This window comes from Bos indicus x Bos taurus, chromosome 19, assembly GCF_003369695.1.
Source record: "Bos indicus x Bos taurus breed Angus x Brahman F1 hybrid chromosome 19, Bos_hybrid_MaternalHap_v2.0, whole genome shotgun sequence".
Lineage (NCBI taxonomy): Eukaryota > Metazoa > Chordata > Mammalia > Artiodactyla > Bovidae > Bos > Bos indicus x Bos taurus.
In genome coordinates, this window is record NC_040094.1 from 24,685,831 (window position 1) to 24,971,849 (window position 286,019).

Sequence of the window (286,019 nt, forward strand, 5' to 3'; positions counted from 1 at the left end):
TAGTCGCTAAGGCGTCTCTGACTCCTTTGTGACCTCATGGACTGCTGTGCAGGCTCCTCTGTTCATTTGGAGAAAATGGTCCCTAACATGTCAGCAGGCTTTTGGAGTTTCAGACCGTTCCTAAACCACAAGAATGGCAACAAGAATGAGTTCTGAGTGTGTGTGTGTGTTTGTGAGTGTGTGTGTACACTAGGATGCAATTCAGGTTCAGACTTACCACCTCTGCCTCAACCTTGCTCACATCCTATCCCTCTAGGGCACAGAGCTCAGACACTCAGCTGGCGGGCTTCATTGAAGGGATCTGAGAGGTGCCACTGCCTGTGCCTGAAATTTTTCCATTCCAGATTGCTCTCCATGATCTTGGGCAATGAGTTCCCCAATTCTTTGGTGATCTGGTATAATTGTGGCCCCTCTTTTCCTTCATTTTCCCCTAATTTTGTATTAGTTTTACCACATGTAATGCTCCACATTTTGCCTAAACGTACCACTTCCTTCAGCCAGGTTTTAAAAACATATTTATTCATTAATTTGTGTGCACTGGTTCTTACTTGTGGCATGTGGCATCTAATTTCCTGCCCAGAGATGAAACCCAGGCCCCCTGCATTGGAAGTGTGGAGTCTTAGCCACTGGACCACCAGGGAAGTCTTGGCAGTTCTTTTAAATATTGTGTTTTATTACAGAAGCATTTACATGTTTTCATTCACTCATCAATGCCTGTGTATTAAAATTAAAAAAATTTTTTCCTTATTATTCATTGTAGAAAACTTTGGAACTCTCAATAAGCAAAGACATAAAAATTGCCCACTTTTACCTTCCAGGCTTAACAAATTGTAACATTTGGCATTAAAAAAGCTCTAACTATATAAAATCTTATTTATATATAATTTTATCATCTCAATTTGTCATCTGCTTTTTGGCTTAGCAATATAGCGTGAACATTTTCCTCCTGCTACAGTGTTTTTCATTGTATTGATAAAGTACAGTGTACTGTGTCTATCCATGTTTTTATTGTCTGATAATTAGATTGTTTCTATTTCTTAATGTTATAAGCAGTAATGTTATGAGTATCTTGGTAGTTTAATCATGTGAAAAGTGACTTATTGTATTTTTTCTTGTTGCACAAAATGTTTACTTAGAAAAATTAGGATATATGGGTAAGAAAAACAGTAAGATAAAAACCACTGTAACTTCACACACCCAGAGATAAAGTCACTTTTTAAATGTGTAGTTCTTCCAGATTTTCTACAAGTATATTAATATACTCATTCTACTTGGTAACAATTTTTTTCATTTCAAAATATATCTTGATTTTTTTTTCATGCCAGTAAATCTTTCTTAGTAGCTGTATAATGTTCCATCACTCGGGCGTGCTTCTTCACTTATTTAATCTCCTATTGGACTTTTGCGTTGCCTTCAGTTTTTTCCCCCCACATTTCTTTTTTTTTTTTTTAAATTTTTATTGGTGTGTAGTTGATTTACAATGTTGTGCTAGTTTCAGGGTATGCAACGTGATCCATTCTTCATATACATATATCTACTCTTTTCTAGATTCTTTACCCATGTAGGTCATTACAGAGTATTGAGTAGAGTTCCTTATGCTGGACAGTTCAGTTCAGTTCAGTTCAGTCGCTTAGTCGTGTCCGACTCTTTGCGACCCCATGAATCGCAGCATGCCAGGCCTCCCTGTCCATCACCAACTGCCAGAGTTCACTCAAACTCACGTCCATTGAGTCCGTGATGCCATCCAGCCATCTCATCCTCTGTTGTCCCCTTCTCCTCCTGCCCCCAATCCCTCCCAGCATCAGGATCTTTTCCAATGAGTCAACTCTTCACATGAGGTGGCCAAAGTACTAGAGTTTCAGCTTTAGCATCATTCCTTCCAAAGGACACCCAGGACTGATCTCCTTTAGAATGAACTGGTTGGATCTCCTTGCAGTCCAAGGGACTCTCAAGAATCTTCTCCAACACCACAGTTCAAAAGCATCAGTTCTTCAGTGCTCAGCTTTCTTCACAGTCCAACTCTCACGTCCATACATGACCACTGGAAAAACCATAGCCTTGACTAGATGGATCTTTATTGGCAAAATAATGTCTCTGCTTTTGAATATGCTATCTAGGTTGGTCATAACTTTCCTTCCAAGGAGTAAGTGTCTTTTAATTTCATGGGTGCAATCACCATCTGCAGTGATTTTGGAGCCCCCAAAAATAAAGTCTGACACTGTTTCCACAGTTTCCCCATCTATTTCCCATGAAGTGATGGGACCAGATGCCATAATCTTCATTTTCTGAATGTTGAGCTTTAAGCCAACTTTTTCACTCTCCTCTTTCACTTTCATCAAGAGGCTTTTTAGTTCCTCTTCACTTTCCGCCATTAAGGGTGGTATCATCTGCATATCTGAGGTTATTGATATTTCTCCCGGCAATCTTGATTCCAGCTTGTGCTTCTTCTAGCCCAGCGTTTCTCATGATGTACTCTGCATAGAAGTTGAATAAGCCAAAAAAAAAAAAAAAAAAGAAGTTGAATAAGCAGTGTGACAATATACAGCCTTGACGTACTCCTTTCCCTATTTGGAACCAGTCTGTTGTTCCATGTCCAGTTCTAACTGTTGCCTCCTGACCTGCATATAGGTTTCTCAAGAGGCAGGTCAGGTGGTCTGCTATTCCCATCTCTTGAAGAATTTTCCACAGTTTATTGTGATCCACACAGTCAACAGTAGGTCCTTATTAGGTTATCTATTTAATTTTTTTTTAATTTTATTTTTTATTTACCTTTTAAAATTTTGGCCACACCTTGCATCATGTGGGATCTTAGTTTCCTGACCAGGGATTGAACCCATGCATTGGAAAGCAGAGACTTAACCACTGGACCACCAGGGAAGTCCCTTCTTTACATTTCTAATTATCTCCTTAGGATCAATTTCAAAAAGAGAAAATTACTAAGTCAAGGGATATACACATTTGTTGACTTTTGATCATACTGTCAAATTGCCATGAACAATAGTTGGACCAATTTGTATATCAGTCTCAGTCATAACTGGGAGAGTCCACTTCCCTTCTCCACACAAGCCCTGCAAGGGATAATTAACAACAATTCAGCAACAACCAACTGTTCCAAATTTGACAAGTAAAAAAAGTACTGTCACACTTAAATTTTCAAGTGCTTAATTTCCAGTAATATTAAGTTTTAAAAATGTGTCTCCTATCTATTTATATTTCTTTTGTGAATTGTTTGTTCATGTCCTTTGCCCCTTTTTCTATTAGAACATTTATCATTTCTTATTTCTTTATACTAAAAGCTTTCAACATTTAAATTTTTTACTGTATAGTAAAACATATACAACATAGAATTTGCTACTGTAACTATTTAAAACAAATAATTTTATTTGTTTATTTATGGCCTTGCTGGGTCTTTGTTGTTCGTGGACTTTTCTCTAGTTGCCACGCACAGGCTTCTCATTGTGGTGGCTTCTCTTGTTGCAGAGCTGGGCTCTAGGATACCTGGGCTTCCAGAGTTGCACACATGGGTTCAACAGTCGTTGCTCCCAGGCTCTAGAGCACAGGCTCAGTAGTTGTGATACATGGGCTTAGTTGTTCTGCCATATGTGAAATCTTCCCAGATCATGGATGGAAGCTGTGTCTCCTGCATTGGTGAGCCAATGCCTTACCACTGAGCCACTAGAGACGTCCTCGTAACTATTTTAAAGGGTACAATTCAATGGCATTAAATACATTCGCATTGCTGTGCAGCATCACCACTGACCATTTCTAGAATTCTTTTCATCTTGTAGAGTTGAAAAGCTGTACCCATTAAAACTAACTCCCCATTCTTCCCTTTCCAACCCCAGACCTTGCCAACTATCATTCTACTTTCGGTCTTTATAAATGTAAGTACTCTAGGTACTTCATGGAAGTGAACTCATACAATATTGTTCTCTGTGACTTGTTTATTTCACTTAGCATAATATCTTCAAAGGTCACCCATGTTGTAGCATGTGTCAGAATTTCCTTCCTTTTTAAGGCTGAATAATATTTCATCTTATGTGAAGACCACATTTTGCTTATTCATTAATACACTCATGAATACTTGGGTTGCTTCCACTCATTTGTCATTGTGAATAATCTGTGAATATAGATATTCAAATACAGGCATATATATTTTTAAATCTGTTTGATATTTGCCTTTTAACTTTGCTTACTATACTTTTGTGATGTGCTAAGGTTAAATATTTTTATTTTAGTCAAATCCATTACTTTCTTTCCATAAGACTTCTGACATTGATGCCAAGCTTTAAAAAGTCCATCCTTATTTTAATATGACAAAACTTACCTATGTATTTTTTCGAGTCCTTTTTATATATTTATACATTTACATTTATAATTCATCTGAAATATACTTTGTGATGTGAAATAGAAGCCTTTTTTTCTCCCTGTAAATGGTTAATTGTCACATCACGGTATCTTTCACTAATTTGAAATACACATATTACACATCTGGGGATGTTTTTAGACCTTCTATTTCCTTGGTTTCTTGTTAATTATGTTGGGGAAGCTTAAAGATAGGATATTCAAAGGCAATTGCTAGCCTCCTGCTAGACACTATACTTAAGGTCAAAGGCGAGCTGCCAGTCTTGCTTGTTACTCCTTCCCTGTTTCCTTTTACATGTTGTTTAGGTTTTTCATGCCTTGTTACTTCCTGTCAGTTCTTTAGTTGAGACCTACTGGAAAGCTCAGATAAGGATCCTCAGGATTTATGTGATCTTGATTTTTGGGGAGGATGCCTATGGATATGGTCACAGATGTCAGTAGCATTTGGATTCCCCTGGAAACTTGTGCCAAGCTCCTGAGTAGGGGCCCCCAGTCCCTAATGAGAAGATAAGCTTCCAGAGCTCTACATCCAGAGCCAGATATTCTCCTCTCTGCATAAGTTTCCCTCCTTCAAAGGATGTGGACTGTCCTGACATGAGAGGCAGGTGGATGGCACTCTGCTGCGTGCAGTCTCTATAAACATGTCTAACACTCAGCTCCTTCAAACCAGGCTCCCATGATGCTGTGGGCCAGGCTGGTCTCTGCTCAACTCAAATTAACAGTTCTGGGGTGGAAGTAGTTTGAAGGCCTGGGTGGAGATGATCCTAGGGTTTGGCAACGTTCTGCGCCAATGCCATAATATTTTATTGTGAGTACTGTGCTCAGACGTTTCAGTCCTATCCAACTCTTTGTGACCCCATGGAACTATAACCCGCCAGGCTCCTCTGTCCATGAAATTTTCCAGGCAAGAATACTGGAGTGGATTGCCATTTCCTCCTCCAAGGGATCTTCCAGACCCAGGGATGAAACTGAAGTGTCCTGCCTCTTTTTTATTGGCAGGCAGATTCTTTACCTCTGAACCACCTGGGAAGCCGATGACTGTCGTCTTAAAATAGTTCAATAATAGTTCAATAAAATAGTTCAATAATCAATTGAATTATAATAATTCAATAGTTCAATAGTTCAATAATAATAATCAATAATAGTTCAATAATAATAATCGGTGGGGAGTAAGGCGCATCAGTTTTTATTTAAGCCATTTATAGTAGTTTATTTTGGGGCATAACTTTCTGGGTAGGTGGAACAGGTGTCGTAAGGAAGTGAAACAGTGGGATTAAGTGAATTCACTCGAGTCACTCAGCAAGTTAGGTAGAATTTGGAGAACCTGACTCCTCGCCCAGTGCTCCAAAGCGAGTCGGCTCCGCTGCGCCTCTGGGCAGGCTGGGCGTGGGTGAAGGCAGTGAGGGGACCGGCTGCGGTCTCTCGGCCGCGGCGAGGAGCGCGGTGACCCAGCCCGGACCGACTCCAAGGGCGGGGCCGGCGGCCGTCCGGGGGGAGATGCGCGCGGCCGGACGCACCGCCCGGGCTCCGGCCGAATCGCCTCGCTCCCGCCCCGCCCGCCGGACCCGCGCTGCGGAGCGCGCCCTCGGCAGTGGCCTGCGGCAGCCGGAGCTGCTTCCACGGTGCGGCCGGTGGCGGGTGGGGAGCGGGCGGCGGCTGGGAAGCATGGCGGGTCGCCGGGCGCCCGGGGAGAAGCGCTGGCAGCTGGTGCGCTGGTGAGTGGGCAGCCGGGGGGTGCGGGGCCTGGTGCGGGCGCGAACCCGCGTGCTGAGGCCGGGCGGAGCGCGGGGAGGAGCGGGGGCGCTGGCTCGAAGTTTCTTCTCGAGCGAAGGCGGCGGGGCCGGGTTGAACTAGAGGCGCCGGGCTGCCTGGTCATCTCAGTCCCGCGACCCGAGCCTGGTCTTCTCGGTTCTCCAGAGCGATCGTCGCCCGGACCCCGGCCCCTGTCCCCGACGTTAGGCTTTGGGAGGACCTCGGTCTTCGTTAGCTCTCTTTGTGCAGAGGGACTCCCCTTCCTACCCTCAAACCTTCTGCTGCTCTGGGTCGGGCCACAGACTGGACCCCGAGGGGGTCCAACCTACAATTCTCATCTCGCCTGTTCAAGGAAATGTCTCACTTCACCTACATGAGGACTCGCGGCGGTGGGCACCTTGGAGATGGGGTGTTTGATAAAGGGGAGCCTAGGAAGTGAGGGAAAAGGTCCCCGGGTAGCTGGGTCGTTGCCCCTACCCCCACCGCAGTCCTGTCTGGGCTGGGAAATCAGAGCCTGCGGTGTCAGGTTGCCAGACTGCGGGCCAAGAAGGTTTCAGACGCATCACCGAGGAGTCACCTGGGTTGGGCCCAAGTCCCGGTTGTCCGAATGTTGAGGGCTGTTTCAATCAGGGATCTGACCTCTGCTTGGCGGGACTTAGAATGCAGGGCAGCCTGTTCAGCCCACCCCTGTCCTGGAAGGATTTTAAGAATGTCTGACTGGGACCCCTCCCCATCTCAAATCCTCCATCCACACCAGGGCCAGGGGCATCCTTAAAAAGAATTCCAGGACACTGCTTGCCAGGTACATTCTGTAGCCTGAATACAAAGAATAACAATAGTATCCTTAATAATTGCAACCTGGCTTCCAGAGTCCTTCCTGCTGGCTCTGCCATAATCAGGCATTGATTCAGTTACTCTTTACAGCCATACGCAGAGGAAGGTATTGTTGTTGTTCAGACTCTAAGTCGTGTTTGACTCTTTACGACCCCATGGACTGCAGGACGCCAGGCTCTTCTGTCCTTCACTATCTCCCGGAGTTTGCTCAGATTCATGTCCATTGAGTCAGTGATGCTATCTAACCATCTCATCCTCTGCCACCCTCTTCTCCTCCCGCCTTCAATCTTTCCCACCATCAGGGGCTTTCCCAATGAGTCGCATCAGGTGGCCAAAGCATTGGAGCTTCAGCTTCAGCATCAGTTCTTCCAATGAATATTCAGGGTTGATTTCCTTTAGAAGGGTATTGGCACCGCCCCCCCCCACCCCTTACAGATGAGGAAACTGGGGCTCAGAGAAGGAAGGTAGTTAATTAAGGTCACTCAGCAAGCAAGTTACAGAGTCAGGGTTTGAACTCAGGATTTCCCCAGGGGCTTAACTCCTCCTCTTTCTTTCTTTTTTTTTTTTAAATTTACTTATTTGTCTGTGTCTTAGTTGCAACAGGCGAGATCTTTTCATTGTGGCACGTGGACCCTCTAGTTGCAGTGCAAGGACTCAGTAGTTGCTCACTGGCTAAGTTGACTCTTAGCATGTGGGATCTTTGTTCCCCACCCAGGCATGGAACCCATGTCCCTGCATTGCAAGGCAGATTCTTAACCATTGGACCACCAGAGAAGTCCCTCCTCCTCCTTTTTGCTTCTTAATTCCTGAATGTTGGGCCTGGCCGCTATTCCAAGTTCACATTGTCAAAAAAATCTCAGCATGTCAGAGCAAGAGGGGTCAGTGGGTTTCCAGCCTGCTCAGTCCATCCTGCACTTCAAGAGTTCCAAGAATCAAGGTCCAAATAATCAAAATTGCCCTTTAGCAGTGGAGTTACTCTTCAGATGAAACCCCGATACATAAATCAGATAAAAGTAGAGTTAGTGCCCTCTCTCTGGAGAGGAGGTGCCACCCTAGGACCCCAGGGCCTTCCAGGTCAGTTTGTGCAGTTTGATTCCTTTCCTCCCCCTCCATGGAGGAGGAAACAGGCAGAGTCTTAAAGGGGGCAGAGCTTGGATTCCTGCTCTGACTCTCTCTGCCCTGATGTGTGGCTGGGTTGGATCTTGGGTCCAACCAAAGTGATCATCAGGTTCACCTGATGAAGCACAGATCATTATTAGTACCCTAATTAAGTTTTGGATCACCTTTCACTCCTGGGTAAAAAAGCCCATGGCATTGAGAAGGTCCTGAAGACATGACTTGAGTGGTCAGACTGTCTGGCAGGGAGCACTCTTGAGGACAAGACACCTTCTGAACTCCATGGCATGATCCCAACATGATCAGCCTTGGCTTCTGCTTCCTGAATTTCAGACTGAGTCAGTTTTCTCAACTAAAATTGGCTTAAGAGTACAAGCGAGTATTGGCTCCCTTTTAAGAATATTGGCTTACAGATATGAAAACACAAGAACTTTCCATGTTTCAGACAAAACTGGATTCAAGTGCTCAAGTAATGTCACCAAATAACATTCTACTCTCTCTGTCCTTTCTCTTTCTTCTGTCCCCTCTTTATTCCTTTGTGGAAATAAGGTGGCTCTCAGGAGTTGCAGGCAACCCTCCAGATGAGCAAAACCCACCTGGAAAAAGAGCTTCTTTTTCTCAGTGGTTCTAGCGAAAGTTTCAGAATGTCATTTCATTGACATAGTTTGGGTCACATGGCCATCCTTCAGCCAATCACTGTGGACTGGGGGATGGACTGCTTAGATTGGCCAGGCTGGGTCATGTGCTCACCCTGGAATCTGGGGGCTGGAGTTAGTTCCACCCAAACCACAAAATTTTGAGTGGGAAGGAGGGTGGGGAATATTCTTTGGGCAACAAATATGTCTGACGTTTACTTACTCTTTTAGAACAGCTCTTGCTTTGAAGGTTCCTCCTCCAAATTCTCCATAAAGTACCAAAAACTAAATTAGGATTTGGTTGGGTTCATCAGATCAAGTTATTAAATATGTAAGACTTTTTGGCATTCCTCTTACTGTCTGAGGGCCTGTTGCCCAGTTTCTGATGGTGGGGCTTTGGATCTGGGGGAAGAACCTGACAGAGGCTACAGGCTAGGGTTGTGTGAGTACTTGAAAAACAGTGCAGAATGCTCTGGCAACATACTTTTGACTGACTGTAAAGTATTCCATTCACAGTTGAACCATAATTTCTTTGTGTAGCCTCTATGGATGGCCTTTCAAGGAATTCTGAATATTTTGATATTGCAAACCTCGCTGCAGGGAACGTATACCCATGCAAACATGTGGAAAGATAATGGTTGGATGTATTCTCCAAAGTGAAATCACAGAGTAAAAGGAAGCGTATGTTGTGCCATGCCAAATTGATCACCAAAGAAACTGCACCATTTTATGGGCTTCCCTGTGGCTCAGTTGGTAAAGAATCTGCCTGTAATGCAGGAGACCAGGGTTTGATCCCTTGGTTGGGAAGATCTGCTGGAAAAGAAAATGGCAACCCAACTCTAGTATTCTTGCCTGGAGAATTCCATGGACAGGGGAGCCTGGTGGGGTACAATCTGTGGGGTTGCAGAGAGTTGGGTATGACAGAGTGACTAACACACACACACATATTATCTCCAGTGATATGTGAGTTGCACATTCCCCACAATTTTGCTCATACTGGGAATTATTAATCACAAACTTAAACCTTGGCTCATGTTGCTGGTGAAAAATAGTTTTTTGTTGTTTTAATTTTCGTTTCTTATAGAAGTTGATTTTTTAATATTTATTGGTCATTTGTGTTTCTACTTTTGTAAACTACTCATTTAATTTCCTTTGTCCTTTTCCCCCTTGTTGATTTGCTTATTATATATATTTTTCACAATGATCTGCAAAAGCACTTCATCGTGGAGATTAATATTTTTTTTTTGGTAAATTTTGTATTTTATCACAGCTTTGCATGTGTGCATATGTAGTTGCTCAGTTGCATCCAACTGTTTGTGACCCTTTGGACTGTGGCCCGCCAGTCTCCTCAGTCCTTGGGATTCTCCAGGGAAGAATGCTGGAATGGTTTTCATGCTCTCCTCCAGGGCATCGTCCCGACTCAGGGATCGAACCCAAGTCTCCTGTGTCTCCTGTATTGCAGGTGGATTCTTTACCTGCTGAGCCATCAGGGAAGCCCTTAAAACAGCTTTAGATTTCCAAAACTTTGAGAAGATGGTACAGTGTTCCCATATATCCCACACCCAGTTTTCCACATTATTAGCTTCTTACACTAGTATGATACATCTCTTGCAAAAATGAACCAATATTGATATGTTATTATTGACTAAGCCCCATAAATTATTCAGATTTCTTATGTCCTTTTTCTGTTATAGGGTCCCATCTAGATACCACATGGCATTTAGTAATTAATGTAATTACTTCTCTATGCTGTGGCAGTTTCTTGGACTTTTCTTGTTTTTGATGACTTTGACAGTTTTGAGGAGTTGTGGTCCTGTTTTGTAGGATGGTGTCCCTCAACTGGGACGTATCTGATGTTTTTCTCATTATTAGATTGGAATTATGAATTTGGGAGAAGAAGATCACAAGGATAGAGTGTCATTTTCATACATTGTATTAAGGATCCCTACGTCAACATAGCTTATCAAGGGAATTCCCTGACAGTCCAGTGGTTAGAGCTCCGTGCTTCCACAGAGGCACAGGTTCAATGCCTGGAGGAGGGGGAACCTAAGATCTTCCGTGCCGCTGGGGTGTGGCCAAAAAAAAAAGCTTGTTGATGTTGACTTTGACCACCTGGCTGAAGTAGTGCTTGTGGGTGTTACTGCCCTCCCCCTCTCCATAGTGTACTCTTTGAAGGAAGTTACTCTGTGAAGCCCGTATCTAAGCAGAGCAGAGCTGTGGTCCACCTTCCTGGGGGTAGAGTGTTTACATATATTGTTTGGAATTCTTCTGCACGTGAGGTTTGTCTCTTTCCTCTCCATTTATTTAATTGTTCAATCATTAATTTATATCAGTATGCACTATTAGATATTCACTCATTTTAACAGCAGCCTTATTGAAATAGGATTCATGTGTCACACAATCTACCCAAAGTGTAAAATTCAGTGGGACTGTATATTTACAGGACTGTGCAACTATCACCATAGTCAATTTTAGAACATTTTCATCATCCCCCAAAGAAATCCCATAACCTTCAGCAGTTCCCCTCCCCGCCACCCCCAGTCTTAAGCAACCACTAATCTTTCTCTCTTTATGGATCTGTCTATTCTGGACATCATTTCATATAAATGGAGTCATACAGCACGTGGTCCCTTGTGACTAGCTTCTTTCACTCAGCAAAATGATTTCAAGGTTCAGGTTTCAGTGCCCGCCTGACCTACCCCAGTGTTCAACTGAAAACATAGGTGTAACCTCTAAAGTGCCTGACCCTTCTCTCTTTTGGTGATGGATTGCATCCTCCACACTGGAGGCCTCTTATGTGAGTGGTTTCTGCTCCTTCTCTTCTTGTTCCTTTCAATGTCCCTGATCGTGCCTCCTACTTTCCCAGCGATAATCTGAGAAGCTGGTTCCTGCTAAAGTGTGAATGGCTGTTAGTGACTTCCAAGGTTGACCCTCTGCAGTGCTTAATCTCCTGGGTACTGTTCAGTAGAGTTTCAGGTACGAGACAGGTTTATAGGCAAGACATCTGGGGATGGATGATGTTCTGTTTTCCTGTAGTCGATGAAATCAGTGCAGCCAATCCCCCTCCTAAGTTAGTAAATTGGATTCATTAATGGAGATCATCTATGTCAAAGCAGTCTCTGGAAGAATCTTCTCAAGAACATAGTGAGTTGATGACTGTGACTGTCGTGATTTTTTTTAGAGCAAACTGGCTCAGTTGACTGGGGAGCTGGGTGAGAATGTTACAGGGACTTCAGAGATGATCAGATACAATCTTTGCACTCTAGCAGGGAGACAGACAGGCACATAAATAACTCACGTACGAGCCGGCAGAGAGCAGTTGTGATCAAGGTTAAGCAAAGCATCCCCGGAAACTTGGAACCACTTTGGAGGCTCTCTGGGAGGCTGGGGACAGATTTTTAGAGGCTGTGTGGTTTGAGCAGTTGGGCAGGGTGGAGCAAGACACAGATGGAGGGAGGGCAGCTGAGATCTGCGCACCGCCTGAGCTAAAGCTCCGAGGTTAGAAAAGGCAGGGCGTCTTTAGAGAAGGACAAAAAGATTGAGAATGTAGGGGTGGGAGTTGTTGGGGGAAGGCATGTTATGGTGGGAAAGACTGGAGGGGAGCAAAGTGGGGAAGAATTAGACCTCTCAGGTGAGCAGTTTGGAGGACATTTGATATGTGGTGGGAAGCCCCTAACCTTTTTGGCCAGGGGAGGGGGTGACAAGATCTGTGCTGGGAAGTGGGGGCTGGTACGGAGGAGGGAGAGGATGTGTGTCTGTGTATGGAGAGAGGACTGGATGCCAGGGGATGAAGGTCCAGAGAAGGCTGCTGCTTCCTGTGTGTATGTGACCTTGGACGAGTTCACTTCCATCCCCCATGTCTCTTCTTCCTCGTCTCTGAAATGGGATCAGCCAGTTCTGAGAGATTTCATGTGAAGCTTGGAGGAGAGCGTGTAGGGAGAGGGTTTATCTGTCATGAGTGAAGCAGGTAAAGCCGATGACCGGTGAGGACAGATGAAGATGGGGTGGGGGTGGGGGGGGGTAGAGGGGAGGTGATAAGGATGACCATGTGGCAGGAGCTTTCCTCGAATTATCTCATTTAATCCTCTTAACAACCTTTCGAAGTGGGTGGTGTTATTACTCCAATTTTACAGACGAGGGATCTGGGACTTACAGTGGAAAATCTCTCACCTGAAGAAGGGAAGTGGAATCCATGCCGAGGTGCCTGCAATGACTGGACGACAGTCCCTTCTGCCCTGCCTTGGGGAGAGGAGAGGAGGGGTGGCTGGAGCAAGGAGGAGGAGCACATTTGGAGGAGCCCGAGAATGGGGAAAGGCATAGACACTCATCACAATAGGATGGGATTAATCAGGGAAGGCTTCCTGGAGGAGCCAAGTTATTATTTTTTCTAAGGAGTCATGTTTTGAGCCAGGTTTTATAGGACAGGAGCCATCTTGAGGCAGGAAGCAGAGGAAGGTCATGTCCCACAAAGGAAAGTCATAAAATCGTGATCTTCCCTCCTAAACTTGTTCTTGTCCAGCGAGAATGACACTGCAGCCAGATGCCCACACAAACCACAGACTCAGGAAAAACTTTGTTGCCTGTCTCCCGTTCACCATGTCTGACCCACCCCAGGTCCAGATGATACTTCTTCCTTCTCTCACTTGAGTCCTGCCATGTCTCTGCGTTCCAGCACTGTCCCCTGGGCAAACTAACATTGTCCCATTGGAACCCCCTGCGAGAACATCTAACCTGGCTGCCTTGCCCTTTTCCTCCAGGACGATCTTCCCGAAATGCCCATCAGATCATATTGAAGAGAGTGAAGGGAGACAGGTGGGCACCAGATGCCCTGGTTTGGGAGACCATAGGAGCAACCAACGGAAGCCCTCTGCCCTCCAGCAACCCTCGTTCTGGGAAATCTCCTCCTTCAACAAAGCCAGTGCCTGATCAGGCAGTATCAGAGTGGCTGCACAATTTGTTTTTTATCATAGCACTTTATGCAGTTTGTAATTTCATATGCACACACATAATTAAAGATTTGTAATCATAGATAATACCTCTCCTGTATAAAAAGACACATTGTTAAAAAGTTACTCCCTCCCCGCATTCCCCCAGCTTGTCCTTACCCCCACCTAGGTAACTACTTTTTATTAGCTTGGTGTCTCCAGAATTTCTACATGTAAAGATAAACAAATAAAAATTCTTACTTTATTTTTCCCCCCTTTTAAAACAATGTATCAAAAAGAAAAACAAAAACTCAAAAAAAAAGAGATAAAGCAATGTATCCTGGAGATCTTTGCATGATAGCACACAGGGAGTGCCCTCAATAAAAACATTCTGTATGGCTGCACACTGTTTTACTATATGGATGCACCGTTATTTATCTAACCAGCCCTCTACTGATGGGTGCTTGGTCCATTCCTTGTCTTTTGTTATTAGAAACAGTGCCACGGATAACCTTGTGCATGTGCTAGAATCCGAAGATAAATTCTCTGAAGGGGGATCGCTGGATTACAGAGGAACTGCAACTGTAATTTAGACAGACGTTGTCAGGCTGTCCAGCAGAGGGCTTGTAACCAATTGACAGTCCCACTGTGTGTGAGGGGGCCGGTTTATAATGATATATTAGTTCATGTGATTATTGATGGCTTCTCTTTCCACAAAACTGTAGGCTCCAGGATGTCAAGGATTATGACTCTTTTGCTCATAGACGCTCAGTAAATACTGGATTAATGGATGGATTTATGAATCTATCAGGAGTTGGTGGCCGAAGTGAATGAGATCGCTTTGTGTTCACCTTGCCTGGTCCAGCTTCCCTGATCCTTGCTCTGGGCTGAGTGTCGATCCCCAGGGTGACTGGAACTCTGGGAGAGACCCTTGATGTTCTGGAAGATCTAATCCTGACATCTGACTCATGACCCCCACTCCAGAGCATGCTTTCTCCTGCTATGAGCTCAAGAAGTCCAATGTGTCAGTCTTATAAGGGGTTTGGAGAATGGACCCTTGTCTGATGCTTGTGTTCTCTGCCCAGCCTCTGCTTGTATGCCTCTGGTGACAGGAGACTTACCCTTTCGACTGACTCCTTTCAACTTTAGACAACTAACACTTAGAAAGCTTTTCCATCTATTGAGTTGCTCCGTATAGCTGCCTCTTCTTCAGGGAATTTAAATCATGGCTCTTTGGAGATAAGACTTTATGGCTGATGAGCAGGGGTATCTGGGGACAGGTACCTCTCATCTGTCACTTTGTGGCACGGAGGGCCAACTCCCAGAGGACCTCTGCAGGGCCCTGGCTGCCCACCGCCTCACTCTCTCCCGCCTCACCCGCAGGTACGTGCAGGAGGGACGGTTCCGGATTGAGGAGAGGACACTGACAGCCTTCCAATGGCTCTACAGCCCCCAGCAGCATCGCATCCTCAGCCGTGCTGACTTAGAGTCTCCCTCCAGGTAAGAGCACCCACTGCCCTTCCTCTCATTCTTCGGCCAGGGTCCAGGCCCCTCCAGGTGGTCCTTGTTAGACAGCCAGCCCTACACTGGTCCATAAACTCCCAGTGGGAACCATTGCCTTCTGTGGTGGAGAGGCCTTCTAGGGTCCTTGAAAGTTTATCAGCTGTGGTGCTGATCCAGCCTAGAATATTCTGAGTGATTTGAGGCAAGTCACTGCCTCTGCTTTCTCCTCTGTAAAATGGGTATGATCATGTTTTCCCTGCCTTCTGTTGGGAAGATCGTGAATCTCAAGTGAAATGGTGCCTAGAGATGAGCTGGTTCCGTTTTTTCTTTTTAAAATTATTTATTTATTCATGGCCGTGCTAGGTCTTCCTTGCTGCTTTCTCTAGCTGTGTCGAGTGGGGGCTACTTCCTAGTTGCAATATGCGGGCTTTTCATCGCAGTGGTTCCTCTTGTTGCAGAGCACAGGCTGTAGACACACAGGCTTCAGGAGTTGCACCACGTGGGCTCAGTAGTTGTGGTACACAGGCTTAGTTGCTCTGCAGCATGTGGAATCTTCCTGGGTCAGGGATCGAACTTGTGCCCCCTGCATTGGCAAGGCGGATTCTTAACCGCTGGACCACCAGGGAAGCCTGGCTGGTTCCTTTTTAAGAGGAAGAGCATCTGGCAAGTTTGCTGGGCAGTCCCTGCTTTGACCTGGGTAAGAGCCAGCCCTGCCTTGTCTCCCTCCTCTGTCAAGTCAGCTGGGATCCTGAGTCTGGGGGAGGGGCACCCAGATTCCTGCTCCCTGGCCCCCTGGCTCCTTCCTCCACACAGTGGACAGGCAGGACAACTGTTAGCGGTCTTGATGGAGACATGCTGGGAAGCCTGGCTGCTGCCACACCCCTTCCCAAGGCTTCTGCTAGACCTGACCCTGGAGCTTTCTTCCCACTTGCCCCATCTAAACCTCTTTGCATCAGCTTCTAAAGTAGCAGGACCTTTGAAGCCAAGGGGCTTCTGTGGTGGCTCAGATGGTAAAGAATCTGCCTGCAATGCAGAAGACCTGGGTTGGATCCCTGGGTTGGGAAGATTCCCTGGAGAAGGGAATGGCAACCCACTCCAGTATTCTTGCTTGGAAAAATCCCAGGAACAGAGGAGCCTAGTGGGCTATAGTCCATGGGGTCGCAAAGAGTCAGACACAGCTGAGCGACTAACACTGTCACTTTTGAAGCCAAGAATGAACAGGTCTTTCCTCCCAGGGTTGGCTGAATAAAAGAAGAAAGGAAGTAATGTCATTTGGGGGAACACCCTGGTCTGGCCAGTAAGTAAACAGAGACCATGCTCTTATTGCATCTCCCCAAACTGGCCCCAGGAATAAGGTTCTGTGATGCTAGTAGACCTCACCTCCCCAGACATCTGCTGGGAATCCTACTTAGCTAAGAGCAGTGAGTCTGCTCTCTCTTGTCTCAGTGACGATTTCAGAAGGTACCGGAAGCAGCGAGGGGAACAGGAACTCTGGATCCAGTTCTGCTCAAGGAGGAATAATTAACTGAACGATGATATAGAAATGATAGGGTTTCCCAGGTGGCACTAGTGGTAAAGAACCCGACTGCCAATGCAGAGGCATAAGAGATGTGGGTTTGATCCCTGGGTTGGGAAGATCTCCTGAAGGAGGGCATGGCAATCCACTCCAGTAATCTTGCCTGGAGAATCCCACGGACGGAGGAGCCTGGTGGGCTACAGTCCAAAGAGTGGCACAGAGTTGGACACGACTGAAGCGACTTAGCACGTGTGCACAGAGAAGTGATAGGAACCCTGGGAAAGGCGACTCAGGCCACCTGGAAGTCTTGGTATTCAGGAAACAGGAGGTTAGACAAATGCTCTAAACTCCGAAGGGCAGACTGCACACAGCGCAGAGAAGAGACTGAAAAGCCCCTCGAGCCTGAGGCAAGAGTATGAGGAGGGCAATGTGATCCTGAGCGTAGGTCGTGAATGCGTTCAGAGACAGAGAAGAAGGCTGCCTTGCAAGCACGCTGGTGAGACACAGACGTGAAGGGCAGATTGCAGTTTCAGGCAACCTGCAAAGCCCTATTGCAGGCTGAGCACCATCTGATTGACGGAAAGCAGCTTCTCCCTCACGTCCTTTCCTTTCATCAAAACTCCCGTGCTACCTGACATTATTTTATTCGCCTATCTGTTCATTGCCCGTGGCTCCCCTGGAATATGAGCTCCATGAGGGCAGGCCCTTTTCCCTCTTGTCCTCATCTGTATTCTGAGGTCTTGCCCGGAGAATCCCAGGGACGGGGGAGCCTGGTGGGCTGCCGTCTATGGGGTCGCACAGAGTCAGACACGACTGAAGCGACTTAGCAGCAGCAGCAGCAGCCCAGAGAAGGAGCTCATTAAGCAGGCACCAGGTGAAGGACAAATGAACATAATGTAGGCTCACAGGTAGGAAGGCTGGAAGGGAGGCGAGTTCCAAGACCAGGGTGGGTCAGCTACACCCACCCAAGATACAAGGGAAGAAGAGGAGGCTGAGTCCGCCTGCCCATGTGGGTGACTTTAGGCAAAACCTTTTTTGAGCCAAAGAAGAAGAATGCTTTTCAGAGTCACAGGAGCCTAGCTGAGTCCATGGTGGAGGGAAGCAATCATAGGATGGAGCCATTTGAAATAACTTTAGCTTTCATATCTGAGAGGGCTACCTCCCAAGGGACTTGAAAAAGAGGCTGCCATAGCGCTGAGACTAAGCACTCAAAAAACTATTACTCTTATATAATGAAAGTGGTACTAACTTATTATGTGTACTTATTGCATGTCATGTTATAAATGCTTTGCAGGCATACATTGATCTACCCTTCATAACAATGCTATGATCTGGTACTGTTGTTCTCCCCATTTTTCAGATGACAAAACTGAGGCACAGAGTCAGTGGCAGTGCTCACAACCAGTATGCACACTCCCTCTCAGAGAATAGGACATATGCCCCAAAGTGGGAGATGATGAAAGTAATTTGTATCTTTACAGAGAGGAAATAAGTTCACAAACCATAAATAAATGAGCTTAGCATCAGTCCTAATCAGGTTTCAGAGTCTGTTATTAAAGAGATGGTTTGGGGGCACTTAGCAAGGAAAGAGATAGGGGACCACTGGCAGCAAGTGAATTCCCTGGGAACCCCTCCTGCTGGGGAAAGCGTTATTTGCTTTTCCAGTTAGTTTTCCAGACTAGAAGTTAGGTTGGGGGTGGTAAAGCAGGAGACAGTGGTTCTGCGTTTCAGCAAGAAATTGTTCTTGTCTTCCCTTCAAAGCCTTACAGGTGACACAGAGGAGTGTGGGCTGGGGGCGGGCACGGCTGGGAAGGTTGATGAGTGGGCTGCGCTTGCCGAGACTGCTCAGTGCGTTCATGAGGGACTTGGTGACAAAGGCTGTAGACAGCATGCTGGTGATGTTGCTGATGGCAGGAACCTGGGCACCATCCCAATGGACAAGATGGCAGAACTGGACTCGAAGTGTCCTGGAGGCTGGAGTCCAAGTCCAAGTCTAAAAGGTACAGTTTAACAGAAATTAAAGGAGAAGTCTATTTTAAGCCTCCAATTTTGTCTGCACCTGGATAGCAGGCTGAGCAGATCAGCTACCTGAGGGCTTCCAGTTGAAGCTTGGGTATGATTTAAGAAAATGCTCGCACCTTGGGGCTTCAAGAGCTCAGGACAGAGTCCAGAGCTGCAGAGGGAAAGTCCTGGTCTTTTGTCTCAGATGGTTGATCCTTGGGTTGAGAAGATCCCCTGGAGGAGGCCATGGCTACCCACTCCAGTAGTCTTGCCTGGAGAATTCCATGGACAGAGAGCCTGGAGAGCTACAGTCCATGGGGTTGCAAAGAGTCAGACATGACTGAGCAACTAACACTAATATACCACGGAATGCTCTATCATTTCCTCATTTATTTTGTGGACAGAGATTGAGCACATTTCTCAGCTAATTCCATATTGGATATTACCCTCGAATGGCTGAGCAAGTTGTGTTTTGGGGTGACGGGTCAGGCTGCTGAAAGGTCTCAGAGGGTGAGTTGGCAACTCGCTTTCCTTTTGTCTTTCCACCCTGCTCCAGGTCAGGCCCTGGGGTTTTGATGCCTTGTCTTAAGGAAGACAAGAGTCCTGACTCTAAGGGACACACATTCTAGTGGGAGAGACAGTCTGTAGACACACAGATAAGAGAATTTCCTGAGATGATCAGAGTGCTGAACAAACTCAAACAGGGCATCAGATAAAGATGGACCAACGGGTGGGTGGGAACTCTGGACGAGAGGGAAGGGCCCACTGGGAAGGAAACATTTGAGCTGAGAGTCCTGCCTGAAGGACACAAGAGGGCAGCCACAGGGAGAAGCTGCTGGCAAAAGGTGTTAAATAAATGCTGGGGAGGGGAAAGAACATGGGAAGGAGAATCTCAGTGACAAGGCCCTAACTACGTTCTAGATTTTGTGGCCAGAGCAGAGTGAGGCCTTGGCCAACAAATGGACGCGATGCAGATGTCCGTGCAATTAAAGGAAGGGCTTTCTAACGTCCAGAGCTGCCTGAGTACAGCGTGGGCTGCGTCCTGAGGGGGTGAGCTTCCCATCACTGAGATGTGCAAGTCATAGTCAGAGGCCACCCCTAGTGGAGGTTAGGGAGCAAGACTCAAGCATTTCAGGGGCCCCACAGGGCATCCTTCCTGCCGTCAGCCCCTTCAAGTTCAGGAGCATCGTTGGTTTGGCCGAAGCTGGGAGGATGTCTGTGCAGCGAATGAATGAAAGCTCCAGGCTGCCAGGTCCAAGGCAGAGGCAGTTTTAAGGACTCCGGCAGTCCTTGAAACCTCCCACTTCCAAATCCAGAGAGCACTGCACCCCCTCCCCAGTCCCGCCGCACGCAGAGCTGGGGAGAACCCCAGTGTCTTCCCGCAGATCTTTCCCCATTTCCATTCCCCACCCGCCCGGGGCCCCATCCCCCAGGAACTTCTGCGGGCAGGTGGGCTGTCCCCTCCTCCGCTCCCCTGGGTCCCTTGGGCACGCCTGCCCCGCCCGGCGCCTTTGTTCCGAGGAGCCGCCTCGGGCAGTCCCCTGGCGGCAGCGACGCGAGCATCCCCGGCGCCGCACCCGGGACTCGCCGTACCCACCCCCACCGCCCCCGTGCCCTCTCCGGCCCAGCGTGCCAGCCCCTCCATCTCCCTCCCATTCTCCCGCAGCTACGCGGCTGCGGCGCCGGGCGAACTGAGTGGGCATCGCCGGGAACTGGGCGCGGACCCCGGCGGCGGCGTCGCGGAGGGCAGCAGGAGGGCCCCGCCTGGGCCAGGCGCGGGCTTGCGGGCGGCGAGTGCGCGGCTCCGGCGGTGGGGCGCGCCCGCCAGGTGTGCGGGCGGCGGCGGCGGCGGGTCGCGGGAGCCGCTTTGTGCCGCGGCCGGGGTGCGCGCGCGCGCGCCGCGGTGACGGTGCGCGCGGCGGGGCGGGCGGCCGGGGGAGCCCGCCGCCGAGGAGGAGGGGGCTGGCGGCCGGATGGAGACGGGGGACGCCGCCGCGACAGACTGCTGCCGTTCCGTCCACGTCGAGCAGTGAGCCCGCGGGCGCCGGCGTCGCAGGTCAGAGGGGCTGGGGCTGGGTGGCGACCCCGTAGTTAGCGGGGATCAGAACGCGGGTCTTGGGTGGGACTGGACCCAGGGTGGAATTGGGGTGTATGTGGTGAGGGCAAATGCGTGTGTCTGCAGAGAGCTCAGCTCGTGTGGACGTGAGTGAGCTCTGTGCTGCGATTCCACGGAGCAGTTCAGCGTAATGGGTTGTTTGGGAAGTGGGGTGACTGTCCTCAGACACCCTACCGGTGGGGCATGGCGCACACACGTCTGGGGTGTCTCTGCGGTGAGGGAGACGTCAGCCCAGGCTCTGTCAAAGTCTCTGGCTGGAGAATGACCAAGGTGGAGGTCAGAGCTGGGGTGTTTACAGGTGGTGGTGGTGAAAGGAAAAAGCCAGGACCTCCAGGAAGGACCCTGGAGCTAGGCTGAGTTGGTTTGTTGTTGTTTTTTTTTTCCTCCTAAAGGACATAAACCCCACCCCGGCCTCACTCCAACCTGTGCCTGTTGCAGGGAGGGGAGCCAGGACGGTGGGGGCGCTGTCTGAGAGGCCTCTGTGGACCTTTGGAGCAGGGCTGGGCTCCAGCGTAATGCTCACCTTTGGAGGCCCTGAGTGATGAGTGTGGGGGTGCCTGCCCTGGGTGGGGGTCCGGGGCACACTATGAGTCCTGACCTGGGAGCTGGTTGAGGAGGACACCCTTCTTTCTCTCCGTCTGTGTGGCTCCTATACACCCTACTTAACAGACCAAAGGGCATTTATATGCAAGTGGGGTTTGGGGTCTGAATGCTGGGATCTGTCTCTGTTGAGTGGCCCCCAATGGAGCAGCCTCCGTAGAGAATAATAGGGTTGTCCTGGGCTGGGCTCCAAGGCTCTCTGATTCTTTTCATGCTTGATGACCCTGGGGCGGTCCCTTAAGCCCCACGGGCCTCAGTTTCCCACGGAGAAGGGAGAAGGCACCCGTTCCCCCCTCCCCTGGCCTTCCTGCTGCAGAGTAAGGAGTAAACAGAGAGCTCGCCCAGCTGCGGAGGAGTCAGGAGGCAGAGTGACTCAGGGCATGTGAGGTCTCCATCAGTGATTTCCCCCAGGAAAGTCCTCGCACATCTTTGAGAGGTGGGCAGCAGTTGGGGGGGTGTTCTTCCCTCATCTCCAAGCAAGTGTGTTGGATATTCTGAGTTCTGGAGTGGGGCAGGGTGGGTGTCTTATAGATCCAGCTGCTCAGGCTTCCAAAAGCTACCTCAGGTTCCTCCTCCTTTCTAAGATGTTGAGAATTGTGGAGGGATTGGATGGGATGGGGGCTTGGAGTCACCGAATTTCTGGGCAGAGGCAGATGCTAAAGTTGAGTAGGCGTGGGCACATCTGGCTGGGATTCCCACTCAGCCCGCTTAGCCCAGGGTGTTGGGTGATTTGTTGGGAGGTGGCCTCAGTTCCGGGCTTCCCAGATGGCGCTAGTGGTAAAGAACCCGCCTCTCAATGCAGATGTCAGAGATATGGGTTCGATCCCTGGGTCTGGAAGATCCCCTGGAATAGGAAATGGCAACCCGCTCCAGTGTTCTTGCCTGGAGAATCCCATCGACAGAGGAGCCTGGTGCGCTACAGTCCATGGGGTCCCAAACAGTCAGACACGACTTAAGCGACCTAGTACACACATGCACGGCCTCAGTTCCAGAGAAGAAGACCCTCCTGCCACAGGCACCCTTGCCACCCCCCACCCCTTCCCATGGCCAGGTCTGGATCAAGTGTGGCTGAGTCACTGTGGTTCAGAATGACTTGAACCTTAAGGGACGGGGACGTTGGCATGGATGGTGGTGGCAGCAGCAGACAAGGCTGTGTTGTGACTCAGACCTGGGTTGAATCCCAGCTCCACCTCTCAACTCTCTCTCTGTGTCTCCACCTGTGTTTTCCCAAAGCAGAACTGGAGGATGCATGCTTTTAATTTTCCCACTGCTCTCTCCTGGGAGGTCTCCCCAGGACCATGCATTTCAGAACTGCCCTGTTGGGGAGAGAAACAGGAAAGTGTTCATCCATCAGCTCTGTCCCGACCATGGACCTTAAGTCCCGCATGCTTCCAGGCTGCACATGTGAAGCCCCAGCAGGCTCGTGTGGGCATCCCACACTGTGGCTTCAGAGAAGATCCCAGAGTCCTTGAGGAAGCCTTGCCACGTGGCGCCGTAGGCTGTTGCTCGAAGCCTGCAGGAACCGGTCATTGCAGAAGTGACTGGAGTAAGACATGGGACCGAGATGGTTTGAAGTACTTTTTGAGGTGTCAGACACTGTGTGACTCTGGACAAATTTCCAATCTTCTCTCCGCCTCAGTTTTCTTCTCTGGGGTGTAGGTATTTACTAAATTTTTGAACATGGCAATGGGTCCGTAGCGAGGGCTCCATGATGGAATATTTCTGTGTATTTGGGAAGACAGTATGTACTAGATGGTTCACATAGTCATCACTTAAAGTGGTGAAGGAGGTTGGATTAGGTGACCTCTAAAGACCCCCATCCTGGTCAGAGAATCTGGGACTCAGGGGTCTGGCCCCTGACCTGGTCAGTTCTTCCTGGAATGTGGCGCAGTCTCCCAGACCCCTGCATGGTTCTGCTCTGCATTCTGTGAGTTGGAGGCAATATGCCAGTTGCTCAGACGTGCCTTTCCCAGTGCTCTGTCCAGTCTAGCACATGGGAGCCCCGAGGGTGGGCAGAGGGGGCGAGGGGAACACGCATCTCAGAAGCAGGTGGTTGAAGGAGGGGTGGCAGGCGGGTGGATGCTGGCGTTTGGAGTTGGCAGATGGTCGTGGGCACTGGTCTGGGCTACAGTCAGTGGGGAGGAGAGGGCACAGGGGTGGGGGAGGGTGAGAGAAAATGGAAAACGGGAAGGGCGGGGAGAACGAATTGGCAGAGGGCAACCCAGAGTGATGGAGGAACCAGGGCTGTGGGGCAAGTTGGGCAACCTTGGTGCCCAGGGATTGGGGGTGTGTGGAGTGGCAGGGACAGGCTGGGCTGGCGGGAGAGCAATGGGGTGCTATGGCACTGGTTGAGGATTAGTTGGGGGCCCTCTGGCATAAGCCAGGGCAGGTATCATATTTCAGGGAACAGCACCTATAAGCCCCCTCCTCCTCCTTGCTCCAGTGCATCTGCCTCTGCTTCCTGGGCCACCACCCACGTTGGCAGGTGAGGCGCTGTCTGCAAACACTTGGGTCCCGTTGTGAGCCGTGATTGGAGAAGGCAAGGATGTGCCTCTGCCAAGGCCTGTTGCCATGGTACCATGGTGACCCTTGTCTCCCGGTCCTCTCCCATCTCTGAGCAACGTGGCCCTCCCCAGGGGGAGGTCGTACAGTAGGGAAGGTGTCCGGCTGCCTCTGACTTTGCGCAGGGGCCGCTCAGGCTGGCCACACGACGGTCATGGTGCCCAACTTTCTGCCTTCAGGCAAGGTCACACCCAGCCTAGGGTGGGCGGTTGCAACAGCCACTGTCTTCACTTACAATCATTTAAAGACTCCTCTACAGTTTGGGGTTCCTCTTATTTTTAACAAGTTTAGTTTAAAAACAAAGTCAGTAATGCCAGCCTATCCATTTCTGCCCCCCCCATTAAAATATGTTTATTTATTTATCTGGCTGCACGGCGTGTGGGATCTACGTTGCAGCATGCTGGATCTAGTTCCTGGACCAGGGCCCCCCTGCATTGGGAGTGCAGAGTCCTAGCCACTGACCAGCAGGGAGGTCCCATGTCCTCCCCTTTTAAAGAGCCAGATGACACTCTCTTCTTGCCCACCCCTTTTCAATGCTTTGGTGCTTCTCTAGAGGGAAGTTTTGCATCAAGTCTGCCACGCTACACTTTTTTGTTTGTTTTTTGCTCTGTTTGCCACCATCCTTGAGTAGATTCCACTCCACCTGCTCAAGAGTGCAAACCAGCTGTTGGGGCTCCCAAGGCAGGTGGGACACCAAGGCAAGGATTGAACTCTGGGGAACCTGGCCTGAGACCAGGCCTGGGTTCTGAGTTTGCAACTTGCTCTCTGGGCCAGCGGGGGTTCCACCTCTTTCCCTAATTCAGATCCAGGGCTGTCCGCCTCCTTCCCGGATCATGCTGGGTGTGTGAGCTGGGCCCTGCCAGGCCTGGCTCAGCAGATGGCATCGGATCTGGGCACCCGGGGGACCCTGCCAATTAGATGACTGGTGGTGAGCAAGACCTAGAGGGGAGTGACAGGCATTCAGGCACGGTGAGGTCCACCTGTATGTATGTGCACGTCTGTGCATGTGGGTCCCTGGAGGGCATGTTGCTGGATTGCCATGTCTGCACATCTCTGTGATTAAGCAGTGCTCCTCTGAGCTTGTGTCTGTGTGCACTGCTGTGTGCTCTGACTTATTTGTGTTCTTTCTCTGGGGATGTGAGCTGGCCACCCACCCAGTGCTCTCCAGGTCCTTGGGGCTGTGCCTGTCTGATGGCAAGTGGTGTTTTACCCAGCAGGACTTCCCGGTCCCCTGAGGTCCCTGCGTCTTCTGCCCTGCCCAGCTCTCCGGCATTCCTGTCCCGGTCTCCCTCCCTCTGCCTTGAGGAGGTTGCTTCTCCCCCACTGGCCATGTGGCTGCCCACTGCTGTTCAGGCGGGCTTGTCATGAGACAGCCGGTCCAATTTCCAGCCCCATCCTTTAAGCTCTGAGTTGAGGATGATGGCTGGGTGAGCCCTGGGTGGAGGAGATGAGTCAGGCTGGCTGCAGCGGGTGGGGGGAAGCTAGGCTGGGTGTCAGCATCTTCAGGCAGGGGTGTGCACCCTGCGTCTACTTGACCCATCCTCAGTGGCTTGGCCACCAGTGCAGCAGTGGGAGGGTCCGTCCTCCTCCCCTGCTCGTATTGTCTTCCCTTGGAGCCATGCCTGGCAGTGTCTGATGGGGAGCAGAATGGTCTCTGGGGCTCCAGGCAGCCCACCAGTAGCCTTGGCCTTAGCATAATCACTGAAATTTATGGAGCTCCTCTTCCTGTGCCAGGCCCTGGTCATACGTCATGATCCATGTTTTAGCTCACTGGCTCCTCAGCACAATCCTATGAGGTGGGTTCTGAAAGCATCCCCATCTTATGAGGAAGTGGTGGCTCAGAGACGCTGGATCACTTCTGCAAGGTCACACAGCTAGGAAATAGTGTAGCCAGGACTGTTCTTTTTTTTTTTTCATTTCTTTATTTATTTATTGGCTGTACTGGGTCTTCCTCTGCTGTGCAGGCTTTTCTCTGGTTGAGGCCAGCAGGGGCCACTCTATAGTTGTGATGCACAGGCTTCTCAGTGAGGTGGCTTCTCTTGTTGAGGAGCACAGGCTCTAGAGTGCACAGACTTGAGCATGCAGGCTTCTGTAGTTGTGGTTCCCAGGATCTAGAGCACAGGCTCAACAGTCGTGGCACATGGGCTTAGCTGCTCCAAGGCATGTGGGATCCTCCCAGACCAAGGATCAAACCCGTGTCTCCTGCATTGGCAGGCGGATTCTTTACCACTGAGCCATCAAGGAAGCCCCGGGTCTGTTCTTGACACTTGCTGCTGTCCCCTCCGCTCTTCACAAAGCTATGTCCGTCTCATCCTTACAGTCTCCCCTTCAGAGAGGTCAACTCAGATCATCCCCTCTAAACAGGGCTCTCCACCCACCCAGTCCCCTTTGGATCGCATCATCCTATATAAATACCTGTGTAACGTTATCCCTCTCTGGTACTCCACTCCCCTGCCCTCCCAGGGCAGGGATTTGTCTGTCTTGTTCACTGGAATACCCTCCACACTAGTGGAGAGTCTGGAACACAGTGGGGATGTAGTAAACATGGGATGAATGGGTGAATGAATGAACATGACCGTATGTCTGACTCCAGACCTAAGCTCTGTACCCCTTCTCTATGCTGTCTCTCACTGCAGGGTGGCCGGGTGCACAGCCCTGGAGCCAGCTCGCTTGGTTCCCTGTTCAGGTTATCTGGTGCTGCTTAATAAACCATCCAGAAGCTTATGACCTGAAACAACAGCGATGCTTATTGTGCTCATGAATCTGCAGTTTGGGCAGGGATTGAAGGGAGACCTGTATCTGCTCTGCCATCATCTTCTGGGGCTGGAATTGTCTGAAGGCTCAGTGACTCACATGTCTGGCCTTTGATCCTGGCTGTTGGCCTGAGGTCTTGGTTCCTCGCTACACAGGTTTCTCTGTGTGCTAGACTGAGCTTCCTCACAGTGTGGTGGCTGAATTAAGGGGCAAGAAAGAGCCTCTGTGCTTACTTGCTCACTCATGTCTGACTCTTTGCAACCCTATGGACTGTAGCCCGCCAGGTACCTCTGTCCATGGGAATTCTCCAGACAAGAATACTGGAGTGGATTTCCATGCCCTTCTCCAGGGAATCTTCCCAATCCAGGGATCGAACCTGGGTCTCCCACATTGCAGGCGGATTCTGTACTGTCTGAGACACCAGGGAAGCCCAGGAAAGGACAGCAGCAAGTGTCAAGAACAGATCCGGGGCTTCCCTGGTGGCTCAGAGGTAAAGAATCTGCCTGCCAATGGAGGAGACAGGTTTGATCCCTCGTCTGGGAGGATCCCACATGCCTTTTCACCTTTTGTCATCTGGCCTTGGAAATGATGCAACATCACTTCTGCCAGAGTCGCAGATCCACATGGATGCTAGAGGAGGGGGAGCATATACACCATCACTTAGTGGAGGAGTGTTACCATCACGGGGTAAGAAGAGCATGTGGGATGGGGGGTATATTATGGGATGGACAGTCTGCCACAGTCGCTTCTTTGGAGTATAATCTTGAGCACATTACTCAGTCTCTCTGTGTCCATTTCTTCATCTTTAAAATGGGGACACCATCAGTATGTATTGGGCTATTTCATACTCACTGGGCTATTTCTTTGGCGGTGACTCTACTTGGGAAGATCCCCTGGAGGAGGAAGTGGCAACCCACTCCAGTATTCTTGCCTGGAAGATTCCATGGACAGAGGGGCCTGGCAGGCTACAGTCCATGGGGTCGCACACAGTTGGACACAGTGGAGCGTGCAGGCACGTGCACTTCCAGCCACAGATCCCCTTGGCCTCAGATGAGACATTGGTCCAGGTTTTCACTGAGCTGCACGATCCAGCCCCAATCCCACCCCCAACTCTCATGTAATACAGGAGGCACCTACCTGTGAAGTGTCCTTCTGAGGGCAGGGCCAGTGGTGGGGAAAGAAGAGGGGACCCTGAGAGGAGTAGGCCTTTTCTGTCTCTGTTTATTACGTGAGTCTAAGTCAGCCCTGCTCCCTTCAAAGGGGCAAGGGACAGGGTTGGTGGAGGTGCCATGAAGCCGGGGCTCCAGCAGGGTTTCCTCTGGGCTTGGAGGCACAGATCCCACAAGGAACCCCTTCTTTATCTGGGGAAGTCAGGATAAATGCACATGCTGGCTTTGAGCTGCAGGTCATTTTTTTAAAGTATCAGAGAGAGCTCACTCCTCTTGCCTGTCCTCCACCTGGCTGCTTCTGCCTGAGTCACTGTTCATCTGTCTGAAGAGGGACTCCCACCCAGCTTGCCAACCCTGGGGATCTCAGGGTTTGCTCATCCTGGCCCGAGCTGGGGCTGCTCCTCAGCTGGGCATTGGCAGGGGGCCAGGGAGAGTCTCGGGCTTTGCTGGTGCTCAGCCTGGCTGTATCTCACATCAAGCACTGCCCTCACTTTCGGTGGAAATGGCAGAATTGTTAAAAGCAGGGGCTCTGGGTTTGAATTCTGCTACAGCCGCTTATGGGTCCTGTGACCTTGGGCATGTCCCTTAACCTTTAAAAAATTATTTTATAGAAATCTATTTATTTATTGTTCTGGGTCTTTGTTGCTGTGTGGGCTTTTCTCTGTTTGCGGAGAGCTGGGGCTACTCTCCATTTGTGGTGGGCAGGCTTCTCATTGCGGTGGCTTCTCTTATTGTGGAGCAAAGGCTCTGGGCGCATGGGGTTCAGTAGTTGTGCTTCCTGGGCTCTATAGGCTTACAGGCTCAATAGTTGTGGCACACAGGCTTAGTTGCCCTGTGGCATGTAGGATCTTCCTAGATCGGGGACTGAACCTGTGTCTCCTGCATTGGCAAGCGGATTCTTTACCACTGAGCCACCAATATTTTTATTATTATTATTATTTAAAAAATATTTTTACTTATTTGACTGTGCCAGGTCTTAGTTGCGGCAGTCTGGATATTTACTTGTGGCATTCAGACTCTTACCTGCAGCACGTGGGATCTCACTGCCTGACCAGGGATCAAACCAGGGCTCCCTGCATTGGGAGCATGGAGTCTTAGCCACTGGACTACTAGGGAAGTCCAATCTTAATCTTTCTGAGGCTCCAGGATGGAGGACATGATTGTGGTAAGGAGTAAATGAAATAAAAAGGTATGGCATAACTTGTTCACGGGAGATTCTCAAGAAATGTTGGCAGTTATTCTTTATAGGTGGACAAAGTGAGGCGACAGCAGTCTACGTGATTTCCCCACAGCTACATTTACAGTCAGAATCCGGGCTGGGACCCATGTGTTCTGACAGCAGGTGGTTGCTGCTTGTCTCCTGCGATACAGAGAATTCCTCCATCCCTCCATCCCTTTTGCCTGAGGCGATATGGCTCCCATCCTAGAAGCAAGAAGCAGGATGCCCACTTTTGCTCCTTGCACTACCCAGACTTGCCTGTAGAGGGTGCTGACGCCCACCTTCTCACCCATTTTGGAAGGGAAGCAGCCAGGTGAGGCTCTGCAGTAGAAGGGGGAGGGTGGGAAGTGACCCAGCAGAATAGGGGAGAGCCAAGAGCTGCCTTTGCCATCTCCTTTAGGGAGAATGCCCCTCAGACAGCTCCTAGTGCCCAAGCTTTCCTGTAGATAACTCCAAGGGCCACCAAAGATAAAGGGAGTATCTTACTGGGTTTCATTCCAGTGTTTCTCACCGGATTAGAATCATTTGGGGGAGTTTGTTAAAGATGCAGATTCCAGAACGATGTTCCCATCCCAGAACAATGGGATCCGAATTTTAGCCATTGTACTGGCTAACAGGTCTACAGATCTGTGCCAGGCACTGATTTGAAGGCTTACCACGCATTAACTCATATACCTCTCCCAAGAGCCTGATGAGGTAGGTACCATTAATATCCCCATTTTATAGATGGGGAGTCTGCTCTGAGGCACAGTGAGGTTGAGAAACTTGCCCAAGTTCACACTGCTTGCAGGCCTCAGGGCTGGGGTTTGACCCTATGCTATTCAAGCCCCAGGCGGTTCTCACACCCATAGCATGGGAGAACCACTATTTTATTAATAGAACACAGGGCCCGTCCGCTTTCTTGTTTCCTTTTGCTACCTTTTATATGTCATTATTTTAAATAACATTTATTGTGTTTTTCTCACTATAAAGCAAAACCTGCTTATTTAAGAAAACTTAGCAAGTTTAGGAAAGCACAAAGAAGGGGAAAAAAATCATGATTTTTTAATCTCACCTCCTGAACAACAGCTTCTCTAGTGGCTCAGCAGTAAAGGATCCACCTGCCAATGCAAGAGACTCTGGTTTGATCCCTGGGTGGGGAACATCCCCTGGAGAAGGAAATGGCATCCCACTCCAGTATTCTTGCCTGGAGAATCCCATGGACAGAGGAGCCTGGCAGGCTACAGTCCATGGGGTCGCAAAGAGTCAGACACATCTTATCAACTAAACAACAGCACCAACTTGAAAACCATGATTCTGAGCGTGTTAGCCTGTTTTATCCTCTTCAGAGACTTACTGCAACTTGCTCGCCTGGTATCACATGGGCAGCTATACCCCAGTGTCTTTGGGGGATTGCTTCCAGGACTCCCCACCCATCTCCATAGAGAGGTGGATAGACTCTGTGGACTCTATGGATAGACTGGTCTCTTCAACCAGTCCTGGACCAGAAGTTGTCTAGGCATATGCAAGCATTTACATATTTATTTAAACTAAGGGGATCCTGTTATATGAGCTGTTTGGTATCTTTTTGTTTGTTTAGTTTTTAGGATATCTTTATGTAGTAACATATAAATCCTACCTCCCTCTTCATGGCTGCATAGTGTTCTATCGTGTGCTTGTTCCACAATATAGTGAAATAATGGTATTTACATTATTAATTCTATTTGCTATTATAAACGATGATACGGTTAACATCTGTGTGCATAGTTCTTGTCAACTTATATGAATTTACCAGTGAGATAAATCTCCCACCCCATAGGGTACCAAAACCCTGTGATGCTAAGTCTCTTATATAAAATGGTGTAGTATTTGCATATAGCTTCTGTCATTCTCCCGTATAGTTTATTTTTTTAAATTAAAAACTTAAAGATTGTACTCCATTTAAATTTATTATATAGTTTGTACCTCTTAATCCCCTACTCCTGCCTTGCCCCCTACCACCTTCCCTCTGCCCTCTGGTATCTACTGGTTTGTTCTCTACATCTCCGAGTCTGTTTCTGTTTTGTTATATTCATTCCTTTGTTTTGTTTTTAGATTTGGAGTATAAATGGTAACAGTCTGTCTCTGTCTGACTTGTTTCACTAAGTGTAATACCTTCCAGGTCTACCCAAGTTGCAGCAAATGGCAACATTTCATTGTTTTTTATGTCTGAGTAGTACACCACTTCTTCTTTATCCATTCTTCTGTTGATGGTCATTTAGGTCTCTCATATACTTTAGATCATCTCTAGATTACTTATACTACCTAATACAATGTAAGGGCTTCCCTGGTGGTTTAGACAGTAAAGAATCTGCCTGTGATGCGGGAGCCCTGGGTTCAATCCCTGGGTCGGGAAGATCCTGTGGAGGAGGGCGTGACAACCCACTCCAGTATTCTTGCCTGGAGAGTCCCATGGACAGGGAAGCCTGGTGGGCTACAGTCCACAGGGTCGCAAAGAGATGGACACGACTGAGCGACTAAGCTCAAGCCCACAATACAATGTAAATGCTATGTAAATGGTGGCCAACAACATGGCAAATTCAAGTTTTGCTTTTTGGCATTTTATGGAAACGTTTTTTCCCACATTTTTCCCATCTAATTTTTATTGGCTGAGTTGAGCTGTATTGCTGAGCGGTGTTGTCTTTCTCTCGCCTGTTCCTACTGTTGGAAATTTAGATCACCCCCAGCGTTTCGTAGTTATGGTAGCAATTAGCTTGAGACCCTCAAAAGTACAACTTGGCACACAGCTCTGATTTTTTCCCCCTTTGGTATTTCTAGGTCAAAAGGCATGCATTTTTTTAAAGCTACTTATTGAAGCATAATATACCTAGAGAGTAGTGCGCATATAAATATGCAGATGCCCAAACTGACCCTGATCTGCATTTTGGAAGCTTCTTGGCAGGTACATAAGGACTCCGATGTGTGCTGTCAAATTTCCCCCAGAAAAGTGGTATATTGGTCTTGTTGGAGTTTTCTTACTTGAGATGGAGACACAAACGCTTTGCTTAAAAGGAGAGTGGATGGGAAATTCCTTGGTGGTCCAGTGGTTAGGACTCTGTGCTCTTACTGCTGAGGGCCCCGGTTTGTGGTTGATGAACTAAGATCCCACAGGCTGAATGGCACAGCCCAAAACAAAGCAATCAAATAAAAAACAACAACCCAGAGTGCGTGGAAGAACCATGTGGAGTCAGACTCTGAGAGACCTGGGTTCCCCCTCTCTGGGGTAAGACAGGCTTATCATCAGGGTAACAGACTTATGTTCAGGATAGAAGAGGCAGTCTCAGGTCTGGGATCAGCGGTCAGTTTGAGCTCTAAATAGCTTAAGAAGGTTTTAAAGAAATCAGCTTTTGTAGCTTCCACCCCTCCCCTCCTCCTCCTCTTCTTCATCTTCTTTCTTCTTAGCAAACCATCTGTTTAACACTTTTCCTTTAAATTATTACATGTTCTTGATAAAAAAAAATCAAACAGCACAGAAGGACATAAAGTGAAAAGTTCCTTCCCCCCAGATTTCCAATTCCAGTTGCATTCAACCAGTCCTGGACCAGAAGTTGTCTAGGCATATGCAAGCATTTACATATTTATTTAAACTAAGGGGATCCTGTTACATGAGCTGTTGGGTATCTTTTTGTTTGTTTAGTTTTTAGAATATCTTTATGTAATAATATATAAATCCTACCTCCCTCTTCATGGCTGCATAGTGTTCCATGGTGTGCTTGTTCCACAATATAGTGAAATAATGGTTATTTATGTTACTAATTCTATTTGCTGTTATAAACAATGATACAGTTAACATCTGTGTGCATAGTTCTTGTCAACTTATATGAGTTTACCAGTGAGATAAATCTCTAAAAACAAAATAATTGGCACGAACAGTGTGTGCACTTAAAATTTTGATAGATCTTGGCTTTTTCATGGTGGCCCACTGGCTAAGACTCTGTGCTCCCAATGCAGGGGGCCTGGGTTCAATCCCTGATCAGGAAACTAGATCCCACATTGCTACAACTAAGATCAAAGATTCTGCGTGCCACAACTAAGACTTCACGCAGCCAAATTAAAAAAAAAAAGGATAAGTCTTGCCAAATATCTACACACTAATGATGGGGTGCCTGTTTCCTTATATCCTCACACTATCATTATTAATTTTTTTAACCTTTCTTATCTGATGGGTAAGTGTGTTAGTTCCTCAGTCACATCTGACTCTTTGCGACCCCATGGATTATAGCCTGTCAGGTTCCTCTGTCAATGGAATTCTCCAAGCAAGAATTCTGGAGTGGGTTGCCATTCCATTTTCCAGGGGATCTTCCCAACCCAAGGATCAAACCTGGGTCTCCCACATTGCAGGCTGATACCTTATTATTATTTAAAAATAATTTGAAATAATGGCACATGTTTCAGCTTCTCCAGTCCCCAGTCACGTTGCTGGGAGTTCTCTTGATAGACTGGATTACAGAACAAATCAGAGTAAATTGCACAGTCGTCGCATGTCAGGGTCCCGCCCTTGGAACCCAGCTTTCACAACCACTCCTCTTGTAATTCTTTTGGTCATCGTCTTGCTTTTCAGAACTTGTGCAATGGGAACTTCAGTCTAACCCTTGAGACAGGGTGAGGGGGAGGTGACCAGGGCACTGTAAATCACCAAGCGGATGTGAGAGGTTTAATCTTCATCCCAAGGCGTACATGCCCAACCCAGTGTGGGTCTGCTGGCTCCAAATGCCATGGCACCCTGTTCTCCTGGGGACCAGAGTGTCCTTCTGTCGTTGTGCTTTGTCCTTACCTGTGGCTTATAAAGAAAGCAGAGGCTCACCAGGTGAACTGAAGCCTTCTAAGAGCATGCGACTTGCTCGAGGTGATTCAGTGGTCGAGCCAGGAGGAGAGCTGAGCACTGCGGGCTCAGTACTGATGCCAGCTTACGCTGTCTGGAGTAGGGGAGGATCCAGGCCGAATGATCTAGTGCCTGCTTCTCTAGGAGCATCTGTTTCCTTGGCTTCCTGTAACTGCCTCATCCCCACGCCTGGGAAAGGAGCTGCTTCATCTTTCAGCTCCCGCTGGTGGCTGAGGGGACAAGTGGAGGAAACCACACTGTCTCACCCTTCCCTCCTGCCTGAGGACCTGCAGACAGGATGGAGGGGCTGTTGGCAGGGCCTGGGGCTGCCTTTCCTCCTCTGATCCAGGCCAGTTTTCTCAGCTCCGAGTTTCTCTAAAGCCCAGAGAACTGGGTGGATTCCCTGGAGCCCTGTCCCAGGGCTGGGACTCTGGCTGGGACTTGCCTCCTCAGCTGGACTGGAAACACCCACAGGCTCCCACCAGGGAAGCCAGGGCCTTGGGTCTTGGTGATCCAAAGTGGGCCCTTCCTCTGTGGAAGGGTGAGGTAGCAACCTCAGGAGAGAAGGACTTGGGTGTGTGTTCCTTCCTGCTTCATTGTTGTTTCTTCCCAGCTGTTGAGATGAGTCTTGCTTTCAGGGCCTTAGTTTCCCCATCTGTAAAATGGGCTCTGCACGAACTGGGTATTTCTATAAGTTCCCAGAGTCATGGGGGCAGGTTTGATTTGCTGTTGCAGATCATTGTGCAGGACAGCGGCTGAGAAATTGGGCTCTGGAGTCAGACCCAGCTCTGTTACCATCGCGCTGGTTCCTTAACCTCTCTGTGCCTCCGTGTCCCCTACTGTAAAATGGGGAGAAAGTGGTGTCATCTCAGAAGCAGTGGTGAGATGGAAAGGTCAGTGCTGGCCTACAGTCAGTTCAGACCCAGCACTGCCCCAGCGCCCCTTTCCCGGTCACTTGTCCTCATCTACCCTCCTGACTGCCCACATGCTGAGTCAGCAGTGGTTTGGGAGGAAGCTGGGTTGTGCTCGGTGAGGCAGGAGGGTTGGGCCTGGCACGCGGAGTGCTTCTCTTTTCTCTCGACTCACAGTCCTTCTCAGGGAGCCATGGGCCCCTTATTGCCCACCTCCACCCAGAAGAAAAACCGAGGGGTCAGAGCAGGGGCAGCAGGAGGCTGAGAGAGACCAAAGGAGAAGGTGGAATCCTAATAATACATGTAACAGCTCCGGGAATGGTGTGGGAGCCCTGGGCTGTGTTAATGTTTATAATCTTGTGAGGTTGGTGGCAGCCATCCCCTATTGTTCAGTTGCTAAGTTATGTCTGACTCCTGGCGACCCCATGGACGCAGCACGCCAGCCTTCCCTGTCCTCCACTATCTCCTGGTGTTTTCTCATATTCATGTCCATTGAGTCGTTGGTGCCATCCAACCATCTCATCCTCTGCTGCCCTCTTCTCCTTTTGCCCTCCATCTTTCCCAGCATCAGGATCTTTTCCAATGAGTCGGCTCTTCACATCAGGTGGCCAAAGTATTGGAGCTTCAGCTTTAGCATTAGTCCTTCCAATGAATATTCAGGGTTGATTTCTTTTCAAATTGACTGGTTTGATCTCCTTGCAGTCCAAGAGACTCTTCTCCAGCACCACAGTTTGAAGGCATCAATTCTTTGGCACTTATCTCCTATTAGGGAGGAGGAAACTGAGGCCTAGAGAGGTTAGGTAAGTTGCTGGAGGTCACACAGCTCCAAAGCTTGGGAACCTGAGCGCTGAGGAGAGGAGAGTGGATGAGGCTCTAGAATGGCTCTCACCTCCCTCCCGAGCTTATGGGGTAAAATTAAAAGCTATCTGGGAACTTTGCTTCCCTCTGTCTGGGCCCTGGGGGGCGAGGAGGGCACAGGTCCTTCTGGACTCTCAAGTTCAAGTCCAGACTGTGAGTTCTGCGCCCCTTCTTGCTGATGCAGCCTGGCCATTGCTGCTCCTTCGCTAGGTGTCTGAAACCCACGATTCCAGGTCTTTTGTGATTGCCGTGCAAGATGGGAGAATCCAACCTGGTCTTGAAATGCTCCTCTCTGCCTGGTCCTTGGGCTGCCCTTGTGATCTTCAAATGCTTGGACCTAGGCCTGTGTCCCTTCTGGGTCTGTGAATACTTGGCCCAAGTGGTCTCCTACCTGGGTGATAACCTGGGTGTCTACAGACTGTAGGGGCCTGAATGAGAGCATCTCTCAGCCGTGTCTTCCCTAGAATACATTGACACACAGCACACATGGCACATATGCATACTGATAAGGGTAGATAAGATGGGGGCGGAAGTGTCCACACTTGCTGTGACGGCAGCCCCAGCTCTCTCTCTCTCACGCGAAAACACATCAGATGCTGTGCTCCAATGATGGGCTCGCCAGGAACTCCCTCTAACTGCTAAAGTAAGTACTTTGCAAAAGGAATTTTGTTATTATTATTAGTCACCCCACATGACTCCTGGGCCAAGGCTGTGAGTTGCATCTGGGGCTCCATCCTGTGGTTCAGCAACCCTAGGGAGGAGAGCAGGGAAGCATTCTGGGAGCGAGTCAGGGTGGGTTTGCTTAGGTCTCCTGTCCACTCCTGAACCAGGAGGATGAAGCCGTGGTTGGCCTGGCCTGGACCGGTGTTCCCCCCAGAAGCTGATGGAGCACAGAGCTGTCTTGCTCAGAGAGACACCTACTGGATGCAAGACAGGCAGGACCCAAGGTGTCCTTAGTACCTGCTGAGTGTCTCCTGAGTCTGGGTGGGTGCGGTAGGGATGACAGATCCGGGTGTGGAGTGGACGTCCAATGGGAAGCCAGTGGTCTGTGCAACCCTAGAAGGTGAACCACATGATTCTTCCTTTCCTGGTGAAGGTGGGGGTAGAGGGTGCAGCCTGAACCAAGGCCCACCAGGCTCCTGCTGAGCAGCCCACTGCCTCGGAGCAGAGGACCCCACACTGGGCACTCCCAGCCCTGGACTGGGCTGGCCCCTCTGCTGTCCCCAAAGGTCTGAGGCCCCTTCTTGCCTTGCCTGCAGACGAGGAGTCAAGAAAATAAAAATGCCTGTGCCCTCTGTCTACGACCTGGGCATAGCCCTCTGGCCCCATAGCACAGACTCCCAGCTCTGGGGAAGGGGGGCCAATGGGAGAGGCCATTGCTTGGTGGAGGGGGCCTGGCAGCCCGTCTGTGACCCTCTACCCTTCCAAGGTGGAGCTAGTGGTAAAGAACCTGTCTGCCAATGCTGGAGACCTAGGAGATGCAGGTTCGATCCCTGAGTTGGGAAGATCCCCTGGAGGAGGGCATGGCCACCCACTCTAGTATTCTTGCCTGGAGAATCCCATGGACAGAGGAGCCTGGTGGGCTGTAGTCCATAGGGTCGCAGAGAGTCGGACACGACTGAATGACTGAGCGTGCACCCTAGGCTGCTGCAGTGTGTGTGCCACGCCCTTCTACGGGGCTCTCATGAGTGAGCGCCTGCCGTGCACCAGGCAGGGTCAGCCCTGGTGCAGACGGAGATGAGGACTCACTCGCTTGTGGTTCCAGAGGGAAAAGCAGAGACAGGGTGCCACCCGCCACCTCCGCCACTGTCTGCAGGAGCTCGGCACTGCTGGCCTCTGTCTCGATGCTCCAGGGCGGCATCTGAGCAGCACAGACCTGTGCCTGTGTAAGTGAGGGTGCTGGTAGGAGTGTGTGTGTGATCTGAGTGTGTGCCTGGGTGTGTTTGTACGGGGAGTTGTGTGTACCTGAGGTGTACACACAGGTGTTTTTGTCTGCATGCACCTGCATATGAGTGTGCAGTACCCGTGTGCACATGTATGTGGATGTCTGTTGACGTATGTGAGCATGTGTGTGCCAGTGTGTACCTGTGGGTCCTGTATGTACCTATGTGCTCATGTGTGTGTGTGCCCTGGGCCCACGTGGGTGTACGTATACTGTGTCCACATGTGTGCAAGTGTGATCACAGGTGTGGGGCTGGTTTATCTGGTAGGGTGAAGTGGAAAGGCCAAGGTCCCACCTCTGGCAGCCCCCGGGAGTCAGGGGATGCCCCCCATCTGCAGGGCTCCCAGCTGGGTCTCTGTCCCCCCACCCCCACCCACCCAGGCACAATCATGGGAATCCTCAGCCTCTGTGGGTTCCAGGAAGCCTGGGAGGTGTGGGGCAGAGCTGCCAACTTGGGCTGTGGTGCAATCTGCCAGCCGAGCCCCTTCCGGAGCTGTGGGTTCCTCCGGGTGAGGGGAAGCTGCCCTCTGCGACCTCCCCTGCCTGTCTTGGTGCGTCCTGGGGGCCAGGACACACCTCCCACCCCACGGCCTCACCCACAGGAAGCCGGGTTGGGGGGCAGGCGATGGGGGAGGTGCCACAGTGGGTGCCCCGCCCCTCGTGGGAGGCAGTGGACCCCGCTGCTCCCAGGCTGCGGCAGTCCTGCCAACAGCTCCGGGGACATCGCTGGACCAGGCGCCCCTCGGCCACAACCATGTTTGGCAGGAAGCGCAGTGTCTCCTTTGGGGGCTTCGGATGGTGGGTAACAGATGGGAGGGCTGGGGAAGGAGTGGAAGGGAACTTGGCCATGAAGCCTGGTTGAGCCTGTGGCTGGGACCTGGTCGGTACTGCGAGGGTGGGGAGGGGGTACTTTCAGATTGCCTGGGCCAGATGGAGATGGAAGATCCTGGGGGGATGGGGGGCATCAGACACCAGGCTTTTCCTCACTGTCCCTTGGGTACAATCTTCGAGGGAATTCAGAGGTCGGAGCTGGAGTGTGACTCTGTGGCTCATGAACATGTGTGTCTGTGTCATGCATCTCATCACCTGTGATGACTGCGAACATGTGTGTGTATCTGAGACTATGTGTGTAGGTGAGCATGTCTGACTGGGTGTGAGGTGTGTGCCTGGCCGGGTGGGTATGCCTGCGTGTGTGACCCTGTGTGCCCTTTGTTTCTGGGTGCACCTCTGAGCTTCTGGACCTGCTCGTGTTCTTGTCTGTGCACGTGTGTTATGTTCCTGTCTGGGTCATCTTTGTGACTTCGCTGCAGGGAGAGTGCAGGCCTTTGGGCGGCCTCCTCTGGGCAGGGGTGAGCGGTGAGCCCAGAGCCGGCAGCAGGCTTGCCTCCAAGGGCCCGCCCCCTCCCTCCCCTGCAGCCAATCCTAGCTCTGTCCGAGCCTCAGCAGCTGGTTCTGTGCTCTGACCTCTCCCCTCACCCTCTGTGCCCACCTTTTGCCCCTGAAGTTTCTGTCTGAGACCCGGGAGAGGCTCTTTTCCTCTCTGTAGGGCCAGAAAGTGGGGGAAACTGAGGTCAAAGACTTGTCTCTGGCCACCAGCTGCTGGCAGCTTCTCCTCCGCTGGGGAGCCGGGTCTAGTGGTTTTCATTATCGGTTTCCTTTCAGCTTCTAGGCTGGGAGCGCTGTCAGAAAAGAGGTTCCCAGTGCTGGGGTGGGAGGAGGGTGGCCAGGGCTGTCCTGGTGTGGAAGCTGGGTGGCCCGTGGTTGGGGCATGAGCGGTGAGGGAGAGTGGGAGGAAGCACAGGGGCTCCCAGACATGGAACGGCAGGGCTTCCAGGTGGGGCTGGGGGGTTAGAGTGGACATTGCGCCGGGATGGCTGCTAGCAGGGAGGAGATGCTGCAGTTGGTTGAGGGCTAAATTACAGATTCCTGGAACCCTGGTCCACCCCAGACAGTATAGAGAATCTCGGGGGTCGTATTTTCAGAGCTCTGTTGGATGCTGGGGTGAGTGTCCACTAGCTCTGGGGTGGACCAGGTGATGTGAATGAATGGCAGTGGGGCGGTGGAGGAATCTGGGGGCCTTGGTTTCCTGAAAGGGAAAAGCTCAGTTGTCACGGCTGCCCTATCTCCCCATCTCAACCCTGCCAGACCATCGGCCCCGCCCTTGGAGGCCACACCCCAGCGTGGGAACCCTATTGCCCGAGTAGGTGTGGATGTGGGTGCAGGGACCGAGCTGCTGTGGCCCAGAGTGTGACCCAGAGTGTTGGCGGTTGAGGGGAGTGAGAGGGCGCCATGCTAGGAGCCCAGGGTTAAGGTGCTGCTGCACTTTTGCTCTTTGAGGAACCCAGATGGGACACTTCCGCTCTCCGGATCTCCGTTTCCCCCCTGTATAAGTGGGGAGTTTCTGCCTTACCCACAACACAAGGATGTTGTAAAGGAGGAAAAGAGATTCCTTGAGGAAATGTAAAATCTAAGGGCTTACGGGTCGGGGTTGCAGTTGGGTCGCTGTGGATGACAGATATTCCAGCAGAATGCAAGGATCTGCTTCCTGGGTCCACCTTACTCCTATTTGGTGGGTGGGATGGGAGAGGAGGAGGGTCTGCATTCCAGAGGTGGGAATGAGACCCTTGGGGACCCCGTGGAAGCCCCGAGGAAGGGGCCCAGGAGGCATGTGCAGAAGAAGCTGGGAGGAGGGACCTGGGCTAGGAACCTCGGGTGTGGCTTGTTTTGCTGTCGGGAACTGAGACCCGAAGGTGCTGGGAGTTTACTCAGAGTGAAAGGACCCCGCCCCCAGCTCCAGGGCTTGGTGCTGACTTGAGATTTCTGGGGCAGCTCTGCGTCCTCACCATGTGGCCCCTGACACCTGTCCCCTCCCCCTGCTGACCCCAATCATTGTGTAGATGGGAAGCTTGTGGCAGAGCTGAGCTGCTGGACAAGGGTGGCTGTAAGAACTTTCCAGGGTCTCTAGCTTGGTGGCACTAATAGTGATGATTGGTGATGGTTGGATGGCATCACTGACTCAATGGATATGAGTTTGAGCAAACTCCAGGAGGTGGTGAAGGACAGGGAAGCCTAGCTCGGTGCAGTCCTTGGGGTCGCAAAGAGTCGGGCATAGTGACTGAACGACGGAAGAATAACCATGGTGATGATAACATGGGGCAGTGGTGACGCTGATGGTGATGTGACACTGGTGTTTGTGACCCCTAAACAAGAGGAGACACAGACGGTGGGAATCTCACCTCCCTTTCTGTCTCTGGAGAGAGGAAGGGGCCTCTTTTACCAGCCATAAGGGCTGGCATATGCAGAGGGTAAAAATAGAAGCCTCAAAGCCCTGCCTTGTCTTCCAGCAAGGGTGGGCGCAGGCTGGGCGGAGTTGCTGGCTGCGGGGACCGTCTGCCGCAAACGTGATCTGCTCTGAGCTCCTGTGCCTGACAGATCCCACCCGCCACGCGCCCTGCAGCTTGCTGTCAGGTTCTGTCCCGGGAGTGGCTTGTGCCTCCTTGTGGGGTAGTGGTAGCTCCCTGAGGAGGAGGGTCCCTGGCGCTGGAGGTTGTGGCATCTTTCTAAAGCAGAAATATCCATGCATCGATTGTCTAGCTGCTGTGACCCATCCCCCACCCCCCGAGGCTGGGTTGTAGAGTCCTCTAGTGGAGTGTGGGTTACAAAGGGAGATGACATTCAAAGTGGTTAGGATCTGGAATCAGGTACTGGGATCCAGGCTGGACCAGTGATTTTGAGCCGGTTTCCTCATCTCTAAGATAGGGAGAATAACAGGACCCATCTCACTGGGTTATGAGTGGCTTCAGCCCTCCCAGAGCTCCCAGTCCTCCCTTCCCCAGGCTGGAAGAGAACTTCAGCGTTGCCCCCTGCAGAGCCCTGTGGGGCCTGTGGTCTGCAGGTGCTAGGTGAGAACCCTCAGCCCCCACACTGACGGAAGCCCTTGCTTTTCTCTTGGCAGGATCGACAAGACCATGCTGGCGAGCCTGAAGGTCAAGTAAGTAGCCACTTCCTGTTATGTAAAGGTCAGAGGTAACGGCAGACAGAGTGGTGCTGGGGCCTTCACTTCCCTCCTGGTTGTGGAAACTCTCTCTGAGCGGGGCTGTTGGATGTCAGATTCTCCATCTCAGTCCAGGGGCTCATGGACTGGGAGGAGGCTGGACTGGGTTTTTGATTCCTGAAATATATGGGAAAAGACAGATGCTGGGAAGAGAGCAGGGGGACCAACATGGGGAAAATGTGAAATGTGAAAAGCAGTGAAACTTTCAGGCCACAGCTCAAGGGTGTAAGAGAGATAATTGTATTTTCAATCTCTTTAGTTTTTATATGGAGTCCTAGTCCCATGGGGCTGTCTACCGAAATTCCCACCTACTTGGAAAATTGTGCCACACAGTTCTAGGACCTGAAAAAACACCCCAGTGTGTGTGTGTGTGTGTGTGTGTGTGTGGTCAGTTGGTCATTGAGTCATCTGTTACCAGACATCTGTCATCCTGAACAGCCTGGCCTCGGGGGCTGTCTGAGAATTCCAGCACCAGATTCAGGGTCTGGGAATCATCTGCCTCGGTTTACCATGTGTCTAACCATCTGCTGGGGAGCTCTGAGAAAGCACCCCTTTGTCCTAGAACCCCTAACTGATCCTCATCACCTTGGCTCCTTTTCCCTCCGTGTTTGTGGCCAAACATTTTGTCTGCTTCTGGATCCTCTTTCCCCCTTGCATGCCCGATCGCTCAGTCACATCCGACTCTTTGCAACCCCATGGACTCTAGCCTGCGAAGTTCCTCTGTCCATGGACTTTTCCAGGCAAGAATACTGGAGTGGGTTGCCATTTCCTCCTGCAAGGGATCTTCCCAACCCAGGGATTGAACCCGTGTCCTTGTGTCTCCTGCATGGGCAGGCGGATTCTTTACCACTGCACCATCTTGCATGAGATGCTAGGTAAGAAGCTGAGTTACTAAGGGGTGTAGAGTAGTAGGAATGGGCTTTTTTTCAATGCTGTCTTGGGATATCTAATTCAATTTCACAAGCGTTTATTGAGGGCCTGGTTGTTTTAACTAGTAAAGATGATACATGTAACCCAGAAGGGAACCAGTACAAGGCAGAGTGAAGCGCTGGGGGCAAGGACCAGTGCTGAAATTGGGACCTCAGTGGGGTCTCTGGGTACCTGGGGTCTGAGGGCTTAGGCCTTGGGGTGGTGGTGTTGAGAGGATTGTTGGGGATAGCCTGTAGGACCATGTTCCTTCTTATGCTTGGTTAAGAATCTTTTGATTGCAAGAAGCAAAAATCCAGTGTAATCTGGTTAAGCAAAAGATGAAATTCACGGAAAAAAATCCCAGGGTGCCTCAGGGAACACTGAGGTGGAGCTAGAGCTCAGCAAGACTGAATAGGAACTGGAAATCCATCCCTCAAAATCCGAGCTAACTTCCCTGTGAAAATTGATAAACGGATCCTAAAATTCACATAGAAAATTCAAGGATAGTCTTTTATTTTTTAATTAATTTTAAATTAAAATTTATTTATTTATTTTTGACTGCATCAGGTCTTAGTTGTGGTTCAAGGATAATCTTGAAAAAGAAGAACAAAGTTGGAGAATTATACTTCCTCATTTCAAACTTACTACCAAGTGAAAGTAATCAAGAGAGTTCAGAACTAGCATAAAGATAGACATATTGATCGATGGAATAGAATTCAGAGTCCAGAAATAAACCCTCACATTTGTGGTCAGTTGGTTTTCTTTTTTAAAAAATCCTGATTTATTTATTTTTGGCTATGCTGGGTCTTCGCTGCTGCGTGCAGGCTTTTTCTAGTGGCTGTGAGTGGGGGCTACTCTTGGTTTTGGTGCACGGGCTTCTCACTGCGGTGACTTCTCTTGTTGCAGAGCACGGGCTCGAGGCGTGCGGGCTTCCGTAGTGGTGGCTCGCAGGCTCTAGAGCACAGGCTCAGGACTTCTGACACATGGGCTTAGTTGCCCCTGGCATGTGGAATTTTCCCAGACCAGGGATAGAACCCATGTGCCCTGCATTGGCTGGTGGATTCTTATCCACTGTACCACCAGAGAAGTCTGTCAGCTGATTTTTTTTTTTTTTTTTTGAATTTACTTGGCTGTGCTGGGTCTTAGCTGTGGCATGTGGGATCTAGTTCCCTGACCAGGGATTGAACCCAGGCCCCCTGCAATGGGAGCACGGAGTCCCCGCCTCTGCACCAGCAGGGAAGTCCCCATCAGTTGATTTTCAACAAGTATGTCATGACAGTTCAATAGAGAAAAATAGTCTTTCAACAAATGGTGTTGGATGATTGATATCTACATGCAAAAGGATGGAACTGAATCCTCCTCTCACACCATATACAAAAATTAACTCAAAATGGATCAGAGACATAAATGTAAGAGCCCAAACTATCAAAGAAAACATAGATTAAAGTCTTTGTGACCTTGGATAAGGCAATGGTTTTTAAGGTATGACACTAAAAGCAGAAGCACAAAACCAACAAGAACAGCAAACTGATTGATTTAGCTTCATCAAAATAAAAAAGCTTTTGCATCACAAAGAACACCATCAGGAAAGTAAAAAGATAGTGCACAGGATGAGAGGAAATGTTTTCAAATCACGTATGTAATAAGGGACCTATATCTAGAACGTATAAAGAACTCTAGCAACTCAATAATACAAAGGCAAAAACAACTTAAAAATGGGCAAAGACCGGAGAGTTCCCTGGTGGCCTAGTGGTTAGGATTCCGGGCTTTCACTGCTGTAGCCTGGGTGTGGTCCCTGGTGGGGAACTGAGATCCTGCAAGCTTCATGGCGTGGTCAGAAAAAAATTAAAAACATGGGCAAAGACTCTGAATAGACATTTTTCCAAAGGAAATATATAAATGGCCAATAAGCAGATGAAAAGATGTTCAATGTCATTAGCCATCAGGGAAATGCAGTCAAAACCACAGTGAGATACTAACTCACCCTCACTAGAATGACTATAATAAAAAAAGACAGATAATAACAAGTGTTTTGTGAGAATGTAGAGAAATCAAAGCCTTATATACTGACGGTGGAAATGTAAAATGTCACAACTGCTTTGAAAAACAGTTTGGCAGATTCAAACTTTGTAGTGACGCAGTGGATTAAGAATCCGCCTGCCAAAGCAGGGGACATGGGTTTGATCCCTGGTCTGGGAAGATTCCACATGCCACGGACGCACTGAGCCCATGAACCGCAACCATATGCTGCAGCTCCTGAAGCCCGTGAGACCTAGAGCCTGCGCTCCGCGACAAGGGAGGCCACTGCTGTGAGAGGCCCGTGTGCCGCTTCTAGAGAGTAACCCCTGCTCTCCACAACTAGAGAAAACCTGTGCGCAGCAAGGAAGACCCAGCACAGCCAAAAACAAATAAATACAGCAGTGTGTGCATGTCAAAAAGAATGTGGCGGTTTCTTAAAAGGGTAAACACAGAATTACCATGTGACCATCAATTCCGTTCTTAAACATACATCCAAGAGAAATGAAAACATATGTCCATACGAAAACTTGTACATGAATGTTCACAGCAGCATTATTAATAATAGCCCAAAGTGGATATAATCCAAATGTTCATCAACAGATGGACGGATAAACAAAATATAGTGTCACCATGCAGTGGTGTATTATTTAGTCATAAAGCGGAATGAAGTAGTGATTCATGCTACAGCATAGATGAACCTTGAAAACATTACATGTGAAAGTTAGTCATAGGAAATCCACATATTTTATTATTAAACTTTTTATTTTGTACTGGAGTATAGCTGATTAACACTTGTGATAGTTTAAGGTGGATGGCGAAGGGACTCAGCCACACACACTCATGTATCCATTGCCCCCCAAACTCCCCTCCCATCCAGGCTGCCGAGTAACATTGAACAGAGTTCCCTGTGCTATACAATAGGTCCTTGGGAAACCACATATTATAGAATTCTATTTATGTGAAATGTCTCTATAAGCAAATCCACATGTGCTAAGTTGCTTCAGTCGTGTCCGACTCTTTGCGACCTCATGGACTATAGCCCGCCAGGCTCCTCTGTCCATTCTTCAGGCAAGAATACTGGAGTGGATTGCTATTTCCTTCTCCAAAGAGACAGAAAATAGATTAGTGGTTTCCTAGGGCTGAGGAGGTTGTTGGGAAAATAAGGGGAGTGGATGTACAAATACAGGCTTCTTTTTGGGTGATGAAAGTGTTCTGGAACTAGTTCTTGGTACAGACTCTTGGTTCTTGGTTGCACAAACTTGTGAATATACTAAAAACCCTTGAATTGTACATTTAGAAATGGTAAAAGTGAACGTTGCTCAGTCGTGTCTGACTCTTTGCAACCCCATGGACTATACAGTCCATGGAATTCTCCAGGCCAGAATACTGGAGTGGGTAGCCTTTCCCTTCTCCAGGGGATCTTCCCAACCCAGGGATTGAACCCAGGTCTCCTGCATTGCAGGCTGATTCTTTACCAGCTGAGCCACCAGGGAAGCCCAGAAATGGTGAATATAGTAAATAACTACATATAGGAAATAAACTACATCTCAATAAAACTGTTAAAAAAATAAAAGAGGGAATCCGATTGGCCCAGCTGGGTCCAATCAGTTTAGCTGGAGAGATGGGGTTTATGGATAAAACATGGCTGCTGCAGCCACCTCTCCCTGTGGGAAGGGTTAGTTCACAGAGAAGAAGGGTGAACTGTGGGCTGGATAGGCACCATGGTAGGTTTTATCCAGCCACCCCAATTACCCTTAGGACCAAAAGGAAGATTGGTACCCACTCCCTAATCCTCCTCCCCACTAATACCTAAGATGAAATTCTGCCTGGATGCCCAGGACATGGCTCTGTTTACTGGCAGGTCCTTAGGCTGCCAAGGGCGTGTGCTTGGACTCTGCCAGGTACCCAGGTGCTACCTTCCTTCTGCCTCTGCTGGGTGAGACATCTTTCTCTGCCAGTGCAGCCCATTGGCTTCTCCAGTGAGCACCAGGTACCCCTGGGCTGCAGCCGATGCTCCCAATTTCCTCAGCTCCTCCGCCAGGGACCTGGTGTCCTTGACGTGAAGACAGTCAGCCATGTAACTCCTGAAAGTGTCCCTGAGCTATGCAGCTCTGAAGACAGGGGGTTCTGGCACCACTATTATTGAGCACTTACTGTATGCTCACTTTATTTCTGTCGCTTATTTGGTTGCACTGGTCAGAGTTGCAGCACGCAGGATCTTCTGTGTGGCATGTGGATCTTTAGTTGCAGCAGGCGGGATCCAGTTCCCTGACCGGGAATCGAACCCTGCGCCCCCTGCATTGGGAACTTGGAGTCTTAGCTGCCACATCACCCAGTTTCTCACTTTTCATCACACAGTTTACCTGAAGTTTCACAGTCACCTGGTGAAACAGCTACCACTACTGTCTGCACTTTACAGAAGAGAAAGGGAGGCTAGGGAATTTGGCCCAGTCATCAGTGAGTAGGTCGTGCAGCCAGAATTTGAATCCAGGTCTGTGCTTCATCCCTGGTTCAGTCCAGGCTGGAACAGGATCCTTCTCAGCACCCCCTCACCCCGCCTTATTTGCCCGCTCTTTCCCCAGTGTAGACAGAATGCACCTCTGCCTCCACAACGCTGTGGGTAGAAGGGCCTAGCCCCCTGCTGGAAGCCCTGGGGTATCTGAATGATAAAGACCCCCAGAAGCAAGAGGCGCCAGGTGTCCTGGAGCCACAGAGGACCAGCGGAGAGGGCAGTGGTGGCAGCACATGCAGAAGAAAAAATTGGGAGGCGGAGACTGACGAATTGTCACCTCTCCAGGCTCGGTTTTCCCATCTGTAAAATGGGAGATTTGGACTGGCGTCCAGTTTGCTCTCTTCAAGTTTTGATTTTCTGGGAGTTTGCTTTCATGCCGTTTGTCCTTTTACTCTTCTCCCAGGACCTTGATGACGGTGGATGCTCGCTGTTGAATAAGTGAATACAGGCATGAATGAATGAATGCCTTTGAGAGCAGAGGCTCTGCGTCCTTCATCTCTGGCTCCCCGGAGCCCAACACCTTGCCTGGCATGTAGCAGGTTCTCATTCTGTATTTGCTGGATGAATCCGTGATGGGTCATCATGGTGATTAGCCCATCACATGAGGTGGAGGCTGGAGAGAAAGGCTGGGTTAGGAGGTGGGGCACAGCCCTTCTCCAGCTGCTCCCAAGCCTGCTTGGGATGTGGTCTGTGTTAGTGGTTGAGCCACCATCTGAGTGGATTCCCACAGAGCAGAGCTCAGGTTGGCAGGGCCAGTGTTTGCTTGTGGAGGTCCTTGAAGCAGCATCCAGAGGGGAGGACCTGAGCAGAGCGCTTCAGACTCTTTCCCCCTTTCTTTTTCTGCTGCCTCTTGCCCTCCCTTTCGGAGACCGCTGCTTCTTTGCTAAAGAAAGAGATGTGAGGAATTCCCTGGTGGTCCAATGCTTAGGACTGTGCTTTCACTGAATAGGACTTGGGTTCAATCCCTGGTTGGGGAATGAAGATCCCATAAGTCCAGTGGTGTGACTGGGAAAAGAAAAAAAAAAGAAGAGATGGAAAGAGGTGTGTGTGTGTGTGTGTGTGTGCCTGCTGCGTGGGCTGGCCAAGCCACGCTCCAGCCATTTGAGATGACCGTGGCACCGTCACTGGCCAGCGCGGGGCTGGCTGAGCATGGAGGGGGTTCAGGGCAGCTTGTCGCTGTTGCTGAACACAGTGTCACGCACACTCCTGCTGACGGGGCAGTTAGAACCCATTCCCCTGTAGGGAGAAGAATCCACCTTTTAAATTGATGGTCCCCATTCTCAGGCTTCTTGGGTGCCTCAGATGGTAAAGAATCTGCCTGCAATGCGAGAGACCCGGGTTCAATCCCCGGGTGGGGAAGATCCCCTGGAGAAGGGAAAGGCTACCCACTCCAGTGTGCTGGCCTGGAGAATTCCATGAACTGTATAGTCCACGGGGTCGCAAAGAATCAGACACGACTGAGCGACTTTCACTTCGCTTCCCCATTCTTGGTCACTACACGTGGGCATCTCTAAATCGAGAGAAAGCTCATAAAAGGACCCAGAGGTCACGGTGCTGTCTTATTTCTTCTTCAGGAGAAGGGAGAAGAGGACCTGGAGGAGCTGTGTTCCCAGCAGCCTGGCTGGGACAGCATTTAGGCCATCCTGTGGTTTGGTCAGAAGACCTCACACAGCCATCCCTACTCGAGGCTTCAGATTTCACCAGCTAAGAATTCAAAATCCTATTAGTAGGGAGGGGATCACATAGACCAGCAGCAGATGCTGTGTCTCAGCATACCTTCCCTTGGCCCCTGGGATCCCTGATGAAGTGGCTGGAGCCACTGTCCCTGCAGGAGGGGGGGCTTGCCACATCCAGAAAGCTCAATCTCTTGCTGTGTCACAGCCCTTTCAAACCCATGGCTTCCGTCCCCATCCTGTGAGGATTCCTTACAGAACCTGGCGATTCCCTTACAGACCTTCGCCTCTCCAGGTTCTCTTGCTGTGGTTAGCGTACATTCTCGGGGGTGGCGGGGAGAGTGAGGCCAGGGTCCAGGCACCTGTGCATCAAGTCTCTGCTTCCAGCTTTCCAGCCTTCCTTCCAGAAGGCCTGTCCCTGCCCAGCCCACCCCTTGATTCCAGCGTAATGCCTTTTTCATGCATCGGTTGAGGGCCGTGGTCACTGGTTCATTTCTCCCATCTTTGACCACTAGGTCTCTGTTTACTGTGGATTATAAGAATCCTTGAGGCACCACAAAGATGTTCTAGAAGCTTCTGAGGCTGCCCCATCTCCATCAGCCCTTCTCCCAAGCACCCAGAGCATCTGCTGAGTTTGCTGGGGTTGCCAAGGATGGGGCGGGGGGTTGATGTTTTGGGGGTTAGAAAGCTAAATCAGTTCAGCTCACATTTACTGGGCACCTATAATCAAAGCCCAGTGCTGGGCCCTGGGGCTGGTGGGGAAGTAAAGATGAAAAAGACTCCTCCCTTCCACTGCAGGGAACTAGGGTTCGATCCCTGGTCAGAGAACTAAGATCTCACATGCTGTGCAGCAAGGGCCCCGCCCCCTGCCAAAAAAAAAAGAATGACAGTCTCTGCTCATGAAAACGTATAGTCTCATAGGGAGACAGACAGACAGTTGCGATGGGATATGACAAGTGCTAGCAGAGATTCCTTAGAGGATGGAGGGGGCTTTCTGGAGCTTGGTGGTGCCTCAGCCATCTCCGACGGTGAGTGAGGTCAGCTCCCCAGGCAGCAGCACCAGCCTGCGGGCAGTGAGGTGTGAATGGCGTGGGCTGGGAGGGACCTGAGTGCTGTTATTGCACCAGACGGATCACCGGGCACCGGTTCGGGGACAGACTGGGCCAAGTCCAGGAGTGTGGGAGGGCTGTGTGGCTGGCCGGGCTTGCCTCTAGGTGTGGCCAGGAGCCATGGAAAGACTTTCGGGCACGGGAGTAACGTGGCCACATTTGAGTCTGAAGGCCCTGCTGGCTGCCATCTGCTGACCCATTGGAGAGATTGGAGGCTGGAGCTGGGCCAGTGGGGTTGGAGGTGGGGGACAGATTGGAGAGCTCCCAAGGAGGTGGACTTCCCACCCTGGAGCTGCTTTGGACGTGGGAGGTGAGGGCCAGGGGAGCCGTCGAGGTGAAGACTCACGTTTCTCAGCGAGCCCTTGAGTGGATGTTGGTCCCGTGTATGGGGATGGGTGAATTTGGGCAGCTAGGGATGGAGGGAGAGAGTAAGGCTTTTTTAAAAAACGTTAATTATTTCTGGCTGCCCCGGGTCTTCATCGCTACTCGCCGGCTTTTTCCAGTTGTGGTGCGCGGGCTTCTCATCGCGGTGGGCTCTCTTCTTGCGGAGCACAGGCCCTAGGTGTGCGGGCCTCAGTAGTTGTGGCTCGTGGGCTTCGTTGCTCTGCGGCACGTGGGATCTTACCTGGCCAGGGGTGGAACCCGAGTATCCATCCTGCCCTGCCTCGAGGATTCTTAACCACTGGACCACCAGAGAGTATGGCTCTGCATATACAGTCTCTGTTTCTCCTTTACCTTCTCCCCTCCCACGAGGCGGATTAAGTCCCGACCTTCAAGCCAACCCCTCCTTCCCCCACCCAGAGAAGGGCGTGGAGGAGAGAAGCAGCATTTGAGGGGTGCTGGAGCTGGTGGGTGGCCAGGGAAGCGGGCTGGGCAATGCCCTCTCCCTGGCCTCGCAGGCAGAGCTGGTGGTGGTCCTGGACTCCTCTTTGCCCAGCCCCTGCGCACCAGGTGTGCCTCTGGCAGGTGAGCACCAGTGAGCGCTGGTTGGTTCCACTGCACTTGTCACCGACAGCTGGCCACACGGGGCATGCAGGGAAGCTGCTTGCAGACATGTTCCAGGTGGCGCGGAGAGGAGCATCCCCATTTCTGTCTCAAGCATCAGCTCTGGTCTGTTGATTCTTTAGGATAGTCCCCGGGACTGAGAACAATGCTGGCGTGTGTAGGTGTGTGTGGGCATGTGTGCATGCTTGCCCATGCAGGTGGACATGAGCTTTGAGGGCCCGTGTGGGAGACTGTGTGGTGCCTTTTTTGGCTTTAGCGAGTTCCTATGGTAACCACGAACATGCCTGTTTTGGGATCTGGAGTCGTGGGGCGTGAGTGGCTACAAGGAGAACCAGGCGGGCGGGTGCTTAGCCGGCATTTGGGCTGTGGCCTGATTTCATTGCCAGGCACGAGGGAAGCACCTGGAGGTGCCGTTTGCCAGGCAGCAAGGTCTGCAAACCCCGGGGTGATTTGTGTGCTCCTGGCCCTCCTCCGGGCAGGTCCCCACCATGCCCAGGAAACCCTGGTGAGTCCCTGTTCTGATTTCTTGACGGGCAAACAGCTCCCTGGATCTTGACCAGGTCTGGTGGGCTATCTGATGATGGGCAGCAGAGAGCCAGCTGGCAGCTCTGGCCAGTGGATACTGGACACTGGGGCTCTTCTGAGATGGGTGTGGGAAGGCAGGCAGGAGGGGCTCTGCTTATTCCCTGGGCCCCGTTGGCGGTGTTTTCTGTGTGGCTGGTGAGCTGAATGGTGCTTGTTGATCCCATGGGACAGGGCTAACGGGGACAGGGGCAGGGATATGGGGGAGCAGGATGCAGATGGGGCAGCCTGAGACCTGCCAGCCCACCTCCAACCATCCTGGGGGCTTCCCCTCACCCTATTCAGCTCCCTGAAAGTCCTTGTGGAACCCCAGGGCTCTGGCCATGCCCTTGAGCTTCCTCAGAGGCCTGCTGGCCTGTCCTGAATGGGAAGGCTCAGAGTCCCGAGGGGAGGAGCCTGGGGGACTCTGCCTGGGTCACCAGGAGCTGGACCTGGCCAAGGCTGGGGGAGAATTGCTCCCACTGGGCTTTGACGAGAGCTCTGATACCCACCCTGCGTGTCCTGTGCTTCCTGTCCGAATACTGTGGACCTTGGGGTTGGTCAGGACCCCCTGCATTCCCTTGGAGAGGCTGCTGATGGATGGGTGCCCGGGAGGCACTCAGGGGTGTCTGGATGGGGTGGCTGCCTGCTTCTCTCGCCTTCCTCCTGCTGGTTCCTCTGGGGCTGGGAGCAGGGAGTGGGGATGGGGGTGTCAGGAGGGGAGGTAGATGACCCCCTTGGCTTGTGCTAGGAGGCCCCTTCAGGAGCTGCTGCTCCTCCTGCCTCTGAGGGGTCCCTGGGTGATGCTGTGCTGGGGATGGGGGCCATGTGGCAGGGGTTGCTGGGTCTCACTGGGGGGCTGTGGTCCTGGTGAAGGGCAAGGGGAGCAAGGAATTAAGACATTCTATGCTTTTTCCTGACCATCTTGGCCTTGAAGGCCAAGTCCAAGCCTAATCCCCAACACCTTTCCTTGGGAGCCTTGGAAAAGGAAGACAGGGAGCCTTCAAGAGAGATCCCCAGCTCTCTGGAGTCCTTGAATCTTAGGGCTTGAGATAAAAAGGTCAAATTAGCCACTATGTGAATCCCTTGTGCCCCTAAAACCAGTCACCCAGCTTGAACTTGATTACCTCCAGTGACAGGGAGCTCATTACCTCATAAATATGCCTGTTCTATTCCAATATGGCTCTTATCGGTCAAAGCTGACCATTATTTTCAGCTGGAATCTCTGTAACTGCCACTGCTTGATCCCTCATCTCCTGTCCCTAAACAAGGCTAATAATCCTTTCGCTTGAGAGCCCCCCGGACTTCAGAAGGTGGCTCATGTTCCCTGAGTTTTCCCTTCTGGGTCATCCCTGGCCTCCTTGGCTCTGTTTGGGACTTCTCACCGAAGTGTTCCGGTTTTCTAGGCTTCATTTCAAAGCCTGGACAGAGGAATTGGCCTAGGCAGCTTGCAGGAGCCTGATGGACCTGATGATGGACAATGAAAAGTCATTGGCTTCAACCTCCTTATTTACAGATGAGTACACGGAAGCCCCAAGTGGGGATGCCCCAGCCTGAGACGGCCTAGCACAGAGGTGGTGGATGCAGGGCCAGGACATGAGAGGTTGGCTGTGTGCATCTGTGCAGTGCCTGACTCCTTTTCTGCTTCCCCATCCACTCCTCCATCTTCGCCACTTGCTGATTTAGGACCTGGTCTTGTCTTTCTGAAGACAGACCTGATGGCTGCTGGGATCTGGCAGGGCTGGGAGGGGCCTGGGGGAACAGCAGGCACACATTGGTGCTCTGCCAAAATGCCGCTTGTCTCCCCAGACCTTCCACATTACAGGAGAAGCTGGAAATCTGGAGTTTTCGGCAACAACTTGACAAGTAGCTCAAGAATTAAAAACACGAGGCCACATGTGACCCATCCTGTAGGCCAGATTCACCCTACCTGTGTGCCCCTTCTGCTGCAGGGGGTGAGCCCTGTGCGTCTCAGCTCCCTTCTCCCTGGGGTCGATTCTGTGATCCCTTCTCCCCAAGTCCCCCCTAGCTGGTGCTCTCACCTCCTGCCTTCAGCTGTTGGCTAGTCGTTTCCTGCTCTGGCCCCAGACTGGACTCACTCTCAATTAACCTTTTCTGTCTTCCAAATCCAGTTCTTTCCCTGTCACTGGATTGTGAAGCCCCTGAGTCATGGGGCTTGGTCCTCTCCCGCCCTCCTCCCGGCTCAGGCCCGTTATCTCCTGCCCAGACAGGGACAAAGCCTAATTACCTCCTCCTCGGGCCTCAGCCAGCTCTGACTAATTCATCATCCTCACAGCCGTTTCTAACTGCCCCAAGGAGGCCTGGATCTGCATCCCGACCTTGTTAGTGCCGTTCCACTGGGACTTGTCCCTGGGGCCTGGGCTGGGGACTGAGCAGTCTCTGGTCGTGCTTACTCCTCAGTGACTTCTCTTCCTGGCGTTAGTGTCCACTCACTGTTTGTGGTCCACAGCAAACAGTTGGATCCTCCATGGCCCCCAACCAAAGTAGTGGTTCCCAAGCTTTTCTGGGAAGCTTAAGAAAAATAAAAATTAAACTTAGGTGTAAGAAAAATTCTCATGTCCAGATTGCACTCAATTCCAGATTTGGAAATCAGTGCCCAGGATGCCCAAATTTGGAAATCAATTCCAGATTAGGACTCAGTGCCAGCACTTTATTTATTTATTTAGCTCAATCTTTTTTCAAAAAAAATTTTTAATTAGAAAAGTTTTTATTTTTGGCTGTGCTGGGTCTTCATTGCTGCAGTTGGGCTTTCTCTGGTTGCGGCGAGCGGGGGCTGCTCTTCATTGCAGTGCTCAGGCTTCTCTTGTGGAGCACAGGCTCTAGAGCATGGGCTCAGAAGTTGCAGCGCACAGGCTTAGTTCCTCCTCGGCATGTGGGACTCTTCCCGGAGCAGAGGTTGAACCCATGTCCCCTGCATTGGTGGATGGATTCTTAACCATTAGACCACCAGGGAAGCACCTGGTCTTCGTTGCGACATGCAGGATCTAGTTCCCTACCAGGGATCAAACCTGGGCCCCCTGCACTGGAAGCTTGAAGTCTTAGCCACTGGACCACCAGGGAAGTCCCGTGCCAAAGTACTTTTTAAAGATTCCCAAGTGATTCCAACGTGCAGCCAAATTTGGGAACCCCTGTCCGAAGGGATAAACAAGTGCACTGACTGTCGTTGTGAATATGGGCTGCAGGTGGGTGAGTCTCTCTAGCCCAGGGTTTCTGTTGACATCTGGGGCTGGAGGATTCTGTCTTGGGGGCTCTCCTGTGCCCTGTAGGATGTTGAGCAGCATCTCTAATCTCTGCCCTTGAGATGCTAGCAGCCTGCCTCTTAGTAGTGACAATCAAAAATGTCTCCAGGCATTGCTGAGTTTCCAGGGCAGGGGTGTAAGAGCTCCCCCAACCCACTGAGAAACATTGCTCCTGGTCCAGCCAGATCCACTTCTGCCCATTCTATAATTTTATTTATCTATTTGTTTTTGGTTGCACTGTTGCTACGTGAGGGTTTTCTCTAGTTGCGGAGAGCGGGGGCTACTCTTCGTTGAGGTGCACAGGCTTCTCTTTGCAGTGGCTTCTCTTATTGCAGAGCACAGGCTCTAGGCACACTTGCTTTGATAGTTACCACTTGCAGGCTTTAGAGCATGGGCTCAGTAGTTGTGGGGCACAGCCTAGTTGCTCCGCGGGCCTGTGGAATCTTCCCGGACCAGGGATTGAACGCGTGTCCCTTGCATTGGCAGGCGGATTCTTAATCCACTGGGCCACCAGGGAAATCCCTGCAGCATCCTAAACTATGTGCAGAAGACAAAGCTACCAGCCAGTGAACCTCATCTTAGTGGTTAATCCAGGGGCTTTGGAACCAGGCAGCTTATGTTTAAATCCTGATCCCACCAGCTGGGTGACCTTGGGCAAGTTCTTTAACTTGTGCCTCAGTACATGTCTAGTTTTGTTTTTCTGTTTTTGTTTTTGTTTTCTTCTCTTGGCCTTTAGCTCCTGCCAGATGATGAGATTGGCCACTTCCTGGGGTTTCTGCCTTGATGTCTGCTTATGCTGTTCCCTGGGTGTGAGATGCCTTCCCGTCTCCTCCCCCATCGGTGTCATCTCGCCCATCCCACCAGGACCAGTTTAGATGCTGCTTCCTCTAGGACTCCTTCCCTTTGAGAACAAAGCACTCCCTTCCTCAGGCTCCCAGAGCAGCTGGAGCCTCAGGGTCATGTTTAAGCTCCTCCCCCGTCTGGTTTCTTTCTGTCTGTGTCCTTGTCCCCTTGAGGGCTGAGCCTGTAGGAGCCTCTAGGGTGCCCCGCCCTGGCTGTTTGTTGTCCAGGTGAGGTGGCTGACCCCTCCCTGAGCTGTGAACCAGCGGGTTACCACGCTGTCATCCTCCACCCCAGGGCCGAGCGCATTCTGAGAGGGTGGAGTGGGCGGAAATCCGTGCCTGGCAGGCCACAAAGCCACATAACTGAATTTTGGAGCCCTGCCCTGTGGTGTGTGTGTGTGTGCGTGTGAGACAGCAGCCACTACCTCTTTCTCGTCACCGTGCCACTAGCAGATGGCATCTGGAATTGAGCAGCTTTGAACCTCAGACTTTCCCTGGCCCGTTCCCCTGCCATGCCCTGTCAGTCCTGTGGGTCAGCTCTGCCTAGAGGACCAGTGGTCATCCACCCTGGCTGCAGTGCAGACCCACCCTGGGGACTGTGCTTCCTGAGGCCTGGGTGGGGCCCAGGAAACCTGTGTTATCAGGCCCAGAGGTGGCGCTTCTGATGCAGCTGGGTCTGCAGCTGTTTGGGAACTAGTGACATTTAAATCGCTCCTTCCTCACAGTACAGATTTAGTGGTTAGGTTCATGTGTTCTGAGTGATCTTGGGCAAGTTCCATAGCCTCTCTGTGCCTCGATTTCTTTATCTGGGGATAATAATAGTACCTATATGGCATACTGTTGTGAGGTTAAAAGGAGATAATCCAAGTGAAGCATGGAGCACAGTGCCTGCTGCCTAGTTAGTGCCTGGTAAGTGCTACCTGCCTTAACATTTCTGATATTGGTGATAATGGTCCTGGGCTGTGTGGATGACACGTATCCATGTGACATGCCCATGTGCATGTAAGCAAGCAGATCACCATGGGCAAACCAGAGCGATGTGCAACCTGCTGCAAGGCAGAGCCAATTCGGACCCCATGAATGGATCTGTTTCTTTGACTTCAACCTTTGCTTTTCATTGCTTACATTATTATAACCATACATGTGCTGTGCTCATTTGCTCTGGACGGGTATCCCGCCAGGCTCCCCGACCTTGGGATTTTTTCAGGCAAGAATACTGGAGCGGGTTGCCATTTCCTCCTTCAGGGGATCTTCACGGCCCAGGGATGGAACCTGCATCTCCTGTGTCTCCTGCACTGCAGGCAGATTCTTTTACTGCTGAGCCATTGGAGAAGCCCCGAAATAAAAACCCCTGTAATAAAAAGCCTTGGGGTACCCTGCCTCTCTGATTAACACATCCCCTCCCCAAGCTTGGCCATTCCAGGAGATATTTACAAGATAATGGTCTTTACTTCCTCAACTCCTCCCCATCTCTGTCCTAGAAAAGAACCTGGCACTCAGAGTCCTGGTAAGATGGTTATTTTGAGACAGTAGTCTTCCATCTTCTTGGTCAGCTGGCTTTCCAAGTAAAGTCATATTCCTTGCCTCAGCACCTCGTCTCTCAGTTAATTGGACTATGTGTGGTGAGCAGACCAGGGCTGGACTGGATGACACCAGACCCAAGCCTGCTAAAGACAGACACTTGCAGGTGGAGGTCACTGCAGGCTCACGCACAAACACACCTTGCTAACCATACCAGGAGGGACGGATGTGTACACGGGGCCCAGGTAATCCAGGATTTTATTTCATTCACACTCTGACATTATTCCTGGAGTTAGCAGCACCTGGGCCGAGCTCTGGGCTCTCAAGGTGCCCCTTGTTTCCATAGCAACCACAATGCAGTAAAAATAGGACGAGAGAAGAAATGGAAGAGGACTGAGCCAGCTGTGAGGGGCATCCTGCCTGCTGTGGGCTTGGTCTCCACATCCTGGGCCACACCAAGTGTCCTGTTTTGTTAGTTTATTTTTAGAATAAAGGCATGGCAAACCTCTGAGTACTCAGGACCCAGAATCGACACTGTTAACATTTTGTTGCATTTTCATCAAACCTTTTTAAAACAAATTGTGGTAAAATATATACAGGGGCGTTGAGTACATTTTGTAATGTTGCCCAACTTATCACCACTATCCATTTCTGGAACTTTGTCATGATCTCCAGTTGAAACTCTGTCCCCATTAAACACTAACTCTCCATTCCCTGCCTGCTGCCAGCCCCCGGCAGTCACCTTTCTGCTTTCTGTCTCTATGGACTTGACTATGCCAGGGACCTTGTGTAAGTGAAATTATGCAATATTTGCCCTTTGGTGACTGGCTTATTTTTCTTCCCATAACACACCCAAGGTTCATTCATGTTGTAGCATGTGTCGGAATTTCCTTCCTTTTTAAGGTGGACTGTTATTTTATTGTTTGTCAGTGTCACATTTTGTTCATCCAGTCATCAGTTGCTAAGACACTTGGGCTGCTTCCACGTTTTGAGTGTTGTGAATACTGCAGCTGTGAACATGGGTGGACAAATATCTGAGTCCCTGCTTTCAGTTCTTTTGGGTTAAACCCAGAAGCTGAATTGCTGGATCATGTGGTAATTCTATTTTTAACTTAAAAAAAAAATTACTTTTATATTTTGGTTGCACTAGGTCTTCACTGTGGTGCACAGGTTTTCCCTAGTTGCGGCGAGCAGGGCCTCTTCTCCAGTTGAGGCGAGCAGGGCCTCTTCTGCAGTTGTGGTGAGAAGGACCTCTTCTCCAGTTGAGGTGAGCAGGGCCTCTTCCCTAGTTGTGGTGAGCAGGGCCTCTTCTCCAGTTGAGGCGAGCAGGGCCTCTTCTCCAGTTGAGGCGAGCGGGGCCTCTTCTCCAGTTGAGGTGAGCGGGGCCTCTTCTCCAGTTGAGGTGAGCGGGGCCTCTTCCCTAGTTGTGGTGAGCAGGGCCTCTTCTCCAGTTGAGGCGAGCCCAGTTGAGGCGAGCAGGGCCTCTTCTCCAGTTGAGGCGAGCAGGGCCTCTTCTCCAGTTGAGGCGAGCAGGGCCTCTTCCCTAGTTGTGGTGAGCGGGGCCTCTTCTCCAGTTGAGGCAAACGGGGCCTCTTCTCCAGTTGAGGCGAGTGGGGCCTCCTCTCCAGTTGAGGCGAGCAGGGCCTCTTCTCCAGTTGTGGCGATCGGGGCCTTCTCTCCAGTTGAGGCGAGCGGGGCCTCTTCCCTAGTTGTGGTGAGCAGGGCCTCTTCTCCAGTTGAGGCGAGCGGGGCCTCTTCTCCAGTTGAGGCGAGCGGGGCCTCTTCTCCAGGTGAGGCGAGCGGGGCCTCCTCTCCAGGTGAGGCGAGCGGGGCCTCCTCTCCAGTTGAGGCCAGCGGGGCCTCTTCTCCAGGTGAGGCGAGCAGGACCTCTTCTCCAGTTGAGGCGAGCAGGGCCTCTTCTCCAGTTGAGGCGAGCAGGGCCTCTTCCCTAGTTGTGGCCAGCAGGGCCTCTTCCCTAGTTGTGGTGAGCAGGGCCTCTTCTCCAGTTGAGGCGAGCAGGGCCTCTTCTCCAGTTGAGGCGAGCAGGACCTCTTCTCCAGTTGAGGCGAGCAGGGCCTCTTCTCCAGTTGAGGCGAGCAGGGCCTCTTCCCTAGTTGTGGTGAGCAGGGCCTCTTCTCCAGTTGTGGCGAGCGGGGCCTCCTCTCCAGTTGAGGCGATCGGGGCCTCCTCTCCAGTTGAGGCGAGCGGGGCCTCTTCTCCAGTTGTGGCGAGCGGGGCCTTCTCTCCAGTTGAGGCGAGCGGGGCCTCTTCTCCAGTTGTGGCGAGCGGGGCCTCTTCTCCAGTTGAGGCGAGCGGGGCCTCTTCTCCAGTTGTGGCGAGCGGGGCCTCTTCTCCAGTTGTGGTGTGTGGGCTTCTCATTGTGGTGGCTTCTCTTGTTGTGGCGCATCGTCTCAGTTGCTCCTCAGCATGTGGACTCTTCCTGCACCAGGGATCGAACCCATGTCTCCTGCACTGGTAGGCGGAGTCTTAGCCACTGGACTACCGGGGACGTCCCTGGGTTTCTTTTTGATTCCATTGACCTGTCTCTTGAATCTTGTACAGGCCCAGACGTGAAAGAGAGCAAGGTTTGCTCAGGGAGTTGGTATGGCTGGAGTCTCAGGAGAGTGAGGATTCATCTCCAAAAGGTGGGGGCCTGGTCATGCTGGTGGGCCTGGGAGGTCAGACTTCAGAGTGTGTATTCAGTTTATTGAGCTGCGGAGAGGTAGATAGCTGGAGGTTTTGAGTCGAGGTCTGGAGGGTTACTGTGGCTGCTTGGGTAGACCCAACAGGATCCTGGAAGCAGACAGACATGGACCAGCAACTGCTCAGGAGAGAGATGAAGGTGCTTCAGGTATGATGTGGAATCAAGATGCTAGCAAGATGCTCCAAGATGGAATCTGCAAAATGTGGAGGCTGGCTGGACTTGGGTTGGGGGGAGATGAGGGAGCCAAGGACCGTAGCCTAGTGTGGCAATGGGATGAACCAGATCATTGTTTGTTAATCATGTTTTGTTTCTTTCAAGCTGTAAAAACTTACATGATGGTGGTTTGATATAAAGCTATGTAGGACTAACAGTCATTTTAGCAAATACTGAGTTTATTCTCTGTATCTGTACTATATGAAAGGGGCTTCCCAAGTGGCTCAGTGGTAAAGAATCCACCTGCAATGCAGGGGACATGAGCTCCATCCCTGGGTCAGGAAGATCCCCTGGAGAAGGAAATGGCAACCCACTCCAGTCTTCTTGCCTGGAGACTCCCATGGACAGAGGAGCCTGGTGGGCTACAGTCCATGGGGTCGCACAGAGTCGGACATGACTGACTAAACAACAACAACTTCGGTGTGAAGCACTCTTATATGCATTGTCTTGACCCTCTCCCAATCCCTATAAGATATGTGCTCTGATTTCTATTGCACAGATGGAGAAAAGTAGCCTCTGAAGCAAGAAAACTTGTTTCAGGTCGTACAACTGGCAGCCTGGGACCTGGGCCAGGTTCATCTGTCTCCAAACCCTTGCTTGAGCCTGCAGTCAAAAGGCAAAAAAGGTCCTGGGGAGCTCTTCAGTCATGTGGGGTCCAGCTCTTCCAGTGTTGGGGTGTGCAGCATTCTAGAAGCGTGGAGCCCTGCCTGGTACCCACCAGTAGCTCCAGGGGCCTGGGCCCTCTGTCTTGCAGTTGCAGGCATTCATGCCTTCCTCCTGCCTTCCCTAAGTGTGTCTTGTATTCATAGGCCCTAGAAGAGGACCCAGTTGGTCATGACTCTTGGTGAATGTGGCCAGAACCCAGGTCTAACCAGCTTACATGAAAAGGGAATGTCTTGGTTTTCATAACTGAAAGGACCAGGGAGTCAATCAATCTGACCTGAGACATAGCTGGATCCCAGGCCTCAAACAATCCTCCACATCAGTGCTGACTAATATAGTTGCATGTTGCAATTTAAATTAATGAAAATGAAGTACAATTAAAAATTCAGTTCCCCAGTCACAATATAGCCCCATTTCCAGTACTCAGTAGTCATCTGTTGACGGAGATGCACATATACAGAACATCTCCATCATCACAGATAGTTCTGTTGAACAGCACTGGACAGACTCCCCTGGAGGTCGTCCAAGGGCCAGACAAACCCAGAGATTCTACCCAGTCTGAGCTAGCTCACATGCTGCAGAAATATTCCCAGACTTTCAGGCCAGAAGATGTCTGAGCTGCCTAAACCTTGGCCACTAGGTGGCGCCAAGGAGGTGGCCACAAACTGGGTCTTTGGATCCTGCAACTGTCCCGTGAAGCGGCTCCTGCTGTTTTTCCCATTTTTAAATGGAGGAAACTGGGAATTCCCTGGTGGTCCAGAGGCTAAGACTTGGCGCTTTCACTGCCGCGGCCCCGGCTTCCGTCTCTGGTTGGGGAACTAAGGAACTAAGATCCCGTGTGCCATGTGGCATGGCCAAGAAAAAGGCAACTGGGAAGAATGCGAAACAACAGAGAGCATTTATTGGTTAAACAGAGTAGGGAAACAACGAAATTGAATATGAAATAATGTATTGGCCGAACATTCTATCGCCTGAGCAGAAGTAAGGAGGCTTGACTTGAGAAGAAGGGGTAGGTAGAGACACCAGTGGCTCTTCTGGAAGGGACATCTGGAGTTTTTGCTGCCAAGGTCAGTTCTGAGTGCAAATCATACAAAAGTGGACCATTCAGACCCGATGGAGCCTCTCTAATGGGGGAGGCAGACAGGAGCCGAATGGAAAATCCAGGTGGCCTCAGATAATGCCCAGACTTGTAAAGGAAACAAGAGTGAGGTGGTGGGGGAGGGGCACAGGGGGCTACTTTAGGTGGGGGTCAGGAGCAGCGTCTCCGTAGAAGTGACGTTTGAGCAGAGACCTGAAGAAAGAGAAGGAGCCAGCTGTGAGATATCTGGGGGAGAGGCATTCCAGGTGGTGGGCTGCTGCTGCTGCTAAGTCGCTTCAGTCACGGCCGACTGTGCGACCCCATGGACTGCAGCCCACCAGGCTCCTCCGTCCATGGGATTTACTAGGCAAGAGTGGGGTGCTATTGCCTTCTCCGCCAGGTGGTGGGAAGAGCAGGTAAAGAGGCCTGGAAGGGGAACAGGCTTGGCAAATGTGAAATGAGGAAGCAAGGGGGTCAGGGAAAGGGATGGGGAGTTTGTCCCCTCCCAGATGGGGACACAGACAGTTCTCCCCAGCACCAGCAGGTGGCGCTGTTAGCCCAGCCCTGCCAGCTCTTGGGTGTGGTGAGTCGGGCAGGTGCTTTGACTTCAGGTTTGTACAATAATTTAGGAACGTGCACCCCTGCCCTCTGGGGAGACTGAGGTGGATGCATGTGGGTGCCTGGCCAGGACCAGAAGACCGGGTGGCCAGAATCACCAGGTGGTGATTGCCTGACTGTTCTGCTCCATTGGCTGTATCATTTTCAATGTTTCTTTGCTCGTCTCTCTGCTGTCCTCTGGGTATCTGCCTCATTTCCTTGTCCCTTTGTTTTTCTGTCTTGCTCTCCCAGCCTCTGCTCCTCCTCTCTCCCGTCGCTCCCTGGTGCAGCTGGTTCCTGTCTCAAAGATTAATTACTCGCTTTCCTGATGGTAGCTCTGGTGAAGGGCGTGTGAGGAGGAGTCAGGAGGAGAATGTTCCTCATCTCCCTGCCTGCCCCTCCTTCCCGGGGCTTCAGTTCTCCAGGGCAGGCCAGGACTTGGGTGATGAACCTCATCAAAGGGATTCCACCTTCCAGTGCCAGGCCCAGCTTACCTCCAGCAGGCAGCCCTGGCCTCACACCATTGCTGACAGTGGGAACCAGGGCTTGAGTTGCAACCGAAGATCTGGACAGCAAAGCATAAGACAGCAAAAGAGCAGTCCCCACAGGGATTTTTATGATGGGTCATTTTAGTTGCAAAGGTAAAGCATCTCCCTTACCCCCATTGGAACATGCTGTCTGAATTATTTCTCAGTGGAGACTGAGCTGGTCGCAGCCTGGAGTTGACCTCCTGGTTGTCATTGTCAGGGTGAAGGCTGTTGGGTGAGCTCAGTAGTTAAGAGCTTAGTGTCTTAAAGCTTCCTGTTGGGTGGGAAGTCCGGCTCTGTACCTTACCATGGACCCTCCAGCCAAATGCTTAATCTGTCCGTTGACTTAATCTTTCTGTCTGTTGGCTGCTTCATCTGAAAATGGGAACAATAATAGTAACACCATGTAGGTTGTCATGAGGATTGAGTCAACATGTGTAAAGTGCTGCCACACACATGATAAATGCAGTGAAATTACTTGCTCTCATAGCTACATCACTTTAATTAATAATTAAGTCTGTATTTTACTTGCAGCATATTATTAATTGATAGTAATATAATAACAGCAGTGGAACAGTAATGTGTTATTAGTGTGATACATAGGGCTGGGGCTCAGCAGTGGTGGCTCCTGGGCTTAGTTGCTCCACGGTATGTGGGATCTTCCTGGAACAGGGATCAAGCCCACGTCTCCTGCATTGGCAGGTGGATTCTTTGCCACTGAGCCATCAGGAAAAGTTTCTTGCACGTGCGAGATGTATTTCCTTAGGAAGAGTCCTCAGAATGGAATAACCGACCCTTTAGGCCTGAACTTCTGTTTTTATGACTATTGCTAATTGTTTCCACAATACGATCTAATGTGTTGTGGTTATCTGACTAGTCTATTTCTTTATAGTTTATTTTGAATAGTAGATGTGTTTATGTGTATTTGGTTCAGAAACCAAAGTGATTAAAAATGATATATGGTGAGAATATTTGCTCTCGCTCCAACCCACCCTGACACCTCCTTCTTAAATCCACTTACCAGGTTTTTCCAGTGCTTCTGTATTCCTATATTATATGAACATTTATTCTTCTTATCTCATTCCTGACATGGGAAGTAATATCCCACACAATATGGTCTCACATCTTCCTTTTATCACTGGAGAATACATCTTACAGCTCTTTCTATATCCGTCTGCTGAAAGCTTCTTCCTCCACCTCCTTTCTTTTATAACTCTGTAGCATTTCACTCTGTAGATTTCCTTTTAGAAATTGATGATTCTTTTAAGAAATTTAATTTTACATCACACAAGTAACATAAGAATACATTTAAAAAAAAAAAAAACGAAACCAGAACATCAATGATACAATTTCCAGGCAAGGGGAGAGATAAATTAGGAGTTTGGGATTAACATATACACACTGTAACATATACTACACACACTGCTGCTGCTGCTGCTGCTAAGTCGCTTCAGTCGTGTCCGACTCTGTGCGACCCCATAGACGGCAGCCCACCAGGCTCCCCCGTCCCTGGGATTCTCCAGGCAAGAATACTGGAGTGGGTTGCCATTTCCTTCTCCAATGCATGAAAGTGAAAAGTGAAAGTGAAGTCACTTAGTCGTGTCCGACTCTTCACGACCCCATGGACTGCAGCCTACCAGGCCCCTCCGTCCATGGGATTTTCCAGGCGAGAGTACTGGAGTGGGGTGCCATTGCCTTTTCCGACTACACACATTAGCACGTTATTATATATAAAATAGATAAACAACAGGACCTACTGCATAGCACAGGGAACTATACTCAATATCTTATAAAAGAATATATATGTACATATAACCGAATCACTTTGCTGTACAGTTGAAACTAACAGAAATTGTAAATTAACTATACTTCAATTAAAAATATGTTACAAATAAAGATGCAGTCTCCTGTGGCCACAATGCCAGTTGCTTCTTCCCCTTACAGTAGCCACTATTCAGAGTTTGATACATACTTTCTAAATATTTTTGCATGTGTCTTGAGTAATGGTTGATGTCCATATATATGTATTTAGTTCATTCCTTCCAAACATTGTATAGTATCTAGCTTTGAGTATATCACATGTGCTTAGCAGTCTCTGTTCTAAATGGTTGCTTCTGATATTATTTACTCTACAGAAAGTGCCGGAACAGCCCAGCACTCATCTCTATACACACATACGAGTGTTTGTCTAGATTTGAGTAAATCTAGCGGTGACCTTGCTGGGTGATGGGGTGGGTGACTTTTTATTTTAGTCATACTGCTCAATTTCTCCCTGGTTTCTGTTCCCACCAGTAGGCATGTGCAATTTGGGTGACACATCCTCTTTGTTGTGGCTGCATTTTTCTGACTGCTCACCCCTGAATTTCTCCAGCTGTGTTGCCTGTCACACCCTCTGCCCCTTCCTGCACCATCCTCCCTAAGTCAGTGAATTGTTGCCCTCTGAGGTTCCTGCAGCCACCTGGAATCATTCTAGGATGGTCTTTTGCTGAGAGTATCTGCAGCCTCTCCTTTTTCAGGGGCTTCCCTGGTAGCTCAGCTGGTAAAGAATCTGCCTGCCATGTGGAAGACCCTGGTTTGATTCCTGGGGTTGGGAAGATCCCCTGGAGAAGGGAACGGCTACCCACTTCAGTATTCTGGCCTGGAGAATTCCATGGATTGTGTACTCCATGGGGTCACAAAGAGTTGGACATGACTGAGCGATTTCACTTCACTTACTTCTTTTTTAGAAGCCTGAGGCTCCAGGGAACTTTATTAACCAGAGGGGTGGCTGGCATGTTGTCTGTGAGACTGAAAGCGCTGACTTCCCTGGCCAGGTTCAGAGGGGTTGGCCTTGGCTTTTCATTGGTTCATCCTTGAACCTTGGCTTTTCATTGGTTCATCGTTGAACGGGTTCTGCTCTGAGGGTCCCTTGGGCACAGCTTGGAGCCCAAATGCAGTTCCTCTGCCGATTGAACCCAGAGGCCAGTTCTCACTGGGCTGGACTGGGGTGTTATCAGTTGATCTCAGACCCCAAGGTCAAATTCTAAGTTTCCTGAGAGGCCTAGAACTGGGCAATTGAGTGGGAAGGGAGTGACCATGGATGCAATTTCTGTCACCTACACCCACTTCCCTAGAAAGGAACCTTGAGATGGAAAAGACCATCTTATCGAGGTCTCTGTCGTTAGTTCTTAACCACTTCATGTACTACTCCGTCCACCTGAATGCTCATACTGCATCCTGTGTGTGTATATGGAATTTCCAGCCTTCACTTTACAGCTGAGAACGTAGGATATAAGGAGGCATGGGTCCTGAGTGAACAGATCTGCGCAGCAGTTGGGTCTGCTGACTCAGGCCCATTGCTCTTTGCACACCCATCTCTTGGGTCACAGAATGCGTGCACATATGTACAGGCATGCTCCCTGCACTCATACAGATATGTGTGCAAATTTAAGGACAAGTATTGGCAAGGGTGATATGGTTTTTTTTCCACTTTTTTCTTTCTTAAAATATTTTAATTTATTTATTTGGCTGTGCCTGATCTAATATGGGATCTTCAATCTTTGTTGTGGCATGAAGGATCTTTAGTTGTATGTAGCATGTGGGATCTAGTTCCCTGATGAGGGATCGAACCCAGGCCTCCTGCATTGGAAGCACAGAGACTCAGCTACTGGACCACCAGGGAAGTCCCTGTTTTCAACTTTTTGTTTTGAAAATTATCAACCTGTGCAAAAATGAGAAGGACTGTGCATTGAGCAGCTGTACTCACCCAGATTCACCACTTATTAATATTTGCACAGCTGTTCTTGCTTTCTCCGTAGAATGAGAGTAAAGCAGAAAGTAAGTGGCCAACATCGTAATACTTCATATGTAAATTCTTCAGCAGGTGTCTCTCCCAAATAACATCATTTTCTGATGTAACCACAACGCTATGATCACATGTAAGAAAATGAATGTTAATTTACCAGCATAACTTAATATACAGTCCATTTCCAAATGTTCCCCAAGTTGAAATGTGGATTGTATATTAGATTATGTTATTGACTTATTATTAATGGGCTTCCCTGGTGGCTCAGACGGTAAAGAGTCTGCCTGCAATGCAGGATACCTGGGTTAGATCCCTGGGTTGGGAAGAGCCCCTGGAGAAGGGAACAGCAACCCACTCCGGTATTCTTGCTTGGAGAATTCCATGGACAGAGGAGCTTGGTGGGCTACAGTCCATGGGGTCACGAAAGAGTCGGACATGAAATGTGACTAACATTTTCACTTTATTATTAATGGTCACTCTTTGTACTTGGTTATTGCATTAGTCTTTTTAAATGTGGAACAACAGACCTAGCAAAGTTGTCTTGTAGAATATCTCACTTTTTATTTTTTTTAAGTTTATTTTTAATCGGAGGACAATCGCTTTACAACATTGTGTTGGTTTCTGCCATACAACAAAGGAAATCAGCCATAATTATACATATATGTACATACATGACATATATATATATATGTATGTATGTGTAAGCCTCCCTCCCCCATCCCAGCCCTGTCCCACTTTTTTTAGATTAGTCTGAATTTTTTTTTTCCAGTGTTTTCTTTGAATAAGCTTTGATTTTACTGAAGAAAGACAACATGAGTGACCCACATGCTGACAGTGAGGAGGAAGGGAGAAATTCCTGTTTTATCTTCAGCTTCAGATTTAAGCCCTCCTGCCTTCCCCTTGAGTAGGGTTGGGATGATCGTCCCCAAGCCTGTCATTCATGGGCTGTGCTGGTGCGGCCAGGTCTCTTTGGTGTTCCCAGGGGCTCCTCCTGGAAAGACTTTCCTGTGGCCCGTTTTGGGGGATGGTCCCCTTGGATGAAGGACTTATGTGCTTTTTTTACTTGTCTAAAGCTATTATTTTGCTCCTTCATGGGTTTTCTCCCCCATTGGGTAGAGAGCTCATATGTTAATTTTAACTAGTTTACTAGTGACAGAACTCTAACTCATACTAGTTTAAGAAGAGAGAGGAAAAAAAAAGACACTTGAAGGAATAACCGATCTAAGAAAACAGCTTCAGGAGCGGCTGGATCCAGGTGGGTCAGACAACACCATCACTCTGTCCCTCTCTCTTGGCTCTGCTTTCTTTTGCATTCACGTCACTCACAGGCAGTTCTCCTTCCATAAGACAGCCACTGACTTTGGACATCCTGAGGAGTGGTAAGCTGCTTTCTATGGTGCCGACAAAACTTTGGGTTTTCACACATTTGCACCGGCTCGGTTTATATGCCCATCCCTGAAGCAGTCACCTTGACCTGATGAATAGAATACATCGATTGGCCATGCCTGGACCACACGCCCACTCTAGAACTTGGAAAGGGACAGCCCCGTCTGAACCACAGAAGCCAGCCCTGGTGTCAGGGCACTGCCCGAGGGAAAAATCAGGGCCTGTCGACCAAAACAAGGGGCCTAGGTGCTAAACAGGCAGAAAAGTCGGCCTCCCTTAGTCTGGCGACAAGCGTGGTGAGCCTCTGATTGACTGCATCATTTCCTAATCCCCTTGGGTCGCATCCTTTTCATTTGGGTTTTGTGGGAGTCAGTAACTATGGAGACCACTTGTGTCTGGGTCTAGGCACTGCTTCTTAGGAGCTGTGTGATTCTCGACAGAAGAGTTAACCTCTCTGGGTCTCAGTTAACTCACCTAGCAAGTGGGGATGATATTAATGTTCCTTCCATACAGAGCTGTGAGCACCCAGTGGAATAAAAGCTGTGGATGTGCTTGCACCTGTCAAATGCTGCATTGGGGGGAGGTGTTTATCACCCTCCGAGGTGATTCTTGTGCTTCAAGGGGAGCAAGTCCTGCCCTTGGAGCCACTCCTCAGACCCTTGGGATGGTGACCTACACAGGGCAGTGGAACCTCGGGATGGGTGGGTTATTCTACACTGGTGACTGTAGCAGGGGGGCACGGCCCTGTCCCACAGGGGAACCGTCTGAGCCTTTTGGTCATTTTTTGATGCGGAATGGGAGATGGTGGAAGTAGATGGGCTGGAGGAGAGGGCTCCAAAAATCTAGCATTTCCTGCCAATCCTGGAAGAATTTTTCAAAAGTATTTTTAGAAGAATAAAGGAATGTACTTCTTTCTTCATGCCCAAGGGTGGGTGGCCAGACCCCTACCCGTCGCTCAAGTGTGGGCCCCGGAGTCAGACTGAGTCTGTCCAGGGTTGGCCCTAGACACGTTCTTCCGCTCATCTATAAACATTAGAAGGATACTGACACCCTCCTCTGTATGGCTGTCTCACAGACGAGGGGACTTAGAGACCTTGGGGTTGGACCTGCTGCTTTGAGGTTTCTCCTTGCCAGGCTCACGAGCTGTGCCAACCTGGAGCGGGGCTTTCAGTGTAAGAGTTGTTGGCATTTAGTTGCTCAGTTGTGTCTGACTCTTTGTGACCCCTATGGACTGTAGCCCGCTAGATTCCTCTGCCCATGGGATTTCCCAGCAAGAATACTGGAGTGGGTCGACATTTCCTACTCCAGGGGATCTTCCTGACCCAGGGATTGAACCCGTGTCTCTTGCATTTGGAGGTGGGTTCTTTACCACTGCACCACCTGGGAACCCCCATCCTTTTATCCTTTTAGCCACATTACCTGAATTTTTGCACATATGAGAAGGCAGAGAGTGGGTCTTCATCTCTGGGACAGCAATGCTCTGCCCTCCCCTCCGGCCAGTCCAGCTTGACTCCAGGAACATGGTCCTCCTAGTGGGAGTTGCCCCTCTCTTTCTGTCCTCCTCCTCTCCTTCCTCACTTCCAACAATATTTATTGAGGGTTAGAGTATATTAGATGGTATTCTGGGTGCAGGATATAGAGGAGGAGGTGATGACCTCTAAGATAGGTATGGTGTCTGCCCTTATGGAGTTTACAGTCCACTGGGGCAAAGAGACCAAAAAACCAGCCAACAGACAAGTCAGTAAAACCTCCTCAAAACCCTTCATTAAGTTAGAATAATTACCGCAAAGGAAACAAACTGAGGGCTAGATGCAGAGTAGCTAAGGGCTGTACTCCAGGTGAGTGGTCAAGGATGGCCTTGGCCACTGGGGAGGGGACATGTGGGACAGATCAATAGCTGATGAGGTTAATTTCCACATTGGATCATTGGGGATTACACTGCCAGTTGCTCCTCCTACCCTATTTCCCACACATCCCACTGCCTCACAGACTGGATGGGTTGATTGTTTCTGCTCCAGGTTCTCCAAGAAGGGACCCTCCTGAAGGTCACTGCCTGTCTTGCCTGGAGACGGCCTTACAGCATCCTCGTACATGTCCTTTGCATGACAGGTTTGATGGATGGTGTTCACATACAGCTGGCCACTGAGCCCAGCTCCCCGTAACCTTGAACCTGCTCTCATGCATTAAGAAGAAGAAAATAAGGAAGAAACTTTGGTCCTTTAGTTATTAGCTGTGACCCACGCAGCCTCATGACTGAGTGAGGGGGGGAGGGCAGGGGGGGAAATGGATGGAAATTTGGAGCCTTGGGGAGAAAGGGAAATGGCTGGTGCAGTTTGTGCAGTGCTTTGGGCTTGGAGGAGGGGTAAGATAGTGGGCACTAATTGGGGTGTTCCCTCAGGATGGAGGCAGTTATTCGCCAGAAGAGCTTAGTACAGCAGGAGTGATGCAGGCTAGACAGCTGGAAGAACTTTCCTGACGGAAAGAGCAGAAAGGCCCCAGAAAGCAGAAAAATGTGCAAATTGCAGACTCATAGCCGCTCACCGGGAGGCTCAAGGCTTAGTCCCCAGCTGCACGAGGCTCAGGGAATCTGTCTACATGGAAGATAAGCTTTGTGTCTGTCTTTAAGGCTAACGGGACTTAAAGTCACAGAGGGAAACAGCAGTTAACACATTAATGCTTTAGTGTCCAGAGGCCATTGTGAAGCAAACTCCAGTTGGGGTTAGGTGGAAACTGTTTGATTATGGCAGCCAATTGGGACAGTTTCCCTCTAGAAAGGAGTATCCAAACCAGAGTTCTTCCGGGACCCACAGAAGCAGGAGATGAGTTCAGACAACAGGGAAGAAAAATAGAATCTATAAGGAAACGGGTCAATGGGGCCACAACCTATGAATTTTCTGGTTGACCAGGCTTGTGTGTGATCTGCAGTCTACACAATGTGATCTTCGTGTTCTGCTTGGTACACACACACACACACACACACACACACACTGTTGGGCTGTACCCCACAGGCCTACAAGCCTTGTACTTGCCCAGCTTTGAGATGGAAGAAGGAGCCCAGAGTCAGCGGGACAGACATAAATAGTTTAATAGACAAGGGGATCCTACATGTTTGGATCAAGGTCCTGGAGTGACACCTCCCTGTGTGAAGCAGATGAGTGCAGGACAGGATGGCAGTAAGAGGGGGAAGTGATGTCTGGTTGGCTCATCAGTTACCAGGGAAACTGGCAGAGGAGCACACCCATCACCCCCTTTGATAAGCTATTGTACAATCATTAGCTGGGGCCAAGGACGGGTATATAGGCATTTACTGTTAGGAAGGTCAGTCATATGAGTGGGCTGTAGGTGAAGCAGGGGCTGGTTGAGCAGGGGATGTACAGAGAGCACAAGAACAGCCATCTTGGGGGCCTCATTGTATTCTGTTCAGGATGTGTAAGATCTGTGTGTCTGTTAAGTGAATACTCACCTGCTTGCTGGTACCCACGATGCTTGCCCTCATTTTTGACAAGCTAAGTTACAAGCCAACCTCATTTTACTGCACTTTGCTTTCTTGCGTTTCTAGGATATTGCATTTTATTTTAAAAAAAATTGAAAGTTTGTGGCAACCTTGCATTATCAGATGATAGCTTTTTTTAGCAATAAAGTGATTTTTAATTAAAGTATGTGCACTTGTTTTTAGACACAATGCTACTGCACACTTAGACTACAGTATGGTGTAAAAAATTTGATATGCACTAGAGAAAACAAAAAAATTGGTACAGATCATTTCCTTGTGCTACTTGCTTTCTTGCACTGGTCTGGAGCTGAACCTGCCGTGTCTTCCAGGTACGCCTGTATTTAGGGCTCCCCAGGTGACTCAGTGGTAAAAGAATCCGCCTGCCAAGCAGGAGATGCTGGTTCGATCCCTGGGTTGGGAAGATCCTCTGGAGAAGGAAATGGCAACCCCCTCCAATATTCTTGCCTGGGAAATCCCATGGACAGAGCAGCCTGGCGGGCCATAGTCCAAGGGGTCGCAAAAGAGTTGGACACAGCTGAGTGACTAAACAACATCTGTATTTGGTTTCCCAGGGAGCAGTCACAATGAGCCATCACTCAAAATAGCACAGTGATAAAGGCCACTTGAAGAGTACCTGTGAAGTGCTTTTCATGCATTCTCCTTTAACTGATTATAACATCCGTTAACTTATTAAAACTAACGTAGTTATATTTATAAATAGAAGAAAATGCAAAGACAATAATAAAAGTCATCATAATTCTAGAGATAAATCCTATTAACCTGAACATGCAGTTCATGTAGTAATAAAAACTGATCATTTAATTATAAATAGAAGAAATGCAAAGACAACAATAAAAATCATCATAATTCTAGAGATAAACACTATTAACCTTTTCCCCCTACTAAGAACTTTTTCTTTTTTTGGAACATGCCTTGTGGCTTGTGGGATCTTACTTCCTCTGCCAGGGAAAGAACCTGGCCCTCGGCAGTGAGAGCATGGCCGAACCACTGGACCACCAGGAAGGTCCTTGGACTGTCTATTTTGAATAAAACCACCACGAACATTTTCATACAAGTCTTTATGTGGACCACACATGTTCAATGAATCCTTGGAAGAACCCTAGGAGCAACACACTGTTGATATTCCCATTTTACAGATGATCAAACTGAGGCTCAGGTTAAATTTCTAGCCCACAGCCACGAAGACAGTAAAAGCTGAAACCAGGATTTGAGCTCTGGTTTGTCCAACTGCAGGATCTTTTAGTCTTATTCCCTCACTGTGGTATCTTTCCATCACAGCTGATTGAAGTTACTAAGTCTAGAAACAAATGGGTCCTCATCTCAATGACCTGTTGTTCATAACAGTTTTAGCTCAAGTACAGTGGGTGATATTGATAATGATGGCTCCGAGTCACCCAGAAAAGATTCTGTTAAACCTGTATTTGAAGTGGGCAAAAATATGTAAGACGTCTTACAGAAATTTCTAGCCAAGGTCACTACAGTAAAAGCAAGCCAGCAAGCAAAGAAAAGTTTTGCTACTCAAAGCTCTGTTGTCTGGAATTCTCACTTAGGTGTAGTACGTCCTCTCCTGAGGAAGCCAGACACAGAAGGCATTACTGACTATACAGAACGGTGTATAAATAACGCATGTATAAGAAACCAGTGTGTTCTTTGTAGAGCCAAACAGAATAGGTTTTTGGAGAGTCTGCCGGTTCTTGCTTTGAAAGTTGTTGCTAAGCAATGTTGCTAATATTATGGAAAGACAGCTTTCCTCACTTTTCCACTCAGCCCAGAAAGCCTAGCATTTGGAAGTGGCTCCAGTGGTAGCAGTAAGTTGGCAGGATTTGCTAAGCAGTGAGGTGGGGACTGCCGGGGGACCCTGGGTGTGAGATGACTGTGCTGCAGGCCACCCACCCTCATCTGCTCCCAGTTCTCCAAAGTGACCCTGGGCAGCCTCCATGCAAAATCTACGTCTTTCTGTTCATCAGGAATTTCACACATGGAAGAATCCTTTTGAATGTTTATACTGTGGGAAAAATTATAGTCATGCTATAGACATGCTTTCTTGCCTGGAAAATCCCATGGACGGAGGAGCCTGGTGGGCTACCGTCCATGGGGTCTCGAAGAGTCAGACACGACTGAGCGACTTCACTTTCACTTTTCACTTTTCACTTTCGTGCATTGGAGAAGGAAATGGCAACCCACTCCAGTGTTCTTGCCTGGAGAATCCCAGGGACGGGGGAGCCTGGTAGGCTGCTGTCTATGGGGTCGCACAGAGTTGGACACGACTGACTCGACTTAGCAGCAGCAGCATAGACATGCTTAGATTCATCGATTCAAAATGCCATAAATAGGGGCGTCCCTGGTGGTCCAGTGGTTGAGAGCCCACCTCCCAGTGCTGCGGACACAGGTTCAACCCCTGGCCAGGGAGCTAAGATCTCACATGCCACAGGGCAACTACTGAACCCCGGCCACAACAGAGCCCACGCAGAGTGACTAAGACCTAACACAACCACATAAATAAACAAACTGGGTTCCAGGATCCCTCTTAAAAAACTTCTGTAAATAAACCAAAAATAAATATTTTAAATACCTTCAGAAACCCCAAAAAAGATGAAAAACTCCTTTCTTCTTCCGCCTACCGCCCCACCCCCCTTTTGTAATTCCTGAACAGAGAATCAGCAGAGTTCTGATGGACGTTGTCCATTGCAGGCTCTGGATACCAAATGATGTGTGGCCCAAGGGTTGGATGCCTGCTGCTGAGTGGGATCTGTGGGTTTCCTCGGGCTTGGTTTCCTCTGCCTAGAGCTCGGAAATGCCACACAAGTCACTGAGATCCGTTTCCAGAATCTGAGCCAGTTTCTCGGCAGATCCCCTGTTCGGTGGGATGTGTGTGGCTCCGGGGAGGTAGGCTGCGCTGCGGTTCCCAGACTTGGCTTCTGTGCCCAGCATGGGCATGGCCTGTTGCTGTTACCGAAGGACCCTGTTGTGGGATGGACCCCTTTGGGGGGCTGGTTGTGAGTTCTGAGACAGGGGAGGTTAGGAGCTGGGAGGAGAGTCAACGTGTTGGCGAAGATCTCTCTTGCATCTCTCTCTCTCTTTTCAAAATAGAAACTGCTTCCCCACCTCAAATGACCTTCCCAATCTTTCCCTTCCCTCCCTTTTCCCTCTCCCCTTCCTCTCCGCCCCTCCTCCCCGCTCCTCCTCTTCTGCTCATTTGGTGATGTCCCAGAGACGCAATAGTAACGTGGTCCAGCAGGGGGCGCTGACGTACCTGCCACGAATGAATGTCAGTCTGGTTCTTTGCAAGCCCAGGTGTGAGTGCGCTGCCGAAAGGAGACATGTGGTTGGGGTTGAGGGGCTTCTGAGTGATTTCTCTGAGCTGGAGCTGGTGTGTGTGTGAGTGTACCCTCAAAGGCATAAGAGCGTGAGGGGTTCTGACCCGTCCTGAGCAGATCTAATATTGTATGGTTTTAACTCTTGAATTGCTCCAAAGTTGGTGTGATGGTTGGGCACACTGTCCCCTGCAGAAGGGGACAAGCAAGACATCTAAAAAAAGCTGGTTTTCGTAAAAGGCCCCACCCCGTGTGGCTCCGCAGCCCCGGTTGCCCCACATCTACCCACGATCCTAGCCAAGAAGGGCTGCGATCCTTCTGGAGAGTAGTGGAGGTAGGGTGGGGCGGGGAGGGAGCGCTTACTTTGGGCTCTCTCAGACCTAGACGCTGGCAGCGGGACTGAGTCCCGGTTTCACACGGATGTGTCTCCTGGAGCGGCTTCCTAGGCACAGAAGGCTCTTTTCTTCAGGACCAAGCATGCGTGTCTGTCTGCCTCACCCCACTGGCCCCTTAGGAATGGGGCTGTGCAGCTGTCTGCCCTCTGTTCATGATTAACTCCCCCATCCCCTCCTCATCTCCAGCTCCCATCCAGGCGCCCCCGCAGCATTTGGGTTTCCCTGGATTAGGGGCAGAGACTCAAACTGGCAGCCTCCTGGCACTTTGTTCTCAGGGACTGTGGACTGGAAACAGGTGGGGGGCTGGAACAGACCTTGGAGGTCCTGTGAGCTGGGACACCTCTACCGATAAACTGCTGCTAAATGACTTGGGATCTGGGAGGAGACCCCTTGTCTGACCACTTCTGTCCTCAGTGACCTCATTCCCTGTAGTCTGGAAGTGTCCAGCCTTCTCGGTCCACCCCAAAGTGCCCCATGGATGTGGCCCTAGAGGGCCTTTGAGTTACCCATCTGAAAAATTGTTCTCTTTTAATTCTCTTTCAAACTTTGTGATTTCTTCAAGGACAGAGTCTTCATTTCGCGCAAGCGTGTAGCTAACATCTAACGCTTGTCTTTTAACGAAGGTACTTCAGGTGCCAAACCTTCACCAGCCAATGGTTTTGAGCTGGGATTTAATAAATTTGTATTTGTTTTTATGGGGTGAATGGCAAGTGAGTTAAGAAATGAGTGGACTTAAAGCAAAATAATAAGTAAATAACTGAGTAGTATGGTATTAAGACAAAAAATTGTGAAGGTGGCATGCGAATGGCCTGATTTGGGGGAACAGTGGCTGGGTCACAGTGGATAAGCCAGCTGGGAATGGGATGGTTTTGTGGTTTCATGTGTGCTAGCCCTGTTTGTTTTAGCAAGGGTGGTCTTAACGTTCTCTTACCCGAGTCTCCTGCACAAAGCTGGATGCACCCTAGTTATTTCCTAATTGCTGGTGGGATGGGCCCATCTAGCAAATGGCCATTACCTTCTCTGCTTTTGATGGTTTTGGTGTTTTCAAATGTTTCCGTGTTTCCTGTGTGGGGCGTGGGCAAAAGGTAAGACTCTCCATCCCCAGGAAACGTCTACATCTTAGGGCACTAGGAATCAGATCAGGTCTTTTGGGGACAACCTTATATTTTCAGCCACACTGGGGCTGGAAACATTGAAGTTATAGATGAGTTGAGAGGGCCTGGAACCCCAGAATGGCAATGAATAAAGTTACCTCCTCAGTGGAAAGATTTTTCACTTTCATCCCAGTGTCCTGTTTCCCACTGATGCACTTGACCTAAAATACCTCCCAGGAAGTGGGGTGCAGGTGGGAGCCATTCATAGTCACCCACCTGGAAGGGGGTCAGGTTTTGCACTGAGATGAACTCTGCCCCTGTGTGTGGATAAAATACACCCTATGCTGGCCTGGACCTACGGCCAGTGCCCCCAGCACCCTCCTGACTATGGAGAGGTTCTGTGAATGGCAAAGGCTGGAGAAGCCCTGGGCTCTAGTGCTGGGGCTCTGCCCCCTTGCCCACTGAGGACGTACTCATTTCCCCATCCTTCTTCCAGACTGATTCTCAGGTCACTTAACTTGTGTAGTCCTTGCAGCCCGGCTAGCTGCAGTCCCAGGGGTGGGGCCTGGGGCACTGTTTTCTGGCTATAAATAGATGGCCATGGCTATATCTGTGATCTCCCACCACCCAGCCAGGCTCAGGGGGCTGAGGCCATGGCTAATGGACGCTTCATAAATAACCCAGGCACAATTTGGCATCCCTCTGGTGCTCCCTGCCCTGCCCCCATTCCAATGCCAGCAAGAAGCTGTGCCCACTGGAGAGGTGGGGTTGAGGCCACAGGCCCTTGAACCATTCACCACCCCGGTCCCCTCTCCAGCAAAGTCCCTTTCCTGTCTGGCTTTTCTCTGCTTGCTTGAACAGCAGACTGTATTTAAAAACAAAACAAAACAAAACAAACAAACAAAAAAAACCAAGGCAAATTGCCTGTGGGACCTCTTTGGCCCCAAAAGGGCTGTTTCCCCAAGATGGACTAATTGCCTTGTTTTAATTCCCTCCAGCTCTCTACCCATTCCCTTCCCTGGGGGTGGTGGAAGGAAAAGCCAAGCCAGTAGTTAGGCAGAGGGTGGGGGGAGTTGGGGTGCTGAGAGGAGGTGAGGCTTCCTGGCAGCAAATGGAAGAGAATGAGTGGGGCTTAGGAGCACCTTGCTCCCCACAGTAGGGACCCGGCCAGAGCCCTTTTCCCACGGCCTGGCATGACCTTCCTTTTGCATTCTGAAGGGAAGATGAAGCATGGACGCGATGTGGGAAGAATGCAGGCAGGGTGCATGCGGCTGGTGCTGGAGCCCCGGCTGCTGGTGGAATGGGGTGCCCCCTCCCTCAACTTGCATCTCCCTGTCAACCTGGGACGCGAGGTGCGGGTGTAACAGCCGGGAAATCGATCTTGGACCCTATGTTGTGTCAAACTCCCAGGGTCGGGAGAACAAATGTTAACCGAGGGGACTGAGCCCAGCCCACATAGACGCTGACTCTGTAGTAGATCCCTCAGCCCCAGCACGACGAGCCCTTCCCAGATTTGGGGAAAGGTGAGAGTTAGCATCCAGTCGAGTCAAAGCGCCAGGGAGCCCCGGCCCGGGAGGGCGGGCGCCGCGCGCTGGGCGCGGGATGCGCTTCTCACCGCCAGGCAGCCTGAATCGGGTGGGGGAGGCCCGCGGCGGTGCCCGCGCGCGGAGGCAGTTTCGCTTGGACTGAGGACGCGCGGTTTCCTCTCGGTGCATGTTTTTCTACCTCTGTTTTAAAGACAGTGACAGCATCGGAGAAGTATCCCGGCGGGCCGGGCTGGGAGAGAGCGTCAGCCGCCTTTGCCTGGGGAGGGAGCCCGGGGCCGGGCCAGCGGGGGCGGGCGACGCGGAGCGCAGAGGAGGGGACCGAGGAGAGGCGAGGGAGCCCTGGGGCCTGGCCGCCCGGCAGGACGGGAAGGGGCCAGGGCGCGGGGCAGAGAGCGAACCCCGGCGCCGAGCCCCGCGAGCGCTGAGCGCGAGCCGGTCGCCTCCCTGCGGGGCGGCTGGGCCACCCTTACCGCCCGCACCCGCGGCGCCCCGGGCCGGGGCCAGAGAGGCGGGGTCGGGGCGGCGTCCGGGGCGCGGGCGGCGCGTCGGAGCCGGAGTCCCGGAGCCGCCCGTCCGGGCCGCGCCCCGAGCGAGCCTTGGAAATGCCCACGCTGGGGGAGCGGGCACCGGCCGCCCGGCGGGGCCCGAGGAGACGCTGAAGGTCGCCGGGAAGTGAGCGCCCGGTCACCTGACCCCCGGGGTGCACCTAGGCGGGGCGGGGCCCATGCGAGGCGAGCGGCCGGGGACCCGGGCGCCGGCGCAGGGGCCGGGAGCGGGCGTCGCGGAGCGCGCGGAGCCGGGCCGGCGGGGGCGCGCGGCGGGCGGGCGAGGGCGCGGCCGGGCACTGCCGGCGGCCTCGCCATGTCCCAGCCGGCGGGCAGGATGCATTGCCGAAAGGCTGGGATCCGCGCCGCCGTGGTGCTCATCGGACTCCTGCACAAATCCCGAAAGCAGAGTAAAGAGAAAAGGTAACGCCTGGCGGCGCCACCTCCCTCTTCCCGCCGCTTTCGGGCTCAATCCCCGTTTTCTTTGGGGTGGACTTTTCCAAGAGAGCATTTGGCTCCGAGCTGGATGGGAGAAAGCCTCCACTCTGGGCGCCGTCGGGCGAGCGAGTTCGGAGCTTAGCCCCGGACACTGGCTGTTATGGGAAAAAGCCCAGGCAGGGCATTGGCTGAATCGGGGATGGGGGGAACGGTGGGTGAGCGCGGCCGGGAGGATCATTCGGACTCCATCCCGCACAGAGGGGCACCAGATGCTTCACCCCCACTCCTCGAATTTGCCTAGCGCGGCGTCCTTCCCAAAGCCTGCAGCGCGGGTACCATTGAATCGACCCGGGCGACCGTCCCTGGCTCAGGCCCCGACCCGAGTGGCCCAATGCGCTGGAGATGCCATTTGCTTCTCTGCAACTTGGCTGAGCCCGCGAGGGGCCGGCCAGGTTGGGATCTGCTAGCTTCGTGCACGATGCCGTCAGGCCAGGAGCAAGTTTGGAGGTTGTCTATCACCTCCACCCCCGCCTCCGTGTCTCTCTGTCTTTGGGTTTCTCTGTCTTTCACCATTCTTGGGTTTACTCTCGTGTTTGCTCCTGAATGTTGAAAATCGTTCTCCCAGGCTGTTTCAGAGATAGGCTGGAGGGCCTGTGGGGGTGAGAGATGTGGGGTTTGGGATGGGCAAAGGAGCTTTGGAGGCACCTTCCTGGACCCACAAAACCCCAGGGAGCTGGCCATACAGGCTGGCAGAGCCTCTGTCCTCTATAGGGTACATGAGCCCAAAGTCTGCCAGCAACTGGGGGTCATTAGAGTTGACTGTCCACAGACATGTGGTGGGGGTGTGGGGCAGACTGGTGGCCCTGCTGTATTCTAATTTCCAGAGACGTTCAGAGTTAGTGCTGCATTCTACGTTGATCAAGGGCTCAGACAAGGACAATGGAGCCAGAGAATACCTGGGTGGTGACTGGTGGCCCCTGGGCTCACCCAGAAGTTGGGTGTGCCTGGGGGAGGTGGTGGGCAGTGAAGTGGAGCACTTGGAACAACCGGCATGGGTTGCCCCCTACAGTCCGGCTGTCTTCTGTCCCTCTCGTCCCCCTTCCTATAATGTAATTCAGTGTTTCCCACAGCCTGGGATGAATCTCCAGTGAAGTAACTGAAGGTGGTTAAGCATGAAATAGCATTGAGTCACCTAGTGAGAAAGTTCTTCCCTTTTCAGTTCTCTGCTAATCCTTGTGATTTCTTCAAGGGGCAAGTTTCAGGTTGGTGCTAGTCTGACTTTAACACCTTTTAAACACTTGCTAATCTCCCACTTATAACAAAGAGAGAGCAGACCTCTGGCTCAGGGCCTTTAAGTGGGGGAACAGTGCCTGCCTGCAACTTAGGTTGTTTTTGTAGGGTTTATTTTTAGGATTCTGTCCTGGCTATGGCCAGTGGTACTGATGTTCTCTCTTGCAGTGGTGATATGAAGCATCACTTTAAATTAGCCGAATCAAGTCACAAGAATGAGTCTATTTAGTAGAAATGGTACAGATGGTGTAGAACATAGCACAAATTCTGCAGGTGATCTAGGAATGAATGATGCTCAGGACGCACTTGTCTAGCAGAAAAAGCTGCCAGAGGGACTCAGGACCTCAGGGCTCCAGGTCTGGTCCCCATTCTCCCCTAGACTTTGATTCTCATCCATTCCCTGCTCTTTGGCATTTTATATGTACAGATGAGCAAGCCAGCCCTTTACAGTCAGAAAGATACGGGGTGGCTGCTCCAAGACAACCTGGACCTGTTTTGAGGGATGAGAAGGGAGGCATGCTCCATGGAAAGGCAGCTAGTTGAGAATCGCTCCTGTCTCTGAGTGTTGAACGTGGATGTGTGGCAGAGGCCCAGAAGCTCTAGTCCCCCCTCCTCTCTTGACCATGACATGATGGAGTTCATCTCTCTGAGCCTCAGTTTCTGCATCCCCACAAAAGGCATGCAAGGCTCAAGGGAGATGATGTGGGTCATGATGCATCTGATAGGTAGGAAGTACTGCATGAGGATGGAGGGATTTCAGCAGATCGCTCCCATTCTCCTCTCTCTGTGCCCGTGTGCTGGAAACCACGGTAAGATGGCAGGTGGTGACAGCCCCACCAGTGGTCCAGACCAGCTGTGTGTGGACTGAGAAGGCAGCCAGGTGGGTGTGGGCCTGAGCAGAGAGAGTGTGGGCTTGGGGGGCTGCAGTGAGGCACAGGGCAGGACTTGGACAGGGAACAGGAAGGGATTGGCCCAGGTGAGGATGCCCCAGGCTCCTGGTACTTGTGTTTCCTCCTGGCTGTTCTGTGCTTTTCCCTGCAATGCAGGCAGACAGTGGTGACCCTCTCAGCCTCTGCCTTTGTCCTGTTTTTCTGTTGCTCCTGCTATGCTGATGGCTCTGGCCGTGGATTTAACCTGCCAAGGAGAGAGAGGGCTTGCTTTCATGCTTGTGCTGAACGACCTTTACTTCCCTTGCTGTTTGTTATCTGGAGTTTCTTTGTCTCTGAGTGTCTGAAATCAGTGCACACGATTGACCCTTACTCTGCAGGCACTGGCCATGGGGGCCCTGGAGCAGGCTGCAGCTGCCAGCCTCTCTTAAGCACTTCCTAAGCTCCATGCTGAGTGTGAAATTTGCCGAGTTCCTCCTTCCTCCCCCATCTCATCACAGGGTCAGGTCAGATTCAGGTCCCCTTGTCATCCATCCCAGAAGGCTTGATTCACCCATCAATCTTCCCAGCACCTCTAATTGACAGGCCTGTGCAGATAATACTCCTGGCTGTTGGCCATGAGGGATGGAAGGTACTGTGTGTCTTGTAGTAATGGCCCAGTGGTCCTTCATCTTCCTGCCCTCCCCAGGCCACTTGGAAATATTGTTTGGGAGGGGGAGGGAGGTATGCCAGGCAGAGTGGTTACAACATTGGTAATCCATACGGGCGCAGAAGCAGGAGACTTCCAGGCACTCTTGGTAGGTCCTGAGAACTATACCAGAAGCACCAGCCTCAGATTGCCTCCTGGAGAAATGGGAGTGGGGCTCACCAGCCTTGATCTGATGGCTCTGTGGGAGATTTGGGACAACCTGGAGGTCCTGCTTCTTTCCTACCATCTTCCAGGAATTCTAGCACCTGTGATCTTATGGAAACAATGTTGTATTTGAGAGGGGATTGAATTTGAATGTGGTTCCAAGGAGGCACCTGAACAAAGCCTTCCTTGGTGATGGCAATTTGAAAGCCCCTGTAGTGGAGAGCACCTTTTTCTTTTCTTTTCTTTCTTTCTTTACTTGGCTGCTCTGGGTCTTAGTTTCGGCATTCAAGATCTTTTAGTTGCTCCATATGGGATCTCGTTCCCTGACGGGGGATCAAACCTGGACCCCTTGCATTGGGAACACAGAGTCTTAGCCACCGGATCACCAGGGAAGTCCCTGGAGAGCTGCTTTAGAGTGCTCTGATTTTCAAAGCATATAGATGTGGCAGAGCGGGGTAAGATCCAGAGAATGGCTTCAGTAATCATAGAAGTGGGTGATGAGGCGGGTGGTGCCCTCTGAAGGGGTGATAGCTTATGGTGTACAGTGTCAGTTTTGTGATCTCCGAAGAAGAAGATGCAGCTTTGGGACCAGGGACCAGGCTCGATCACTCAAGAGTTTTTGTGTAGCAGTATCAAAGTATGGAAAGGGGCAGAGAAAGCTTCTGACATAGACATCAGAAGGGGGACGGAGAGTGTCCCCCTTGCTAGTCTTGTGAAGTGAAGTGAAGTTGCTCAGTTGTGTCCGACTCTTTGTGACCCCATGGACTGTAGCCTACCAGGCTCCTCCATCCATGGGATTTTCCAGGCAAGAGTACTGGAGTGGGTTGCCATTTCCTTCTCCAGGAGATCTTCCCAACCCAGGGATCGAACCTGGGTCTCCCACATTGCAGGCAGATGCTTTACTGTTTGAGCCACCAGGAGGCTTTATATACTTTCATCAGACCCACTCCCACAACATATATCTTAAATTAACAAGATTAGAACTAACAATAGAAAGGTCTTACCAGACCCACTCCCACAGTATACAAGTTTTAAGATAACAAGATTAGCCAGAGGGTTCTTGTTAAGGAGAAACATATCCTTGAGCAAGATACATTGTTATATTGACTAAGACAAGGCAATGTAGAAAAAAATATTTGCCCTTTTCTCCTCCTTGAGAGCCTCAGACCCCTTTCTCCTCCTCCTTGGGGACTCTGGACTTCTTATCAACCTGCCTAAGAATTGACTCAGGGGCAACGGGCATCTTTGGCAGTTGGTTCGAAACAGGGGAACATAATCAAAATATTTACCTTCTGAAATGTGTGGATAAAGTCTGTGTGGCTGCAGGTGTGACATTCTGAACTGAAGAGAGGTCATTTAGCATAAATGAAAGAAAAATCCACATCTTACAGGGGGTAGTTATTTTGGGACAACTCTCACCATGGGGTTTACAAGGAGGAAAATATAAATTCACTCATCATTCAGCAAGTCACTCATGGCAGGCTCTGTGGGGCAGAACAGTGACTCTAACGAATCTGATCCCTCCATGGTGGGACGTAATGTACAGAGGGTTAATCCTGTGTAGGTTATTAGAAAAATCTCATCCTTGGCTTAAAAAAAACCCAGCTTTTTATTGTGAAACTTTTAAAGCATGCACAAAATTGGAGAGAATGGTCTAATACAATACCCAGTTTCAGCTTTTATCAACTCATGGCCAATCTTATTTCATTTATTTACTAATTCACTCCCCCGCAAGATTATTTTGAAGTAAATCCCAGACTTTATATCATTTCATTCTTAAATATTTCATGCATCTTAAAGATAAGAATTCTTCCGAAAAACTAGCAATGATCATACCCCCTAAGTTAACAATAATTTCTTAATATCACATTCAGTCAGTGTTCAGATTTCCCTTATTGCCTCTTAAAAGTTTTATTTTTTATTTAGATTTTATGGTTCATTTACTGTCTCATATCCCCCCAGTCAAAGATGATTATTTCTTTTTTTTGCCTCATAAAAGTTTTTCTAAAGTGTTTTGGGGTTAAGATTCACAAAATCCAGTGTGATTGGTGATACGTCTCATTATAAGTTTTCTCCTACAACTCATTTTTTTTTCTTTCCTCCTTATAATTTCTTTATCGAAGAAAGTGGGTTGCTTGTCTTGGGGAGTTTCCCACAATCAGGATTTTGTGGATGGAGTCTCTGGGTGTCATTTAACTTGTTCTCCTTTCCTCTATGTAAGTGTCAGTGGTATTTAGTTTTAGAGGCTACAGTAGATTTGGGTATGATTTTTTTTTTTTTTTTTGGTGAGACTATGCTAGTGGAAGTTGGGCTTCCCTGGTGGCTCAGATGGTAAAAAATATGCCTGCAGTGCAGGAGACCAGGGTTCGATGTCTGGGTTGGGAAGATCCCCTGGAGAAGGAAATGGCAACCCACTCCAGTATTCTTGCCTGGAGGATTCCATGGACAGAGAAACTCGGTGGGCTACAGTCCATGGGGTCACAAAGAGTCGGACATGACTGAGCGACTAATACTATGCTAGTGGAAGGACCCCCAGGCGGCGCAGTGGTAAAGCAGCATGCCAGTGCAGAAGATGTAGGACACCAGGTTCCATCCCTGGGTCAGGAAGATGCCCTGGAGGAGGAAATGGCAACCCACTCCAGTATTCTTGCCTGGGAAATCCCATGGACAGAGGAGCCTGGAGGGCTACAGTCCATGGGGTCTCAAAGAGTCAGACATGACTGAGTGACTGAGCATGCATATACACTAGTGAAGTTGTCCAGTTGTCTGCTTTTGTGATATCAGCAGTCACTGATTGCTTTGTCCTTAGGGTTTGAAGGCTGGTGTCATGGATGATACCTGGGTTCTCACATGGGAGAGCTGGTGCCAGCCCTTCGAGCTGCGTGAAGTCTGAGCCTGAGGAGTGTCCAAGAGTACTGGCCTTGGAGCTCCAGGGTCCTGGGGCTGGAAAGGGTGCAAGGCAGGAGCTGGTCTGCTCCCAGGCCCCGGAACAGATGGCCGTTTGTTCTCGTCTTAGGAGGTGACTTGGTCCTGCCCTCTGCGGAAGGGCCTGCCCTCTGCGGAAGGGCCTGGTCTTCACCCTTTCTTGTCTCATGCTTGAGCCAGTTGCTATCGTTGCTTTAAAGAACAAACCTCTCCCTTTAACCAGCTTCCCATTTTTAACCTCATTGCAAGTCTGAGGAGTTAAGGAACAGAATTTGAGGTGTAAATGAGTGTATTAGATTCCTTTTGAACCATTATTTTAATCTTCTAATTGGTCTCCTCACTTCTTGTCCCCCTTACCTCTTCTCCTGACGGTTGCCACAGTGGAGTTTTAAAAATTCAAATATAAAACAATACAAAAAAATTCAAATACGATCAAGTCTGTCTACTGCAAGAAGCTCTCCATGGGCTTTCCATTATACTTTATTTTTAAAATTTTATTTTTTAAAGTTTTTTTTTTTAATGGCTTTATTTATTTTTGGAGCTGTGCAGCATGTGGGATCTTTGTTTCTCGATCAGGGATTGAACCTGCATCCCTTCTGTTAGAAGCATGGAGTCTTAACCACTGGACCACAGGGAAGTGCCTCCATTACACGTGAAATGAAATCTAAAATCTGAAGCTGGGTCCACGTCCCCTCCCTGGTTCTATGAACTTACCTCTGACCTTGTTCCCCCTCCCCACTGTGATCATTGTACTTCAGTGGCAAAGGCCTTCTCTCTGTTTCTGGAACATGCCAAGGTTGCTTCTACCCCAGGCCTTTTACACATGTTATTTACCGTGACTTCACTAACCATGCGGAGAAGGCAATGGCACCCCACTCCAGTACTGTTGCCTGGAAAATCCCATGGATGGAGGAGCCTGGTAGGCTGCAGTCCATGGGGTCGCTAAGAGTTGGGCACGACTGAGCGACTTCACTTTCACTTTTCACTTTCATGCATTGGAGAAGGAAATGGCAACCCACTCCAGTGTTCTTACCTGGAGAATCCCAGGAACGGGGGAGCCTGGTGGGCTGCCATCTATGGGGTCGCACAGAGTCAGACACGACTGAAGCGACTTGGCAGCAGCAGCACTAACTATGCTTCCTCATCACCTGGCTCTCAACTCAGATATCATCTCCTCCAAAGGGACTCCTCTGACCATCCAACCTAAGCAACTCATTCCAGCCGTTACAACTTTACCTTGATTTATTTCCTCCGTGGTACTTACCGTTAACTGATATCATCTAGCATGGGTAATAAACAATTCATTGACTATCTCCTCCCCTAGAAGGCGAGTTATCTGAGAGCAAGGACTTTGCCTTTTTCACATCATTGCTGAGAACAGGAGCGCTCGGTAAATATTTACTGAATGAATGAGTGGGTGCTCATGAGACTCACTGACCCCTCAGGCGAAATGTGCTCACTGCTTCTTACCTTGAAGTCCTCTTAATACTGTAGTGCTCTCTGAGATGGGTTTCAAGATGTCCCTTTTCTTTCTCTCTCTTTTTTTGGCCATACCATGTAGCCTGCAGAACTTCCCTGACTGGGGATGGAACCTGCGCCCTCTGCAGTGGAAGCATGGAGTCTCAACCACTGGGCCACCAGGGAGCTAGCTCCTTTCTTGTCTGCGATTTCCCCCCTTGCCTCTTGTTCCTTTCCTTCCACAAGAGATTTTGGGGAGAAATGAACCAGATCACTTGCACGTGGGTATTTTTCACATTATTCCTCTGACTCCTTCCTGCCTCTGCGTGGTTCAGGGACCCATAGATGGGAGGGTCCCGGCTGAGTCCAGCCCATCCTGAAGCTGCGACTGGGATACCAGGACTGTCCTGACTCTGGGTTCCTAGATTTCGGGTCCTGGAGCTGCTACCCGACAGGCAGAAGCGGGGTCCCTTCATTCATGCCAAAGAGGGGCCAGTGGGTGCCTGAATTAGCAATCAGTCTCCATTAGCAAATATATATATTTTTTGAAATGTAGCTTTATCTCTTGGGAGCCCGTGTAGTGCACAGATGGCTGGTTACCAGGATGTTGCCAAATAGAGGGCTTGCCAGGCTCGCTTGGTTAAACCAGCGAGAATCACTTCTGTGCGCTCGGGGGCTGCTGAAGGGCTCAGGAAGTTTCTCAGTCATTTTAAGCAGATGAGGCACCCCCTCACCCTCAGCCTGGTCCCCACCCCACCCCACACCTGCCCGACAAACGGAGTTTATTTGCCTCCGGAATCCATAAAAAATAAAGGAGGTAGGCAAGATGATTTCAGGTGGACAAGCATTTTTTGTTTTAATAGCTATTAAAAAAAAAAAAATTCTGGCAAGTGATGCTGGTTTTCTGTGTATGGCACTTACATAATGCTTTAAAAAAGTAAGTTTGTTTAAGTAAAAAATTGCGAATTAATTTAAAGAGAAGTGTTAAGAGAAGTAATAGGTGGTACGCGGATTAGGGGAAGATGGGGAAGGTGGTGCTGACATGCCTGTGGCTCAGGGAGGACGGGAGCCTGTTTCTCGTATGTTAGAATGGATGCTGCAGCATCTGGGTCGTTGAGGACTGAATGGTTGTCACAAGCCAGCACCTTTTGAGACTTACTGTTTGCGAGGCTCTGGGCTGAGGGCTCGTGTGCCTGCCTATCAATTCTACCAGTTATTATCTTTGTTTTCTAGCTGAGAGACAGAGGCTCAGAGGTCGAGGATCATGCTGGGGACAGAATCAGAGGTGGAGGAACGGGGATTTTAACCTGCTTCTGCTGCAGTCCAAAGGCTGTGATCTTAACTATTATGTTATCTGGAACCCATAAGCACTTAGGCAGTGCCTGGCTTCTGAGAAGTGCTTATTCCGTGCCGCTGCTATTATTATGAATGTACTGAGGTGTAACATCCATACAGTGAGCGTACAAGTCTTAAAGATACCGCTCAGTGACTTGCCACATATTTATCTGCCTGTGTAGACACCACCCGGGTCAGATATAGCATTTTCCAGCACCCCAGCAGGCTCCCTCAGGCTCCTCCACAGTCCAGTTATAATTACTATGGAGTCGGCCCATTGCCTTACATCTGGGTGGTACCTGGGGTAGCCTTGACCATGGTAAAGGGAACTCATGTCATGAGTTAGAATTTCTGAGTGGGGAGCCCCAGTTCGGCCATGGTGGATGGTGCCAGACTCTGCACTGGTTTCTAGGGACAAATAAGCCTGGTTTCACCTTCCCCTCTCCTTCCAGACGTGTTCACTGTGCACCTGGAGCTCGTGCTCTGTTTATTCACTGCCCTTGGAGCAAGGCTGGGTTGAAAAATTGTCACTTGCTTTTAAGCTTATCAGTTATGAACACTCTGTTTCATGAAGGCTGGAGCCCTGGCCAGCTGCTTCCCGGAGCCCTTTGCGGGTGGACTGACCCTGCGGGGCCACTTCTCTGAAGGGGGGTGGTGGGGTGGGAGCTGGTTGTTGGTCAGAGCCGCCCCCTCCCCATCCTTCCCTTCCTTCCCACTTTTCTGTGTCTTCGTTGTAAAGATCTTTACCAACCACACTGAATGTGTGTCGTACAATCAGGGTGCTGTGCTAATACTTGTTGTCATAAATGCTTACTCTCAAAGCACAGACTTGTGGTTACTGGGGGGGAGGATGGAGGTAAGGGATTGTTAGGGAGTTTGGGATGGACATGTACACACTGCTAATTTTAAATGGATAACCAACAAGGACTTACTGTACAGCACGTGGAACTTTGCTCAACATTATGTGGCGATATTATGTGGATGGAGGGGAGTTTGGGGGAGAATGTGCTGGGTGCTCAGTCATGTCCAACTCTTTGCGACCCCATGGGCTGTAGCCCACCAGGCTCCTCTGTCCGTAGGAGGAAGAGCAAGAATACTGGAGTGGGCTGTCATTTCCTCCTCCAGGGTAATCTTCCTGACCCAGGGATTGAACCCATGTCTTGCGTCTCCTGCATTGCAGGCTGATTCTTTACTGCTGAGCCACTGGGGAATGGATACATGTGTATGTATGGCTGAGTCCCTTCACTGTCTACCCGAAACTATCACAACATTGTTCATCAGCTTTACTCCAATACAAGGTTACACGTTTAAAAAATAATAATAACACCCCCCCCCTCCAAAATAAGCGCTTACTCTCGGGGCTCAAAAATAGCCCCCGAGCAAGGTGCAGCTCTCACTGGGCTTACAGGACAGACCCTCAGAAGGGTGGAGGACCCCGCCCCGCTCATTTTTCACTGTCATGTGCTTCATAACCAGACTGTCCTGTCTGCAGAGAGTGGGGAGAGCTGGCACCTGGGCATTTAGAGTCGGAGGCAGAAGTCAGAAGCTGGCCCCTGCAGACTCCTTAGGTCTTCGAGAAGCCTCCTCTCTGTGCCAGACTCTGTTGGAGGCACTGCGGATGCAGCAGGGAACAGCGCAAAGCCTTGCCTGTTCTCCAGGGACTTGTTAGACCCACATATGTTTTTCACTTTTAAGTCAGTATTTTTGAATTGGAAGATTCCGTGTTACTAATGTGTATTTCAGCCTTCTATGGAGAAATCAGAAGTTCTGGCAATGCTGGCCGGGCCTGCCTTCCCGCCTGGCACTTCCACTGCCAGTTGCCGGCTCCCTGTGGGGCTGGTGCCCTCCTGCTCACCCCAGCACCCATACCTGGCTGCCCCTGTGTCACCTACCCCTGTTGTGAGGGATTGGGTGTAGAGTGTGGGAAGCAGGAGGCTCAGGGTTGGGGAGCTCTATGTGTAATTAATGAAATATGCAGGCTGGGGGTTGGGTCTTAGCCAGGCATGCCCTTGGGTCTCCTTGGTTTGGGGCAAGTCCATTGTGACCGGAAATGAGGGGTCCTGGCAGTGTGGCTGGGTGCCCTGCAGGAGCTGGGCTGGAGAATGGCCACTGTTCATTTGCCTGTAGATGTTCCTCTTGTCTTATCCTCCCTAATTACCCTCCAAACAAAAATAACAGAAAGATGGAAGGCTGGGTTCCATAGAGCACAGACTCACGAATTCCCAAGAGAAGGGACAGGGATGAGAACTAGTATTGAGCTCCCCTCTGGGCATGGCACTGGGCTGGCACTTGAACCTCACTCGTTTCATTCTCGTCGTGATTTCCATTTTTCATGGAGGAGAAAGCAGAGGTTCAGGAGTGACACAGCCAGTGTCACTCAGCTTCTATAGGGGAGCTGAGATTCAAACCCCAGCCTGATGCCAAATCCTAGGCTTTTGTCCTTTCGCCTATTACATGGTGACCCTGGCCAAGTTCCTTGAACTCTCTGCCCTTGACTTTCACCTTCTACGAAGTGGACTGTACTGTATTTCAGGTGTATGAGACACCTACCAAGTGTATGAAAAGGCTTCAGATTATAGTGAACCATGACACTTTAGCACACTTTTGTTATTTTGTAAGGAAGGGACTGGGTAGGTCTCTTGGGCACCTGGGCTTCTTTGGAACCCCAGGCCTTAGCTGATGGGTGGGGGGAGGGTGAGATCCATGGAGCCTTAGGTGGGGGAGGGTTCTGTCCTGTCAGGCGTCAGATAAGCTGAAAGGTCTCTTGGCTGTTGTCGTCACTAATTAGAATAGAAATTCCTGCTCCTTTATGAGAATGGGAAGGTCTGGGCTGCAGCCTGGGTTCCCCATGCCATCTGTATTTTAATAGAACGTTTATTTTAATAAGATACTTAATCCGAGATGCAAAGGCAGGAAGAGTGTGTAAATTAAGGGGTAACTGAAGCAGGCTATCTGAAAATTCTATTTGCAAATAAGCCAGAAAGGGCTTTTGAGCGCGACGTCAACCAAGGCCAGTTGCTGAGAGCCGACAAGGTCCCCCAAGGGCACAGCCACGCGGAGCAGGACACAGGCTGTGATACAAGTGATGGGAACAAGGCCACCTGGTTACACGTCACGGGTCCTCTGCCCTTTCCCTGCTGCTGGAAGGTGCTGCCACCCCCTCTGCAGCATTTGCCCTCTCTTTCTCCTCCATGAATGAGTTGGGTTTCAGACGTTCACCTGTGCTGCTTCAGTTCACGGCCCTCCCCATCCGTGGAGCACAGGGTATGTACCAGGCCCCGGACCATGGGGTTCAGGAGGAGAATGAGATACTCTTCCTGCCTCAGGCAGTCTGTGCCCTGGAAGGAGGGATCAGACGTGTAGTGTGAACCCGAGACCAGAGGTGGGGGTGCTGGAGAAGAGGTGCCTGGCACCCTGGAGGCCACCCAAGGAAGGCTTCTTGGAATTGGTGGTGCTGGAGGTGGGCCATGGACTTCCTCGATGACTCAGTGGTAAAGAATCGGCCTGCAATGCAGGAGGTACAGGAGATATGGGTTTGATTCCTGGGTCAGGAAGATCTTCTGGAGGAGGAAATGGCAACCCACTCCAGTATTCTTGCCTGGAGAATTCCACGGACAGAGGAGCCTGGCGGGCTACAGTCCATGGGTCACAAAGAGTCGAACATGACTGAGTACACATGATACACGGTATGGAGCCTGAAGATTTCAGAAGGGAATGGTGAAGTGGGGAACTACATTCTAGTTAAATAGCATGTGTAAGCAAAGGAATGCAGGTGGGAAGAGCAGGGGACACGTTCAGAACCCAGCTGGACTATGATGTGGATTTCATGGTGAGGAATATCGGGAAATGAGGCTGTCAAAGTCATCTGGGTCTATTTTGTGGTTGGTGCTGAATGGCAGGGAGAGAAGCAGATTAGGCAACGGGGGGCTTCACTGCTCTGTGACCCCCAACCCCAAACCTATGTGGTAGTGTGGAACCCCAGTTAGCATATAAACGTTACAGTTGAAATAGAGTTCTCTAACATTTGTTTTTTAATTTTTTTCCAAGAGACCAAAGCTTTTTATTTAATAGTGAATAAATCAGTTTGTGACTCAGTTTCCTTGTCTGAACAGCAAGAAAAGATAATTTGTCATGTTTTATAGAAAGATTGTAAGGAGACGTAAACTTCAAAATGATCTTTGTGTTTTGAAGAACAATGGTCTAACATTTGCTTTAATGCCATCTATTTAATCAGGGGTTTCAGGTTAGAGGGTCTTTGTGTTGGAGAGTGGTACCTCCAAAATGACTCTTTTTAAAAACAAAAATTTTTTTAATTAAAAATTTTCAATTTATAGCACATAGGATCTTAGTTCTTTGATCAGGGCTTGAACCCATGCCGCCTGCAGTGGAAGCACAGAGTCTTAACCACTGGATCACCAGGAAAGTCCCCCAAATGACTCCTTGATTAGAAATTGAGCTGAATTAGTCAGGAATCTTTTGGTTGTAAGTGACAGCTGCTGCTGCTGCTGCTAAGTCACTTCAGTCGTGTCCGACTCTGTGTGACCCCATAGACTGTAGCCCACCAGGCTCCCCCGTCCCTGGGATTCTCAAGTGACAGACCCCCATTCAAATTAACTTAAAGGAAGAAAAGAAGTGCGTTGGGTTAGGTCAATTAGAAAGTTCAGAGGGCACAATTCAGGGATGGCTGGATCCAGGGCTTCATTGGTGTCCCTGGACACCGGTTTTCTTTCTCAGTCTCTAGGCTATACTTTCTTTTGGGTTGGCTTCATCCTCAGATAGGCTGTCCACAAAGTTGGATGATGGCTGCTTCAGGCTTACATACTGCCAGTTTAGCAACACCAATAGGAAGACCAGTAGTATCAGCCAGAGTCCCAAGGGTGACTCACCCTGGATACAGTGGTTTGTGCCCCCATCCTTGACTTTGGCTAGAGGGATAGTATACATTTTAATTTTTTTTAGAGGAAATTTCTGTTCAAGAGGAAGTGAAGTTTTCTTAGAATGATGTTCAATTTCCATCCTCATAGAGTAATTTTTTAAACTTTTTATTTTGTATTGGAGTATAGCTGATTAACAATGTTGTGATGGTCTCAGGTAGACAGTGAAGGGACTCAGCCATACAGATACATGTATCTAGGCTCCCCCAAACTCCCCTTCCATCCAGACTGGCACATAACATTGAGCAGAGTTCCCTGTGCTATACAGTAGGTCCTTGTTGGTTATCCATTTTATTTATTTATTAAAAAATATATTTATTTATTTGACTGTACCAGCTCTTATTTGCAGCATGTGGGATCTAGTTCCCTGACCAGGGATCAAACCCAGGCCTCCTGCACTGGGGGTGCGATCTGAGCCACTGGACCCCCAGGGAAATTCCTGGCTATCCATTTTAAATACAATAGTATGTCCCTGTCCACGCCAAACTCCCTAACCAGGATAGGGTACACTGATTAGCCAAGTCTGGGTCTTGTGCCCACTCTGGATCCCAGAGGTGGAGTCACCTAGGCTGAGACAATAGGAGGGGTGGGTCATCTGAGGAAATTGGGTATGTTGCTATCAGAAGATCAGGGGATGGAAGTGGGGCAGGACAAGACCAACTGCTGTCCATTCTCCTGGCTCTGCTGGTTTAGAGAGATGTGGGTTTGATCCCTGAGTCAGGAAGATCCCCTGGAGAAGGAAATGGCAACCCACTCCAGTATTGTCTGGAGAATCCCATGGACAGAGGGGCCTGGCAGGCTGTGGTCCGTAGGGTTGCAAAGAGTCAGACAGAGATGAAGTGACTTAACACGCACACATGCATTGCATTTCTTACATCTCCTGCATTGGCAGGCGGATTACCACTAGCGCCACCTTGGAAGCCCATACAATGGAATGCTGCTACCACGTGGATGAACTTTGAAACACTGTTCTGGGAATTCCCTGGTGGTCTAGTGTTTGGGACTCTGTGCTTTCACTGCAGAGGATGTGGGTTCACTCCCTGGTTGGGGAACTAGATCTGGCAAACCATGAGTTATGGCCAAAAAAAGAAAATATTGTGCTGAATGAGCTAAGCCAGACACAATACGACAGAGATTGGATGATTCCACTTGTGTGAGGTACTTGGAATAGATAAATTCAAAGAGACACAAAAATTCAAAGTAGAGTAGAGCTTGTGTGTGTGTTAATCACTCAGTCATGTCGCTCTTTGTGACCCCGTGGACTGTAGCCGGCCAGGCTCCTCTGTCCATGGGATTCTCCAGGCAAGAATACTGAAGTGGGTTGCTATTTCCTCCTCCAGAGAATCTTCCCTACCCAGGGATCAAACCCCAGTCTCCTGCATTGCAGGCTGATTCTTTACCATCTGAGCCACCAGGGAAGCCCTAGAATAGAGGTTACCAGGGGCTAAGGGGGTAGGTTAGGGAGAATTATCGTTTAATGTATACAAAGCTTCTGTTAAGGGTTCTGAAAAAAGTTCTGGAACCGGATTGTGGTGATGGCTGCATGATACTGAATCGCGCTTAAAAATGGCTACAGTGGTTAAAAAAAAAAAAAAATCTTATTCAGGATCCTAAAACGTAAAGCAGATAAAAGAGTGTTTCCCTGGGTGGAGATGGGGTGGGCAGATGGGGGCGGCTCTAGTCTCATTTCTGTGAAAATGGAGATGCGTTTGGACCCAGAGTGCCGTGGGGACTCCAGGGAAGCAACAGTCCTTCCTTCCCTGATAGTGCAGTCCACGTGCTGAAGTTGGGGGTCCCCCAAGCTTCTGTCCTGCCCAAGCTTCACTCCCCACTGATGGTCATGTGTTGGTGGGGAAGGTCAGTCCAGGGAGCAGGTGCCGGAGGGATGGGTTCCCCTCCTGTGAGCTCTCCTTGTAACCCACGTTTTCTTTCCTATGATCAAGTGCTCATGGACAGGCATTTGCCATTGCGTTAAGCGGCTCTCCTCAGGGCTTCCCTGGTGGCTCAGACGATAAAGAATCTGCCTGCCAATGCTGGAGATGCAGGTTTGATCCCTGGGTTGGGATGATCCCCTGGAGAAGGGCATGGCCACCCAATCCAGTATTCTCGTCTGGAGAATCCCATGTTCAGAGGAGCCTGGGAGGCTACAGTTCATGGGGGTTGCAAAGAGTTGGACATAACTGAGTGACTAACACACACACACACGCATGCACACACACACACACACACTGGGCTCTCCTCAGAGGCTGAGGGGACTAGGGGTAGGCGGGAACTATGGGAGGGGCTCAGCATGGTCTCAGTATGAAGAGAAGAGCCTTGACCCTGTGCTGACCTTGAGGCATAGACCAGAGCCTGTGCGGCCACACGATGGAAGGCTGGGGTCTGTGCACGTGAAGTGGCCACCCTCAGGGACCTGCCAGCCGGCCCTGAGACAGGCAGCAACCACCCCAGGGTGCGTGGACCATGCAGAGAGGGCATCTCTGCTGCTCCTGACCACGGCACGTGCTCAGAACCTTCCTCTGAGTGTTTTCTGGGCTGCTTCTCGCCAGTTGGATTTTTTTTTAAAGAAACATTTATTATATTTTTAAAATCCATGTTCCTTGCAGAAAAATTGGAAAACACAGAAAAGTACAAAGACTAAAATAAAAATCATCTGCAATCCCAGATGGGGGATTTGCAGAGATAACCACTATTAACATTTAATACATTTTCTCTGGTCTTTTTTCCTATTCAAACACATATCCTCCCACACAGTATATTTACATCTGCATCTACACCTGTTTCTCTGTATTATAATACAATTGGGATTATATTTTATACACAGTGTATTAGTCAGGACTCTTGAGGGCAGGCGACAGAAGCCCAGGTTGAATTAGCCAAATAAGATCAGAGAATATATTGGTGGGCATAACTCATTTTCAGAAACGGCTTCAGGAACAGTTGGATCCAGGACCATGAGCTGTCTGTCTTCCTCTCTGTCTCTTGTGTCTGTGTCTCTCCCTGTGTTGGCTTCATTCTCTTGGGACATCTCTTCCCATGATATTGAAACCATGGTGGCAGACCACTGTGGGTTTACATTTCAATCCCTTTTCCTCCTGAGAGGGAAAAAAAAAAAAATCTCCTTTTCACCAACTCCAGTTAGATGAATCCCAAGGAGGAATTCTGGTTGGCTTGGATCATGCACTGAGCTCTGCATCAGTCCCTGTATGGGGGTGAGGGTGGGGGCGACGATGGCCCAGCCTGAGTCAGGGGCTCATCCCTGTAGCGGGTGTTGGTACAGTGACTGTAAGAGTCCTTTTCAGTGGGAGAGGATCAGATCCCTGAAGTAGGGGTGTGGAGTTTTATTACTAGAGGAAGGGATAAGAGTGAGTTGGGCAGGTGAAACCACACACAAGCTGCTTTGGTCCTGGTTCCAGACACAAGAGCTAGCACAGTGTGTTGGGTGAGCATGTGGGCCTTCTTTCTTTTCTTTTGGCCGAGCCACACAGCATGTGGGATCTTAGTTCCCAGGCCAGGGTTTGAACTCGCATCCCCTGCATTGGAGGCACAGAGTTTTAGCCATTGGACCACCAGGGAAGTTCCAGGGCCCTTTTTCTTGTAGGATTTTAACAGATCAGGTGGTATCATCCTATAAGCAGCACAGTTTGGCCGCACTTGTCATCATTATGCGTGCATATCCCCTTTGACCAAGGGGATATTTCCTCTTGTATATTTCCACACGTGGAATGGTGCAGTACAAGATCGATTCACCATGATATTATCTGAAATAGCAAAACGTTGGAAACAACCAATTGCCTACCAATAGAGAACTGGTCACCTAAATTTCACATTCATGCTCTGGGCTACTATGTTACTCAATAAAGAATGGCGAAGCTTTCTATGTAGCCATAGGAAGTTCTCCCAAGATATTTTGAGTAAAGAAAGCAAGGTGCAGAATGGAAGTATAATATATTTAACTTTTGTGTAAAAAAAAGGGGAAAATAGGATGCTGTCTTTGTATTGTTTTATATTTGCATAAAGATGCTACAGAAGGATGTGTAAAAATCTTTTCATGGGCCAAGTGGGAACTGGACAGATTGAGACAAAGCTAAGATGAGGCCTTTCACTGTATATCTTCTTTTTTTAAAAAAATTTTATTTATATGGCTATGTCAGGTCTTAGTTGTGGCATTCAGGCATTCTTTTAGTTATATAACATGCAAATTCTTAGTTGCAGCATGTGGAATCTTTAGTTGTGGCATGTGGGATCTAGTTCCCTGACCAGGGATTGAACCCAGGCCCCTGCGCTGGCAGCATGGAGTCTTAGCCACTGGACCACCAGGGAAGTCCCTGTATATCTTCTAATAGTTGTCAGCTTTTGGACTACATCGATGTATTACTCATTCAAAAATCACCAGGTCAGTTTCCTTTGGGGTGATGAAAAAGTTCTGGAAATAGAACCTTTGTGGTGGTGATGGTTGGACACTGTTGTGAATATCCCTAAAGCCACCGAATTGTATACTTTAAAATGGTCATTATGGAATTTTGTGTTATGTGTTTTATCACAACTGGAAAAAAAAGTGAAAAAGTCAACAGACCAAAAGGCAAAAATAGAAGAAACCGAAAAAGCACAGCATGAGTGTCTGGGGTCAGACTGCCTGGGTTTAAATCCTGACTTTGCTACTTCTTGGTTTTATGATTGGATAGATACATTACTTAACTTTTTGGAGAATCAATTTAGTCACTTGCCAACAAAGCTCCGTCTAGTCAAAGCTATGGTTTTTCCAGTAGTCATGTATGGATGTGAGAGTTGGACTATAAAGAAAGCTGAGCGCTGAAGAATTGATGCTTTTAAACTGTGGTATTGGAGAAGACTCTTGAGAGTCCCTTGGACTGCAAGGAGATCCAACCAGTCCATCCTAAAGAAAATCAGTCCTGATTATTCATTTGAAGAACTGATGCTGAAACTCCAATACTTTGGTCACCTGATGCGAAGAACTGACTCATTGGAAAAGACCCCAATGCTGGGAAAGATTGAAGGCGGGAGGAGAAGGGGACAATAGAGGATGAGATTGTTGGATGGCATCACTGACTCGATGGACATGAGTTTGAGCAAGCTCCGGGAGTTGGTGATGGACAGAGTAGACTGGCATGCTACAGTCCATGGGGTCCCAAAGAGACACGACTGAGTGACTGAACTGAACTGAAAGAGTGGATTATAAAAGACTGTATCCTGAGAACTGGGTGAGAGGTAAAGGATTTAACTGGGGAATCATAGGCCTCCTTGTGGGTTAAGGATCCAGAAAGGTGAGGATTGTTAGGGCTGCCCTCCTTCTGGCTAGTTGGGACATTTGCATTTTAATGGAGACTCTTGAAGAATAAAAACATTCAGACTCAAAGGGAGGAATGGTTGGAATTTCAGAAAAATTTATAGCACCCTGACTAGGGAAAATGAGATCTTTTCTTTTTCCTGGGCAGAGTTAAATTTTTACTTTGTCCTCACCTGTGGCCCCAGGTGGTGGAGTTGGAAGCAGAAGAATGAATGTTGCCAGCTAGCGGGAAGGGGAAAGCAATGGCACCCCACTCCAGTACTCTCGCCTGGAAAATCCCATGGACGGAGGAGCCTGGTGGGCTGCAGCCCATGGGGTCGCTAAGAGTCAGACATGACTGAACGACTTCCCTTTCACTTTTCACTTTCATGCATTGGAGAAATGCATGGGAAATGGCAACCCACTCCAGTGTTCTTGCCTGGAGAATCCCAGGGATGGGGGAGCCTGAGTTTGAGGTGCTCAGAGATCCCAGGGGAGATGTCCAGCTGGCAGTGGGGTCTGAGGCTCAGATGAGAGGCCTGGGTTGGAGGCAGAAAATGGGGTCATTGTAGGGATGGCAATCACAGTTCTGGCTTGCTTCTGGCTGAGTGGGGAGAGGGTGTGCTGAGGGTAGGCAGGGCTGCGGGGAGCTCTCTCGCTCCCTGGAAGATCCATTGTCAAGGGAAGGGCCTTGGTTAAAACACCCAACTGACACCAGATGTGGGACAGGTGTTTTCTTCACTAAGCTTGTTCATTACTGCCTTGACCTTGCTGGTTCAATACCCCACAGAGAAAACAGCTCCCTGGGGGCAGCATAATTGCCTGTCTGTCCATCCATGTTCCCCATCACACATCAGTCCTTGAGGGACTGAGGATCCCGCAGGGACAAGGCTGGCCTGATGGCTGCCCTTATGGGGCTCATGGTCAGGTGGGTGGAGCTGAGGAGCTGGGGACAATGGCCTTTCAGTGAGGGTCTGACTTGATGGGAGCCATCGAGGGCTGAACTGGCAGCTCTGAGGAGAGTGAAACCTGTTCTGATCTCACCGGGCTTAGGGAGGAGGGGAAGCACTTCCCGTCTGCAGGTGGCTGGGATGTTCCGGCAAGCCCTGCCACTCGAGGGGGTGCGCTCAGGGCGCCAGATGGTTACCTTCACTCTTGCCATTTCTTCCAGGGTTCTGGGAGGACCGGAAGGACCTACTCCAGCACTTTGTATGGTTGTATTGATGTTCCCGCCTAAGGCCTCGACTTTGGGTGCTGCTCCCCACCAGCCCCTGGGGCTTCTTCAGCTCTGTGGCCTTTTAACTGATGGATTTTGGCCACAATGGAGAGGGACGTGTCTTCCATCTAAAAGCTTCCAAAAGCTTCCATTTTCTCTCTTCCCTGTCTATCCACCCTTTTCTCCCCCCCTCCCTCTTTTTTCATCCTCTGGCCTACCCCCACCACCCCCTAAATTGGTAAAATAAACCCATTAAAAAAAAAATCTCACTTACCTATTCCACCTGCAGCTCAGAGCAGGATAAAGCTGCTGCCTCCCTTGGGAGTTGGCCTTTTCGGGTTGGCATCAGTCAGCTCTGTTACTGGGGTGATTGGCAGAGAGTCCCAGGGCCCTGCCACGTAGCCTGGGGCCCCATCGGCCCTGCCTCAGAGACTCTGACCCAGATAGGCAGGTGGGTGGTTCTTTCTCTCCACTCCCTGCTCACTTACTGGTCTGGAGAGGGACCCAGACAGGACAGGCAGGGGATTGGAGGCCTCGGTAAGCCTTTGAGCGATAGCAGAGCCAGGATGGGCTACTGCAGTGACTGCTGGTCTGTGTGGACCCTAGGCCCCTTGACAGACTCAACCTCCTGCCTGCTGTCCTCTCCTAAGGGACAGCAGGGGTGATTTGTGGCGGTGGGAGGACACCTCCAACCGATAGCTTGTGTTCCTGGCCTAAGCTGACAGCCCACGTGCTGCCCCACCCAGGACACAGCCATGTCCTCTGCTCAGCCAGACAGGAATTTATTGTTCAGCACTGTCGGAGGTGCGGAGGGTCGGGGGTGGCTATAAGGAGATCAGGGTGTGGTCCTTGGAAACCTGCCTGGAGTGTGCACCGCAAGTGAGAACGGTCCTCACTTGGCGGGACCCGAAAGAGCAGGGGAAAACAGGCGCACTGATTTCCATGCTTTGCTGTGATACGGCAGAGGTGGGAGAGGTTAGTTGTCCTTTCCTTCATTTACTTTTGAAAAATTGATTTATCTGGCTGCACTGGGTCTTAGTTGCAACATGCGGGATCTTTTTAGTTGTGGTGTGTGGGACCTAGTTCCCCAACCAGGGATCGAACCTGCGCCCCTTGCATTGGGAGTGTGAGGTCTTAGCCACTGGACCACCTGGGAAGTCCCCCTTTCCTTCATTCCTTCCTTCGGTCTACACATAAACAGGAGAGCTCAGCCCACAGATCTGGAGTCATTCTTGAGTGTGAATGCTAGTCTCCCCACTAACTCGCTGTGAATCTTTTAGGAAATCCTTCCACCTTCTCCAGACCTCTGCTGACTCATCTATAATGTAAGATATAGAACATCACTCCTTGTCCTGAAGATCTTCACCAAACTGTGCTTGGCAGAGAAAGTGATGATAAACGTCCCCAGTGCAAATTGTTATATGAATGTGAGGTTTTAGTATTATCAAACAGTTTTGAGGGCTTGCGGTGCTCCAGCATTGCCCTGGGCCCCGTGGGCTCTATGGAGGTCACCAAGACCGTCCTTGTCCTCATAAGCCCTTCCAACCTCATCTGCAAGTAGACTCGTTTCTTGGAGGAAATGCCTGGAAGGTTTTCATCATGTTTCCTCAGGGGCACTGACCCATCATAGCCCCCAGGCTCTTCAATTCATTGAGCAGATAGTTAGTGAGTGCCTGGAGGAGCCAATGGATGTGCAGGGCCCGATTGGAGGCTGGCACAGGGCCCTGGTGCCCCACTGAGTCTTGAAGCTGTGCCCGGCTCCTCTGGCAGAAAGACCCATGGCAGAAAGTCCTCTGCATGTTGTTCTTGCCATCCCATCACACACACTAAGTTCCAACAGCGCCTGTTTCTTGGATGATTTTCTGGCTGGCCCAGGAGTGGCCTCTTCCTGTCACTCTTAGGTCTGGCCACCTGGGACCAGGAGGAGATCTGGGAAGGGACAGGGGGTCCTGGGCAGGGGCCCTTACTTCTCAGGGGCCTCAGCTGCCTGTCGAGGCTAACTTCATGCCTCCTGGGGAGAATAATGCCCTGTCCGTGGGCAGACCCTCCTTCGTTATTGACGTTGATGTATCATCCTGTCACTTAAGTGACCAGGGCAGCTGGCAGTGATTCAGCAGGAAGGCTGAAAGAACAGCCTTTTCTCAGCCCTGATTCCCTGCGGCAGATGCTGGGTCTGATCCCCGGGGCCTTGCATGCTCTGGTTTGATGGGTTGCATCAGAAGAGCAGAGAGCTGAGGTGGGAGGGCCCCTCCCCGCCCCCAGTCCACTTCATGAGATGCCTCTGGATCCTCTGAATTTGTTCCCAGTGAGTTTCTATTAATATTGACGACAAAATGTGAAACTCAGAATGATCGCCTCTCACTCGCGGAGTCCTTTGAAACAATCTATAATAGATTATGTATATTTAGAGGGATATTTTGGTAGACATTTAGCAAATGAAAAGTAACTTTCTCTTAAGAAGATACTCATCTTAGGCCCCTTTCCTGAGCAGCATTGTGTCTGAACCCCAGGTTGTTGTAGGAGAGAACCTCAGGGCTCTTAAATTACCTTTTGCCCAGCAGAACGTTTAATGAATGATCCCAGTGCCCTGGCGGCCAGCTCTCAGAGGCCAGGGCTGTGGGGCTGCAGGGGTGAGGAGCGTCATCAATGCTGAGGACCTCCAAAGCAGGAGTGAGACAGAGGGGAGCCATCCAGAACTTGCCGTCCAGGGTCCCTTAGAATCCCAGCTTTGCCACTTACTTGCTGTTGGGCTTTTTGCAAGTCATTTAACCTCTCTGAGTCTCAGTTCTTTCTCTGTAAAATGACAGAATAAACCTGTATCTATCCCTTAGGAATAGGTGAAATGAAATAATGCGTCTGAGAATCTTTGCATAGAACCAAGTACATCTTAGCTGGTGGCATGAGGATGAGGATACTGATGAAGGATGTTCTTTGATGTCCACTGTCCCTGTCCAGAGAAGGAATCCAGGGTCAGAAACAGAATCAGTCACCAGGGAATGACATGAGCTGAGTAACACATCAAACTGGTGGGAAATGGGTCAGTTGTGTCTCAGACTCTTGAACAGGGCATTGAGGTCAGTCGAAGCCGCAATATTGAACAAACCAGATTACAGTGGAGACAGTAGCCTCCTACCCCATGCGGCTCCAACTTAACTCTCTACTCTGAAGGTGTGTGAGTTCCCTTGTTTTCTTATTCTTATTTACTTGGCCATGCCACGTGACATGCGGGATCTTAGGTCCCCAACCAGGGATTGAACCTGTGCCCCCTGCATTGGAAGTGCAGAATCTTAACCACTAGACCACCACCAGGAAGTGCCTCTTATTCATTCTTGAGTTCATTTAGTGCCAGCTGCTATGCTTGAGGTGGGCTGGTAGGCAGGGTACATGTTAGAGACCTGTGAAGGGGCCACACAGGGGTGGCTCATCATGGCCTTCTGTTCTCACTAATTCAGAAGAGGGGCCTGGCCTGGGAAGTGGGTTCCTGCTCATCACTTGGGGTTCTTGGTTATCCAGGGTGCTCCAGGCTGCCAAGCTCTTTTTTTGAACCTTCCAGTCATAGAATACTTGCAAGGATCACACCCAGATTCCAGGATTACCCTGGAGGCTCTCATAATTATCCTTCCTTCCCTAGTGCCCACAGGAAAGAAGTCAGTGCTGGGAGAAGGCCAGAAGGTTTGATATCCCTGGGTTTGGTTCATCGGCCTGGGCTCTGTAGGCTAGGTTAGAGCATGTTGTTGGTAAAATGAGATTGTAGCCCTTGCTCCTGTGGGCTGAGTCAGCTATGGGTGATTACTCGGCCCCAGGTGGATCCTCCTTGCCCTGAACATTCATCTCCCAGTGATGCAGGAATGAGGGAGGGCCATGTGCCTTGTCTCAGTCCTGGAAAATAGCTCCGAGCGTTTGTTTTTTCTAATGAGCGAAACTTTCAGGTAGGGAATAACATTATTAATTGAAGATATACATACTCTGAAATACTATGATCTCTCCCCCTTGAGACTATCATTTAGTTTGAACCAGTGATGAGAATCCTTAATCTAATTCTTAATCCTAATCCTAACCAAGTAATAACTTCTTCAGAAGAGTTAAGAATTAAGAGGCAGTCTTCTTCAGACTCTGCTTAATTAAGAGGCAGAGTCTTCCCAGGTGGTCCAGTGGTTAAGAATCCACCTGCCAATGCAGGGGACACTGGTTTGACCCCTCTCCTGGGAAGAGTCCACATGCCTTGGGTCAGCTAAGCCCGTGCACTGCAGCTACTCAAGTCTGCATGCCCAGAACCTGCACTCTGCAACAAGAGAAGCCACCACAGTGAGAAGCAAACGGCAATCAGGAAGTAGCTCCTGCTCGCCACAGCTAGAGAAAACCTGTGCACAGCAATGAAGACCCAGTGCAGCCAAAAATAATAAATAAATAAAAATTTTTTAATTGTTTAAAAAATAAAGAGGCAGAGTCTTGGAATGATGGATTAGCTGGGAGGCTGGTATGCTCTGTGATCGGGTGACTTCCAGTGCTGACAGACAGTTGGGTGGTTTAACGCACCCCTGTGCTGGGAACTCTGGAGGTGGTTGGGTTGGTGGGGATGCCTCTTCTTTCCCAGGTCTTACCAGGAATTCAGTAAAGACCTGTGGTCCCTTAGTAAGCAATGTATCCGTCCACTATCACCATTTTTTGTTGTTGTTGTTTGATTCAATAGTCCATGTTTACTTATTATAATTGTGTAAATATTATTTATTGTTGAGCCAAAGAGGGTGCTATAAATGTGTGTCCCTTCTTGTATAACCTTGTATTTTTCCTAGGGTTAATGATTAACTCATCTTTCCCCCATTTGTGTAATTTTCTATGTACCTTTTTCCATTTTCTATTTTTATTTTTTCTACATAATTCCTTTAATAGCATTTTTCCCCCACCAAAAGCTTATACCCATTGGACATCCTGGCAGTTCTATCTAACAGGAAATGGTTCAAGGTGGTAATTTTGGGGGGCTTTTTCATATTTCAGAATATCTTTGTTCTACTCTCAAAGTTGCTTGATAGTTTGCCTGGGTATAAAATAGTAGGTTGAAAATAATATTCCTCCAGAGTTTTGAAGGTATTGTATCATTGTTTATACCAGATTCTGAACTTCTGTTGAAAAGTCTGATGATGTACTGATTTACATTCCTTTGTATGTGGTGTGTTTTTACATTTTCTTTCTGGAGTCGTTGAGAATTTTTCATTTACCCAGGCATTCTGAAATGTCCTGACAATATTTGGGGTGGATCCCTTGTCATTTGCTGTGCTGGCCGTTTAGTGGACCCAGAGATTCAAGTCCTTCCTCCAGTTCTGGGAAGTGTGCTTGTACTGATTCTCTGTTAAGTTTCTCCTTTTAAGATGAAACAATAACCATTTACAAATTTATTTATCTTATTGTTTTTAGACTTTTAATTTTGTGTTGGAGTATGGCTGATTAACAATGTTGTGATAGTCTCAGGTGGACAACAAAGGGACTCAGCCATACATCTACACATATCCGTTCTCCCCCAGGCTGCCACATAGCCTTGAGCAGAGTTATCCATTTTCAATATAGCAGTGCGTACCTGTCCATCCCAAACTCCCTAACTATCCCTTTCCCCCACCCTTCCCCCTGGCAACCATATGTTTGTTCTCTAAGCATCAACCATTTTATTATGCTCAAATTCTATGGATTAGGGTTTCAGGTAGGGCACATTGGTGATGGATGGCTAATCTCTGCTCCACAGAGTTTGATACCTCATGTGTGGGTGGCTCAGATGGATGGAGGTGATTGGGATGCTCAGCTGGGGCCATATGTCTTGAACCTTGGTTCTGGTTTGATTCCTTGGTACTTTTCATGGCATCTGCTGGGGCTGAAATGTCCAAGATGGTTTCTTCACTTGTATGGACTGAGATGTCTGGGACATCTGAGCGTGGGCTGGGTGTCTCTCCATGCAACCTCTCCATCTGTTAACCATAGCTCGGTAATCTCAGGAGAGTCAGGCTTCTTACATGCTGCCTTGCTTTCCCTAGAGCAAATGTTCCTAGAGATTGCGATGGAACCTTCAAGGGTTCCTATGACTCAGCCTTGGAAGTTAAGTAATGTTACTTCTTTCTCAGTCCTTCGGTCCAAACTGAGTCACAGGGCCAGCTCAGATTCGAGGCGGCAGCGGGGAGGGTCCAAGTGCATTAATACCAAGAGATACACTCATCAGGAGGCCACCTTTGGAGACTAGATGCCACAACTCCGCTCTTCTATTTTCCTCTTCCTTTTGGGAAGGTATCGGATCCTCTGATGTTTTTACACTTTCTCTTTTACTTTCTATATTTTTATCTTTTTGTCCTACTTTTTGGAAGGCTTCCTCAACTTAGCCTTCCAATCATATTTCTCTTTTCTAAGATTTCTTTCTTTCCTGATCATTCCATCTTTATAGCATTCTTTCCTTGTGTTGTGCACATGAACTCTCATCTGATAGCTGAGACTACTGCTTTACAGCGTATTTGGAAGTTTCCATTGGTTCCTTGCCTTGTTTTTTTCAGGTTCCACTTGTTTATTTGGATGTCTCTTGCTTGTGTTGGGGGACTTCCTCAAAAGTCTAGCCATCCTTAGCTGTACCTCGGTCGTCAAAGTGAGGTACTGAAAGTGGGTTAGAAGCCCTGTGTATTTGGGCTGGCATGCCACCTGGGGGCTTCCATGCAGGGTGATAACTGGGTAGCAAGCTGCCCTTTCCACTGGGGGAACTCAGATGTTGTCTTTTCTCAGGGATGGTTCAGTTTCTCATGGTGGTGGCAGTTGGTGAGGTCTTGTGGTTGGTGAGGAAGTGAAAGGTTGGGGTCCAAAGACTTTGTGTTTCAAGTTTCAGACATTAGCCCAGGTCATCCATCTCCCATCCTTCTTCCAGGAACTTGTAATCTCTTCTGGGCTGGATTTTCCTCTTCTGTTGCATTTGCTTTTGTCATTTCACATTTTTTAAGGGGCTTCCAGAAGAAGCTAAATAAATGCATGTGGTCAGTCTGATATGTTCATCATAAAGTCTCAGCAGGCTTAAGAGTATATCTGTCTCAGGAAGGAGAAATATCATGTGATAACCCATATATGTGGAATCTAAAAAGAAATGATACAAATGAATTTATTAAACAGGAAGAGATTCAACAGACTTAGAGAATGAACTTATGGTTACCAGGGGAAAGGATGAGGGCGAAGGGATAGTTACTGAGTTTGGGATGGACGTGTACACTCTGCTATATTTAAAATGGATAACCAACAAGGACCTCTTGTATAATGCATGGAACTCTGCTTAATGTTATGTGGCAGCCTGGATGGGAAGGGAGTTCAGGGGAGAATGGATACATGTATATGTGTGGCTGAGTCCCTTTGCTCTTCACCTGAAACGATCACAGCATTGTTGATCAGCTATACCCAATACAAAATAAAGAGTTAAAAAAGAGTATATCTGTCTCCATCTCTACATCTATATCCATATTTCTGTCCATCTGTCCTAAAAGAAGTGAGAGAGAACTGCTTAAAAATTATTTTTTACTGTGATACTGTCCTGTGTCCAAACTGAGTCATGAAATAAGCACCCATGAACTTGCTTATCTGGGTCAAGAAATACTCACTGCTTGGGAAATGCTGATATTCTGTGCCTTTGTGACTCCATGGCTTTATGATTTTGATTCTGAAGCTGTCTGGGGCCATGACCTTGTGAGCTGGCTGCCTTTGCTGTGACCATGATGTAGCTCCCTCAGTTGAGACCAGGCAGCGCCAAGCAGAACCGCTGACCACGTGAGGGCAGCTGCTCACTCAGCAGTTTTCAAGTGATGCAGTGTGTGAGGGGCGGGATGACACGGCAGGTAGATTATCTCCTCCGTGCTTTGGAAATAGAGCCTCTTGGATGACGGGGTGACTTGCCCACCATTGCCTCCTTGGCACTCCCTTCCCTTGGCTTTCAAACTCCATCTGGGCATGGTCCTCCCTCTCACCTCTCCTTTGCTGTCCTGCTGAGGGCTTCTGTTCTTTTTGCCTTTTCAGCCCTGCTTGTCCTCCCTGGGGGCCTCCTCTCCTCCTGTGGCCTCTGCCTCTGTTCTCCTTACACCTGTCTCTCTGTTTAGGCTGCACTTCTTTTCTGATCTAACCTGGGGCTCCCAGGGGCTCCTGAGCTACAGAATGGATGCTTTATCTTCCGCCTCTGCAAACCCAGCTCTCCTCCTCCATCTGTGTCGTGAAGCATCACTCATTCAGTTCTCTGCTACCCAAGTCTTTGCACATTTTCGGCTGTCTCTTCCTTCTTTTCTCAGTCACCAGGGGCTCTTCACTTTGCTTCTGAAATCCTGATGTATACGACCCTTTCATTTCTTTTTTGTGACTGTAAGCAGAGTGGAGCCCCTCCCACTCTGGTCCTCCCTGCGCCCCTGCCCTTCCGGTCACTGCGTCCTCCTCTGCTCCCTGGAGCCCTCCAGCAAAGCCCTGCAGGGCAGCCGCCTGCCTTCCACCTCCACGCTCCCCTCTGCCCATGAGGCAGAGTTCAGATTGCTCAGTGCCTGTTTCCCAAACCACCTTCACTGCTTCTGTCATGTCAGTGTCACACCTGTATCTATTACTTACTAGTTGCCTTGACTGGCTTAGTTTTAAAATCTTGAATGAACTCGTTTTAGAAGGCAACGTTATGTCACTACCATAAAAGGAAGATTAGGGTGGCCTGCCACAATTAGAAGGTCAGTGTAAAAGGTCAATAAGGGACAGTTGCAATAAAGAGTGCCCCAGATCACCTTGGGTGCCCGCAGGGAGGCGTGCCCCCAACTCTGAGCAAGTGTACTGAGAATGCTCTTCATGAGTGGGCTGCCGCTTTTGCAGGCAGTCTGGTTGGCACAGTGGTATACATCGTGGACTGTGGAGCCAGACTGCGTGGGTCTAAGCTTTGCTGCTTCCCTGCTCTGGGACCCTGGGCAAGTAACTTAACCTCTCAGAGTCTCAGTTTCTCCATCTGTGAAGTGGGGTTAATGATATTTGCTGCAGAGGGTTTTGTTAGTATGAAGTGAGAAAGGATATGTGGGTCATTTTCAACAGTACCCCGTAGATGATAAGCCCCAAGGACTGCTTGCTGGTTTTCACTCTTCCTTTATGGGGGCCTGCTAAGTGCCAGCCGTGTGTTTCTTCTGAGGCTCCATAGTCTCTCAGCTTCCCCTCCTCTGTGCCTCTGTTCAGGGCCTTTCTCCTTTCTCTTTCTTTCCCAGGCAGATGCTGGCTCTTCCCTCCAGGTCTGGCTCGGCTGTCACCTCCTCCGTTACCTTAGCTGATCTCCCAAGGAGACCTGGCCCCCTCTTCCCAGTGTCCCCACAGCACTTTGTTCTATGTCTGTTTTAACCTGTAACCTACAGCGCACATTTGGCAGAAGGGTCTTTCACGTGGGTGCGCTGGGCCTTCAGGATGGCTTCTGCATTTTCACTTCTCCTGCCTGGATTGTCTTCTCAGATGCTTGTAAATAATCCTGACCTCACCACCCGCACTGACACACAACCCACCTTTGGTTCACAGGAGCTCAAGCTTAAAGGCCATGGAAGGTGCTGGCCCGTGTTCTCCTTTCAGATTATAGATCTTGGGCTGGGCAGAGCTGGCTTTCCCTTTGTGACCGGGAGGAGCCATGGAAATGGAGTCGGAGATCTTGGGGTGGAGGCCCAACTCTCCAATTTTCTGGCTCCGTGAGCCTCAGGCCCACACAGAACCCCTCTGAGTCTCCTCTTACTCATGCGTGAACCCGCCGGCACCAGTCGGGTCTAAAGCTTGTCTGTTCAGTAAAGGCATGTTTTCCCAGGAGTGTGGAGGTTTGCCCGTGTGGGCGGGTTGGTCCATCAGCGCTGAGCTGTCATGCGGGGTGGAGGGAGGCTGCGTCACCCGCCCCCGCCGGCCGGGAGCCATGGCCGATCCTCATGGCTGGTTTGCCCTGTCGTGTGTTCGTCTTGGCGCCTGCCCTTTCTCCTACCACTGGCTCAATGCAGGGATTCACAGGCCTCCTGGAAAGAGCAGTGCCATCCTCTCCCTACATGCCCAGAGAGAAGCCAGCATGTTCCCTGCAGCTGCACGCAGGGAGCTTTGCCCAGGCTTCCCCTGGTCCCACGTGGCGGGCCTGCGGTTGAGTCACACCGGGCACACCTCCTGCACACCAGCACACCAGCATCTCCTGGGCCCCTGCTCAGCCCCTCACCTCGCACAGGGCCCTGGCACTCGTCCTTTACAAATGTTTGTCCAGGAACCAACAATGTTTGGTTCCTCGGGTTCTTCCTGCGATGTGACCTGCTCACCTCCCACACTCATGCTAAGGGGACTGGGGAGCCGTGCCTCTTCCCAGAAGAAGAGAGAGGCTGGCCATGGGGCTTGGGCATCTCCTTCTGCCTCTTTGGGCCTCAGAGTCCTTGTCACCATGATTAAGTGGTAGGGTAGCTTCTCTTAGTTTCTCCCTGGGCTGCTGGTCTCTGCATGGACCCTGGGGTTGGATGGGCACCGTGGGATGAAGTGAGTGTTGTACTCCCTGGGGGAGTTTTACATCTTCAAAAGTCCAGAGGTGTGCTTGACTCTCCTGGCTCTTCTCAGAGTATGCCCAGGGATGGGATGTGTCACTAAAGCCAGCCTGCCAGGTGCTGACAGGTGAGCAACACCTGCTCTTTCCCAAGGGGCTCTCAGAGGGGGATGGGGACTCAGCCTCTCCACCAGTTGGAGCCTCTCATTCCTGAATCCTGTACCTGCTTCCCTCCCTCTGCCCCCGGCCTGTTCTGCTGGGCTGGCGTCCTTCTCCCCTTCTACATCAGCCTCAGCACAGCGCAAACAGTAACATCCTCACCTCCAGCCTGTGCCCCAGGGCCTTGGAATCAAGCCTTGTGCTTGACCTGGAGGTGCACACACCGTGGCTGGACGCGCCTCCAGGTTCCCCCAGGTTTGAAGCAGGCCCGCCTGCCCCCTCTCTGCCCTCTAATTGACTCTCTGCCTTGGTGCTCCGCCCACCCAAGGCCATTCCTCTGACTCAACTGAGGGCAGCTTTGGCAACGACATTGGTGGCCAGGAATTATGTTTTTGCCATGGACCACGTGCTGAGCTAAGTGCTTTCCAGGCCTTATTCAAACCATCCAAGGGGGCAAATATTATACCATTTTACAGATGAGGAAGCTGAGGTGTGGTCAGGCGAAGTAACCTGGTCAAACCCACACAGCATGCCAGGGGTGGTGCTGGAATGCAGATCCAGGTCTATTGGGCTAGAATGCCCCCCATGTAGGTTCACTGTGCACACGGCCTCCCTGCCTCCCTTGAGGTTGGAGCCTGACCCTCTACTCCAGTATCTGCCAGGCTATCCTGCCATGATGGACAGAAGTTCTCAGACATGTTTCCCAACCACGGGGATTCCCCAGCACTGCTGGTCACTGGAATGAGGGCTACATGATTGTGCCACTGACCTTGGGTCTCTGCAGACAGCAAAGTGGATTCCTCTGGGCAGGGACCCCCAGCCCACACCTAGCCTGGTCTCTGTTCGTCTCCCCACTCGGCCTGGCTTGTCCAGTGACCACGCAGTTTTCTGCCAGTACGAAAGACTAAGACTCTAGTCATACTGAGGAGTTGAGTGCAATTTTCCGAGTCCTGTGGAGCGAACAGGAGTTGGAGTTAGCCTGCTTGTTCTGTAGAGAGGAAAACAGATACCAAGACTGAGGTTTCCAGTTTGTCAGGGTTAGAGCTGGTGGGAGCCAGTCCTGGCTTCTAATTCCCTTTTCTTTCCATTGTGTCTTCTTCTTACGATGATTTCTCTGGAAGTTTTTGAAAAAATTTGTGTTATGTTATTTCCTATTGTTTATGGTCTAGTTGGTTATGCAGGATGTGGAAGTGTGAAAAGTTGGAACTCTAAAACTCTCTCCTGAGGTGTTAAGCACTGTGTTGCAAGAATCAGTACTGAAGGATGCTGGGAATGGGAAGAGAAGCATTGCTTTCAGTAGGTGGGACTGGTCAGGAAACCATACTCCGCATCTTTAGCATGGCCAGAAAGCTAGAATCTGCATACCGTCTGGGGCCCCGGGGCCATCAAAAGGCAGCCAGAGAAGAAAATTAAGCAGGAGAAGTGACCGAAATGGAGCCCATTCAGCCTCTTCACTCTTATTTCTTTCTAAAAAAATTGAGATATAATTTATATTCCATGAAATTCATCCTTTTAAAGTGTGCGATTCAGTGATTTTTAGTATTTTCACAGAGCTCTGCAACCATCCCCACTGCATAGTTCCTGGACATTTTTATCACCTCAAAGAAGAAACCCTGTACCCATGAGCAGAGCCTCCCCATCCCTTCTCCTTTTGCCCTGACCCTTGCAACTACTCATCTGCTTTCTGTCTCTGGATTTGCCTATTTTAGACATTTCCTATAAATGGAATCATGCAACGGGTGGCCTTTTGTTTCTGGTTCCCGTTAGTTAGCGTGCCTTTGAGGTCCGTCCATGTCACAGCATGGATCGGTGCTTCACTCGTTTTTATGGCTGAGTAATATTCCACAGTGCAGAAGGACCGTGTTTTGGTTGTTCATTCTTCCGCTGATGGATGCTTGAGTTATTTGCATCTATTTTGTGATAAAGTGTATCATTGCCTTTGGTTTGATTTTCCTGGGAAGCTCCGCATAGCAGCCAGCTGTCTGCATCTCTCTAGGTTGGCTACTTGGAAAGCAAGAGAAACCAGGATGGAACCTGGGAGGGGGGCTGTGGAGCTGGAGTGGTGGTCGATGCCGACAAGGGAGTATGTTGGTTTGGGAGAAGCCCTGTGCCAGGGGGAGGGCTTAAACCTGGCCTCAGAGCTACCTGCCGCTACAGGGGTTTTTTTTTCCCTGTTGTTGATTATTAACCGATGGTTATGACCCTGGTGGTAGATCCCCGGGGCTAGAACTGGTGCTTATTTGAGATGCCAGAGATGTTTTCAAAGATGTGTAAATAGCCCTGGACCCTTGCTTCTCTCTTTTCACTTAGTAACCTGATCACCATTGTATGAATTATAGTAATAATGGTCTCCATTTGTATAGGACTCCCTATTTTATTTCGCAGCCATTATGGCAACCCACTCCAGTATTCTTGCCTGGAGAATCCCATGGACAAAGGAGCCTGGTGGGCTACAGTCCACAGGGTCGCATAGTCAGACACGACTGAAGCGACTTAGCACGCACACGCACGTGTGTTTAATGCGTCAGAACATTCTCACCCCATCTTTGCAGAGGAAGGAAGTGGGGCACAGAGAGATGAGGTAACTTCACCAAGGTCACACAGTGGGGTAGCAGGTAGAGACAAACGTGAGCCCGGGAATCTCTTGATTCTTAGTGTAGGTCGCTTTTCATAGAAATGTGAGAGAGGCGAACTGCAGTGGCTACAGATGGTCAGGGGCAGGGCCACTGGAGGCCAGAGGCAAGGACCTGGGGGCCCTTGGCCTGGGGGGCTCTGCCCAGTTCCCCGTGACCAGCCCTATCTGGGTGAATCATCCCTGTGGTTTCTCCTCTTCCTCTCCTGGCTCTTTGAGCATTTCCTCCTGAGACTTACATTTGAGTGAAGCCAGCTAGGGCCTCCCTGGTGGCTCAGTCAGTAAAGAATCCCCTTGCCATGTGGGAGACCTGGGTTGGGAAGATCCCCTGGAGGAGGGCATGGCAACCCACTCCAATATTCTTGCCTGGAGAATCCCCATGGACAGAGGAACCTGGTGGGCTACCGTCCATGGGATTGCAAAGAGTTGGACACGACTGAGTGACAAAGCACAGCACAAAGCCAGCTAGGACCCCCCCTTCCCTGGGTCTCCCTGAGCCTTCCCAGCTGGGAAAAGAATCCCAAAGTAGAGGACCAGGCAGCTCTGGGCAGGGGGATGCTAAGTGGGCAACATCTCCAGGACCCCTAGAGGTTCTCCTGACCCGCCCGTTCACACCTGCTCTCACCACCCTTCTCTTTTAGCTGCGCATGAAATGTCCCTCCTTCCCTCCTCTGCCTCCATCACCAACCCCGCCTCTTGTGGGTCCCTTTGTGGGTCTGGGACCCTACCACCTTAGGGCTGCCTGTGAGCTGGCTTGGCTGGAGAGGCAGTTTTCAACCTCACTGCCATGACACGTGTCAAGATCACTGTGGGTTACAAGAAAGTCATTACAAAGAATAGTGAGGATACCACTTCTGCTAATAGTTTACCTTTGGCTTATTGTACATTAGAACAGATTCAAGGTTATCGCTTGATATAATCATGTCACTTTCACCACCTGGTCTGTGTGATATGTTTGCCTGAGAAAGGGCTGGAATTGCACTGAGCACCATGTTCTTACTCTGCCTTATCTTAGCACCAGCTGGTGGTGAGGCTGGGCCTGGCTGTCCTTGGAAGGGTGGCTCACACACAGATGCCATTGGTGGTGAAGGCTGGGGCAGGACCAGGTTGAGCCCAGCTGACCATAGCAAGGGGACTGAGGCTGAAGCAGGGATTTCACGCTCTTTGTTTTTGGTCCTCCGGTTACAAAGCCAAGGCTAGGACGTGGAGCTTGGGCAGTGTATTTGTTTCTGGGGGCTGCTCTAACCGAGTACTACAGGCCACGCAGTTTAAAACAACAGATATTCATTTCAGTTCCAGAGATTAGAAGTCCGAAATCAAGGTGTCAGTGGGGCCATGCGCCTCCTGAAGCCTCCGGGCAAGAATCCTTCCTTGGCTCTTGTAGCTTCTCATGGTGGTCTGCAGTCCTTGGCAACTCTTGGAGTTCCAGCTGCTTCACTTCAGCCTCTGTTCCTGTTGTCACATGGCATCTCCCTGTGTGTCTGTGTCTTCTTGTGGCTACCTTCTCCTCTTCTAAGTATACTGGTCATATTGAATTAAGGAGTCATCCTAATGACCTCAGCTTAACTTCACTACATCTGCAAAGACCCTGCTGCCGCTGCTGCTAAGTTGCTTCAGTCATGTCTGACCCTGTGCGACCCCATAGATGGCAGCCCACCAGGCTCCCCCGTCCCTGGGATTCTCCAGGCAAGAACACTGGAATACCCATTTCCTTCTCCAGTGCATGAAAGCGAAAAGTGAAAGTGAAGTCGCTCGGTCGTGTCCGACTCTTAGCGACCCCATGGACCGCAGCCCACCAGGCTCCTCTGTCCATGGGATTTTCGAAGCAAGAGTACTGGAGTGGGCAAAGACCCTATTTCGAAACAAAGTCATGTTCACTTGTGGGTTAAGACTTGAAAATATCTTTGAGTTCACAGTTCAACCCCTCACTAGCACTTGTTATTTTTCCCTGTTTTTGGAGGATAGTTGCTTTGCAGTGTTGTGTTGGTTTCTGCCTTACAACAGTGTGAATCAGCCGTAAGTGTACACACGTCGCCTCCTTCTGGAACCTCCCTCCCACGCCCACCGCATCTCGCCCCTCTAGGTCTTCACAGAGCACTGAGTCGAGGTCCCCGTGTTATCCATCGGCTTCCCACTAGCTATCTGTTTTATGTATGGTAATGGATTGGGGGCAGGAGGAGAGGGGGACGACAGAGGATGAGATGGCTGGATGGCATCACTGACTCGATGGACGTGGGTTTGGGTGAACTCCAGGAGTTGGTGATGGACAGGGAAGCCTGGCGTGCTGCGATTCATGGGGTCGCAGAGTCAGACACGACTGAGCGACTGAATGGAACTGAGTGTATATGTGTCAGTGCTGCACTCTCAGTTCGTCTCACCCTCTCCTTCCCACACTGTGTCCACAAGTCTGCTTTCTATGTCTGTGTCTCTATTCTTGTCCTGTAAATAGATTCATTGGTACCATTTTTCTAGATTCCACATATTTGCGTTAATATATATTTGTTTTTCTCTTTCTGACTTACTTCACTATGTAACAGGCAGTTAGCTCTTAAATACATACTTTGGCTCTTAGAGGGAGAGCTGGAGTGGAGAGTAGGGTTGGTGCAATGTGGCCCGTCCCCTCCCATAAGAGCCACTCCAAGCCATCTAGGTACCAAGGCGGGTAGATTCTAATTTGTAGCCATCAGCGCCGATGTGCTCTGGGTTCTGATCTTTTTGAGGGCAGTGGTCATGCCTTCTGCCCAGCCAGGTGTTCCTTCTGGAGTCTGGAATGGCGCCCTGGAGCTCACAAGAGGCTGATAGCCACGGATGCTCCTTCCTGCTCCAGCAGCTTCCAGCTCTAGGCATCATTTGGGAAATCACACTGGCAGATGCCCTGTGCTCCCCACCTAATAGTCCTCACCACTCCCTGGAGACTTGTCCAGGGAGAACAGGCTGGCTCAGGGGAGAGGAAGGCTTCCCTGGCAGCTCAGGTGGTAAAGAATCCACCTGCAATGCAGGAGACCTGGGTTCAATCTCTGGGTTGGGAAGATCCCCTGGAGAAGGAAATGACAACCCACTCCAGTATCCTTGCCTGGAGAATTCCATGGATGGAGAAGCCTGGCGGGTTACAGTCTGAGGGGTCATGAAGAGTTGGACGTGACTGAGCACTTAACACATGGGAAAGGGACTCAGCCCACCAGGGTTGGGTATGGAGCCCTTTGCCTGGAGTTCAGAGACCCAGGTGATAATCTTATCTGCTCTGGTTCCCAACGTACGGAGAGAACTGCATAGTGTGACTGTGTATAAAGGGTCCCCTGACCACTGATATTAAAAACCTGCTGGCATGGCTCTGCTCTAGGGTTTGTTTCTGGAGAACCAGGGTGGCAGTTGGTCAAGTGTGCCCACAAACCATCTCCAGCAGAGTGAGCCAGGGGTCCTCAGCTGACCTCACACAATCCTGTAGACTCGGACTGGCAGCTTGACTCCCGTCCCTTCCTTGCATGGTTCTCCTTTCCAGGCTGCCTGTCCCACCAAGGAGCTGCCCTGTCCATCTCCATCTCAGGGGATCTGAGGGTGATGCTCGTCTTCCCTGAGCATCCTTCCTCTTCTTTCCTTTCCCTCTTGGGGCTCAGGCCCATTGAGGGGGAGCAGGGGCTGCTTGGAGAGGGTAGAGTGGCTGGAGGAAGCGAGCTTGTTCCCAACCCAGCTCTGTTGGATCCACAGGCAGGCGAGGGCCAGAGCAGGAGGGCACTGTCCACAATGGTAACACCTAAGGCCTTAAAAGGAAGGGGAGGCTGGTGGCTCTGAGCAGCAGAAGGAGCTGCGTCCGTTCCATTGTGTGTGAGCGTGTGTGTGCACAGACACGGGTGTTGAATGTTGGCCCTTTGGTTCTTGCCCTAGTTACAGTCTGGATCAGGAGGGAGGGGACCCCGCTCTCCAATTATCAGCGTGAGCCCCAGGTCCAGGAAGAAAGGAGGAAGGAAGGCAGATGGAGGAGCAGAAAGGGAGATTGGCAGGGATGAGGTTAACAGGGTCACAAGGATCCTCTGCGAAGCCAGCTGTTCACTCAGCCTGCTTACCTGGCATCCTGGAGGACGGGCTTCGGGGATGGGTAGGGGGTGTGCCAGGGGAGCTGGGCTTGCCTGGCTGAGGGGGCTGGCCTGGGCTGGTGTCTGAGCCCCGGGGCCAGGGTTTCCTCTGGAAAGATGGAGGGCGGGGCTCTGTAGGGAATGTGGCTGCTCTCATGAAGGGGACTCGGGGTTGGAGCTGTCACCCCTTTGGCAGGACATGGACTGGAACAAAGTTCAGAAGCGTTTTCTCCAGGTGGCGGTGGGCGTCCTTTGGTCATTTAAGTGAGACCAGGTTGGGGTCTGACTCCTGGCTGTGTCAGGGTGGGGCTCTAGAGAAGGAAACAATTGCAGAACTGGGGGCTTTGTGGCTCAGTCCAGTCTCCTTCAGCTCTTAGTACCGTCCTAGGAGATAGCCGGGGCATGTCCTGGACAGCAGAGTCCCTTGTCCGGGGAGGCCCCCAGTTCTGCCCAGCTGGCCCTGTTGTGTAACCGTCGCTCCTAAGGCTTATCCATGGCACACACTCTCCCTGCTGATTGGACTGTCAACCAGCACTCCCTGGTCACCAGCAAGGGCCAGATGGAAAGTGGGGAGCGTGTGAGAGCAGCGGACTTGTCGCAATTGTGTTGTCATGGAGACACAACTCTGTTTAGCTGCCTCTCCATGGTCCTAGCCCACATGGACTAAAATAAGTCTTACCTGCAGCTTACACAGCAGGCAGCCCTGTCTTTTCAAAGTCAGCTGTCTGACCAGGATGTGTGTGTGTTTAGGGACAGTGGGCACCCCAGGGAGGATGAATTGAAAATGTTTACCCCCTCTTCTTTTTTTCCTTCCCAGTCCCATGTCTCTTTAGCCTCATGGCACTCAGACCTCAGCATCACAGTCACCTGGAGAGCTTGTTAAAACAGATTCCTGGGCCCCGCCATTGGAGAGTGTGGTGTGCATCTGAGAATGTGTCTTTCTAACAAGTGACACTGATGCTGTGGGTGCAGGGGGTCTCTCTGGGAGTAAGCTCTGCCTTAGATTTGAGTGCATCCCAGCCAAGAAGCACACTGACTCTATTTTCTGCACATCTCAGCCTGTGTCCTTAAGCCTAGCTGCTGATAGAGGAGAGGGAGGAGGTGCAGACAGGCCCCTGCTCACTTCTGACCTCTTACGTGTTCTGTGGTCTCCTCACAGGAAGCAGGAGCTGGCCAACAGCTCGGATGTGACCCTCCCAGACCGGCCATTGTCCCCTCCTCTCACGGCGCCTCCCACCATGAAGGTAAGAGGTTTCGGGCTGGTAAGTGGGGAGGGGACGTTGAGGGGGGCAGGGGGGAGCCCTCTTACTTTGGCCCCAGGCCCAGCTGCTTTTGTCCCCTCCGTGGGGGCCATGGAACCTCCCCGCACCTCTGGATGCAGTGTCCACTTGAGATAACCAGTGCGGGAGGAAGGTGTGACTGTGAGATACAGGGGTGTCAGGGGGCGGTGAGGAACTAGACTGGTTGACTGCGGTGGGCAGGATGCCTGGTGATTAGGGAGGGGCCTTGTGGAGCTGTAGATTCTGGAGCAAGGGGCCCAGGTGGGGCACTTACACGGGGACACTCAGAATGTGGCCGGGTGCCTTATGGGGTCACCTTCTCAGAAGGGCTGCCTGGGGGTGGGGAAGGAGGGGTCCTGTGGGCTGGGACCCTCCTGGGACTTGGATGACTCTTGTATGCTGGTCAACCTGCCTCTGACTGGCCCTCCTAGGTAGCTCTGTCACCCCAGTCTCTATGGGAGGATTGCCCTGGCGGTTCTGGGGAACCTGTAATTCTCATGTTAGCACTTCATTCGCAAGTCTCTTTCTTGGGAAATTGCGTCCCAGGACCCCGAGGGGCCTCATCCTCCCCACACTGAGCTCCCCCACCCTTCTGTCAGCCAGTCTTCCTGGCCAGGTGGCCACATGTGCCTGGGCTGGCCCTCAGGGGGAACTTTGGCTCATCCAGTATTGCTCTCTAGGCAGCACTGTGCCTCCCTCCTTCCCTCACCCTTTGCCAGGTGATGACCAGCTCTGAAGAAGTCACCTGCCTCCTGAGGCAGCTGAGGGGACATCTAGGCCAGCCACTGCCCCACTCCTGAGGCTCTGCTAGGCAGTGACTCACAGGGAAATAATTAGGTATCTCTTTCCTGTGAGTCCCTGTTGTACCCCATCTTCCCTGACCCAATCTGTTGCAAAGTGATACCTTCAAAGGAAGTAGATAAAAGCCATCTTCCCATTACCATCCCACTTTGAATGCCCACCATGCACAGAGCTATCCTGGAATGACAGTCAGAGCCTGCGTCCTGGTGGAATTAGGAATTCAGGAGTGGGTGGGGTGCAGGGCCCACCTAGGACAGCTCTCCTCTCCTCCTGGTGGGGGTATCCAGGGGCACTGAAATCCAGACCATCTTCATCTGCCTAGTCACAGTGCTGGCATCTGAACCAGGTGTCGGGGTGGCTTGTTTGCACAGGGCAATACTGAAACGGGTCACCATTCTCAGTTTCAACCCCTTGCTCTGCAGAACTGGGTGTGGGTTGCTCATCTCTGTGCTCACATACTGGTCTGCGCTTAGTCAGTCATGTCTGACTCCTTGAGACCCCATGGACTGTAGCCCGCCCGCCAGGCTCCTCTGTCCATGGGGATTCTCCAGGCAAGGATACTGGAGTGGGTTCCCATGTCCTCCTCCAGGGGATCTTCCCAACCCAGGGATCAAACCCACATCTCTTACATCTCCTGCATTGGCAGGCGGTTCCTAGATCCCATACATCACAACTAAGACTTGGAGCGGCCAAATAAATATTTTAAATAAAGAAAAAAACAATTGGGGCTTTATCCTAACTAGAGGCACTGAAGTCATTGAGGATTTTAGTCCGAGGAGTAAGATGGCTTTTGAAGAGTCACCCTGGCTTGTATGGGAGGGAGCAGAGTGGAAGTGGGGTGGGCTGGGAGGCCACTGCAGGAGTCCAGTGGGGAGAGGATGGCGGCCTGACTCTGAGGGGCCCGTGAGGTTGTTCGGAAGTGGTCAGATCTCACATTTCCTATGTGGTGAGATGTGAGAATTTGGAGTTGAGGTAGGGGGCAAGGAAGGCCCCAGGTTTGGAGCAACTGCATAAATGTTACAGCCATTCTCTTGAGAGGGAGTGCCCCGGGAGAGAGAATGAGGGCTTAAGTTCCACGTGCTGAGTTGGACAAGCCTGAGACATCAATGAGGGTGTCAGTGAGCAGCTGGGTATTTGCGGGCCAGGCTCAGAAGAAGGGTGTGACTGGAGGTAAAAACGCGGAGTTATTTTTGCTGACAGGGGAATTGAAGCTGGGGGTGGACGGGTGGGTGAACTCTCCAGGGAGAGAATGGAGCCAGCCGATGAGAGATTCCTGGGGTGGCCTCCCCAAGTTGAAGGCTGGTGCGGAGGAGGCTGGAGACATGGTGGGAGGGACAGGCAGATCTGGGTTAGTGGTCTGGCGGCTACTCAAAACTACAATGCTCACTTATGTCTCGTCTTCTCAGCACAGGGGGAGCAGCCATCTGGGGACTGCCCTTACCAAGCCATGCTGCTGGCCCGATGCATCCCAGCATTGAGTTCAGGGCAGCAGTTGCATCCCATTCTGTGGGTCCCTGATTCTGGTGGATGGTTTTTTTAAAAAAATAATTTTATTTGTTTTTACTTTGTGCTGCACTGGGTGTTTGTTGCTTTTCGTGGACTTTCTCTAGTTGCAGCGAGTGGGGCTGCTCTTTGTTGCTGCTCTTTGTGAGCAGGCTTCTCGTTGCTGTGGCTTCTCTTGTTGTGGAGCACGGGCTTCAGGAGTTGCAGCTCACTGGCTCAGTAGCTGTGGCTTGAGGCTCTAGAGCATGGCTCAGTAGTTGTGGCTCACAGGCTTAGTTGCTCTGCGGCCTGTGGGATCTTCCTGGCCCAGGCATCGAACCTGTGTCTCTTGCATTGGCAGGCGGATTGTTATCCACTGCACCACCAGGAAAGTCCATCTGGTAGATGTTTATGATGTGTTGATGATACTGGGATCCTGGTTGGAGGAGCAGGCATTTATCTTCCACGCCTCTGGTTTTGCTTGAGTCTCCTCTACCATCAGGCACTTTTCTAAATTAAGCCCAGATATATGTGTTCTTTGATATATGGACTGAAGCCCCCTCCCTCCCCATCAGTTCCACGTGGAGTCACCTGTGAGGACCTGGGCTCCCACCTGCGATGTCCTCTCCAGGGTGGGGTTGAGCCCAGACATTGAGGTCTGGGACACCACGGGGTGGAGGCTGGACTCTCTCCAGGGGGTCACTGGCTCTGGAGTTCCATCAGCCCCCCGCCCTGCCAGCATCTGGACAGGGGAGGAGGGTCTGACTTGGTTCCCTGGCACTGCAGGCTTGGGGCAGGGGTGGCAGGGAAACCCCTTTGGTGTTGATTAGCTTGGGAGTCACAAAATCTCAGGGGTGGTGATCCATTTCCTTTCCAGGTAAGTTGGAGGCCAGGAGGTGGGAAATGACTTCCCCAAGGTCCCACTGAAGATAGCTGTCTTCCTTCTATGGCCATAGAGTCAGTTCAGTTCTAAGACACAAACCATTTTTGATACAATGCTCTCGTCCCACCCCACACACCAGGGACAACCCTCCTCTAGTTGCTCCCCCGACTGGAAAGGGCCTGATGGAGCAGAAGCTGGCCTCCAGCCTGAGAAGCACCCTGCAGATCCCTTCCCCCAACTGGCATGCCTGCTCCAAGGGGTCCTCTCTGCCCCTCCCCTACCTCTTTGTGTTGTGGTTTTCAAGGTTGTTTTTTTTTTTCCCCTTGCTAACATGAAACTGAGAAAAAGCCACCAAAGAAATGCTGAGCAGATGGGCAGAATGTGAGCCCAGTTCCCAGCCAGAATTCAAACTGTGGATGGTGTAGGGTGGGCTGGGAGAAGGGCTGGGGGCTGTCTTCCTGGGAATGCAGTGCATCGTTTCCAGGCTTACGTTTTTTATGATCCAGTTTTCATACCCAAATGGATCACCCGGCACTCAGGAGAGCCATGTGTATCTCCTGCGCTGTGCCAGACCCCGTGGGGTCAAACCAAGGCCACCGTCCTTGTCCCTCAAAGAACCTGCTGTCTTCGGGAGGCCTTTACTGAGCAGAAGAAGCCATATGGCTCAGCATGTGGCATGCTGCAGTGAGTCCAGTGGCTTCTCAGTGGGGGAGAGGAGTGAGGATGGCTTCGCGGGGAGGCCGGTGGGGGAGTTTGGAAGGGACCCTAATGTCTAGCACGGGGGTTGGTCGACCCCCCGCCCCAGGAATGACCGTAGAACAACCTTTTGGGCTTGAAGAGGGTGGGGTTGACCCTCCTGATTCTTTTCTAGCTCGCAGTAAGTGCACGGGCGTTCTGTTAAGGGTGGTGATGCCGGGGCCTTGGTGTGACCTTGATCCGAATTGTCACACTCGTCTCTGGAGCCCCACCAGGCCTAGTCTGGAAGGTGACCCTCGCTCAGCCTCCTCCGTCCCTCTCTTTGCTAGTCTGAGGGCAGCCTCCTCCACCCTAAACCTTCCCCTTTCCTGAAGACAACAAGGAGGCCTGAGTGCCCACTGTGGGGGGAGCAGAAAGTTGCTCTCCTGCTTTGTCCCCTCGCTCTTTGCTTTGCATCCCTCAAAACCCCAGCGGTGTGTCAGGCAGGCGTGAAGTCCCCAGAGGTGGGGAAGAAAGTGGACGTCAGAGGAGCCTTCTTTGCACTTCCTGCGTTTCCTGTGGGTAGGGCTGTGTTGGGTCTCTGCCTCCTGCCCTCACGAACTGCCCACTAGCCACCCTCTCTCCTGGGTGGTGGGGGTGTGGGTGCTGGGGTTTCTTTTCCAGCTTGGAGCCCAGCCCCAGGCCCAATGTCAGCTCTTTCTTTGCCCCTGGTTCCTACCCCTTGTCTTCTGTTCTCACTCTGAAAAGAGACCACACCTCTCTGTCAGGATTGAGTGAGGGGTGTCAGGTCCCATCAGATCTGCCACGTTTGTGTGGGCGAGGTGAGGGGGCCTTTGTGGGAAGGGTTGGGACCCCTCTGGGGTGGGGCAGGAAGGGCTCAAGAACAGCGGCAGGGGATTTGGTTCCCCCTCCTTAAGAAAGCCCTGGGTCGGGTGGGGGGCATGACAGTCGGGACTCGCATTCCCCACCCCAGCCGCGACCGCCTCCCAGGAGTTCAGCTGGCTTTCTCGCTGGCGCTCCTGGGAGGGCTGTCCCTCCTGGGAGGGCTGTCCCTGGTCTCCACACGGACCCTGTTTATGTTGCTGGTCCAGATGCCATCCTCTCAGGAACCACTTCCCAGGAGGCCTCTGATTTCGGGCAGGGGAGCCCGAGGGCAGTGCACATGTGACGGGGGGCTTCCTGGCTCTGCACCTGTCAGGGGTGCGCCTTGGAGGCTTAGCGAGCTGGGGGATGTGTGTGCACACCACCTGCATGAACCCACCATCACGTGTGCACATGTGTGTATTGGACCTGATTTTGTTCATTGTTTTAAGGCCAGCTAGCCTACATTTCTTTTTTTCCTTCTCAAAGACATTCTGTTTTAAAATTTTTTCTTTATTTTTAAAATTTTTATTGGAGTATAGTTGTCTTTTTCTTTTTTTAGTTTTTTAAAAATTTATTTATTTTAATTAGAGGATAATTGCTTTATAATATTGAGTTGGTTTCTGTCATACATCAACATGAATCAGCCATGGGTATACATATGTCCCCTCCCTCTTGATGGAGTATAATTGCTTTACAATATTGTGTTATTTTCTCCTGTACAGCAAAGTGAACCAGTTACACATATACACATATCCCATCTCTTTTGGGTTTCCTTCTTGCAAATGACTCTAGGTGTAACCAGATTTTTAAAAAGTTTACATACATTGAAATGCATGAGTCTTAACTGTGCACTGTTATTAATGAGTACACCCATAGGACCCATACTCTGACTCAGATGTAGCCTCTTTTTGGTCCCCCAGAACATTCTATCATGTCCCTTCTTTAGTCGATCCCAACCACCCGCCCTTGGGAAGCAACCAGTGTTCTGGGATTTTTTTTTCCCCAATGTGAATTAGTTTTCACCTGCTCTAGAACTGAATTTAAAAGAGATCACATGTAGCCTGCACGTGCTTGCGTCCAGCTCAGCATAGTATCTGTGAGATCCGCCCACGCTGTAGAGCGTATCCGCAGTTTGTTCCTTTTAGCCCCACTGTATGAATATAGCACACTTGGTTTATTCTGTTGAGGGACCTTTGGGTTGTTTCCAGCTTTGAGCTGTAATGAATAGCCAGATGCTTTGACTATTCTGGTATACGTTTTGTTCTGGACACGTGTTTTCATTTCTCTTAGGTAAATATCTAGTGGGAAACGGCTGGGTCAAAGGGGAGGTGAATGTTTAACTTTATAGGAAGTCACCAAACTTTTGGCCAGGTGGTTGTACCATTTTATGTCCCCACCAGCAGCATTATGAGAGCTCTGACTGCTTCACATCCTTGTCAACATTTGCCATTGTTAGTCTGTTTAATTTTAGCCGCTTGGGTGGGAGTGTAGGGAGAGGGTATTTCATTGTGGCTTTAATTTGCATTTGTCCGATGACTAATGACATTGAACACTTTCTCACATGCTTGTGGACCATTCTTACGGTTCCTCTGTCCCTCCTACCCCTTTAAAATGGGGTTGTTTGTCTTCCTGTAGGCATTCTTTACATATTCTAGATACAAGCTCACTCCTGTCTTAATAGCGTCATTGACGAACAGAAGTTTTAAAATTTTGATGATGTTCAAAATTGATGTTCATCAAAATTGATGATAATGTTCAAAATGATGTGGGTTATTTCTTGTTTTGTGTCTATAGCTTTCTGCATCCTAAGAATTCTTTGCTTACTCTGTATCACAAAGATTTTCTTCCATTTTTTTCTTCTGGAAGATTTCTGGTTTGAGCTGTGGATCTAAGATCGATCTCAACTTAACTGTGTGCCATGATCCAGGGGCCCCCAACCTCTGGGATCTAATGGCTGATGATGTGAGGTGGAGCTGATGCAATCATAACAGAGATTAAAGTGCACAAGAAATGTGATGTGGTTGAATCATCCTGAGACCGTCTCCCACCCCCGAGTCTGTGGAAAAAATTGTCTTCCATGAAACTAGCCTCTGGTGCCAAAAAGGTTGGGGACCACTGAATAGGCATCGTTGGGCAGCAAGCCCTGTACTTGCCCAGCCTTGAGATTGAAGAAGGAACCAGGAGTCAGTGAGAGAGACCTCCGTGGCTTAATGGACAGAGGATCTCATGTCTGAGACAAGGCCCTGGCGTGACACTCCACTGTGTGTGGCAGACGCAGGGCAGGACAGGCAGCAGGCTTTGCTCTGGGAGGGGAGAAGGAGGTTAAGTTATAGGTGGAATTGACATCGGGTTGACTCATCGGTTACCAGGGAAACCAGCAGAGGAACACTCCTTCACTGCCTCTTTGCCCCTTTGCTAAGGTATCATGGTGAGCACGTTCTGATCTGAAGATTAGAACAATCACTAGCTGGGTCGGGGGCAAGTATGTAGGCATTCACTGATTGTGCTCTATGACTAAGAGGGAAAGTCTGTCGGGTGTGGAGGGTGTAGGTGAGGCCGGGACTGGTCAAGCAGGGGGATGTACAGGGAGCAGAAGAATAGCCATCATACTGGTGTCCAGGTCCATTTATTCTCGTATGGATATCCAGTCATTGAAAAGACTGCGTTGCTTTGAGACCTTAGTCCAAAATCCGCTGGCTGTATCCAGGCACCCGTGCCTGTGTGTGGTTTCTCTGTAAGCCCTGGTGTTTCTCTGGATCAGGGATGGTAAATGAATGAGCCTTGTGCCATCACTCCAGCCTTCTGCCCTGATGGCAGACGTCAGTAATGATCACAGCATCCTTGCTCATGAGTTTAGACGTGGTCTCAGGATCCTCTCTAGCGAAGCCCTGCAGGCAGCCACCGCCAGTCATTGGGAGCTGACATTTGAGATGAATTGTTCGTGGCATCTCTGACTGAACTTGGCGGAAGAGGTTAAGTTGTTTGCTCAAGGTCCCACAGCTGGTGAGAGCAGAGCCAGGATTTGGATTCAGGTCTGTCTGTGTGGCTCGGAAGCCTGTGCTGTCTTCACCACGCTCCAGACTGTGAGTCGTGTGAGCTTGTTACTTAATCTCCCTGTCCTCCAGTTTCTTCCCCTGTAGAGTGGGGACAGTGACCACCTAGAGGAGCAGGTATGAAGAGTAACGAGGTACATCATGAAGCAACTAGCAGAGTGCTTACCACATAATGGGGGCTCAGTAAATGGTTGTGATAACGATGATGGTGATGACAATGGTGATGATGGTTATATAGTTCTTGCCCTGAGACACATAAAGAGGACTTTTCTCTAGGGAACTGGGAACCACCAGCTCATGAGAGTCCCTTGCCTGCTCCCATGGAGACTTCTGAGCTGGAGGCATTGGGGCGGGGGAAGCCCTGCTTCCTAGAAATTGCTAATGGAGCTCAAACTTCAGGTCTTGGCCTAGGTGTCTGGGCCGCTTGGACCTTATTTCTTTCTCTCCTTTGTTTCAGGGAAATAGGCCATCTGGGCTTCTAGAACGATCTCTCTGGGAGTCCTTTCCCCCTCTCCTTTGATTCTCTAGTCCATCTCCCTTTCCTTCTGATGGACCATATGATCTCCTTCATTGGGGAGGCTCATCCAGTTCCTGTGACCTGGACCCGTATCCCTTTGAGGCTCTTCCTCAAAAAGATGACACAGTATGGAGTAGCAGTTAAGGACATAGTTTCTGGAGCCCACCTGCCTTTAAGGCTTTGCCATTTCCTAGCCGTCTCGGCCTCATTTCCCTCATTTGTAGAGGAGGAATATGAGAGTACCTGCCACGTGTGTTTGTAATGGGGATTAACTGAGATGATGTGCTACAGAAATGTTAGTCATTATTCCTCCAGAGAACAATGCTCGGAGATAAAGTCAGAAGGGAAGTACCCTGATTTTTCTGTTGTTAATATAATACCTCCTCAATTCTTCTTGATTTCCTGCCCTGCCTGGTACCCAGGATTGAGTGACTGTCCGTATCCAATGAACAAAAATTGAAATTGCATCATATGTGATTGGCCCCACCTGAGCCCTGTGTATCAGACCCAAAACCCTGCCTGGTAACTGTGGATGATCCTGAGGGTATTGGAAAAAGGCCAAAATCCAAGATCCTGTCCAGCAAAGATCAGAAGGACCTGGGGGAGGGGTCTTTAGGGAAGGAGCATCCTTCTGGATCTTGTTCCCGACCCTTGAAGTCAGGCTGCCCTGGGCCAGTCAGGGTTCACAGGCCAGGTGGCCCCCAGGGTGACAGGGAGAGCCTGCAGAGCTGGAGTCCTCATGAAGGATTTGGGGATTGGACTGAGTGGAGACCTGATAATTCAAGGCCATGGAGAGTCCCAGGGTTGGCCTTGGAATGCATTTTATAATCTGTTTATCCCCATCAGAAGGTTCCTTCCTGATTCCTTTTGCCTGAAGCTATATTGAAAGGAGTCTATATTTCTAGACAGACACTGACTTTGTGCTTTGATAGAGCCCTTGGCGTTTGGGGTGTCTGCTTTTTTTAAAAACAATGTATTTGGCTGTGCTGGATCTTCCTTGTTGCACGGTGGGCTTTCTGTGGTTGCAGTTACTCTCTAGTTGTGGTGCTTGAGCTTCTTATTCCACTGGCATCTCTGGTTGTGGAGCACAGGCTCTAGGCACACGGGCTTCAGCAGTTGTGGTGCATGGGCTTAATTGCTCCATGGCACGTGAAATCTTCCGGGACCAGGGATCGAACCCATGTTCCCCGCACTGGTGGGCGGATTCGTAACTGCTGGGCCACTGAGGAAGTCCAGGGCGTCTCCTTGGGGATGCTTCTCTTGTGTGATGTTGTGCAGTTCAGTCATCTCCTAGGAACGTCAGTTCCTCCACTGGTGAGACTGAGCCCACCCTGCAGGGTTGCTGTGAGGGTTATAGGAGGAAGCAGGTGGGCAAGGGCTTCAGGAAACACCAGGCACCCACATAGTATTATGTTGTTATATGACTGATACTTGTGGTTGTTACTGTGGGCAGCGAGCTAAATGCTTGTGGGGTGGTTTCATTGATTATCCTACTCTTCTTCTCTTCGGGCTGCCATACGCACTACAGCACTGAGACCGGCTCAGGAGTGGGGTCCTGCCAGATTCCATGCCCCACGTCTCGTCCCAACCCGCCTGTGCGCCTGGAGGGGCGTGTCATTGACTTGACACTCAGGTCCAGTGTGCCTGGCACTTTTGGGGGACAGTGCACAGTGGGTCCTGTGTTTGTTCCTGGGGGCGTCACCCCTGCACTTCTGAGCCCCTTAGGTACTCCCTGTGTGTACCCCCTTAGTAGACCCCCTTCTCTTGGCTGAGTATGGAGATGGAGTTTCAGGCCTTAGGGTGTGTATTCGTTTCCTGGGGCTGCCGTAACAAAGTCCTGCAAACTTGGTGGCTTAAGACGACAGAAATGGATTCTCCCACAGCTCTGGAGGCTAGAAGTCTGATATCAAGGTATGAGAAGGGCAGAGCTCCCTCCAAAGGCCCTAGAGAAGGAGAATCCTTGTTGGTTTCTTCCAGCTGCTGGTGACTGCAGGCATGCCTTTGGTTTGGGGCTACGTGTTTCCAATCTGCCTCCGTCTTCACGGGACCTTCTCTTCTCCCTGAGTCTGTGGGTCTTTTATGAAGATTTAAGGCCCACCTGGCTTCTACCTGGATCTTATCTCAAGATACTTGATTATACCTGAAAATAAGTCACATTCATAGAATCTTGGGTAGACATATCTTTTGAGGAGGCCACCATTTAACCCTCTATAAGAGCTGTGATGGGAGCCTGGTGAGGCTCCGAAGCTCTGCCAGCAGCTGCTCGCCCTTGTGTAGTTAGAAGTCACTCAGGTGTGACCACAGGGGTGTGTTTGTATGTATGTGTGTGTGATGGGGTGGGGCGTTGCTGGCACAGGGCTGGAAGGAACTGGCCCAGAGCAGCCACAGCTCCATGTCCTGAAGGGCAGGACGTGCTCTCCTGTTCTTGCTGTCACAGAGCTCGGTACATAAGGAGCCCAGAGTGTGCTTCATCAACCCTTGGTGGTTGGTTCTTAATTCATACTCATGGTGGTACTTTAGTTCCTCGGTCATGTCTGACTCTTGCGAACCCATGGACTGTAGCCCGCCAGGCTTCTCTGCCCCTGGAATTTCCCAGGGAAGAATACTGGAGTGGGTTGCTATTTCCTTCTCCAGGGAATCTTTTCAACCCAGGAATCGAACCTGGGTCTCCTGCATTGCTGGCAGATTCTTTACTCACTGAGCCACCAGGGAAGCAATACATATGCATAATAGGTGATTTATGAATTCTCATGGACTGATCCAGCCTTGAGAATGTGGCATTGAACAAAAAAGCCCAGTATTTTCTTGGAGTTTTTATTAGATTTTTTCTGCAAGTAAACAGCACACCCTGTTTTAACTAAGATGATATATGCTTCTTATTAAAAATGTAAGCAATAGTAAAGTATAAAGAAAGTAAAAAAAAAAAAGAATTTAAAACGAAACCCTAGTAATAATCCCACCATCCAGACATATTCATCATTACTATTTGCTAAATCTGCAGACATCTCGGCATCATGCGCACATTTAGAGGCATAAATAAATGGGATCGTGTTGTTGGTGCCCATTTATAATAAAAGGAGTTAAATTCGATTTTACTTGCATTCAACCAGTGAAGAGAAAGCCAGGCCACTCAGAAGGAGTCACTGAAGTTTAGATAAATGTTTTTACTCTAGAAGAGATAGTAACCCCTGTAAGAGTCCTCTGAAGATGAGCTAAATTGTTTTATTAAATTCTTTTATTGAAAACAGACAAATCTTTGAGGGTAGAGACATTAATTTTTAAAAAATACTTACTTGTTTCTTTCTGTCTGTGCTGGGTCTGCCTGGCTGTGAGCAGGGGGCTTTCTCTAGTTGCGGGGAGTGGTGGCTATTCTTTGCTGTGATATGCGGGCTGCTTGTGCAGTGGCTTTCCTTGTTGCAGAGCATGAGCTCTAGGCTTCAGTAGTTGCAGTTCCCGGGCTCTAGAGCCCAGGCTCAATAGTTGCCCCGTGGCATGTGGGATCTTGCCGGACCAGAGATTGAACTGGTGTCCCCTGCATTGCAAAGCGGATTCTTAACAACTGGACCACTACAGGATGCCCCCATTAATTTTTTAAAATAAATTATTCCCACTTTATACATACTGTTTGACTCCCTGCTTTGAAATGTGACAATCAGGTGGCTTTGGAGGTGAGCTGGTGCTCTCTGTGAACGGCCTGGCTCATTCACTCCTTTTGACGGGAACTGCTGGGCCCTTAATAGCAGCCTGGGCAGAAAGGATCTGCATCTCCAGGTGTGTGGAGAGGTGGGGGGAGCCTTTCAAGAGCCCCGGCTCAGTTCCACATGGAAATCAAGCAGAACCCCTTGTGGGAGAGAATTGGGTTTGCTAGCAAATGACATGGCTGAGCTGATTTGATTTGGCGGCAGGCTGCAGAGGTTATGTGTCACAGGACATTTCAGTTTTGCAGGGTCGAGACATGATGCTAGACAGTCAGAGTTCCTTCCTTCCCGTGGATCTGTCAGAAGGTTTGTGTTAGTTTCTTATAGCTGCTGAAACAGATGACCACAAGTGTAGTGGCTTAAGACAAATGGATTTCTCATCTTCGAGTTCTGGAGGTCAGAAGTCTGAAATGGGTTGCATGGGACTAAAATCGAGGTGTCCACGGGACCACATTCCTTCTGGAGACTGTAGGAGAGAATTTATTTCGTTGCCTTTTCCAGCTTCTAGAAAGCCACCTGCATTCCTCGGCTCCTGCTCCATTGCTCTATCTTCAAAGGGAGCAACACTGATCGGGCCAGGCCCCTCCCACACTGCCATCTCTCCCATCCTCTCTCTTCTGTCTCCTTCTATTATAAGGACACTTTTGATTATATTCCTGGATAATCCAGGATCCTCCTCTCACCTTAGGGTTGGCCGATTACAATCTTAATTCCACCTGCACCTGAATCCCCATTGTCGCCATTAACCTCACATACTCACAGGTCGTGAGGATTAAGGACAAGAGCATCTTTTGTAGGTGGGCATTGTTCCGCTATGACAAGCTCAGGGTTCAGTAGGAGAGGCTGGGTCCTGTTAGAGCTAGGTTCCTCATCTGTAAAGTGTGGGAGATTTTTTTACCCCACTTCCTAGCGGAAATCCTTGAGGCCTAGCACACAGTAGGTCTTCCTTCTATGGGATTCTGTGGCCCTGTAACTGATCTTTGGCCTGCGTGATTTCATGACTTTGTGAGATCATGACTGATTATATGATTTCAAATGTCCTCCCCTGACCATTGGAGAAAGGAATGGCAACCCACTCCAGTAGTGTTGCCTGGAGAATTCCATGGAAAGAGGAGCCTGGCAAGCTCAGTGCAAGGGGTCGCGAAGAGTCGGACACAACTGAGCGACTAACACATACACACACACACACACCCCCCTGACCATGTGTAGGCCATGGGGTTTGACTTCCATGGAGAAAAGAAGCCCACTCAGCACTCATATTGTCAATATAGAGCTGAGATGTGACCTTGATTTTGTTACCTTCAATCAGCAACTTGCTGATCCCCCATCCAGGCAGAAAACTAACCCCTCGTGGAGGAAAAAAAATGACACACGCGAGCTTCCAGCCCTGATTTGAGCTGTCCAGTCTTTCTTTGAAAGGAGGTGCCATTGCCTGTCTCTAGTCACAGGTGGTTATCTTCCCCCTGTCTAACCTGAATCTTTCTTGCTGTGATCTCAGCCTGCTGGCTCTCAGCTTGGCTGGTAGGGAGACAGCCAAGCGGGTCATCAGGTCGATAATGCATCGAATCCTGGTGATCTGTTTTTAACAGATTGCATTCTAAGGTGTCACCATGTCTGTCCCAGGACCATGTTCTTGTGCTTGCTGTTAGAGTGGCCTGTCTGTTGCGGATGTGGGGTCACCTGGAGGTGAGGGTGGGGAGGGGTGAGCGGGGCAGGGGGTGGCGCGGGAGGCCCATCACTGTGCCGAGACTGGCCGTACTTAGATAACCCTCCCCAGGTGACCTGCCTGGCACGGAAAGTCCCCCTCCTGGTCCCTCAGGTCAGATAGTGTTGCTTGGCTACAGGGCAGCCAGCGAGGTTCTGGCAGGGAGAGTAAACAGGCACACGTGTTTAAAATTCAATATCCCTGGGAGGGTAAACACCCGATCAGGGCCTTCCAACCCACCGATAATCTCTAATTCTCCTCGCTTTGTGAGAGAGAGAGAGAGAGAGAGAGAAAGAGAGAGAGAGTGTGTGTGTGTGTGTGTGTGTGTGTGTGTGTGTGTGTTGGGGTGGGGGTGGGGAGGCACTGCACAGAGACCCAGATGGTCTCTTCTGGGAATTGGCTATCAGCTGTTGTGAGGGATCGGCAGGGGTCAGAGAGTTACAGCCTCAGCCCCATGAGGACTGTCACCCTGGTCACCCGGGCGAGACTCCTGGGAACCCCTGGGGATAGCCTGGACTCCTCGTGGAATGGAACCATTGAACCGGGGATCTGGGGGCAGCTGGCCCAGACTCTGGACTGCAGAGAAATCGCTATGGTGGGCTGGATCCCTGTGGAAGGCATGCAGCACGTGGGCCACCCAATATTGTAGAAGAGGGGGGTTGAAATTGATAATCTGCTGGCCAACTGGGTGTCTTGTGAGGGACTGTCTGACCAGAAGGAAGGATGCCTTTTTCCAACTGGTCCAGCCAGAGGGGCGCCCTGTTTTAATTCACACAAAGGCACTTTGTAGGTGAGCTTTGGTCTTGCTAAAGGGAAACTCATTGTGCTGGTTGAGTCCTCAAGACCTCCTGCGGGATGCTGAGCATCACATGGCCTGTTCCTAGGCACCTCACTTGCCTCCTGAGGAGGAGCGGCAGACTTACTCCCTCTGTGTGGGGTGGGAAAGTGGGCTAGCATCCGCTTAGATGCAGGTACAAAAATGCCTGCTTGCGGCATCTCCCAGCACTTAGTGGGGGAGACCCTGGGGTGGGGCCCTACTGAGGTCATTCCTGGCCGCCCTCATTAGATGGTAATGGGTGGTCTACAGCCAATGAGGCTGATTATTTTCCCTGCATGCATTTTGTGCTTTCTCCTCTTCTGTTGCTTGGGCTTCTTCCTTGCCCGCCCACCCCACAACCTTCCTCCTTCTTTCTAAATCTCCTCAATCAAAGGTGCAGCTTGGGCCTCACCTCTTCCATGAAGCCTTCCCTGAAAGCCCCTAGTAGGAGTTTGTATTGCTTGCTCTCCTGCATGGGAGCACCTAACAGGTGGAAGTGCCAGCGAAATCCTTTCATTCACTTGGCAAATATTTATTGATCACCAGCCATGGATTGGGGACTGCTTTAGGGCCCAGGGAACCAGCAGTGAGCCTGGCAGGCATGATTGCTGCCCTCACAGAGCTTGCTGTCCAGTGAGGGAGATGGATAGTAGATAAGAAAGTTATCAGACAACAGCAACTTCTGATCAGTGCTCTGAAGAGAGACACAAACTTGGTGTTTGTGGGTTGGGCATCATTTTCAGGGTGCTCTTTGAGAATACAGTGTCTGTGGGAGGGAGAAGTGGTTTTCCCTGGGGCTCAAGGAAGACCTGGAGAAGGCAATGGTAACCCACTCCAGTACTCTTGCCTGGAAAATCCCATGGATGGAGGAGCCTGCTAGGCTGCAGTCCATGGGGTCGCTAAGAGTCGGACACGACTGAAGCAACTTAGCAGCAGCAGCAGCAAAGAAGACCTGTAGGAGGTAACATTTAAGCTGAGCACTGAAGACCCTGATGTTGGGATAGATTGAGGGCAAGTGGAGAAGGGAACGACAGAGGATAAGACGGTTGGGTGGCATCACTGATTTGAGCAAACTCTGCGAGATGGTGAAAGATAGGAAAGCCTGGTGTGCTGCAGTCCATGGGGTCGCAAAGAGTTGGACATGACCGAGTGGCTGAACAACAACTGAAGATGAGAAGGAATGCCCATGTGAAGAGATGGGGTTGTCTGGATGCTGGAAATAAGAAGTGCAAAGGCACTGAGACAAGGAAGAGTTGGTGCTTCGCTTTTTGTTTCCTTTTTAATCTTTTGCTGTGCCGCACAGCATGTAGGATCTTAGTTCTCCAATAAGAGATCAAACCTGTATCCCCTGCATTGGCAGCGTGGAATCTTAACCACTGGACCCCCAGGGAAGTCCTGGGTGCATGCTTTTTCTTTTTCTTTCTCCTTTTTCTTGAAATATAGTTGATTTACAATGTTGTGTTAGTTTCAGGTATACAACAAAGTGATTCAGTTATAAATAAATATATATGCATATTTATATAAAATGTATATATATGTATATATGGATACATTTTATACATATGTAACATAGATATGGGTATATAAAATGTATGCATATATATGTTCTTTTTCAGATTCTTTTCCATTAAAGGTTATTACAAGATATTGACTATGGTTCCCTGTGCTCTACAGTAGGACCTTGCTGTTCATCTGTCTGAGCTTTTGAGGAACACAGAGGAGGCCTGTGTGGCTGGAATAGGGTGAGCAAGGGGAGGCTGCAGAGAGGCAGAGTGTGCCAGTCCTGTGGGTCTTAAGAAGGGTTTGGAACCTGATCAGTGGGGCGCTGTGATTCATCTCTGACTGCTGCGTGGCTGTAAATCAGCAACAGTGGAAGGAGGGAGACCAGATCGGAGGCTGTTGCTCTAGTCCAGGCAAAAAATGAAGGAGACTTGAACCTGAGGCAGAGCGGGGGTGGGGCAGGTGGCTGTTGGTAGTGGAGATGGGAGAGATAGGAAGGGATTAGGGTTATGGTGAGCAAGTCAGGAACATGGGAGGTGCTGGTGGATTGGACCTGGGAGTTGATGGAAGGGAGGGATCTTGATGTCTCGTCATCCCAGGTGGGGCTGGAGCGATGGGTAGGTTTGGGTCCCATCTTAATGAGAAGGAGAAGCCCGCGGAGAGACAGGTTCAGAAGAGCAGATCAGGAGCTCTATATTGGACATGCTGAGTTTGAGATACCCATGAGACCGCAGATTTGCTAATTTGGAGATCCAAGGAGAGGTCAAGGTTAGAGACATTCAGGTGGGGGTAGCAGTGTACAGCTGGAATTAAATTCCAGACAGATGGTTAAGTACCTTGGGATGGCAGGAGAGACAGAGATGAGGGGAGATCCCAGCCTGAGCCTTGAGGGTCTCCAAGAAGAAGAGGAGGAGCCTGCGAGGAGAGCTGAAGAAGACCCTGGTACCCTCAAAGGAGGAGGAAGTAGTACTGAGGATGAAGATGAGGGCAGAAGTTCTTCTGGGCTTTGGCAACATGGAGGTCAGTGATGACCTTGACCAGAGCAGTTTCAGGGGAGCTGTGGGGCCAGGTTGATTGACGGATGGAGGCAGGAAGATAGTCACGAAGAGGTACAGAATTCTGCAGGGCTGACCAGAGTGGCCATGTGTAGAAAGACGGTGTTTCTGTCTGCTCCAGCTGGAGCTGGGGTCTTCTGTGTGCACAGCCAGGCACACAATCCTCCTGGTAGCTTGGACCCCGTGACCACCTTGCCCCACCAAGGCACCAGGCTCTCTTCACAGCTCGGCACATGGTTTCCCAGGGCAGGACATATCCAGGCTGTTTGGTGATTCCAGGAGGGGGTGGTCATGGTTGTGAGAGACCAGCCTGAGCTGTACACATTCAGCCAAAATCCTGAACGCACCTTCCTTCTGCGTCCTTTAGGCCTGTCCATTAGGCCTGGGAGAGCAGGGTCATGATTTCACCTCCTGGCGGCCCTTTGGGACTGGTCACTCCCAGGGCTCCAGTTCACTCTCTCCTCTGGATAGCCGTGTGGCCAGAGGAATTCCCAATTCAGTGTAAACGGGGCTGTGTCTTGGGACCAGAGAACATCACCTGCCCTCTGGGGGGCTGAGAGGGGCCTGGAAATGTGTCTGGGGCTGTCTCGGCTGCATCCATCTGAGGAGCCGGGAGTTGACTTGGTTCTCCAGTTGGACCATCCATTCTGCTCACCTGGCCCCCTTGTGGCCCCTATCATCAACAGCAGGCTGAGGAGGGGGACTGGGGAACAGTGACAAATCCACCAGCTGCCTGCTAAGCCATCTGGGTCAGGCTGCCAGGAGCTGGGCCCACCACTGTGTCCACTGCCATCCTTGCTGCTTGGGTGTCCCTGGAGACCTCCTTGGGGGAGACCAGGCCTCGGTCAGGATGAGCTCCATGTTCGCAGCGTCACAGGCTCCTCTGCTGTTTCGGTCCCGCCCTGCTGGCTTCAGAGAAGGTCTGGAAGGTGACATCAGCCCTCGGAGCCAGGCGCTGGCACCACTTCCAAAACATCCACTGAATGCACGGATGGATCTCTTCTGGTGGGAAAGGAGTGGACTGTGAGAAGCAGGCTGAGGTCTCTAACTTCGCCCCTCCTTCACTCAGCGTGCCTCCTTTGTTGCCGGTCTGCTTTTGAGGAGGGGACCACTGGGCAGGCAGATTGCAAACGGCAACAGATAACTGTCTATAGCAGGAGGGTGTGTGCAGCTGGCTAATGGTCCTGGCCTTGGGGGCTCATAAACCTCCCAAGGACTGGGTGTGTGTGTTTGCATGAATGAGTGTTTATGGTGTGTGGGGTGAATGTGAACATTTGGGTAGGTCTTTGTTGTACTGTTATGTTTCAGGGTGCTGTATGGGGGTGGGTGGGTGCTGGGGGATTCTGCATTGGAGGGAATATCTTTTGCCTTGTGAAGGCCTGCGTTTACCCCAGCGCCCCGTTTTATTCGTCCCAGCTGGCACAAGGGGGCAGGGCAATCGTGTTATTTGACATATGGTTTAGAGGGAAGAGAGCTGCTTAGTGTCACAGTCCCCCGCATTGTATACATATAATTAGGCTCTTGGAGCTCAGAGGACTGATTGTAAGATCACTCGGGACCGAAGCGTTTATTTAGGTGATCATTAACGAGAAGATGGGGAAGGAAGAGAACATGCAATTTGCAAACATGCCCTTCCTGCAGGTTAGTCTGAAATGAAACTCCCAGCAACTTTCCTCCTGCCGTCTCCTGCCTTCAGGAGAGGGCCAGGTCAGAGTCTTTTAGGGGCTGCTCAGGGTTGAGACTAGTTTCCAAGTGGTGCTAGTGATGAAGAACCTGCCAGCCAATGCAGGAGGCAAAGAGAGGCTGATTGATCCCTGGGTCGGGGAGGTCTCCTGGAGGAGGAAATGGCAACCCCCCTCCAGTATTCTTGCCTGGAGAATCCCCATGGACAATAGGAGCCTGGTGGGTTACAGTCCATAGAATTGCAGAGTCAGACATGACTGAAGCGACTTGGCACGCATGCAGCATGCACAGGGTTGAGATGGGGGTGCCTCGGATGGCATCTCCTGGGGAACATCTGGGAGTAGGATCCCCCAAAGTTGCCAGTTTCCCATGATTTCTTTCCTGATATTGCCCTTTGCTCAGCCCAGCACAAAGCATGTATTGATGTATTCGGTTCTCAGCCCTGAACATCTGATGAGAATTGGTTGTGTGCTAGGCAAGTACTGGCTCCAGCAAAATCCCAGTAACCTATTGTCCTGGGTGGAGGCGAGTGCTAACAGGAAGGGCCCAGATGAGTTCGGACTCAGATAATCTCTAAACCTTGTTTTTGCCACTTACTAACAGTGCTAATGTGGGCAGGGGGTATGGGGAGCTTTGTTTCATAGTAGACGTGGGTCAGTTGGGACATTTTGTAGGCAGGAAGGTGCTGGGGAGGCAAATAGCTTGCTGGTCCCTCTGGGGCGACAGATTAGCCCCGATGGAGGGGAAGGGAGAGCAGCCACCTGCATATCCCATAATGAGCGTGGAAACAGAGGAGGCACAGAGATGGAAGAGACTCACTGAGAAGGTTGGTGTGTGGTGTATATCTTGGTATATGGCGCCTCCTACTTTAGAAAGAGGTGAGGTTGCTCCCTGGCACTCACTCAGTCTTGCCTGAACCGCCCTGGGCATGAGCTGGGTAGTGAGAATAGGATGAATGTTTATTTTGCTGATGAGCGAACCGAGGGCCGATCACAGTCACGTGACTGGCTGCTGGCAGACGCCTCCCCGGTGGTAGGTGGTTATGTTCGTGGGTCCTTGAGATGATGCTAGACTCTGCCAGGAGGACGGGGACACTCTCGTGGATGGGTGGGGGAGCTGGAAGGGGAGCCTTGGGCAGGGGACAGCTTCTGGGATCAAGGAAGGAGAGCGGGGTTTTCTGGGGAGGCTGCAGGTTCCCCGTTTGCTCTGTGACGTGTTCTCTGTGAGTCAGAAACCCAGGAGCTCCTGTAGCCTCTTTTCTCTTCCAGGTACATGTCAGGGCCGGGATTGAGAGAGGAGGCTAACTGATCCCACAGTCCTTAGTGCTTGGTTCTTTTATTTTTTTAATTGAAGTATAGTTGATTTGCAATGTTGTGTTAGCTTCAGGTATACAGCAAAGTGATTCATACCTACACATATATATTAATATGTCGTTAGTCACTCAGTCGTGTGTGATTCTTTTTGACCCCATGGACTATAGTCCTCCAGGCTCCTCTGTCCATGGGATTTTCCAGGCAAGAATACTGGAGTGGGTTGCCATTCCCTTCTCCAGGGAATCTTCCTGACCCAAGGATTGAACCTGGGTCTCTTGCATTGCAGGCAGATTCTTCACCGTCCGAGCCACCACATTATGTATTAATATTCTTTGGTTCTTAAAACTCATTTGATGGCAGGGAGAGATGGAGAGGTGGTGGCAGGGCTTCTGCTGCTCTTGCTGCAAGCCTCAGAGTCCTGGTATGTTGGTAGCAAGGCTGCAGTTTCCACTCCCATAGAGCCAGCAGGAAAATAGGCAAGATCTGGAGGGCAGGGAAGAAGGAGAGGGTAAGCTGGAAGGATGCTGGCTATGCAGGAACCTTGCCTGGGGAACAAGGGCCACCCAGGAGTGAGGAGAGAGCCATGCTTCTGACACTCAGCCAGACACCCACCCACCCACCCAAGCCAGTTAGGAGACACAATAGCTGCGAAGTGCCAGCCACTGCATTTCAGGGACAAGGGGGTTGGGAGGGAAGCAGACATTTTTCTAGGAGGACAACACTGTCTTTTGGTCCTACCTTCTCAGCTTCAGTGTTGCTTTATTTCCTATTCCTCTGGACAGACATGGGCAGGGGGACCTGGGCCTCTTGCCTGGACCACAAGTATGGTCACTGGTGAGATCAAAGCCAGACTAACCCCCTCCTCACTCTCCTGCCATGAAGCCTTTGTTGAGGCTGTTGTCTCCCCGGGGGTACTTAACCCTCCAGTTCATCCTGTGGCAGACCCATCAAGGCTTATCTCGGATCATCTGATAAGGTTCATAGGCTGTTTTTCCAGTGCCCCAATGGTGAGGCTCAGAACTGAAGCTGACCCCAGCTTTATTGGGAAGACTAGAAGTTTCAGGCCACTGGCTGGATCAGAAGCAGAAGGTCTGTGGACTGGCACCCCAAAGCCTGACTTGGAGAGCCTCCAACGGTGTGGACACCGTGATTCCTTCACCAGCCCCGGGCTGTGAATCTTGTGGTTGCAAGGGAGGGACAGCTTGGAAGCAGCGGTGCAAACGATTTCCTAGAAAATGGGGCTGGATTGCTCCAAGGCAGCCACACGCTTACAGAGCCCCTTGCAAACGCCCACAGGGTCTGCTGATGTCGCTCATAACCGCTGCTGGTGCCCCTCGTCGTCTCCTTTTCATCCTGTGTACCCTGTAGGTTGGTGCAGTGCTTTCCAGCTTACAAAGCACGTTCTCAAACTCGCCTGGTTCTCACAGACACCCTGGAAGAGAAGAACTATTTTGCCCACTTTAGAGATGAGAAAATTGAGTCTTAGAGAAAGGTGGCATTCCCCTTAGCCTGCTGGTGAGACACAAACTTGAGGCAGACAAAATTCCGACTTAGCACTCTTTCTCCTACTCCGAGAAATAATTACTGAGTACAGATAATTGCTGCGTATCTACTACTGTATTTCATCGTTTCAAAGACACGTTTCCGCTCTCTCTCATTTAACATCTCTGGACTCAGGCTGCACTCCCCTAGCAATAGTTTGCAGTTGGTGGTGTTTTTGCTTTGTTTGTGGTATACAAAGTAAAGTATCTCTTATGATGGATGTCCTTCAAGATTTGATGAAATGTGGCGTGTGTAGTGTGTGTAGATGTGACTTCTGCTGGCCAGGAGTTCTAAGTTTAGGGGAAAGATCAGACACTCCTAGGAGCCATTCAGATAAAGCAGAATATTAGAGGAATTTCCTGGTGGTTCAGTGGCTAGGACCTGATGCTTTAACTGAAGCAGGGCAGTGGGTGCGGGTGGGGGATGCCCAGGTTCAATTCCTGGTCAGGGAACTAAGATCCCACAAGCCATGTGGTGCAGGCCCAAACCCAAACAAACAAAAAACAAAACAGAATATGATACCCAGATCAAGTCACGTGCCCTGGGAATTCTGGCTGAGAGGTTTCAGAAAGATTTGAGAGAGGTTGGCAGGGATTTGAGTATCCTGCTTCTTATGGACCAGCCATGTCCCTGAGCCCTGTTAGTGTGGTGGTTCAAAGTTTGGATGCTGCAGGCTCTCTCTGTTTGTATCGATGATGCGGCCTGTTGCGTAGTTACTTAACCCTCAGCCTCAGTTTCCACATCTGAAAGTGGGGATGGTAACAGTGACTGCCTCTTGGGTGGTCAAGGGGATCAGCTAAGAGGATGCACTTTGTCAGGGACCTGAAACCCGTAGTGAGAGCTCAGTAAACATCAACTGCTCCTGTCACAAAATTAATCCTATAAATCCGATAGATTCAGGGCCGGCCGACGTGTGTTGATCAATGACCGTTCCCGTATTTGATGACATTTGTCATCTCATTTCATCGTCACCGGGAAGATGGGTATCATTCCAGCTTTACAAATGAAGAGCATGTGGTCCGAGGTTACAGCTGGCCAGAGGCTGGGCTGGAATTTGGATCCTGGTCTGTCTGATTCCCAGTCCCGTACACTTTCTACTGGACTAGAGCTGCCGGTGAAAAATTACCTGCGGGGGAGGAAACCCTGCTGATCCCAGTGGCCTTGCTGCAGGCAGGGTTTTTATAATCAGATGACTGTTGGGTGCTCTCAGTAGTGGCTTTTCTGGCTTTTCTGAAGGAAGAGAGCCCTCATTCAGAGATGTGGGGGCTAATCTGACAGACGGGAAGTGCGCTCAGACCTTAACCTCCCCTTCCCGGCTCTCAGCGGTCAGTGGGCACTTGTGCCCCACCTGGATGGCTGTTGGTCTCTCTGGTCCTCGTTCCTTCCTCTGTGCTTGCCTGTCCTTGGACTCACTCTTGTGGTGTATGGGTTCCCCCACCCCTCACCCACCCTGGAGAGGCTGCCAGCCTGAGGTCATACTGCCACACCACTGCTCATGACCCTGCCAGGGGAGGCTGAGGGCCTACTCATCTGGAGTCTCCTTCCTGCCCCTTGAGTTTAGCTCAGACACACTTACCTTCGGTCCCTCCCTGACCCCCTCTGCCCCTCTGTTTTCTCCACCACATCCTGTCTTTCACCTACAATGCCTGGGTCTGCTGCTAACCGGCCATGTGACCTTAAGCAGGTCAGTTGCTGTCTCTGAGCTTCATTTCTCAGCTCCTCCCGACCTGCGTTAACCTAGGGGGCAGGTGGGAGGTAGTGGGAATGAACCCTGGGCCTGGATGTTGACTCATGCTCTGCTGCTGTGTGTCCTTAAATGCAGGGCTTGGTTTTTTGGTACCGCCATGACTCTATCTGCAAGATAAAGAAAGTAGCTCCTTTGGGAAGGTCCCTCCTTTGCAATGTGGCTTCCCTGGTGTTTCAGTTGTAAAGAATCTACCTGCCAATGTAGGAGACACATGTTCGATCCCTGGGTTAGGAAGATCCCCTGGAGAAGGAAATGGCAAGTCACTCCAGTATTCTTACCTGGAGAATCACATGGACAGAGGAGCCTTGCAGGCTACAGTCCATGGGGTCACAAAGAGTCAGACTCAACTTAGCAGCTAAACAACAACCACAACTCCTTTGCAGCAGACATTGTCCACTCCTCTGTGGGTCCGTGCAGGCATCGGCTCACCATCATGACTGGTCCTCTTTTATTGGGTTCTAATTATTTACTCCTGTGATTATCTTAGTCACTAGATGGAAGTCAGTTCTTTTATTCAGTCCTTCATTCATCAAATATTTATTGAGCACCTATGTGCCGAGAGCTGAGGTTAACAGATGAAGGGGGGGAAACAGATAATTAAATGAAAAATTAGAATGCAGAGATAAGTGACCCAATAGGGCACATGCTGGATGCTTATGGAAGTACTACTTGGGGGAGGGGTGGATGCTCCGAAGGCTTCCTGGAGGAAGTGATCTCCAAGCTAAGGCCTGAAGGACAAGTAGGAGTCAACCATGTCAAGGGGAGTGGGTAGAAAGAAGGAGAGGAACTGAGGCTGATCTTCCCAGGGTCCACAACCCTGAGTCAGTGCCAGGCCCAGGGGGGATCAGCAAGCCTCTTTCCTTCCTTGCTGCCTCTGAATGCATTTCTGCACGGAGGCAGAGGCTTGGGAATACAAGGCCTCCTGTACTGGGTCCTGGTATGCTGTGGCCAAGCGGGTGGCAGAAGTATTCTGGATGTGGCATGTCCTGGACAGCCTGGTTGCAGGGTGGGGTAGGAGTGGGGCCCTGGTATTGACTCATGGGCCCAGAGCAGGAATGCAGATGAGCCAGAAGCAGGTGTGGGAGGATGTTGAGGACACAGGAGCCTCATCCAGGGGCAGGAGAGAAGGGCTCATTAGGCACAGCCCACTGGGGCCCCTTTAGGGACAGGGAGGGTGGTGAGCTTGACTACTCCTTTCTTCTGACATGGACTTCTCTATCAGGTTTGTAAGAGTTGGAAGGGACACTGCCAGCCTTCTCCGCCGCCAGGGTTTCCTCTGGCACGTGACGCCTCCAGATGTGTGAGATGACCCAGTTCACCTCCTAGAACTCTGCCCCCTCCCCCACTTCCCTGACCTTCATTGTCACTTGATGCCCCCAGGGATGGACTCATGCCAAGACCTTCTCTGACCTCGATTGAGCTATGTCCTCTCCCAGTCCCTGGAGACATATCCTGGCCTCTCTGATCTCCCGTGGATGCTGTTGGGGTTTCTGGGCTCGAGCCAGAGTAGGATGGGACTGCACTGGACAGAGCATGTGGGCTGTGTGTTTGGCGGCAGGCTGGGCTCCAGGAGGGGAAGCAGAGATAGGATAGGCTTCCTAGGGACTTCCCTAGTGGTCCATTGGTTAAGACTGTGCTTCTGATGCAGTGGGCACAGGTTTGATCCCTGGTCAGGGAACTAACATGCCACATGCTACATGGCACGCCAAAAAATAAAAATGATCAGCTTCTGAATGGGGCTGAGCAGGTGGTGGGGGTACTTTTCACACTGTCGCTGGGGGCCAGGGCATGAGGAGTGAGCACTGGGGGAAGGAATGACGATCATCATAGTGGCCACATACTGAGGGTGTTTGTGCCTCACTCTCCCTGGGCGTAGTATATATATCACACCCTACTCTACAGCCACTGTGCAAAGCGGGTCAGATTTTGTCCATTTTACAGATGTGGAAACTGAGGCTCAGAGGCTGAGCAACCAGCCTGCACAGCTTGTAAGAAGCAGAACTTCAGGTTAAAGCCTTGTCAGCTATGCACAAAGTCTAGGGGCTATTTCTTCCACACCATGCTGCTTTTTTTTTGAGGGATTTAAAAATTCATTCCCTTCCTTTTGAGCTGGGACATTACTTTTCTTCCAGAGCTGGAATGGGACCAAGGCCTATGGATGGATGTGAAATGTGATGTGTTTATTAGTGTTGGAAGAGACTCCGAGACCCAGGTGAGCCCTGGGCTGAGCTCTGGGGCCTGGTTTCTTTGTTAACAGCATAGCACTTGGTGCCTCTGGGCCTTGGACTATAGATGCAGTACAAGTCTTCTCAAGCCATTTACTTTACTTATTTTTTATTTTTCTTGTGGGATAGCTGCAAGATGTGAGGACTGCTCTCTTTTTTAAGGCACATTTAAAAAAAATTTAAACCAAAGTAATACCTTACAATGATTGGAAAAACAAAACCGAGAGTGTTTGGTCGGAGAAGGCAATGGCACCCCACTCCAGTACTCTTGCCTGGAAAATCCCATGGACGGAGAAGCCTGGTAGGCTGCAGTCCATGGGGTCACTAAGAGTCGGGCACGACTGAGCGACTTCACTTTCACTTTTCACTTTTGTGCATTGGAGAAGGCAATGGCAACCCACTCCAGTGTTCTTGCCTGGAGAATCCCAGGCACGGCGGAGCCTGGTGGGCTGTCGTCTCAGGGGTCGCACAGAGTTGGACACGACTGAAGCAACTTAGCAGCAGCAGCAGCAGCAGCAGAGTGTTTGGTGAAAGAAAGCCATTCACCATGCCTCTGTTCCCTCCTACCAGGTGGGGAGGGTTTAGTTGCTAAGTCGTGTCCGACTTCCCAACTCAGGGATCGAACCTGAATCTCTTGCATCAGCAGGCAGATTCCTTACTGACTGAGCCACCACGGATGCCCTCCCTCCTACTAGACCCACCTGCAAAGTCTTTAGCAGGTGGGTTTTTTCCTAAAGAAACAGTCTTTAGCTGTTTCTTCAAATCTTTGAGTAGGAGATTTTGGGCACTATGGGGACGACGTGAATGCCTATAAGATGCTGGCACCTGCTTTCTTTCTACTTCATTTTTATTCTTCTTATACATAGGGCTTCTCAATTTGCAGATGGGAAAATTGAGGTCCCAAGCCAGTGGGGCCTGCCCTGAGTCCCACAGCATGCTGTGCCCCAGTCCTGTCTCCTGTCATACATCACAGGCCAGCAGCATTGAGAAATCACTCCAGATGAGGATGGAAGGGGGCTTCCCTGGTGGCTCAGTGATAAAGAATCGGCCTACCTGTGCAGGAGACACAGGTTCAGTCCCAGGTCGGGGGAGATCCCACGTGCCATGAAGCAAGTAAGCCCGTGCACCACAGCTACTGAGCCTCTGCTCTAGAGCCCGGAGCTGTAACTAGTGACGCCTGCGTAACCTAGAGCCTGCACTCCACAGCTGCTGAGCGTGCACTCTAGAGCCCGTGTGCCACAACTACTGAAGCCCTCACGCCCTAGGGTCCATGCTCCCCAACAAGAGAAGCCCCTGCAATGAGAAGCCCAGGCACTGCAACTAGAGAAAAATCTGTGCAGCAATGAAGACCCAGCACAGCCTAATTAAACAAATAAATAAATAAATGAAATTAAACAAAAAGATTAAGGCTGGAGAGACAGTAATGCTTCCAACACCCCCAAACGAGTCTCCCCTGACAACCTACAGCGCCTCTCACCTGGGGGGAGAACCTCTCGCTCTTACTACATACGCTATGCGGTGGCTCCACCAGCTCTGGGTTCCCCAGAAAAACAGTGGCGGTGACAGAGGGGTCAAAGGTCAGATCCAGTCAATGTGGAATGACAGCTCCGGGCGGACACCCAAGTCCTGCAGTTCCTTGTTTGATCTTAAGGAAGTTGTTCAACGTCAGCAGCAGCAGCAGCAGCAGCTGGGGTGCTAGCAGCCACCACAACGGTGTTGCTCAGGCAGACAGTCAGGGCCCCCCTCAACTCGCAGGGGAAGGCACTGGTGGAAGATGATGGATTTCTTAAAGAACGTTTTGGTGAGTGTGCCCGGGTTAGGGGGCTATGCCTGTCCACACCAGCTGCCCAGAGTGGCCCGGTCAAGGCAGGAGCCAGATGACCACTCCCGGTGTCACCTGGCAGGGAGCCCTGGTGGGGTGCGGAGGCCACTGTCACTCGGGGAAGGAAAGACCCGGGACAGAGGGGATTAGGGCTGAAGAGGGGGTGTGGGGTGGAGTCAGGGACCAGAGCCTTTCCCCCTTGACCTGGAGGTGTGAGATGGGGGCCCTGGTGTGAGACCGGGCAGGGCTCACATCTGTGCTCCTCTGTCGAGGCTTCCTGATGCCGGGTGAGGGCCTGAGGGGACTCTCACCCACCTGCAGGCTGTGCCAGGTGGGGTGCCAGGGGCAGGAGAGGGAGGGACACTGCAGCTGCCTTCCTTCTGCCTGGCTCCAGACACTCGGAGCTGGCAGGCCAGCCCTGTGGCTGCAGCCCTCCCTGCTCTGTGCTGGGTGCCCAGGAAGGCCCTGGCAGGGGCCCGTGTCCTGTCACAGGGCCCTGGGGCTGTTAGGGTGACACTTGGGAATGGTGTGTGTGACGTTTCCCCCTGGCCTGGGAGTCAAGGTCCCTTCCTGCCAAGTCAGATTGTCCCTGGAGGCTCTGTGGGCACCCTCCTCTTTCAGCTCTGCCAGACCTTGTGCCCCTCCTGCTGAACTGGGGTCAGGACTGCTGTCTTCTCATTCACACCTATCTGTGGCAGGCGGGAGGTCGGGGGAGGGGGGTGGCTGGGCTGAGTTCTTTCCTTTCTTTCCCTTCCTGGACTGTGACTGTTTAGGGAGTGTGGGGCGTGATAGGATACTTGTTTGAGGGTTGGTCGAAAAATCCCCCAATCTCAGGCTGAGCCACCAGTAGCTCCAGAGCAGGGGGCAGGGTGTAAGCCTGGTGACCTTGTTACAAACCGAAATGTCCTGACACCCCTTGACCTTGGCAGGGTGTGGAGTGGTGCACTGGAGGGAGATGGGTACCATCTGATTTATCTTCCAGAAAGACTGTGTGGCTGATGTCCGAGGGGGCTGGGCTGGATAGGGGGTCACTGGTGTGGAAGCTGGGGACTGCCGAGGAGGCTGCTGCGTGGTCCTGATGAGGGGCAGTGAGAGATGATGGGAGTAGGGATGCTGTTGACAAGTGCTCAGACTTGGGAGATGTTTTGACATTGGACTTGCAGGCCTATTGGGGCTTCCCTGGTGGCTCATAAAGTGAAGTATCTGCCTGCAATGCAGGAGACCTGGGTTTGATCCCTGGGTCAGGATGATCCCCTGGAGAAGGGACCCCACTCCAGTATTCTTGTCTGGAGAATTCCATGGACAGAGAAGCCTGGCAGGCTATAGTCCATGGTGTCGCAAAGAGTTGGACACGACTGAGCAACACTTTCACTCTGCAGGCCTACTAGGTATGGAGAATGAGGAAAAAGAAATCAGTGATGATCCTGGGGATTTTGTCAGAGTGGGTGGACAATGGGGAAAACTGGCTAGGGTGGAGGAAAGCTTTTGAGGGGAAGAATTAATGATTAAAAAAAAAAAAAAAAAAGAGTTTCTGAGTGTTCTGTTGGGCCTAGTTCAGTCTGAGATGTCTGTCAGGCACTCAGTGAGATGTGGAGTTCTCAAACCCAGATAGATCTGAACCTGAATCTGGCTTCTGCCTTTACTGAATGTGTTCAGTTTGGGCAAGTTGCTTAGTCACTCAATGCCTTCCACCCCTCTAACCCTCCTTCCGTGGACTGACAGGCTAGCGTTTGTAATGTGCCTGCTCCAGTGCTCTAGTGCCTGGCATATCACGGGTACCCAACAGAGAATATCCTGGGACTCCCTAAATTTTTCTTATATCTTCTCATTTTCCAGCTTAGAAACATGCGATGGCTCTTTGTTATACAGCGGCTTGTGGACTGACTTGGCTCATAGACACATTTTGTCTGGTCCATGTAGAGAACATTTGGTTATCAATGTCTAGAAGTTGGGAGTTTACATACAAATTGGGATTTCTGGCTTACCTTGAAATGTTGAAAACGCTGGTAACATTAAGCTGGCATTCCTGCTTGCAGCCTGGCAGAAAGGAGCAGCAGTTGCCCCTTTTGTAAGGGATGTGCACTCTTCCATTACCATTGGTTCACTCTCCCAACTCTTTTTTTCATTGAGGGAAAATGTACACAACATAAAATCAATCATTTGAAGTGAACGATTCATTGGCATTTAGTATATTTACAGTATTTTGCAACCATCATCTCTGTCTAGTTCTAAACTATTTCTGTCACCTCCAAATCAAATCCCATTTAGCTCTTGCTCTCCATTGCCCCCCGTACCCCCCGCCCAGCTCCAGCCCCTGGCATTCACTCATCTGCTTTCTCTCTCTATGGATTGATTTGCCTATTCCGGATATTTTGTAGAAATGGAGTCGTACGGTATGGGACCTTTTGTGTCTGGCATCTTTCACTTGGGATGCTTTTCTGAGGCTTATTCACCTTGTAGCTCGTATGAGCACTTGGTTTCTTTTCCTGGCTGAATGATATTCTGTTGTGTGGATGCACCACAATTTGTTAATCTGTCCGGTTGTGATGGACATTTGGGCTGTTTCTACCTTTTGGCAAGTGTAAATGGTGCAACTCTTCAGTGCATGAATGAACAACATTTGTGTAAATGTGAGTATTTGTGTGAGTACTTGTTTTCGGTTCTTCGGGTATCTACCTAGGAGTGGAATTGCTGGGTCATATGGCAACTCTATGTTTAACTTATTGAGGACCTGCCAAACTGTTTTCCACAGCAGCTGTGCCATTTTACATTCCCACCAGCAATGTGTGAGGGTTCCAATTTTTCCACATGCTCGCCAGCACCTGTTATTTTCTATTTTTTGACTATAGCCATCCCAGTGGGTGTGAGAATGGTATCTCATTGTGGTTTTGATTTGCATTTCCCCACAACTCGACTGAAGGGACTTAGCATACCCATGCACACCACTTAATGATGTAGAGTGTTTTTTTCATTTTCCTATTGTCCGTTTGTATATCTTCTTTGGAGAAATGTCTGTTCAAGTCCTTTTCCTATTTTAAAAGAGGGTTGTTTGTCTTAAGTTATCAGAGTTCTTTATATATTCTGGATGTGCACGCTTATGTGCTACTCAGTGGCTTCAGTCGTGTTTGACTCTCTGCAACCCCATGAACTGTAGGCCACGAGGCTCCTCTGCCTATGGGGTTCTCCAGGCAAGAATACTGGACTGAGTTGTCATGCCCTCCTCCAGGGGGTCTTCCTGACCCAGGGATCAAACCAGCGTCTCCTGTGTCTCCTGCATTGCAGGCGGTTCTTTACTGCTGAGCTACCAGGAAAGCCCATGTGTTCTGGATACAGATGTGTGCCTTCCAAATATTTTCTCCCATTCTGTTGGTTGTTTTTTTACTTTCTTGATAATGTCCATTAAAGCACAAAAGTTTTGAATTTTTATGTTCAATAATTTATGTTTCCTTTTTTGTTGGTGTCGTGTCTAAGAATACGTTACCAAATCTAAGACCATGAAAATTTAACCTTGTGTTTTCTTCCAAGAGTTTTACAGTTTTAGCTCTTAGATTTAAGTTTTTGCTTTCTGCATGTGGTTTGGTGTACAGGTGTCCAACTTTGTTTATTTTGCACGTGGGTATCTAGTTTTTCTAGCACCATTTGTTGAAAAGACTGTTCTTTTGGTCTTGACCTTGTCAAGAGTCAATTGGCCAGAAATGCATGGATTTATCTCTGGGCTCTAAATTTTATTCCATTGTTTATCCTTATGCCAGTAATACACTGTTTTGATCACTGTAGCCTTGTAGTAAGTTTTGAAATTGGAAATTGTGAGTTTTTTCCCAAGAATGTTTTGGCTATTCTGAGTTCCTTGAGTTTCCACATCAATTTTGGGAACAGCTTGTCAACTTCTGCAAAGAAATCCAACTTGAATTTTGATAGGGATTGGATTGAATCTGTTGATCACTTTGGGTGGTTATTGCCGTCTTCACAATACTGATTCTTCCAACCCATGAACAAGGAATGCCATACCATTTATTTAAGTCTTCTTTAATTTCTTTCATCAATGTCTTTTAGTTTTCAGTACTTGAATCCTTTACCTCCTTGGTTAAATTATTCTAGGGATTTTATTTTATTTTTTTGATATTCTTGTAAATGGAGTTGTTTTCTTAATTTTCTCTTCAGATTGTTCATTGCTGGTGTATAGAAGTACAAATGACTTTTGTGTGCTGATCTTGCACTCTGCAATTTTTCTGATTTTCTTTATTAGCTCTAGTAGTGTTTTTGTGGATTCTTTGGGTTTCCCATATTGGATCATGTCACCTGCAAATATAGTTTTATTTTTCCTTTTTCATTTCTTTCTCTTGTCCAATTGTTCAGGATAGAACTTTCAGTACACAAAATAGTAGTGGAGAAAGTGGGCATTCTTGGTTCCTGATCTCAGGGGGAAAGCTTGCAGTATGCTTTCAGTATCATTGAGCATGATGTTAGCTATAGGTTTAAAAAAAAAGCCCTCATCATGTTGAGGAAGTTCCTTCTATTCCTAGTTTTCTGAGTGTTTTTTTCATCAAGAAAGGGCATTAGATTTTGTCAGATGCTCTTTCTGTATCGAGATGATTTTGTGTTTTTTTTTTTTCCCCTTAATTCCATTAATGTGATGATTGATTTCCTTCCTTATGTTGAACCAACCTTGCATTCCTGGGATAAATCCCACCTGGACACAGTGCGTAACATGCTGTTGGGTTTGATGAGCTAGTATTTTGTTGAGAATTTTTACATCTGTGTCCATCAGGGATATTGGTCTGTAGTTTTATTTCCTTGTGGTTTCTTTGTGTGGTTTTGGTAATGCTGGCCCATAGAATGAGTTAAGTAGTGTTCCTTCCTCTTTGCTTCCTCTGGAAGAGTTTATGAAGGATTGGTGCTAATTCTTCTTTAAATGTTTGTTGGAATTTACCATGAAGCCGTCTGACCCTGGACTTTTCTCTGTTGGGAGGTTTTGGATTACAGATCCAATCTCTTGTTATCTCTTCATTTTTAAATGTTACTTGCCTGGTACTTGTAGTCATTTGCATTTTCAAATCCTCTTTCATAGATTTAAAAATGAATCTGCCTAATTTTGAAGATGTCTTATAAAAACCAGCCATCCTCCCACTCTTTTCCCTGTCCTATCTCTGCTCTGGCCAGTTTGGTCCCTTTCACACCCCCTCTGCATTAAACATGATAATTCCATAGGTCAGTGGTTCTCACAGTGTGGTCTCTGGTCAGGAGTATCGGTATTACCTGGGAGTGTGTTAGAAATGCAGATTCTCTTGGCGGCAGTGTGGTGGTGATGGCAGGAACCTGGGTTTTAACAGCTCCTTCACGTGGTTCCATTGTATCACCATTGCCATAGGTAATAAAGAGTCTTGCAGGCTCCTGACCCAAGGTGACATAGTTGAAGCTGTGCCTCTGCAGGACTCCAGCAGCCAAGGAGCTATGTTCAGTGTGAGACGGTGGGAAGGGAGACCAGAGCAGGGAAGGAGAAGCATGAAGTGTGCATAGGGGAGAATTGATTGGAATAGGACCTGTGTCTGGATGGAACTTACTGGGGACTCCTGTTGGCTGTCCAGGGTGAGGGGTGCAGTCTGTGGTCAGAGAAGAGACAGCGCTTAGGAGCACATGCAGTGGCCTGGCCTGCCCTGACTGTAGCCATCCCGAGGAGATAGCTCCAGTCACTTACAGTCAGTCTCCCCTGCCCATTTCATTCTCATCTTGCAGGGCAGGGTTTTGAGTCATTCACTCAGGAAATGTTTCCTGAGCATCTCCTCTGTGCCAGGCAGCTGTAAACCCAGGGATATAGCAGTGAAGAAAATAATCAGAGCCCTGCCCTCAAGGGCTTTCCGTTCTCATGGACCATCCTTTGCCTTCCTCTACAGGTTTCAGCAGCCAGGCTGGCATCCAGCTGGCCCTCATCCTGCTATCCTGCAGATAGGGGCCTCTGAGCCAGCAGCTGAGCCGGGATAGCTCAGTGTGTGGTATGGTTGGGCAGCCCTGGGACACATCTGATCTGGTTCCCAACGGGGTGTGTGCTCTGGGCTCCCAGCTCCCCAAGTTTCCAAAAATCTCTATGAAATTCTGCAGGAATCCTTTTCTTTAGTGATGTCTTCCTTCCCTGTGGGATGAGAAACCTGCTCAGACCCCTGTTTTCTCCCCCACCCCAAACTCATCTCCATCCTGTTTTCGTGGGACCCCTGTGGGCTGGAAGACACCTTGTCTTCCATCCTTGTTTGGTTTTAGCCCTTCTGGTCGCTGTTAATATGACTTGGCCTCTTCATGCACGTCCTGCGTTGAGGCTGGATCAGGAGACAGTCGCTGCTGCCGTGCATGGAGTGAGTCCTGCGTTGGGTGCCGTCCCCGGCTCTGCAGACAGGCTCACGTTATCCGACCACAGCCCTGTGAGTCGGTGCGGTTCTGAGCCCCGTTGCAAGGCTCAGGTGCTCACACAACCTCGTCCTGTGTGTGAGCAGTGGGTGGGTGGTACCTCCTGGGTAAGAGTGTAAGAAGGCTGCTCACACACAAACACAGCCTGCCTGCAAGAGGGGAGCAGAGGAGCCCAAAGCTAGGGCAGGACCCCCAGCAGGGATCCGGTGGGCAGCAGATGGATGGTGGTGGGTGTTACATCTCCAGCGAGGTTCAGAGAGGAGGAGGAAAGAGGTGGGGAATGTGCTGGTGGGGGCCTCCGAGCTGCGATGCTGTAAGAAGGAAAGAACAGGTGGCCGCCCATCTGCTGGGAAAGGCCGCATCCACGTGTAGAGCTGCTGTGGACCAGAGAGAGGTAGGCCAGGCCGCTTCTGTCCCCAGGAAGAGGCCAGGGTGCTGAGATGGGGCGGTGGCCCTCCTGTACTGAATTTCTTCCATTGTTTCTGCTTCTTCACCACCTGGGCAGGGGGCTGGCACCAGAGTGAACAAGGAGGGGTGCCGGGAAGATTCCTCAAGACTGGCTTTGCAGTTCCTGTTCTCTCCTGCCTCTGTTACCTCGGACCTCCTCTGACCCTCTCCCCACAAGGACTTGCTTTGTCCTTCTAAAGAAGTTTGGGTAGTTTCTGTACGGGGAGGTGGGAGGACATGGCTTGAACCTGGACAGACCCTCGGGGCCCAGCCTGTGGATTCCTTAGCTGGGCGCTGGCTCTCGGTGATTATTTCATGGACTACTCGACTGGCTGTTAAAGCAGAGCCCAGGGGGAAAGCTGGCCTCTGCTCAGATTTGGGTGGTGATGGCTATTGCTAATAATAAGTTAGACAGCTGGGCCACTGCTACTGGTGAGGAAGCCGAACTACATTTCTTGCTAACTGATGGAGGGGGTGCCCTTCTGAAGGATGCTTCCGGCAGGGCCTCATTCTGTCCTGAAGGGCCTGTGGGATGATGCCCGTGAGTCAGTGAGCATTTATTGCATGCCTGCTGCGCGCCCTTGGCTGCGTGAGGCAGTCTCAGGGGGTGTGGACAAGGGTGGGACTGGAACTGCGGTCCCAGGCTGGCCTGAGTCACCTTGCTTCTGGGTGGAAAAGGAGGCTTGCTCTTTGCCAAGGCTGGCACCATCCCACTGGAAAGTTCAACAAGTCACCACGAAGTGGGGCCAGGTCAGCCCAGGCCGAGTTGCCACTGGCCAATTTCTGCTCCTGGACACTGTCCACGCCGCAGTTGTCCACCCTGTGCGTTACTCAGGACTGAGGCTGAGTCACAGCCCTTTTATCTCATCATCTGTGCCAGCCCCGAGGCCATGGAGCATCTTCATTCAGGAAGTAGACCCATTTTTAACAGTAATCGAAACACACTGCCTCTGGGAAGATGGACGAAGTCAAGAAAAGCTTAATCAGGAGAAGGTGGGACTTCCCTGGTGATCCAGTTGTTAAGACTGTTTGCTTCCACTGCAGGGGGCACGGGTTTGATCCTTGGTTGGGGCCTAAGATCTGGCATGCTGCACAGCGGGGCCAAAAATTAAATAAATAAAAATTTTCATAAAAATAAAAGGAAAAGCTAACTACCTAAAGGTACTAGATCATCTCCCAGCAGGACAGAGTTTATTTCCAGAGTGAAGTTTCTCAGAATTCCTTATAGAAGTTGCTGTTTTTCCAGTAGTCATGTATGAATGTGAGAGTTGGACTGTAAAGAAGGTTGAGCACTGAAGAATTGGTGCTTTCGAACTGTGGTGTTGGAGAAGACTCCTGAGAGTCCCTTGGACAGCAAGGAGATCAAACCAGTCAATCCTGAAGGAAATCAACCCTGAATATTCATTGGAAGGACTGATGCTGAAGCTGAAGCTCCAACACTTGGCCACCTGTTATGAAGAGCCCATTCATTGGAAAAGACCCTGATCTGGGAAAGATTGAAGGCAGGAGGAGAAGCAGGCAGCAGAGGATGAAAAGGTTAGATAGCATCACCGACTCAATGGACATGAATGTGAGAAAACCCCAGGAGATAGTGAAGGACAGGGGAGCCTGGTGTGCTGCAGTCCATGGGGTCATAAAGAGTAAGACACGACTTAGCGATTGAACAATAACAAAAGCCATGGACCAGGCTCTGGCACTTCTTGTTTATATTCTTACTTCATCTTCACGTGAGCCCTGAAAGGCAGGGGCTGATTCCGCTTTCAGGTGAGGGAAGTAAGAGAGATTGAATCACAGGCCTTGTGCCACACAAACCGGTCAGTAGGGTGTCGGCCACTCTCCAGACCTGGATTTGACCACTGGATTCTATGGCTCCTGTTGAATTGACCCTCTGTATCCATGGGTTTTGCATCCACAGATTTAACCAAAGATTTTGATTTTGATCCCCAGCTGGTGGAACCTGTGGGAAAAGGGGGCACTTGTGCGCCATCATTTTCTTTTCTTAAAAAATTTTCTTTATTCATTTATTTAGTTTTGGCTGCACTGGGTCTTCAGTGTTTCATGGGCTTTCTCTAGTTGTGGTGAGCAGGGGGTACTCTCCAGTTATGGTGCACGGGCTTTTCATTGCACTGGCTTCTTTTATCTTTTTGGAGCGTGGGCTGTTGGGGGCGGGGGGTATGGGCTCAGAAGTTGTGGTACACAGGCTTAATCACACCAGTGCATGTGGATTCTTCCCGGACTAGGGATTGAACCTGTGTCTCTTGCATTGGAAGGCAACTTCTTAACTAGTCGACCACCAGGGAAGTCCCTGCGCCATTGTCTTTAAGGGCCTGGAGCATCCTTGGATTTCAGTATCCTCAGGGATGCTGGAACCAATCCCCCACAGATATTAAGGGAGGACAGTCTTTCTACCATACGCAAACCTCAGTAGCTTTCCAGGACCTTCCAGATTAAGCCCAAATTCCTGACATTCAGAGTCTCTCAGGCCTGCACCCTCCTTTTCAGTCTGAACTTCAGGATGTTGACCCAGAGGCCTCGGGCAGCCGAGTTGATCCACTCACCGTTCATTGAGTACACACCATGCTCCTTCACCTTTGCCCTCGTGTTATACCACTGCCTGTAACGCCCTCCGCACCCTTTCTATTGGGCTTCCCTAGTAGCTCAGATGGTAAAGCATCCACCTGCAATGCAGGAGATCTGGGTCCAATCCCTGGGTTGGAAAGATTCCCCCTACCGGAGAAGGAAACGGCAACCCACTCCAGTATTCTTGCCTGGAGAATCCCCATGGACAAGAGGAGCCTGGTGGGCTACAGTCCATGGGGTCGCAAAGAGTCAGACAAGCCTGAGCAACTAACACACACTCCTTCTCTATCAAGTGATTCCTGTTTATCTTTTAAGGTCTGGTTGCATTTACAACCAGAAGCCTTACAAGAAGCCTTCCTTGATGCGGTCATTTTAAAACATGACCTCGAATTCTTTGACACTTCTCTCCTGTAGAGGTGGAACCTCATTCCTATCCGTTCGAGTGCAGGCTGGTCATGGACACTTGCTTCTGAAGAATAGGACAGGGACTTCCCTGGTGGTTCATTGGTTAAGAATCCGCCTTTGAATGCAGGGGACATGGGTTCAATCCCTGGTCAGGAAACTAAGATCCTACCTGCCACGGGGCAACTGAGGCCACAGGCTGCAGCTTCCAAGCCTGTGTGCTCTGGAGCCTGTTCACCACAGCTAGAGTGAAGTCTAAGTGCTGCAACAAAAGATCCCACATGCTGCGAGAAAGTTCCTGCATGCTGCAACTAAGACCCAAAGCATCCAAATAAAAAAAAAATATATTAAAAAAACCCATAAAGAATAAGGAGTAGGATAAAGAATAAGGATAAAATAAGATAAAAGTAAGGACTAGAATAAGGAATAGGTGTAAAGGTACTATAGCTTCTTTTGTGCTTTCTCTCTTGGCTGCCTTGCTCTGGGTGGGTTGGGGTGGGGGAGGGTCAGCCGCCATGCTGTAAGGACACTCAAGCAGCCAAAGGAGAGGTCCGTGTGATGGGAACTGGGCCTTCCTGCTGACAGCTTTGTGACTAAACCATCTTAGAAGCAGATCCCCTGGCCACAATCAAGCCTTCAGCCTCTGCTGACATCCTGAATGCAACTGCCTGAGAAACCTTGAGCCAGAACTGCCCAATGAAGCAGTTGAATTCCTGACCCATGGACATTGTTGTGAGTTGCTAAGTTTTGGGAGTAATTTGTTACGTAGCAGTAGTGAACTAATATTCTTACCTCCCAGCAAGGAGTGCTGCCTGCCTGCTCTGAACCACTGGTCACCTGCAGCATCACTAATTTTGTCTCATAATTTTTAAGATCTGTTGTTGTTGTGTGGTTGCAAAGTCACGTCCGACTCTCTTGAGACTCCATGGAGTGTAGACTGCCAGGCTCCTCTGTCCATGGGATTTCCCAGGCAAGAATACCAGAATGGGTTGCCATTTCCTCCTCCAGGGGATCTTCCCGACCCAGAGATTGAACCGGAGTCTCCTGCATGGCAGGCAGGTTCTTTACCACTGAGCCACCTGGAAGGGGGCCCTTCCCCAGTACTTCCAGTGACCAGTGTTTAATCATGTGGGGTTAATTGATTAACTAGCACAAGAGCATTGTGTAAGAACACACCTAAGGTTTTTTTGGTTGCCAGATATAGATACTAATGGGTAAGTTGGATGTGGGGGTGATTCAAGAGAATTTCTTTATCTATAACACACAGGGTCATGATTAGACCTGGAAATTAATTGGCCTGAATTCAGGGGCTTTCTGTGGGCACAGAAGGCTGTAAAACTTGTGTTCCTGGGAGTGCTATCTTATGAAAGTGCTGGTTGGGGCATACTGTAGCAGGAGTTGGGGAAGGGAAGAGAGGCATGTTAGAGCCTCTGATTATGTGTTGAAGTCTTTGCAGTTGATTAATTACAGAAATGATTTATAATTATTATAGAAAATTGAAAAAATACTGAAAAGCAAAAAATTATCCTTAACCTATAACTCAGCTTGGCAAATATCCTTCAAGAGTGATGTGTACATCCACAGGAAGATATATATGTTGGAAAAAAAAAAAGCATCAGGACTTCCCTGGGTGGTCCAGTGGTTAACAATCCGCCTGCTAATGCAGGGGACACGGGTTTAATCCTTGGTCTGGAAAGATTCCACGTACCTCAGAGCAATTAAGCCCATGTGCCACAACTGCTGAGCCCACCCTCTAGAGCCCATGAGCTGCATCTGCTGAGCCTGTGCGCCCTAGAGCCTGTGCTCCTTCACCAGAGAATCCACTGCAGTGAGAAGCCCGAGCACCACGGCTAGGGAATAGGCCCCACTCGCTGCAAGGAGAGAAAGTCTGCACTCAGCAATGAAGCCCCAGTATGGCCAAAAATAAATAAGTAAATAAAACATAAATACAGTATACTAACGCATATATATGGAATTTAGAAAGATGGTAATGATAACCCTGTATACGAGACAGCAAAAGAGACACTGATGTATAGAACAGTCTTATGGACTCTGTGGGAGAGGGAGAGGGTGGGAAGATTTGGGAAAATGGCATTGAAACATGTGAAATGTCATGTATGAAACGAGATGCCAGTCCAGGTTCAGTGCACGATGCTGGATGCTTGGGGCTGGTGCGCTGGGACGGCCCAGGGGGATGGTATGGGGAGGGGGGAGGGAGGAGGGTTCAGGATGGGGAGCACGTGTATACCTGAAATTAAAAAAATAAAAAAAAGAAAAAAAAAATAAAAATAAAAAAATAAAAAGGGACCATATTGTTCTGATCCTTACTTTTCTCACTGAGCGATATGACATGAGTCTTCATACCAACATAACCAGTACAGATCTCCTTTTAGAGTTATTTTATTGTATGGGCATACTTCCGTGTATTATTTATTTTTCCCTTATTGATATGTACTTCAACTATTTCCACTGTTTTCAACCCATAAACAATGTTTCTACAAATATCCTTGTATACACTATTTTTGTGTAGTTGCCCAAATAGCGCTTTAGTGTAAATTCCTTACAGTAGGTTTACGGACCAAAATACCTGAACATTTTTCAGGCTTTGGACACATTGTACCAAATTGTCCTTCAGAAAGTACCAGGCACATGCTTATCTGTAGTCCTTGCCAGCACTGACTTTTCTTTTTAATTTTGGCCAATCTGATAGGTGAAAGATGTTATCTTCTTATTATCTTAACTACTTTAATAACTAGGGAGGCTGGGCATGTTTCACTGGTCATTTTATATTTCTCCTTGAGCAAATTGAGTCCTTCGCATATTTTTGTTTCCTTTACAAAACTTATTTCTTTGAAACTGAACTATGCAAGTAATGTAGGTCTACATGCTTGTGAAGCATCCCATATATAAAGCAGAACTCCCTTCCCTACTCTCTCCCTCTTCTTGTTATAATAACTTTTTGACAGTGTGAGGTATATTCTTCTGTATTATTTTCTGTGCATTTATATACATACCTATAAATAATTTTAGGTTTTGTTTTTACTAAAATGCGGTCACGTTCTCTGTGATGTTCTGAATTGCACCCCTGCCCCCCTATATTCAGTAGATCTTGGAGAGCATCTTATGTTAGCAATATGGAACTACTGCTTTCTTTTCGAAACATATTTATTTTGGCTGCATCCGATCTTAGTTGCAGCATTCAGGATCTTTCGCTGTGGCAGGCAGGCTTCTCTCTAGTTGAGGCATGGGCTCTGTAGTTGTGGTGTGTGGGCTTAGTTGCCCTGAGGCATGCGGGATCTTAGTTCCCCAACCAGGAATCGAACCTGAGTCCCCTGCATTGGAAAGCGAATTCTTAAGCATGGGACAACCAGGGAAGTCCTCAGATTTCTTTCCGAATAATTGAGCAGTTTTATTTAAAGTGTACAGTTTAATGGTTTTTAGTTTATTTACAGAATTGTGTAACCATTACCACAATCAATTTTAGAACATTTTTCATCAGCTCCAATAGAAACCTTATATCCTGTAGCTTCCAAATCCTCCATTTCTCTGAGCCCTAAGCAACCACAAATTTACATTCTGTCTCTATAGATTTGCCTATTCTGGGCATTTTATATTAATGGAATCACATAATATGCAGCCTTTTATGTCTGTGTCCATTCACTTAGCACAGTGTTTTCAAGGTTTATCCATGTTGCAGCATGTGCCAATACTTCATTCTTTTTTTCAATGGTTGAATACTATTCTAGTGTCTGGATATCCTATAATCTGTTTATTCAGAAGTTGATGGGCATCTGGGTTGTTTCCACTTTGGGGGGTATTATGAATACTGCTGCTGTGAACATGCGTGTACAAGTTCTTGAGTGGACGTGTGTTTTCACTTGTCTTGGGGGTATATACCTGGGAGTGGAATTACTGAAATGGTAGTTCTTTTTATGTTGCTGGGTTCAGTTTGCTGGAATTTTGTTGAGAATTTTTGCATTTATTTTCATAAGCTGTATTGGCCTGTAGTTTTCTTTTCTTGTGATGTTAATTTTGGTGTCAGTGTAGTACTAGCCTCATGAAATAAGTTGGGAAGTGTTCCCTCTTCTATTCCTGGAGGAGTTTGGGAGGAATTAGTATTACTTTTTCTTTAAGGGCTAGAATTTACAACTAAAGGCCATCTGGACCTGGGCTTTTCTTTGTGGGTAGTTTTTTGATTACTAATCCAACCTCTATTATTTATTATAGGTCTTTTTAGATCTTCTGTTTCTTCCTGAGTCAGTTTTGGTAGTCTGTGATGGCTGGGGATTGTCCATTTCATCTGCTATGTATTAGTCGCTTAGCTGTGCCCCACCCTTTGTGGCCCCATGGACTGTAGCCCAGCAGGCTCCTCTGTCCATGAATTCTCCAGGCAAGGGTTGCTATTCCCTTCTCCAGAGGATCTTCTCAACGCAGGGATTGAACCTGGGTCCTCCGTATTGCAGGCAGATTCTTTACTGTCTGAGCCACCATGGAAGTCCCCATTTCATCTAAGTTATCTAAATTATTGACACATGGCTTCCCATAGTATTTGTATTTTATTCTGTGTAGCTTATTCTGATCAGTTTCCTATAGATCGATATTTAAGTTGTTTCCACTTTTTTTTTTGCTGTTACAAACAATGCTTCAGTGACCATTTTATTGTGTCTCTCTCTGTGTTCATGTGTCAATGTGTTTATAGTATATGTTCTAGAAGAGGAATTGTTGGGTCAGCGGTTTGTGTATTTAAAAATGTTGATTGATTGTTTCTATCTTCTTATCCTCTTTCTTCTCATCTTTCTATCCTTACTAATTTGTATAAGTTCTTTTTTTAAAAAGTTGTCTGTTTATTTGGCTGTGTCAGGTCTTAGGTGTGTCATGCGGGCCTTCTGTTGCGGCTTGAGGGTTTCTTTCTAGCTGTGCTGTGCAGGCTCAGTGATTGTGCTGCACGGGCTTAGTTGCTTTGCAGCATGTGGGATCTTAGTTCACCAGCCAGGGATCCAACTGCCTCGCCTGCACCGGGAGGTGGATTCGTAACCCCTTGACCACCAGGGAAGTCCCTGTGTAAGTTCATTATTATTCTTGGTATCCTGGAGATTGGAGTTGGTTAGAATCCACAGAGCAAATGGGAAGGATAGATTTGAGAGCTGGATGTTTGTTGGCAGCTTCTGGTCAAAGGTGCTTGACGTGGGTGCCCGAAGCTTGTCCTCAACCCTGAACATTCACATGTGGGGTTTCCAGACTCTGGAACCTGAACTTTGCAGAGGTTGGAAACTCTGCCTCTGATGGGCCAGTTTTAGCTTGGGAGAGGTCACTTGGAGTCTGAAGCAGGGCCTGGTTTCTGCCCATGACTCCATAAGGGTCCTTCCATGGTGGTTCTCTTCTGAGAATGTGGAGGCTGACGGGGACATCAGGCAGTTCTGGCCTGTGGGTGCCTGCAGAGGAAGGCAGGATGGATGCCCTACCTCTATGTGGAGAAGCGACAAGGACATGTTTTCTTTTCACTGCTTTCTTTTGTTCCCTATTCATCTGGGGACAGTCCATTCTGTGTGCTGATTAACTCAGGGCTTGCCAATGCCCAGAAGAAAGTAGAGCTCTTTTCACAGAATGGGAAGTGGGGACACTTCTGGTGGAACCTCTGCCTGTGTTTTGTTAGGATACAGCTTTCAGCCCCTCACCCTTCCATTCCACCTTCTTTTTCTCTTTTTGGTCTTATCTGGAGTTTACAAAGTTGGCACCAAAGTAGGTTAAAATTTTTACATAGTTTATGATTTTAAAAATAACCCATCCAGGCTCCTGGAGGCTGCAGTTTTCAGGCTTTGCTCTCAAGTTCTCGGGTTCCCAAAATGTCCCTTGGGGACAGCGGACAGGGACAGGCAGAGGTGACCCGCCAGGGCTCAAGCTTTCACAGCTGTTTTGGTCAGGGCGGCATGCTTTAACTGGTTTTGTATGCTGGAATTCTAAGTGAGACTTTTGTGAGGAGACAGAAGGGGCTGTGTGTTGCCACAAAACTTGGAAGTCTATTTGTGTGGGACATCTTGGCCCCACTGTTGGGTTGAAAGCATCCCAAGCACAAATGCTGCCGGACGGTGAATCTCCAGGCGCTGGGGAAACCTCGGCTTTTCCCAGGGGCCCCTCCCTCTTGACAGAGACTGAGTAACTGTTCTCTCCAGGGCCATGTGCCAGCCTGGGCGCGCTTTGTTCCCCGTCTTGTTCTATGGGGTGTTCTGGCCCTTCCAGCCCTGCAAAGGCGAAATCAAATTATCTTCTTTCTTGATCCAAATGAATTTCATCCCTGGGGAAGCCGGGGTTGAGCTTCCAGACAGTCAGCAGGGAGGCTTTTTCTCTCTACCTCCTGGCTGACGCCCTGTCTTTGTCTCTCTGCCCTGTTTGTGTCTTTCAGTCGGCGGAGTTCTTCGAGATGCTGGAGAAAATGCAGGTAAGCATCCTCAATGTGGGGGTGGGGTGGGGTGGGGCAAGGCCCGGGTGGGAGTGCCGCAGTGACCTCAGGACACAACACCAGGAGAAACCCACGGGCAAAACTCAGGTCCTTGGAGGGAGGGCAGAGGGGAGAGCACTCACAGTTCTGAGGGCCTGGGCCATTTCCACGTGAACAGCACTCAGGATTCTGGAATGGTTCCTGCCTGAAGGATGGAGAGAAGATAAACAGAACCTGCCAGCAGGGCAGACGGATGTGGGGAGGGTTTGAGAGGGTCCGTCATTCCTGGAATGGGTCAGAAAGAAAGCCCCTTCTTAGAGGAGTCATCTCACGTCTGGGAGGCAGAGCAGCCAAGTAGGAGACAGACCTGAGTTCAAATCCTGCTTCTAACACTCGCTAGCACTAGCTCCTACCCTTTTCTGAGCCTCTGGTTCCTGTTTTCTGTCTACTCACTGTTCTCGCTTCACTCTGATGCCAAACGCGTGGCCGTTTTCCCACACTAAACAATTCAGCGACACCAGCTGGGTGCCCTACAATTTCACCCAGTTCTGACACAGTCTCCCTGGAGATCTCACAGGTGAAGGGCTCAGTCCCACAAGACCACCCTCCTCTGACTTCAACCCCAATCCCAAATCCAGATTATCACTCGTGTTTTGACTCACTGGCTATAAATCAGAGGTTCCCATGATCACTCCTTGGTTCCATTAATTCACTAGAGCGACTCACAGAACTCAGGAAACCCACTGACTTACTAGGTTAACAGCTTATTATAAAAAGAGAGAACTCAGGAACAGCCAGATGGAAGAATGGCCGAGGGCAAGGTATGTGGGAAGGGATGCAAGCTCCCATGCCTTCTTCAGGAACAGTGTGTGTTCACCAGCTAGAAAATCCCCATCCTTGTGGGTTTTTGTGGAGGCTTCTTTAAACAGGATGATTGATTAAATCATTGGCCATTGGTGATTGATTGACTCTCCAGCCTCTCCTCTGTCTCTGGAGGTTGAGGGTGGGGCTGAAAGTTCCAACCTTCTAATCAGGGTTGGTTCCCCTAGCAACAAGCTCCCATCCTTAGGGGCTTCCCAGAAGTTACCTCATTAACATAAGCTTATGAATAACAAGACACCCCTTTCACCTTTCTGGTTCTGGAGCTGTTTCAGAAATGAAGGACAAAGGTTCAAATGCTGTAAAAAGAGATGCTCCATTGCTCTTAACACCTAGGAAATGCCAAGGGTTTTAGGTTTTTCCTACGTTTATAGTTGGCTTTCTACAATTAGAAAGAGCTTTCCCTTTTCTCCGTTCATTTATTCATTTGTCCATCTATCCATCCATCCATTCATCCATTCACTCATTGGTATGGACTCATGGATTCTGATTATACTATAGTTTATAGTCTATATAATAAAATCTTTATTTTAATGCTCAAGTTATCTTAGATTTGGCCAGTGGGAGCCCCTGGGACCTGGCTGCTATACCAAATATATATTAATATTTCTCATAAATCATGATAGCACAGGTTCTGCAAATGAGAATGCAAATACCCACTTACATGGTTGTCCGGATGAAATGAGAAATAACAGTTACAGATGGGAAGAAGATGCTGATGATAGCCTACACATTTCAGACACTTCTCTGGGCTCAGAGATTGATAGGTGTCACCTCATTTCTTCCTGAGAAGTCCCACAGGAAGTAGGTATATTGTTATCCCCATTTCACAGATGAGAAAACCAAGGCACAGAGCTATTAAGTAAAGCACTCAAGGGCTGATAGGTTGTTATGGTAGCTTTGGAGCCAGAAGGCTTAGCTACTATGTTATGGTGGCTAAGTAGACGCTCCAGGCTCCAGGAAGGAAGATTCTGTAGTGATGGTTTGGAAGCTCTAGAAGGTAGGCAAATGAAGTGCCCACAGTCTGCCTGAGACGCAGGTGGAGCTGCTGAGAGGGTGACTGCCACCAGCAATCAAGCATGGTCCTCATGGAAAAGCCAGGTCGCCGCCCTAAGGGTGGGGAGAGGTAGGGATGGTTGAAGGGAAAACTATTATTAGTGGTTGTGTTATTATCACAAGCAAGTTATTAAAATCCCCTTCTGTGCCCAGCAGTGTGTAGACTACAAGCTAATTTATATGTATTTAGGGAACCTACAGTCAAGTTCGGAAACAGGGAGGGCCTTGGCCTTGACAGTGAGTGGTGGGAGGCAGCACATAATTAAGTAAAGCCGGGATTTCTACCTCAATCCCTGGAGTCCCACTCTGCACTCTGCCAAGCTGGTGGGGAATTTGCAGCTTGCCCTGCCTTCTCTCTGGTTGCTCCTGCAATCCACTCACCCCTATCTCTTTACCCACTTCCCTCCCCCTAGCCCTGACTCAACTGACCTCATCATTCTCTTGTTTCAAGGCTGCTGAGTTGTCTTCTCAGCTAGATTGGGAGCCTGTCAAGGGCAGGGGGTCTGTTTTATTTTTTTCTGGCCATACTACGAGGCTTGCAGGATCTTAGTTCTCTAACCAGAGATGCAACCACGCCCTCTGCAGTGAAGCTTCAGAGTCTTAACCACGGGACCACCAGAGAATTCCCAAGGGTCTGGTTTTTATGCTTCCTTTCTGTCTCCACGGCAGGTGGCTGACCCCTGTGGGTGGGTGGTCAGTTTCATCTCAGTTGAGACTACCTGGGGCTGAGACCAGGCTTCCCAATGCTTGGGCCTCTGCCTAGTGCCCACTGGGCCCCAGCCTCCAAGGGGCTGCAGCTTCCAGCTGTTCCATGTGTCTGAAAGTCATGTGGGGAAGTGGCTGGTGTGAAGTGTGGCCGGAGTCTGTCCTTGAGTGTGGGCGCCCTCTTTCATGCTGCGGGCGTGGAGACAGAGCCTCAAGTATTGTAGCATCCAGGGCTCTCTGAGAGTTGTGAAGAGCTGAGACTAAGATCCAGGACTCCTGACCTCCCTGACCGAGAGTCAAGGGATTTGAAGAAGAGCAAAATCCTATGAAGCAACAGAAGTGCACAAGCTTTGGATCCCTTCGGTCCTGGGTTCAAGTTCTATCTGATACTCTCTAGCTGAACATCCTTGGTCAAGTCATTCTACCTCTCTGAACCTCAGTGTCCACATGGCCAGGGATGAGGGAGGGGGCCATAATCATGACACCTATAGCAAGGAGATCAAACCAGTCAATCCTAAAGGAAATCAACCCTGAATATTCATTGGAAGGACTGATGCGGACGCTGAAGTTCCAATACTTTGGCCACCTGATGTGAAGAGCCAACTCATTGGAAAAGACCCTGATGCTGGGAAAGATTGAAGGCAGGAGGAGAAGGGGGCGACAGAAGATGAGATGGTTGGATGGCATCATTGACTCAATGGACATGAGTTTGAGCAAGCTCCGGGAGATAGTGAAGGACAGGGGACCGAGGTGTGCTGTAGTCCATGGGGTCGCAAGGAGTCGGATACGACTTAGCAACTGACTTAGCAACTGAACAACAATAGCAAAGGCTGACGCATGGAGAGGCCCCAGTGCTGGGCGGCAGCTCTGTCGGGGGGAGGGCACTGGAGGAGGTTTGCTCACCTGCCCAGGGCTGTTTCCAGGGACGGATGACTAACGAAGGACAAACAGACCAACTCCTGACATCACCCCTCTCTTCACCCTCCCAGTTTGCTTCCCTGGTCAGGGACTGCTGTCCACTCAGGTGGTTTTCATCCCATGTGGGGAAAGGAGGGCCTGTCGAGTGGGAGGGGCCCTCCCCACGCCCTCCTGGACGGCGCTGCAGGTGACTCAGTCCCACCAAGTCCGGAGAAGCCCGAGTCTAAATCCACCCAGTGAGTGAGCAGGAGTCCTGGGCTCTGAGGGCTGCGGGACAGGCCTCCGCACTGTAGACACACGGCCTGGCTTCACCTCCAGGTGCTGACAGCCACTAGCTCCAGGAACCTCCTCCCAGGGCCCCCGCTTCTGTGTTGGTAAATAGGTGCTGAGGGTTTTCAGAGGAGACTGAAGGAGGGAGCGCTGTGCAAGGTCAAGCTCCTGCTGTGTAATATTATGATCAGGCAGGGGCTGCTGCAGGACACTCTTCTCTCCAGAGGGGCCTGCGTGTCCCAGTGTGTCCCAGCATCTCACACCCTTGTCGGAATTTATTCAAACAGTTTTGGGGACACCATGTACCCCAGCCCCTCAAAACCCACTTAAGTCAGAACGTGGCACCGTTGGACTGGGCCCTGCTCCCCAGAAGAGCACCTTCCAGACGCCTGCAGATGACGCCCTTTAATCCAGGCCCAGTGAAGGTGCCTGACCCTTGCGATGACACCTCTGTGAGATGGATGGGTGGATGTTAGAATCCTCATTTCGCAATTGAAGCTGTGGAAGCTGCAAGAGGCTCAGCTTCGTCAAGGGTCACTGGCAGTAAGACAACAGCAGAGTGAGGACCGGGCCACCTGCCTGTCAGCCGTGGGGCCTCCCACCAGGGAGGGGTGGAGCTGCTGTGGCATGAGGTCCAGCCTGCGGGTACCGACACCCCAAGATGCAGGTTTCCATCCCTCACCCCTCACCTGTTGGCTTTGAGAGAGCCTGGTGGAGATGTTTAAGCACCGGAATGGGTCTTGCCTGGTGGTACAGTGGATAAGAAGCCGCTTTGCAATGTAGGGGACATGGGTTTGATCCCTGGTCTGGGAAGATTCCATGTGCCATGGGGCAACTAAGCCCGTGTAACCAACCCCTGCTTGCTGCAACTAGGGAGAAAGCCTGTGCAAAGCAACGAAGACCCAGCGCAGCCAAAAAAAAAAAGCACCAGCATAGAAAAGCTGCTTACCTATAGCTTTTACCATATTCTGAGCACTCTTCCAAGGGCTCAACACATTCTCAACATTGAATCTTCACTACCAGAGTAGGTGCCGTTTTCATTCCCATTTTACAGATGGGAACACTGAGCTACACAGAGGTTTTGTGACTTGCCCAGGGTCATCAGGTCGTAAGTGGCAGTGTTGGGATTTGAACCCCCATGATCTGGCTTGGAACCCCTGTGATCTGGCTTGAGCCCATGCTGTTAACCTGCTGCCTTGCCCGAGGCTTCTGTGAGGCCTGAGTGTGTAAGGGCCGCGCCAGCTGCTGCTGCTGCTGTCACTAACTGCCAGCTAAGGCAGCTGCTCCTGATAAACTCCTCTGTTTGGCTCGTCTTCTGTGACCTTTGCTTTTCCATGGATCCTCTTTTCCTTGTTTCTGCAGGGGATCAAGCTTGAAGAGCAGAAGCCGGGACCCCAGAAGAACAAGGTGGGCTGGGCGGGTGTCAGAGACAGGGGACACAGCGGGCTTGCTGGGTTCTGCTATCTTACGCTGTCTACCTCAGATTTTCACCATGAGCCACTTAAGTGACCACACCATGTTGACTGGGGCATAGTGGGCAGCAAGGGGGGCCCTGGCTTGATGCCTTTGGGGCAGCTTCTGGGTGGACTGGGGTGGAGACAAAGCTTGAGGCTCAGCCTGGCTTCTCTGCACCCACTCCTGTGAATGGACCACATGCCGTGTGTAGGGGTATCGGGCTCTGCTCCAGGTTCCAGAGGCATCAACTCTCAGCTTCAACTTCCATTGCCCAGGCCCAGGGGTGCAGCTCATCACTTGGAGGTCAGCCCTCTTACCTGGAGGGGGCTGGATGGGACCAGAGGTTACCTTCCTGTCACAGCCTCCTAGGGTGAGCAACTGGGTTACCAGAAGTGTGGGCCTCAAGCGCTTTGCATACTGCGTCTTCAGCTGGCAGGGTTTGCACTCAGGTTCTGTCACTCTGGGAAAGAACTCAAGCCAGGTTCCAGAGCTGCCTCTAGGCTGTTTTTCTGTCCGGTGTTCTGCCCGTTGATCCTCCCAAGGCCCTGCTGCAGTCTGCCAGGCCCCCAGCCCACTACCTCCCCCATCTGGGAGAGGGGAATGCAAACAGTGGTCAAAACTGATGGGTGTTGCGGGGATGGATGGTGACATTGTCTGGTTTGTCTTGCAGGATGACTACATTCCGTACCCCAGCATCGACGAGGTAGGAGCCCCCTGGCTGCCTTCAGCTCTGGGTCCTGTCTCTGGGGTGCAGCTTGGGGAGCTGATGGTGATGATGTTGATGGTCCCTGTCCAGCCCCACGTGGGAGAGAACGCTGGCCCTGGAACTTGAGGGCCTGAGGTCTCTTCCCATTATCCCCTTTGTGACCTCAGCTTTTCCATGGGTAAATTAGAGGTATCTGCCACAGCTTTGCACCTCTGGTGCTCCAGGGTCGGTGAAACTGGAGATGTTGCAGGGCTTAGAGGAGGGGTTCATGTTACTGCTTTTGGCCTCAAAGATGGGATCCCCTCCTTGGAGTGGTTGGAAGGTTGAGGGACACCCCACCGGCACCCCTCCCCTCCTTCTGTAGACCCGGGACAGGCTGCAGTGCCAGACCCTCCCTCTGCCTCCAGGTTGTGGAGAAGGGAGGCCCATACCCCCTGATCGTCCTGCCCCAGTTTGGGGGCTACTGGATTGAAGACCCCGAGAACGTGAGCACACCGACCTCCCTGGGCAGCAGCATCTGTGAGGATGAGGAGGAGGACAGCCTCAGTCCCAGCACGTTTGGCTACAAGCTCGAGTGCAAGGGTGAAGCCAGGGCCTATCGCAGGCACTTCCTGGGGAAGGTAAGGCCCGGGGACCCAGGGCAGGGAAATAAATAGCTGCTGGAGGTGGGGGTGGGGGCAGGAGCCTGGCGTTCCTCTCCAGGCCCCCTTTCTCTCTGTCTCTCCTCTTCCGAGTCCTGCCCCTGTCCTTGCTGTCTGCCAGTGTCTTGACTGGCTCTGCCCCTTGGGCGGGGGTGGGGGGTGAGGGTGGGGCAGACGGAGCATCTGCAGAGCCAGGAAGGCTCGTGCGTGATGGGTCCAGGTTGGGAACACCCCCGACACATATTTTAGAAGGTGATGGAATGGGTAGTGTTTGGAGGTGAAGGAGAGTGGAAGGAAAAAAAAAATGTTCTCACACTTAGGAAGTCTGTTTCTATCAAAATAGTACAAGTCTCTTGTGTCCTCATTCTAGCAGGTCCCCCTTGGTACTTGTACCAGATGATGTGCTGTGAGCCTCTGATGGCTTAAAAGTGACGACTTTACATTTCCTTAAATATATTCTGCCCACCAGACTTGCCAGGTTCCGGAAGTCCCGAGGGCAGATTCCCGAAATCTCCAGCCTAAGGCAGTTTTGCAGTCTTAGGAGTTGTGTGTCAGCACCTCCTCGGGAATGTGTTAAAATGAAGATTCCAGGGCCCTACCCTGAGATAACTGGTCCTAACTAGATGGGCTACCTGAGCCAGGGAGAGACCCACTGTCTAGAGCACCAACTGGTTCCACCCTCCCAGCTTTATTCCTGCAAATAGTCTGAAATGGGGAGGATTGCCCCTGGGAGCGAGGCAGCAGACTAGGTATCTTGTGGTGAAGAACTTGTGCTTTGGTCAAGACAGATGTGGAACCCTGGATCTTTCACTTATTAGTGATGTGACCTTGGATGGTTAACGACTCTGAACGTGGTTTACCCATCTGTGAAATGGGCATGATGATGTTTTCTTCTGCATAAAGTTAAGAGTCAGGATTAAAGGAGTGAAGGGATATTGGGCTTTTAGCCCAGTGCCCGGCAGGTCCTGGGACTCCGGGCAGTTGGAACCCGTTACTGTGGCCCTTCTCCTCCTTCCCCTCATCTGCCCCTCCCCGCACCATCACCGGCAGAACCACAAGATTCCCTTTTGTCTCTTCCTTGTTGCTCTGGGGCTTCTGACTCCTGGTGAAGCAGGTGATTTGGGGGAACATGTCTGGAGGGTGCCCTCCTGGTGAAGGAGGTGATTTGGGGGAACATGTCTGGAGGGTCCTCCCCATCCTCGCTAATGTCTGATTTCTGTCTCTAGGATCATCTGAACTTCTACTGTACCGGCAGCAGCCTGGGAAACTTGCTCCTGTCCGTCAAGTGTGAGGAGGCCGAGGGTGTTGAGTACCTTCGGATCATTCTCAGGTGGGGCTTTGGCGCTGTTGGAGGCCACGCCTCTAGTGGCCGGTACCCAGAAATACCGGTCTGACCGGTCTGGTCTGGGTGTGCTGGGGAAATAAACCTGGCTGGAGTCTTGGGGATCTGTGTGAGTTGCCAGGCGGGGAGACCAGGTGTCTGTGCCAGCTGGCTGACTGCAGGAGTCAGCGTGGTGTCTGGTCTCAAGGTCACCTAGACCATACCCCCATGGGCTTCTCTTGTGGGGACTGGGACTCGGAGGAAGATGGTTCATCCTGCTGAGATGCAGCTCCAGACTGTCCTGGGAGAAGGTTTCCCAGAACACTGCCTCCAGCGTGCATCTGGCCGCAGAAAATAGGTCCCAAAGCATCTCTGTGTACCCTGGGTTCCCCAAAAAGGAATGGTGGTAACAACCGGAGCACTGATTCACAGCCAGGCTAGGGACCTCTCCCCAGATTATGACCTTCTCAAGGGCAGGAACTGGAATTGGTTTCTGTTGGGCTTACGTGTTTTTTAAGAACATCTTTTGCAATGATGACAGTGGGATGGTCCATGTTCTCCTCAGGCCTAGTGGTGAGAAACACAGAGGATTTTAATGCATGGCACCGTATGATTTTATTGATTTGCACAGGATGCTGTAGGAACACAGAGAGTCAATCTTAAATATCTCTGTCCCCATTGGGCTGGTGGAGAAGCGGGGAAAATCAGCAATGGTGCTTAGCAGTGTGCTGGGAACCTGTCAAGCTCCCAGTCCATATTTGTGAATCTAATTGGAAGTCCTTGATGGTATTTGGAAAAGAGCAATAGCATTTTTTCTCTGCCCAAGTTTTGAGATAAAAATGGGATGGAGAGTGACAACTAGCCTTGCAACGGGAAGGATAGGAGGAGGGGGGAGCTGGTACAAGGAAGTTGTCAGCACTTACCCAATTTTGATTTGCTCTTTCTTAAGAAAGGAACCAATTTTCTTTGCTGAGGTTCACCTGGCTAGAAATGATGTTTGCAAGGCAAGGAAGAGTCCATTAAATCACTAGCACTAATATTCTGAGAGAGTAATACCTGGATCCCCATATCCTAATAGGATTTCAAGTTGGTGAACCTCTGTGAAGAAAATTACTTCCTTTCTTAATAAAACTCAGACCCAGATGGGGTAGCATTTCTGAGTAAGAAGATAATTGAACACAAGGATCTAACCCTCTTTTTCTAATACCATATCCTATCTGAAATGCCACACCTGGACTTAAAGAGAGAGAAAGATGCTTGGCACACAGCATATTTTGATGATTTTTATATTCTTTGGTAATCTATGGGGTGATATTGAGAACTGACCTCAGTGCCTCTTCCTTAGAAAGCAGTGTAATGAGGGAACAGATGAAATGGAAATTGCTCAGTCGTGTCTGACTCTGCCATCTCAGGGACTATACTGTCCATGGAACTCTCCAGGCCAGAATACTGGAGTGGGTAGCCTTTCCCTTCTCTAGGGGATCTTCCCAACCCAGGGAAGATCTAACCCAGGTTTCCCGCATGTTGGAGATAATTCTGTGCTGTTTAGAAGTAAGGGTGAGCCCTGGAATATTCAGGGGTCTTTCCACATGGAACCACTTTTGTTGTTTTGGGTCAACAGCATTTGAAATCAATGCCTAGGGGAGAGACTTCCCTGGTGGTCCAGTGGCTAAGACTCCACCCTCCCAGTGCAGGGGGCCCGGGTTTCATCCCTGGTCAGGGAACTAGATCCCACATGCTGCAATGAAGATTTCGCATGCTGTAACTAAAAAAATCTCACATACGACAAGGAAGATCAAAGATCCCTCGTGCTACAACTAAGACCAGGCACAGCCAAATAAATAAATACTAAAAAGAAATGCATAGGATTCTTTTTTTAAAAAAAGGCCCTGGGGAGTTAAGCTCAAATGTGGGTTTCCCAGTAGAAATCCAGTGAGCAGGGTGGCAGAGAAAAGCCATTCACCAGCTAGGAGGTTGGGTAGCCACATGGTATACCGAAAGCCAGATGTAAAAAAAATTGGCCCCACGGCCTAGTAACTTCACCAGGCACAAAGAAGAAATTATGCAGAGATGAAATTCCCCTGCTGGCAGTGACTCTATCCCAGCTTCTTCCTCATTCCCTGTCAGCTTCTGGATTATTTAACTGATGTCTTAGAGCAACCAGCTCTCCAGCTAAAATCTGAGGATTCTAACAACATGTGTGTGCTGTGAGAGTTGCCAAGGAGAATCTCCTTACAATTCGGAGACAAGTAACAAGCCCGAGCGGAGAAGGCACTGGCGACCCACTCCAGTACTCTTGCCTGGAAAATCCCATGGACGGAGGAGCCTGGTGGGCTACAGTCCATGGGGTAGCTAAGAGTTGGACATGACTGAGCGACTTCACTTTTCACTTTCATGCATTGGAGAAGGAAATGGCAACCCACTCCAGTGTTATTGCCTGGAGAATCCCAGGGACAGGGGAGCCTGGTGGGCTGCCATCTATGGGGTCGCACAGAGTTGGACATGACTGAAGCGACTTAGCAGCAGCAGCAACAAGCCTGAGTAGATGTCACCTTTTTCAATGTGTGTGCTTGTTGAGTCGCTAAGTCATGTCCAACTCTTTTGTAACCCCATGGACTGCCCACTAGAGTCCTCTGTCTATGGAATTTTCCAGGCAAGAATACTGCAGTGGGTTGCCATTTTCTACTCCAGGGGATCTTCCTGACCCAGGGATCGAACCCGTGTCTCTCATGTCTCCAGCATTGGCAGGTGGATTCTTTACCACTGTGCAACCTGGGAAGCTCCACCTTTCTTAAGTTTGGATATAAAGAGAAGGAGAGGGGAAAAAAAAAAAAACCCAAACCCTAATAGTTTGGTGAAAGAAAAGATCCTGCATCTAAAAAAGCATAACTTAGCATTTAGAGTGGAGAAGGCGATGGCACCCCACTCCAGTACTCTCGCCTGGAAAATCCCATGGACGGAGGGGCCTGGTAGGCTGCAGTCCATGGGGTCGCTAAGAGTCAGACACGACTGAGCGACTTCACTTTCCCTTTTCACTTTCATGCATTGGAGAAGGAAATGGCGACCCACTCCGGTATTCTTGCCTGGAGAATCCCAGGGACAGAGGAGCCTAGTGGGCTGCCATCTATGGGGTCGCACAGAGTCGGACATGACTGAAGCGACTTAGCAGCAGCAGCAGCAGCAGTGTTTAGAGGATAGGAAAATATCCAAGCTTTGGAAAGGATTTATTATAGCAAGCCAAGTTAAATTCTGATATCCATTAACTTTGTATTTTTAGCAAACCTCTAGAAAAAATAAACTGTTTTAAAAACAAAAGATTAGGGACATCCCTGGCAGTCCAGTGGTTAAGACTTGGGGATCGAACCCACATCTCTTGCATCTCTTGCATTGGCAGGCAGATTCTTAACCACTGAGCCACCAGAGAAGCCCATTGTGTTCAACCCATGCTATTATATCCAAAATTTCATTTGAAGCAGATGCTTTTCTAGGAGGGCATATGTGACTAGATTTAACATGAGGTGAAAAACCTGACCAGATCAATAACAGTAGTGGAATAAATTGAAAAGTTCTCAAAGAATTCTCTCTCCAGAAGTTTCTAGATCTAGATGGTTTGCAGGTAGTTATTTGAAACTTGTAAAAAACAGATTTCATTTAGAACTTCAAAGATAAATAGGAATTTTTAAAGCTACCTAAAAATAGATTATCTATGAATGACAACCAGGCTGAGAGCAAGTTTCTTATCAGCCATGGGACAGTGGGACAGTAGCTTTAAAATGGTGGAAGAAAGCTGTTCAGACATTTAAAAAAATGAAAGGAGTACATTATTCACAGAATCTAACTGAAAGAATCACTAAAGGATATACTTCAGCTAGAAGAAAATAAAAACCAAAAGAAAAGATGCAACTAAAAAGTAAGAAGAAATAGATAAACTATGTTGATAAATTTAATTACGACTGGAAAAAAGAATTTTTTTAAAGAAAAAATTCTTTTTTTTTCCTAGAAAAAATTCTTGAATTAAATTTATAAACAGTTATACAAAAGACAGTGGGAAGGAAAGAGTTCAGTAGCTTTTGTGTCTTCTTCCTTCCTCAGGAGAGAAATAGCAAGTAAGTTTAGAGTTTGTTGGAAAAATATAAATAGGTGTATTGGAAGTTATAGAAATACAATATATAGCTCTTAAACTAGCAGAGGGATAAAAAGAATTTTAAAAAGTTTACCAAACTGAAGGCAGGGATGGAGAAAAAAGAAAAAACACAGGGTTATTAACAACACAAAGTGATAAAAACAATTCCAAGTATATGAGTAAGCACAAGTGCAAATAGTCTATGAAAATCTCGGGCTATGGGATTGAACTAAAATGCAGCTGTATTCTACTTGTAAGAGTCATGTCTAAAGAAGAATGACATGGGAAGATTTAAAATGAAGAAATAGAAAAAGATATTCTGGAAAAATACTAGCTAAGAAATCTGGCGTCGGAATAGTACTGTCGGAAAAAATAGAATTTCAAGGACAATGCATCAGTAGAGATAAAAGGAGCACTCTGGTAACTTGGGAATCCTTCCCTGCTCCTGATTTCCTTGCTTTGTGAAGGGAACACGTCTGGGTAGCACTCCTGGCTCTCTCCACCCTCTTGGTAGGTAAATGTGCAGTAAGAACTTGATGTAGGTAGCTGTATCCTTTTCGCTTTTCCTCTTGAAGCTGTCTGCCCTTGGGGCAATCCCTCTGCTCCCTGTATTGTAGCCTCACCTGAGCAGACCCCAGGAGAAGGGGTTTATCCCTGCCCCGCACTGTCTGTGACTGGTGGATAACTCTGGGGTTTAGTTTAAACATCCATTTCAGCTTCACGCTAAGCTACTGTGCTTCCTCTTCACCTTTATCAGTACCAAAGGAATCATTTTCATTTCCAACTGCCTTACTTTTTTTTTTTTTTGGCCATGCTGTGTGGCGTGTGGGATCTTAGATCTCTAACCCGAGCCCTTTGCAATGGGAGTGCGGAGTCTTAACCACTGAACTACCAGCAAAGTCCCCAGCTGCCTTACTTTTAATTTCTATTTTTTTTTTCTTCTGATTTTGTTCATAACTTGGGCCAGGAGAGACGCTCTTTACTGGACCCCTCAGAGGCCTTAGCCTACACGATGATCAAAAGAACAGTCCACCTGGAAAGTCTAACAGTCGTGAACTTGTACTTAGTAACATAGTCTTGAGGTTAAAAAGGCAAATGCTGATAGGAATGTGAGTAGACAAATCCTCAGCTACAGTTGGAGATTTCAGGAACACCTCTTAGATACCAATGGACCAAGCAGACACAAAAATTATGAGGATATAGATTTGAACAACACAGTTAACAAATTTGATCTTCTAACATACATTCCTGATACATTCCTGAACTCAACAAAAGAAAAAAAAAGACACATTCTTTTCAAGCTCACATGGACGTGAAAAAACAGTCCGTGAATCAAGTTAGCAAATTTCAAATAATAAATATCATATCTGGGGGCTTCTCTTGAGGCTCAGCTGGTAAAGAATCCGTTTGTGATGCAGGAGACGTGGGTTCGATCCCTAGATTGGGAATATCACCTAAAGCAGGGAATGGCTACGCACTCCAGTATTCTGGCCTAGAGAATCCCATAGACTGTATAGACCATGAGGTCGCAAAGAGTTGGACACGACCGAGTGACTTTCTAACTAATGTAATAGGTTATATGCCCAGAATATACAAAAATTAAATTAGAAGTCAGCAATTAAAATACTGAAAGATAAAACTCGTACATTTGGAATGGTAAAAAAAAATAAAAAACAAAGAAAACCCTTTTAAATAACTCATGTGCTGAAGGGGAAATCACAAAAGAACTGACAAAATATTTAGAACTAAGTGACAGTGAAAATACCACCTATCAGTGTGTGGGATGCAGCTAAAGTGGTACTTAGGGAGAGATGTATAGTTTTAAATGCATTTGTAAAAAAGAAGAAAGATTCAGTGTGTAAGCATGCAGGTTGGGATGTTAGAAAAAGAATGTTGTTGTTCAGTTGCTAAGTTGTATCCCACTCTTTGCGATCCCATCGACTGCAGCATGCCAGGCTCCCCTTATCCTCCGCTATCTATAGAATTGGTAATGCTATCTATTTCATCCTCTGCCTCCCCTTTCTCCTTTTGCCTTCAATCTTTCCCAGCATCAGGGTCTTTTCCAATGAGTCAGCTCTTGGCATCAGATGCCAAAAATATTGGAGCTTTAGATTCAGCATCAGTCCCTCTAATGAAAATTCAGAGTTGACTTCCTTTAGGATTAACTGGTTTGATCTCTTTGCTGTCCAAGCGACTCTCAAGAGTCATCTCCAGCTCCACAGTTTGAAAGCAACAGTTATTTGGTGCTCAGCCTTCTGTATGGTCCAACTGTCACATCCATACATGACAACTGGAAAAAACCACCATAGCTTTGACTCTACGGACCTTTGTCAGCAAAGCGTTGTCTTTGCTTTTTAATACACTATCTAGGTTTGTCATAGCTTTAGGCAAAGCAGAAACCAAAGAAAATAGAAGGAAAGAAAAAAGGCAAGCATAAGCTAGTGAAGTAGAAGGCAAAAAAAAAAAAAGAATAGAGATAGTAAACAAATTAAAAGCTATCTCTTTGAAAAGATTAATAAACTAAACCCCCAGCAAGGGCTGATAATGAAAACAGAAAAGATACCAGCAGAAACTATTTCTGCAATGAAGGAAGGGATACAACCACAAATAGAAATGAAGTCTTAAGAGAACACCGAAAACAACTTTATATTAATGCATTTGATGGATAATTTTATAGAATAAAACATAGATTACCAAAATTGACTTGGTGAAGAGTAGACAACCTTAACATTCACCTTTAAAGAACCTAACTGGTAGCCAACAGTATCCTCCAAATGAAAAAGAGCAGGCCCAGAGATTTCACAGACAGAGTTTAGCAAATCTTTACGGGACAGAAAATTCCTATGGTATACAAACTATTTCAAAGGATGAGATGCTTCCTATTTTTTGAGGTTGATATTAAAACTGGACAAGGGAAGCACAAGAAAATAAAATAGGCCAGTATTGCTACTGAATATAGGTATGAAACTCTAAATGAAATATCAACAAGTTAAATTCAGGAGGATTTAAAAAAAAATAATACAGCATAAGCAAGTGGAGTTTTACCCAGGAAATGAAAAGATAGCTCAACAGAAATGTAATCCACCAGGTTAACAGATTAAAAACCATATGATGATCTGAGCAGATGCAGAAAAGCATTCGGTGGAATTCAACACTTTCATAATGTGCTGAATGAATCAGGGGAATGGGCTAAATTTAGAATCTTATGGTGAATCTCTTTATAAAGCAACTCGCATCCCATTTATATTTTGAGTAAGTCCAGATTTTCAAATATTAGGTTTTCTTTTCCTAAGGTTTAATTGCATGTCAGACCCGAATATATCCAGAAGCTCTGCCCACTTCTTCTGGAGAACACAAAAAACCCAGCAAGAAGCAAAAAAATAATGTTGAGTTTGAAGGTGACTATTTGCATTTCCTGGGTTTCAGTTGCAGTCAGCTGTACCCAGCAGGTTCTTTGAGTATCCATTTCCCATGGGGTCCCTAAGTAGGATTCTGTTTTCGCATTTTAGTCAGGGGCACCCAATGCCTGGGTCGGGTGGCATGAGGCAGGTCTGACCCAGGGGTGACATGAATCAGATACCTGCTTTGTGGCTTGTTCTGACCTCAGCCACCTTCCTCATTGACTCCATTTCTGTGGACTCCCCTTTCTCATCCTCATCCATGTCGTGAAAGGTGATCTTCACCTCTTCTCATCTTTTGAACGTGTGTAGGTCCAAAGTGAAGACGGTGCACGAGCGGATTCCCTTGGCCGGACTGAGCAAGTTGCCCAGTGTCCCTCAGATCGCAAAGGTAAAAGCTGGCACCAAGAGGAGGTGGCTTCCTCTTTTAGGCCGGGTCTTGGGGGTACAGGCTTGTCCTGGGTAGGCTCTGCCCTTGGGAAGGAGGAGCCACTGTCCTCTTGGACCCTTGACTGTATGCATGGGGTGGGGGAGCTGTTGGTGGATACCCCCAAATCCCTACTCCACCTCATCCTCGCTGCTGAGGCTGCTCAGGGAACAGGCTGCTCTTATCCCAGGTTCTTACACCAAGTTCGCAGCTAGTTCAGGAGACCAGAGAAATGGAGAGACAGGCCTGGATATGGAGAGTATGGTGGGGCTTCAGAGGAGGATGGAGGGGAGGGGGCAGCTGGGAGCCTTACAGTAGAGGATGGTTGGGGTTGAGGGATGGTCAGGCTGTTGATCCAGACAGAGAAGCCCTTCAGGTAAGGAGCCATCAGTGGATGGAGGGGCCCGGGTCCCTTCTCTGGGATGCTGGGAACTGAGTCAGAAACGTGGGGCAAGAAGGATGATCAGCTGCGTTGGGTTGGACCCACACTCCGGGAGCGGGAAGGCCAGGCAGAGCTGTGCTGGATACCTTTGATGGCCTCACTTCAGTGGGAAACACCAGGAAGGTCTCTTGACTTTCCTGACCACATGTGAGTGACCAGCAGTGCCCAGCATCTGACCCCAGACCCCTGGGCCCTGCAGATCTTGGCCTCATGCTCTTTCCCTTGGTGGGCAGGGCAGCCCAGGTGTGCTCCGTGGACATGGCCCCTGAGCTGTGTGTTTCTCTCTCCCCGCTCAGGCTTTCTGTGACGACGCAGTGGGGCTGAAATTCAACCCCGTCCTGTACCCCAAGGTGAGGACCTTTTCCTTCCCCCTGACTCAGGCCGCTGCCGCTTGGCTTGGATTTGCATGCCTGTGGCTCTGTGGGAAGTTCTATGCATCTTGGGGGTTTTTGTGGGGTCTCCATGACAAATCTCCATGTCTTCCCCTCTCCCTGCCCACCCCTTCACAAACTGATCTGCTGGAAACCCATCCTCATTCACGCCTGGGTCTCTGGCCCCCATGAATGGGGACAGCAGACGGGTAGCAGTTTCTCCATCTCACCCTGATTGAACCTCCCCAAGGCTGGTGCTGAGCTGGGGAGTGATTCTGCCTCTATGTGGGGGGCTGCTGCAGACCTGGTCAGCCATGAGCATGGAGTCGGGGAGCAAGCAGAAGGCAGAACCCCACTAAGAAATACAAGGCCAGACCTCGGCTCCCCGTTGCTGACATTACTGCAGTTCTGAGGCCTCACAAGCTAGGCCTTTTCCGCCGGGCTCTAGTTAATCGACTCGGCTGGTCCTCTGTTAACAGCTTCTTTAGGATTGGCCTGATCTTGACCCCAGTTCTGATGTGGGGGTGTGGGTGAGGAGAAAAACAGTACTCACAAAATGAACTCATAAGCCCATTCAAGAACAACTCGGCGTGAAAGGATCTAAATCACGCATGGACAGTGAATCACTTTAAATCGGTCATTGAGGGGTTTCCTTGGTGGTCCGGTGGTTAAGACTTCAAGTTCCCAATGCAGGGGGCATAGGTTTGATCCGTGGTTAGGGAACTAAGATCGCTCATGCCGCACAGCACTGCCAAAAAATAAAAATACAATTTTTGTTTTAAATGAAAAAATAGTTGGCCATAGGAAGAGACCCAGGGCATTGGCCACTGCTTTGGGCGCCCGCAGGGTGTAGGCAGAGATCGTGCAAAGTGGTTGGTGCTCCTGAGCGTCCACTGTGGGCCAGCTGAGGCTGGCTGCGGCTGGTCAGTCCATTTCCTGAGTCCCGGTTATGACAACCAGGAACCAGGAGGTGAAACGTCTGGTGGGAGTGTGTGTGAAGAGGGACCCTGTCCTGTCTGGGACACCCCAAACCCCTAGAATCAACACCTCAGATTTTCACGATTGTGCTTGACACTCTATTTGTCCCCACACGGTGGCAGAGTTAATGGCAGAATCTTCTCCCATGTGGAGAATGTGCCAGAGTCCTTCTCCTCTAAGACAGCTCTTTCACCCCATCCGAGCATGCAAGGCACTTCCCAGTAATATGCTGCGCTCCATCAAACATTTTCTATCACTCAGACTGCCCTCCCTTTTGTAATTAAAGCTGAATTACTGAGGTTTAACCAAACATCAAAACCCCATCATAAAACCCTAACTTAACTACGAATTTGGCAATTTTCGTTGTCAAATCATAGCCACGGATGACTCTCATTTTTGTAGTGTTCTCTCTGTAGCTTGTAAAGCCTCCAGTTCTGGGAATAATGGAAGAGCAGCTGTATTTTCACGTTTTCTAGATTGGAAGGATTGCTTCGTCCGGCTGGGATGTTCATCTGGCTGAGATGTGTGCATGTTTTTACAGTTCACAGAGTTTAGAATGTTCCTTGGAGGCTATCCATGGCTCAGTGCCTCTTCCCGGGCAGGGCAACTGCTCCGAGCCTTTGACTCATCCCAGACGGGAGTCGGGGGGCGCCCTCTGGGGTCAGGCAGTGCTGATCTTCCAGGTGAAGCTGAGACGTGTCCATTTCATCAGGCAGCTGAGAGCCACAGAGAGAGATGTCAGGTGTGACAGCTGACATGGGTCACGTACTAAGGCCAACAAGTTGTGTCTGGTTTGTTCTTCCCGTAGCATCTCATGTGGTCGAATCCTTCCTTTTTATTGCAGAGAATAGCCACTAAGTCTTCTCTTTCCTAACAATCTGGTCCAGCTCTGATCTTTCTAGAGGGTTTACCTAGATGTTGATGATAATAGCCGCTGAGTGCTCTGCACTTCGTGTGCCCCGTTTCCCTGAATCTTCACAGCCACATGTCTTCATTGAACAGATGAGGAAACTGAAGCCCAAGGAAGTTAAGTGGTTTAATCAAAGCTGCACAGGTAAAGCAGTGGCCTGAAAATTAGAGATTAGTGTTTCTGACCGACTCTTTGAAACACAAGAGACAATTAGATGGAACCAATGGTCAGGGTTTTTTGTTTGTTTTTTCTTTGCATATTGAATTAGGGTATGTTCCTCCTTAGAGATCTCTCATTTTATGGATAAGGGGGATTGAAGTCTGGACGGGAGCAGCGCCTTGCTGAAAATCTCTCTGCTGGACTTCCCTGGTGGTCCAGTGATTAAGGATCTGCCTGCCAGTGCAGGAGACATGGGTTCGATCCCTGATGCAGGAAGATCCCATGCGCTGTAGAGCAGCTAAGCTTGTGTGCCACAGCTACTAAAGACTGTATGCTCTGGAGCCCATGCTCCGCAATAAGAGAAGCTGCTGCAATGAGAAGCCCATGCACTGCAGTTAAGAGTAGCCCCGCTTGCCTCAACTAGAGAATGCCCGTGCACAGCTGCGAAGATCCAGCACAGCCAAATAAAAAAAAGTTTGCTGATTAGAGGTGAAATTAGAGCTAGCATCATCCTTGATGACTATGGTTTTGGGGTTCCAGCTTCACTTTTACTCCCCAGATAAAAACACTGGGGTCAAGTCAGTTCCCTGTGTTCTGCAGGACTCTCTCTGTGCACAGGCATTGGCTGATAGATCTAGATGGAAATGGAATGGGTGACCCAGAGGTTTCATCACTGGGGGAAGCCCAGGGGCTGGGAGCTAGTTGAGACCTTCGGAGCTGCATCCTGACTGTGTACTTGACTTCATCTCTTCTCTTTCTCCACGTGTGAACATCTCATATCAACCGGGGCCCGTCCTCCACTGAAATGGGTACTTCCCCTTCCACCTGCCTCCTCACTCTGCCTCCAGGTTAGTAATCTGATTTCTTCTATTTCCTCGTATTCCAGGCCTCCCAAATGATTGTGTCCTACGACGAGCATGACGTCAACAACACATTCAAATTCGGGGTCATTTACCAGAAAGCCAGGCAGGTAAGCATCATGAATCCATATCCCTCGAGCCTGTGTTTTCTCCCTGGGGATGCTTGTTTTCCCATTCCCCACACACAAGAGCTCCTGGATTATGTTCTTAAACATTGTGAGTACAACCATCCTGTCCACATAAGAATTAGACTGGAGGTGGCAGAGTCTTCAAGGTAGGCTGGTGCTCTCAAAAAGGCTTGCGCATCCTTGAAACAGCGATATAGTTTTTCATTTATGAATTCTAGTTTTTCCTGGCTTACTTCTGCTTGTGTTTAACAATGGGCTGTTGGTCACAAGAAAAATCAGACAGGGTGGAGGGGAATGGATTAGTGAAGGCTGCTTTCTTTCTGCCCACCACTCTCGCTGCTGGGAATTTGCTTTTGCTCCCCAGATGTGAGTAGTGTCCTGGCATTGAGTGTGTGCTCTCTGCCCAGGTCTTTGTTCATTGGTGTCATGTTGGTGGCTTCCAATAAGCCACGATGAAAGTATTCACAACATGGAAATGGGCAAACACCAGAGCTTCTGTTTTTCCTCTCTTTAGAGAGCAAGTTGTTAAAAATGTTTACCAGTACACACTGCTCATCCTTCTCTGTCTCTTGGGGTGCTTCATGTGCTGCTTTGGAATCAGTTGACCAGAATGGTGTTTCTCAAAGTGTGTTCCATGAGACCCTCATTGAGCAGAATGGTATTTCTCAAAATGTGATCCGTTAGACCTTAGTTGACCAGAATGGTGTTTCTCAAAGTATGTTCCATGAGACACTAGTCTGGTGAGGTACTCTATGAACAAATGAGTTCCAAGGGGAGTGATCAGTTGTGTGGGAACACTTTAAAGGTTCTGAGAGTTATAACTTTGTTGAACTCAGTATTTCCCATACTCATTTGACCACAAACTTCCCATCTTTACTACCATGAACATTTATTAACATGCTGAGAAGTGGTCAGGATGTTAATACCACTATTTCCTCATCTGTGTTGGATGGGAGAAGGTTCCACATCCATTTCGTCTTCGTATCATCCAAGAGCCTAGCACGGTGACTTTATAGAAATACATTCAATTCTTTGTTATCTGAATGAATGAATGAATAAAGGTTTGGCCCTCCTTATGATAGGTCAAGAGTATTTTTCAGTATTACCTCTGTCATCTCTTTTGCATGACAACATCTTTCTCAGCTGGATGATAGCTGACTTCCTTGTCTGAAGATATTAGACCACAAGAGGCATGCGTTTGCTTAAAAACACTCTAATTAATGAAGGCTTGAGGAGCTGAAAGACCAACACAGATGAATCTTATAATGTAAGGGAATTATTCAAGTAGCTGCTCTAATTATTTTCATATATTGCATTTTTATTTTGTACAGCTCTGATAATACAGTCCCACTAATTAAAGTTCTTTGCTTGTGAAATTTACCAAAGCAGATCTCATAAGGTGATTACAGTCCAATGTTCCAGCAGAATTATAATTACTGAACATTAACCATCTACCTCAGAGAAGGAATCTGAGGGAGTCTGCATGTTGTTCGCGTACCTGACGACTGAGGCAAGGAGTGGGCGCAAGGGCAGATAAAAGTCTCTTCTTAAAAAACATGGATTGTTGTTTTGCAAACCTACATTAGGAGGGATTAATATGAACATTTGTTGTGTGAAAGCCCTATGCTGGCCCTAGGATATAAATAAGCCCCATCTGACTCTCTGTTTGTCAGGCACTTTGCTAAGCACTGTGGCGGATACAGCAATAACTAGGAACCCCCTCCCTGAGTGCATGATCAAGCTCAAGGCCAGTACAAAAATAAAGACAGTAATCCCAGACAGAGTTGAATCCTGGAGAGAGGTACATACCCCAGAGCATAAGCTAGATTGTTTTTTTTTCAGGAGAAGATGTACATTGCCTGGAAGTGGTTATTCTACTGAACCCTAGCTTCCTGACCTGAGGCAGACAGCATATTGGGCTTGAGTTGTGATAGATCAGGCATTGGGAAACATTTTCTGCAAAGGGCCAGACAGTAAATACTTTAGACTTCTTGGGCGATACTGTTTGTGTTGCAGGTATTCAACCCTACCTCTGTAGTACAGAAGGAGCCACAGACAATATTAAATTAATTGGCCTGGCCGTGTTCCAGTAAAACTTTATTTATAAAACAGGCAGCAGGCCAGACTTGGCACCTCGGGACATAGTCTGCTGGCCCCTGCTAGAGAGCATTGTTTCTCAAACTTTAGACATTTACAAACCATATCCAAGATCATATCAGTCTACTCTTCTGTTTTTTTAATTGCACCTATACCGTACTTCCCAGGTGGCTCAGTGGTAAAGAATTCTCCTACCAGTGCAGGAGACGTGGGTTCAATCCCTGGGTCGGGAAGATCCCCTGGAGAAGGAAACGGCAACCCGCTCCAATATTCTTGCCTTTGGAATCCCATGCACAGAGGAGCCTGGCGGGCTACAGTCCATGGGTTCACAAAAGAGCTGGACTTAGCAACTCAACAACAACCACAGTCTGTGTAACCATTCACCCACTGAGGGGCAGACAGCTGGGCTGTTTTTAGTCTGGGGCTATTATGAATAAAGCCACTGCGAACATTTATATACAGTTCTTTATGTGAGCAGAAGTTTTCATTTCTCCGGGATAAATATTTAGGAAGACAATTGCCTGGGTGTGTGGTGATTATATGTTTAGTTTTATAAGAAACTACCAAGCTGTTTTCTAGCACGGTTGTTCCGTTTTACATTCCTACCAGCAATGTGTGAGTGATCCATTTTCTCTACCTCCTTGCCAGCATTTGGTACTGCTACTATTTCGCATTTTAGCCAGTAGATGTGTGGTGAGATCTCATTATGGTTTTAATTTGCACCTCTCTAATGGCTAACGATGGGGCTTCCCTGATGGCTTAGTGGGTAAGGAATCTGCCTGCAGTGCTGGAGACACGGGTTTGATCTCTGGGTCGGGAGGATCCCCTGGAGGAGGAAATGGCGACTGACTCCAGTATTCTTGCCTGGGAAGTCCTGTGGACAGAGGAGCCTGGAGAGGTACAGTCTGTGGGGTCGCAAAGCGCTGGACACACTGAGCGACTAAGCACATTCACAAGCACAATGGCTAATAACAGTGAACATCTTTTCTCATTTGAACATCATATGTGCCATCTGTGTATCCTCTTGAGTGAAATGACTATTCATGTCCTTTGACCATTTCCTAATTGGATTTTTTTTTTTACTGTTAAAATGTTTAAATAACAGCTTTATTGAGGTATAACTGACATACCATACAATTCACAACAGCATGTGACTTATATCTCAATACAGTGCACAGTTCAGTGGTTTGTAGTATATTCACAGAATTGTGCAGTTATTACCACTAACTACAGAAAAGTTTCATCACGCCTAAAAGAAACTCCATACCTAATAGTCACTCCCATCATCCCCATTCTCTGTAGCTCCTGTCAGCCACGTATCTATTTCTACTATCTCTGTGGATTTGCTGGATATTTCACATAAATGGAATCATAATATGTGGCTTTTGATGTCAGTTCTTTTACTTAGCATAATGCTTTCAAGGTTCATTCATGTTGTGCAATGAATCAGTACTTTATTCTTTTTTCATGGCTGAATTATATCCCACTGTATGGATATACCACATTTTAGCTTCCCTGGTGGCTCAGATGGTTAAGACTCTGCAATGCAGAGAGACACGGATTTGATCCCTGGGTTGGGAAGATCCCCCTGGAGAAGGAAATGCCTACCTACTCCAGTTTTCTTGCCTGAAGAATACCATGGCCAGGGGAGCCTGGAAGGCTGCAGTCCATGGGGTCGAAAAGAATCAGACACAGCCGAGTGACTATCACTTTCACCACATTTTGTTTATCTGTTTATCAGTTGATGGACATTGGGGTTGTCTCCACTCTGGGACTATTATGAATAATAATATTATTAACATTTGTATACAAGTTGTTTTTTTGTTTGTATTAACTGTTGTTTTTGTGTCTCTTGGGTGTATTCTTAGGAGTGGAATTTCTGGTCATATGGTAACTCCATGTTTAGCTTTTTAAGTAACTGCCAGACTATTTTCCAAAGAAATGGCACCATTTTACATTCCTACCAGTGATGTATGAGGGTTTTGATTTTTCCATATCCTCACCAACACTTCTTGTTGTCTTTCTTTTTGATTATAGTGTGAAGTGCTGTCTCACTGTGGTTTTGGTTACTATTGAGTTTTGAGAGTTCTTTATATATTTTCAATATAAATCCTTTGTCAGAAGTCCTATTATGAATTTTTCAGTTTTGGATTGGTTATCAAGTCTAAGAACACTTTCCTTTAGCTTTGTCCTTTTATTTTTTCCTTTGAGACTCAATTTATTTTCTGTACCTACAACACAGTGTTGTTGTAAAGACACAATGATGAAATTATTTTGGAAACTCTCAAGTACTTTAAAAAGTCACGTATTAATATTATCATATAGTGTGCAGTGAAATTATGGCTAGCTAGATTGGAAGTTATGTATCCATAGGCTTGGGAAAATGTATTATCCATTAAACTTTGGAAGCTTTTAAAAAATCAAGGTATCTGAATACTGGTCATGCCTTTTTCTTTTTAAAGTGATCAGTGAGCAGTAGCTCTTGTTCAAATAGAAATCTTCCTTAATCACCCCCAAAATCCAGCTCTGCTGAGTGAGTCCCGTTAGTCCTTCCTCCTGAGGATGACAGAGCCACTGAGTGTGACTGTGCAGAATGGGGAAAGGGAGAAAGGGACCAGGTATCCAGACAACCACATTCCCTCCCTTGGTGGCACCAGTAAGCCTTTTTCTTTTTTCCTTAACTCTTGTCCCTGATCCTGTTTCTCTTTCAGACCCTGGAGGAGGAGCTGTTTGGGAACAATGAAGAGAGCCCAGCTTTCAAAGAGTTCTTGGAACTATTAGGGGACACAATCACGCTGCAGGACTTTAAAGGGTGAGTTTTAGCCAAGTGATGGTTCTGGCCACATTGATGAAGCCCTAGAGGAGGGGTGAGAGCTAACAGCTGATTTTCAGCAGGGAGGGGGCATGTGAGAGTTAACAACACACACAAGGAACATGGGATTACTTTTCAGTAAGTGCTCAACATTCATTGATTGCGTCTCTAAGGAATTTGTGGGACAGGTGGTGGTGGTGGTTTAGTTGCTAAGTCATGTCCGACTCTTGTGACCCCATGGACTGTGAGCACCAGGCTCCTCTGTCCTTGGGATTCTCCAAGCAAGAATACTGGAGTGGGTTGCCATTTCCTTCTTCATGTGGTACAGGGGAGAATCCCGAACGGCAGATGACCTGAATCAAGGCATTGACTTTTGCCCTTGGGATGCATGATGAAATCATTCCACTTGAGACTTGCCTTCCTAATTACAGTGGGCTCAAACTGAGAGTAAATGAATCCACCTTCCGTTCCAGATGAGCAGGTCATTCACCTGCTAGGCATTTTGGAAAGAGAGTCCTGTGTAGTTTATGGAGGCGGGGGGATGGGGGGTGGGAAGTGACCATTTTAGATAAAACACAAAAAAATTGGATAATAGAGTTGGTGCAAATACCATAATCCTCTGGCAGGAATCTATGCAACAGCCTGTGGTTCTGTAAGTGGACAGAGAGAATATTGGGTGATTGCTTTGAAAGCTCAGCCCTTTATTTCCTTTGACAAAGGCAACACTTGGGGAGGGCCTTCAGACCTGGCCAACCTATTCTTTGCTTGTGGCTGGAGCATGACTAAACCCTCAGATTTCTCCACCTCATCAGCCACCTTAACAGGATTTCCTAACGTGTGAATGCACCTAGCTCCGTGCCTGGCATGGCATAGGTGTTCAGTAATCACTTCCTCCTTCTGCTCCCTTCTCTCCTCTTCTTTCTCCTTTTCCCTTTTCCCCTCTTCCTCTCCCTTCAAGGTCATCACTGCTGTCTAGAGTCAGTCACACATGGGTCAAAATCTCATCCCTGCCACTTATTAGCTCTGTGACTTTGAACAAGAGGTTAAGAGGACTTAATCTCTGCAAACCTCGGTTTCCTTGTCTATAAAAAGGGAGATAAAGATAGCACTGACCATACAGGCTTGTTGAAGAATTAACATAGATAATGCCCAGGAAGCACTTAAGCCAGTTTCATGCACAGAGTAAGCACTGGATGTCATTATTACTGTTCTTATTATACCACTTTCCATTGGCTCTAAGATGCCATCCTTACAAGATATATCCTGGTATTACCCTGCTGGTCCAGTGGTTAAGATTCTGAGCTTTCACTCCAGGGGGCAAGGGTTGGGGAACTAACATCCTGTATGCTTCAGGGAAAGTGAAAGTCACTCAGTTGTGTCCAGCTCTTTGCGACCTCATGGAGTGTACAGTCAATGGAATTCTCCAGGCCAGAATACTGGAGTGGGTAGCCTTTCCTTTCTCCACGGGATCTTCCCAACCCAGAGATCGAACCCAGGTCTCCCGCATTGCAGGTGCATTCTTTACCAGCTGAACCACAGGGGAAGCCCTTGTGCTTCACAGAGGCTGCACAGAGTGGCCCCCAGAATAAATAAAACATCAAAAATAAAATATAAGATATATCTTGATTTCAGAGATGTTAAAATGTCAGAAAGTGTTAACATCTTAACAGTTGATGAGATAAAGTATATTAAAATCACAAAGGACGCTGGCGATCATATAACCCTTTCCCTTTATTTTCTGAGGCCTGGAGAAATTAAGTGATGTGCCCAAGGGTGTGTGCTGACTTTGTGGCAGAAGCTGGTCTAGAACCTGTGGAGCTCCTAGCTCCCAGCCTCCTGTGCGTTCCTCCATGTGGGGCTGAGCACATTTCTGGCTTGAATTGCAATGTATGGGGGTTGGCGAGGACTTAATGTCCAGGGTCTATTTTATTTCATTTTCTTAAAGGAACCTGTATCCCACTCCCCTTGCTGAAGAATATGATCACGACCAGCAGCCATGTTTCTATAAAGGAAGAAGGTGCAACTCCTAGAAGCCCACCCAGTTCCTTAGTACTTTTCTTTCCTGCCTGTGAGGAGGTAGCCAGAGAAGGAAGCCCCTTGGATATCTCCCAGCTGGGTGTTGCCATGGCGGGGAAGAGGGGCCTCCACTTCTGGGACTGACTGGGTAGAAGTCAGGCGTCTGTCCCCTCTTCTTGCTGACTCTGGATACTCTAGGCGGGGCTCACCACCATCAGGATGGCTGACTGCCCTTGCTCAGGGCTGTGGACCTGCCCTTGCAGAGAGAAGGGCTTATGTCCAGGCTTGGGGGCCCCTAGCAGCTGGGACAGCATTTGTCTGAAACTGTGGCTGGACCTCCATCTTCCCATGGTGTGGAAGGGACACAGCCGAAGCTAGGAATGGAGGGTCTGCCTTTGTCTTCTAAATAATCATTTATGGTTGGAACACCAGGGCTCATCTGCTCAGATGAGGGTTATCTGCTTTCCCCACATGGTAATCTCTCTGCCCTCAGCTCTTCCATATCTTCCCATTCATTCTCCTGCCCCTATGTCCTTAGGGAAGGTCGTGCCAACTCGCCCACTTCCCTTTTCTCTCTCTCTCCCTGCCGCCACCTGCCTGTTTCCCTGACAGTTTCCGAGGAGGCCTGGACGTGACCCACGGACAGACGGGTGTGGAATCAGTGTACACAATATTCCGGGACAGGGAGATCATGTTCCATGTCTCTACAAAGCTGCCGTTTACCGAGGGAGACACCCAGCAGGTAACTGTGTTCAGAATGGCTTTGGGAGCCTGGGGCGTGCGAGGTGAAAACCTGGATTCAGGCTGGTGTCCCCCAGGGCCCGAGGCCCCTCTCCCCATTTTCATAATCCAGAGGCCTGTTTATTCAACTTTGTTTCTCTTATCAAAGCCTGTCCTACTGCACGGTCACACCAAGGCTGCAGGTTAGCAGCCTGCGTGGGAGGCGGGACTGAGTTCTTGGATACCCCTCTGTCAGAGCGAGGCCGCAGGTCAGCAGCCTGCGTGGGAGGCGGGACCGAGTTCTTGGATACCCCTCGGTCACAGCGAGGCCGCAGGTCAGCAGCCTGCGTGGGAGGCGGGACCGAGTTCTTGGATACCCCTCTGTGACTGATGGGGAAGCATTAAGACTATTTCCCAGGTGATAGGGGCAGAGTTGGGAGCAAAGCCCAGGTGCCCTGATCGTGGAGAGTGGTGATGAAAGAGTACATGATGGGGTCTGCACATGGCAGCTTGGAGCCAGCTCTGCCACCTTAGGGCTTTGTGACCTGGGCAAGCTGGTAACCTCATGGTCTCATTCATCTCATCTGTAAGATGGGGCTTATACCACGAACGTCAGAAGGTAGTGGTGGAGATCACGTAGGGTTCCGATTGTAGGGCTCAGTACAGTGCCTGGCTTGTGGCAGACTTCCTACCTAGCAGCTGTTCACTGCCCACTCTTCTGGCTCAGAGATGTAACACTGGTTACTGCATGAGACACGCCCTCACCCCACTACAGCTTTTCTAATCCCACAGCCTCACCTCTCAGTGCACCTGCCGTGGACAGGAATCCAGCCTTTGGCTTGACTGGAAACCCCTGGATGAGACTGCGCTTCACGTGCGTCCCCTCTTCCCCTCTCGTTTGCTGCACAGACAGTTGCATGTCCTCAGGGAGGACCTGGCCTTTTTTTAGTTTTGTTACTTTATTTATTTTTTATTATGTTTTTTTCCAGGTTGTGACTTATTGATTTTTTTTTTAAAGTTCTTTGACAAGCAACGTTTTAAAATTTAATGATGTGTAGCTTTGAATTTACTGCTTTAAAATTTTAATGCATTTTTGGTATCTTGGCTAAGAAATATTTGCCTTTTCTCAAGTCATAAAGATATCCTCCCAGTTTTTTAAAAAAGTTATTTTTTAATCGGAGGATAGTTGCTTTACAGTGCTGTGTTAGTTTCTGCTGTACAACAACATGAATCAGCCATACGTATACATGTGACCCCTCTCTCAGGGCCTCCCTCCCACCTTCCCCTCTCCGTGCCACCCGTCTAGGTCAGCACAGAGCACCGAGCTGAGCTCCCTGTGCTATACAGAAGCTTCCTGCTAGTTATCGAGTTTATATGTGAGGTAGCATGTGTATGTCAATGCTACTCTCCCAATTTGGCCCACCCTCTCCTTCCCATGCTCGGTCCACAAGTCCACTTTCTACACCTGCATCTCTATTCCTGCCCTGCAAACCGTGTTTTTTTTTTTTTTTTTAATTTTTTTAAGAGGAGTTGTTTTGATGGTAAAATAGAGAAATAGTCATTTTATTTATTTACTTATTTTGGCCATGCTCTGTGGCATGCAGGATCTTAGTTCCCTGACCGGATGGCACCCGGGCCCTCAGCAGGGAGAGTCCAGAGTCCTAACCACTGGACCGCCAGGGAATGTCCGACCTACCTTTCTTCCTCCCTGAGCCCTGAAACCAGTAGCTGGTGTCTGCGGTGGCCCCGTTTGCCCCGTCCCACCCTTTGTACCATTTTAGTCTCTAGGCAGATAAGGAAGGAACTTGGGCCCTTTCACCAGCTTCGGACTCTGTTGCTTCTGAGCAGGGAACCCAGGAGGGAGCACAGATGTGATGTTATAAACAAAGTGCCTGGCTTCTTAGGAAAAAAGGAAATTGGCAAAGGAGACTGTGATTTGGCTCTAAAATAACTACTGAATGTTCCAGAAGCAAACAGGAGTAGGACTCCTTTTGATTCCAAGCTAGGTTTTTGCTGTGTTTTACCTTCAGCTCTGTTCCTTCACGGCCCCCTCACCCCTCGCCCCAGCCTAAGACTGAGGGCTGTTCTCTGCCTGTCTTGCTCTCGGTGTCTCCTCTGTTGAGTGGGACGTGCACAGAGCTTGACTCTCAGCAAGGACTGAATGGATATTAATTTTTCATCTGAAGAAACAGGATGCTGTGTGTGGAATAAGTGAGACGATTTGTAAAAGTGCCCCGTGCGGGGCTCAGTATACAGCAGGTGCTCAGTAAGTGGGAAACTCAATGGGAAACATAGTTTGCATGCAGGAGGTGCTTAATAAAGGAACAAAGCTAGATAAGTATCCAGCCAGGATTTGGTATACAGGAGGGCCTCAACATTTGAAATCATGCGTGTGAACAGCCCAGCATGGTTCCTGGCACACAGTAGGTGCTTGGTGATTGAGAGCTCCTGTGACAGCACCTGGCAGAACCTGGGATCCTAAATCGGGGTCAGATTTTTCTCTCCCCCATGACTGCCATCAAGCCAGGTTGTCCATGTTTCTCTAAGCCTGGTTCTTCTCCCTCTGGCCCCTCCTTCCCGTGCATCCACATTTCCGTCAAGTGCTCCCTTCTTTCCCAATCTCCTCTTCCAGGAAGTCTTCTCGGATTACCATTAGGCCTCTGACTTTGCCCCCTTCTCTGCCCCCATAGTATCAGGCACTTCGTGGGTGGTGACTGATTTCAGTTCAGTTCAGTTCGGTTGCTCAGTCGTGTCCAACTCTTTACAACCCCACGAATCACAGCACACCAGGCCCCCCTGTCGCCAACTCCTGGAGTTTACTCAAACACATGTCCATCGAGTCGGTGATGCCATCCAGCCATCTCATCCTCTGCCGTCCCCTTCTCCTCCTATCCCTAAATCACTTTGTTAGTGCCTTTGTTAGTGTTCTCAGGCAGCTCCACCAGTGTCTGTGTCCCTCTCAGGTCAATTGTGAGCTCTCTGAGGGCAAAACTCAGCAACACTTTTTAACCATTTTCCCTGAGTCCTGAGTCAGGGCTAACTCTACATGCTGTAGAGCTTGGTCCTGACAACTTAGGCATTTTTCTCATTTTTTTCCTTTTTAGTGGCTTCTAAAGATTGAAAGAAAAAGGTCCCTGGAGAGAGAGGTCTCCGTGTTCCAGGGTTTATGTATAAAGATAGAATAATGAGGAATTTCCTATATAGACCAGTTCTGTTTTCAGGATGTTCTTACTGGCTTAGAATAATGGAAACCTTTTTGTTTAGCTCCAGAGAAAGAGACACATCGGGAACGACATTGTGGCCATCATCTTCCAAGAAGAAAACACACCGTTTGTCCCAGACATGATTGCCTCCAACTTCTTACATGCCTACATTGTCGTGCAGGCCGAGAACCCAGGCACAGAGCCCCCATCCTACAAGGTAAGGAGAAAGTCCCGTTGGAGGAAGGACGTAGAATCAGTAATATCGAGGAACACCAGGGCTTTGTGGCTCCTCAGACCATTCTCCAAAAATGTGATAGATTTCCCATAAATTCTCGGGTTTCTGGGATTTGGGAGCGAGACTCTTGGAGAGCGCCTCCTGAAGTCATCGCATCCATCTTGCTGCCCCTGGGCTTCCCAACCTCTAACTCAGGGGTTGAAGAGCTCCCTGTGTCCCTACCTGGAATCTGGTAGTGCCGTTTCCTAGAGCGGGGAACAGCCAGAGAAGAGTGAAAGAGAAAAAGGGGAGAGGACTGTCAGGAAAGGGGAGTGGAAGGAGGGCGGTAACAAATGAAGGGAAGAAAGAAAAAGGAGAGATGTTCAGGGTGAGAAGGGTGGAGAGCAGGGGGCCTGGTAGACCCTGGCCCCTGGGTGGGTCCTCTGATTTAGCCATTCTGGGCAAATGATCTCAAGTTGAAGACTCACAGCTGGTTGTGAGCATCTGGGTCTAAGCCTTCTGACGCATTGGCTCAGAATCCCTGGGGATGTAGCTGAGCCTCAGCTGCCCTCACCTTACCCTCTCCTGATGGCTGTGTCGCTAACCCTCCCCTTCGCTTCTCTGTGCGGAGTGAGTCCAACTCCCTGGGTAACAGTTTCTCTATATCACAGTGGTGTTGGGATGCCTGGATCCTAGGGACATAGACTGGGGCAGAGTTAAAACGTGGATGTTTGACAGTCTTTGAACTCCTTGTAAATAAGGACAAAATGTCGAGTTCACATGCTTCTTTGTGTTTTCTGGGGAGAGAGGCCACAGCTCAAATTCTCAGAGAGCTCCATGCTCTCCCTTACTGTAAGGGAGAGGGAAAAGGAGCCTGGGAAAAGGAAACCGTAGGCCTGAAATGTTTCCTGTGCATGTGTTTATATTTATTTTTGGTTGCACCGGGTCTTTGCTGCTGACCTCCTGCTTTCTCTAGTTGCGGCGAGCAGAGGCGACTCTCCGCTGCGATGTTTGGGCTTCTCACTGCAGTGGCTTCTCTTGCTGTGGAGTGTGGCCTGTAGGGCGGGAGGGCTTCAGCAGCCGTGGCACACAGGCTCAGTAGCTGTGGCCTGTGGACTCCACAGCACAGGCTCAAAAGTCGTGGTGCATGGGCTTGGTTGTTCCGCAACATGTGGAATCTTCCCAGACCGAGGATCGAACCCGTCTCCCCTGCTTGGCAGGTGGATTCTTATCCACTTTGCCACCAGGGAGGTCTCTGTTTCTCTATAGTAGCTGAGGCCAGTGCTGGTCTCTGGGGTTCCTGAGGCCATAGCACTTCCTAGCCATCTTTACACGGTATCAATTTTGCCTGAATATTTTGGGAAAGAAAAATGCTGTTATATAATCATGTTATATAATTTTTATACTAGTACAAACCCAAGTGTATTAAGTACAAAATTCACATCAGCTTTAAAGCCAAATCAGAGGCTTCAGAATAAAACAAAGCCCAGCCCCCCTAACTCTCTCTTGTTGAGAAGAGCTGATTCCTTTACATGCCCACGTTCAATCCTCTTCTGGTGTTGAGCAGTTTTAGCTGAAAAGTTGGAGAAGCCATGGTTTGGGTGTTTCCTTGAGGGCTTTGACTGACATGGGCAGTCACTTCAAACAGTGGCTTGATTAATTTCTCAGTGGAAGTAAGTGTTCTCATTCAGTGCCTGCCATGTCACTTGGAAGTGACATAAAAAATAGTTTCAGGGAAGGGACAGAAGAGGCCGTGAGTGCAGTTCAACCATCAGGACGCTCAGACAGCCACCTGGGTCCTCTAATAGCCAGTGGAAGCCGAGAAGGCGCCTCAGAGATGTGGAAGAGGAGGGCTCCCAGGCCCTGCCAATCAGTCATTATATGTACATATGGCTCGTCTACTGGCCAAATGAAGCCTCTTGTAGATGTTTTGTATCTGCTTATAGTTCCTGATAGGAAATGGGGTTCAGCTAACTGGCTCTTCAGTTTCCAAGAGCTTTAGCAGAATGGGAAAATAGAAGACAGAAAAAAAATCAGAGATCCAGGGAAGTACCACCCCACCTCCAGTGGTGATGCTGGAAGTCTTTATAAACCAAGTCTCCCCAGCCACAGTCTCTGGTCCCAGGAAATGCACTGTCCTCAGGGAGAGGGTGAGAACCAGAGCTCATAAGGACAGGGGGGCTGCACATGGAATGTGGGACCTCAGGCTCCACCTGCCAGACAGAACTGAAGCCAGAAGGCAAGACCTGTGAGCTGGGGGCTGGGTCCGGGGAGGGGGCGGGACAGGCAGGAAGATTAGCCTTTCACTGTGTTCCCCAAAGCTTTGTCTATCCACACCCCCAGCAGCACTTCAGTGATGGGCAAACTGAGGACATGGTTAGATCCTTCAGGGGGTCCAAGTGTCACCCCTGCGGGCCTAGAAGCTATGGCAAAGGAGGCTGAGATTTCCCTGGGGGCTGAGCAGTGCCGCAGGGGCCCCCCTGGGGAGAACAAACAACTGGAAAGAGGAAGGGGTGAAGGACAGAGGTGGAAATAGGCAGGAAAGGTCCCCACACTGAGAAGCTCTGAAATCCGGGGTTTGGTCCTGGCCCTGCCTCTGACTGCTGTGTGACCTGGGGTCGTTCCTTCCCTCTCTGGGTCTCTGTTGCCTTCTGTGTGAAATGAAGAAGTTGGAGTAGTTCTGATACGCTGAGCAGGGGAAGTAGGGGGAGTTGAGAAAGACGGGCGTGTGTGTGGATTAAGAAGTGGTTTGGGGGAACTCTGTAGTATTTTAGGTGTCCTTTATTAGACAGCATGGAAAATATTAAAAGCTTCGAGTGAAAATGGTTACCCCTTCCTGGGCATCTGATCTTGCCGGACACTGTGCTCGGCCCCCGAAAGCAGTCTTCTTGAGTTCTCCCAAGCCAGGAAGGCTTCCATTAGCCCTGTTTCACAGGCAGGCAGATTGAAGCTGAGAGCTTGCGTCTCATAAAGCCTGAAGCCACCAAGCGTGGAGACAGTGGAGCTGGAGTCCTGTTCCTGTCTGACTGTGGTCTTCATCCCAGAGCTGTCAGGGCACGTGGGAACGTGGACTCACGACCTGGGGTGTGAGTCCCAGAAACATGAAACATCGCATTGGAGTGTGTTTCACATGTGAATTTCATCCTTAACCTGCTAACTTGAAACTCCAGCTGAACCATCATTAGGAGTCCCTCCCCTCCCAGACTCTTCAAGTTCTGCAAAAGCATCAGGAATCTTGTGTGAAGCAGACCACAGGGGTGGGCTGCTATCTGTGTACCTGCTTCCCTTCACTACTGGTCTGTTGCTTGGGCAACCTTGTGGTCCCCTAAGGCTTCCAGGCCACGCTTGGACAGACAGGATCTTAGTAAGCCTGAAGTCCCTGGAGGCTCCCTGCCTCCCTGGCGCATCCTCGTTACCCACAGGCCCATGCGTCCTTCCGCTTTCTAGTCCTGAAGAGTCTCTCCCCAGAGTCACCTGCTGCCTCTCTCCTTCTGAGCCCTGCCCCCACCCCTGCAGGGAGGCCTTGGCTGGATTTAGAAAACAGGAAGGTGAGGTTGTGTTTAGGCAGCTTCTGCTTTCAACTCAACCGTCCCCAGGAAGAGGGAACAACAGAGGCTCGGACGTTTGGCTGGAAAAGGGTCAGGAGATGGAGCATGTGGGGTCGAGAATGGCCGTCAAAGGAAGGCTCCTCTCTCCTTTCCGTGGGCTTGTCTGGCTGGGCGACTGGGGTGGATTTAAGAGTGTGTCTTCCCCAGTCAGCACAGACTGCTCTAACGCACGCCTGAGAAGGAGCGGGCACGGGATGGGAAGAAGGGAGAGCAGAGCCTGGCCTCTGGCCTCATCTCCATCAGTAGCCCCTCAGTGGCCTTCCCCTCCCCTCCCCCCAGTTTTGGCTCCACGGGTGGAATTCTTGACTTGTGCCATGGCTGCACGGTGGGTGGCGGAGGGGGAACAGTTCGGCGGCTGGAACCAGCCAGAAATCACGTCAGTCAAACACACACCATTTCCTGACTCGGGGCACTGCAGGGGTGGGGGGTGGGAGTGGCAGCAGCTGCGAGGACAGCCCTGCGCTTGGGGAGAGAAAGTCATATCGACCGGCCCTCTCTGGCTCCCGCCCCTCCAGACCCTGGCAGGACCTTTGCTTGGCCGGGCTCCGAGCTGCCTGCTCACCCCGCCTGGCAGACTCTCTGCATCTGCCCTACTTCACAGGCCCGGGAGGCTGGCGGCGGACCAGCACTGGGCTCACGTTAGCAGCCGCTAGGGAATGGGAGAGGGCAGAGTCTCCAGAGAGGCCTGCAGCCTCTCTGGAGGTGAAACCAGGGCACCTCCGTGCAGAGGTGGAGGAGAGGTGCAGGCGTGGGGCCTGTCCCAGGCCTGGGAGACCCCAGAACACCTCGGTGCCCCCTCTCACCAAGTTCCTGCTCAGCAGGCGGGCCGGAGGTGCACACCCTACCCAGAGCCTGGGGCACCCCCATGCAGAGCACCTTGGTGTCCCCCCACCCCTCATTCCCAGCCTCTCTGTGTCCTCTCTGTAGAGTAGCATCCCAGTCGAATGAGGTAATGAGATAGCATCTCCTGGGCTCTTGTTACTGCCTTAGAATTAGGACTCCCAGCCTGGGCTCTGGTGCTCTGTTAGTTCAAGCCTCACCTAGTCTCACCGATGCTTTGTATCTGAGACCAGGGCTCCTGAACACCAGTCCACCGACAGCACAGAAACTCTTAGGTGCGTTCGAATAGTTACAGACTCCTGGCTTCACCCCAGAGCTGCTGATTCAGTAGGCTCAGGGTGGAGCCCCTGCCATTGGTGTTTATTTTTAAACACTTGAAGGGATTTTGAAGTCTGGCTAGGTTTGGGAATCAATGTTGTGGGAGAGAGCCCCAGAGCAGGATTGGGAAGCTTTGGATTCTCTGTTCATCTCTGGGGTTCATCTCTGGAGCCTTTGCAGGGTTGGCTCCACAGCTCTGGGCACCTGGTTCCTCATCAGGGATCCAGGGCTGATAATCCTCCCTGTGTCCTCTCTGTAGGGTTAGCATCCCAGTCGAATGAGGTAATGAGATAGCATCTCTTGGGCCCTTGTTACTGCCTTAGAATTAGGGTTCCAGGCTGCTCCTCAACCCTGTCCAGGTGTCTGGCGTCCGGCCTCAGGAATGCAGAGGAGGGCATGTGGATGGTTCTATGCCATCCAGCCCCGCTTCTAGGAACAGTGACTCCGGTGTGCTGGCGATGGCTCAGGAGGCACCTTACTGTGTTCTCGGAAGGGGCGGAGGGAGAAGGGAAGTAGATCCCCCTGGATCGGGGCTCTGAACACGCGTCATCCTCAGCTGCGTTTCCTCCCTCCTGGCCCACACCACGCCCCTCTGTGTTTCAGGTCTCAGTCACCGCCCGGGAAGACGTGCCCGCCTTCGGCCCACCCCTGCCCAGCCCCCCTGTTTTCCAGAAGGTAAGAAATTCTCCTTTCTGCCCCTCTCATATCTGAGACTCTAGGTTTCCACACCTGAGTGGCAGGGAGTGCAGGGGGCCGAATTGGGCTGGAACTTTCAGGAGCACCTGCAGCAGGGTCAGGGGAATCTCCTCGTGTGGGGTCTCGCCCCACCTCTCCTTGTGCTGCCAGCCTGACCCGCACAGGGTCTTTTGTCAGGCTGTTTGACGCTGGGGTTACCTTTCTGCCAAAAGAAGGGTTTTATGCCATGATCCAGTCCCAGGAGCCCTGGGCACAGATGGCTTGCCGTCATGGAAATGCCACTGTGGGGTGTGAGGGTTGGTTTCCCAGCCCTGGGGAAGCTGGTTTCTGCGCTGGTATCTTAGCAGGTGGGCTTGGGCTGGGCTAGAGACGATGAAGTGTCAGACCTTTGAGGGGCTCTTCCCAGACCCTCTATTCCGCCTACCACTTCCTGTGGCTGAAGCCCCTTGAGCAACAACAGGTATAAGGGTGGGATGTCTTGTCTGTTCCAGGGCCCGGAGTTTAGGGAGTTTCTGCTCACCAAGCTCACCAACGCGGAGAACGCTTGCTGCAAGTCGGACAAGTTTGCGAAGCTGGAGGTGAGAGCGTGGTTTCTGATCTTCCTCCTGCCCTCCCGGATAGCCTTTTCTTGGGGGGTCTGTTCTTGGGGGCTGTTTAAGACGGGGAAGCACCATCTTTGCCCCTCAGAGCCTTCAGCCTTGTGCTGGTATGGAGCTCTTTCTTCTTGTGGGAACTCCATCCAAACTTTAGGTCTAGTCAGCCATTCTCTGATCAGCACCTACTGTGTGTTGGACTCTGTTCTGTTCCCTGGGGTCCTGGGGTCCTGGAGACAGAGTTTCTGCCCTTAAAGAGCTTGTAGGCTGGTGGGACACAGATAGGATGCAGTGCACTAGACTGTGAAGGAGGCCGGTACTGAGGCCGCTTCTGCATCTGGGGAACGGAGGGTGTGTTCAGGGAAGGCTTCTTGGAGGAAGTGGCCCTTGAGCTGCTGAATCTGGATATCTGATAAATCTTTTGCCGGGAAGAAAGAATGAGAATGGTTATGCCAGGCGTGAGAAACAGAGAGCATGAGCAAAGGCCAGGCAGATTCAGAGCATGACTTTGTGAGCATGACTCTAGAGGATTGAATGTGGCCTAAGCATTCATGTGGAGTCTGGAATGGTGGGAGGCCCCTTTGGCAATGCTAGGGGGTCAGATCAAGAAAGACTTCCAGCTAGAGGTGATGGGGCCCTAATAAAATACAGGAGGGTGTGGGAGAGAGGGGAGATTGAAAGGGAAGAGGGCAGGAAGGGTGGCCAGTTAGAAGCTATTATGGGAGTCCAAAAGACATAGTGACAGCTGCTTATACTGGGCCTAGGACATGGTTAGAATCAGAAAGACATGATGTTTATAAGGGTATGGGGAAGTGGGTTTGTGAGGTGGCTCTTGAGCCTTTGGCTTGGGCTCTTTGCTAACATGGGTACCACTGGAGATGGGTTCTATCTAGACCTGCTATTTGGAGGTGCTCACAAAGGCTAGGTTGCTGGAAGAGTCTCTTCTGGTCTGTGTGAATGCCCTCCCTCCACTGCCGCCCCCCGCCCTGCCCCTGACAATGAAGGCTATATACATGGCCCTGGATAAACATTTGGATGGAGAAGAGCTCTGGGTAGTTGGGTACATGGAGGTGGCGCCTGGGGCAGAGATCTGGGCGGGGAGTCATCAGGGCAGAGCCGTGGGAGGGCAGGATGGTCCAGGGAAAAGGGGCAGAGGGTAGAGGGCAGAAGGCCTGAGTTAGCTGCAGCATTTGTGAGTGTGGAGCCCAGACAGGAGGTAGGTCCACACCGTCGCCCGGATGCAATTGATCAGAATAGCAGCCCTTGGGCCAGGTGTCTAGATCCCCCCAGGGAGAGGGCACGCCTCTGCCACCAGTGCCAGCTTCACAACGCCCCTTTTCCCTTCCAGGACCGGACGAGGGCCGCCCTCCTGGACAACCTTCATGATGAACTCCATGCCCACACTCAGGCCATGCTGGGACTGGGCCCCGAAGAGGACAAGTTTGAGAATGGGGGCCATGGGGGATTCCTGGAGTCTTTTAAGGTACAGGCACAAGAGTGGCTGGCTATTGCTAGGGCAGCGATGTGTGTGGGGGTGGACCCCCGGAAGACAGCAGGGCAAAGTCCTCGTGATCCTGACCCCAGAGCCCAAGTGCCAGCCAGAGGGGGGCGGGCAGCAGGGGCATCACAGGTGTTTGCAGAGGGCAGGGGCATCAGGGAATGTGAGTAGTCAGAACACCAACAGTGTCTCTGGCCATCTTCTACCTCCTTTCTTTGATCTGTATCATCTCCTCCTGGCCTGGTCTGGTAGGCAGAGACAGGGGAAGCGTTAGCAGCAGGAGAGGAGCCTGTGCAAAATAAGAACATTACTGCTTTCATCTGCCTCTTTCTGTGGTCGGGGACGCCAGGGCAGGATGATAGCAGAGGCAAGGACACAAGCCCTAGGGGTCTCTGGCAGCCAGTGTGGGAGACTGCAAGGGTTGTTCCCAACTGGCAGGGCAGTGGAGAACCTGGCCAGGGCCTGTGGGATGGAGTTACAGGCAAGTCCTTGTGGACTTTGCAAAGTGGAGACTTTTCTAACCGGAGAGTGCTACTAAAATAAGTAGTGAACCTCCTGTCTCTGGAAGTGTTCAAGTCGGGCTTTGACAGACACTTGGGATAAAAGGTTAATCATCACATGCTTGCCAAGTGCTGGTTGGTCTACCCAGTGTTTACACCCATCCTCCAATTTGAGCTTGGCTGTCAGCTTGTGCAGTTGGCAGAACTTGGGTCTTATTATCGGATTGATCAAAAAGGTCATTTGGATTTTTCCATAACATCTTATGGGAAAACCCGAACGAATTTTTTGACCAAATCAATATTTTTCACTCACATACCAGGGGATAGACTGAGTGAGACCAAAGGGCTGCTCGAAATGTTACCCCTGCAGAAGAGGTGGAGCCTTGTTTCAAACCCAGGTTTTCTGGTTTTTAGGTCTGTGTTCTGCTGGATTGCCCATTGCAGAATGATTTATAAAGCTGCCATTTTGGTGGCAGTATGTGTGAGGTTGGGTTGGACCTGCCCATATTAGAATCCCAGCCCTATGTGATCCTGGGCATGGTCTTTAAAGTCTCTGAGCTGTGGATTTCTTACCGACAATACAGGGATGATCAATAGGACCTCTGTCGTGGAGTCAGTGGGAAAACTCATTGAAATGATGCCTGGAAAAGTGCATGTGGCCTGGAATACAAGAAGTGCTCAGTGGAAGTGTTAGCTGGTATTACTGTTTTCATGGAAAGTGAAAGCTTAATGCACATGATCCCATCAAAAGCCTCCCGACTGCCTTCTGTGCCCTGTGAGGAAGGCTGTTATTATGGGCATGATAATCTTGGTTTGATAATTCACACTCAGTTTTAATAATGATGGGTGTGATTTTACATGTGAGGAAGCTAAGACTCAAAGAGACAAAGCAGTTTGTCCCAAGTCACCCAGCAGACACGGGAGTTAAATCTGGGTCTGCCAAATTCCAAAGGCTCTTGTTCTTAACAGCTACATGACACTGCCTCCTGGTTCCCGACTCTGTTAGGACTCCACCCATGCTAGCCTGGCCTGGACAAGCCTGGGGTCCATCCCTGGCTGCCAGGCTGGACTGCAGAGAGCAGGGCAGGGCTCGGCTCTGCTGATCTAGTTGGGGCCAGCTGCTGAGATTCCTCACAGGGGTGGGGGTAGGAGCCAAGCTGCTTGCTGAGGCTGGCGGGAGATTCCTGGGGCATCTGTTTCAGTCCTGATGGTCAGAGCCAGGCAGGGTGAAATAGAAACTGGGAGATCAAGAAGAAAGGGGGATGAGGGATAAGAGACGAGATGAAAGGGGAGGAAGGAGGAAGCCAGGTTGGCTAGCCCAGCCAAGAGAGGGGTGACCATACCAGGTAATTGGGAAAACCTTTGTAGGCTCCCCCCATCCCCCATCACAGCAAGCACATCAAGCTGTTCCTGAGTCCTACAGTCAATGTAATTCATGTAAGACTCGAGCTGCAGTTGGCTAGCTAACATCATGCTGTATATTGCAGACATGTAATGAAACCTTTGTTGCTTTCGGTTTTGCAGGTTTTTTTCTGTATCGAGGAGTTAATAATTAGTTTTTTAGATTTCAAATGTTTCTATAACCTGAAAAAGCGTGTAGGCTGTGGACAGTGGATAAAATGGCCCCAGCAGCTACAGACAGGTTGTGGGTCTAAGGGAGAGTGGCCTGAGGCCATTTGTTCAGGCTCTTGCCTCCAGCTGGGGAAGCAGTAGTATCTTTGACTCCAGGGGGTCCAATTAAAGGGCTTTTCCAAGAGAGATGCTTCAAGACTTTATCATTGCTCATCTTTGATCCTGTAATCCAGGGAATCCATCTTTTCAACCCTAAATCCTTCCAACTGTAGGCTGAAGATAGACTCGCTTCTGCTTTCTGCTTCCCTGTCTGTCTTTGAGGTAGCACTGTCGGGTAAGGGGACAGTCATGTCACGGTCACCGTCATGGTCAGTCACATGGTCAGTCACACCGAGTAAGCCTTCAGAGCTCTGCCAGTTATGATCAGCTTCTTTTTTGCAAACCTTGCTGGGAACTCAAGTTCTTTCTCCCTGTCCCTTCCATCGTTGCCTGCATGCCTCCCAAGCTGGGGGCAGGCCAGGTGTAGTGGCATGAAGCCCAGTAGATGGGAGGGTTCTGATGTTTGGGCCGTGCCTGTGACCTTGCCTTGGGTCTGACCCAGCTCAGGAAACCGTCTCTAGTTTTGGTATTTCTTTAGGGGCCACTTGAGTGGAGTTGGGTGTCAGAATCACTGGCATTCCCTTGGAACTCCTCACTCAGACCTCCGTGGAATCTTTCATAGGAACGGTGCAGGAAATGACCTCAGGAAGAAAAGTTGCGTGTTTCATCTCTCTCCTGTCAAATTTCTCATCTCATAGGCACGTGGAAACAGAACTGAGAATTCCCAGGACTGAAAGCCATGTCAGTCCTCTCTCCCCTGGCCTCTGTGATTGTTCTTCTTCCACCTCCAGGGCAGACCCATCACTGCCCTGGGCTGTGCTGCCCGGCACACTACTTAGAATAGCTCTTCACCTGTTACTTCAATCCCCTTGGCTCTCATTTAAGCTTTTCTCTCATGAGAAACAGAACCATTCGTTTGTGAGCATCAAGGCATGCTTTTCAAACTGAGATGCTTAGAGATATTCTGAGGAATCTGCCTGTTTACAAACCCTTTGAAATTTTGCACTTTTGCTTTAGATGAGTATCTATCTCACCTGCTTCGCAGGTGGCGCTGGTAGTAAAGAACCCGCCTGCCAATGCAAGAGACATAAGAGACGTGGGTTCAGTCCCTGGGTCGGGAAGATCCCCTGGAGGAGGGCATGGCAACCCACTCCACTAGCCTTGTCTGGAGAATCCCATGGACAGAGGAACCGGGTGGGCTACATTCCATGGGGTCGCAAAGAGTCAGACACGACTGAAGTGACTTAGCACGCATATACGCATAAGTATCCATCTATCTGTACGTGCATATTTCTAATTATAGAGGCTAAACTTTTACCTTGAAACTCACCATTAAAAGATATTTCTATGGACTAGGTAGGTATATTGCAGATACAGTCCAGGGACCACTGTTGTTGGAGGTCTGTGAACATATTTTTGGAGGCTTGCAAGAAGACTTCTTTAAAAGGAGTGTACATTACTGAAAAACAGTGACCTCTCGACTATTGTTCTCGAATGCCATTCTGAACCACTGCCACCTATTGATGAAGTTTTTATTCGTCCTGGCGGGCTACAGTCCAAAGGGGTGCAAAGAGTCGGAGATGACTGAGTGACAAAGCATGCACACAATAAAAGGAAAAGAGTGATGATACTTGATGTATCCACATGCTATGTGAAAGAAAGTGAAAGTCGCCCAGTCGTGTCTGACTCTTTGCAGCCCCGTGGACTGAATTCTCTAGGCCAGAATACTGGAGTGGGTAGCCTTTCCCTTCCCTACTGGATCTTCCTGACCCAGGAATCAAACTAGGGTCTCCTGCATTGCAGGCAGATTCTTTACCAACTGAACTATCAGGGAACTAATACCCCTACCAATTGAGCTATCAGGGAATTAATACCCCAAGCAAGAAACACAGAGCTAGCCCGCTAGCTAGCTAACCCTCCGCTGACCTCATCATGAAGAAGGGGGATGAAGGACCATGGAGGGGATGGTCACGCAGTGTCAGGGGAACTGGGACCACAGCAACCAGGGAGTGGTCAGGTGACTTCCCAACCTCTGAGGGTATGTGGTAGGTGATGCACTGGTCTTCTCTGACCCCTAGTGGCAGGAGAGGAGCACCGAGCTGCAGAAATCCCTGTAGAAATCCCTACAGGCAGGGCAGCCCTGTAGCTTGTGGCTTGGAGCTCTGGTCTGTCGAGGTGGAGATGCAGAGGGATATTTCCTTATCCCACTGGGCTGCTAGAGGGACCGAAGACCCATTATGGACCTCAGTACTTCCTGACTAGGAGCCATCCCAGCAGGCCAGCAATTAGCACCTTTCTCTCCAAGGCCCTTCCCTACCTCTGGTGCTTGCCAGAGTATCAGTAGGCATGTCCCCATTAGTGCTCATGTCTGGGCACTGTGTCTTGAGTTTGTTAAACTGGAACACCACAAAACCCATCTGTAAGCATGATAGGTTTGTGGTTGACCTGGAGGAGATGTGCTTCCTCCATGATGCTAACTGGTACTCAGCTCCCTTCCCCAGCTGAAATGAAGTGACGTGAGCAGGTACCCAGAAAGTGACTCCCTCTCTCTTTTCTGACTCTCCCAGAGGAGAACTCATTTGAAGGTAAGCCAGGTGAACTGAGGGCTGGGAAACCCTAGTGACTGGGGATGGCGATGCAACCGGAGGTGGTTGGCTGGTAGGAGAGCAGACTGTGAGTACAGGTAGGGATAGTTGTGTGAATTGGGAATAGACGAGTCAGAGACTCCAAGGGCTGGAAATCTTAAAATTTCAGATCAGTGCACAGAAAACCTTTCCAAAGGTCATGCTGTCCGCTGCTGGCACAGGCAGCCTTAAAAGCATGAGCTTGTCCGTGGGAAGCAGAGGGACGGTGCACTGGATGTACTGGAGTGAGTGGGAACAGGTCCAGTCAGTCCCTGCAGGGCTGATGCTCCTGCAAAGGTTTCATGCGCCTTTGCACCCTTGCCTTCTTCTTTCTACAGCACTGCCCTCCGCTCTTGTCTTCACCCTTTACCTTCTGCCCAACTTGAGAAGCCTGGTGCTTCCAGCTCTATAGCAGGTTGAAACTGATGGAATACTTTAGACCATGTCACTGGGTGATTTTGTCCGAATCAAGCATTATTTTAGGGTTTGGAGGGAGCCATTGTCTTGCTCTCCTTTGGTCCCTAAGGGTGGAGGAGGAGGGCTGACCCCGAGCATGCAGGTATCACACCAGGTGTCCAGCACACCCATGTCATCCTCATGTTTATGGGCCAGAGGACTGTCTCCGGGAGGTTCACATGCTGTACTGGGAAGAACCAGGATGCAAACCCTCTTCTGTTTGCTTTGAGCAGCAGATGGCTGCCCTGCACATCCCTAGAATTCCCTGTCAGTCCATTATCTATCATTCTTGTCTTGTTGACTCAAACAGCGGCATCAGGGGCATTCAAGAAGTTTCTTCCCTGACATCACTGTTGGAGATTTTGTGTGTGTGTGTGGTGGTGGTGGTGGAGGGAGGTGCTAAAGCTTCATGGTTTCTGATCACCTTCAGTCCATCAACCAGTTGAATTATATGTTGAATCTGAACCACTTTTGGGATCCTGGAGCCCTTCTGTTTAGAGACCAGGTTCTGAGTTTGGGTCCTGGCTCCATCTCTTACCTGCAGTGTGACCTGGGTCATCATTTACCTCTAGGGACCTTTTCTATTGGTGCTGTCCTCTCTGCATCTGGGAATGGCAGGATTCCATAAGATCATGTATGTGGAGCTCAGTAGACCAGATACCATCACACAGGGCTTATTACCCATGTCAGATGTTCTCTGGAAAGAGACCGCAGGGAACACATCAGAACATAAATGACTAGTTGACATGGCGTTGTTGATGGCCAGTGTTGGTGGCACCTGAGGGCACCCATGGAATGAAGCGATGTTGAGATTGATGGAGCACTTGATTCATTTAAGGATCGTTGATATTTATCTGGGGACTCCCTAGCATGGTACCCTGCTTTCCCTGCCTTCAGTTCTCCATAAGGTCCGTGACTTAATGATCTTCGCATGATGAAATGAACAGAATGTGGTGGCTGTTTTAACCATGTTGCAGTAAACTGTTGCTCAGTGATTCTAGAGCCTAGACAGGGAGAGAGGAGGAGAGAGATGAGATCCCTTAAGGGGTGTCTTTCGCTCAGACGGGAGAGGCTAGGTGGCATGAGGAATGGGAGGTTGGTAGGTTTCATGCTTATTTGCAAACAGTGCTCCTTCCTGAACCAGCTTCTCTTGTCAGGACGGAAAGGCAGGCAGGTTGTGGTTCTCAACAGAGCCTGACCTTGAGGAGACACCCCCAGGGGGTCTGCTGTGTGGGTTGGGGGCACCATTCCTGCTGATTTCTTGGGACCACCGTGCTGCAGACCAAGCTCTTCTCTCGATACTTTAAGGGAGGGAAGGAGGTTAGCTCTTCCACATGAGACTATCTGGAGGTTGGCTCGTGGAGTGTGTAAGCTGACACATGCGTGTGCAAGTGTGGGAATGAACCCCGTGAGGATGGGAGCTGTGTCTACATGTTCATCCTTCCACGTCAATTTTCTGAAGCTGAGGTTCTACTGGCTCACACAATAAGGAAAGTCCATTAGCTCACTTCAAACAGGGCCTGAGGTGGCTCATGGTCATCCAGGTTTCTTCTCCTTTCCCCTCTGGCATCCTCAGCTCGTCAGCTTCGTCCCTCAGGCTTGATGCCTCTTGGCCTCCAGGTGGCTGCTATGGTTTTAGAAGCAGACATGTCACATTTCTTTTGGGGGTCATTGAGGAAACCTTTCCCCAAAGCCCCCAGAAGGCATTCCCTCATGTTCTACTGGCAGGGGGATGAGGGGGTTATGATTTAGTCCTTTGTCTCAAGGAGGAAGAGGGGACATTGGACAATGGTGGCTCTGCTACCAACAAGCGACGTGGCAGTGGAGGGGAAAGGCACCTATTTGTGAGCAACTAAGGCAGTGCGTGCATGTACGTTTGTATGTGGACCTGAGGCCCCGGGGCCCTGAACAGCTACTGAACGCAGAGGGCGCCCCCCACTGGCCCTGGGTCTTTGGCGTCACCCTACTTTTAAGGAACGTGTCCTGTTCCCCCAGCTGACGCGTATGCTTCTTGGGGGTAGGGGCTGAGTCTTCAACTCTTTTGACTCCCTTCCCTTAAATCTCCTTATTTCTGGCACAGTGCTGGGCACACGGGAGTCACACAACAGATCTTATCACTGACATTAGAGTAGCCGCATACGTGGGCTATTTATGATGCGTGGGCCCTCTGTGTGCAAGCTCACCAGAGCCCTGCGGTGTAGATCTCCTCCATCTCACTTCACAGGTAAGTCTCAGAAAAGCCGAGGAACCTACCAGGGACACCAGCTGATAGGTGGTGGAGCAGAGAGTCCAGATATAGTCCTGGCAGTAGGACCCTGGCACTCCATGCTGGTGATCTCTAAGCTGCATTGCCTCCTGGCTGTATTATTGAGTCACCGAATGAGTGATGAAAGGGAGGTGATGGGAGAGAACTTCCCTTCCTAAACATTCAAGTCATCTTTGAAGGCGTCCAGAACCAGGGAGTAGCATCCACGTGGTAGGTGGGATCCTGTGAGCCTTCCCTGGTCAGGAAATCCTCCCCTGGGTCAAGGTGAGCACTGCCTCTGGAGGACCACTGCCCATGAATCTGGTTGCAGAACCACTTTGGTCTGCAGAGCCGCCTAAGGGCGTGGTCATCACCTCCTCGGCCCATCCCTGCTGAGGGCTCAGCAGCCTTGATTTGAGCTCTTCTCTTCCCTGCCTGCTCTGTGACAAGCCCCTGGCCATCCTGGTTGTCCCCTCCTGGACACGTCACTGTTTGCCCATGTGCCCTTTGGGCTTTGGTGATCCTACATGGGCCTGAGCAGTTCCATGCCCCCAGCAAGAACCCACGCCTCTGCCCGGTCTGAGCATGCATCTCTTCTTCCAGCAGCTGTGTCAGTTTGGAGGCTTGTCTTCATAATCTCTTAAGCCCCTGCAAGTGCGAGGGAAGGCTCAGTGCGTGGATTAGTAAGAGCTCCTTATGGTTCAGCAAGGTGAATGTATTCCACATTGCACACAGCACACTTTGGGATGATGGCAGAAGGACTAGCTGGTGCATAAATATAGAAATACTTTTAATTTGTGCAAGAAAAAGTCAGATTGGGGTCAGGCACATGACCATATTTAGTCCCCACGTGATCCTGCATGGAGTGCATCATTCTTGTTTTACAGACGAGGAAGCTGTAGCTTGGAGAGGTGGTAGCCAGACGAGGGTCACCCGGGTTTACTTGGCTGTCCAAATCTCTCTTTCCTCACCTGTAAGATGAAGATAACAGCCTTTGTCCACCTTGCCAGGAGCTGGGACATTGGTCCCTAGACTTCTTCTGGCTGGTGTCCTCTCTGACCTCTGCCTGCAAACAGCCACCCATGCCCAGAGCATGGAGTATATTAAAATTGCAAACAGTAGTGAGTGTGAGTGTGTGATCATGTGTGTACATGCTGAGGGCTGTGTCTGCAGACCCAATCAAGTGGACACGGTCATCGAAAGGGACCAGACTCCAGCCCTTAGGCCTCTGTCATCTGCTCTCCCGGCAGAGGGCCATCCGCGTGCGCAGCCACTCCATGGAGACCATGGTGAGCAGCCAGAAGAAGCAGCATGGCGGGGGCATCCCCGGCAGCCTCAGCGGGGGCATCACCCATAACAGCGTGGAGGTCACCAAGACGACCTTCTCGGTGAGAGCTGCCTGCCCGGGGGTGGCATCCTCCCGGCCCCAGTGGGGGAGGCTGGGGCCAGGCAACTTAGAGCAGGGATGACAGAGGGAAACTGAGGCTGTTTGGGGAGTGAGCCCAGGCCTCTGACATGGAGCCTGCATCCCTGGGGTTGGCCCGGCCTAGAGGCCCTTTTGTCATCCTGTTCCCTGAGTTTGCTCGACCACTGAGTCAACCTCAGAGCCAACCCTGCAAAATGGGCCTGAAGTGAGTCTCTTTGCTTTGCGGCTTGGGACCCCTGACTGTGAGAGGCGTGTCCTTGCTTTGTTCTTATTAATGATAACAGTAGCTGTCTCCCACCCCGCCCCCACCCGCTTTGGGCTTTGCTGAGCACTAGGCACTGAGCTATATCATTCATGAACATTATCTGATCCATTCCAGTGACAGTTCCTGGAGGAAAAGGAGGCCCAGAGGGTTTAAGTGACTTGCTACAAGTCACCCAGCTAAGCTGAAGAGCTGGGATTTGAATGCAGGTCTCGCTGATCCAAAGTCTGAGTTCTTAGTCACTGTGTAGATAGTTCCCAAGGAAGGAACCTGGCAGGTCTGTGGGTTTTAGTCTGGTCAGCTCACACCAGAAGCTGGCCAGCCAAGGAGCCAGTCAATTCTTTAAAAAAGCAAAGTGACTTTGCATTTGCATGGATTAGACTTTTTTCTTTTCATTGCAGAACATGTCTACCACGATACTAATCATTAGTATTATAAATAATGTCCCACAATTTATTTATTTATTTTTTGGCCATACTCCATGGCACGTGAAACCTTAGTTCCCCAACCTTAATTCCATGCTTCCTGCATTGAAAAGTGGTCTTAACTGCTGGACTGCTGGGGGAGTCCCTCGCATAATTCATTTAACTTACCAAATGTTTTCATTATTATCTGGTTCCTCCCACAAGGTCTGTGAATGAGCAGGGTAGGGCCGTTTTAATCTTTATTCTGTGGATGAAGAGACTGAAGCCCAGAGGGCTTTGTCACTTGCCCAAGGTGGAGAGCAGAAGCTGGGACCTGGGTTAGGAGCCTGATGGGCTCTAAATGTTGGCCATAGGCTCTCATCTCCCCCTCCACGGTCTCCCAGCTCTCCATGGTCCCCTTGCATGTGGCTGAAGCAGAGCCACAGTCTTGGGCTCCCCTTGCCTGGAGCTGTGTGTGCACCCGACTCTGCTGCTCTCAGTCTTATTATTGGGTCCAATCTGTGACATCAGCTTGGACCCATTTCTTGGTAGAGTCAGGAGCCCAGGCACGTGTGCTTGTCTGTTGGGGGTTTGCCATATGACCTAGGCCAAATCTCCTCATTCCTGGGCTCCTTAGCATCCTCACTGGTGAAGGCCAGAGACTGGTCCAGGTCTCTCTCAGGACTCTCAGCTCTGTGGTTCTCAGTCTGAGTCATCCTGTCCTTCTAAATATGTGGGACTCTCCTTAGGGTGACCCTGACCTCCAGGGATTCTGGTCTTTGGTAGATTGTTAGCTGGGTAACAGGTTTGGCTTAAGAACACAGGAAAACAGGCTGCAGGTGGCTTGAGTCTCAGGGTTCCAGCTCCCATTCCCCCATTATTAGATCTCACCTTCCTGGCTGGCTTGCTGCTTGCTGGGATCTCCTCCAGACCAGGGCCTATTTGTAGGTGGGAAAGGTGGAGGAGGAGAAGGAGGGCTGAGTTTGGGGGGTCAGCACTCACTCTGGCAGTTTCATTGGCAGCCTCCTGTGGCGGTGGCAACGGCGAAGAACCAGTCACGGAGCCCCATAAAGCGGAGGTCGGGGCTCTTTCCCCGTCTGCACACGGGCTCTGAAGGCCAAGGGGACAGCCGGACACGATGGTAACTGTCAGTTCTCACCACTGCTGCAGCTGTCAGAGGCGCACCTTGGGGAGGGCTTGGCATAGATCGGGAGATGGCTTCCTGTTGAACCTGGTCCCCACTTCAGACACCTGCACACCCCCGTCACTCATTCACCTCTTTATCCACCAAGGCAGGTTTGGGCAATCTCTGCACAGGACTTTCCAAAGCTTTACAATTTGCATTTTGACCCCAGACTAGAAACACCACTGGGCTTCCCAGGTGGCACTAGTGGTAAAGAGCCCGCCTGCCAATGCAGGAGACATACAAGTCAGGAAGATCCCCTAGAGGAGGGCATGGCAACCTACTCTCTTGCCTGGAGAATCCCATGGACAGAGGAGCCTGGTGGGCTACAGTCCATAGGGTTGCAAAGAATTGGTCATGATTGAAGCAACTTAGTGTGCACGCATGCAGAAACGTCACTACAATTCTTTTCTTTCTTTGCCCCCTTCTTCAGTGCTTACTCAGATATCAGCTCTTATGGAAACCTTTGCCTGATTCTAACAGGCAAAGTTCATCAGACCTCCTCTGGGTTTCTAGAATGCTCTCTCTCTCTCTTTTTTGTTTTAAAATAACTCTCATATTGCATCATACTTCACCTGTTCCTGCTAATGGCCATTCTGATCATTTAATCACTGAGCCCACTTATCATTTAATTCAGTAAGCAGCATCATTGAGTGCCTGCCCTGTGCTGCACTCCGTGCTCTGTCAGGAGCTACAGAAGATGAAAACTTGCCTGTGGAAGCTTACCATCTTGTGAAGGGAAGGGAGGCCTTGGTGTCCAGGCCTCCAGGTTGTCTGTCTGCAGCCCTGGATGGTGCACCATCCGCTGGGCTTGAGCATGCAGGACCAGGGGCATGTTTACAGAAGGGGCTGAAAAAGCTCTATTTGAAACCTGTAAATGTGAGTAAGTCCTTGTGGGCCCCCAGGAGAGAAGGGCAGAGTTGGGAGTGATCAGACTGCAGGTCTTGAGCTTAGGAGAGAGCTCTTGACTGGAGAGCTCCTGGGAGCTCCTGGGGTGGAAGTGATGTTTAAAGAGGGACCAAAGAATATGGCCACACCATAGGGTGTATAGAATGCCTGGAGAAGACCTGCATTTAGGGGCAAGTGGAGAGAGGAAAGCCAGTAATGGAAGATTTGGAAGAAGATGAAAGAAGAGAGAGCCTGGAGATACAGGGGTAGGGGATGGATCTCAGAGGCCAGGAGAAGAGACATTCCTGGAGGGAGAGTCAGCTCTGCCAAGTACACAGAGAAGTCCAACTCAAAGACTCAAACCCCGCTTGGGTTGACAACCAGGAGATCATTGTGAAAGTGTTAGTTGCTCAATTGTGTCTGACTCTTTGAGACCCCATGAGATTGTAGCCTCTGTCCATGGAATTCTCCAGGCAAGAATATTGAAGTGGGTAGTCATTTACTTCTCCAGGGGATCCTCCAGACCCAGGGATTGAACCTGCGGTCTGCCACATTGCACGCACATTCTTAACTGTCTGAGCCACCAGGGAAGCCCTTGGAGGTCATTAGCACCTCATTAAAAGTACATTGAGGCACTTCTTGCCTCTGGGATGGTTCTAATAATAATAACAAAAAGACAAATAATAACACATGTTGGTGAGGATATGGAGAAGCTGGAACTCCCTTGCATAGCTGGTGGGAGTGTAAAATAATGCAACTGCTTGTAAAAACAGTCTGGCAGTTCTCCAGAGGGTTAAACAGAGAGTTACTGAATGACCCAGCAGTTCCACTCCTAGGTATGTACCCTAGGTATGTATATGTCTATATAAAAAGTAGCGTGCAGATATTCATAACAGCGTCCTTCATAATAGCCTAAAGTGAAAATAGTCCAAATGTTCATCCCTCGAAAAATGGATAACTGAAATGTGGTATATGCATAACGTGGAATATTGCTTTGCAATAAAAAATAATGAAATTAGCATGGAATATTGCTTGCAGTAAAAAGTGGTGAAATACCATAGTACCTACTACGGCATAGATGAACTTTGAAAATGCTATGCTAAGTGAAAGAAGCCAGTCACAGAAAGACCGCACTACGTTGCATGATTCCATTTATACGGAATATCCAGAATAGGCCAATCCATTGAGACAGTTGACCAGTGGCTGTTGGGGGAGGAGAGAATGGGCAGCGACTGTAAGTGCATCCAGAGTTTCTTTCAGGGAGGCTGAAATATTCTGAAATTAGATTGTGGTGATAGTTGTACAACTCTGTGAATAGACTGAAAACCATTGAATTGCACACTTTAAATGGGTGAATTGTATAAGGATTATATTTCAATAAAGCTATTATACAAATAAAAGTGCATTGAAGACAGGGCCATCATGTCTTCAAAAGTGAGCAGGGCAGTGGGTGTCAGGACTTGGTCTTTGTTAAGCTAGAAGAGGAAGAAACCCTGGAGCTCCAGACTGAAAGTGACCCACTTCCCAGCACAAGGGCCACTTCATCACCTGGACCCAGGGAGCTCGTTTTACAGTCTGTGTGAAGTGTAGCCTCTGGAGTTGAGCAGTGGTAGCCTGGATAGCACCCTGGGGAGCCCATGTGCCTTGGGTTTTTTTTCCCATTGAGGTGTGGTTGTCCCAGACCCCCTCCATTCCCTTTGTGGCCTGCTCTTGACCTAGAGCTCTGCCGCATGAGATGGCCAGCCAGGGGTAGGGGATGGTGGACTTGTGCTTGGGGGCACCAGCCTAGAACTCTTGCTTGATGACTCTTGACTCTCACCCGGGAACCCGGAGTAGCCTCTGACGGAGCAGAGGATTCGGTGGTCTGCTGCAGTGTCTGAGGAGGTCTGGGTGGGAGTGGAGGTCCTGGCGGCCATGCTGTCAGGGGGGCACTATGACCCCACAGGTCCCCATGGTGCTGAGTGCTGGTGGGGGGGTTGTGGACTGGCCCCCTGGCCTCACTCCTCTTCATCCTCCTTTCCTCAGTGACAGTGCATCCAGCAACCCCAAGACCCCGGAGGGCGGACACTCTTCTCAGGAGATAAAGTCTGAGACCTCATCCAACCCCAGTTCTCCGGAAATCTGCCCCAACAAGGAGAAGTAAGAAAGTGAGGTGGGGTGGGGTGGGGGCTTTAGCCACCCAGGACCCCAGAATATGTGCTCCACTCCCGCCAGCTGACAACCAGCTTCTCTTGCCTTGGGAACTTTCTGGAACACAAAAGCCAACACCAAAGCAGGGGCCTGCTGGGGGGGGTGGGGCAGGGTGCTGGGGGGCTGCTGGTGGGCAAGCTCAGGTCTGCCGGGCCTGCCTTACCCTCAGTCTCAGGGAGGGCCTGTGGGGGGCGTCTCGGTGTGTGACCAGGGCCTGCCTGCCTTCCTGTTCCCTGCAGGCCCTTCATCAAATTGAAGGAGAACGGCCGAGCCAACATCTCCCGCTCCTCCTCCAGCACCAGCAGCTTCAGCAGCACGGCCGGGGAGGGCGAGGCCATGGAGGAGTGTGACAGTGGGGTAGGTGCGGCCCCGTCCAGCCCTGGAGAGCAGCGAGGGGCACCCTGGGCCCAGGCAGATGCTGCTTTGTGCATTAAAATAGCTCCTGTGGGCAGAGCCTCACACAGGCTCAGCGGATAAAAGGGGAAGTGAGGAAATGGGAGAGGGCCCAGTCAGCCATGTCCACCCTCTGGGAGCAGTGGTTCAGGGTGGGGTGGGGGGTCCTCCCCCAGAGTGACACTCCCTCACTCCTCAGAGTGATACTCCCTCAGGAGTATCAGCAGCAGGGGTCAGAGGTCAGACTGAATGGTGCCCCTGTGGTGGGCTTCCCAGCTGAAGGAGGGCTCATCTCTCTCCATGGGGCTGGGTCAGGGGCAATTCCTTGGGGGCAGGGGAGAGGTTGGAATCGAGGCTGTAAGCAACAAAGGGACAGAGCAAGTCCAAGTGGGGTAGTAGGAGCCTGTCTCAGGCCTGGGGAGGGTGGGACTGCCTGGCTCACCCAGCCTCTCTCCCCAGAGCAGCCAGCCGTCCACAACCTCTCCCTTCAAGCAGGAGGTGTTTGTCTACAGCCCGTCCCCAAGCAGCGAGAGCCCCAGCCTGGGGGCAGCCGCCACCCCCATCATCATGAGCCGGAGTCCGACAGGTTGGTGGTGTCTCGTGGGCGGTGTGGACCATGCGGCTGGCAGGGGCGGGGCTGTGGCCTGGCCGCTGTTGGTGGGGTTCGAGCCCCAGGCACACTGAATTGCCCTGTTTCCATTTCAACCCCAAAGTGTTAGGGCCTTCAGCTCTGCCGGCTCACTGCATCTGTTCATCACCCTCCAGAGGCTGTGTTCTCATCCCCTCCATACTCATGGGGAAACTGAGGCTCAGAGAGTTCAGTGATTTGCCAGAGGCGTTGAGACAGTGTGATTGGAAAGCTGAGGCTCTTTCCCCTGACTTCTCCATTAGCCCATCACCGACCCAGGGCCTTTCTGCCACAGAGACCATCTTGATAATACAGCGATAAGGAGCGGGAAGTGTGGTGCAGGTGGACGGAACCGCAGTGGGGAGGCCTGGGGGGAGCCCAGAGGCTGTGTACGGGACCCAGGTGTGGCTCAGTACTGCTGGAGTGCACGAGGGGACGTGTCAGAGGGCAGACAGCGGTTAGACAGTAGGAGCACCACGGGGCCCCTGGTGAGGATTTTGCTTCATCCTGCCCCCAGTGGGAGACATTGAAGGGCCTTCAGTCTTTAAAGGTCCTTAACTAGAAGGAGGGGAGAGACCGTTTTGGTGACTGCAGCTGGCTGAATAGACAGGGTTGGTGGGGAGTGGATGCAGGGAGGGAGAGCAGTGAGGGGTCACTGTGAGTGGTGAGGGGTCACAGGGCCATGGATGGTGTATGGGGTGATGGGAGAAGGATGTGGATTCAAGGCGTGCCCAGGTTCAGTAGTGAGGGCTCAGGGAAGGCAAAGAGTGTGGGCTTTTCAGGTTTCTGTGATCCCTGCAGTCAGGCAGAGAAGGAGGAGCCAGCTCTGGGGAGCGAATAAGGGGTTGGAGCCCAAGGGGTGTCCAAGCAGACATGTGTGGTTGGCACCACTGGGCACTGGGCGGGCCTGGAAATCAGAGTGTTGGTCCTGCCCCGAGGAGGGCAGTGTTACGTAGTGGAGGACTCTGGAGCTTGGCTCCAAATCCTGGGTCTTCCACTTACTAGTGATGTGCCAATGGGCAGGTTACTGAGTCTTTTCTGTGCCTCCATTTCCCCAAACGAAAAATGGAGGGAAGAGAATATTTCCTACCTCCTGTGGTTGGTTGTGTGATGAGCAAGTAAGCTTACGGTTATAAGAGATGCAGAACTGTTAGCCTAAGTATTTATTGAATAACAGGAAGAAAACAATAGTGTAATAAGTGGTTCTCAACCGGGGGAGATGTTGCTTCCTAGGGCATGCTTTTCAGTGTCTGGAGGATTTTTGATTTTCATGATCGTGGGAGGGGAGTGTGCTGCTGGCATCTCCTGGGCAGAAGTCAGGAATGCTGCTAAGTGCCCTACAGTGCACGAGGCAACCCCCCCACCCTGCCACCCCCCTGCCCCGCAACAAAGAGTTATCTTGCCCATAATGTCAGGCTGGGGTTCAGGAACTTGAGTCTAAATGATAGAAACGTTTAAGGCCAGGGGGCCAGCAGGGTCATTTAAACCACGGTGCTTCTGGGGTTCTCATGGTGAAGAAGTGTTGACAAATACATGCGATGTTAGGGATAAAGAGAAGGCATGGTTCCCAAGTAAACAATCATCATGTTAGGGCGGCAACCTTCTGTGGCTGAGCAGCTGTGGAGCTGGGTTCTGATCCTGGTGCAGCGTTGATAGGCCCACCTCTCTGAGTCTCAGTTTCCTCATCTGTAAAGTGGGGTAGTAATGTGAATTTCCTGATTTTTTTTTTTCAACAAGGCTTATTAATTAAATATTGAAGGAATGATTGAATCTGTAACCAAGCCTGGATCCTACTTGATATTAAATAAATATCAAAATAAATAAGGTTTTGAGTAAAAGGAGGTGTGACTTGCTGAAGGTCACCTGGGGCAGAAGGGGACCTCCAATAGGTCTGCGATTCCGGCCTGTGCTTATTGCAACCCCACCTCCCATGGAGTGTTTAACCCTGAGGGGGGGCCGCCTCTCACTCCCAGCCCCACAGGACTTGTGCTTTGTACCTGTAGGACTGGGGTGGGCTTGTGGAGATCTGGAAACCTGTTTTAGAGGAAGAGACAGGGGTGAGGGGAGGGAGGTGGCTGGGAGGGCTTGACATCGGTCTTCCATAATTGCAATGCCGTGGCCATTGGTCATTTCATACGTGAGCTCCCTGGGATCCTGAGAGGGTGCTAGCGGCTCTCACCAAAAGGTAGTCATAGCACCGAGTGGAAGCTTTGAATATAAAGCACTAAGAGTAAGTCAGCAGTTTCTAGATGGAGTATACCAAGCTGTAGATTATCTCAGCCAGAGGAAAACCAGAAAGCCAAGGGAGTGCCCTGCCAGTGGTGTGCTGTCAGCGTTTAACAACTGGCTGTCCCACCGCACACGCACACACACACACACAGGCATATGTTTACTGTAAATTTTACTGATCTAAAGGATCTGAAGCACATAATTTATAAATAATGATATTAACAAAATATACAACATTCTTTACTATAAATTCCTCAGAGTCAATTGATTCTCACAAAATGCTTTTATTGATATTTGCCTAACTGTTGTATCTGTAGAAAACATAAAGTTCCAGATGATGAATGAGTATAGTTTTGACATGAATGTTGATTGATATTATTTTGTCAGTGATGTGAGCAGCTTCTCTGCTGAATCAGATAATAGTTTTCAAATACGAAAAGAGTGTTTTCTCAGTTTTTTGTGCCATTCACAATGTAATGACTAGAGACGAACACATTTTCAAGTATAATCCATTCTATTAACATATGCTCCATGAGTTTCTTATGTCTAGACAAGAAAACATTAAATTAAGCTCTGATTTGTAGTGTGTGCTGACTTCCGTGGTGTGACTGTTCCTGGCTGATCTCAAGCATCCATGTGACATGGAGTTGGGAAGAACTACTTGACACAATGGGGGCTTCCCTGATGGCTCAGTGGTGAAGAATCCGCTGGCAGTGCAGGAGACACGGATTGGACTCCTGCATCAGGAAGATCCCCTGGAGGAGGGCATGGCAACCCACTCCAGTATTCTTTCCTGGAGAATCCCACGGACAGAGGAGCCTGGTGGGCTACAGTCCAAAGGATCGCAAAGAGTCGGATGTGACTGAGCGATGTGTGAGCGACTAAGCACACACAAGCATCAGACATAATGGATGTAAATAATCTTAGGAGAATAAATAATAGTAAAATGTACTGAAATAACTAGGTGACTTCTGAGTATTGATTACCTTTGATGAATATAATTTGTTTAATTGTAAGCTTGTAGAATTAAAAAAAGATAACTGTGTAACAACCAGCTCATGACATTTCTAAAAATGTGAGAGTTGGCTCTTGTGAATTGGCACAGGTCAGCTAGAGTGCCTAGTGGAGAGGACACCCCCTGCTTCTCTGGGGCTCCCTATCCAGCTCTTACCCGCTAGCCCCAGTGACCTCTGTAGCCCCACCCTCCTCTCAAGGGCATTCTTCTTTTTCCTAGATGTCAAAAGCAGAAACTCCCCGAGGTCAAACCTGAAATTCCGCTTTGATAAGCTCAGTCATGCCAGCTCCAGTGCGGTAAGGATCTGGGGACGTCGGGGGAGCAGGGGGAGCCTTCCACCTCCCACATGCCCATCTCCTCCAGAAGCCAGACATCCTTCCTGGGGTTGGAGGAAGAGGGTGCCTCACACCTCACATGGGGGCAGGGAGGAAGCTCTGGTCTGATCTGGGGGTGCCATTGGTTCCCCCTTGGTCCCCATGGTACAGGCATCAGCCTGGGGTTCACCAGCCACCTTTCCACACCTCCTGTGTCAGAGCCACACCCTTGGACACAGGCAGATGCAAGTTGGAAATTATTGGCTCCTGGGCCTCATGTCCCTTCCCAGGCTCTCTGGAGAGATGAGCACCGAATATACAGAAGCTGTAGTCACTGGGGATTATGTGGTCTAGTGATTTAAAACTCTCATATGGATTTTTCTTGAAACAGGGTCACTAATGTGAAAGAGGAGTCCTTCGCTTGTCAAAGGTGGGTCAGGTGTTGGTCCTGCTGTGGCCACGAGGGAGGGTGTGTCACTAAGATTGAGCGTACTGGTGGTCTGATACCCAGAGAATGGCCAGAGAGATCCTGACTGCTGGGGAGGGCCAGTGCCTCTTCCCTGGAGTCTCTATGGTGGGACTCAGGTCTGGATGGGGAAGAGGGCACACGGCCTCGGGTGCGCATGGGAAGGGTTGCCTGGTGGGATTGGACCAGGCTCACTGAGTCTCCCTTCCCCAGAGCAGCCTGTTCCCGCATGCAGAGGGCAGTAGCCCAGAGCCCTCCTTCCTCAGTTGGCCCCTGGCCTTCCTGTGTTGGCAGCCTTTGTCTCCTTGTGTCTTTGTCCAGTTCTCTGAGATGAGACATGTCTTCCCTGTGTGTCCAGAGATGCCCTGGTTTCTTAAGCATTGTGCAGCGTGAGCCCAAGGGGAACCCTACTCCCAGCCTCAGGCAGGGACTCATGAAGTTTTCAGCAGAGCAGGGCATGGGTCCAGCTCTCCACCGCCAAGGCCTGGCCTCCTGCTAAGGAAGTTACTAAAGACCCATCTGACTGCCCAGCCTTCTCCCTGCCATGGGGCTCCCAGGGGTTTGAGTCACATTTGGAACCAGGGGGAGGAGCGCAACTGAGCGCTCATTATGCAAACCTGGATTCCCACTTCCAGTATGGACTTCAGATGCCTCATTCACTAAAGTAATGTTTGTGCCCAACTTCTCAGGTGGTGGCAGCTCTGCACCCTTGTATCTGGCAGCCACCCGTCCTAAGCACGTGTGGGCACAAGCATCTCCTTCTCTTCCTTTACCTACTATTCAATCATCTTCTCCCTTCTTGTTTTTTCCAGGGAAGCCCCGATTCTGTCTCGGAGAAGGCTCCTATTCCAGAAGTTTGGGGGTGCCGTCCACTACTCTGACCGTCACAGGCCTGCTTTTCCACTGGCCACCTGGCCACCAGACAAGCTGTCTGTCCCAGTGTCCCGACCTGGCCACAGCCTTGCCCGTCCCTGCCAGTACCTCCCCGTCTCTGGGCAAGGCCTCATTCCTCCAGGCTCCCCGTGCTCCTGACCGCCCTATGTGATGTGTGTCTGGGTCGTTTGTCATCTCGTTTTGTCTGCAGGGGAAAGAGTTGGGCAAGGGAAGAGGGGGATAGGGTACCAGTCAGAGTACCCAGAGAGGCAGAGAGAGTGGTGAGGTGGGCAGCAGAGGCTGACAGCAGGGCACTACACCCAGGCAGGGGCAGCGCCGTACCCTGGACGTGGTAGGCAGGAGGCTGCAGCCACACTGAGCATGTCTCCCTTCCCCGAAGCAGATACACTTAGTGGTGGCGGAGGGAGCATTTTTCTAAGAATCTAGATTTGTAGCCATCCTCGAAGGCGTCCTGATAGAAACCGGTTCTGCTGCTCCTTCGTGTCTGGAGCTCCCAACATCTACTTGCTTCTGTGCTGGGAGTTTCTTACCCACCTGCTGACATCGGGCCAGACTGCTTTTGTCCCTGCTGCCCCGGGATCTCGAGCTATGTGGCCGGGTGAAGCTGAGACACACAGCTGGGCACGCATGGGAGGCGTGTTCTTCTTGGACGGCTTTACTTCCTGCAGGAAAGTGGTAGCTGCCAGGGAAGTCGTCAGCCTCTCCCCTTTGAGCGGATACCTTTCCCACAAAGGGGTGGGCAGCGGCGGTGGGAGGGTATTCAGGGAGAGCCAGGAGCATGCAGGGGCCTTGGCCAAGGAGAACCTCAGGGCCAAGGGCTGGCTGGGAGCCAAGTCACTGCTGGTTATGGAGGTTCACAGGAGGCAAAGAGAGTTACTTCCATCCCCCACTTAGAGGGGGAGCCCAAGAGGCGGGGTGGGGGACAATTGGATGGGTTGGTCTAGCTTAGGTGTGGGGATGGGAGGTGTCTTTCTGCAGTTTAGATGTCTGGACTCCGCCAGCACCCTGGGGGATTTTTTCCAGCTACTAAGCCCTTTGGTTTTATCAGGGCTTGATCCACCCTAAATCTTAAATCCTTCTTTTCTCCTCTCCAGCCACAAGTCTGTAAGCATTTGTCACATGAGTGGGATTCTTGCAACCTGGGTCCCTGTTGGGCATAGTTCAGACACTACCTGTTATCTGCACCCTCACCCTTTGCTGGGCTGAGCTGGCTTGCTCTCTGAGAAGTGGGCCCTCCTTTCTTCTCAGCCATCTGAGTCAGTGATAGGTCATTTCTGTTGACTGGCCATGGTGGGGTTTAAGGTGAGAAGGTGTCCTCCAAGTTAAACAGAGTCTGAAGAGCAGACCCTTGAGGGGTGCCACAGCTCCAAGTGTGTATGGGGCCTCAGTGACACACAGCTGCCAGGATGATACCGCTAGGCTCCTGTTTCAGTGAGCAGATTACATGGACTTCCAACTAAATGCTGTGATTGCATCAGGATCTGGGCCTATCCCCAAGGCAAGACATAAAAAGGTTACACTTGTTTTTTGACTGATGTGACAATTTCCCCATTGCTTTTGCTTTTAGAGCAAAATCGTGGTCCTTCATCCTCAACTCACGTGAACTCTGTGGGATCCTATTTATAGGTTGGGTGGACCTCTCCCCTTCACGCTATCTGGGAAATGTGTTTGCTCAAAGTACTAGTCCGGTTAGATTTATTCTGGTTAGAAGGTCAACAATGTCTGTTTAGCTTGTATTAAAGATCCCCGTAGCAGCGCCCACGGCTGGAATGAGGCCCATGGATTCTGGCAGAGTTCTCTTGGCTGGGCTTCTGAAGGAGCTTGAAAGGTCAAACTCCATTTCTTTAAAAGCTGTTCCAGGTTCTGGCTGGCTTTTCTGAGTAGCTGTATTTACAGCCGCCTGGTGGTTGTGCTGTGCTGTGTTTGTCGTGCTCTGGGGGTCCCCTGGGGTTTTCAGGTGGTCCCCATTCTGTCCTACTTGGGAACCTTCCACCCACCTTCCCCCACTGCTCTGGCTGCTCTTCCTGCAGCCCCCAGCTCCCGGAGGGCTCTGCCCCCTGCCTCTGAGCCAGGGTCCGGGTTGATCGCTCAGTATGTCCAGAGAAACTGAGAGGCTTACATGGGCTCCCTAAGAAACAGACCTGAGAAGTGGCCTCTATCTTCTGTGTGGTGATGGAGATGCTCTGAGCAGGATCGGAAATGTCCCTCCCTCACTTCATCTAGGAAGTTTATTTTGTGGCCTCTAGAGTGTACCGCATCAGCCCCACTGAGGTCCAGGGCTGTGGAGGAGAAGGAGAACGAGGATGGGCCAGTCTCCCTTTGTCCTCTGGACCATGGGACTGGCAGCTTGGATCCCTGAAGGCTGCTCACTCCATCCCCTTCTTGCATTGCTCCAGAAGGTCTTTCCTTTTATTGCCCCATGTAGTCTTGAGGCTCAAAGGTTGCTCCAACCTCCTTGGTCCTTATGACCAGACTCATCCCTGATGGTGTTCTTGCTGGCATTTGAGGCGTCCCATCAGAGACATATTTCCTGGACGTAACTTTGGCTCTGGGACCTCATGGAAGAAGCTATACTTTTCAGCTCTGTTGGGCATCCATATGCCTCTACCGAGCTAAGGCTTAAAAACAGATGCAGAGAGAGCTGGAGAGAGAAGGTCTTAGCTAGAGTTTCTATTGCTGCTAATGGATGGAAATGGGAAAAACATTCTGTGGTTCAGTCTTGTGAGCTTCATCTCCATGTCCAAGCCTTCCGGGCCCCTTTTAGCATCTAATCCAACCGTGTCACCTTCCAGATGAGAACCTTCAGCTCCAGTGAAGGGAAACAGCTTGCTTGAGGTCACATAGTCAGCTGGTGGCAAAGCTGGGATGAGAATCCACAACCCAGAGCCCTTTCTTCGGCACTACCTATGTGGTTGGTGGAACAAGAGACTGGATTTACCGGGGCCCTGAGATCTGAGGAAGCCAGTGAGCCAGTTTCTCGGCACTGGCTGGGAGGTGTCAGCAGCCACAAGTGCTGGTGGGGCTCAGTCTCAGCCTCTGTTCTTTTCAGGAGGGATGTTCTTTGGGATTTTTTTCAATGAGGGCCCTGGGGTTTGGCTCCAGCTCGGGCAAAGAAAACAAGGAGGGAAAGAGATTTCAGGGACTGTTCCTCAGTGACATTAGTTCTTCAGTCCCTATCTGTAATGAGGGTGTAGGCCTGGGCAAAGATGCAGTTAACCAAACCTCACTTTCCTTTTTTTTTTTAGTTAAGGAGAAAAGTGGTAAAAGGAAACTCTTTGAACTCTCCCTGATCGTTAAACAAAGGTAGTCAATAAAAACCTCAGCTCAAGGAATGATAGCCCATTTCATGTTCTTACCCTGACTGTTTAAGGTGCCAACTCAAACACTACCCTCATTCATTCTTAGTCAACAGAGACAAGTCTGTTGTGGGGGAACGGTCGAGGTTCAAACAGATCTCATGGCTACCGGTGGCTGGCAGGGGCCCCATGGCTCCTCTCCAGCCTCCAGGTACCCCTCTCTCAGAGCAGGGAGAGTCAGCAGTTTGCCAGGGCTGTTCCTACCACCTGGGGGCCCCCACTGGGGCATTCTGTTCTGCTCTGATGGCTGTTTTATCGCCAGTTCCTTACCCACCCCAACCCCACAGCTCCTTCCTTTCAGCAGGGCCATGTGCCTCTTTGGGAGAAAGGAGAAACCCCCCCACCAAGGCCAAGGACAGTGGAGTCCTGCCTAGTGAGACACTACTGGGGGGCAAGGGCCCTGTCCTGTCCTTATCAGTCCCAGGGACAGAGTGTGTGGCTGGAAGACTGGAATTTAAATGCCATCGTTTCTGATTTTGTGACATTTCTACTTGGAAGGGTTAATCCCCCCCTTCGCGCTCCTTAGCATGTGTGTTAGCTCTCCCCTATCCCGGGCGTTGCCCTTCCACACTCCAGCCTGGGGAGTGACGCCGTTTAAGTGTGAAGAGATTCCTCTGTGTGCTAGAACCTGCTTGGAGATGTAGCTTGGAGATGATGATCCATGTGATGATGACTTTTCTGTCTTTCCTCTTTCAGAGGAGGTGATTTGTAGACCCCCACACCCACCCCTGACTGCCTATGTAATGTAAATAGTGTACATTTAATTTATTGCTATGGTAGCACATTGTATTTGTTAATGTATAAAATGAATTCTAAAAGTTGACAAATGTATATTTTGTTGCTTAAATGTGTCTTTGCAGAAATTGACAATAAATAAGATATTTTGTGTCCATCAGTGTTCAGACTTCTTTGCCTAGGACCCAGTCCTGAGCATCTTTCAGTACATCAGAGACTGAATCCATATTCCCATGGGCTGTATCTAGCCTGTAGATGTATTAATCAAGAAACATCCCTCTGACCACCGGCACCCACCCCCCACCCTCCAGCTTCATTCTCAATAGCCAATCAAGTTGCTCTTCCCTCACCTTTGATACCTAACCAAGTTCCTCTTAATAATTTTCCATCCAATTCCTCACCCTGCCATTGGCTAGAAATCCCCATTTGTCCCTGTTGTATTTGGAGTTGAGTTCAGTCTCTGTCCCTGATTGCAATAGCCTCAAATCCTCAAATAAAGTCTTCCTTGCCTTTTGAACTCTGGGGCAGTTTTTCTTTGACAGGTGGCTAACTTGTCCTCCCCTGCCCCCCAACCCAGCCTCTCCTCCTCTGCACATCTGCACCAGTGTTAGTAGGAAGAAGAGGGAGGCAGAAGAGACCTCTCATTTTGAGACTGCTCCCGAGTGAGTACAGTGTTAGTTGTGGTACTCTGAGAAGCAGTCACCAAGACAGGAAGAAAACATTTGTTAGAAGAAAGACCTGTGAGAGAAAATGGGGAGGGAGCTGAAGAAAGCTGAAGAATTGTCCGACTGCCATGCAGGTCTGACCGTGAGTGAAGAAGAGATGGGAGGAAGCAACATGGCATGGAGGCATCTTTGATGCCAGTTCATTTCTAAGAAAATTCTAAGCAAGGCTATTGCAGAGTCCCCTAACCTCTGTCACCATCTCCCTGCAGACTGTGCGCCCTCTCCCATTGCAGGCAGATTCTTTATCACTGAGCCACCAGGCCCACATTGATGTAGGGGGTGGTTAAAGCCTCCTTTCTCTTGGTTCTCTCTGCCTCTCTGTCTGATATAAACCCTCTGTTGGCTCCTTGTGCTTGGCAGGTATTCAGATGCTGCTGATTTGTTATAAATTTCCTTGTTATGAGAGAACTCTATATGCATACAGTCTTTGCTTAATAGTGTAAGAATTTCAAGTTTGGCTACTTCCTTGGTGTCCACTCGGCTCTCAGGATGTCCCCTTATCCTCACCACCCTTGCAGGTAGCAATATCTGCTGCTGTATGTCACATCCCAGCACTCCTTCTCTTCCCTACATCTACCTTCTCCTTTCTCTAGACACTAGCCATGACCAGTGGTCTCGGCAATGTTAAGACAATCATCATACATGACTCATTGTGGGATGTGTTTGGAGGACCCTCAATCTTGTAGGACTAAACAGAGACAAGCCAAATGCTCTCTTTCTTTCATGGAGCCAAATGCTCTCCTTCTTTCATCCCTCTCTTATACTGTCTGGAGAATGAGGAGGGGTGTTGCTTTTATTGCTGGTTCGAATGAAATGGTACCTTTCTGCCAGCCTGGTGGGGCTCCATGGTTGGTTCCAGTGATCCAGTGGTTCTCTGAATTTGAAATGCAGATTTGGCAGATCACTGCTATGGCTCATTCAAAACTCTGTCCTCCAACATTCAATGGTGCCCCTGTGCTCCCATGACACATACTATTTATGGGAACCAGAGTTAAGTTTCAGGGAGGAACTCTGAGAAGGAGTTATGACATCTAAAGGCAGGGTTCCACTGAAGGGGGCCACCAGACTCCACTTCTTCAGGCAGAGATAATACCTGTTGGGAGCATCAGGTCATCCCCACTTCAAACCAGCTCCCTCTACTCTCAGAAGAGAAAACTACTCCCATCCAGGGATGGCTTCTTTTCAAGCATTTTAGTTTTAGAGTGCATAAAAATCACCTGGCGAGATTGTTAAAAATGCAGATATCAGGCATCATTCCAGAGGTTCGAATTTGATTTGGTCCCAGGAATCTGCATTTTTAATAAGCTTGTGAAGGATTCTGATGCACTGATCTGGTTTGTAGTCTCTATATACGTCCCTTTCCTATTACAATAGTCTCAGGTCCAGTGAGAAATGGATGAGGGTGTGGGGGGTTTGAGAGATGCCAGTCCCCCACCTAAGGGGATTGTTATTATCATTATCACAATTATGGGAGAAATGTCTGTCCCAGCAAGACACAAGCTCTTACAGGAAAATGAAAGAAAATCACTTAGAAGAGGATAGAGAAATACAAATAAAACATGAAGCTTGTAAGGAATAATAGTTTAAGATGAAAATGCATTATGGCTGTGTGAATGACCAGGGCCTCCTGTAATAAGACTGGGAGAAAAGATGAGGTCATGCCTGAAGCAGAGAGAAAGAACTTGGTGAAAAGAAATAAAAAAATCAGATCCTGAGGATTAAAAATTAAATTAAAATTAAAAATTAAAATACAGCTAGAGCCTCTTTCTCCAAACCAAAACGAATTATCAGATGAAAGATGTGATGGGAGACTTTGGAAACCCACTGGCAATCTAGGGACATATCAGCTGCTGGAAAGGGCTGAAGACAGCACCCCTGGGTGACATGTTCCCTGTCACTAATGATGTTAGAGGCAAAGTAATTTAGTAACTACAGTAGGTAAATGAAAGGATGTGGTTGATGAATTGACTCCATCAAGGGGAATAATAACACAGAACAGCCCATATAAAGGAACTAGCAGAAACAAACTGCCACTAAATGACCCCACACGAAGACATACAAATGATTAGACAGACGTAAGTTAGATTGTGTTACAGAAAAATGCAGACACTTTATGAGAAAGATGGGAGAAAATGTGCTCAAAGTATTGGATCAGATAAATTTTACTAATCACCTTTAAAATATTATATTAACATTAAAAAATATATAAGACTAACAAGGAAGTCTTCATAGCCTTGCTCTAAAATATCAATTGGTGGGTTTACAAGAATTTATCACTAATAAGGAATTTGAGGAAAAGTTCAGGGAAAATGAACAGCAAAGCCCGGATGAAATCTATCTATGAAACCTAGTATAATAGTGTATGTAATGGGAAAGGATTTTAACTTGTTTAATTATAGATATTTTTTTCTTTCTTATTTTGGGGGGTGGGGCGGTGTTGTGCCTCATGGCTTGAGGAAATCTTAGTTCCCTGACCAGGGACTGAACATAGAACCATGGCAGTGAAAGCACTGAGTCCCCTGGACCTCCAGGGAATGCCGTAGAATTTTCTATTAAGGAAGAGAGTTTCCAAAAAAGATAAAGGATACATTTCCAGCAGATATAAACAACTGGAATCTATTACAAGGATTCAGCAATGATAAAATTATTATCTAAGATTTTAATTCAGTGACTAATGCTAGCCCATGAACACTAGGATGACTAGGTTGCAGAACTTGAAGCAGTTCAAACTAGTTTAAATGGACAAGAATGGAGACATTTATTAAAAGAAGATAGGGGTCTATACAAAAAATTGATGAACAACAGAGCTTAATGTATAGCATAGGGAACTATATTCAATATCTTATAATAAGCTATAACAAAAAATATCTGAAAGACAAAACTGAATCAATTTGCCGTACATCTGAAATTAATGCAATATGGTAAATCAACTATACTTCATAAAACAATGAGGAAAAAAAAGAGAGTATTTCTCCTAGATTCAAAAGGAAGGGGCTACAACTAGGCCAACAGTAAGACAGCAAAGGTCATCAGGCCTTATGCCTATCTCTCACTTCTTCCTGCATTTCTCTGTATTTCTTTTTTCCCTGTTGTGTTATGTCACTTCCTTATGAACATGTGAAGCCTTTTTGTTTGGTTTATTCTCTCTGAAGACCAGCTAAGCTGGTGTCAGCACCATTTTGTCTTCACTGCCTAGACCTTGAAATGGATTTGGGGTCATGAATTGTTTCCTTTGTCAGCTGGCATGATGTTAGGCTTTGTCAGTAGAGGGTGCAAGAGAGGCACTGCAAAGGGTAAAGGAGTTTTGTTTCTGGTACACCTGTGCAGGTTTTGTTGTAGTTCAGTGGCTAAGTTGTGTCGGACTCTGTGGTCCCATGGATTGCAGCGTGCCAGCCTTCCCTGTCCTTCCTATCGCCTTGTGCAGGCTTGGCAAGCTCTTAGACCTCACTTGGAAAACCCTTAGAGCAGAGACACACGCACTAGCTCCAGGCCATTTGCGGTTTCTCCTCATAAGGAGTTAACTGCTTGCAGTAGAGAACTGGAATTCTGGCTGTTCTCCTCAGAGAATCCCTGTCAAAGGGGAGAATCAGCAATTGGGCACTTCTCTGAGAGCTCTGTCTGTTTGAAAAAGGAGCTGGCATCTGGAAATTGCTTCAGAGTGCCTTGTGTCTGTCTGAAGAAGCCTGGCTCTCCAGCATGTAACGTCCTAGAGGCGCTGTCTCTGACTAGATGGTAGGTCTCAGGCTCCTGCCTTTCTCCTCAGAGAGCTATTTCTCCTTGTGAACCTGAAGGCTGCTTATTGAGCATTTCTCCTATTTTTGTGGTTTGCTAAAGAAAATCAACCACCAAGCATTTCTCCTCCATCAGAGCTGCCAAGCTGTGGAGGGGGGAGGGCTGAGCCTCTGGCACTTCACCCCAGAGACAGCTATCTCCCTGTACAAATAAAGGAGCTAGACATCTGTCTTTTCTCCTCAGAGCAGTTTGTCTGTCTGATAAGAAAGGCTGAGAATTCAAGATTTCTCTTCGGAAAGAGTTGTGTCCTTTTCTGAGGCAGAGTGCTGGCAATCTGGCATTTCTCCTCAGAGTATGGTCTGTCTGAGGTGGAGGACCAGTCATCGGGCATTATCTCCTCAGAGAGGTCTGTTTCTCTGTTTGAAAAAACCTGCTGACTCTTCTGAATTTCATCTCATAGAGACCTGTCTCCACCTGAACGGAGGTCTGAAGGTCTCTTACTGGCCAGCCCTTCACCTTCTGGAGGGCTGTCTCTGACTGAACCGTAGTTCTGAGCTTCCTGCCTTTCTCCTCAGAGAGCTGTGTTTCTGTGTCAGCTGGAAGGTTGACCATGGGACTTTTTTCTTCCTGAAGGACTGTCTCTCTGTTTAACAATACTGACCAACTAGCATATCTCCTCTGATGGGATGTCTGTCTATTCAAGAGGTAGGGCTGAGCCTCAGGATTTCACCTCAGAGAGAGCAGTCTCCCTGGCTGAATCAGAGAGCTGCACATCTTTCTTTCCATCACAGATCTCTTTATCCTTTTCGAATTAGAAGGCCAGCTATTTGAATAAATATGGTACAGATTATGTCACTATGCAGCACTCCTTTTTCCTAGAAGCTGTTTTCTCCCCTTTCTCCTATTAAAAAACTACAGGAGAAAAATAAAAGAATTGACGACAACAACAACAAAAGAGAAGGCCAGCTATTCCAGATTTCTCCTCAGAAAAGCCTTTGCCCTTTCTGAGGTAGTGTTGGCAATCTGGTGTTTCTTTTGAGTGCGGTCTCTCTTTGTGAGGTGGGGAATTGGCCATTGGGCCAGTTTCATCACAGAGCTCGGTCCCTCTGTTTTAAAGAGTGAGGCAGCCATCCTGAATTTCTCCTCTCAGTATTCTGTGTATTTCTGAAGCCAAAGCCTGGCCCTTTCCGGTTCTCCTATGTGTGCTCGACAAGCTCTCAACCCTCACTGGGCAAACACTTGCTGCGCATGCGTCGACTCCAGGTTTGGCTGCCCGAGTGTCGACTGCTGTCTCGGCAGCCGATCCAGGCCTTTCCCGCAGTTTCTCTAGTGCCTGGGCCCGCGATGTGCCACGGCCAGGAGCACTCATTGGCTTCTCCCAGAAGCACCCCTTTCCTACACCTGCTGCTTCGTCACCTCAGGAGTTTCCCGTGAAGTGTGAAACTGGCACTGTCTACATGGAGCACGGGGAGAGATGGAAGAGTCAGACCGCTCCAGACTGGTAGGTGCAGGTTTAATACGCAAGGAAACTTACGACAGTTATCTTGAATGACTGCTAGAGAAGTAGATCTCTGCACCCACCTGCTGGAACCTTAAAAGTGTATTGTTCTGTTGTTTTTTAGTCGCTAAGTTGTGCTGGACTCTTTTGTGACCCCATGGACGGTAGCCTGCCAGGCTCCTCTGTCTCTGGAGTTTCCCAGGCAAGAAAACGGCAGTGGGTAGCCATTTCCTTCTGCAGGGGATCTTCCCAACCCAGGAATTCGAACCTGTGTCTCCTGCCTTGGCTGGCATATTCTTTACCTCTGAACCATCAGGGAAGCTTAAAAGGGTATACAGAGGTCAGTTCAGTTCAGTTGCTCAGTTGTGTCCCCATGAATCGCAGCACGCCCGTCCTCCCTGTCCATCATCAACTCCCGGAGTCCACCCAAACTCATGTCCATCGAGTCAGTGATGCCATCCAGCCATCTCATCCTCTGTCGTCCCCTTCTCCTCCTGCCCCCAACCCCTCCCAGCATTCAGGGTCCTTTCCAATGAGTCAACTCTTTGCATGAGGTGGCCAAAGTATTGGAGTTTCAGCCTCAGCATCAGTCCTTCCAGTGAACACCCAGGACTGATCTCCTTTAGGATGGACTGGTTGGATCTCCTTGCAGTCCAAGGGACTCTCAAGAGTCTTTTCCAACACCACAGTTCAAAAGCATCAATTCTTCGGTGCTCAACTTTCTTCACAGTCCAACTCTCACATTCATACATGACCACTGGAAAAACCATAGCCTTGACTAGACGGATCTTTGTGGGCAAAATAATGTCTCTGCTTTTGAATATGCTATCTAGGTTGGTCATAACTTTCCTTCCAAGGAGTAAGCGTCTTTTAATTTCATGGCTGCAGTCACCATCTGCAGTGATTTTGGAGCCCCCCAAAATAAAGTCTGAAACTGTTTCCTCTATTTCCCCATCTATTTGCCATGAAGTGATAGGACCAGATGCCATAACAGGTCAAATCTTTACTTTTACTTCTTTCCTTCTTTTTTCCTTGTATACTCAAACACAACACATTCTATACACAAATATGCCTTTCTTCCAGTTATCTTACTGAATTCTTTAGTGGATTTTTCTGGTTTTTCAAGTATAAATCATTTTACCTGACCTAATTAATCATAGTATCTTTTTTCTTTCCACTTGACTGCCCTGCCCTGTCTAAAGTCTTATAGCTTGGTCAGGCTCTTCTAAAACGTTAAACGAAATTGATGACAGTAGGGCTATTAATATCCATTTAGACTTTAGCAGGAATGCTTCTGGAGTATCATACAGTTTGTAATTCACTGTGGTCTTCTAAGTCTTTAATAATTAATTAAGGTTTCTTTGAATTCCTAATTTGCTGAGAATATTTTGTTTTTAAACTCAGTGATCGATGTTAAATTTTATCAAATGCCTTTGCTTGTTTAACTATCTGATTGTTGTCATTACACATTGTTTAAAAAATGTAATCTTAGACTTAGTCTGCTCATATTTCATTTAGAAACTTTGCATCAAATTCCTCGACAAAAGACAGAGCCAGGGCAGTGGGAGTAGGTGCTTGGTGCTGGTAGGAAAGAATTATTAGTTTGCATGTGTGCTAAGTTCGTGTCTTACTTGTGTCAGACTGTTTGCAACCCTGTGAACTGTGGCCTGCCAGGCTCCTCTGTCTGTAGAATTCTCCAGGCAAGAATACTGGAACGGGTTGCATGCCCTCCTCCAGGGGATCTTCCTGACCCAGGAGCAAACCTGGGTCTCCTCCATCTCCTGCATGGGCGGGCAGGTTGTTTACCACTAGCGCCACTTGGGAAGCCCATTACTTAGTTTAAGGAAAGGTAAAAGGATCCAGGACTGTTTTGCTCCCCAGTGGACCTGGAGGGCTTGCAGGGACATCCTTTCCTCTGACTTGACTGAACACTATGCAAGAGTCGGACGTGGTTTAGTGACTACACCACCATGACCACGACCACCACCACCACCGCAAAGATGGGAAACTAGATTTAAGTTTCTATAATGACACTTATATAGAGACATTACTTTGCTAACAAAGGTCCGTATAGTCAAAGCTATGGTATTTCCCTTAGTCATATATGGATGTGAAAGTTGGACCGTATATAAGGCTGAGTGCTGAAGAATTGATGATTTTGAACTGTGGTGTTGGAGAAGACTTGAGAGTCCCTTGGACTGCCAGGAGATCAAACCAGTCAATCCTAAAGGAAATCATCCCTGAATATTCATTGGAAGGACTGATGCTGAAGCCCCAATACTTTGGCCACCTGATGGCGAAGAGACGGCTCACTAGAAAAGTCTCTGATGTTGGGAAAGATTGAAGGCAGGAGAAGGGGACGACAGAGGATAAGATGGTTGGATGGCATCACCGACTCAATGAACATGAGTTTGAGCAAGCTCCGGGAGATGGTGAAGGACGGGGAAGCCGGGAGTGCTGCAGTCCATGGGGTCGCAAAGAGTCGGACACGACTGAGTGACTGAACAACAGTAATGAGGCTGAAGATCTCTGCCCAGCCGCCACTGGAGGGCGCGCGCAACCAGCGGAAGCAGCAGGCGTCGCTTTGCGGCGGTTGGGAATGAATAGAGCGCCGACTTTTCCCAGCTTTTCATTAGCTGGTTCTGCGGGAGTCCCGCTTTTCTGATCTCCTCATTGGCTGTTGGCCCGGTGTCTTTGGTCAGCCCCTCCTGGGGGTTTGAAAGGGGTGAGAGACCCAGAAGTCCGGGTTTACAAGGACCAATCAATCAGGGCCTCCCATTGGTCTATCACACAGGAGGCTCAACCCCTCGTCTGAAGACTTTCCAGTGGATGCTGCCTCCTTACTCTGGCGGCTCTCGCTTTGGGGTGGCCGAGGTTCTCCTTGGCGCTTTAGCCGGCTTCTGTGGCGGAGCCGATGCACTCCGAGTGGCTGTCATTTTTCTTTAGCGTTGTTTGCCTCAGACCCACGGCACACAGGTCTCTCTTCTATTGCTCTCTTCGAGAGACAGCTGTAACCGCTGTGGATTTGGGGGGGCTCAGCAGTGCCAACCCTGTAGAAAATGGCTGGAGCGTGGGAAGGGATGTCTTGTCTTGAGCTAGAGATCTGGAGTCTGGGGTAGAGTCCTGAATGGGGAAGGAGATCACTGTAGATAGCCCTTACCCTTTCCTACCAGAGCTGGGCAGGAGGTATTCCCTTCAGCTGGGATCTCCCAATGGGAGCATCATACTTTTGAAGGCCCCTTAGACATTTGTATTTGTAGACATTGAAAAAAAAAATTAGTAATTTTAACTTTGAAGTTTTAGTATTTTGGCGTCAATAATACATTATATATATATAGGATTCAGTCATAAATTATTAGTCCTTGGAAAACTTGTAGGCCCAAGGCGGGATGCCTATTGTGGGTAGTGGAAAAATTATGGTGCTGTTCCACCCTCCTCCAACACACACACAAACACACACATGGTTTTCAGAGAAAAACTGGCTCCCCAGCTGTCTGCAGCCCAGGGCTTGGTGCTGCTGAATAGACGTTTGTAGATAAAAGGCTGAAGGAGCACACTAGAATGGGAACTGGGAGGATCCTTGCTAAACAATAAAATTGAATATGGAAAATGCTCTACAAGCCAGTGTGGCACTGTTACTCTGGCTTCCCTGATAGCTCAGTTGGTAAAGAATTCGCCTGCAATGCAGGAGACCCTGGTTTGATTCCTGGGTTGGGAAGATCCACTGGATAAAGGATGGGCTACCCACTCCAGTATTCTTGGGCTTCCCTTGTGGCTCAGCTGGTAAAGAATCCGCCTGCTATGCGGGAGACCTGGGTTTGATCCCTGTGTTGGGAAGATCCCCTGGAGAATGGAAAGGCCACCCACTCCAGTATTCTGGCCTGGAGAATTCCATGGACTGTATAGTCCATGGGGTCGCAGAGTCAGACCCTGAAGGACTTTCACTTTCACAGAGTTAGTGGTCTAATCATGTGGGCTTGGGTCAGGAGGTAAGATGCTTATTGTAGTGGGCACTGCCACACTGGCAACCTGGCAAAAACCACTCCAGCAGCGTTGGTCACTACCCGTCTAGGTCTCTCTTCTATTGCTCTGAACTTTGAACTATGAAGATAACACAGAGTCTTATTGCTGTGTCTAGGTAATTTTAAGTAGTTTGTTCCTATGTAGACATAGACAAATTTTTGGGCCAGAAAAATCTATGGAGGAAAGGATTAACTGTGGGTTACTCTTTGGATATCAAAGCAGATATGGGGGTGTGGAAGGAAGGTTGCAGACTTATTTTTCATTTTACTCTTGACAGTGGTTTTTTTTTTTTTTTTTTTTTTTAGTAACATAAACATGATAAAAAATAAAGCTGCAGAAATGAATAATTAGTGAAAAGTTTCTTTCTTACTTTGATGTCCCTATTTCCCTATCCAGAGGGAACTTCTAAGTTACCTGAATGTCCTTCACAACAGTTTATGCAAAGAGGCATTTATGTATACAGAATAAAACCTGAACTTTCTAACTAGCTATAGGTGGCCCTCGAAGACAATGCCTCTGCATTGAAAAAATGGAGCTGTGCTTCCCAGATCCCTCTTCAGTGACAGGCTTGCTTTCTAGCTGTGGAGAATGCAGCAGTCAGCAGAGAGCCTAGCTGTCAGCTCCTCAAGGGTTTTCTTCAGCTGCACATACCCTCCTTGTTTGCAGCTGCTTCTTCCCCAGGGTAGTCCACAGCTGGGGGTTATAAAGCCTGTCCGTTTTGGCTTGCTGTGAGACAACTCTGATGGTCAGTGTTCACTCGAGATCTCCGTGCTGGGTTGGTCAGCACTTTGTGGCTTGCCTGTAATTTGACTTCGTCCTCTGCCTGATGGAGCTTCTTCACTTGTTCTTTCACATATGTCTATTCCTAACAAACACCTTGTACTCCAAACTCCATCTCAGCGCCTACTTCTGGAGAACCCAGGCTGTGGTACTGTCTTGATGGCATTGTCGTTCACCACTCTCATTATTTCAGATTGATATCAGTTCTAATGAGATGGATGAAACTGGAACCTATTATACAGAGTGAAGTAAGCCAGAAAGAAAAACACCAATACAGTATACTAATGCATATATATGGAATTTATAAAGATGGAAACAATAACCCTGTGTACGAGACAGCAAAAGAGACACCGATGTATAGATCAGTCTTATGGACTCTGTGGGAGAGGGAGAGGGTGGGGAGATTTGGGAAAATAGCATTGAAACATGTATAATATCATGTATGAAACGAGTCACCAGTCCAGGTTCAATGCACGGTACTGGATGCTTGGGGCTGGTGCACTGGGACGGCCCAGAGGGAGGGGAGGGGAGCGGAGGGAGGAGGGTGGAGGGTTCAGGATGGGGAACGCAGATATACCTGTGGCGGATTCATTTCGATATTTGGCAAAACTAATACAATATTGTAAAGTTTAAAAATAAAATAAAATTAAACAAAACAAAAACAAAAAATAAATAAATAAAGATAAATGATGAAAAAAAAATTCTTGGCATATACCCTCCCTGGCAGTGTATCTGGTAAGGGGCAGTTTTGCCTATGACACCTGCAGTGGGGGTAACACAAATCATCATCTATAAATGGCTTGCAAGCCATTCTCCTAAGAGAAGGTCAGAGCTCAGAAATTTCAGTGGATGTATATTAGCATGAGTGACCTCCTTAGGCTATAATTGAATATATCTGGATGAGGCTTGGACTGTGGTCTTGTCTGACAAGTTGAAAGGTTTCTTTGACGATTTCTTTGAATTTCTTCTGCTGTTGATTAAAAGCAGACTCCTTCTGTTAGTCTTAGCGTGCCCTTATTTATTGCCAAGGCTGGTGAAGTCTAGGGGTCATTGGGTTACACATACATGTCTTTTCTTTACTATAAAGCAACAAATTCATTCTGGGCTGGATCTGTGTCTTAATTAACTCCTGTATCTCATACAGGATAATGCCTTGCACATGATGGAGGAAATCCCCAGACTCCACTTCAGTGCCTCAGTTTCCTTCCTATCAACCTCTGGAAGGCTTTTCCTAAGAGGAGTCTTCCCAGTGCCCCATGCATGTCCTTGTTCCTCAGGCTGTAGATGAAAGGGTTCATCATGGGGGTCACCGCAGCATACATCACTGTGGCTACTGAGTCCTTCATGGAGTGGGTTTTAAGGGGCTGCAGATATACCATACTAAGTGTCCCATAGAAGAGGGAGACCACAGCCAAGTGGGAGCCACAGGTGGAGAAAGCTTTGTATTTGCTGGAGGCTGATGGTATTCGGAGGATGGCTCGGACAATCCAGACATAGGACATGACCATGACCCCTAAGGGGGTGAAGAAGATGAAGCAACCTGTGGTAATCTGCACTGTATGAATCATCTGGGTATTGGAACAGGCGAGCCTCAGCAGGACGTACATCTCACAGAAGATGTAGTGGATTCTCTGGGGCCCACAGAAGGTCACCTTGGTCATGAGGAGGGTGAGAAAGAGACCATACAGGACAGAGAGGGCCCAACACAAGGTGAGGAGCAAAATGCAGAGCCCAGGGCTCATGGCTGTGATGTAGCAGAGAGGGCGGCAGATGGCCACATAGCGGTCATATGCCATCGTGGCCAGGATGAGGTTGTCCAGGGTCACCAAGCAGACCAGGAAGTAGAGCTGGGTCAGACACCCTGTGTATGAGATGGCTTTGTCCTGGGACTGAAGGTTCACCAATGTCTTGGGGATCGTATTGGTGACAAAGAAGAGGTCGGTGAAGGAGAGGTTGGCCAAGAATAAGTACATGGGAGTGTGTAGGTGGGAATCAAAGCTGATGGCCAAGATGATGAGCAAGTTTCCCATTACTGTGACCAGATACATGGACAGGAACATCCAAAACATGATCTGCTGCTCTTCAGGACTCTCCGAGATCCCCAGGAGTAGGAAGTCAGAGACCCCACTTTGGTTGCTGCCATGCATTTTCCCAGCTGTCTGCAACATCAGTACCAACATATATTTACTAATTGCCTTTGATTGAGTAAGGACATTCAGATAGGCAAAATCAACTATTTTCTTAACAATAAAAATACTTCAGGCTGGATTTCAGAATTTTTTTCCCATAAGCAGCAAAGTAATACCAGAGAAAAAAACCATAATGTAGAAAATCTTTATGCAGCCTAATCATTCCAGCAACTTCTGATCTGGCATATTCAATATTATGGAAATAATGTCTATGTCTTATTTTAAGTCCTGTCATCTTACAATATCCTTGAAGTGCCTAAAGATTTCGTATGCTGTATTTTGATATTGCATAAATTTGAAAATAATATTTGAAACAGGTATATGCATTATAGCAAATGGATACTGTACAATTGGACAAAGAGGGTAAAAGTAAAGCTGATGGAAGGGAAAAGAAAAATGTATCACTGTTTACTGATAAAATGATCTGGGAAGCCTAAGACAGTCAACCAAAATGCCATTGAAAATAAACAAAGGGATATGAGGTTGTGCAGTAAGAAGTACCCAGATCATGCTAGCCTTGTTAAGATTTTAAAAATTTTATACTGTGTAAAGAGTTTTAAGCAGAATGACCAATATAAACAGATTTAAGCAGCGATGTATGTATATATTAACAACCATCTTTCTTTGTATTTTACCAATAGTGTTTCAAAAATCAGGTGTAGCTGTTGCATTTTTAACCAGATACTTTTCAGTGCCTATCATGAGACACTATGTTAATAGTTTTTCTAATATTTAAAAATACCGCCAAGGGGCAACTAAGCCCACACACCACAAACAGCACATGTACTGCAGTGAAGACCTAGAACATTCAAAAAGCAGAAACAGAAAAATATGTTAACACTCCTGGTTTAAATTACTTATCATGTTTTATTTAGGCTTTTGTAGTGGTATTCACTAATATAAATGAGGTTTACCTATAGTTTCTTTTTTGTACATGTCATCTTTATCATCTTTTTGGTATGATTTGGTGTGCATTAGATTTCAAATTAAACTTGATTTCATTTATTGTCCATTTCTAGTGTTTAGAATTTGTTGGAATTTCTTCAACAGCTTAAGATATGAATTTAAAAATATATTACATGGAATTATTTTTCCAAATAAAAATAGCTTCTATACTCTGTTGGAATTTATTGATTAAAAGCCAAAAAAATTCCAGTGTGAATCATTCAAGCAATACTGAAAAATTAAAACTAAAATGAAAACTTAATTTAGCCAAGATGATTAGTCAAGAAAAATGATTAAAAGACATCTAGATTGGAAATGAGGAATTATAGTATCTCTCTTCAAAGATGACATGATCTTGCATATAGTAAATCTTACTAAATATTCCTACTAAAAAACTACAATAATAAATGAAGTCAGAAAAGGTTGCAGGAGCAAGATGAATATAGAAAAATTGCATTTTTATACTTGTAATAAATAATCAGAAAATGAAATTAAGAAAATAATTTTATTCATAAATGCACCAAACAGAAAATGATCTTTAGGAATAAATTTAACAAAAATTCAAAATTTATACTCTGAAAACTACAAATATTGTTGAAAGAATTAAAGATCTAGATAATCAGAAACAAAACCCATGCTCATGGATTGGAAGACTTAATATTGTTAAGATGGCATAGTCCCCAATTAGATCTATAGACTAAATACAGCCTCTATCAGAATCCCAATTGACTTCTTTGTAGAACTTCATGTAAATTAGTTCAAAAATCCATGTGAAATTGCATGAGACCCAGAATAGCCAAAACCATTTTGAAAAACAAAAACAGATTTGGAGGATTCCACTTCCCAATTTCAAATCTTACTACAAAGCAATAAAGGTAGACCTATAGATCAATAGGATAGAATTGAGATTCCAGAAATAAACTCATGTGTCTGTTGTCAACTGATTTTCAACAACGATGTCAAGATCAGCGGGGAAAAGATGTTTTCAACAAATAGTTCTGGGCCATTCTGGGCCACCAGGATAGCCATGTGCCAAAGAGGTGAACTTTTACCTTGCACTCTATGCAAAATTTAACTCAAAATTGATGAATGACAAAGATATAAGAGCTAACATTATATCTGTGTATTAGTTGCTCAGTCATGTCCGACTCTTTGCGACCCCATGGGCTGTACCCCACCAGCCTCCTCTGAAAGGCTCAGAAAAAAACATAGGCAAATCTTCAAACCTTAGATTTGGCAAAGAATTCTTATATATGACACCAAAAGCAACAGAAGAAAAAATAAATTCAATTTAACCAAAATTAAAAATGTTTGTTCTCCCAATGACAGTATCAAGAAAGTACAAATAATTCCACAGTGGTAGACAATATTTGTAAATTATATATCTGATAAGATATTTACATGTAGAATATATAAAGAACTCTAATAACTGAATAATGAAAAGAAAAATGACCCAATTAAAAGCAGGCAAAGATTCTGAAGGCATTTCTCCAAGGAAGATATACAAATGGCCAATAGGCACACAGCAAGATGCTGAACATCATTAGTCATCAGGGAAATGCAAATGAAGGCCACCACTTCACACCCTCTAGGAACAATTCAGATAATAAACAGTTCAGAAAATAACAAGCCTTTGCAAGGAGGTAAAGAAATCAGAACACTTCTATACTGCCAATGGGAATGAAAAATGGTGCAGCCGTTTTGGAAACAGTCTAGCAATTCCTCAAAAGGCTAATCACAGAGTTACCAAATGACTCAGCAGTTCCACTCTAGGTATCTCCCAAGGGAAATGAAAACATAGGTCCACATACAAACTTGTACATGAATGTTTATCGTAGCATTATAAGTTCAAACGATAAGGAATCTGCCTGCAATTCGGGAGACCACGGTTCCATCCCTGAGTCAGGAAGATCCCTGGAGGTCATGGCAACCCACTCCAGTATTCTTGCCTGGAGAATCCCACAGACAGAGGAGCCTGGTGGGGTTCAGTCCATGGGGTCGCAAAGAGTCAGACATGACTGAGCAACTAATACACACATAATGCTCCAAAGATAGAAATAATCTATGTGTCTGTTTCTTGGGCATGGATAAACAAAATGTGGCACATCTATACAATAGAACATTATTCAGCCCTAAAAAGGAATGAAGTACTAGTACATGCTGCAGCATGGATGAACCCTGAAAGCATGAAAGAAGCCAGTCACCAAAGACCACGTCTGATATTATTCCATTCATATGGAAGGCCAGAATAGGGAAATCTATAGAGACAGGAAGTAAGTTAGTGATTGCTTACACACGAGAGAAGGGTGATGGGTAAGAAGCAGACAGCTGAAGAATACAGGCTTTCTTTTGGATGTGATGGAAACATTCTAAACTTTTTTCTTCTTAATTATTTTATTAAATTTTTTATTATACGAGTAATTATATGATTTACAGTGTTAATTTCAAGTGCGCAGCAAAGTGAATCAGTTATATGTATACATATATCCACTCTCTTTTAGATTCTTTTTTCATCTTTTTCCTCAGCCTCCTATTGTCTTCATAAAAGGGAGCCATGAGATTGAAGTTGTAGTCAGTGCCTTTTAGCTCTGAGCCTGGGGCAGTTCCTGACATATTTTAGGGTGTCTTTCTTCCTGTCCCACTGACTGCTTCATCCCCAGTCCTTGCTGTTCCTTACTTATTGACTTTTTAGGACTGCATTGATGAGAATCACCACCCATTTTCTTCCCGGCAAAAACTTTGTACTAAATCTGCTGGGTCTTTTTACACCTTACAGCTTGTCCCTCAATCCAAGCCCATTGCTCCACCTCATGCAATGATTCCTCTTAAGTTCTTGATTTATGATGTCACCTGTTCACCAGAGTGGTTTTCAATTTTTAAATTACTTTTTAAATTTGTTTGATTATTTTGAAGTGGGATATTTGCAAAGGAGGGAAGTGAATATCGTTTCTATTTTTCTCTATTACGTTGTTTTGTTAGAAAAAAAAAGCTTTGATATGGGAACTGTCTTCAAAGAATGGCATCGAAGGAGAAAAATACAATGAAAAATTATGTCATATTTTATTTCATAAAAGTAAAAGACCTCCTTCACCAAAACACCATAATATAACAACAAAATGCAAACAAACAAGAATGCCAGAAAGGAAAAATTCTTGCCATGAATGCGATATGCAGAGGCTTTAAATGCTAAAAAGAGAAAGATCTAGTTAAGTCAGTAATAAAATTACCACACCCCCTCCCCCACTGGAACATGGAATTCATAAAAGAAGAAATTCCAAGTCATTAAACACATGAACAAACATTACTTATCAAAAGATGGGATGAATAGGCAGTTTTATATCTGATGAAAAGAAATAATTAAGAACAATGTTCTAGAAGGAAACTTGACATTCCATGTCATAGGCTCTTAAATAGGGTATCCCTTTGAGCAGTCCTAGTAGTGGTAAAGAACCCGCTTGCCAATGCAGGAGATACCAGAGATGTGGGTTCGATCCCTGGGTTGGGAAGAGCCCTTGGAGTAGGAAATGACAACCCGCTCCAGTATTCTTGCCTGGAAAATTCTGTGGATAGAGGAGACTGGCGGGCTGCAATCCATGGAAGTGCAAAGAGTCGGTCACGACTATGCATGCACTGACACCCAGTTTTATGGATTTATCTTGAAATATAATCAGATGGAAACATAGATATGTATGTGTAAGGTGTTTATTAGGACTTTGCTCTGAGAATGAAATCATTTTCAGCAAGCCTTCAATGATTCTGATTGTGCACTTTGGGAAACATTGACCTGAGTCTGTTTAAGAGTCAGCAGGTTCTAAACACTTGTGTGGTCAAGTGGTCATACAGACACAAACTTCAGTGCAGTGTGGCTGGATGGAGAATGGAGAATATGGGGAGAGTGTGGAAAAGGACTCTGCACCTGATGCTGGAAAGCTGGCCTCCTGTTCTCTCTTGCTCCCCAACTGTATGATCTTGAAGTGGACATGCAACCTCTCTGAGCCTTCTCATTGCACCAGTGAAGACTTCTTTGCTGTTTTGAGAACTATATTCAACAGGGCATGTGATGACACTTTGAAACCTCTATATGTGTGTGTGTGTGTTAGTCACTCAGTCATGTCCAACTCTTTGCAATCCCATGAACTGTAGCCATTCCCTTCTCTAAGGGATCGTCCCAATTGTTCAGACCCAGGGATTGAATCTGGGTTTTCTGCATTACAGGCATATTCTTTACCGTCTGAGCCACCAGGAAAACCCTTGCAACCTGTGCATGCATGCTGAGTCGCTTCAGTTGTGTCCGACTCTTTGTGACCCTGTGGACTGTAGTCTTCGAGGGCCTTCTGTTAGTGGGATTCTCCAGGCAAGAATACTGGATTGGGTTGCCATGCCCTCCTCCAGGGGATCTTCCCAACCCAGGGATGGAACCCCTGTCTCTTACATCTCCTGCATTAAGTACCAAATTGGAGGGATGTTCATTTTTCTTTGATATGTACACACCACTTTATTTTTTAATTTATGAGTCTTCATTGCTGTATGTGGACTTTCTCTAGTTGGGCTACTCGCTAGTTGCTGTGTGTGGGCTCTAGGGTGCTGGGCTTCGGTAGTTGTGGCGCACAGCCTCGGGAGTTGCAGCTTGAGGATTCTAGAGCACAGGCTCAGTAGTTGCAGTGCACCGGCCTAGCTGCCTCTTGGCATGTAGAATCTTCCTGGACCAGGGATCGAACCCATGTCCCCTGCATTGGCAGGCGGATCCTTAACCACTGGACCACCAGGGAAGTCCCGGAGGGATGATTACATCACCTTTAAGTATGAAGTGGTTAGATTATATGAACACTTTCAAGTATGTGAGTATGTTGTGTGAGAGAGAACATGGAGAAGAGAGATACAATAAGAAAGGGAGAAAAGAGAGAGCGTAAGCCAGAAATGACCAGGTCTTACCCACGGCTCTCTGCTGGTCTCAGAGTTCCCTGGTGCTGTCACCTACATTTTCATCCTAAGTAGGATGCAATTTCAGTCAGGATGGATATATAAGGACCTAAGACATTGCTTTCTGAATAGGACTTGATGACTCTTCCTTTTGGCTAAAGGTGGGAAGCAGGGCAGTTGATGTCTGAATAATCAGCCCATGCAAACAAGGAGAAAACAGGTAAGCAGTTCATGCCTTGATGAGGATGGGGAACCCAAGAACTGATGATTGGATCCTGAGTTTATAAGTGAAGGGGCTGAACTGAGACCACATCAGACTTATTTATCAGCTTTGGTGAGGCCTTGGGGAGGTAGTCCCAAGACAGCTTGTTGAGATGAACCTGGATAATTGCTTCAATGTTAATATCTATAAGCAGAGATCTTGGGAAATGAATCTTATTTACAAAGAGTAAACCAATTCTACCTTGGGCAGAAATCTTAAAAGTTTTCTAGGATTGGATTAAGCCAGAAATAAAGAAGACTTCACATAGAGTGCAGCCTGGCTTTGAATCATCAGAGGTTCAGAAAGTCTCAAGGACTATATTTGGATTAAGATGATCCCAGATTGCTAGTGACTCCAAGTACTGCATCAGAAAAACTTTTCAAAGTTGTATTTGGAGGAAAATAACATCACCTTAGACCTCAAATATTTCTCTTCATCACACTTTCAATCATAACATCAGGCACAAAACCAAAGATAAGCAGACACACAAAGAAATAAGATTCCTAAAGCAAGAACTAACAGCTGAAAGGCATACAGAGGCTCCTCTGTATGTCCATGGAATTCTCCAGACAAGAATACTGGAGTTGGTAGCCATTCCCTTTTCCAGGGAATCTTCCTGACTCAAGGACTGAATCTGGGTCTGCTGCATTGCAGGTGGATTCTTTACTGTCTGAGTCACCAGGGAAGCCCACAGAGACTAGATAATATAGTAGTCAGACACAGCATGAGAAGCAATGATGTTTATGATGTTTAAGCATACAGAACCAAGAATGGAAGATTAGGCAGGACTTTTTACAGACTGAACCAACATGAATAACCAGCAGTCAGATCACAAACACATTACTAGCTCTGCAGGAATCCTGTCATGTCCTCTGCTGGTCGCCGTTCCTACAGGGGCAGTCACTTCCTTGATCCTAAAAGGATGAGTTAGTTTTACCCATTTTTGCACCTATTTAAACGGGTGCACCTTTTTCACTTTCTTGTCTACCTCTTTCACTCAACATTATGTATGTGAGGTTCGTCCACTTTGTGGTATGTGGTTGTAGACTTTTCATTTTCATGGCTGTATAGAGTTCTATTGTGTGAATAAGCCATTAAAAATCCATTCTACCATTGATGGGGATTTGTGGTTTCCGGTTTTGGCTGTTGTGAATAGTGAAGCTGCATATTCCTCTTGGGCATCCCTATGGAGGAGTGGGATTTGTGGATGATACTGTAGGTGTTTGTTTAGAAGATAGAGCTAAAGAGGTTTCCATCACACTTGTAATGATTACCCTCCTATAGCAATGGATTCCTCCTGTTCCACATTAAAAAATATTTTTATTTATTAATTAGTTTTTTTATTGGAATACAATTGCTTTACAATGTTGTGTTAGTTTCTGCTGGATAGCAGAGTGACTCAGCTATATGTATGCATATCTGTGTAGTTGCTAAGTCGTGTCTGACTCTTTGTAACCCCATGGACTGTATAGCCTGCCAGGTTCCCTGTCCATGGGATTCTCTAGGCAAGAATACTGGAGTGGGTTGCCATTTCCTCCTCCAGTGTATATGTATAGCCCTTCTTTTTTGGATTTCGTTCCCCTTTAGGAACTTTCAGTCTCACTGTCCTCACCCCAATCTCTGGAAAAGGGTGAGGGGCTGGAGGTTGAATCAATAACCACTGGCTGGTGATTTAATGAGTCATGCCTATGTAATAGGAGAAGGCAATGGCACCCCACTCCAGTACTCTTGCCTGGAAAATCCCATGGATGGAGGAGCCTGGTAGGTTGCAGTCCATGGGGTGACTTCACTTTCACTTTTCACTTTCCTGCATTAGAGAAGGAAATGGCAACCCACTCCAGTGTTCTTGCCTGGAGAATCCCAGGGATGGGGGAGCCTGGTGGCTGCCGTCTATGGGGTCACACAGAGTCGGACATGACTGAAGTGACTTAGCAGCAGCAGCAGCAGCCTATGTAATAAAGTCTGTATAAATACTGCAAAGGACAGGGTTCAGCCAGCTTCTGGGTTGGTGACACTTGGAGGTTTAGGTAGAGTGCTGCACCCAGGGATGGCACAGACACTCCATGCCCCTTCCCACATACCCTGCCCTGTGAGTCTCTTCCACCTGACTGTTTCTGAATTATGACTTTTTATAATAAATTGGTAGTCTGGTAAGTGAAATGTTTTATCTGAGTTCTGTAAGCACCACTAACAAATTAATTGAGCCCAAAGAAGGGGTCTTAGGAACCTCCTGTCTATAGCTGGTCAGTCAGAAGCACAGGTGACAACCTGGACTTGAGATTGTCGTCTGAAGTGCTGGGGTGGGGATGGGGAGGTGAGCCCTTAACTTGTGGCATCTGAGGACATCTCTGGGTACATACTGTTTTCATTGAGGAACTGTAGGACCCCTGTCTGGTGTCAGAGAATTGCTTAGTGGTATGGACAGAACACACACACATTAGAATTGGCATCCGAATCATAGAACCTAAACAGAGATTGGATCTCAAAATGACCTCCTCCCCTTCTGCTCCCTCCACTACCACTCCTGTTTGTGAGCATGTGTTGAAATGTTTGAGAGTTTTGTTTTGAGGTAATGAAGAAGAGATGGAAGGTGAAGAGCTGCAGAAATAAGGGGCAGGATGGGCTTCCTGAGGACAAAGTCTCATTTCTCTCAGAGGAAAAAAAAAATGCAGGAAAAAGGCAAGTGATGTAGTATGGCTTTGGAGTCCAAGGGATAAAAATCAGCCCAGAGCAAAACAGAGAAATCTCTTTCTATTCCTGCCTGAATACCAGGGGCTGTGTCCAGAGGGACTGTGGGTCAGAACTGAAGCAGTGGGAGCAGTGTCTGGCAGAGAGAGTATCAGGAAGGGGGCGGCCTCACTCAGGGCCCTACAGTGCCTGTATTGTCAGGTATATTCTGTAAATGGCTTGAAGGCAGCAGGCTCCTTAGAGAAGTTCAGAGTTCAGAAGAATATGAGTGAATGTATGTTAGTGAACACGTGAGATCCACTGAGCCATAACTGGGTGTATCTGGATAAAGCTGGGACTGTAATCCTAGGTTAGCGCAAGTTGAAGGATTTGATCCTGCACACTTCTACTATTAGTGTGGTGTGTGTGTGTTAGTCACTCAGTTATGTCCGACTCTTCACAACCTCATGGCCTGGAGCCCACCAGACTCCTCTGTCCCTGGAAGTTTTCAGGCAAGAATACTGGAGTGGGTTACCATTTTCAACTTCAGGGGAATCTTCCCAGGGATCAAACCTGCCTTTTTTCGTTAGTGGTACTTTATTTATTGTCAAAGCTGGTCAGGTTTGGTGGACATTGGGTTGTACTTTGTCTATTTTTTCATCATAGACATATGAGATTATATTGAGCTAAATCTATCCTATATCTCACATAGGATAATGCCTTGGACATGGTGAAGGAAATTCCTAATCTCCACTGTAATGCACTTTCCAAATTTATCCTCAAGTCAACCTCTGAAAGACTTTCCTAAGAAAAATCTTCCCAGAGCTCCGTGTATGTCCTTGTTCCTCAGGCTGTAGATGAAAGGGTTCATCATGGGGGTTACCATAGCGTACATCACTGTGGCTACTGAGTCCTGCATGGAGTAGGTGTCGAGAGGCTTCAGATATACCATACAAAGGGTCCCATAGAAGAGGGAAACCACAGCCAAATGGGAGGCACAGGTGGAGAAGGCTTTGTACTTGCTAGAGGCTGAGGGTATTTGGAAGATGGCTCTGACAATCCAGACATAGGACATGACCATGAACCCAAAGGGGGTGAGGAAGATAAAGGATCCTGTGGCAATCAGCACTGCGTGATTGATCTGGGTGTTGGAACATGCGAGTCTCAATAAGACATACATCTCACAAAAGATATAGTGAATCTTCCGGGACCCACAGAAGGTCACACTGGTCATGAGGAGGGTGTGAATGAGGCCGTAGAGGACAGAGAGTGCCCAGCACAGGGTAAGGAGTGAAATACAGAGCCTAGGGCTCATGGCCGTGGTGTAGTGGAGTGGGCGGCAGATGGCCACATAGCGGTCATATGCCATCGTGGCCAGGATGAGGTTGTCCAGAGCCACCAAGGAGACCAGGAAGTAGAGCTGGGTCAGACACCCTGCATATGAGATGGCTTTGTTCTGGGACTGAAGGTTCACCAGCATCTTGGGGATTGTGTTGGTGACGAAGAAGAGGTCAGTGAAGGAGAGGTTGGCCAGGAAGAAGTACATGGGAGTGTGCAGGCGGGAGTCAGAGCCAATGGCCAAGATGATGAGCACATTTCCCACCACTGTGACCAGGTACATGGACAGGAACATCCAAAACAGGACCCTCTGATGCTCAGGACTCTCCGACAGCCCAAGGAGCAGGAACTCAGAGACTCTACTATGGTTGCTTCCATCCATTTCCCCAACTTACTGCAACACAACACAGCTGTTTACCATATGCCCTCAAATGAATACAAGCATTAAAATAAGCAAAATCAACTGTTTTCCTAACATGAACAGTATCTTAAGCCAAATTTTATACATTTTTTTTTTTTTTTTGCTATCAGAGGCAATGTAACAAACACAAAAACAAGACATGGAAAATCTTCATGCAATTTAGTCATTCTGGCAAGTTCTAGCCTGGCATACTCAATATAATAGGAATAATGCCTATGTCTTATTTTAAACCACATCTTGTTACAACTCTCTTGATGTGCTTAAAGATCAGTATGTTATGATATTCTGTAGATTTAATGATATTTAAAACAAGTGTCTTCAGTAAAAAAAAACTGATATTACACAATTGGACAAAGGGGAAAAAGGTAAAAATATTAGAAAGGAAATGTAAAAATTACCATTATTTGCTGATAAGTGATATATTCAGGAAATCTAAAACGATCAACTGAAATGCTACTAGAAATGAAAAGGGATTTCAAAACACTTGAAGTTAAGTCTGGGCTCTGACCCTTTCTAACTCTGAAATGTCAGGCAAGTTACCTCGCTCTTTAAGATCCCATTTCTTCATGTGAAAAATGGGTTAAGGTGAGAATAAAATTAGTAAAGTGCTTAACATAGATAGCTGGCCTGCAGTCAATGCTCAAGAAATATTCCTTATTATTGCTGTACAATAACAATGCTGCTGCTGCTGCTGCTAAGTCGCTTCAGTCATGTCCGACTCTGTGCGATCCCATAGACGGCAGCCCACCAGGCTCCCCCGTCCCTGGGATTCTCCAGGCAAGAGTACTGGAGTGGGTTGCCATTGCCTTCTCTGACAATAACAATACTCATGAATAATAAGATTAAAATATAATGTGAAATAATCCCATCCACATCAACAACTGAAAAAACCCACTTGTAAAAATGTTAACAAGAATCAGGGCTTCCTTAGTGACTCAGTGGTAAAGAATCCGCCTGCCAATGCAGGAGACACGGGTTTATCTGTGATCTGGGAGGATCTCACATGCCACTGAGCAGCTCAGCCCGTGCACCACAGCTGTTGAGCCAACACTCTGGAGTCTGAGAACCGCAAGTACTGAAGCCCGCACACCTGGAGCCGGTGCTCCACAGCAAGAGAAGCCACCGCAATGAGAAGTCTGTACGCCGCAGCTAGAGAGGAGCCCCCACTCACCTCAACTCGAGGAAAGCCTGTGAACGAGGACCCTTCACTACCCCCCAACATGTTAACAAGGATCAGTCAAGTTCTGTAAATTCTCCAGAGAAGCATATGATAAAAATCAATAAATGGGTAAGCATATTAAGATTCCCAAGATACATATTCTACTGAATTAATGTAAATTTTAACTCATTTGAAGTCAAAATTCTAACAGTTTTTTTGAGAAAGAAAATTCTCATCTAACTTTAATCTAAAAATAAGTGTGAGAATAAGGAAAATGCTGGAAAAGAGAATAATAAGGAGATTCTTCCTCTGCCAAATATGAAAGGTTCTGAAATAGTGTGATACTGGTGGAATAAACAGATTGATAGAATTGGACAGAAACTCAAATGCAGGCCAAATAACATGGAGGGTTCAGTTGATTATTATGGGAGCACTTTTACCAGGAGATACATTTTGTAGTAGTTAGTAAATGGCATTGAGACAATTGTCTATTTAGGGGGAAATGTGAGAGCAATGGACTTCCCAGGTGGCGCAGTGGTAACGAATCTGCCTGCCAGTGCAGCAGATGCAGGTACTGTGGGTTTGATCTCTGGATTGGGAAGGTACCCTGGAGAAGGAAATGGCAACCACTCCAGTATTCTGGGAAATGGACAGTGGATCCTGGTGGGCTACACTACAGTTCATGGGATCGCAAAAGTGTCGATCACAACTGAGTGAGCATACACACATGGGATCAATGTTTTGCTTCTTACCGAATACCTTTCAGGCATATTGAGGATGAAAATAGCATAATGGGTATTTTTTCCTTTTGAAAACTTAATATGTAAGAAATAAAAAATTTTTAAATTCAAAAAATAAGAGTTTGTAAATAAGATACATTGAATTATACTTTAGGGAGATAGATAACAACTGTTTATATTTGATATTTTATTATTTGAGATGTGAAGGGTGAAAAAAAGTCAGTCTATGAAATGTTGCAAGCATTGCAGAAAGAGAGTTCCATGTGCAAAGGACCCAAGCTGTCCTTTTGTTGTATTTAAGGAATTAAATATAGTTTGGGCTGGCTGGAGAGCAGAGTGGTGAGATATGGGATTGTACAGGTAAGCAGGGAGTCAGGTCATTCAGAGCCTTATTATAAGTTTAAAAATTTATTCTAAGTGCAGTGAGGATCATTAAAATGTTTAAGCACAGGAAGATGTATATATTTAGTAACTATTTGGCTTGTGGGATCTTAGTTCCCTGACCAAGGATTGAACCCGTACCCATGCCCCCTGCACTGGGAGTGGGGACTCTTAACTGATGGCCCACCAAGGAAGTCCCTCACAACTATGCTTTTATTTGTGTTTTGGTAACATTATTTTAACCCCCTGCATTGGGAGTGGGGAGTCTTAACTGATGGTCCACCAGGGAAGTCCCTCACAACTATGCTTTTATTTGTGTTTTGGTAACATTATTTTAATAGTTATCTATGTATTTTCATTTCTGATCAAATGACTTTTCAGTGTCTGTTACGTTAATAGCTCTGATAATATTGAAACACTTCCAATCCTGGTATAAAATACTGAAATTGATTTCTAGTTGTTTAATTTAGACCATCGTAGTCACATTTATAAATGAGGTTTATCTATTATTCTGTTATTTTTTTATATGCCATCCTTGTATGATTTGGGTTTTTTTGATATGATTTGTTTGTGTTATCCTCCACCTTAAACTTATATTCACTTATTGTCTATTTCTGTTATCTGGAATTTGTTGAAATTTCTTTAATAATTTCAGATGTAAATTTTAAAAGAAGTCCCATGGAATTCATTTTCCCAAAATAGTTTCTAATACATTGCAGTCTATTGATTATAAACAAAAATTCTGGTGTGAATGAGTCAAGCAATACAGAAAAATTTAAATCAAAAGAAAGTAAACATCATCCCAAATTCTGCCATGCAACTACTGTCAACATTTTTAGTGAGCATACTTTTTTTTCCTAGTCATCTTTATTCAGTTGACAATGAGATGAAGAGCTTTCTCCAATTCAAAATTGTAATTTATTACGTATTTTTCCTCCTTAAATAAACTATATTTGTACATGCATAATTTTTTCTTTATTCTTAAAGTTAAAATTTACCAACTCTGTTTAGGAACTACATTGTATTCCACTATGGGAAGATAGATGACATCTATTCATATTTTGCTATTTTTAAAATTTGAAACGTGAAGGATGTTTCTCCTTTGTTGATTTATCTGAGTTGTAATGTCTTTTCCAATTAAAAAATTATGTGTCACATCATTTAATGAGAACCTACTTTCATTTTACTTTTTTCTGCTGCATTTCTTGGAACTTATCCTACATATTGGGTAATAATTAGCATTTCATTTTGAGATTTTTTTAAAATTTATTTTTTAATTGGAGGGAAATTGCTTTACAATGTTGTGATGGTTTCTGCCATACAACCATGCAAATCAACTGTAATTATACATATGTCACCTCCCTCTTAGCCTTCCTCCCCTCCCCTATCCCACCCCTCTAGATCATCACAGAGCCCCGGGCTGGGCTCCCTGTGTTATATAGTAATTTCTCACCAGCTATCTACAAAATGGTATTAAAACCTATTTTCAGGAAAAGAAAGGAGACGCAGATCTAGAGAATGGACTTGTGGACACAGTGGGGGAAAGAGAGAAAATGGGCGAATGAAAAAATGAGACAAATGGAGAAAGTAACATAGACATACGTACACTGTCATTTTGAGACGATGAGTCAGAAGTTTATGTCTAAACCCCAAGTAACACATACGACTCTTTTTTTAAAAACAAACAAACCACTACCCTATTTGCTCAGATAATGTGTTGTGACTATCTATCTATCTGTCTCTTCTATTTAGTCTGCACACCAATACTGTTTGTTTTTATTACCCCATTTTGTGGATGAGGTGCTGAGACTTAGAAGGTTAATGAATTTCCCAGATTCCTTCTACTAGTTAGTGACAGAGTTGGGATTTGAGTCCCATCCTGTGTCTCTGGAGTCCACAGCCTAGCCACTCTACCACACATTAAACAAGAGTAAAGATGCCTATCTCAGACTTTCCTGGTGGTCCAGTGGTTGAGAATCTGCCTGCCAGTGCAGGAGACATGGGTTTGATCCCTAATCCAGAAAGATCCCACATGGCAGGAGCTACTAAGCCTGTGTGCCACAACTACTGAGCCAGCACTCTGGAGCCCTCGAGGCACAGCTCCTGAGCTCACATACTGCAACTACTGAAGCCTGTGTGCCCAGAGCCTGTGCTCTGCAACAAAAGCCACAGCAATGACAAGCCTGCGCACTGCATCTAGAGAGTACCCCCTGCTTGCCTCAACTAGAGAAAGCCCGTGAGCAGCAACGAAGGCCCAGAACAGCCAAAACAAAAAATGCCTACCTCACTGTGCGTTTAGAAAAGATCTGAAACGCTGGATGTCAGAACATTCCGCCATCCTTAAAGCCCTGTGTAAGTGGATGGAGAGATGATGTTATTGGGGGGGTGGTGCTCAAAAGGAGTCCTATTCTTTACCATTTCTCAATATTTCTGAGTAACACCTCCCCTCCCCCTCCCCCGGCTCAGTAGGAAACCCTGCTCTCAGAACTAAGAAGAATCAGTGGCTCCAGTCTTGACTCCATCCTGCACATGGCTTTTGTGCCCACTCACCTAGGTACAGCCTCAGCCCACCTTGTCTGAAGGAAATGACCCAGAATATCAAGGTGGAGACTCATGTGCGGCTGTCCTCTTGGTGCTATCTACATGGAGGAGAGAAGAGTAAAGAAGGTGTTATTGTGGCTTCACGTGCAAAGGGTTGTGGATTGTTCAGTTCAGGAGCTAGAAAATATAAAAGAGGCAGAAACGTCAGGTTATATTCCAGAAGACTTAAGTGCTCTGCCTACAAAGGGGTTGGCAGAGGGAAAGTAATTCACAGAAGGCTTTTGAACAGGCTGCATGACAGTGATCATTTCAGAGGTGATTCAAAGATTTGGTGGAGGTGAGTGATGGTTCATTTCTCTTTTACCATTAAGATTCCAAATTATAGAGTAGTCTTGTGGTGGTCCTTTGGTGTTTGAGTAAAGTGGGAGTAATCCTTAGGGCATTCTCTAGAGACTTTTTTGCATGTACAGCTTCCCACATCTGCTATTTGGTACTCATGTCATTCACCTATGGTTCTATACTGTGAATGAGCTCATTTATCTCTCACAGTATGTAAGTGAGGCTTCAAGTTGAAGAGGATGCTTGTCTATCAGAAAACAGAGTTTCAGTGAGAAGGGGGGAACTGATGGGCTCATCCCAAGACCCCTCAAATTGACCTGAGAATGAAAGGTGCACCATGGTGACTCCCCGGTGACCCCAACCCTAAGCACATCTGGCCACCACCTGTTTCTGCCATGAAGACAGAGGTCTTCCACCTCCTTAGACCTCATCAGAAATGATTTCCTTTCACAACCTGTTGCTTGGATTCAGGATCCTCTGGGGCATCTGCCTGATAGGAGAGAGGGAGGGAGCCAGGAATGAGGGCTGGGAAAACTCAGAGTACCCAAGGAATCTCTACCTCTGCGTCAGCCCTCAACACAGGAGTCTCCTACACTTTAGTGTCCATCAGAGTCACCGTGATGCTTTAAAACTAAATAAAAGCCCATTTTCTGGCTTCCTTCCTTGAAATACTGGCTCTTTTTCTGCGAACAAAGTTCTTTTTGAAATCACCTGATGGTTCTGGTTGTACCCTTTGGGAAACACTGTTCTTTTTGTAAGAGCCAGTGGATTCGGAGCATGTGTGTGGTCAGCTGACTTTAGAGACACAAACTCCTCTGCAGTGTGGCCGGGTGGAGAGGGGAGATAGTTTGAGGTGTTACTGCAGAGGGCTCCAAACTCAGCCTTAGAAAACTGTCCTTCTGTCCCTCCGGTGCTGCTTTTCAGCAGAAGTACCCCGAGGAGGGCATGAAACCTCCTTGAGCTCTTCATCTCACCTGTAAAGCCTTTCTTATATGTTTGAGAATCATGTGCCACAGGGCTAGTGATAGCACTTTGAAAACTAGAGCACTACCAAGATAGGAGGGATTGTTAATTACCTTAAATACTAAGGAGTTGGACGATAATGAAGATTTTCAAAGTATATGAGTATATTTGTGAGAGAGACAGAGTAAATGGAGAAGAGAAGATAAGAAAGGGATGAGAGAGGCAGAGGATATGAATATTTCTGAAATGTGCAGACCTGTTCAGTGTTGGTCACAGGGCTGCCTACTTCTGCCACTTCCACTTTCCTGCTAGATGGATGAAAATTCAGTCAGCACGTGGAGGACACTAAGGCACTGTTTCTGAATAGAACTTGGTGATTCACTCCACTCACTGAAGTTAGGAAGGGTGGAATTGGTGCCTGGAACTTCAGTGCCTGCACAAAAGGAGAAAGAGACTGTGGTTGTTCTGATGAGCTTGGGGAATCTGAGAGCCGAACCTTGGATACCGGGTTCATGAAGAGAGGGGCTGAACTGGAGCCACATCAGATCTATTTATCAGTTTTGGAGACAGCTTGGGGAGGCAATCCCGAGACAGCTTTTTGAGATGAACCTGGATAATTGCTTCCAAAGTTAGTACCCATAAGCAAAGGTCTTGGGAAATGGGTCTTGTTTACAAGGAGTAAATCAACTTCACACCAGGCAATAGTCCTGTAGGTGCCCTAGGTGTAAGAGAAAACCGTAATTGAAGAGAACACCACACATATGCTGTAGCCTGGGTTAGAGTCAGCAGGGGTCCACAGAATCTCGAGAACTAAATTTGGATTGGGATGATTCCAGATTGCTGGTGACTCCAAGTACTAAGGAAAAACAATTGAAAAAAAAATATTTGGAGGAAAAGAATACCATCTTAGACTTCAAGTGCTTTCCCTTCAATACCCAGTATCTGGCACAAACCCAGAGATAAACAAACACGTCAGGGAATAAGACTGCTAAAGCAGGAACCAACAGCTGAAGGCCTACAGGGAGTCTCTGTGTGTGTGCTCAGTTGCTTCAGTCACGCCTGACTCTCTGTGACCCTATGGCCTGTAGCCTGCCAGGCTCCTCTGTCTATGGGATTTTCCCAACAAAAATAATGGATTGGTTTTCATGCCCTCCTCCGGGAGATCTTCCTGACCCAGGGATTGAACCTGTGTCTCCTGCATTGCAGGCAGATTCTTTATCTACTAAGTCATTGAGGACTCTAGATAGCATAATAATCAGACATGGACTGCAAAACCAATGATGCTTAGGATGTTTTTGGATACAGAACCAAAGGTGAAAATTTTGGCAGGGCTTTTTATGAACTGAACAAACATGCGTAACCAGCAGTCAGATCAAAAACTTTACTAGCCCTGCAGGAATCCTATCATGTCTCTGCTAGTTGCTATTCCTTCAGGGGCAGTCACTCTCTTGCTATTAAATTAATAGCATTAATTTAAGTTATGCTGTTAAATTAGCTAATTTAATAATAATAAATATATTAGCTATCTAAATATTAGTTGTTAATAATTAATAATTAATCTACAGCATACATTAATTTTACCCGTTTTGGGGCCTATCTGAACGGCAGTGCACCTTTTGTTCTCTTTCCTGCCTCCCTCTTTCAGTCAGTGTTATGTATGTGAAGTTCATCCACATTGCTGTCTGCAGTGGTAGACTGTCCATTTTCATTGCTGTGTAGAGTTCTATTGTGTGAGTAAGCCATTAACAACATCCATTCTACCACTGATGAACAAATTTTGGCTGTTATGAATCCTGAAGCTCCCTGTTCTTCCTGGGCATCTCTACAGAAGAGTGGGATTTCTGGATTATAGGGCTGCTGCTGCTGCTGCTAAGTCACTTCAGTTGTGTCCGACTCTGTGCGACCCCATAGACGGCAGCCCACCAGGCTCCGCCGCCCCTGGGATTCTCCAGGCAAGAACACTGGAGTGGGTTGCCATGTCCTTCTCCAATGCATGAAAGTGAAAAGTGAAAGTGAAATCGCTGAGTCTTGTCCGACTCTTAGTGACCCCATGGACTGCAGCCCACCAGGCTCCTCCGTCCATGGGATTTTCCAGGCAAGAGTGCTGGAAGTGGGGTGCCATTGCCTTCTCTGGGATTATAGGGCAGGTGCTTGTTTAGTTTAGAAGACAGAACTGAGCAGTCTCCAGTCACACTTACCCTCGTTGTAACAATGGAATCCTCTTGTTCCACATTCTTAACATGGTTTGGTATTTCTCCCATCCTTTTCCTGTGAGCTTTCTGTTAAGTGTATAGTAGTATCACATTGTGGTTTTCATTTCTATTTCCCTGCTGACTAACAAAGTTAAGCACCCTTGCATATGGTTATTCTCCAGAGCTATATCCTCTTTGTACATTATCTTGTGCCCATTTTTCTATTGGGTTACCTATCTCTTTCATTTGATTTGTAGGAGATCTTTATATGTTCTGGTTACAAGTCCTTTGTCAGATGTATGTAATCTTCAACTTTGTAGTTGACTTTCATTCAATTAATGGTGGGTATTTAGAAAAATGAGAGAGAAAGAGGAAAGTGAAAAAGCTGGTTTGAAATGCATCATTTAAAAAACTAAAATCATGGCATCTGGTCCCACCACTTTATGGCAAATAGAAGGGGAAAATGTGAAAGTATTGAGATATTTTTTTCTTGGCCTCCAAAAATCGCTGTGGATATGACTGTAGTCATGAATTAAAAGGTGCTTAATCCTTGGAAGGAGAGCTGTGATGAACCTGGGCAGCATATTAAAAATCAGAGGCATCACTTGTTGACAGAGGTCTGCATGGTCAAAGCTATGGTTTTCCCAGTAGTCATGTACAGATGTGAGAGTTGGACTGTAAAGAAGGCTGAGCACTGAAGAATTTATGATTTTGAATTGTGCTGAAGAAGACTCTTGAGAGTCCTTTGGACTGCAAGGAGATCAAACCACTCAATCCTAAAGGATATCAACCCTTAATATTCATTGGAAGGACTGATGCTGAAGCTCTAATACTTTGGTCACCTGATGCAAAGAGTTGACTGATTGGAAAAGACCCCGATGCTGGGAAAGATTGGAGACAAAAGGAGAAGGAGGTGATAGAGGATAAGATGGTTAGATAACATCACCGACTCAGTGGACATGAAAACTTGTGGAGATAGTGGAGGTCAGAGAAGCCTGAGGTACTATAGTCCATGGGGTTGCAAAGAGTCAGACATGACTTAGGGACTGAATAACGACAACAAATTGCAAAACAGTCCAATTTAGCAATATTTATTTTATAATTAGTGTCTAAGGACATTTGCTATATCTTTGTCAATGTTCTCCTATATTTTCCTCTAAAGGAGGAAGGCAAATACTTTAGGAGTGAAAATAATATAGAACCTAGAGAAGAAAGAGCTCTTTTGGACTATGGTAGCCAGAGGAGTGGGCTTCCCAGGTGGCACTAGTGGTAAAGAACCCACTTGCCAATATAGGAAGGGTAAGAGAGGCGGGTTCGGTCCCTGGGTTGGGAAGATCTCTTGGAGAAGGAAATGGCAACCAACTCCAGTATTCTTGCCTGGAAAATCCCATGGACAGAGAAGCCTGGTGGGCTACGGTCCATAGGGTCACAAAGAGTTGGATGCAACTGAAGCGACTTAGCACAGCCAGGGGAGTATTCCTGTGGGATTAGGGCATGAGCTTGCATCCTCTGTTGCCTGTTCCCCTGCCCAAAGATGATTAGTAATTAAGAAATATCTGCCTTAGACCTCCTAGAGGATTTGTCCCAGAGAAGCAATAAAATTTACTTTGTTATTAATGAGTTTTTCCAAGTCCTAGTATCCGTTGGGACCCAATGTCCCTCAGGCCCAGGAAGACAGAATGACAAAAGGGATGTTGTAGAAGCAGGTGATGACTGCAGAGTCTATCTCCATATGCCTGTAATGAATAAAAGAGTGAATACCCTCATGTCAAAGACCTGAAGTCATCGTCAGACATACTTGGTATGTTAGGCTGGAGAGTCCATGCCTTTGCTCAGTCACTAAGTCATGTCTGACTCTTTTGCAACTCCATGGACTTGTAGCCCACCAGGCTCCTCTGTCCATGGGATTCTCGAGGCAAGAATACTGGAGTGGGTTGCCATTTATTCCTCCAGGCCTTAGGGATTTTGCAGCCTGAGTATCCAGACTACTGAGATTCTATGATACGATTCTATGGGATTTTTCTTCAGGCTGTCTAAAAAACCCCTGCTCAACATTCTAGAAAGTCTGTGTTGATTAGCATCTACCATATTTAACCTCTCTGTCAATATAGTAATTTTAAGTATTTCATAATGGAGTCCTCTATATTTTGCAAGAGATTCTCAAAAGAGATTTCAAGTTTACAGAAGCTTTGAAAGATAGGCAGGAACAAGTCAGCATTATCATCTTAAAATGGAAGAAGGTAATATGTAGAGAAGTGTAAGGAATAGGTAATTAGGAGTGGGTTTCCTCAAGGGCAGCATTTTTAGATGATATCTGAGTGATTTGGACTCCGTAATCAGGCATTTTATACAATAGATGGATCCCACCTAGTTCCCAGGAATGGAAGTTCATGAGGAGTCAGAAATTCATCCTTTAGTTCACTAATGTATAACAAACATCTTTCTTCTGTCCAGGTGTGAAAACACATACATTTGCCTGGTTTCAACCCTATGATCTTGGTGAGTATCCTGCAGTGAGGGTACTATTCTATATCTCTTTGGGGTTAGAAGAAGTTTCCCTCATCTGAAGTGCTCCTCCTGTTTTTTTCTTTTCTTTTCTTTTTTGGTCAAATCCAGATTCACACTGTGGGGAAATGTATCAGGAGTAGACCAGGCACTGGGTCCAAGAGATTGTAAGTTATTTTTATTATTATTTGCTTTTTCATGACATTTGTCTCAGCTGTAAAGAATCTGCCTGCAATGCAAGACTCGCAAGTTCAGTCCCTGGGTCGAGAAGATCCCCTGGAGGAGGGCATGGCAACCCACTCCAGTATTCTTGCCTGGAGAATTCCATGGACAGAGGAACCTGGCAGGTTATAGTCCATGGGGTTGCAAAGAGTCAGACACAACTGAAGCAACTTAGCATGGATGCACGCATGACCTCTAAACTTCAACATGAATCTCACATCAATATTGACATTGTGTGGGCTGAATTTTAAGGAAAAAATGACAGCCTTGCTTGGGTACATTAGTGTTAAGCCACATAATAAGATAGCTTGAGATGGGGTGGTTTTCTAACCTGGGGAGAGAAATTCTAGACAGTCTACAGTACAGTATTTGGAAATCAACGCAAATGACTTAGATAAGGAAGCTGTAATTTGGAAAGGCTGTCAGTGGATGTTTCTACCTTCCGTATTTTTGGTGTCTGTTGAAACAATTCAGTGATCTCTTGGATGGCCTGAAAGTTTTCTTTTTGTAGTTCTCATTGTCCTAGATGTTAAGGTTCATCAGTGAACAAAGTAGAACTTTTTTTTTATCTTTAGCATCTATCAAAGAGCAAATAATCCATGTTAAATGATCTGGAAGATGAGTTCCTAGGAGAAGGAATGAAGTGGGATGGGGATAGCACGCATTCAGGTAATGAAAGCATGATGTGCTATGATGGGCGAAAGTAGTCTGCCTTTGAGAAAATGAGAGATACCTGGCCTACTTGGAGTAGAGAGAGGGTTGGCCATGAGCTCATTGCTCTGATGAAATAAAGGTCTTGTGGACCGTGTCAACCCTGATAAAATAAGGTCTTTGTGTTAGTGGAAAGGGGAAACTCTTCAGTGAGAATAGTGACATGGAAATGTTTGAGTTATAAAAAGAATGATTCTGGATAATGTCAATGCATTATAGGGAAGTGAAAGTAGAGAGAGTCCAAATTTGTTGACATTGTTTAGGTGAGAATAGTAACTGAGCTAAATGGTGGCTGTAGGATGTCAAGAAGGGCATACATGAGAAATGTTCAGAAAGCGGGACTGGAAACATAGTAAATGAACAAGGAGACATGAGGAGAGGGAGGAGTCAAGGATGGCTCTCAGGTCTGGCTTGTATATCTTGTAGGTGGTACTGTCAATCACTGAGGTAGAGAACATTGGGAGTGAAGCACATATGGGACTGAAGAAACAACAAGCCTAATCTCGGGAAGATTTGTCTTGGAGTGAAGGTGAAACATGCAAATAAGATGGTCATCAGGGAGTTGAGCACCCAGGTCTGTAGCTCGGAAGAATGGTGTGGGCTGAATAAGAGTAGAAGGACAATACGCTGAGGATCCCCAATATTCAAAGGATGACTTGGCACAAAGACTTCTCTAATGACTGTGTGAAGAAGGCGTTGTTATGGAAGCCAGAATAAAACAGGAGCATGAGGTATCACCATGGCCAAGAGATGAGAGAGTCCTACAAAGGGAAAAGTGATCATTTGTACTGAATGGGATATGTTATTGAATTTAGAGACATGAATGTTATTGCAGACTTTGAAGGGGGAGTTTCAGTAGCGTCACCTGCCGCCTGTGCCTAAATTCTCAGTCATCCACCATTTGACAATAAGCCACATGCTATACGCATTATTTATTTTTTATATTTGGATTTAAGGTCTGTGACTTTTTATAAATAATCGAGTTATCAAATGACAAAGAGGAACCAAACCATCATCTCAGAGTTCCTCCTTCTGGGCCTGCCTATCCAGCCAGAGCATCAAAACCTGTTCTATGCTCTGTTCCTGGCCATGTATGTTGCCACCGTCCTGGGGAACCTCCTCATAATGCTCCTGATTTGACTGGACCCCCACCTCCACACACCCATGTATTTGTTTCTCAGTAACCTGTCTTTCTCTGACCTCTGCTTCTCCTCTGTCACAATGCCTAAGCTGTTGCAGAATGTGAAGAGCCAAGTCCTGTCCATCCCCTACGCAGGCTGTCTGGCCCAGATGTATTTTTACTGTTTTTTGGAGTTCTTGAGAGCTTCCTGCTTGTGGCCATGGCCTATGACCACTACGTGGCCATCTGCTTTCCCCTGCACAACACCGCCATCATGAGCCCCAGGCTGTGTCTCGCCCTGCTGGCGCTGTCCTGGGTGCTGACCACTGCCCATGCCATGTTGCACACCGTGCTCATGGCTAGGCTGTCCTTCTGCGCTGACAATGTGATTCCTCACTTTTTCAGTGACACATCTACTTTGTTGAAGGTGTCCTGCTCTGATACTCGAGTCAATGGGTTGGTGATACTTTTCATGGGAGGACTCATTCTTGTGATCCCATTTCTATTCATCATCATGTCCTATGCACGAATTGTCTCCTCCATCCTCAAAGTTCCTTCTGCCAGCGGTATCCACAAGGCCTTCTCCACCTGTGGCTCCCACCTCTCCGTGGTGTCTCTCTTCTATGGGACAATTATTGGTGTCTACTTGTGCCCATCAACTAATAATTCTACTGTTAAGGAGACTGTGATGGCCGTGATGTACACTGTGGTGACGCCCATACTGAACTCCTTCGTATACAGCCTAAAGAACAGAGACATGAAAAGAGCCCTTGGAAGAGTCTTTTGGAAAAAGAAAATATCTTTCTCTCTAAAATGGTAACAATTGGGATTTTTACACTATTTAATTCAGTGGTTATGATAATGTTGCCAGTGGAGTATTACTCTAAATCAGTGGCTTTCTTTTTTCAGTTTTAAAGCCATTAACCTTTTTATTCAAGCAAAACCCCACAATAAAGGCTAATATGAAAATATGATGACCAGGAAGCTTTGTTTGAAGTGGAATTGAGGTCAGGAAACCATCTGCTCTGCATCTTTATTTTCCTCTTCCCAGGTGGGATTCATGTTTGAAAACAAGATTTATATATTTTTTGTGCAGAATGTCTACTACCCATGTCAATTCAGGAATTAGCTTTTCAAGCATCACTGAAATCATTGCTTTCTTCCTGCTCAAAAATCCTTAGTGATGTTCACAAATGAAGAAAGAATGAAATGTACGCTTTCTGGCTCACAGAAGCACAGAGACTCCTGGAGTTCTCTATTTCTGATACACCTTCACTTTTATCACCATGATTAAAAGCATTTCTTACTACCTTATCTCCATGCATATACTTACAGCATTTTATTCTTAATATTACTTTTTGGGACCAGATCAGAGCAACCTTCCTTTAAGAGAGATAATAAATAGAAAACACTTACTGAGTGTTTTTGTATGTGTCAGGCACTTTTCCCATCTATTAATCTACCACCTCTATGATGTTGCTCCTATTTTCCTCTTTACAGACAAAGTGATAGAAACATTAATTTACTGTCCAACATCACATAAGAAGTAAGTGGTGTAGTTAAGATCTGAACACAGGTGGTTTGGCTTCACAGCTCTAGATCTCCATGACCATACAATACTGCATCTTCAGACTATAGAATCTTACTCCCTTCCGTTGTAACGGTGGATTCTGTCCAGTTCCAATCACTTGTCAATCAATCAAGCTGATTTTTCATGTCCTCTTCATATTTCTTATTGAGGCATTGAATTGCTATTTTCCTCATACAAAACCAGAAATTATAGAACAGAAGTTGTAAATTGTATTCCTGGGAGCCAAGCAAGAAATATGATGAGTGTAAAGTGTATCAGATTTAAGAAAACTCAACTGCAGGGATATGGTCAAAGATATTTTATTTTATGAATACATGGAGTATATATACCTCTACCATAACTCAAAAATCTATGCTACTAGAGATGATATAACTTTCATATTGAATAAATTCTAATTGAAAATAGAAATATTTAATCATGAAATATATTATTGTATCTTATTACTCCTTTGATTTAGAAACAAAATCTGGCAGTTTTCTTTCTGACTAGTGTGACATCGTTTGTTTTCTCTTGAATTACCTAGTAGAAAATTCAGACTTGGGTCTAATAACCAGGAGTGATATTTAGAGGTTTTTTTTCCTGTTTAATAATAGATAAGAGCTGTTTGCAAATGCATGCACTTTGAATATAGGTCAAATTTTTGCACAAGCATTTTTATATTTAGAGTTGCTTTTCTGATGATATAAATAGAATTTTGATAATCTGAGGTTGCTATATATTTTTCAATATTACATTGCACTATATCATTAATGTTTTTTTTTGCTCTTTATTTACACCATCCTATTGAGAGAGGTGAGCTAAAATGTTCATATAACACATAATATTATTTTATTGTCATATAATTGGTAATAAAGAAATCTTTTAAAATAATTCATTCTTCAACTCTATAATTTTAGATATCTAGACAGGTTATTACTTTCATTTCTGTAAATGCATTTTAGCAATTAGCTTGCATTATTCTTTGCCAAATTAAGTTTGCAAAGACACAGTTTAAAAAAAAGGAATCAGTCAATTGAATTATTTATTTGTTTAATTATTTGTGGATGCCTTTGCAGAGAAATATTCAGAGTGGTTACATGATTTTCAGTGTCAAACCAAGGCCGTGTATTTAATCAAAGCTTTGCAAATATTTAAGTTAAAATATTTTCTTTTGCCTCACATGAGTAACTCATTTTCTTTAAACATTTCCAAAGACCTTTTGGCCCCATGTTGCCTAACCTCCATGCAGTACCCAAGGCCACCATCTTGTGTATCCAAGTTATTAAGTAGAGTGTTGGATGACCAGTTCAATTTTGGGGAACACATTCAACTTATGATATTAATCACTGTTCTGTGATGGGCTTCATTTTTTACTTTTTAGCATTGAAAAATCACTTCAAAAAGTAAACTCATATTCAGTGTCATGCAAAATATTGCCACTTTGGATTTTATTTTTTAAAATGTTTGATATTATTACCAATATGGCCAGAATACAATTTGTAGCCAGTAATTTCAACCATCTCACATTAAAAATATGAAGCTTTTCTTTCCCCCAACATATTTTTAACTAATATCTTGATATTGAACCTGTTAGGAGAGTCTTAGCCAAAATTTCTGAGGAATGATCAAACTTTTCATCAACAACACAAACAAATATGGTGAATTGAGTGGTATTATTTGCCTGTATTCTCATGTGGTAACAGACATATGAATGCTTGTCTCTGTTTGAAGCACAGAATTTTTGCTAAATCCTAAAGATCCTCAAAAATCTCTAAAAGATTTGATGCCCAATTATTTCATTTAATACAACAGAATTTCACAATATCATTGTTCATTTTATAATTATATGGAAAAATAAACCATTTAAACATTTAGTTTTAGTTTCTGCTTGTTAAATTTTTCATGTCATAATTTTCTGTACAGTGGTCATTGTAAGATTTGCTTAAAGTAAAATAGTTTTGACACAGTTTCATTTTGCTTATTTACTAAACATGTTGGAATACTGTATTTTTCCAGAAAGAAATATTCTTGGCATTGTAGTACTGTGGTCAGGTAAATTGAAGGATGCATGCTGTGTGCTTAGTAGCTCAGTCATGTCCGACTCTTTGTGACCCTTTGGACTATAGCCTTCCAGGCCTCTCTGTCCATGGGATTTTTCAGGTAAGAATACTAGAGTGGGTTGCCATTTCTTCTTCCAGGGAATCTTCCTGACCCGGGATTGAACCCGTGTCTCCTGTGTTTCCTGCATTGCAGGTGGATTCTTCACCTGCTTAGCCATTGGAAAGCCTAAGTTGAAGAATCTTATGCTACAAAATTCTCGTATTACTGTTGTGCTGTGCTGTGCTTAGTCGCTCAGTTGTGTCTGACTCTTTGCGACCCCATGGCCGGTAGCCAGCCAGGCCCTTCTGTCCATGGGGATTCTCCAGGCAAGAATACTGGAGTGGGTTGCCATGCTCTCCTCCAGGGAATCTTCCAAACCCAGGGATGGAACCTGTGTCTCTTATGTCTCCTACGTTGGCAGGCAGGTTCTTTACCCACTAGTGCCACCTGGGAAGACCCAGTTAATCACGCAGATAGGCAGTTCTACATCTTCCCAGAGCCACTTCATCTCGTCCATGAGGACCTTCTTGCAAGTTTGAGAAGCAGGTGCAGCAAGGCATGTGACAGCATTTTATAGCATGCTATAAGAATTAGATGACATTTTATATTATCTTTAAATACTAAGGAATTGGATTGTATGAATGCTCTTGCAATTTTGTGACTGTGTTTTTGAGACAGAGAAACGAGAAGATAGGGAAAGTAGAAAAGAGACAACATGAGCTTGTGATGTCCATACCTTACTCTCTGTTCGTGTGGCTCTCAGAGTCTCTTGGTTCTGCTGCCTCCAGTTTCCTCCTATATAGGATGAAAATTCAGTCAGGACACAGAGGACCCTAAGACACTGCTTTGTCAGTAGGGCTTAGTGACTTGTCCTACTGGCTAAAGATGGGAAGAAGGTATTAGTGCCTGGATCTTCTGTCCCTATGAGAGAGGAGACAGAATGGAAGGCTGTGGATGCCCTGATGAGGATGATGATCTGAGAAATGATGCTTCAGTCTCACACTCAAAGAAAAAGGAGTGTACTAGGAGCACGCTACTATCAGTTTTGATGAGGCCTTGGGGAAGCAGTCCCACGACAGTTTGTTGAGATGAACCCGGATAATTGCTCCAGTGTTAATATCTATAAGAAAAGGTCTTGGGAAAGGAATTTTATTTACAAGGAATAAACAAGTTCCATATGGGGAAGTCTTCCTTTTAGGAAGCCTTCTTAAAAGGGTTCCTAGAAGTTTAAGAATACACCAGAGTTAAAGAAGACATCCAGCATGTGCTCCTTCCTGGCTTTGAGTTACCAGGGGAATGGAAAGTCTTAAGTATGAAATTTGAATCGGAATGAGCCCATATTTCCTGGTGGCTCAGATAGTAAAGAATTCGCCTGCAATGCAGGAAGCCCGGATTCGATCCCTGGGTTGGGAAGATCCCTTGGATCTGGCATGGCAACCCATTCCAGTATTCTTGCCTGGGAAATCCCATGGACAGAGGAGCCTGGCGGGCTTCAGTCCATAGCATCACAAACAGTCAGACGTGACTGAGCACACACTCATAAGCCCACATTGCTAGTGACTCCAAATACTAAGTAAAAGTAATGGAAAAAAACCCATGTTTAGAGGAAAATAAAGTCACTGTAGCCTTCAAATTATTTCTCTGAAGAATTTTTTCAAACAGAATATCAAGCACAAGACCAAAGAGAAGCAGATACACAAGGAAATGAGGTATCAAAGATAAGAACCAGCAGATGAAAGACAGAAAAGGACTCCAGGTGGTATGATAATCAGACATAATGAACATTGACGTTTGCAAAGCTTATGAAATGAAACCAAATCTGAAAATTTCGGCAGGAATTTTTACAAACTGAAAAATATGAGTAACCAGTCCTCACATAACAAACACGTTTTCCACACTCTGTAATACCCCTCATATTATCTTGTCATTATTCCTGCATGAGTAATCACTCCTAGCAGTATAATTTAGTTTTACCCATTTTATACTTTATATCAATGAACGTATGTTGTTTATACTCTTGTCTGTCATATATCTAATTTTAGTAGATAGTTCTAGACAGTTTCCCCAAGTTCTTGTGCCAGTTTTCCTCCCCTTTCACAGCATATGAGAGTTCCAGTTGTTCCTAATTATCTGACATTTTCCCATCCTTTTATTTAAGCTGTTTTAGTCTGTGTGTAGTGTTAGTATGTATGTTTTAAATTTGCATTTCCTTGATGACTACTGAAGTCAAGTGTCTTTTCATATGGTTACTATTTTAATAAGTATATTTTGTGGTGTAAATTCTCTTTTCAGGCCTTTAGCCCATTTTTCTATGGATATTTTTAGGTTGATTTGTAATTATATGTTGCAGCTATGAATTCATGAGACGTTGTAGTAAGAATACAACTGGTTTTTACTCAATGATGGAGAGAGAAGATTTTAATGTCAGTATAGATTAATTTATCATTTTATCTTTATTCCTTTTTGTATCTTTTCTAAGAAATCTTCACTAAATCTTTAATAATGGTCTCCTATATTTTACTCCTGAACTATTTATTGCTTTCCCTTTAACCTTTAGATCTGCTATTAATCTAGTGTTGGTTATGATATCGGGTGAGGTAGAGGTCAAGAAGATATGTTCTCCCCACAAATATTGATATCTAACTAATCCAGTCCCATTTATTGAAATGACCATCTTTTTCCTGCTGTATTTCCCATTAGTCAGATGACTGCACCTCTGTGAATCTGTTTCTGGACTCTATTCTGTTCCATTTCTCAGTTGTTTATCCTTGCGTCAATACTCCACTCATTAATTACTGTATCTTTTAATGGCATTGTTACATGGTTTAAATTCTTTAGTTTTCTTTAGTATTTCTTTGCCTATTTTTGACTCTCAATTTCCATTTCCATTTTGGCTGGTTAATTTCTCTAAAAAAAGACTGGCTAGGATTTTGAATTGTATTGCATTGAAACTAGATTAATTAGGAAGAGAATGGGTTTCTTTGCAATATTGAGTCCTCTAAGTCTTAGACATGGTGTATTTCTCCACTTCTTTATTATTTATTTCAATAACACTTTGCATTCTCCTGAGTAAACAGCTCCCAAATCTTTTGCTAGAATTATTTTTGTGTATTCATTGCCTTTTATTAAATTTAAATTGTATGTATTTAAGGTGTACAACATGATGTTTTGATATACATGTACATACTGAAATGATTACTACAATCAAGCTAATTAACATCTCTATCTCCAGCATTTTCTTTCATGATGAGAGCACTTGAGGTCTACTCTCTTAGCAAAGTTCCAGTATATAATACAGTATTATTAACTATGCTGTAATTAAATCTCTAGACTTGACTAATCCTACCTGACTACAACTTTGGGCTCTTTGAAAACATGTCCTGGATCATAAGGCAGTTGTATTTCCAGTTTTTTAAGGAATCTCCACACTGTTCTCCATAGTGGCTGTACTAGTTTGCATTCCCACCAACAGTGTAAGAGAGTTCCCTTTTCTCCACACCCTCTCCAGCGTTTATTGCTTGTAGACTTTTGGATCGCAGCTATTCTGACTGGCGTGAAATGGTACCTCATAGTGATTTTGATTTGCATTTCTCTGATAAATCGCAGCACTGTTTATAATAGCCAGGACATGGAAGCAACCTAGATGACCATCAGCAGATGAATGGATAAGAAAGCTGTGGTACATATACACAATGGAGTATTACTCAGCCATTAAAAAGAATACATTTGAATCAGTTCTAATGAGATGGATGAAACTGGAACCCATTATACAGAGTGAAGTAAGCCAGAAAGAAAAACACCAATACAGTATACTAATGCATATATATGGAATTTAGAAAGATGGTAACAATAACCCTGTGTACGAGACAGCAAAAGAGACACAGATGTATAGATCAGTCTTATGGACTCTGTGGGAGAGGGAGAGGGTGGGGAGATTTGGGAGAATGGCATTGAAACGTGTATAATATCATGTATGAAACGAGTCGCCAGTCCAGGTTTGATGCACGATACTGGATGCTTGGGGCTGGTGCACTGGGACAACCCAGAGGGAGGGTATGGGGAGGGAGGAGGGAAGAGGGTTCAGGATGGGGAACACAGGTATACCTGTGGCAGATTCATTTTGATATTTGGCAAAACTAATACAATATTGTAAAGTTTAAAAATAAAATAAAATAAAATAAAAAAAAGAAAACATGTCCTCTTACCCGCATCTCCCAACCCTGGTAGCGATGATTCTGCTTTCTACTTCTATGAATTTAACTTTTTTTAGAGTCTGTATGTAAGTGAGATCATGCAGTATTTTTATTTCTGTGTCTGGCTTATTTCATCTAGCATGATATCCTTCAGGTTGATCCATGTTTTGTCACAAAGGCAGGAGCTCCTTTTTTTAAAGCCAACTAATATTCCGTTGTGTGTTTATACCACAATATCTTAATCCATTCATGCATCAACAGACACAGGTTGTTTTCACATCTTACTGAACCAGATTCGTTTGCCTGATTTACAGCAAGCCAAATCCTGTGATTCCATGGTTTGCAGCAGAGAAACGGTTTATCCATGAGGCAGCCAAGTGAGAAGAACAAATGTCAAATCTGTATCCCCTAAAGGCTAAAGGCTTGGGATAGTTACATGATAAAGCTGAGGCATGGGGAGAGTGGGAAAAGGTAATAGGAGAAGAGAAAAAAGTAAGGTAATCATTGTTCTGTGCAAACATGACTAGGCTACATGCTTCGCCATGGGACATAAATTCTGAAAATGGCCCTGAACTTTTGTGACGTCGAAAGGAACCATATGCTTCATTTACAAATGTCTACTTATTAAATATTTTTGTGGGTAAGAAGTGGCAATGCAGAAGATTTGCTATAATCATAGATGACAGAAATAATTTTCCATTTTTAGGAACTCTACCAATGATTTTATTTTGCTGTAAGAGAAAGGGATAACAGGATGAGATGGTTGGATAGCATCACCAACTCAATGGGTGTGAATTTAAGCAAACTCAGGGACATGGTGACGGATAGGGAAGCCTGGGGCCCTGCAGTGCATGGGGTCGCAAAGAATCTGCTACGACTTAGCGACTGAACAATATTTATTAAGCTAGTAGAATGAATAACAATAGTGAAGCAGTATTGGTGAGATCTTGCAGAAACAGTTTTATTTGGTAGCAATTTGGCAGTATAGAATATGAGCTTTAAAACAAGTAATAAGTATATGTGGATGTATTTATTTTTAGGACTCTAGGCTAGGAGAATAAACCACACAATAAAGTAATGTTTGTTGAAATGATCTTTTTTTCATATTCAAAGATGCGAGTTAATCTTCAAATAGCACAGTAAAACAAATCTTTGACAAAACTATACAATCTTTGACAAAACTATGGTGTAAGAGTGTGTTGACACACCTCAAAAGATATAATTATGAATTATAATTCAAACATGAAAACTGTTGTTACATGAAAATTCACATACAAAATGTCAGTGTGAAAGAGTAACATATAATTTAAGTTAAAAGGTAGCACTAAAAATACTAGTGAATGTTAATTTAAACAGTCAAAGATGCACAACTGTCAATGAATTAGGTGGGAATATGGGACGGTGCAAACCTGTGTATTTAGGTAAAATTTCACCTTAAATTTAAGCACCCCAAGTGGGTAGCCATTCCCTTCTCCAGGGGCTCTTCCTGACTCAGGGACTGAACCTAGGTGTCCTGCATTGCAGGCAGATTCTTAACCGTCTGAACTACCAGGACAAGCATGATTTCAAAGGTAGACAGAAATCTTCCCCGCATGTGAATCCCAGTAAGTGAGAAATCCTGCATTAAATCCCACGATGTTCTCCGCAAGAATGATAGGATGCCTTCTGGTTTCACAGTGCAGGCCATAGGCAGTCCTTAGCAGCAGTGCTTGAGAGTGAATTCACATAATCTGATGCTTGCTCACCTTTCATTTTAACAAGAACTACTACTACAGTAGCTAACATTTATTGAAAATATAACTATATTCTAGGAAGTACATGGTTGCATTCATATCCAATTCATTACAAACCATGCTTTACAGACAGTACCACATTCAAACTTCCTGACAACACAATGAGGTAAGTTATACTTGCTCTGAAAGGTTAAGGAACTTCCTAGAGTCACACAGCTTACAAGTGGCAAAACTAAGCTTTGAACTTGCTTGTCTAACTCTGGAGCTAGTGCTGTCTACCACTTTGCTATACTATATTTTATTGACAGAAGATAGTGTGGGAACTTACTCTCAGGTGAATAGGGAGTAGGTGAGCTATCAACAGGGGCTTCCCAGGCAGTGCTAGTGGTAAAGAACCCGCCTGCCAGTGCAGGAGATGTAAGGGACACGGGTTCGATCCTTGGGTCAGGAAGACCCCCTGGAGAAGGGAATGGCTACCCATTTCAGTATTCTTGCCTGGAGAATCCCATGGACAGAGGAGCCAGGTGGGCTACAGTCCATAGGGTCACAAGGAGTCGGACATGACTGAAGTGACTTAGCATGCACGCACAAGCTATCAACAACTGACTTCCACTGGAAAACATATTATCAACAGAAATCACAATCTATGTTATGGACGCTTACAGCCAGGTACCTAAAGAGAATGAAAAATATCACCCTGTAGTAACTTTTCATTTTCTTATAGAATCTAACTGGTCTTGGGGCACCTACTGCATGTATATTTGCTCCAATGTTTACTGACTTAGCTTTTTGGTAACCATCAATAACAATCAGCATAATGCAGATATTGGCTTGAGTTGAATACAGAACAATGTGGGCTCTCTGTGGGTCATATAAGTTATGAACTGGTGATGGTAGACCTAATGCTTGGGTAAATCATTTGAACTTTATTCTGTAGGAAGCATAAAACCATTTGAGTTTTCTAATAGTGTTGTGATGATATAATCATATTCTATGAAGATTCATCTGACTGTGGTGTACAGAATGGATGGAGTGAGGAGAAACTGGGGACTGGAGAATATCTAGGAGGGGTTTCAATCATTCAGGTGAGAGATTTGAAATAGTCATAAAATCATTCTTTCCTGATCCCTAACGTTATGATTGCAACTATGCCAGTGGGATTTAACACATTTTAATGGTGCCAGGCATTATGCCAAGTGATGCAAGGGTGAAATTGACTTGCAAAATTTTCCCCAAAGATAAAAATGAAGTTTTCAAGTGAAATTTAAGGTGTTAGGAGGGATGGGGATTTGGATGCCTGGTAAAATGTTGTAGTAGGTCTAGCTAAAGATTCCATCCCATCAGACCCTTCCCAGTCCCAGTGTCTGTTCTTTCAGCCTAGGGGTGTCACAGACATGGGGAGTCTCAGAGTTAAAATGCTATTGGTAGGGGTCCAAGTCACCAAGGTCCCAGTGATGGCAGGAAAAAGTTATATTTTCCTGGAGTTTATTCTTGGCTACATACACTAGTACAACCAAATATTCCCTTATTTTGGCCGTGCACTATCTCATGTGGTTTCAAAAGATTCAAGCACATCCTTTATGATATCATACAACTGGATGGCTATAATTCTAGAACATTATGATCGTAAGAACTTAAGCTGATGATATTGCCCTGATAATGGGTTTGTTCTAATGTTTCTTGTAGCTTAGGCATGAATATTTCAATTTCAGATCACAGGTCTTAGAAGTGAGATTCCCCACTTTTTCTCCCTTTCTCATTCTTCCCTGCTTAATTGTGGTGAATGTAATTGGGTAGGAACCCTCATATTAGATGTGAAGTCATTCCCACTAAAAGGACTGAATTTTCCTAGCCCACATTAGCTTTTTTAGGGAAGACTTAATGTCTCTGTTCCTCAAACTATAGATAAAGGGATTTAGCATTGGAGTTACCACCGTGTACATCACTGATGCAACTGCATCCTTCTGTGCCGAGTGGTTGGAGAGGGGGCTGAAGTAAACACAAAAGGAACTCCCAAAGTATAGAGAGACCACAGAGAGGTGAGAGCTGCAGGTGGAAAAGGCTTTCCACTTCCCCTGAGCTGAGGGGATCTTCAGGATTGTGGAGAAAATGTATGCATAAGAGATAACCAGGCAAAGTACGCAAACCAGACCCATAAGACCCCCTACAGTGAAGATCACCAGTTCATTGATGAAGGGGTCTGTGCAGGACAGACTCAGAAGGGGGTTGATGTCGCAGAAGAAGTGTGCAATCTCTTGGTGTGCACAGAAGGACAGGCTGCTCATCAAGAGTGTGTGTAGGAGGGAGTGGAGGGCGTTCGTGACCCAGGATGCAGACACTAGGAAGCCACAGAGGCCAGGGCTCATGACCATGATGTAATGGAGTGGGTAGCATAAGGCCACGTAGCGGTCATAGGCCATGACAGCCAAGAGGGATGCCTCCAGCATCCCAAACATCAAGAAAAAATACAGTTGTGATAGACACCCTGTGTAGGAGATGACCTGATTCTGGGCCCATATATTTGCCAGCGTCTTGGGGATTGTGGTAGAAACAAAGCAGATATCAGTGAGGGAGAGGTTGGCCAGGAAGAAGAACATAGGAGTGTGGAGTTGAGCATGGGCAGTGATGGCCAGAATGATGAGGAGGTTCCCCGTCACTGTGACCAGGTACATGGACAGGAACAGACCAAAGAGGGGCCACTGCTGCTCTGGCTGTTGGGAGAGTCCCAGAAGGAAAAATTCTGAGACACTGGTCAAGTTTTCCCATTCCATTTGTCTGTAAGCAGAAAGTAGAGTTAATTGAATGAGATTGGTAAGCCCTGGATTGTGAGCTCTGAAAATTATGAGATATTCCAGCGTTGATATTCTAGGGTGGGGTTGAATCATATAAAATCTCCAATATTTAACTGCTTGTTGTTCAATCACCAAGTTGTGTCTGACTCTGTGCTACCCCATGGACCATAGCCTGCCAGGCCTCCCTATCCCTCACTATCTCCTGGAGTTTGCCCAAGTTCATGTCCATTGAATTGGTGATGCCACCTGCAGAAATACCAGTTGCATCTAGTTCAGCTGACTGTTTGCAAATGCTTGTGCTTGGTGCCATGGAAAACTGAAGATTTGTCTGCAATGGGAGAAGAGGTTTTTGAAAAAACTTTATTATATAAGTGTTAATCCAATATGGGCTTTCCTGGTGGCTCAGATGGTAATGAATCTGCCCGCAATGCAGAGAGAGACCCTGGTTCGATCCGTGGGTCGAGATCGACCCTTGGAGAAGGGCATGGCAATCCAATCCTGTATTCTTGCCTGGAGAATTCCATGGACAGAGGAGCCTGGCTGGCTACAGTCCATGGGTTTGCAAAGTTGGACATGACTGAATGACTAACACTTTCACTTTTCAATCCAGTACATATATCTGGGGGAGTAGGCTGGACATGTTAGTTTGCTTAACTCTTGTGGTATTCGTGTGGACATTATGATAATCCATCCTGGGATTTCATGAGTCAGAAAAGTATTTAACGTATGTTCCCAGTGCTTCAAAAAGAATAGCTGCTGGAGAACGGGTTTGGGAATTGGTAAAAAAGCACATCTAATACTGAAAGCGACTAAACAACAATACTGAAATCATTATCACCACTATCCACACAGCTCATTTGGCCAGAAACCTGGGTATCATTACTGACCCATTTTCCTTCCTCCCTGTCTGCATTCAGGTACCATCAAATCGTGGTAATTTTATTTTCTCAATATAGCTGAAATTTACCTATTTATCTCTATTTACGCACTTCCCTCAGGCCCAGCTGCCACTGCCATCATCTTGGACAGTAACATTTGTTATTTAGATTTTGGCAGTTGTTCTCCTTGCCTCAAGGCAAACCCACCAGCCATCTGTTCTCACAACAGAGAGAATGAGCTTTCAACACATCATAGCTGATTTTATTGCTCCAGCTGAGAAATCCTTCAGGGGCTCCTCTTTACTCTCAGGATAGACTCTAAACTTGTTAACATGGCCTGAAGTCCCTTGACTCCACTGGTATTTATTATAGATGTTTCCAGTTATCATGAACCTCCCTCCTGCACTCCACATCTTATGTACCAATTATACTTTGAATTTTTTAAAAGACCCAGATGCAGTCTCACTTTGGACTTTTGCCCATCTTATTTTCTTGGGCTGGAGTAGTCTTCTCGCTCTCATTCATCAGACATGCCAAACTTCAGATCTCGGCTTAAATGTTAGTTCTGCTAGGAAGCTTTCCCTCCTTGGGTGGGTGGTTTAGTTGCTAAGTTGTGTCTGACTCTTGCGACCCCATGGACTGTAACCCACCAGACTCCTCTGTCCATGGAATTTTCCAGGCAAGAATACTGGAGTGGGTTGCCATTTCCTTCTCCAGGGGCTCTTCCCAACCCAGGGATCAGGCTTGCATCTCCTGCATTACAGGCAGATTCTTTACCAATTCAGCCACCAGGAAATCTTCCCTCCTTACCCTCACACAAAAAACTCAGGCTCACCGAGTCCCTCCTGGCCCGGTGCCTCCCCCATCACAGCATGTGTCGCTCTGGATTGTGACCATCTATTTACCTCTCTCTGTCTTTCATTCTACTGTGAGCACCACTGAGAGTAGGCAGAGATGTCTATCTTGTTCCTCTTTGGACTCTAACATTAGTCCTGAGCCTAGTACAAATAGGTACTTAGTAAGTACCCATCATGTGAATAAATAAACACCAAAGAGTAGAAAGAATGGAAAGGGAGATTGTAGAGAGGTAATATCAGTCATAGGGAGCAGCCTGAACCTTTCTGTTACTGGTTTCATCCTTAGCTGTGATTAAATAAAGTACTGGCCATAGGAATATGTAGGAAACATTATGGTTACAGAGATATAAAGATGTCAAACAAGCAAAGGCACTCTTGGTGAATTTAACTTGAATGCCTTCTGGACTCAGGTTCAAGTTTGAGAATGAAAATGAAATTTAAAGAGTCCAGGTTCCCCATCGATAAGGAAAGAAACATCCGGGGAGGACTTCCTTGGTGGGCCGGTGGTTAGAAATCACTTGCTGGTACAGGGGATATGGGTTCCAACCTTAATGTGGGAAGCAGCTAAGCCCACATGCCACAGCTACTGAGCCCGAACACCCTGGAACCCATGCTCCCCAGCAAGAGAAGCCACTGTAATGAGAAGTCCCCACACTGCAACTAGAGAAAGCCCATGTGCAGCAACGAAGACTCAGAGCAGTCGAAAATAAATCATAAAAATTTTTAAAAGTATATAAAAAAAGAGAAGCATCTAGGGAGGAGTGGAGTAAAAGATATAAGGTTAAAAACTGAGAGAATTGGGTGGTGGTGGTGGGGGGATTAGAGTGATTAGGACACACCTCAAACTCATTCTCATTGTGGTTCCAAATATAAATAGTTTCATCCCACTTCTAGAAATAATATGTAAATAGATAATAAATAAGCAGCAGTAAGTGGTTGACTAGTATGTTTGTTAAAAGTCTCTAGAAGAATAAACAAGACACCAATAAGAGTAACTACTTGCTGGAGGTCTGGGAATTGCATGAATAAGACACAGGGGAGGGAGGGACTGTTCATGTGTGTGTGTTAGTCACTCAGTCGTGTCCGACTCTTTGCGACCCCATGGATTATAGCCCTCCAGGTTCCTCTGTCCAAGGGGTTCTCCAGGCAAGAATACTAGAGTGGGTTGCCATTCCATTCTCCAGGGATCTTCCCGACTCAGGAGTTGAACCTGGGTCTCCTGCATTGCAGGTGGAGTCTTTACCATCTGAGCCACCAGGGAAACCCTTTCATGTGTATATTTTAGCATATTTTGAGGTTTGAACCACTCAGTGACCATACCACTTACTGAAAATTTAATTAATTAATTAAAATTAACTGAAAAATAAATCAATTAATAAATTAATTTCCCCTAAAGCAAACCATAAAAATCTATAAAATGGAAACAATGCAGTATATATGCAGCCACTCTTTGATGGAGATTCCATGAATAGCAGAGAAACTTGTCTTACTGGAGCCATGTCCTTTTAATGCCTTAATGTGGTGTGTGAGCATGAGTGTGTATGTTTGTGTGTTTGTGCATATGTGTGGGTGGGTACATGTGTGTTTCCTGCAGAGGCTGGAGGTTAACAGGATCATCTTGAATTATTTGTGGAGAGAAGTTGCCATTGATTCCCGTGCTTTGTTCTTATAGCATGATGACTTTCAGCTTGTAAGATTAAGGACCCAGGTGTCTGCCCTTTTTGTCCACTAAAGCAGCATATCATTGTTGTTTCAGGACTGTTTGTGAGAGAGAAGTTCCCAAATGACCATAGGGTAGGACAGACAGAGGAGAAAGGGGGAGAAAAAAGGAGCAACATGGAGTCGTGTATCTTCCTTTTCTAATCCTTACCTGGCTGTTGTTGCCAATCACTGAAGGTGTTACTGGCAGGCTTCTATTTGCTTCACACGCATCTCTCCTACAGTGGACCATCAGAAGATGACAAAAACTGCTTTTAAAGGCAGAAGAGGAAATTTGCTTCATGCTCTGGGTGTGTTAAATAATGATTGTTGCTATTGCTTCATCTGCTCAAATTTTCTCTTTGGTCTCACAGTATTAGAGAACTTTTAATTTTTGTCCGTTCTGAGAATGAAAGACAATAGCTCCGGGTTGAGGTTATAATCATACCAGTATATGACATCCCAGAAAGCTGCATTCACAGAATACCACATAGAGCCTAACAAGCACATAGCATCAGAGCATCCCTTTTCTATTTATTTCAGAATTTTCTGCTCATGTTTGCCCCACAAGAAATGTGTTCTTGCAATTTCATACTCCAGGGACGATGATGAAATTGCAGGAACATATTATGGTCTGTGGGCTTCCCTTGTGGCTCAGCTGGTAAAGAATCTGCCTGAAATGCAAGAGACCTGGGTTCGATTCCTGGGTTGGGAAGATCCCCTGGAGAAGGGAAAGGCTACTCACTCCAGTATTCTGGCCTGGAGAATTCTGTGGACTGTATAGTCCATGTGGTTGCAAAGAGTTGGACACGACTGAGAGACTTTCACATTCTTAGCTGTAGGTTGGATTGATCTCAAGATCTGTTAAACTGAAGTTAATTAATTCTGTGTGGTTCTGAGAAGCCACGAGAACTGAGAACCCACTGATGTGTCCCTGCTGTATACTGGTTCAAGAGAGGTTAAGGCAGGACTTCCCTGGTGGTCCAGTAGTTAAAACGCCAAGCTTCTAACGCAGGGGCCAAGGGTTCCATCTCATCCCTGGTTGGGGAACTGGGACCCCATGTGCTGTGTGGTACAGGCAGAATAAAAAAGAGAGGGGGGGTGCTAAAGCATGAGGGACCTGTCTGTGACACCTCTGTGGGCCCAAAAGGATCCTAACATTCCTTTCGCTGGCAAAAAAACCAAGTGTGTTTACTGTTGTGATTTTTTTTCTGTAACCTTTCCTGGAGGTGCTGACAGAGGCCTCCTGCACTATGAAAAAGGCCAGATGAGTTAAACCACTCTCGACTCAGAGAGTACCTTACTATCTTGTTTTCTAGACTTGATCATCCTAGTCCAGGTGAGGCTAAGTTGGTGTCGACCCACTTGTCCTATTTATCCCTCTTTTGTTTTGGAGAGACCAGGGGTGAGAAGCTGGGATGCCTTATCATGGCAGGTAACCAGCAGCCTGTTCATGTGTAAGTTGCATAAGCAGATCTATGGGGCACATGGAAGCTGAAATGACACCCAGCAAGTGACATATCTTCTTTCTTTTAGAAATGGTCACTTCCTAGTCCATCTTCTCCAAGTTCACCTAATTAAGGACACAGAGAATAAAGCAACACCAAACATGGGTGACCTGGGAATATGGGTTATTCTGGGAGTCTCTTTAGAAAGTGGAGCTTCCCTCGTGGTTCAGATGGTAAAAGGATCTGCCTGCAATGCAGGAAACTCGGGTTTGATCCCTGAGTGTGGAAGATCCCCTGGAGAAGGGAATGTCAGTCCACTCCAGTATTCTTGCCTGGAGAATCCCATGGACAGAGGAGCCTAGTGGGCTACAGTCCATGGGTTGCAAAAAGTCAGACATGAACAAGCGACTAACTTAACTGGAGTCTCTTTAGAAAAGTGGACAACCAGTTCATGTGTGTGCTGGAAGTGCTGGCATGATACACCCTTAAATCAGTAATTTAATGGTTTAAACACATTATTCCATTGTATTGAATAAAATAACCACATAATTCTATGCTGAAAAATCTGCTTTAATTTTTTTTTCTACCATGGGCAAAAGTTAATTAGTAAACTGATCTTTTAATAAGGGATGTAATATGATTTGGAACATGTGGTCTTTGACCCTCAGACTCCATTTGACCACGCAGGAATGGCAATAGCACAGCTGAGTGGACAGAGCTGGGAAGACAGAGATGTGGGTGGTTCTGTGCTGGTTTCTGCTTTCTTCCCTGGTGTGGGTACTTCGGATATAGTGGGGTTGAGCGGAGGGGTTGGAGCAGCACCACTGAGGTGTCTCTGCTCCATCCCTGGTGCATGCATGCATGTGCGTTATTGTTATGGCGGTTTTCACCCTTGCTCAAGGATCGGCCAGGACCTGGGCTGGGTCTACTTCTTGCGCATGCGCATGTGCCTGCTAACAGCTGCGGTCTCCACGCTGGCTGGCGGCAGGGCCTTGCTGAACCATCTCCACTTTTTCCACGGTGCAGCATGCACTGGCAGTTGCAGTCTCTGTCTGGCTAGAGGCAGGGCTGGGTCCTGACCTGGCTCTGCTCCTTCCCTGGTGAATGCTCACGTGCATGGGCAATGGTAGCCTCCTCTTTAGTCGGGAGCGGTGCTGGAGCAGGAGTCTGGTGTGGGCTGAGGGATGTGCTGGAGTCTTCCTGGCAGGTTGGCCAGAGCACCAAGAGGTTTCCTATGTGCTGCCTCCTCACTGGGATTGAGAATATCCAAATTTGTGCACAAGCTCTTTAAGAGCAGTGTCAGTTTCTAATAGCCCTCTGATAAGCCCCTCTTGTTTTTCAAGCCATATATGTGGGCTTGTCTTCTGGGTGTTGGATCCTAGGTCTGGGTTGCTTAATATGTGGCTTGAACCCCTCCATCCCCACAGAGGATCACTGAGCCCATGTCCCCCGCTTCTCTGGTTCACTCGTTATGGGTGTGGGTCTTGACTAGATTGCTTCCCTTCTCCTCCTGCCAGACTCCGTGTGGGTTTCTGTACAGCCTTGGTTGCAGAAGAGCCATTCTGCTAGTCTTCAGGTCATTATCGGTAAGAGTTACTCTATATGTATTTGTAGTTTTGGTGTGTTTTTTTGGGGGGAGGTATGCTCAGGGTCTTCTTACTTTACCGTTTTGATTCCACCTCAGCACATAAGGATTTTAAACCAGCTATTATAACTATGTTCCATGAAGTGAAGGAAAATAGGCAACCAATAAATGCAATTATAATCTCAGCAGAAAAACTAAAACAAAACAAAAAAGAAATAGACATTCTCCAACTGCTGATGGCTGATTCACGTTGTTGTGTGGCAGAAACCAACAGAAAATTGTAAAGCAATTTGCCTCCAATTAAAAATAAATTAAAGTAAGCCAGAAGGAAAAACATAAATACAGTATACTAACGCATATATATGGAATTTAGAAAGATGGTAACAATAACCTGGTGTACGAGACAGCTAAAGAGACACTGATGTATAAAACAGTCTTATGGACTCTGTGGGAGAGGGAGAGGGTGGGAAGATTTGGGAGAATGGCAATGAAATATATAAAATATCATGTAGGAAACGAGTTGCCAGTCCAGGTTCGATGCATGATGCTGGATGCTTGGGGCTGGTGCACTGGGACGGCCCAGAGGGATGGTATGGGGAGGGAGGAGGGAGGAGGGTTCGGGATGGGGAGCGCATGTATACCTGTGGCGGATTCATTTTGATATTTGGCAAAACTAATACAATTATGTAAAGTTTAAAAATAAAATAAAATTGGAAGAAAAAAAATAAATTAATTAAAAAAAAGAAACTCTAGAGCTTAAAATTGCAGTTATTTGAAATAAAAACACACGTTGCTGTTTTAATTTACACGGCTTGGTGACATCCTGGATGAAAACCCCGTGGCACAGCATAGGACCTAATAGGCTGCAATATATATATATTAGTTAAGTGGAATTAATCATAAACCTGTCCTCTGGAGCTACACAGGATAAATGTAATACCTTTGATATTAGAAAGATTCTAGATATTAAAAATCACAACCATCAGTTATTCTAAGAGGAGTATTTTATATCTCCTCTGTGGGTTAGCTGTAGAGTCTAAAGAAGAGTATTGCTGCTGCTGCTGCTAAGTTGCTTCAGTCGTGTCCGAATCTGTGCGACCCCATAGACGGCAGCCCACCAGGCTCCCCCGTCCCTGGGATTCTCCAGGCAAGAACACTGGAGTGGGTTGCCATTTCCTTCTCCAATGCAAGAAAGTGAAAAGTGAAAGTGAAGTCGCTCAGTCGTGTCCGACTCTAGTGACCCCATGGACTGCAGCCTACCAGGCTCCTCCATCCGTGGGATTTTCCAGGCAAAAGTACTGGAGTGGGGTGCCATTGCCTTCTCCGAAAGAAGAGCATTAGGCATGAGGAAACTGGAGTCAGATTCTAGAGCAACATCATACTAATTAAAAGGTATTTAGGGCTTCCTTGTGGTCCAGTGGATAAGAATTCACCTGCCAATACAGGAGACACAAGTTCCATCCCTTGCCTGGGGAGATCCCAGTTGCTGCAGAGCCACTAAGCGTGTGTGCCACAACTCCTGAGCCTGTGCTTTAGAGCCTGACAACTGCAACGACTGAAGCCTGGGTGACCTAGAGCCCTTGCTCCACAACAGGAGAAGCCACCACGATGAGAAGGCCATGCACCACAACCAGCGAGTAGCCCCACTGGGGGCAGCCGGAGAAAAGGCTGCACAGCCTGCAAAGACCCAGCACAGCCAAAAATAAATAACACTTAGTAAATAGGTCACTTCAACTTTCAGACATACAACTTTTCTATCTGTAAAGGGGGACTATTTCCATCTATGTCCCAGGGCTATTTTGAAAATTAAGAGACAATACTATATGTAATGTGGTAAATACACATGACCATATACATATGCATATTCAATATTTAATAAAATATCTACTTTCTCTAAACATGCATGGCACGTTTTGCATTTCCTTTGTAGATCTTACCATGTTTTTTTTTAAGTCCCACAGGAACACTTGAAAATACACCCAAAATGGAACTAATTTTTCTTAAATTGCTCCCTTGTTAATTATTTTCATTAAAGGCATCATTTTCCTTTTAGTGGCTCAACCTCAAAGTCTTGAAGACATCTGCTTACTTACTAGTTTCATAAAAGTACACATTTTGTCTTTATTTCCACATGCCCTTTACATCTAGACCTTTTATCTTTGGCTTTACTGTCTCTCCTCTAGATTACTCTGTGTGCATGCTAAGTCGCTTTAGTTGTGTCTGACTCTTTGTGACCTGGTGGACTCTAGCCCGCCTCAGGCTCCTCTGTCCACAAGATTCTCCAGGCAAGAGTACTGGAGTAGGTTGCCATGCCCTCCTCCAGGGGATCATTCTAACTCAGGTGTCGAATCTATATCTCCTGTGGCTCCTGCACTGCAGGCATATTCTTTTTTTTTTTTTTTACATTTTTAAAAAATTTTAAATTTTATTTTATTTTTTAACTTTACAATATTGTATTGGTTTTGCCATATATCGAAATGAATGCGCCACAGTTATACATGTGTTCCCCATCCTGAACCCTCCTCCTTCCTCCCTCCCCATACCATCCCTCTGGGTCGTCCCAGTGCACCAGCCCCAAGCATCCAGTATCGTGCATCGAACCTGGACTGGCGACTCGTTTCATATATGATATTATACATATTTCAATGCCATTCTCCCAAATCATCCCACCCTCTCCCTCTCCCGCTGAGCCACCAGAGAAGCCCTTAGGTTGCTCTGCTGCTGCTGCTAAGTCGCTTCAGTCGTGTCCGACTCTGTGTGACCCCATAGACGGCAGCCCATCAGGCTCCCCCGTCCCTGGGATTCTCCAGGCAAGAACACTGCAGTGGGTTGCCATTTCCTTCTCCAATGCAGGAAAGTGAAAAGTGAAAGTGAAATCGCTCAGTCATGCCCGACTTGTAGCAACCCCATGGACCGCAGCCCACCTCTGTCCATGGGATTTTCCAGGCAAGAATACTGGAGTGGGGTGCCATCACCTTCTCCGAGGTTGCTCTAGGAGCTGCCTAATTAAACTTCAGTCTCACCACTCCTCCCTGCTTTCTTACTGTTATCCATTCAATCTTAATTAAATAAAACATTCACCATTGCTTCATGCAGATTGTGTTATCCATCTATCTAGCATTGTAAATCTTCCTAGGACCACCTGGCAACTGAAGAGTTTGGATTTTAGTAGTAACTTCCATCTAACCAGGGCTTCTCTGGTGGCTCAGATGGTAAAGTGTCTGCCTGCAATGCGGGAGACCCGGGTTCGATCTCTGGGTTGGGAAGATCCCCTGGAGAAGGAAATGGCAACCCACTCCACTACTCTTGCCTGGAAAATCCCATGGACTGAGGAGACTGGTGGGCTACAGACCATGGGGTCACAAAGAGTCAGACACGACTGAGCGACTTCACTTTCCATCTAACTATGTGGTACCCCCAGTTGCATTCTCCTGACTCTCCCCTCTTGAATTTCCTCCCATCTTGAATCCTATGCTTATCTTTGCCTTGCTTTTGTTTTTAATACACTTTTATCGCATATATGTCTATTCCCAGAAAGTTTATTATTTGATTTCTTTAACTGTTTATAATCTTATAGAAGGATATTGATAGTAATCTTTGTGGATATATATTTTTAAATATTATTAAAGTGAAAGTGAAGTCGCTCAGTTGTGTCTGACTCTGCGACAGCATAGACTGTAGCCCATCAGGCTCCTCTGTCCATGGGATTTTTCAGGCAAGAGTGCTGGAGTGGATTGCCACTTCCTTCTCCAGGGGATCTTCCCGACCCAGAAATCGACCCCGGATCTTCCGCATTGTGGGCAGACGCTTTACCGTCTAAGCCACCAGTGTGGTGCAAATATTACTAAGATCTAGCCAAATTGTAGCATGTCTGTGTGGGTCATCTAGAAAATAAGAGATTTCTCTACTGGTTGGAGTGACTAACCCAATTACCAAGGACATTGTGTTGCTGCCACAATTTGTCTAGAACTCTGTCTGGAATGCCTTTTGTATTTACATAGCCGGTAGCAGAGACTACTAGCAGCTGTGTCAACCAAAAAAGCAAAGAGCAGTTCTATTGAGGACTCAGACCCCTTAGGAACCAAAGTTCTGGTCACCTCATCAGGGGAGGACCAAGTGGCAGCTGTTCAGTACCTCCGCTCAGATATCTGAGCATCAGATATGTGGTCATTCCATCTTGTGTGCTCCTAGGTTCTGAGAGCATTACCTTCCCCTCTGTTCCCCTAGCCATACAAGAGTTAAATTCCTGAGTTAATAATTTTTGGGTTACCTTGGCATCCATCTTTTTTCTCCTTTAGTCTCTTTCAAGATATGCCTGTGTATTTAATTCCTTATTTTAAATCTTCTTGGTTCAAAAATACCTAGTGTGACTTTTGTTTTCTGAATGGACCCTAATTTGCCTGAATTGCCATATCTACTATGCAGTCTTTTCCGGACAGTCAATCTCAAGACATTGGAACTTGAAGTAATTTAAATTGCAATGTTAACATTACCCCAGCAAAGCATGTTGAACAGAATCAAAGGGAGTTGGGTAGGACAGTGACTAGACATGTTGATGCAATGTTTTTTAGTTGCATTTAAAGTTATAAACATACATATAGATTCTTATGATTGTTGTAGAGAATTTAGTAGAGGAGATCAACTTGCCTTATCTAAATTCAAACAGAAGAATAACATGAGAAGGATGAGGCAATTAAGTGGTATGGGATTCTCCTAAGAGTCTACATCCACTTACCCATAACAGCAAAATTATGCAGTCATCAAAATTGTTGCATTCTTTATTTAAACATAATATTGCAGTAATCATTTATTCATTTAATATAAATTTATTAAGCAGTTACTGGATGTCTGCCCTAAGTGTTGAAGATACAAATCTTCGCATTAGTGTGGGAATAACAGGTAAAAGATTATGTAATATTTTTACTGACCAATCTTGAAAATTCTCTACATTAAATACCTTCATTCCTTCCATGATTTAGTCATTCATTCACACAGATTCATATGTATTTGTAATCAAATCTTTTTTGATTAAAAAGAAGATAATTGGGGTAAATCTCATCCTTGGTGTTTTAGAGACCCAGAAAGCATTGAAAGGTGAATAACGTCATTATCCAATGCCCATGGTCAAATTCTTGGTGATCTGAATGATCTACAGAAGATGATAATTTTATATGTTTACTGGCAGTTAATATAGTAGATACAAAACAACTTGCACATTGTTCCAAGAGATACTCAATCTAACTATTTAAAACATTATCCTGTGTGGACATACTATATTTGAGGACAATCATTTGTATGTTATTAATATTTTTTAAAGTTTTATAATTATATCATGAACAGAATCAAATCATAGAGAGTAGAGTTCCTTAGTGGTACTTGCTGACCTGCTGAATTAACTGTCTGTTTTTGAGGAATATTACTTACATGATGAGAGCTGGTCATCCAGAATGAAAGCCTCATCCTTCCCAAGTCATGCTGGAAAGACATGGTCACATCATTTTCAATACTGCTCTCTCTTTTTTTTTTCCATTTATTATTTGGCACTCAATTTTCTTGCCACTGTAACTTTATTTCATGCTATAATTAAGTCAGCACTTTATTATATTAATTAAACCAGAATATTTATTACCTTTAGATGCAATGACTCTATTGATGAGTGTCATTTTAGTAAGATTTTAGAGAGAATCTTATACTCTTTTGAAACAGTCTAGTTTAATTAACAATACAGAAAGAACAAAAATATCCACTCAAGTAATTTCCTTTAAAGATTTCAAAGGTTGGATAAATAGTGTCTCTGGTGGCTCAGTGGTAAAGAATCTGCTGCCAGTGCAGGAGATGTGGGTTCAATCCCTAGGTTGGGAAGATCCCCTGGAGAGGGAAATGGCAACCCTCTCCAGTATTCTTGCCTGGAAAATCCCACAGACAGAGGAGCCTGGCAGGCTACAGTCCCTGGGCTGCAAAAGGTTCAGACACGACTGAGCAACTAAACATCAACAAATAGTATCTAGTCTGATTATGTCTATCATTGTGTGCATACGTGCTAAGTCTCTTCAGTCATGTCTGACTCTTTGTGACCCTACCCTATAGACTGTAGTTCACCAGGCTTCTCTGTCTGTGGGATCCTCCAGGCAAGAATACTGGAGAGCGTTGTCATTCCCTCCTCCAGAGGGTCTTCCCAACCCAAGGATTGAACTGGCATTTCTTATGTCTCTTGCACTGGCAGGCAGGTTCTTTACCACAAGTGCCATCTGGGAAGCCCCATGTCTATCATTATTAGATTATGATTCTGAGACTGATATTTTCATTTGTTCATCCTACTTTTTACCAAGAATTATTGGATACACTTTATATAACCGAGGTTGTAAAAGGTACAGTGATATATCAGCTCCTGCCTCAGAGATTTGAAAGCATAGTAGGGCTGATTAACATCATAGTGCAATTAAAACTGACATTCAGATACTGATTTATATCCTTCAAACCATGGACTTCTGTGATCCTCACACCTGTGACAGTGGTGGGGCAGATTCTATTATTCTTAATATGTAGATGTAGAAGCTGAGCTTCAGACCTTCTCAGATTTACTGTGATAATCAGTATCTTTGCTAGGATAAGAATCAAATATTCCTGGGCTTCCACTCTGCTAAATGGACAATGATGAGTACAAAGTGATCTATCATAAATTGTTATAAGATTTCTGAAAGAGGACTTTCTAGCTGGAAAGATCAAAGACAGCTTCTTGGAGAGGAATGACATTGGGGATGGATTTCCAAGTGCATCCTAAATTCTGAGGGTAGTCTCCAATGCAGGATGACCTCACATTGGTTGTGAAAAAATTCTCCTGCTGAAGAGTTTCCCCAGGGCAGCCTTCATGTCCCGATTCCTCAGACTGTAGATGAAAGGATTTAACATTGGGGTCACTGCTATGTACATCACAGTTATCACTGCATCCTTTAGGTTATAACTAGTCAGAGGGCGGAAGTACATGCCCATGACTGTCCCATAATACAGAGAAACAACGGTGAGGTGGGAGCCACAGGTGGAGAAGGCTTTGAGCACACCTTTGGTGGATGGAACCCGTAAGACTGTGGAAAAGACCCGAACATAAGAGATGATGATGCATAGTAATGGCACGGAGAAAACACCAACCCCCAGGTACATCATCTTCACATTAAAGTGGA

General features: G+C 48.1%; 6 protein-coding genes across 11 annotated transcripts in view; 2 read left to right on the forward strand and 4 right to left on the reverse strand.

Annotated features, from left to right (window-relative positions):
- Window positions 1-6,015: 6,015 nt before the first annotated feature.
- Window positions 6,016-223,771, forward strand: RAP1GAP2 (RAP1 GTPase activating protein 2). 6 transcript variants are annotated; one of them, XR_003506667.1, is made up of 26 exons: window positions 6,016-6,080; window positions 15,011-15,127; window positions 41,574-41,609; window positions 117,589-117,673; window positions 161,338-161,373; window positions 166,564-166,608; window positions 167,327-167,359; window positions 167,770-167,982; window positions 169,230-169,333; window positions 177,158-177,236; window positions 178,011-178,064; window positions 181,019-181,102; window positions 185,929-186,029; window positions 188,658-188,787; window positions 192,030-192,185; window positions 197,552-197,623; window positions 198,136-198,222; window positions 199,586-199,720; window positions 208,482-208,619; window positions 210,346-210,464; window positions 213,420-213,533; window positions 213,824-213,941; window positions 214,442-214,563; window positions 218,069-218,145; window positions 218,555-218,593; window positions 219,442-223,771. XR_003506667.1 is itself a non-coding variant. In XM_027516682.1 (26 exons), the coding sequence occupies exons 1-25, from the start codon at window positions 6,031-6,033 to the stop codon at window positions 218,561-218,563; spliced, it is 2,319 nt and encodes a 772-aa protein (XP_027372483.1). In that variant the 5' UTR covers window positions 6,016-6,030; the 3' UTR covers window positions 218,564-218,593; window positions 219,442-223,771. The 6 variants fall into 6 exon arrangements, 5 of the variants coding, with proteins under 5 accessions (XP_027372483.1, XP_027372484.1, XP_027372488.1 ...); XM_027516682.1 differs by having other exon boundaries at window positions 214,437-214,563; XM_027516683.1 differs by lacking the exon at window positions 166,564-166,608 and having other exon boundaries at window positions 214,437-214,563; window positions 219,442-223,593.
- An 11,788-nt stretch (window positions 223,772-235,559) lies between these two features.
- Window positions 235,560-236,564, reverse strand: LOC113878295 (olfactory receptor 1D5-like). Its single transcript, XM_027519322.1, has one exon. The coding sequence runs from the start codon at window positions 236,550-236,552 to the stop codon at window positions 235,560-235,562; it is 993 nt and encodes a 330-aa protein (XP_027375123.1). The 5' UTR covers window positions 236,553-236,564.
- A 9,575-nt stretch (window positions 236,565-246,139) lies between these two features.
- LOC113878080 (olfactory receptor 1D2) lies at window positions 246,140-247,093 on the reverse strand. Its single transcript, XM_027518917.1, has one exon. The coding sequence runs from the start codon at window positions 247,073-247,075 to the stop codon at window positions 246,140-246,142; it is 936 nt and encodes a 311-aa protein (XP_027374718.1). The 5' UTR covers window positions 247,076-247,093.
- A 12,206-nt stretch (window positions 247,094-259,299) lies between these two features.
- LOC113877840 (olfactory receptor 1468) lies at window positions 259,300-260,808 on the forward strand. The gene is given in 2 exon segments (XM_027518397.1): window positions 259,300-260,164; window positions 260,167-260,808. Coding segments are annotated over 2 exon segments (948 nt in total). The 5' UTR covers window positions 259,300-259,857; the 3' UTR covers window position 260,808.
- Window positions 260,809-271,412: 10,604 nt separating this feature from the next.
- LOC113878296 (olfactory receptor 1G1-like) lies at window positions 271,413-272,468 on the reverse strand. The gene has a single exon (XM_027519323.1). The coding sequence runs from the start codon at window positions 272,466-272,468 to the stop codon at window positions 271,413-271,415; it is 1,056 nt and encodes a 351-aa protein (XP_027375124.1).
- A 13,186-nt stretch (window positions 272,469-285,654) lies between these two features.
- LOC113878297 (olfactory receptor 1A1) overlaps window positions 285,655-286,019 on the reverse strand; it is a 939-nt gene continuing 574 nt past the window's right edge. The window contains exon 1 of the mRNA XM_027519326.1: window positions 285,655-286,019. This exon is cut by the window's right edge and continues 574 nt beyond it. Within this exon, the coding sequence (XP_027375127.1) occupies window positions 285,655-286,019 (365 nt within the window).

What these genes read in the sequence shown, in the direction of transcription:
- LOC113878296 (XM_027519323.1), bottom strand. Translation starts at nt 272,468, where the DNA reads ATGATTCAACCCCACCCTAGAATATCAACGCTGGAATATCTCATAATT.
- LOC113878080 (XM_027518917.1), bottom strand. Translation starts at nt 247,075, where the DNA reads ATGGATGGAAGCAACCATAGTAGAGTCTCTGAGTTCCTGCTCCTTGGG.
- RAP1GAP2 (XM_027516682.1), top strand. Translation starts at nt 6,031, where the DNA reads ATGGCGGGTCGCCGGGCGCCCGGGGAGAAGCGCTGGCAGCTGGTGCGC. An exon ending in CAGAGCCCCCATCCTACAAG is followed by an intron (nt 192,186 to 197,551) that starts GTAAGGAGAAAG and finishes TCTGTGTTTCAG; the next exon opens with GTCTCAGTCACCGCCCGGGA. An exon ending in GCCCCCCTGTTTTCCAGAAG is followed by an intron (nt 197,624 to 198,135) that starts GTAAGAAATTCT and finishes TGTCTGTTCCAG; the next exon opens with GGCCCGGAGTTTAGGGAGTT.
- LOC113878295 (XM_027519322.1), bottom strand. Translation starts at nt 236,552, where the DNA reads ATGTTGGTACTGATGTTGCAGACAGCTGGGAAAATGCATGGCAGCAAC.